This window comes from Amblyomma mixtum, chromosome 1 (genome assembly GCF_055824585.1).
Source record: "Amblyomma mixtum isolate Tamu chromosome 1, ASM5582458v1, whole genome shotgun sequence".
Classification (NCBI taxonomy): domain Eukaryota; kingdom Metazoa; phylum Arthropoda; class Arachnida; order Ixodida; family Ixodidae; genus Amblyomma; species Amblyomma mixtum.
Genome location: NC_143012.1, coordinates 219,768,773 through 220,057,130, shown reverse-complemented (window position 1 = coordinate 220,057,130; position 288,358 = coordinate 219,768,773). Strand labels below are relative to the sequence as shown.

The 288,358-nt window shown below is 46.3% G+C and overlaps 2 protein-coding genes across 2 annotated transcripts; one reads left to right on the top strand and one right to left on the bottom strand.

Annotated features, from left to right (window-relative positions):
• Positions 1-80,622: 80,622 nt before the first annotated feature.
• On the bottom strand, positions 80,623-209,765 carry LOC149370943 (guanylate cyclase soluble subunit beta-1-like). Its single transcript, XM_089563870.1, has 12 exons — positions 209,677-209,765; positions 130,958-131,031; positions 129,436-129,539; positions 126,865-127,104; positions 125,049-125,214; positions 120,667-120,922; positions 112,024-112,419; positions 97,145-97,333; positions 95,584-95,730; positions 93,535-93,689; positions 83,381-83,600; positions 80,623-81,552 (listed from the first exon to the last, which is right to left on the bottom strand). The coding sequence occupies exons 1-12, from the start codon at positions 209,677-209,679 to the stop codon at positions 80,893-80,895; spliced, it is 2,610 nt and encodes an 869-aa protein (XP_089419996.1). The 5' UTR covers positions 209,680-209,765; the 3' UTR covers positions 80,623-80,892.
• A 42,419-nt stretch (positions 209,766-252,184) lies between these two features.
• On the top strand, positions 252,185-259,224 carry LOC149370942 (uncharacterized). Its single transcript, XM_089578878.1, has 2 exons — positions 252,185-252,189; positions 258,531-259,224. Exons 1-2 carry the CDS (start codon positions 252,185-252,187, stop codon positions 259,222-259,224), a joined length of 699 nt encoding a protein of 232 aa, XP_089435004.1.
• Positions 259,225-288,358: the final 29,134 nt, after the last annotated feature.

The following is a 288,358-nucleotide window of genomic DNA, read 5'->3' as shown; positions in this document are numbered from 1 at the left end:
TAATCATCGGCCATCACAGCCTCGACGCGGCCACCTGCGCCGCCTAGTGGCGCAGAGGCAGCTTGAAAACGCCGCTCCGGCGTCCCGCAAAATTTTGTCCCCGATGGTACCTGCAGCCCCTCGGTGGCTTCAAGTACTTACCTTGTGTATGTGAGCTCCTCTGCACATGCGATGAAGTTGTCTGCGTCCGGTGCTGTCAACGTCGGGAGCCAACGTGTGGCGGTTGATTCGGTGGGCCCACCGGTTGTCTTCGTCACAGTTCACCGACTGCACCCCTACGTGCCCGACGACGTCCTGCTTGCTGCATTGGCACCGTATGAGAAACCACATGGCGTCCAGCGTGTCCAGTTCAAGTACAACCCGAACAATTTCATGGACACGCGTGTTGTCTGGCTGGAAATGCTCACGCTTGTAGCGAACGAGAAAGTGCGAAGTGCAACCTGGCAGGAAACTTAGAGGCGGAGGGCATGTCGTCGAGCGTTCCACCATCTTCGGGAATGCAACTGAGGACTGCGTAGCGGCATGCCAGCGCTGCTGAGATCGGCACGCTACTGATGATTGCACACAGCGCAAGTCGTACGCGGCAGCAGCACAAGTACTGCGCACGGTTCGCGAAGAAATGACGGCCGCCAACGAGCCTAACGGCGAGAGTCATGTGGCAAGTCACCAGCATTCATTATCAGCAGAACCCAAAGAGCAAAAGCAAGCAAAGCGAGCAACGATGTTGCCCGCGATGGCGGTTGAGTACAGGAGCGATAACATCACCACCGGCCTCGGTAGTGAACAAGAGCCACGTTCCTTTCGGCACTCGCTGGGCTGCACACCCGACGACATCCGGTCTCTAGTCCATGCCAGCTCAGCCACCCTGAAGCCCATCGACATACTTACGTCCAACTGCAGGCATTAACCACTCATCGCTCAGCGACACCGACGCGTCACACGCCACTCGCACCTCAAAATGCCTCCCTGAGCGGGGCACCGCTAGTGGTGAGTTCTCCGATCAAGAAAGGTATTTTTCAACCCCTGGTGGGCAAAATGTCTACCTTTCTATCTATTCTCTTTTATGTTCCTTACCATCGTCAAGCTGAATGTTCAAGGTTTCGGCAACTCGCAAAACCAGCGTGAGGTTGTTCACTTTGCCCGATGCCAGAAAAATGATCTACTTTTTCTGCAGGTGTGTAATTTTGGCAACTTTCCTGATGTACGCGAGTTTAATGGCCGATTTTCTGTTAAGTTTTTTTTTCGTTTAGTTCGCGAGGTCGTGCCGTGAGAGTGGTAGTGTTTAAGCGAAGCTTCTTGCTTCGTATCCACTGTGTCTTTGACACAGAAGGTAGGGTCATTGCGCTGAAATTCTTCTACGACCAGCAGAAGATACGTTCCATCAATGTATACGCGCCTGTCGACCACTCGTAGACTAAAGACTTCTATGCATTGCTTTCGCTGTTCCTTTTGGAAAGTCATCCATGCTTGCTGATCGGAGATTTTAATTGCGTCCTTGATTTCAACACGTATGCGCGATCGTCGAAGTGCGACGGTCAACAACGCACACTGTCGAGTTGCAGCGCGTTATTTCGCAGTTTAGACGGCATGACACATGGTGTCATTTGTATACGGACGTTTGGCTACGCTAGGCGCGGCAGGCTTAGTTGTAGCAGGCTCGACCGAGTCTATGTTCTTGCCGAGCTCTTGAGAGCAGTCGTGCAACGGTGTGTGCTTGACATTACACCAGACGCTTGCGACGTGTCGAACCATCGTCCATTTCGGTTGTGTTTCACTTACCTGGCCGGCCTGGAGACCGTAGCGATATTTGGCGTTTTGATATCTCGGTCCTGCTGGACCCACAGGCTTTACTTGAAGTGCAAGAAGCAGTCGCGATGTCGCTTGCGCAAACCAGGTTGTGGCCGCGCGATTGGGATGTGCTCACGGAAGAATGGCGGGGCGCGTGCATTCGGGCAGGCCGTCGGAAGCGCGAACGCGGAGCTGTCATACTCGGGGACTGCTTGCGGCGCATCCGCGTCGTTCGGCTGGGTGGTTCGAAGACGCAGGAAGCGGGACTGATACTCGCGCCTACTGTGCCTGCACTCGCGGACCACGGAACGCATGGCAGCACGCAACCGGCCAGTCTCTGACCGTGAAGTATCTATGCGAAAGCATTTCTTTGCTCATCAGTGTCGTTCGTCCGACGGGACCGATCCATAGCCAGTCCAACACTAGCCGCATAGCAATCCGTACAGTGGCTAAACAGTGCTTCTTTGGCAAAAATAAGAACAAAATAAAAATAAGTACATAAACAAACAAAGAAAAAGTAACCACTAATAAAAAATAAAAACAAAAATATTGACCATAAAAGGAAAAAAAAATGAAGGGAGAAAGAGAGGACAGGGAACGGCTTTCGCATTTCCGCTCGTAAGCACACTGAAGTGCAGTCATGTAATTTTGGGTGTAGCACGGGATGGGAGCGTAGTAGACATTGCCGACACACGCTGCTAGGGTGCTCGTGGAGGGCAGCGCGGAGAGCTCCGAACGTCGCGTCATCGAGGGCGTGTTTTAAGGCGAAAGCCATTAACGGCTCATCATTCCGTCCGTCCGTGCTATAGCTGTCAATCATCCCGATGATGCCATCAGTGATGTAATACGCCGTAACCAGAAACCACGGAATTCATTGTGGCACAGTATGTCGTAACCGTTAATTAGTAATGAGTCATTAAGTAGGACTTGTAATTAGTAATGGTTTGTATTCAGCATTAACCAGTAATTATCATTAGTAATTAGCATTAATCGGTGATAATTCATGTTTAGTATTCAGTCATTAATTGGCAATTTAACTGGAGGTAAGTACTCAGTAATTGATCAGTAATTACTGAGTAATTAGTCATTAATTAGTAATTGGATCACCACATGGCTGGCGGCGCTCGCGTCGCTCCTTACTGTACTTGGCGCTTTGGTGGCGTCACCGCCGTGTGGCGCCGACGTTTCAGCGAGAGTGGCGCAGAAAGGCGTTCGCCTCACGCACTTCAGATCGTCAAGGTGCCCTCTGAATTTTTGGAACTCCTTTTTCGATCTGTTCACCTGCGAGGTGCAACGACACAGGGCAGGAATACACAACACGTGTTAAGCAGTTTGGTTCCCTCTTTTCGCGACTTAGCGACGAATAAGCGGCCTCCCTGGTGCGTCCAGCCACTGCCGCCGATATGCTATCCGCCCTAAAGGCATGAATGCAGGCGCTTTTCGGGGCACTGATGACATACCTGTAGAGTTTTACCGCACATACTGGCAGCAAATGCATCGTATACTAGTCAAGACTCTCAACACATGTTGAACTTTGAATACAGCATTTATAGTCAGTGCTAAACGCATAACTACAAGGTTTCTGTCCTTTAAAACACGCTGTCATCATCACCATCATCATCATCATCATTTATTAACCCTTAAGGGTCCCGTTAGGGACATTACATAAGGGGGGGGAGGTGGTACAGGGGTGTTCAAAAGTCATACATGAATATATAAATATAGAAGGAATATGGAAATACAGAAAAATATAGAAAATATAAAATATAGAATAGGAAAAAAAAGTAGAACAAGATGAAAAAAAGACAGAAGTAACAAATTCAAATAATCACGTCATGACGGAGTGTAGCAGAAATATAAACAGAAACAAATTACAACTTTGGAAGTCGAACAGGCTGGTCAGTTTGCAGGGCTTGGAAGCTGGCATAGGGTGCAGGAAAAAATTATTTGTCGTTGAGATGGTCGATTAGGAGCTGTCTGAATCTGGAAGGGTTAGTCTCAATGACAATGTGTTCGGGGAGGTTATTCCAGATTTCTATCGCACTGGGAAGGAAAGATTTATTGAAATAATTGGTGGAGCCGTGCAAACGCTGTATGCTTAAGGAGTTAAATAAACGACGAGATGATCGTAGCGAAGCTCTTAGAAGGTTTTCTCGAAGTGCTGGAAAGTTAAAGTACAGTTTGTGAAAAAGACAAAGAATTGAAGTTTTCCTGCGAAAGGCTAATGACTTGATGCCGAGAGATGATTTCAACGCTGTGATGCTGAGCTGAGATTTATACTGTGAGGTGATGAAGCGTGCTGCCCGATTCTGGGTGGCTTCAAGTGAATCTATTAAGTAGGCTTGGTGAGGATTCCATATTGTTGAGGCGTATTCTAGTTTAGTTCGGATGTACGTTTCATATGCTAGTTGTCTGGTGGCTGCGGTGGACATGGAAAGTGATCGCCTGATGAATCCGAGTGATCTGGAGGCACTAGCACATAGTTTCGTGATGTGATTAGCCCAGGTTAGGTTGGTTGTTATCTCGATGCCGAGGTACCGGTATGAATTAGTTTGAGACAGCGCTATGGAGTTCAGGGAGTACGAAAAATGAAGAGTCGAACGTTTACGTGAGATGTGCATGAACTTACATTTAGAAACGTTGAGCTGCATTAGCCAGTCGGAACACCACTTCTGAATTCGGCTTAGGTCATCCTGTAATAATTCCTGATCACTGCTATTGTTGATGCGGCGATAAATGACGCAGTCGTCCGCAAAGAGACGGACAGATGATAAAATACCAGATGGTAAATCGTTGATGAAGATTAAAAAGAGTAATGGAGCAAGAACCGATCCTTGGGGAACCCCGGAAATTACTCTAGTAGTTTGAGATGCATGACTGGCGATGACGGTGAATTGCAAGCGGTCGGTTAAGAAACAGTGGATCCAGGATAAGACAAGCGGGTCAAGTGACAGAGCTGAGAGTTTGGAAAAGAGACGCTGGTGAGGGACGCGATCGAATGCCTTGGCGAAATCTAAATAAATTATATCGGTTTGGAAGGCAGAGTCTAGATTTAAGTGGAGATCAGTTGTCAGTTCGAACAGCTGAGTTTCGCACGAAAAACCTGCCCTGAAACCATGCTGATTGGGAAAGAAGAAACGGTTGTGGTCAAGGTGAGATGCGATGTGCGAGTATATTATATGTTCGAAAAGTTTACAAGAGATACATGTCAGTGAAATTGGTCGATAATTTGAGGGGTCGGAGCGATCTGCAGCTTTGAAGACTGGGACAACTTTGCTTAATTTCCAGTCGTCTGGAATCTGACTAGTGTTAAGAGACTGGGCAAAAATGAGTTGCAAGATTTGGCTCGTGAAATATTTAGTTGCTTTAAAAATCTTAGCAGGGAGGTTGTCTGGTCCAGGGGAAGTGGATATCTTTAGATTATCTATGAGTTTTAAAATTCCCTCTGCTGTGATGGTAACGGGTGGCATAGGTGCATAATTTAGACTTGACACGGTAACAATGCTTGCTGTTGGCTCCTGGGTAAATACGGACGTGAAATAGGAATTCATGATGTCGGAGCGCTCGGAAATTGGAACATCGGAGCCGTCTCGTGCCTTCAGGGAAATATTGTGCGAACTGTTTTTATTGGGCGTGAGCAAGTTCCAAAACTTCTTGGGGTTTACCCGCATTATCTCTAAGAGATCGTGACAGTAAAATTTTCGTTTTGAAGTTCGTAATAACTGTGTGTATTCGTGCAGACTTACAAATTATTTGTCCCACTTTCTAGCGCATCCTGATGTCTTTGCGTTACGGAATAGGCGTTTTTTCTTTCGCGACAACTTCCTCAGCGCATTTGAGTACCATGGTTTATTGGCATCCCCTCGAATGCAGATGAGCGGGACGTAAGCTTCTATAAGCGACAACATTTTCTCTTTAAAAAGACACCAGTTGTTATTCACGAATCTGCTATGTATGGAAATTTGAAACGTATCAAGAAATTCTTCAAGGTGGGAGTTAATGCTAGGGAAATCGGCCTTAGAATAATCACGGATGTATTTAACAGACGGTTGGCGTATAGGAATTTCAATTGACAGGTTGAAAGTTATGATACAGTGATCACTTAGACCACTAGTACACGAAAGCGATTGAACTAATTCTGGATTGGATACAAGGACGAGGTCTAGTATGTTTGAGCCTCGAGTTGGTGCACACACTGTTTGGGTAAGGTTAAACGTAAGGACCAGATCTAAGAAATATTTTGATGTACGAGATGACGCAGTCAAGTTATCCCAATCGATGTCTGGGAAATTGAAGTCGCCGCAGAGTATGAAGTTGGCACGAGAGAATCGAGACTGCAAGTCTTCAAGAACAGAGTGAAGGTCGCTAATGAAAGAAGGATCCGTGTCGGGGGCTCGATAGCATGCAATTAGAATGTTGGTGCAAGAGAGAAAATTAAATTTGATGCACAGTATTTCGCTATGGCAATTGATATCAACTGGGGTAGAAGAAAGGCTTGTTTTCACCAGAGCAAGAATGCCGCCTCCCCGACGACCAACTCTGTCTCGCCGGTAGGAGTGAAATGATTGATAACGCCGGTAGTCCGGGACTAAGCTGTGGCGATGTTTGTCCGAAGCTCCTAACACACGAAACTTGAGCATTCGATTGTGTAAGCTGGTTAGCACCGCTTAAGATTGTTGAATCTCAAAATGGCTTCGAGTTACTACCGCGTCAAGAATAACGTGCGATTATCCCGTTCGGCTTCCGAACTGTTCCACAAAATTGGCAGGGGCTTTGCGCTTTTTTTAGTGCACATGCTTTGTCAGGCTGCAAATTTCATCATTGAACATTCTTAGATAGCTGAGCGCGTTCTGGATCTGCCATGCAGCACTTTTCACAGATTATGCCCGCATAGGCCGAACTATTACAAGGAAGTACTGTTGCAAGCTTCTCACCAAGTTGCGAGGCGCTATCATGGCGAAGCGCAGAGGAAAGCTCAGAAAGCTTTTCTTCGTAGCCGTACGGCTGCACTCGGGTGTTTGTCAATGAGTTTTTATTCCTTTATTACAAATATACTCCATCTTGGGGGATTCCCCTAAATATTTGACCAACACAGTTCCTACTTCGAGTTATTGATCTATTCGCTCTCGCCCTACCACGAGCGTGCCGTCGCGGTTAGCTCAATTTGTAGAGCGACTGCTCCGCTGAAGCGGTGGTCCCGGGTTCGAACCCAGGACCAGGACGAATTTTTCTTTAACTACCAAGTTTCTGAGAACTTTCTCTCGTAGCCGTATGGCTGCGCTCGGGTGGATGTCAATGAGTAATTACTTCCTTATTATGTAAATATGTAGTGGTGTATGCGAAAACTATTTCGAACGCTATCATCGACCGCAGCCCATATAATGAGGTTCATGTGTGCGGTAGTCTCGTGAAAGGGAAGTAAATTTCTACTTCATCAAATAAACTAACAGCGCCTGCATTTGATGCATAAGAAGTGCGAAAGACCCTGTCGTGTTTGGATACTATCGGCTGCATATGGTTGTTTTCCTTCTACTACGTAATCATTTATCTTCCAGTGTATAATAAATTAAACTGTTAATATCCCATTTCTGAAATCTACGAATTTAAAAAAAATCTTCTATGCTTCTTGATTTCTTTGCCTGTTAGCTTCCTTCGCATGCGTGCATTTTACGGCCACTATAGACCGCACCCGGTGTATAGTCCGCAGGAAGGACTTTCTGCTGAAAATAAGCTTTTTCAGTAGTCCATTGATGTACACAGAAGCAACCAATATTTTCTTCACATCTTACAGGGAAGCAGCCCATGTCCGTGTGCACTTTTTCCATCGCCATCATAATTCTTTCTCCCCTGCTCGGTTCGACTTCATTGCTTACGCATGCTCCTTTACACTCATCTCGAATGCTGCCGGGAAGGCTCTTTGTAGCCATCGCAATTGTGCTTCAAGATGGACTACTACGCCACTGCTGTTATTGAACGAAGTTTTTCGCATGCGCTCACAAAACCAAACACTGAAAAGCAGCCACCCTAGGTACCGCCAGCAACATCTGCTTGCATATTGAAGATTGTATACAGGAGCTGATTTCGCTATGTGAATTAGCACGTGAAAATGTCGCAGTCTCTGTCGAATTCCCCTTTCCCCCTACCCTCCCCCAATTTTTTTTTACTTCAACAGCCATACCAGCCTTCTTAGGATATTACAAACGATCTTAAGAAACAAATTATGTGTAGTCTGCACCCATAGGTAGCTCGCACTACGCCAAATATCCGCTTATAAGTATGGACTGTCCTCTTACTATGGTGCTTAAAGTACGGTACAGATATTCCTTATCGCAGCATCCGCAGCCTGGCGGACACTGGAATCTGAAAGGAGATGCCATTTCCCTGAGTTGTATATAAATAAAATACCCGCACATACCCTCTTTGTTGGACAATCCAATGTTTGCTTTGAAAAGAGTTCTTAAATTTTTATCAGAAGTAGACTTTTAACGAAATATCTCCTACCGACGTGGGCCTCAGTCCTTACTTCTTTCTTGAGAGGACGACTGAGCTTTCTTTTTATTTTAACACATTTGGTGCTTTGCCCTGGAATGAACTGTTATCCGAATTATTTGAGCCCTCTAAAGCATGTACATGTCTCTCTTTAATTTATGCACATGTCATTATGCACCACGAATACTTTTTAGGCCTTATACACCCCTGTTTTATTGCTTCATAAAACTTCACACCCATCACATCTTATTAACCTGAGTTTATCGTTCACCTTGTGTTTGGCGCTCTTTGGCCTGAGATGCCGTTGCGCCTTTAAAACCCGCCATCATCATCAGCATCCGCATCCTATATTCATGAATGTGTATATTGCCTTGTAAACCACGGCTTAGCGCTGTGTACGACTTGGTTCTCGACAACAGATTGGATGAAAAAAGTAAGATTCTTTTCCGTTCGTGTTGCAAAATGTCTTGTGTGGCTTAGAACACCTTTACACATGGTGGGTCCTTTCACTAAAGTTCGGCTGGTAGCGCTTTCAAAGAAATTGTAACTACCCCACCTCCGGCGTCTGAAATTGCGACGTGTTTGGTAAAAAGAATGCACGAGAGAGATAGCACCCCCCCCCCCCCCCCCCCGATCCCTCCTCCTAATTGAAATCTCATGAATTTATATAATGGAAAAACTGGTTGTGAGCTAGATGAATCGAATTTAAGCCAGCTCCACACGCTCGTTCTTTCGTTGGTGTTGTTTCATTAACATTCCGGCTGCAGGTGGAAGAGCGTGTGCGCACTCTAGTTTTCTATTTTAGGGAGTGCAGGCACGGCGAGAAGGCAGAGCGGGTCTCACATTCTCCTGTTTAAAGCAGTGCATTTGTATGTATTGTACGATACACGAGCATACACGCGCATATCACTAAGCGCAATCACCTCTCGTGCTCCTTAAAGTTTGTTAAAAGAATGATTTCGATGGGTAATATTTCAAATGCGGCTATGGTCTATTTCACTAAGCAGCTGTTCTGAAAGTGCTTACGTCCAGCGATCAGTAGGAAAAATGGGCCATAAATGTAGAAGATAAATCATGGGTCAATAAAGGAGCCATACGCCAGCAGCCCGCATATTGGCTCCATCGAACTTAAGCGTATCGCCATAAATTGTGCGAGCAGACTAGGCACGTCACCTCTACCAGAATGGCCCGAAAGGCGCATTGGTCAGAATACACGTCAGTGCAGTGAAAGAGGAGAGGTCGGGTTGCCGTGAAGGAGTTGGGCTGTGATAACAGAAGACTGATGACATTGTGGCGGGACACTGACACCGTGGTCATTACTTACAGCCGGCCTCATAATAACGACGACGCAACATCTTGGCGCTGACGTTGTGGTAGGCTGTGAAGAAACGAAGGAAAAAGGAAGGATCGAAGAGAGGGAATGAGCAGAATAGGGGAGAAATTGAAAGGGGCGGACTTAACGACGCACGTTAGGCAGAGATCCGCCCTCTTGCAACAGCGCTCGGGAAGCTCTGCTGATGTCCGTATTTATGGTCCACACACCAGCGCCCCGATAGGTGGCGGAAGCGTCGCTTCAGACATGTCGCGCACACACTCCTCTAGGCCCTCGTTAAAAAGTGTCCACAAACACGCCTGCTTCCCTCAGCGCCCTCGCGACGTTGGCTCGAGCTGAACGCATCGTAAAGATGATCGGTGCCTCCTCCTCCTCCTCATGACGTGAAAAGTTGAGCCCACTTAGGGTTACGCCCAGAGGGAGGGGGGGGGGGTGGCAGGGGGGCGTTATTATTTCCCGCTAACTCGAACGCCTGTCACTGAACTCCTCAAGGATGCAAACGGAATCACCATTTTATAATCCAGATTCTGCAGCGCGTATGGGAAGTACGCAATCAGTATCACCATCTTCTGGCCCACTTTCGTAACTGTACGAAACTGACAGAAGACATCCGTGCCTCTCAAACATTTAGACTTCAGGCCAAACAAGCTTCACAAGTTTTCCTATGTCGAGTAGGCACAGTGGCGCACAGACGCGCATCGGATGCCCAATCCTTCCCAGAAAAGCAATAAAAGAAGAGTATCAGCGTGTTCCTATACCTGGAACACGCTTAGAGCCGTTCACACAGGCTGACGACGAGCGCAAGTACCCTACCTATGCCGACGCTGCGTCAGTCCAACGAACGTGTTTTACGTGGATGCAGAAGCATACCCACACCATGACAGGTACGCAGTGGTGGCAGTGAACCATCTCAACTGCCTATTTACCAACCGAAGCTACAGCGGCCATGGAGACCACCGTCGTGCATGGCCATCGCCATTAGGCATTACGAATCCCAAGGCCGACGCGCACATGTGATCATTGACTCACAATACGCTTGTCGAAACTTCCTGCGACGCCGAGTTCCCCATTCATGTCTCCCGATTCATGGGCACTACACAGCTCGCCAAGCTCCATCATATCACCTGGACCCCAGGCCAAGAGGGATTCTAGGGAAAACGAGAGGGCACATGCTCTAGCTCGAGGCATCATCAACCGAGCGGGGCCACCCGAAGTGCCCACTTTTACTCCTCTACCCTTCATGTATGACGAGCGTCTCGAGTTTCAGCGTCTTCAGCGTGGACTCTTCTTCCAGGTCATGGGAAATTATACACCACAGGCCCGTTTCTTGGTGGCAGATACAGACGAACAGTCTTTCGAACCTCCATAGACTACATCTCATACACCCAACATTATACACAGACACATGTTCCAGATGCCAGGCCCACTCTACACTCTTCCACATTTCATGGGGATGTGGGGCCAAACTAAATAATCTACTGACGCAAAACACGGCTTCTGAGCGGTAGGAAGCGCTGTTGCCCGGCGATAACCTGGAGGACCAACGGGTCCTCTTGGGACAGGCCCGCAGGGCAGCTCAGGCCAGGGCAGCCCTAGAATAAGGACCGCAACTGTAAGTTATAGCAACTACTTTTTATTAAATCGTTTTTCCTGCTCCTCCTCTCAATTACAAATTAAAAATATTCAGCCATATAAAAAATTCCCCCCCCCCCCCCCCCCCCCAGTTACGTGGTGTTCCCTCTTTGTGCGGACAGATGGAGTCATGAAGTTGGTAACGTCCAGGAAAGCTGGACATGGATGTCGCCAAAGGCAGTTTGAATACATCTTAGTTGGCGCACATTGGCAGGGTTTCTGAAATTGGAACGTTTGAAAGTTCAAAGACAGACCGCACAAAATAAGCCTGTGGAGTATGCAAACGACACCAACTATGATAGAAAAAGGCCACACGTTGACGAATAAAGAGCAAAGTTGACGCAATGACGAATCGTACACTTTTAAAGCATATGAACCGTTAAGAACAGAAATCTGTTTGACAAGGGCGTAGTCCGTGCCTGTAGGTACCAAACAGAATTAACAAAAAATTTTGGAAGGCTGAGGCGAGAGGCACAATGCCTCTTACTAACTACTTTCTTCCTCGCCGGTAAAAATGTGTACACTGGCGGTGCAATTGCCATCGCTGGGTGTGCACTGTTTGAGACCTATAACCGCTAATAGACTTCGTGCTGAAGCTTGTAAAACCTATATTTAATAATGAAATTTTGGAGATCAGCACAAAGAACATGGCCCGCCGCGGTGGCTCAGTGGATATGGTGCTCGGCTGCTGACCCGAAAGACTCTAGCTCGATCCCGGCCGCGGCGGTTGAATTTCTTTGGAGGAGAAATTCTAGAGGCTCGTGTACTGTGCGATGTCAGTGCACGTTAAATAACCCCAGGTGGTCGAAATTTCCGGAGCCCTCCACTACGGCGTCTCTCATAGCCTTAGTTGCTTTGGGACGTTAAACCCCATAAAACCAAACCAAAACCAAACAAAAAACTGCAGATAAGCCGTCAAATTTCAGTGTCAACAAAGAAGATCATAACGTTAGGTTATTTGAATTCGGATAAGTAGAGAACAGGACGGAAAATAAAAGTTTCGTATTTTTCGAGGTGTGAGAAATAGCAGTGATGTATTAGCTTGGAAATCTGGAGATCGAGGGTGAAAAAAAATGGTCCTTAGTAGTTTTTTGGGTGCTCACCGAAAAAAAAAGAACAAAGGTTGAAAATGAAGTCACTTGCCACTTCCGAACGGCAATCCTAACTTGAAAATCTCGATGTTTTCTAGTCCTTTCGCTCGCGCTCTGTCTGGATTAAAGAGATTTCTTCCGGCCAAAAAGAAGACGTAGTTCCATTAGAAGACTTTAGCAGTGGGGGAAAAAAGTTGCATCTGATTCCCCAAGAGAGCTAGCAGAAAGGCTGGGAGCAGACGGAGGGGAAGGCGCGACTAAAAAGATATAGACTGGTGCTAATACAGAGAGAACAAAAAACAAACAAACAGCGAGGCTGAAAAAAGAAGCGATCATATTAAAACGAAAAAGAGCAAAAGCAGGGCCGGCCGGCACAGGTCGAACAGCTGAAAGAAACTCTGCGCAGTTCGGAGAAAGAATGGAAGAAACAGTAAAGAATGAGGCTCGCAGAGAGCGTGTAATCTCTTATAATGCGTGAGAGGATGGCAGAGGACTTGCGATCTGCAGCGCCCTAATCCGGGAAAGAGCTTACCTACGGGATATTATGTGAGGCATCGAATTGTTCTCGACCGGACGGCCACAGGAAGCCGCATCTATACCATCTGGAGGTTTAAAATTTTTTCTATTCGCACATCTTACACCATCTTTTTGCCCTCTTTTGCCCTTCTTCACTCACACAAGCTTCCCAGAGGACGTTCTCAGGCAAGATTCGTTTTCCATGATGCTCTTTCCGCAGTACGCATAGTTGCCTGCTCTGGACTGACATTTTCAACAGCAGAAATGAGTGGGTCTGAGCTCTAAGAGCTTTCAATTACGATTTTCTTGCAATTTTTTTTGTAAAATATCGTCTTAATTTGTTGTCCTCTTTTTAAACATTTCTCTCTTTTTTTATGGCATTATGATTGACTACGCGAACTTACGGTATGGCCTCGGTGGAATTCGTGCCTTTAATTACTGTCGTTAAAAGCGCTCCACTCGATGTGGCGATCAGTCGGAAGAGGCATAATAGCGTAAAAATGTGTAAATTGTACTGAAGTTGAGGATTCTCTCTATTTATTTAGTACTCAGTTGAAGAACCAAAACACAAGAATTTTACCGGTGGCTTTCGCTACTGATTTTACATATCAGATCTGCTAATAGAAACTGTGCTCAGACCAGATAAATCATCGATGGCCCCAAAACAACTTTTCTGCAAACATAACTACTGGTAACAAAAACGTTCTCTTATTTATAGAAATAAACCTTTAACCGATCGCTTCTCTCAATAGGCAGTACTGTGTCCGCATGGGATCCGTCTGTCATTAACATCTGCATTCAAGAATAAATGCTTATAAACTTATCGAAAAGGGTGCAGTACTTAGAGACAAGCACCGTTCTCAGAAGGTAGATGTGATGGCAAACGTTGAGAGCAGAAGAAAACAAAACCATCTCATCACGTGTGGAGCCGGTAATCGAAAGAAACATAAATTAAAGGAGACTTAACGGAGGGCTTTGAGAGCTATTGGGAACTAGAGTGCATATAAAAGCTTAACTGTTTCCGGCCGATAGACTAACTTGACTATGGAACTATCGAACAAGTGACGGAAATCCGCGCTCTCCGAAGAAAGTCATCTCGTCCTCAGACGTTCCATTGTCGCACATGGGAACAATAGCTGCGCACTGAAAGCAGTTTTTGAGAACCTGAATGATGAGCCACCCCTCCGCCTTTATTCCAGTATATCTAAGCAGCGCATCTAGTAAACGGTAACGCTTTTTCACACAGTTTATTCGCGAGGAAAGCTTTAAAAGACACCCATTAAATTTACGCTCTACTTTAGAAACTTGGTCCCGACTAAATTGCACGCTGAGACAATGATCCCTGTTTATTCCAACTGACTTCACTTGCAAAACTTTTCAAAATTTGGGATCGAAGCTCGAATGACTAGCGCCAGTGGACGGAAAGAGGTGTCAGCGACAATGCGCACCGCACTACCAATTAAATTACTTTGACATCGTTACGCTAACCGTAGCGTACCTGAATTATTGCTATTTCAAATGTAATAACCTGACTGATTATAGGCAGACACCTCTGGTAGTCTTCGCAGTGCACATTGTGTTCACCCTATATATTTTTGGAATGTCAGCTAAGTAAAATATCGGGATTCATGCTTCGAAAGTAACGGGAAAAACGTAACCACATGACTTCGTGACACGAGCTGTAGCACCATAGCTGCTTTATTGTTACGCCATTGACTGCATCATAGCGGCATCATTGAATAGTTGTGTGTGTACGGGTTTTCTGGTACGAAAATTACGTGGGTATCGAGGACACCGTGATAGATGAAATCGGATTGGCGTCCACTGAGGTCACAGAGCAGACGCTTTTTTTTTTGTGATGTCGCTTCCAGCAGATGGCCTTGCCGCTGTCGGGATTCGACCTCCCTACATTCAACCCAGCAGGTGAACAGAGTAGCCACTGATCGAAGCTACTCAAGCAGTTTCTAACGCTTCGCCCTTCCGAGTGACACACACTGCTGCGGTACCCTGCTGTACTCCAGAGAGGAGAGCAGTGTCGATGATTACGAAACCCCTCCCCCGGAATGGAAAAAAGAAAGTTCTTTACTGAGAGCTGCATCAACCGCAAGAGCGTCTACAGCAAGAAAGACTGTAAAACTAGCAAGTAAAGCGATACGCATGATTCCTGCGGTCGCCACCGGCATGAGGGGACTTAACTGACTGGAAATCTGTATAAGCTCGACGCTGTAGTTCCCAACAAGAACAAGGAGACCAGAGTGAACGGTCCAGAAAGCGTAATCGAAATAGACATCGATACTGCGCCTTCACTGGGCGCTCTGTGCAACATCCCCGATACCACTGGCACGAATATAGTATGCAGTTTTATTCGTGCCAGCAAAGAGCGGTATGAACTGAGTAATTAACAACATCAATCTAACAAAAAAAATGACGAGTTGCCTATAAGGATGAAGCACGCAAATGAAGGCTACGCTATTCTTAACGTATCCAGTCTTGACAGCTCAACTTGAGCGATAGACATCTTCAGAGGACGACTTCCTGCGGTCACAAGTCAAGGTACCCCAGTTTCGTCACGTTGTGCAGCCGTATATGCCGAAACTATTGCTGAGTTGCAGATGCAGGAGAATGGGCTACGTCACCGGATTTTGCGGCTGTTCGATGGTGTTTGTCACGGTGGGCCGAACCCTGCAGCTCCGAACTCTGCAAGGCGAAGGTGGTGGTGGTAAGCGCCGAGCTGTTTCAACTTCCACGTGCCTCATGACACCTAGTCTAAAGAGCAACCATGTTTCAAGAAAAGAATTTGCCTTTGTGAAGGAAATCGTGCGGAACAACACTTTATATCTTCAGGTCGCTGCGAACGCCTCGAGACAGTGACCTTATCGGAGGCGGCTTTCAAATGGTTCTGCTGCAAAATACTTTTCAGTGGCATCTTCATATAATTCATATCTCTAATCACCCAGCCTAAACATGCTACGCTTTTCTACTCCGGAGCAGAATGTGCTAAAATAATGTGCTGGAGTGGAGTCAGGGCTGCCCAATATAATCACTACAGCGGGGCCTCTCTGTGGATGATTAAAATAAAAACGATTTCGACGACTTTAGTGATTCTGTGAGTCCCAAGATTCATTATCGTTCTTTCGCCTAAAATGGAAGAAAAAACGTTTCCGGTCGGTGTGCGTCCCTGTATCTTCAGGGCATTTGCGACGATTCTCCAAAATACAAGAAAGTGTAATGTAAAACGTAATTCGCTCCGTAAAAGAGGCTCCGTCGGTTTTCATCGGACAGCAGACTTTAATAAAATGGCTCATATTAAATCCGTCCTGTCGACCGCACTTCTTTATCATCCAGGTGACATGGCGCATGAAGTGCCAGTGCCTTACCGATTGAAGCAGCGAGTGAACGGAGCAGATTCCTGGAGGTTGGTAGAAAAATTACAGGACTAAGGATCTCTTGGGCAACTTCGTTCGAGACTTGATTTGCACGGGCTACAGTGAAGGTTTCAGGATAAAAAAATTGCTCAAGACTTCGGCATGGACCTTGTTTAATGTCTACCGTTTCATTTTTACTGAGGACTTCTTTTTTATCATTTCGATGTGGCTTAGGAGACCTTCCAAATGGGCTCGTCGGGAGGCTTTGCCGCAAACGGCGGAGAGCAAAATTAAGCACCGTTGCAGCCCCTTGTGTTCTGCGATGGCGGTCTCCCACGTTTTACAGTTGCGTTGTAATCTTTTTTCTTATGTCGCGAGCTTAATGCTCTCTTGCTGCGCGTTACGTCCTGGTGCAAAATGCAGGACGTTGCCAAAGAACGCAGAGGAGAAAAAATAGGTGGAGGCTTAGCTTTGGTTAAGCTTGGTAGGTTGCGAAAGCAAAAGCGCAGCGCCTCGAACTGAAGGAACGCAGTGCGCCGCGTCTACAGGTCACGCGTGGCTACCGGCCGCCGCTGCGCGATGACTGAAAGCGTCTTGGAACGCAGTGCGCCGCGTCTACAGGTCACGCGTGGCTACCAGCCGCCGCCGCGCGATGACTGAAAGCGTCTTGGAACGCAGTGCGCCGCGTCTACAGGTCACGCGTGACTACCGGCCGCCGCTGCGCGACGACTGAAAGCGTCTTGGAACGCAGTGCGCCGCGTCTACATGTCACGCGTGGCTACCGGCCGCCGCTGCGCGACGACTCAAAGCGTCTTCGGTAATTTTTTATATTTTGTTTTTGAAGTTGTTGCGACTGAGAAAGAAAACATAATCTACAGCTGGTATGACGTCACAGCGGCAGTAGCGCCACAGGTGTGCGGCAAGCCACAGGTGCGCGGCACGCCACAGGTGCGCGGCGCGGCGTAACTGCAGCCGGGCTATCTGAAAGAGCGAATTGGTCGCCCATATTCACTCCGCTAAAGGTCAAACGTAACTGCGGCCGGGTCACGCGAAGGCTTGAAAGTGCCAGTAGTATTGCTTTCGCAATAAAAGACTCCATAACCTGGGGTTCCGCACAAATTCTTACCACGTTGGATCCTTTAAGTTCATCCGCGAAAAAAAATGCGTCAAGACATGAGCGCTGTCAAAATTTTAAATTAGAGGTTGTGAATCACATATGTGGTGGCGCCCAAGTACTATAGGAACGTGGCTGGTAAGAGGATATATTGTAGGCTCTGGTCGCCGGCATCAGGCCACATCCAAGGCTTCTTTGAACAAAAACGAAATACAACAAGCAAATGCCCTGCTACGCAAAGCGTATAAGACAGCGCTCCGACTACCCCGCAACACGTCTACAGAAAAACTCATGGCCCTGGGATTACATAACACCTTTGAGGAGCTGCGAGAGGCGCAGCTTGAGTCGCAAAAACTCAGGCTGTTGCAAACAACGACTGGAAGAGCGCTCCTGCAGAGACTCGGATACCGCGAGCAGATGCGAGAAATGACGAGGACGGCAGCGATCTCCGACGAGCTTCGTAAGACCCTCAAGGTAGCGCCAATACCAAGAAACATGGATCCCAACCTCCATCGAGGCAGAAGAGAAGCGAGGGCCGAATTCATCGAAGAAACATGCGCTCCTCTAGCCACCACCGTGTAAGCAGACGCGTCTTGGAGAGGAGGAGACACCAAAACCGCTGTGGCGGCGGTGGTCGATTCGTCTTTACGCGAAATGAAAAGCGCGTCTCTCCGAGGCTGCACAGCTGCAGTCCGAGGAAGTAGCCGTTGCTCTAGCAGTGGTGGAGGGCTATAGAACCGGCCGGTCGCTAACAATACTCACGGACTCTCAAACAGCATGCCGAAATTACATGAATGGCAGGATAGGTCGTCACGCGTTCCGTATACTCCTCGCACCGAGCGACAAAATTAAAAACCAGGAAGACCAAAACGACAAGATCCCACACAAAATTGTGTGGGTACCGGGGCAAACGGGGGTGGCAGGGAACCAAGAGGCCGACAGGATAGCTCGAGGACACATTACTTTTCGAGCATCCGACGAGACCGCGGAACTCGCGCCAGCACCCAGTGAATACTCGGCCATACTACAAAGCTATAGAGGCAGAAGAATGCGATATCCCCCACCGCACAAATCTCTCAGCAGAGAGGAAGCTGTCACTTGGAGACAATTACAAACAGGCTCTTTCCCAAACCTACATATACTAAACAAAATGCACCCTACGATATACGCGGACAAATGTCCCTGGTGCGATGAAAAATCTACTCTATACCACATCACATGGGCCTGCCAAAACATAGACGTGGTCCCCGAAATACAAAACCCGAGTGCGGAGCAGTGGGAGACTGCTGTCGAGCGACCGCCCTGAAGACCAACAAGGTCTGGTACAGCGAGCTCAACGGGCGGCAGTGGCCAACGGAGCCCTGGACTGGGGGCAACCGACCACTGATTAGAGGCGGACGACTTCGACAGAGAAGGCTCCTGGGGGTAGAACCAAGACGTCTGTGAAGATGCCCCCAAACCGCAGGAAAAAGCATTAATGAAAATAAAGTTTTCCCTTCCTTGGTCAATTCCGATGATACTTGGACTTTTTTTTTTAATAGCCGGAGAATTGCGGTAGAACAGAGATTCAAAGCGCTTTCCTCTTTGCGGATTCCCTACATGCGCTGTCACTGCATCCCTGCGTGAAGACTAACATATTTTAGTCAGCAGTTGTTTCACCTTCGACAAACAAAAATGGCCCTAAACTAAAAACAAGTTCTTCAACTGAGACTGAGTTGTAGAACGAAAGGAAGGTATCGCTTTGCTATTTATATCCTTTTAACTTCTAGGTGAGAGCCACCTTGAGTTTGTTTAGCATGCACATCATGCACCAAGATGTTAACGGTCGTACACTGGAAATCTACAAGGGATTGATGCTAAAGTTGATAAATAATTTGATTCCTATTACTAGCGCAGACATTGCACGCAGCTTTAAGTTTGTCTGCAGATAGCAAGAAAAATAAATTCGCACTGCACATACCATGACGATATTAGCACTCTGTATATTGGAAATATGAATGTTTCAAAAATGAACATGGAAAAAAAAATTGCTAGTACTTTGCAAACGAGGGTAAAAATTGTTTCATGGTTAGTTCAGAAAAAATATATGAATTTCCAATAAATATTTACGTCTTTGAAACATTGCATCGTAGTGGGGCATTTATACGGTTAAGGAATGGAGGCAATACATAATGCGGTTCGCGACTTTCCATGGCCCCCTTTCCTTAGTGAAGTATTTAATGAAAATAAAACGTTAATTGCCCACAGCTAGAAAAGGTTAAAGTCGCTGGTGTTTTAGTGTTGCTCAGAGCGAAATCCTGTGCGAAAGCTCAGTTATTCGCGGGTGGACACCACCGCCACGTACCTGAAAGCGCGATTGAGGTGTCCACTGATCCAGGCGCCCGGTTGCCTTTTAGAGGACAGCTCTTTGGTTCCCGCTTCTGCGTTTCGCGGCGTCGCCGTCGCCGTCGCCGTTTTCTGTTGAAAGCATTGGACACCTTAGTCGCGCTTTAAGCTGCGAAACCAATGGAGCGGGAGCTTGGAAAGCAAAGGAAAGGCGCATAACTGCTCTCTTGGAACAGTGGACGCCTGAAATGCGCTTATAGGTACGTGGGGTGATGAGAGATGTGGGCTGCAGGCATTCACAACGTTGTGCCAGAAACGCGGAGCTGAAGCCATAGGCCGTCGGCATTCATGTTGTTCATTGGCGTTGGCGTTGACAACGTTTTACACTCCGATCATTTAAAGAAAAGGTAGTGCGCATAACTGACTCCCTGGGTCAGAGAGAGAGAGAGAAAAACTTTATTGTACAAGGAATTCGGGGCACGCCCCAGGGTCCCCGCACGACGCCACTACACTCAAGTGTTTATGTTCCTAAGGTCCATAACACTGGCAGCCCGGCCGGTTGCTATGGTCTGCACGGCCGGGTCCTCCGAGTGCAGCAGGGTCTCCCAGTCCTCCCAGGTCTTGAGGTTCTCCAGGTCCCGCGGGGGAGGGTCCGCCGGGCAGAGGGAAAGGATGTGGAGGGAAGAGGCGAAGGGGTCTGGGCATAGGGCGCATGCTGGAGTGGGGAAGGAGGGATGATAGTGGGCTAGGTTAAGGGGTGGGGGAGATTGTGTGTCTGTAGTCTGCGCCAGAGTGTTGTGTGTTTGTTATCTAGGGAGGGGTGGGGCGGGGGGTAGAGCTGGCGTCAGCGGACGCCTGAAACGCGCTTATAGGTACGTGTGGTGATGAGAGTAAAATGTGGGTGGCATGCGTTGGCGCTGACAACGGTGAGCGAACTCTCGCGATCAACCATTAACTGCCACCTCCGAGGGTGGCAGGGTGTGTGGGGACTTTAATGTACATATAAGACAGACAGGAATTTCTTACCACTTATGCGGGAGAACATCCCGTTTCTCTCGCTCGTAACGCCTACCAAGGCTCCCTCGCCAAATACTTGCATTGACCTCGTCTTTGAGAACCAGGCATTGGTGCAGCAAGTCGAGCATATATCCATCTACTTCTCCGACAACAAAGATTCGTTCATGCCAGTCAAGAACTGTCAGTGGAGTTATTCTTGACGAGGGAAAATGTTTGATAAATAACAAGTTTTGTGTAATTGGACATACATGTCTTGCTCAAATTACTTGCCTCGATTTATCGAAGGCTGGAACAGCTGATGAGGTGCACTCAAATTTCGCATTAGAGAGTAACTTAATAGCCGGCAATATTTTTTCATCAATGCCAACTCATCTAGTGCATGCCGGCGGACTATGCTCCAGTGCTGCACTTCTGCAGCAGGGTGCCAATGCCAACGTGTATTGCTATGTGCCTTGTTTCTGCTACATCGTTGTCCATGCCAACGCATGCAGCGTACATATCTCTGTCACTAATGCCACATAGCGCAATGCGCGAACATTAGTTTGACAGTAGCATTGGTTGATGATGAAGATGATGGGCAGTACACAGCGCGAAAGTGTGTTGTAGTTTAACACGAGGCGCGTTCGGCTATGGAGATTGCCTAACGTTCTCGCGCAGTGGCCAGCAAAGCTGATCTGTTCGCGCTGCCGTGGGCTTTAATCTCAGTATCTGATATTTATTGAACTTTTTTATATATTGCTTTCTTTAACTTGGCACAGAAGGCACAAACCCACAAACGCCGCAAGCATACCAACATAGGAAGGGCTTGTTCAAGGTTTACCCTTTGGAATAGTGCTTTCGCACCAATATAAATCCAGTGCGCGGTTACAATCTCGTTCGCATGGACAGATTCGTCACGCTTTGAAAGATTGTATGAAGAGGTGAAAGATGGAAGAATACACAAGCACAGAATATGTATGGTATAGCATGTGTGTGAATATATATAACCGACCTGTTCTCGTTATCAAAACGGTTGGAATCGCCAACAAATAATCGTCGACTATTGGAGCTTCGTTACAACTTTTCTAGAGGGAAATCGTTCTACGGTACAGCACTAATAAAGCTGCGCATATTTGTCACTGAGCCTGCCTTTAGTATCACGATTTTTTTGCCCAGTTTCTGTGTTCTGCTGTTGTTTGAGGCCACTTAGCGCAGCCTCGAACTTCTGCAGGCGCATTCTCCCCTCAGTGGAGCCACTAATAAGCCGTTGCTTCGCCGGCGTCGCCGGCGTGCTTTGTTTCCGGATCGCGGGCGTCGCCGACGAGAATCCCTCAGTTTCTTCCAGGTGCAGCTTTTCTAAGCATGAAATGCTTTTAGCTCCCGTTGTCAGAAGTGTGGTGACCTCACGCCGAGACCGAGAGCCAACATCCGGGCACTGAATTCCACTCATACGGGCACTGAAACGAGAACATCCTGGCACCGTACGAAATTTAACGAGACTTATACGTGATCTGTTAGAGGCTTTGAGAGAGGGCCGCTAAGAGGAAGAGGGGAGCTCCAGGGCGAGATGGGTCTTGGGGCTGAAAAACTGCTTCCGCGCCGTCCCCAAGAATGGCGCTGCGGTCCCACATTCACGCATCTTGCGGAAAGCGATCGGTTTGCGAGTGATACGCCACAGCAGAGGACTGCTCGCCCCTGCCGACAACGCCATGATTATGCGGCCGCTCTGGAAAGCTACAAGGCCGTTCGCGGCTGCCTACCTAAGCCCGCACTATTGCAGGCGATCGCTTCGACGCAACAAGAAGAGTGTGGTGTGGTGTGGTGCTTTGAACACTAGACCCATTTCAAGATTTTGACTAGTACCATCTACAACCAATGTGTTATGCCTGTAAACATTTCATGGTTACTCTACTCTCGGTTCCGGGAGAGGCAGAGTTTTTTCCCTGGGCGTGAGCGTTTGCTGAGGCTACTGTGGCGTCACACCATTATATCTGAATGTCATGTGAGCCCTTTTTCTATACCAAACTGCTTATTGCAGCCATCACTTTTCTTCGGAGGCCCTGCGTATAACCATGCTTAAAGAAATTCCATTGCAATGAGGTATCGTTTTGGCTTTCTTGTTTATCAACGACTTCGTCATGACTGCATTTCACCCGGGTATTTCACCCTAGACATTACATAATTTTTAAAAATAGGCTTTTTGAGTTAGAATCAAGCTTTTTTCGACATAGCATTATCAGAAGTGAAGTACATTAGAATGCAGCTAAGGAGCTGATTAAAAGGCTGAATAAGTAATATTGAGTAGCTTTTTAATTATTGCTGCTACGCTTCATAGTTATTGAGAAGCGTGTAGCCCATCGTAAGTTATATCCTTACCAGTTTTCAGAATTTCGAAAAAGTGGTTATCCTAGGCGCTGTGGCCCAAAATATTTTGCCTCCATCACGTCAAAATACTTGCCTTTTGGAGAAGCCTGCAGGCAAAGAACCTCTCCAGTGTGGGTAACTTTTTGAAATAGTCAAAATTTGTAGGGCCACAGAGCCTAGCGTAACCGCATTTTCAAAATTCTAAAAACTGGTATGGACATTACTTACTGATATGAATATGGATATGGTTCTTATGGATACTGATATGGATATTAGTTAGCCTGCCTGCTAGTTAGCATGTCTTAACTGCATTCTGTTGTACTACACCTGTGAAAATGCTATGGCGCAAAAAGCGCTCTTGTAACTCAACAAACGTCATTTTCAAAAATTGTGTAAACTCTTAAGTGAAACACCCTGTATAATTATGCACCTGTTTTCTGATGTCATCTTTTTTCCCTTTTAACACGTGCATTGCCGCTTGTCTGTTTATTATGCTGTAGTTCTGGTCAAGCGGAGCACACGATTTAAAAAGCTCTCCTTATTACAGCACAACATATTGTGGTCTTTTATATTAACCACAGCACTGTTCGGGACTTAAACCATGTGCAGCTGCATGTATTAAAACAAAAGTGTATTCTGATTCGACAGTGTGTGTTTTTGACTTGGATGTGTAAATTAAATATAGTTTAAAACAAGAAAACAAAGAGAATGCGAGATATGAAAGACAGCAAAATACAGCTTCATTAAATGATTTAAGACCTCCTACGCCGCCGCCTGCAGACGTTAGCCGTGGTCTCATAATATTGACGTGTGCACTCTATGCCATGAAACACCGCAAGCGTTCTTCACCTCGAGTCCAAAGATTATCTTGTATAGGTAACACAGCCCTAATTTTTATTTAGTTATATGTCAAGTGTTCCTGAGTTCGGAATCCGGCGTCAGTACACTGCCATTCGCGGTTTATTTACAAACACTGAGCAAGCGCATTCTTCCTTCTCACCAACAACTTATAAACGTTTTTGACCTTTTAACGTTTGCAGCAGCAACTTCATCATTATGCTTCGAGGAGCCTACAGGAAGTCCGGATAATGCCGAAGTGAGCAAAATACACTTGACCGAACAAGCGGCAGTGTTGGTGTATCACGTGATTCGTCTCACCCTGATAACGATCGCAAAGTTATGTTAATTTTTGTCTGCAAATGACGGTGCTACTACTGGCTGACTAAAGCTAATAATGATGCGCAATAATATAGAACTAGAAAAACCTTGAAGCATAGCAACTTCGTCAGCTTGCTTTCTTTAGCTAAGAGAAACGAAAAGTCAAAGCATAAGAGTGGTAAGGGTCGCTGCGCCGGGGGTCGTAACTCCAGTGAAGTGCTGCTAAACATAAGAACTTATTGCAGCGTTTTCCCAAAGACACTGCAAAGGAAGATTCATCAGCTTGTGATATAAGAGAGCAGCCACTCCACCTCATTAGCGAGCAAGGGTCAGAAAGGGGCAAGGAAATATTTGTTTAGCAAACAAGGTGGCCTTTCACGCAGAGCTAGCTGTTCACTGAGGCGGATTATTACAAGCGGTCGTGCCAATCATAGCGGCGCTTTGAGAAGGACGCCCTTGCTTTGTGAGCTCGCCGCCTCATTAGAAGCTCGTCGTCAGCACAGAGGCCGGGCACCTGCCGAGAACACAGCGGTCTAGAAACTTTCAGCGGGGCACCAACTTGCATCAGTGCAAACACGCGGCGGAGTTTCATGCGGTAGCTTGCAGGCACGCTCCAAAGTTTATTGGGAAATGTCTGCCAGCGTGGATGGAACTGAACGTGAATGAAACACTGAAAGCTAGTGGTCAGGTACCTGAAACGGTACCGGAGTTGAGCGCAGCAGCTTATTCCTGAGTGCTGCTTAAGACCACAGCTACTAACCATGACAGTAGGGATTCCTGGAGATACAGCTCCGAGACTACATATCATAACCTCGCGCAGCTCAGAATTAATTGATTGAAATTGCTTTGTCGATAGCAGAACCCAGCTTAAGTGATTGAACAGGAATACTAGAATATGATTACTTTTCCCAGTTATTTTCTCTCGTGTATTCCCTGAAAAAAAAATAAACAGGAAAAATGGCCCTGTAAGCAGGCTTTAATCTTGCATTTGTTACTATAACTGACAGAGATTGTTAATGAAGCGTCAAAAAAGCGAGAGGGCATGTCAAGAATAAAGATAAGACAAACAAGTTGGCTTAAAATAGACGAGTGGTAGCCTTCAATTTTCCGTGCGGTGCTAAAGAGAGGGGGAAAGATAGATTATGGTGCAAAAATAAATATTCAAAGAGAATGTGCCCAAATCGGCCAGTAGCCAGGTGCTCGAAGACATCTCCACTACCGGCAATTAAGTAAGTTGGTGCACAAAGAGATAGTCACGGATGACTTGAAAAAGTACGGGGGCTGGTCTCACAAAATTTCTTCTCAGTGGCCGATGGTGATGAAATACCCGCAATGGGGATAATGTATCCTGTTTACATGCATACAGTGCACACACAAAGTATTTGGTAAACTGAACAATGCAGGCAGCAAAAGTCACAGCTAGGGAGTGCCGTGCTTTGGACGATGCGAACACGTAGCTGCCTAAAGGAGTTGAATAACGATCTGTTAAAAAATCACTGTACTGCATTTCTGTGACATAAGCAGCAGTGTGAAAGATATGTTATAAAACGCCTGAAAGCAGCGCATGAGGGAACTTCACGCTTTCACACTAGTAACAGACCGCTGCGCCACTCAAAATATTGTCACGTTGTAGTGACGGCAGTCCAGCGGTCAGGAAGACACCAGAAATACTTGCAAACGAAGCTCTTTATTTGGGCTGACTTGCGCCCGCAAAAGAACCAAATCACTCGGTGGCGGCGTAAGCAACAAGCGTGCTCGTCAATCGTCGATCTATGAATGTCCGCCGCTCGCGGCATCGCTCAATTTAAAGCCGGCAATTTCCTCGCTGGCGTCCCAGAACCCTCCTCGCAGTGCCGCCCCTCCTTATCTCTTTCTCCCTTCTCCTCTTTTTTTCTTTCACGGCTGTTGCGCTCTTCGGCCTATTCCTCCGGCGAGTCTGCCTCCGCGCACCGCCGCCGCGAATGTGCGCGTCTTCTGGACCACGCGGTCTGTGTTCTTTAATATTTTTCGTGTTTTATGATCTAATTTCTTATATTTTGGTTTCTTTTCATACTCGCAATTTTTTCATTTGTTTTATTTCACTCACGAAACCCGCGCGTTCACTAGATCTGCCTTTATTCTTGCTCAAACCGTGTTCGTGGCGGAATCTTGAAGTGCCAAACGTCCTGGTTCGATTCCCAGTCTCAATAAAGTTTTTTTTTCTTCGCCGGAACTCGAACACACTTGCTAGCATTCCCTGCTCACGACAGTATGAGGCATTAAAGGCTTTCGCCTTAATAAAGCTATTCTGCTCGTATTTTCTTTCACAGCTGTTCTGCTCCTGGCGAGCTTCTAGGGCGGCCGGCTCGCGATTTTCGCGTTGCCCTTCGAGCCATCTGTGTGGCCGGCACGTTCCTCGCGCAAAGAAGGCGACTGCGCACGTGTACTTAAAAAGGGCGTTAAAGTGCGATTTACACGACGGTCCGTTCGCCCGCGGCCCGCGCACTACATGGTCTCCTTCCGTGATATTCTCTCGTATTACCGAGACAAACGAAGGGATACGCACCCCCGCTCCGTCCCTCACCATAGCGCAGGCTGCACATTGGCGACAACTACAAACCTGGACTGCTCAATACCCAATACTGCTGCATGCCCGACACTCAGACCAATTCTCGTCATCATGCAAACTTTTGCGGCAAACCAGGCGCCCCTACGATTTACATCATTGGCAATAAACGTTTCCACCACCACCTACGTGTTCATGCGTCAGCACATTGAGAGGCGCGCTGACCATGCCGCGGTCCAGAAGACGCGCAGATTCGCGGCGACGGTGCGCGGAGGCAGACCCGCCGGAGGAATAGACCGAAGAGCGCAACAGCCGTGAAAGAAAAAAAGAGGAGAAGGGAGAAAGAGAGGACGATGGGTGGCGCTGCGAAGACGGTTCTGGGACGCCAGCGAGGAAATTGCCTTGAAGCCGGTAAGGAAACTTTCAGATAGCAGGACAAGATCATCTACAGTAATCTGGAAAAACCTAGATGCAGCCTTTCATGGCTGCGATCAATCGAGATTAGACTGGTCGCTTCTCGCGTCACGAACAAAAATGATAACAGCCCTTTCCTGCAGCCTTGAGCGTGAACGAACAAACACTACAATGATACGTGGCATTATCACCAAGCCGAGGGTTCGGTATCTGGTCCTGAAAATAGCTCCAATTTTTGTAGAGGGTGATTTTGTACTGCTGTAGCACCACATAAGGCATTTTTCCACCACATCTTTTCCTTAAAGTCGGCGCAATTCATGTAAATAGAACATGAAACTCATGGACTCATAGGACAGAGGTTCGATTCCAGCACTTACAGCCGCGATTACAGCTGCTGACTAACCAATTCTTCTAAACGAAATTGCTTGGTTCTGACTCCACGACCCTCTCGACCAATCAAGATGGTCCTGTTAAAGGCCAAAAAACACCGGGTTTTAAGCCAAACTACTGCAGCATCATTACTCCGCAGCCAGTTCGCATTTTCCCCTGTCGTGGCAAGCCGGTTGCTTATGACGAAGACAGCACCATCAAATGAGGGTTGCTTCATTAAATGGAGACTGCAGTTCATGACACACCTACTACACCGTCTCCCCATTCGCAGTCTTCCATCTCACAATATCTTCCCATCATTAGACATATAACACGTTACCGTCTACTGCCACTGCTCTTTGAATAAATTAGTAGCCTCGAACGCACGTATGTCGCCGAGCATTATAGAGATGATCGGCTACCCGTGGGACTTCCGAGACATACTGCTACGTCAAATTTTTCCTTTGCAGCGGCTGCATGTCTTCCCTCATTAATGGGAGTGCTGTAAAAAAAATCGTGAAGAGGCATGTGATAAATGAAACTATTTTCATTATTTACGCATAAAATGCCACCGAGTTTGATATAGTCGTGTGAATTTATGCATATTTAGGAAAAGTGTTTAATATTAAACTGGCCGTTATGGGTGCTGCATAAAAACAGTTATCAACCTCGTGAAAACATCCCCGCCCGGATTATAAAAGGTGTATGGAGCAAGCCCTCACGTTTTTGACGTAAGCATGCTTATGGAGACCGGTTCAGTGCGCTAAAGTCATTATTTCTTTCTGCAGGCGCCTGGTACTAAGCGAAATATAATTTGAAGATTTTCATACATATATACACAAAAAAAGTTTAGCAAAAAAACTTCCAAGAAATCTAAGTCGCGTATTTTGAAAATACGATAGCTGTAATGCACTCTTCTGTGTCTCAGGCCGTGTACGCAACGAATCAAATTATTTATTTTTCCTTCCAAATGCTGGTGCAGATCACAACTGAGAATAAATGAGAAACACTGCAGAAAACGGAATCAAAGAAAATCACCCTTAAGGTTTATTTTGACACCAGGGTGAAAACACACTCAACGAGTCAAGAACACTCTTAACTGCTAAAAAGCGTCGTGGACCGCACGCCTCAATAAAGATGAGAGTGATAGCGCCATGATGATAGCCATATCACTGTGCGTATTGTGCTCAACTGACAAGCATGACGGAAGCGTCGCATCAAGATGAACTGTATGAGATGCAGTGTTATCACCTGGGTCAATCGCGCACACTCAGCACGCCGAACGCGCCGCCTAAGCAGACGCACAGGTACAAAGTAAGCAGAGCAGGCTATTGCTTTCTAATGTTTTTAACGCGCTGCCTAATTGAAATTACCAACTATATTGTGTGCAAGCTTGTATGGGAAACGCCAGTGCAGACAAACATGGACAATTAGCTTTGCTTCGTTTCCAACAGGGAAGACGAGATTGCCTCTAGAACAGAGTCGCATGCTCCATTTGCTTAGTCCGCACCTGTATATTTCTGGTGACCACAGCAAATGACACACTCACATCCCACCGCAAATCGTGCACGTGTCAAGCATGCTGCCGATGTCCCGAACCTGTCGGTAGGGGGGCTCTTTGGCTGCCATGAGACTCATGCCTCCCATCACAGCGCTACTTCTTATGTATTGTGCCTGCCTTATTTCCTTTACCTTTTTCTCAGAGAGTACGCATATTTAGTAATCGAAAGATGTGACCTGCTCTCTTCAGGGTGATATTAAGATGGCGGTGCTCCTTTGTTCGAGATCCCAGGAAACCACGATGCGCCAGGAACATTACAGACGCCATTCAATCATAATTATAGGCTGCCATGCTTTAAAAAAAATGTGTTCTTAATTTATATTGCATATTTCGCCAAAATGTTTTCTTACGAAGTAGATTAACCCAGAATCACGAGAAAATAAACAAACTGAAAGGGGAAATTGTTCCCAACTTGGTTACTTTATTTGCCTCGTCTCCCTTCATTCTGATTTGAGCGTTTCGACCTCATCGCAGAAAGTCTGACACTGACAACGTTTACTTTGTTCTTTTTATACTCAAACTGAAACTTCAAGCTCATTCACACCATATAGTTTCGGTTTGGGTTGCTGTGTTGCCTCAAGGAGAGGTACAGGTAGCCGCGCTACGATAGGGAAGGCGGGAATGCATGGCCTTCGCACTTCTATATCTCTTGAACCTAATTGTCCTGTTGACGCTTCAAGTTTTCGGTTTATAATACCACGATGTTGTTTTTTCTTCCATAAGAATGGTGTCAGGCCGGTCCAGCCTACAGTATTTCCGTGTTCACGGCTTGATCTGTTTAGTTTTCTACTTATATTCGACTAGAGAAGGCGGCGGATTACGGCTTACACTTGACAAGAAAGATTTTGGTGCAATTTGAGAACGCGCGGAAGCGCGAAACAACCGAATTCCGTTCCATTAAACCTGCCATTAAAAGCTTAAAATCCGCGGGAGAAACACACTCCTTCAACTGATGAAACTAAATTCAAAAACAAGGGCAAGCAACTGTCGAGCTAACGCATTTACCAAACACTTGTATGTGGATGAAAGTGGTCAAAAATGTTTCAAATCTGGTTCACTCGTCCCTACAAGCTTTTCGCGTCTCTGTACCTGCATGAAACGAGTTCTCAGCATCTCAGACGAACACGCTGTCAATTCCCAGACATAAAGAAAATCGGCCTAGCCACTGTATCCAGAAAACGCAAAGGAGTTATAGCGTTTCAAACCAAGATACGGCCAGTACAGGAGTGACATGCTGCCTCATGTAGCGTCAAGCCTTCAACACATGCAAAGGGACAAATAGCGTGTGCTAACCTGGGTGTGCTGTGGTTGCACTAAAATCCAATGACAGCAACAGCGCAGAACGAACCAGCAAATAAGTGTAGCCTTTCAGACAGTGACCACATATGAGGTAAAAATTGCTAGTCGCCGTGGTACGCCTGCTTCCTGTTGTTTGTGCAACTGCTCTTTACCTCGAGCCTTTTCGTTTTGTTTGCCGAGACGTCGGAGCTCAGAAAGTATCACAAAATCAAAAACAACAATGGTTCAGAAACAGTCGTTTTCAGGGCGTTGATGTTTATTTCCTAGTTTTACTCGAGGACTTTTACTGACAGCGATTGAAATGAGAAACGTGGTCGGAAGGTATAAGCACGCGCCCGTAGATCAGCAGCTCACTTCAGCTCTCGCCAACAGAATGGCGCAATGACGTGACAGTATTGCGTAACGGTCAGGGCCTCTCAGTTCTAAGAAGGCGGCGCAAATTTTTTACCTTTGCACAGCACTGCTTAACTACGCCTTTTTCCCCACAATATCAACACCTACCCTTTTTTTTTTCCTTGTCTTCCCCATCTGCGATCCGTCCAGTGCGCTCACGAGATGCGTTGAAAACTAGCGGTGGTTTTTCTATTGCTTCGTAAAAAAGGCGCAATATGAGAGCATGAGCAATACACGGTCGCTTCGAAGCGGTGTGCATAATTGTATTATACGTATAATTATACAGTGTGTAACAAATATTTCATTAAAAAATTACCATTATCCAGGTGTATAGCCTAGTAATGCTTTTAAATTTCATATTCATCAAGAAGTTTTCATCTGTCGTGGGGATGCTTCTAAGGAATTATGGCCAAGGACGTTCGAGGATGTAACAGGACCGGAAAGCAAGAATATAGCAATGTTCTGAGTTTTAGCGAGTTTAGGTAAGTGCACTCCGCTCTGAAGCTGTAATTATTGGCGATCATTCGATTTGGCTGCGCCATAAAGGAGGTGGAACGCTGGCTTCCAATGAATGATTTAGTTGTTCTTTAAAAATAATCTCGATCTAAGAGAGTTCGTTGATACTGTACTCAAAACAGCAGCCAGCGAAGGAGAGCACACAGGAAAGAGACACGACACGAGGCTGATTCGTGTCGTGGCTCTTTCCTGTGTGCTCTCGCTCGTTGGCTGCTGTTTTAAGTGGAGTTTTTTTTTTGCTCCCTCTTGAGCAATGCACGCGTGCTCTAGCCACTGTACAAGTACAGGGTGCGCGGTAGCAGGCTTTTTGTTTGGTTCTTTTCAATCTGCTGCTTTGTTGCGCATGTTGCCTTCACTTGCTATACAGCGAAACATAAATCAGTCACCTAATTGCTTTAGACTTCAAGCAGCTACTCTGAAGTGCAGTTGACGTGCATCATGGCCAAGCAAAAGGGGACTTGGCTTTTCGGACTAAAGAAACGTGACGGGCACAGTTATCCGCTAGCAGACGAGAAAGTAAGTCCAGCGATGTCTCATAATCAAGTACAGCAAAATAGAATAGAAACACCATGGAATACACGCAAATGCGTTCGAATTTTTTTTTGCACAAATTTCGCTGCCATACAGCGTTGCAAATAATAAAGGTCAAACTGTAAGACGTCTATATTAATAATTGGAAAGTCAAGAGAAGGCTGATTTACTTTTATAGGGGATTATTGAATTTCTGCGCTTCTGCATTTGGCGCTTACTTGCATATTATTTCGGTCCTGTTCCAAAGATGCAGGCAATCGTTTACATAGAATTTTATTTCTATTCCCTATCTCTTCGTGGCATTGGAGCTGACACTGCTAACCGATGAGTAGTTTCGTGATGTAGTAGTATTTAGTAAATCCTATTTTAGTTTCATCAGGCATAAAGAACGCGATACACCTTCGTATGTGCGCCGCCGTGGTGGCTCAGTGGCTATGGTGCTCGGCTGCTGACCCGAAAGACGCAGGTTCGATCCCGGCTGCGACGGTTGAATTTCTTTGGAGGAGAAATTCGAGGCCCGTGTACTGTGCGATGTCAGTGCACGTTAAAGAACCCCAGGTGGTCGAAATTTCCGGAGCCCTTCACTACGGCATCTCTCATAGCCTCAGTCGCTTTGGGACGTTAAACCCCATAAACCAAACCAAACCTTCGTATGTTTCAGGCTTACGCGTAATGACTAGTTCCTACAGTAATTCTTTCGAAACCATCACCTGTTTAGGTCTGGGGAAACTACAATGCTTATCACGAAACAGAACAAGGCATTCTTTGCCGTTAATGTTCGTGAAATGACTCTATGACACTGATTTAGAACGGAGGTGCAGTGTACCTAAGTAAGTATTCTTTTGGTGCAAGAAAGAAAGCTCTTTCAGCATTGCAGATACCACTTCAGGCCGCAATCCCTTGCGGGGCCTGGGATAGCTTTCACGTTATTTTGACCGGCAATATTAAATGAGAATAGTTTCAGGGAAACGGTGTGCAGAACACAATTCAAACTTATCAATAAGCTAAGCAGAAAGCTATCCTTACTAGACTCAGCAAACAATGCTGAAGCCTTCGTTGCGAGAACCGTATAGAATCGTCGGTGTGTGCCATGCAGAGACTATCTTTCGTAAGTGCTCACAAAATATTTTCGTTATTACTCCGAAAGTCGGCAAATGTTCTCCTATGTGTTAAGCCACAACGTTAATAAACCTGCTGCATCGCGATTTTTGCTTTTTCTGCCCCCCCCCCCCCCCCCCCCAAAAAAAATAAAATAAAAATCTTTCGTTATGAAGGTGCCTTCATCATACAGCAGTCACAGAGAATTTGCGCTCCCAACTGCTTAGCACCGTTCACGTGTGCAAGAAATGGCCACACAGATAATTTCTCGATGTTAGATTACCCCCGATTTCACTTTAGGCCTATTTAGCAATGCCGTTACCATTCCGGTCTTTCCTCAGCCCCTCATTCTCCATCCCTTAAGCTTCATTTCTCCACTACACTAGCATCAAGTTTGATATGCCGCTGGCAAACGTTTCAACTTCCGCAATTTACAGCCTACCTCTCTCTGGCCGTCTAGGTGACACGCAGTTGTTACAGCTCGTTTCTGGGGCAGTTAACGTTGCCAGAACCATTACGTCGCGAGAATACGAATGCGGCGGCGAGCAACATCATCCTGTCCAGTGAAAACCCGGGCTGTTCGGAAGCTGTCGCAATGGCGCATTTACACATTTCAGAGCCCGCCTCGTTTCGGCGCCTACTGAGTTAATCCTCATAACCATTAGGCCGCCCAGCCCCTGCCATCTCAAATCAAAAAAAAAAAAAAACAGAGGAAAAAAAAGGGAGCAGAGTAAGTGCAGGGCTTCTTCTTCATCACAGTTTCCTCGTTTCGCTGCCGGCTGTTAGCGACTAGGGGTAGCACTGCTTGAGCGTATCTGAGTTACAGGAAGTTACTGTGCTGCCTACGGTTCACAGATGCTGGCAGTCGCGCATCATGTACACCGCCAGAGTTGCGAAGCTAGTGCGATCACTTAGGCACTCCCAGTTGCAGCTAGCATCTACATACGACTCATTTGGTTACTAAAGCGGTCCAAGTCGAGCGTGTCCGCACTGGTCTCAGTTGATTCGGAGCGGAGCGCTTGCGATGTCGTGAGCTGAGAGGCTGGAGTTCGTGTGGAGTCACTTGATGAATTTTAAGAATGAGGAAACTTTTTGCTCTGGCAGGATCGCGAATTCATCTCCACATCTCCCTTGTGGAGATTTGACTGCATCTTGGGATTGCACAGGTGCTCAACAAAGACAAATAATAATCTGGATCGTTATTTCATCTAAATCGGAGAGACAGTTTGCATTTATCTATGTTTTGTTTTCTTGTGAATGTTCAGTTTGCCTTTAGTAAACCCCATGAAGCTCTAACATGCGTTCAGGCAGGCACGTGTATGCCTACCAATGGTGACACGAAATCTCTTGCTAATGGGTACGAGCTAAAATTTTAACTGCATTTGAGCAGCTCAAATATATCTTTATTTCAAACAATGTACTCATCAGAACCTCCGAAAATACTTTACCTTTTTTGGCTTGGCGCCGCTATCTTTTGTAGCGCATTGTTAGGGTTAGGGCATCAGACCGCTGCCACCACTATTGCGAGGTTGTGGTCGTCACGGTACAGCGGCCGAGTTCCCTCAAGGGAAGGAAGAACAGGCCAACCGATGAAAGTCGGCGCTGAAACAAACGAAGAGTGCTTTATGTACACTATTTACATGGCACATGGCAGTACAAAGGTGCGGCTATAGGGCTGACAGCATGACGGCTTCAGGAGATGGCTTTTCTCGACCGACGAAGCCCGAACCCCGCGTATCGCTCTTTGCTACCTCTGCGGCCTTCCGGGTCACTATTGTACTCTCGGCGGTTGATCACGGTTGCATCAGCCGCTACACCAGGAGGATTACTCATCAGCGGCAGCGCGCTGGCCCGGGCAAGCATACACACGTTTGGACAAGCCGCTGCTGCCGGGCGCTGGGTAGCGAGGCGAGCTTGTGCTGCGCCGATGAACTCGGCGCTTGGTTTCAAAGTGATGCTACCTAAACGAGCTCTTGTTGAATAAGGCTGCCACAACAACCCACCCGCCACCAGGCAATGCGGCAGGATGATGAGCTGCTTCCATGTGGCTCGGATGTCAGTCGCGCTCGTTCGCTAGGCACCACCAGGTATTTGGCGAACAGGTAGCCCCGCATTCTATGTTGTGCACATGATCCACTCGTCAAAAATTGGGGAGGGGGGGGGGGGGCACTTAAGCACTGCCTTAATTGCATGCATACTGAAAAAATTGCGCAGAAAAAACGAGGACGAAGCAAAGACAAGACCAGGACGAGCGCTAAGGAGAGCGCTCTGCTCTCCTTAATTGCGTGACGCGATAACGTGATGGGTTAATTCCCATGTACGGAGAAAGCCATTCTCTGCTTCACATTCAAAGATCCCTGGGCGTCCTGGCGCAGTGGTGCAGCGGTTACGCTCCGTTTCGGCAAAGCATATCGTGCTTATTCCTATTCTTGACTAAGAGAAAGAATGCAATATCCTTTGCTCTTGCCTCCCTTTCTAGACATGGATCCGCTGGCTGCTCGAAAACGGCTCAAAATGTTTACATGAATTCTTGAAATAAGAACACAGGAGGAAAACACCCGGCGATCCTAGCCAAAGATATGTCCCCGGCGCGAGCTTAGCAGGCTCACTTAGACTTAAGGCTTGACACTCGTAGGGGAAGAGGCCTATTTTTGCTCCAAAATATGGTGTTGTTCTTCAACGGCGGTCTGGAAAAGTTCTATATATTAATACAGTAGGTAAGCTGGGCATTAGCCTTGCTTCTAAGGTGTGGCTGTGAGTCTTGAAATTTAATTTGTTAGTTATTAAGAGATACGCCTAGCCTTGGTTTCGATGATAGCCATTTCTGTATTACACTGGCTGTAGAATTGGTCGGAGCTCCTTCTAAAGTGGTCGTCCTCCTTAAACAGCTGCTTGTGCGGGCCTACATGTGTAAATGAAATGCAGTTAGATTCCTTGCGACTTCTGCTTAGTCTTTCACTTTGATGTTGCGCTCATCTGTTTCAGTTAGAATGAATCTAAAAGCCACATAGTCCGTTGCGATAAGGGTCGAAAACTACAATGCCTTCAAGCATCTGTACTAGCAGCGCCATCGCTTTCCAGAGAATGACATTGCTGGAGCACTCGTCGTGTCATGTTGTGCTCTTTCGTGATTTTGCGGCCAATGAGAAAAGAGCTCCGGAAAAGCTGTTGTTTTTGGTTTGGTAATGCAGCAGCCGATGTGAGATTTCTAGTCAGTTTGGCCGGCACTGTAATTTACTGTCGCATTGAAATAAACACGAACGCAGCGCATACGCGCTCCGCTATTCGAATTTCTTTTCATCATGCTTTTACCTGGGTGATAAAAAAAAGACGTTATAATCGTCCTGGAATGTATCATGGACGACCCTAGCGTCTTTTTGCTAACACCGAAGCATAGCGTGATGAAAAGAAATGCGAACGGGGGAGCGCCTAGGCTCTACTCTGTTCGTATTTCTTTCCATCGCCCCTGTGCTCTACCGGAAAACCTATAGCCTACAAAAGCTCCTTCCGAATTTAATTGTCATTTATCTGCAGAATTTCACTGCGAACAAGCTTAGGGGTCGTTATCCTTGCTTTTTCACCTTGTCTAAGAAGGAAAACTCCTGACTCATTTTGTTTCGGCGTGCAAAGGAATTATCATACAAATATGTATAGTGTGAAGCTCACTCTTAAGACTTCACGGTACAAAACAGTGCATATTTTACGAAACAATCTGCAATGAAACCGCCTGACAGTAGTACTTACAGCTCAGTGACACTTGAACTTAGGAAATGTGCTCCATATTATTCGGCCATCACGTCTAGGTATTTTCGGGACGCAAGCATATGAAAGAAAAAATACCCTTCCAGGTATGGCACGCAGCAGAACTAGCATGGAGACACCTATTGAGCGTGCACTCAGCATTAAATTACATTGCCTCTTCCGTGTGCTATTGCATGCAGATTATGAACTTAATTAGAAGTCCAGGATGATATACCGAGACGTAGTCCTGGTTCCATAAAAATAAACCGATGACGCGATTTGTGTAAAAAAAATTCACCGCTTCACCCGAGTCACCGATAAGGTTTTACGAAGGCTGGCGCAGAAGGAGCCGACACGCAAGAGGACGGAGCACACATAAACGCGACATGGTGGACATGGCTGATAAGGCGAACATAAGAGTAAGCCACCCTTCGAGCAGGATCGGCCAATTGTGTTATGATTGCGAGTATGGGGATCCGTTACTAGAACTCTCCGCTTTGCAATTTTCAACCGGTTGTACGCTTCATTTTCTTTAAGACACCTGTTCATCTCCACTTGTATGCTTCCCACTGGAAGCGCCACCTTTTCGTTGGGCTTCTCACTGGCAAGACTGTTTCTGAATATCACCCCACAGCACGTAGCTAATGCAAATGCATGTCATAACCAAAGGAGAGCTTGTATTCGACCCATGCCTTGCCCGAATCATCTCATACTCCTCGATTTTCCACCAACCGATCCCTATTTGCCTTTCCGGGTTGGTTTTCAAGTATTTTATCTATTTTTCCATTTATTCTCTTCTCTTCTGCACAGCACTCCTCCCCCCTTCCCCTCCCCCCCGCCCCCTTTTCATTGCAGTTTGCCGCTACGTTTTCACTTTCTTGCCGCTTCCTCAGAACACGCATTCCTTCTAATCTCTTCCTGCCGGTGTCTGCTCTTGCTATTTTGTATCCAGTGAAAAATTGCAGCCATCGTTCTCAAAAAGTAAGTGAAATAAAAAAACTAAACGACGCGTTTTGGAGATCTAACGATCCTTACATCCCCGATCGTTCCCCTGGATTTTCCACTAGAGTAGCTCTGCCTGCTCGCTTTCTACCTTGTGTCAGTTTGTTTTTCTGCTTTTGCTCTACTGCGTGACTGGGCTCCTTCAAGAACCGTTCTGGCTATGTGCTCCTCTCGTTTCGGCAATTTCTGCCGGGCTTGAGAACGAGCTCGGCAACGACAGCACGTCCATACGAAAGCAGTTTCTGTCTTCGTGCTTCGAGGACGTGAAGCCAGGCATTTCAATTTATTTCGGCCTGTCTTTCTAGCCCAGGTCACGCTGTTCCCTGTTGGCTCTCGATTTTCAGTGGTCGCAAAGAAATGAAAGCAGCGGCTGTGAACAATGCATTAAGTGCTGGAGACTATGCTCAGCGACGGAAGGGCCATTTGTTCGTAGCAACACCGGCTAGCACGCTTGCCTGAAAGAAATTATTGTTCATTTTTGTTTTGTTCTAATTACGCGCTTCATTCTTCGATTTGCCCTTTGCTGCTACTTACTATACTGGAGTCACTGGATGGGAGGCAGTATGCAAAGGTTTCTCTTTAAGATTGTTACTGGGAACATTAGAAGAGCGCAATGGCCTGATGCGAATTTTGATCGCCTATTGGAAAATAAATGCATATTAGGAGCTTTGGAATTGCATCATGATCATCAGCCTGACTACTCCCGCTGCAGGGTAAATGCCTCTCTCATGTCTCTCCAATTGACCCTCTCCTTTGCCAGTTGCGGCCACCGTATTCCCGCAAACTTCTTAATCTCATCCGCCCACCTAACTTTCTGCCGCCTCCTGCTACGCTTGCCTTCTCTTGGAGTCCACTCCCTTAGCCTTAAGGACCACCGGTTATTTTGCCTTCGCATTACACGCCCTGTCCAAGCCCATTTCTTCCCCTTGATTTCGACTAGGATGTCATTAACCCGCGTTTGTTCCCTATTTACTGACTTCTTATTCCTCCAGCACTTGAGTTTAAGTTCGAAGGAAGGAAGCAAGCGTGTGTATTTCCGATAACGAAAAACTCGAGGGGACACTTAAGCTCCGCCTGAAGGGTATGACGGGATAGTGTAATAGGTTATTGCCCGTATATGCGGAATTGATCACCATCTACGTCACATCTATAGATCACTGGGAGTCCTCACACCATTCCTGAGACAGTGGTGCAGCGGTTAAGCGATGCGCCACCACCGTGCGATGTCAGGTGCTGCCAACCGTGTGGCTCGTGATAACCGCACTGCTTTTCCCAAGCACTAGAGGTCAATAAATAATCCAACTGCCACCAGCTGTGATGGAAATTCACCGATCGTGGCGCATTTTATATACTTTAAATTGATTAATTCTTTAGTTTCCGATACTAAATCTCTTAAACTACTCCAAAGGTCTTACCTAAAAAGTACCAAAAAGTAACAAAAGACCCTAAAATTTTGATTTCTTCTCAGAAATCTCTATTCTGAATGGCTTGATATTCTCTGCAGGAAGCCTTTGAAGCAGAAATTAAGAGGAGACTCAGGCTGTTATAAGCACTGCAGTCGTGCGCACTTGGGCGCCTCAGGTCGATGGTCCCTAAAGAAACACTGCTAGGCATAGAACTGTCGGAACAAGCAATCTTGCTGGCAGCATCGCGATTAACTCACCCTCTTTCCCACAACAATGCACCAATAAAGGCTTTCAGAATCGGGCCACCTCAAAGAAGGCTACGCCATTTTCTATTTTCCTTAACGCTCTGGGTATGTACTGACAACTTTCCGAGCAATTCAGTATTGATTATAAGCACCATATAAAATACCTTGATAGCGCAGAGGAACGCAAACTAAAAACGGTTCAGCTAGAAGCAGAGCAGCTACAAATGTCTTGAAAAGCTGAGCGCTAGTACAACCCGAAGTTTGTGAATTTTGCATAGGAGGATGTGAGCAAACGAAAAGAGGAAAATAGTGCGCAGGGCTTCCTGCTGAGGGGGTGGCTTGTCATGAAGCATGTCGTTGCCTGTGCGCCTTTTCTATTTACGTCACTGCCTTTTTTAAAGGACGCGGCTTACGCTGCGGGTCTCGTTTGAAGCGTGCGCGTAAAAAAGGGCCTTCCTTGAGACTACCTTGTTTCGGATCGCTTTACGTTGCATACACCACCGTGCATACTTGATTCGTGCCCCGCTTCACCTAATATATGCGGACGAGATGGGAGCCTGGAAACGTAGCTGCCAATGAACCGCTGCCTATTTCTAATGCAAAATGAACAGCTTTTGTGGCATTCTGAAATGCCCGGCGAGCCTATCTAGAGCTCTGAAAGAGAAAACGGCTCTGGTTGTCTGTGACTACATTTTGAGATGAGAAATACCAGTTGAGTTTCTCAATTTCCATCGCTGCCTGAGACACTGCATACCTTCGTAAAAACAAAAGTGTAAGCTCTGTTTTTATCCTGTTGTTTGTCTTCAGACTGCAGATGCTCGTGCGATTGCCAGTACATTCTACGAATGCATTCTTGTGTGCCGTCTAAGGCTGGAACAAAGATCCAGATCTTGTAAAAATGCGAAAGACCTTTCCTCGTTCTACAATGAAGTCATCTGGCGCATTGCTCATATATTCATGAGAACAAAAACTCAGCCCCCTGGTACACCGTTTTTGGCAAATTTCAAAGTATTGGTCAAATGTTTAGGGGAATCCCCCAAGGTGGAGTAGATTTCTAATAAGGGAGTAATTACTCATTGGCATCCACCCAAGCGCAGCCATACGGCTACAAAGGAAAGCTATACAGCTTTCTCAGAAACTTCGTAGTTAAAGAAAAATTCGTCCTGGTCCGGACCCCGGACCAGGACGAATTTTTCTTTAACTACGAAGTTTCTGAGAAAGCTGTATAGCTTTCCTTTGTAGCCGTATGGCTGCGCTTGGGTGGATGCCAATGAGTAATTACTCCCTTATTAGAAATCTACTCCACCTTGGGGGATTCCCCTAAACATTTGACCAACACTCTTCCCACTTCGAGTTACTGATCAATTCGCTCTCGCCCTACCATAAGCTTGCCGTCCCGGTTAGCTCAATTGGTAGAGCGACTGCTCCGGTGTGGCGGTGGTTCCGACCCCGGACCAGGACGAATTTTTCTTTAACTACGAAGTTTCTGAGAAAGCTGTATAGCTTTCCTTTGTAGCCGTATGGCTGCGCTTGGGTGGATGCCAATGAGTAATTACTCCCTTATTAGAAATTTCAAAGTATGTTTCATCATTTCTTTTTTCTTCTGTGAAATCAAAAACAGTGCCTCAGCATTCAATAAGCACTGATTTCCGTGAGTGTCATGCTGTCATAAAGTCATGCACAATCAGGATCGTGCATCAACCCTCCGTTGTGAATTTTAAAGTTGTTGAAAGCTGTAGAATGCGAACAAACGCAGTGACAAGCCGATGTCGTGGCATACATTTTTATAGTCACTGAACTGCCGCAAGCTAAGGAGAAAAAAAAAACGGGTTCCGGCGGTGACGATCTAACATACCAATAGTGAATACTAATCTCTCAGTGCATAAACGAACGCATCTTCCTTTCTATGTGTGCGCAGTGACCGCCCGTGCCTTTCGCAAATGACACCCATTGTGCGAACCTATTTTTTACACGCAGTTCAAGAAGTGCCTTCCCTGAGTCTCGCTTGTAAGAACTGCAAACAGAGGAACAAAATATGAGCAAAACATAAAAAACGAGCAAACGCTGACAGACGGACGGACAAAGCAAAATGGAGAAAAAGAGATCGGTTGATTGATTCACTGACAGGCAGACAGACAAGGTGAGAGGTAGATTGATTCACTGATTGATTAACTGATTCACTGCTTAAACACATACATACAGAAACTGACCGACAGACAGTCGTACGGACTGATGTACAATCCAGAGTAAAAGAACCAAAGAAATATAAAAATAAAAGTATCATGACCGCAACATCTGACAGCCAAACAGAAGGGCATACATGCACAAAGTGGCTGCTAGATACACACAAGACAGAGAAAAGCAGACAATATACTGTAGTGCTTTATAAAAAAAAAATGAGCTACAAGAAAACTGCACTTCCCAAGGGCGCATGTCGTAAACGAAATGGAGATGACTGCAACAGCAGTTTCTTAATTCTGCACGAAGCGAAGTGAATTGAACCTATGTTCGCCTAATAATATATAAAAACATGACAGTTTTGGTCGCGACGCGTATTGTCTGTATGCTGCTTTCCATCGCTGCATTCAGCGGTTATGTCGATATAACAAATTCGGCGTTATTGCATTCAGAGTACCTTTTAATGAGGTTGAAAAGATTGGAGCACACTATTTCTTTTCATGGAATTTACGTGTGCAAAGCTAGGGGTACAAGCCTAACAGATCATAAGCCTATGTAAAGTGTTAAAGGAGTATAGACACCTAATTTTGCTGGCATGTTTTCTTCTCTGCAATGATGCGGAAGACACTATTATGCATGTATCACGATGTGGTATTCGTCTAGATCGCTGAACAATTTATAATTGAATTTTCCTGTCATGCTGTTTCGGTTTCTCTTTACACAGCCCAACGATGGCTGTGAAGCCAGAGAGGTTATAGGTCACGTGAGGCGTAGAAAAATTGAAATATATTCGCTGCATCGTCGTTTTAGTTCACTACAGTGCTGAAGCCCGTCTTTCTCAAGAGCCGGAATGAGAACTTATCTAGAAGCCCCGATTATACCGATTATATTGAATTTTCCATGCCTGACGTGACCTATAAATTCGCTTTGACTACACCCTTGATGTGTGCTGTGTGCGTCTTACTGCTTTGCTGATGAGGTCACCCTATTTTTCTTCTCACGAGATTTTCTGTGTCGTCTGCGAGCACACAAACACACGCTGCCGGTTTTTTTCGCAATGGGAGTAGTGCTTTCGCATTAATAAGTTGTTTTCACGGTCACCTAAGACTCAAATTTTCTATTATATTTTAACCTCTCAAAGTTTGCAGCCGAACGTGCACGGCGACGGTGCTCGGATATAGATGCATGTCACCCCAGCGACAATCATGAGCAGAAATATTATAATAAAGAAATTAAGGTCCCTGTGTCAGCTGAGGGACCTTAAACGTGCCTTCTTTACTTCAAAAACACTACATACCACACCATAGCTAAATATGCAAAGAAACCATCCCCGCGTTTTTGTTGCTTTTTACGTAATGCACCTTGGCATGAGGAAAAGTTTCACTTTAAGCACTTTGCAAAAGCTGTTACTCGGATAGGAGGCCAGAGACAAAACTGTTTTTCCGAAGTAAATAACGTAGATACTCTCAAGTTAGACTGCATAAGCCTGCTGCAGTTAACAGCGTTCAACGGCAAAGAAATTGCGGAAAGGTTGTCTGCTCCCATGCTCGAGACAAAGGCATGTAGAAGGCGCGGACGTCAAAACATCCTCACGGAGTTTCAGTAAATCGATTAGCACCAATGCAGGCAAGCGTACTGAATGCCAGACTGTTAGCGTCAGACACGCAGAAAAAAAGCCTCTTTCTGGCTTCCTCTCAAAACCTAGGGGCAAGTACAGCGCGGCTGTCAGAGTGTTTCGTTATCAAGGATCCCGACATGTGCCAGCGCACGCCTGTGTTTTCTCTTCTGCTCTGCCTGTCGCTTCCGACGCTCACATGCTCTCTTTTAATTAAGAAAACTGGTGCGACGCAATCAGTGGGCTCTGTCTTTTTCTCGGTGTAGCGAAGATACTCGCCGCCGTCGTGAAGGTATTCGAAGAGAGGATGGGAGAAAATAAAGGCGAGGAAAAAGTTATTACATCGAGCTTGGCTCCCACATCAATGCTTAGCGTTAGATAAGGACACCATGATCGTGGCGGGCTGAATGTAAATAACTATTTCAAATGAATTCTCTATGAGTTGATAAGGACAGATTTGGTTTAGTCAGCGATGGCGGTGAAGACTTAATCAGTCTCTGTTCGCGCTTTGCTTCCGGTTTGTGACGCTTCCAGTTACGATATCTTCTCACTATTAAATAAACGCGTGGATTGGTTCTTACTGGACTAATACCGTTACCTCAAACGAAGTACACTCGCAACAAGCCCCTTTCAAGCATTGCAACCACACTTTCATTTAACGAAGCGCGTGCAATAAGGTAATACATGTTATAATTGAGCTAGGTTTGATATGTTTTTGAGAAATGGTGTACAAATTTTGAACTCTGACTCATGATTGCACATTGAAGTGCTTATGAGATGTATTTGTTTTTGTTCCCTCCCTGTAACGACCCTCATTTGAGGGTTAACAGTATGACCAAATAAAATAAAAAAAAAATATTGCTTTGCGGCTACTTTAAAATGCAGCCGTTATGGCAACGCTAAGCCTCGCACAGTGATGCTTTGTCTTTCCGCTGCCACACTTTTACCGATGCATATACTAGATGCAGGGAATGGTCAGAAAACTCTGATCCCAAGTACAAAACAAGCACAAACAAATGCACAGGAAGTACTCTTCCGTTTTCATCTGTGCGAAGGTACTTTATGAGTCGGAAAGGCTTGTCGTCCCTTTTCAATGCAGCCCGATGACAATGCGCGTTCGTCTTTCGCGTTTCGTTCCTTTGTTTTCCATGCTGCATTTGGAGCCGCTCTATATGTGCCCGATAACTATCCTCTGGACGCGATATCTGACCTTGGTGCCGCCTGCGTACATACCCCTAAAAAAAAAAAAACGACACGTCGTGATGTGCGTAGCATTTCTTCTAGTCAGTCTCGTTGTAGCCGAGCTACGTGGCGATAAGCATGCTCATACCTGCCATTATGGTCTAGTGACTGTGGCGTTCGGCTGCTTATCTCAAGGTCCGGGGTTCGATCCCGACCGCAGCTGTCGTATTTCGATGAAGGCGGAATACAAAAATTTCCTTGTGGTGAGCGATACCAAAGCTCGTTAATGAACCCCAGGTGGTCTAAATTAACTCGGAGCCCTCCATACGCTATCCCTCATAGTTTACGTGTTGCTTCGAGGCTTTAAACTGCGCAGACCACACAGGTGAGCACACTTAAATATGGTATTGCGTTTCATGTTGTCGCCAAAACTAGCTGGTAATGCTTCGGACATTGACGCTCTGTGTTTTGACCGCACGCAGTTGTGCAGCAAACCGTAATCTACTCACCGAAAGTTCCTATTGCCACAAATCTTCCATAGCGCTTTAGTATAATAGAATACTGTGGGGTGGGCCATGCGCCGGCGGAGAGCGGTTCGCTTTAGATATGGCCGTTCGAAGCAACGTTCTAGTAACGTTGGTTCGAAGCGGGCCGAGATGGCGCTTCGATAAAAAGGAGTGTTTGAAGCGTGCAGCAGACAGCTTTTCGTGCTGACTCCGTCGCTGCTTTTTCAGAGAGGCCGATCGTGGTAGTGCAGTTTTTGCACTGTCATTGACGGTGCTAATATGCAAAGTTTACATTAGCTATTGTAAGTTGCGCTCAATGAACCGAATTACAGTTATTCGGGCTTAATGGCCATTGTTTTGCAACAGTGGCCGAAGTGACGAAGCACAGTCGTGAGCAAGCAAAGGTCACTGGCCAGCGCAGCCACTATAATGAATGCTAGTGAGCTAATGCCTGATATTAACTATTCTTAGAAACTCATTGTGCGCACCGTATTTGGCGAACGTTAACAGGCAGCAAACGAGAAATGTAAGAAAAAATTATTCCTTTCATCACGCCAATATAATTTCAAGTGTGACCGTTTGACGTGCGCTTCGCCGTCATGAGACCCTGTTGAGGGAAGTTGATAAGACAGATGAAAGCTGAAGGTGATTTATTACATTTTCAGGATTTGAAATATACATGTTGGCACTCATGTTGCCAAGGTTTGAAAGCACTACAGCTTTGCGAATCCCTCTCCAAATAGGGCATCAGTGTGTACCAAAGTAAAAGCTATCCAGCAAATCCTTCAAGCCCTCCCTCTCTTTCTGGTAGAACCTCATTCTCTCGACAAAAATAAGCTATTTGGTGCAAACGGTGGGTGCAGCTGGCAAACGACAGAGTTAATTGGAGAAACATGGGAGAGGCCTTTCCCCTGCAGTGGACGTGGTCAGGCGGATGATGATGATGACATCCCGAAAGCATCATATATGCGTCCTTATGTTTCACAGTTCAAAAAAGGTGAAAAAAATATTCACATTACAAAAAAAGAAACGGCAGAGAGACTGAAGACTGCTTGCGCGTGGGAATTCAAGAGCGCGTCGCGGACGCAAAACATAGACGTTCGGTTGCGATTTGCAAAAAGTTTATATGAGGCGATCACTCGATTTTTTTTTTAAGTATGAGTCCACTCGCACACACGCACGCTTGTATAACACCACTCGCAGTTTCGCGCAACGAACGGTTGCATCACAATTTTGATAAGAAAGCCTGGGAAGGCATTTACTAAAGGTGCATAGGTCATCGGTTCGCATCCCTGTCGCAAGCTCCAAATTCACTTGCACATGAAAGCTACATGCCACGAGAAATCGTTTGGCACCACTCGAGCCGCAGTTCGGCAAACGGTTGCGTGTTAATTTTGGCGCGAATGTCGGGAAAACTGGCGCCACGTGGAGGTTGGCCAGTGACGAGCATATATAAACAAACCACGTGTATATGATCATCTGAAATGGCGGTGCTCGGCTCGCAGTGCGCGTCCTATGGAAGTTTGATGACGTCACACTTGTTTTCTTGCAATCACTCGTATGTTCCATACCATCTGCGAGTACGCACACACGCCGCCTCCTTTTCTCGTAAGTGTACTAGTAATTCTTCCGCATTATAACGCTTTCAACCAGGACAACAAGAGTGACGGCAACGTGTAATGGGCCTATAATGGGCAACGTGTAATGTTTCTTCACTTAATCTTTGAGGGAAGGGTGATGTGTTATTCATAAAATATTGAAATTGCTAGGCACGGAGTGCGAATTTTGAGCGCGAGAAAGCTATGCCCAACAATAAAGCTATTATTGCATAGCGGTACACTCGTAAGTATGAAGCGCTAGGTTTAATGATCTGGTGGCGTTCAAAGAGGAGGTGGAAACAGCTAGTCCATATAGTTGTTGAACTAGTTCATGGGAATATACCTGCGCTTAAAAGACACGGACTGAAAGAAAGAGACACACACACAAAGCGCTGGTCTTTTAAGCGCAGGTATATTTCAATATGGTAAACCAACTCGCCCAAGAAACCACTCTGCTAGTTCATGGGTTCCGTTACTGAAAGTACAATTAACGCTTAGGAGACAACGTTTTTAAAAGCCTGCCGAGTGCCTCGGTGGTTCATTCGTAACTCGCAGGTACAGAAGCGCCTATGGTGGCCGCCGCTAGCGCTGGACATAGCTAATTAGAGATAATAGAGAAGGGATTTGTATCGGAATGCATGTAAATGTGTTGTCTGTGTTGATGTTAGCAGCTGCACTGATGAATACTTATCACGATGCCTGCAAAAGACAACCATTCATTCTTTTTCTTCAATGGTGTTCCTATCTAGTCGGTCAGTCGGCATTAGTAACCTATCCGAAATGTATTGCTGGCGTGGTGACATTCGGGGGAAACCTAAATACTATGTTTATTATGAGCTTAGTGGAGTGCTTGAATTTCCGTGTTTCTGGTAAGCAGCATTGTAAAAATTGAAGTTTTGGAGTTAATTTAAACCGTAATTCGTAGCAGGATTTCACTCCACTCTCAGATTGCTGTCAGTAATGCTTCGTGTTGACAGTCAATATCGCAACTATATAAGAAGATTTTCTCGGGTGGTGACGACGCGCGTACGCAAGCCAAAAGGGCACATGAAAACTCTTAACGCGTTGGAATATGCCCAGCTCACGTAGTTTAAGTTTAGACTAGCACATCCGGTACGCCAATGGAGTGCTGCTTTAAAAGAAACGACGCGTCTCTAAGTATTTCTTGAACACGGTTACGAACTTGAAGCGGTAAAGCGAATATAACAGCAACGAATAGAATTTTGCCGCATCCAAGTTGTATTGTTGTTTGAGAAAAGCGCTCGCGCCATCACTCTTTTTCTGATAGCGGTGAACGCATCGCTTATTCACTGCTCCAACTTAGTCTTCATTTTTTTAGGCACTCTTATTTCGTCTATAGTTTGCATTTTTATTCCCAGGAACATTGGTACTTCTTGTTCCATATGTTCTCTCCCGTCCTTGTCCACTTGTTGGGCGCTGTGCGGCTGAACGAAAGCTGTAGTAAAATGTGCACGTCAGGCGCTATAAATGCGCAGATGGGATTTCATTTTCAAACGCGCGTGCTTCCTTCCAGAACCTGCACTTCCTCGCACTTTTTTTCGTCTGAGGAATCGGAGCCAGTTTCCTCTCCCCAAGGATGCACTGACAGCTCATCCATCACGCAAATCGGGGGCATACAAGTCTCCCGGACTCCCGGAGTGTTTAGCATTTTTTTTTCTTGTCTTCGAGAACTTCCTTATTTGCATACATACCGAAGTCTTGGCTTATATTTCCTTACATGAACTGTGTTTTATGCTCGTACGAAAATCATCGGTACATCAGGCACAGAAGCGCCGGAGTGGCTGTGCGTTCACCGTGCGTGGCATAAACAATGAACGCCTTCTTCCAATGTTTATGCCATAGAGCGTCTTCTTGCTTTCCTTGTGTGGTCTTGTTTAAGCCTTGTTTTGTTATGCAAAGCGCGCTGCCAGTGATTTCGAACTCGAATTCATGCGCTACAGGCGGCACAAATTCGACATCTCGCGGCGTTCCGTTTTGAATTGGCCTTGCTTGTTCATTTAGCTTTGCTTCGACTTCTCAATGCATGTAACGTACTTTGATTTTTCGAGCCATTTTCATTCACCGAATTCAGCCGCAAGTTCGGTGGTTATTTCGCGTGAATGCGGGAGGGCTTCGTCTTAAACGTCCCTTCAGTAGTTGGTGGCACTGCGGAGCACATTATTGTTGCGCACGCGAGAGAGCGGGCAAAAACTTTTCGTGTTTGGGCGTAGACAATTGCAAGAACGTAGGCTGCTCTCGGCGCGTAAAATATATTCTCTCTTGGACATCGCACACCCGTACTGATTGCATCGAAGCCTGCCTTTTATGTTTGATATCAGGCTTTAGACCTTTAGAACTTATTTTGGGGAAATAGCAATACCAATATTGGGTAGCATTAGAACACAGTTTAATCGTGTCAACTAGTAATCTGTTTTTTTTTCTTAAATTCTAGCAGTGAACATTTAAAAGACGAGATTTAGTTGCCAGGGGTAAAATAATACGCCGCGCTGAGCCAGGCGTATCAGATTTGGGAACATGAGTAGAGTATTGGAACTGCGACGGTTGAGCTTGTGGCTTCACACAAATATGGCTTAACGCAATGTGGCTTAACGCTCTCAGGAGCGACACGCTACGTGACGTTCATTCTGCGAGAAAGCTAAAAAAATTGGCAGGGGCTTAGCTTGGTTAAGCCCGGTAGGTTGCGAAAGCAAATGGCAAACTATCTTTTTACACACTGAGAAAGATCCACCATGATTACCCGCCGCGCTCCGCCGACGGATCGAGCTGGGGGCCCTTTTTTTATGCAGTTGGTATGACGTCACCTCGACTGTAGCGCCACTGGTGAGAGGAGCGCGAGGCTCACCGCCGTGACTACCGCCACCCTCCGCCGACAGATCAAGCTGGGGGCCCTTTTTTTCGCAGCTGGTATGACGTCACTCCACGAAAGGTCAACCGTAACTACCGCCGCGCCACGCTGAAGGCTCAAAACCTAGCTTAGTATTGCTTTCGCAATAATAACAGCTACTGCCTCTAAAAGCAGATCGGGCGATTATGAGCTGCCTGAAGGTGTTTGTCCTGGTGGCCAAAAGTCCTGCATAGGTGCGCAGTCAGGTGTGCCTCTCTGCAAAGTAAAGTGCAAGTAGGTGGAAGCGTTCTCTGTTGTCAAGTCCTGTCTCTGAAGCGCAAGCTTTACATCAAAGTTATAAGCTACCCTACAACTATAGGCATACGCAGTGATGTGCAAGTGCAAGTTTGCACAGGATAATTACAAGTGCAGTTCAGAGTTGGATTTACCTTTCAGCTTCCTCCCCAGTTCACGCGAATTCCTAACCTAGCCCCATGAGAGCAGTCACGGTAATACCGATAGTTCTGTGGTGCCTCGCAAAGAGATCGCCCGGCAGTCACGGTGCCGTGGTAGAGTCTCTAGTATTGTGCTATAAAAGAGGAGTGGCCTACAAAAAGATTTGCAGCGTCTTTACTGGTCGGCTGGCAATCTGGTAATGTTTGACTAGGGAGTTCTACTTTCTGGTATATCTCACGGTGGCTTACTTGTTTCTTCGCCTCGAAATGAATGGAACATAAATGATTCCCTTATAGGCCACCTGACTCTCATTCTCGTGTTTATGCAAACCGGAGCGTCAGATGTCAAATAAGCTGTAAGTGGACAAGTTATGTGGTTCTTGCACCGCTATAGCTGCGTCATTCTCTCCTCTGTTGCCTTACTGTTCATGGTGAGACTTGCAGTTGTCGTGAAATGAGCGTAAAAACAGAGAACAATTGAGGCCAGGTTCAGCTTTAACTTCAAGGAGAAAATCAAACGGACCAGCTACTCAATAAAACATTGTCCTCGTCGCAAAAACACTGCGTATTCAGTGGAACTTCAGGCCATTAGGAGAGAAGCGTTAATGGAAGTTGAAAACAAACCGTACATATTAGCGAAGCACGGATAGCCCATCCTATGCGACTGCATTGCGTTAGCGCACTGTGCAGCTTCCCATAGGAACAGAATTAATTTATTCTGTGCCCTCGTCGCCGTTGAAACGTGCCTCCTTTTCTTAACATTGTTCGAAGCAAGCCAATGCGCGATAAGTGGCTCGTTCACCATAGGTGTAATCGACATACTTGCAGCTCAGTGCAAGATTTACACAAAGAGGATAATTGAAGTAAAACACAAAGCAAGAGAAGCATTAAATTAGAACAGCTGTTGGCACGAATCAAGTTTTTTTGTGCGAATGCCACACGCGATTGAGTGGAGAGAAATTGTGACGAGAATACAGAAAGCCAGACTACGACATTGGGCCCCGCTAGACGCCAGGTGGCGCGCAGATGCGGGTCAGGAGGTTTCACGAAGGTGCGAGCTGGGGCCTCACGCCTTCAGACGGAAAGCTTTTCCATGTCTTCCGTGCGTTTCGATCAGCGCAGAAGCTGCGCAATGCTACTGACGTGCCTGCGATCAAAGCGCCACCTGGGATTCGACGAAAGGAATCACGTACGTTCCCGCCTCGCTCCCCTGCACTTTGTGTTATTGTAGCTTCTTTTGCAAACACCAAGGTTTAGGTTCTTTTTTTCTAACCTTCTCTCCTTTCACTTTGCCTGCTTGTTCCTTGTGAACGTGAACCTAGACTAGCTGCTTCTCCTGACGATAGCAGGACAAGCAGAACTGAGTTGCTAGACTCGATTTACTTTTATTTCTGTCATTCACCTCGAACAAGTGAATTAAATTCTTACCTAGCACATCGTTAACCATGTTTACCGTTACTTTACTGATTACAGATGTTAACCTTAATTTTAGTGTTTTTCTATGTTTCCAGCTTAGTCGCGTCTTTCCTTATTAACGTAAAGAGCCGGGGTTAGTACAGGGTATTGAACACATTTAAGTTTATTATATTGGTGAAAGAAGAAATATATTGGGCTTCGATAGCACTTGGTGCGTTATGATGCGCGTCGGTTTTGACGCTCATGCCAAGAGATTTTAAAGTACCTATGCTCTGCTGGAAAAGATGTTAGTTTCTCGTCAGGTTTAGAAATCGCTATCACCGTAGAAAGAAAAAAACAGCGCGGTTAGTGATGTTCTGTGTAGCAGGACTATTGTTCTAAAATTAAAGATGTTTTTGACTATGATAATTACTTCCACTTATTTCTACGGGGCCCACATCGAGCATGAAACCGCGAAAGGAACAGAGGGTTAATGATGGTCCATTCCTTCCGCTTGTATGAAACGCCTAAGGAAGATAGTGTAGTTTTGAAAAAAGAAGGAATCAATGGCTGGTAGTCCTCACAAACTATCCATTACTTCAATAACTGCACTACAAGCCAATGCGAAATATTTTGTATAGCGGCTATTGCCTCAAGAATCTGAAGGAATGGGTCCAAAGGAAATGGAACAAGCAAGATTTGGTTACGTTTGAAGTAATATCCTGTCTGGTCGAAACAAATTAAAGAGTTGAACAGCAGCGGCATTATTGAAAGCCCACATGTCTAGCCGTGACAAAATTCTGCTCGCGTCCTTAGGGACGGCCGAGTGAGGTTATAACGATGGCAGCTGTTCAGAGAAAAATTGTCTCCTGCGCTACCATTTATTTATCATTTCCTTTGGGAGGCATGAAGATTTTGAAAAGACACCATACCTGGGCGTCAAAACTGGTAACTTCTAAAAAACCAATATGCGAACCATAAACTCGAGCAAACAATTTTCTTCCGCCATCTGGCCGGAACATAAAAGAAGTGAACAGCAGACGTGAAAGTGGCCTATTGTCTAGGGTATGAAATCATAAAGGTTCTTTTCGGCAAAACTAATTCAATTTAATTGTTTTTGAAGTGCTCTCGATACATCCCTGTAACAAAATTTACTGTTTACTTCATAGTAAGTTTCAGGTAACAACACACTGCATATGAAAAAAAAAAAGGAATTGTTTGAGATTTAAGCAAAAAAAAAAGGACCGAATAACCGGGGTATATGGCACGGAGTACTGTACTGCCACTAGAACATATTTCCTGTTCAGTAAAGCTTCCATTTGACGCACCCCTTTTCGCACATCATAGGATAGAAAGCACATTTGAAGTCGTCTTACTTAATATTTATTTTCCCTCTCTTTAGGCTTTCACTTGATTTGCAAGATTTTATTTTTCCGGCTTTATATCTGACCTAGAAAAGGAGACATTGAGACATTTGACGGGCTTACGCGTCTCTTCTAGAGCTTCATTTGGGGCAACCATCCCGAGGTTGTCGTTTACCGCTCAGGCGTGGCCTGTACTTATTCCTGTTCTCGCTGTAATGGATATCTCTCCATTTATCTCTTCATGGTGTCCTTTGCAATCCCTCTGAATTTTCACCTGAAAATTCTGGAGCTCCTCGCTTACGCTCATGCTATTTAAAGTTTTTCGGGACGCCTGTTTATCACGGTTCTACAACAAACGTAAAAATGTATAAAATTCTGGCGTAAGGCTCAGGAATTGTTAACATGCTAAACATGAAAGTGAACATTTTTATTGTTCTTTAAAGTAAACTAGGTTGCGCTAATGAAATTTGTTCAAAATGGAGTAACTGAAATTATGACAAACATTTCCGAAGATACTGAGTACATCAGAAAGACTCAGGTTCGATACTGGCCGCGGCGATCGAATTTCGATCGAGGCGAAATTCTAAAGGCCCTTCTATAGTGCGATGTCAGTGCACGTTAAAGAACCGCAAGTGGTCGAAATTTCCGGAGCCCTTGAATACAGCGTCCGTCATAGCCTGAGTCGCTTTGGGATGTTAAACCCCCATAAACCAAACCACACGCATCCCTCTCCACTCTTGGTATTCCATCCGTGATTTTGCTTTTCTTAACGCTTTTTACATTAATGAACATAAACAGAACTCTAAGTATCTTACTTCAGTTAGGCCGAATTTCCGATACCTCTCCTTACTTTTTGTGCTTGGGCTCTCATTTAAACTTTTTACTCGCAATTACGTATTGATTGCACTACCTCACTGCTCATGCTTTAGGTCCAGAAAAAAGTGATCTTTTTTGCCATCTGACTTATTCATCAGAGGTATTAAGCAAACAAGTGAAGGGGATTGAGGGGCTCGTTATAAATATGAAAGAAGCCAACAGCCATAGAAACCAAGGGGCACAGGGGATTTTTAATTAATTTATTTATTTTGTGGTGTTGATCAATTTAGAATATTACTGAATATGTTATCGCTCAAAGCTAATTGATTAGAAAAGCAGAAGAAAAAACAACCACTGCCGCCGGTGGGATCCGAACCCACGACCTCCGAATTACGCGTCCGGTGCTCTACCTCTGAGCTACGGCGACGGCTGTCAAATCTTCTGCTTTCGGGGGTATTTATGTTTACAAGTAACCTAACCTTGAGAGTGTTCATCAGCGCCACCCACGTTCATCAGCGGCGGACGTAGAACGTCCTGGGTTACCGCAGGTGTGACGTCGAACGTCATCGAACGGAGAGGGTGGAAGCTGCGTGAGAACCCTCTTATGCTTCCCTATGGCGTCAAGGCTGCCAGAACCGAGGCCCTCGCTAAGCAATTAAGCAAACAAGTGAAGGGGATTGAGGGGCTCGTTATAAATATGAAAGAAGCCAACAGCCATAGAAACCAAGGGGCACAGGGGATTTTTAATTTATTTATTTATTTTGTGGTGTTGATCAATTTAGAATATTACTGAATATGCTATCGCTCAAAGCTAATTGATTAGAAAAGCAGAAGAAAAAACAACCACTGCCGCCGGTGGGATCCGAACCCACGACCTCCGAATTACGCGTCCGGTGCTCTACCTCTGAGCTACGGCGACGGCTGTCAAATCTGCTTTCGGGGGTATTTATGTTTACAAGTAACCTAACCTTGAGAGTGTTCATCAGCGGCACCCACGTTCATCAGCGGCGGACGTAGAACGTCCTGAGTTACCGCAGGTGTGACGTAGAACGTTATCGAACGGAGAGGGTGGAAGCTGCGTGAGAACCCTCTTATGCTTCCCTATGGCGTCAAGGCTGCCAGAACCGAGGCCCTCGCTAAGCAATTAAGCAAACAAGTGAAGGGGATTGAGGGGCTCGTTATAAATATGAAAGAAGCCAACAGCCATAGAAACCAAGGGGCACAGGGGATTTTTAATTAATTTATATATTTTGTGGTGTTGATCAATTTAGAATTTTACTGAATATGTTATCGCTCAAAGCTAATTGATTAGAAAAGCAGACGCCATAGGGAAGCATAAGAGGGTTCTAACGCAGCTTCCACCCTCTCCGTTCGATGACGTTCTACGTCACACCTGCGGTACCTCAGGACGTTCTACGTCCGCCGCTGATGAACGTGGGTGGCGCTGATGAACACTCTCAAGGTTAGGTTACTTGTAAACATAAATACCCCCGAAAGCAGAAGATTTGACAGCCGTCGCCGTAGCTCAGAGGTAGAGCACCGGACGCGTAATTCGGAGGTCGTGGGTTCGGATCCCACCGGCGGCAGTGGTTGTTTTTTCTTCTGCTTTTCTGATCAATTAGCTTTGAGCGATAACATATTCAGTAATATTCTAAATTGATCAACACCACAAAATAAATAAATAAATTAAAAATCCCCTGTGCCCCTTGGTTTCTATGGCTGTTGGCTTCTTTCATCAGAGGTATATGTGTTTACGTCGTTCCCCTTCTGCAGCTCACACCATCCGTATGCGCGTTCCATTCGCACTGCCCACGACTGAACTCGTTTAGCAAGGAGGGCGAATGAGAGAGCCATGACGAGTTAGCGCCAGCCGTTGCTCGTGTTGAGTGTAACTTCACCGAGAACCACGCTCTGTGTTTGCAGAACACCGCATCCTTCTCAGGCGCCGCAAGATTGAAAATCAATGAATGCTGTAGCGGTTTCCGCCAGCTCTCCAGGCAGCGCCGCTTGCGCGTGTCGCAACAGGGCTGTTTGCAATTCCGAGAAAGCAGCGGTGTCTGTCGCACTTGTGTGGTTAGTGCTCGAGCAACGCCAGTTCAGTCAACGTCAGTCTCACGCGCACAGCCCTATTTGGTCTCAAGACTCGTGTGAGTGACTTGTACATTACTGCTTGATACATGCTATTTACACTGTACGCTACTTTTTCTTCATTTTTTAGCGAGGTATATTGCCGACCAGTCAGCAACGTTTTTTTTTTCGTTGGCTTCAACCAATGTGATGTAATCAAGGCTCTTGTGGGCTCCGATTGTATATGCTCAGTATTCACGCGATAGAGTTAAAGTTTTCGTTCGGCAGGGAATCCAGGGTCGACGATGTTGGGACTGGAGAGTCCTGATTGGTCGAGACGGTAGTGACGTATGAAAGGAGTTTCGCTAAAAAGAAAAAAAAGAGATGGCGACGCTTAATAGAACCGCTGTCCTTTGGGTCGGAACCTGGGCTCGCTGCCACTAAAACAGCGCGGAACATTCGTTCAGTGGGATAAATAGAGGCCTTATACGAACATTATGTAGCAATAGCGCAAAAGGAATACGAGGGACGAAAAAGAAACGACGCAGACAAGCTCTTGTCTGCGTCGTTTCATTTCCGTCCCTCGTGTCCCTTTTGCGCTATTGTTACATCATGAACGTTAACCAACTTGACCAACTTTCGGCGTTGCCTTCTACGAACACCTCACACCACACAGTAAGCGAATTATGTTAGAGGAAACTCTTAGTTAGGTAGGGTCACAAACTAGCATTACCAATTAATGCTGACGAATGTGCAATAGAGCAGCATGGGATGACAACAAGCGTGTCGAGGTCTGCGAAAGGGTGCGCCAGTGGATCGTCCAGCCGACTGTAGGGACCCTTTAACGCTATCGTTGCATACTATTAAGGTGAACTTCAGTGTCCCTCAAGTTTTTTTGATGCACAAACGTTTGTAAATATATTCGCCTGCGGAATATTGTTGCTTACCTCCAAGAGCAATTGAATCGCATAATTTTGTGGACGAACTACTGTGCTATAAAATTCACTTGCAGCTTTTTGAATGGCTTTGTTTACTTGCAAGGAAAACCGGTTTTTAAATAACACGCATTGTTATAGTCCACGAAGTTTGTTTTCTTTGAACGGGGAATGATATTTTAATTAAACGTATAATTATTTCGAATCGCGAAAAAAAATAGCACCTTTCTCCACCCCTTGCTTGTTGTCTTGTCTGCCAGAGCTACTATAACTTGCGATCTTGTATTACCAAATGTATCATTAGAAAATCAGGTAATGAACATAAAAGAACTTTGGAAAGTGCATCAAGTTTGAATTTAGCCGCCCGCTGCTTCCCGTGCAGGAGCCAGTATCGATCCTTGAATTGAATTCTTACCAGGGGGAAACTTAGAGTAGCGCACGTGCTGTCAAAGGCGTGTTTTTATTACGGTAAGATAAAGACCGTGAATGAATGACACGTCGATCTCCTCCGTATAGCCAATGAAAGAATGTTGCGGAGGAGTACAGCCGGTCAGATCTTTAGCTGGCGTACGTGGCGGCCTCGTTTTCCGTGCTCCTGCAGCTTCTGACGGAGCAAACTTGCGAAAATATTAAATCTAAGCACAGGCTCACTAAGCCCTTGCTTAATATTGAGCTTTTCAGCATGGTTGCTTAGTTGCAAACCACAGGAGCGCAGGAAAAGCTGTATGCATCAAATATTCAGTTTTTGCTGCGCGACCTACCCAGTGTTTGTTTTGTTTGCTCCGCTGTTGAGTACGCATGCACATTCGGCCTTCTTTGTAATAAAAATGGGCATGTACTTCAATAAACATATGCTACGTTTAGATAAAATCGGTCCAATATCGAGTCGACTTCACCTTTTGAAGGAAAGAGACAAAAACATGTAGGTAAAGAGTAGGAAACTGTTCACGCTTTTTATTCTCATAACTCGCTCCATATTTGGAATCTTCAACTACGCCCACACTTAGTCCAGTGTATTTATACGGCGTTACAGTTGGAGCATGCGTCTGTCCTGTCATGTGTGTTGTGTCTGTTCTTTGAAGATAATAGCTCTGAATTTTTTTGTTGCGGAAGCAACACTACGCTAGGTGTGAGCGATTTCGTGGAGCCCCAGAGAGCCCCAACTACGCATGCGCGAGAAGCGAGTGTAAGACAGTTACTGCGTAATTTACTCTCCTTAAATACAATTCTGTGCACGTTAAAGAACCCCAGGTGGTCGAAATTTCCGGAGCCCTCCACTACGGCGTCTCTCATAGCCTTAGTCGCTTTGGGACGTTAAAACCCCATAAACCAAACCAATTTTCATTTTCTTCATTACGACCCCTCTTCCTCTTTCTTCTTTCACTTCCACTTCCTCCCTTCTTGTACGGTGCGGTTCAGGTGTCCACCGAGATGACAGAGAATTACAGCCCCATTTCCTTTCCTCAAAAAGTGTTGCGTTCAAAGGGCAAGAGAGAGAGAGAGAGAGAGAAAACTTTATTTACAGAGGAATTCGGGGCACGCCCCAGGGTCCCCGTACGACCCCACTGCACTCAAGTGTTTGTGTTCCGAAGGTCCATAACACTGGCAGCACGGCCGGTGGCGATGGTCTGCACGGCCGGGTCCTCCGAGCGCAGCAGGGTCTCCCAGTCCCAGTCGCACTGGCTTCTCCTCCATCCCACGTGCTGATCACCTATCATCATACTTCCACGAAGTGGCCCATTTTTTTTTATTTTTAGAGCGCAGCTCTTTGGCGTCCGTTCCTGGGTTTCGCGTCGTCGTCGGCGTCGGCGTTGTCGTCGGCCTCGTAACCAGCTCCGCCCCCCTTTCATCCCCCCAGCGCTATCGGCGTCAGCGGCATCAGTCAGTCGCTGCTATCTCTTCCCTCCTCCCTTTATCGTGTTGTCCGCTTGCTGCGCGCGCTTCTGCCCCCATCGTTTGCCGCTGGGTGTACACGCCGCCCCCCTCCCCCCTCTTCCTGCGAGTCTCCGGTTGTCAAAACGCCGGCTCGATCTTAATTCCTTTCTTCGCTCCTCCTCCAATGCAACCCCTGTGCGGTGGCAATCAGAGAGCCAGATCGGTGGCGGCGGATCTGTATATGTGCACCGCCCGAGCCGAAATTGCGAATACGTGTGAAAAAAAAAAAAAAAAAAATTCTGTGATAGCGCATACTTGTGTTGCTCGATTTCTTTGCCTCAATCTATCGAAAAGGTGAAACAGCTTATTTGCTGCGCTCAAATTTCGCATTAGGAAGTAACGTAATCGTCGGTAATTTTTTCAAAGGGCAACGCATCGCGCCAAACGCATAGTGGCGTTCCGTGGATTCCCTGGCAGCGCTACAAGAGGCTGTTGCGTTCCACTCTTAAAGGCGAAGCTAAGCGCGATTAATTAGCACTCAACTAGTGCTGAGTGATTAATCAGTAATCAGTCATTAATTAGTAATTTGTTATTAGTTCATCAATTATTTGTGACGTCATCCAGTGGTGACGTCACCAGTGTCACATAGGCAAAGTGGTGCGGAAAACGCTTTCGCCTCTACGCGCTTTAGACAGTCGAAGTGCTTCCTGAATTTTTACCAGCACAGTCGTAGGTCACACTAAAATGCGCATCGGCGCGCACAACTGCTGAAGGTTTTGCAGATGTAATACGAGTCTGGGTAGACCCCACAAAAAAAGCGACTCTTGCTCCAAACAGGAAGACGTTTAAGTAGACAAAGAGAAGTTTATTGTGTACCGACAGAGCGCCCCTCCCTAGAAGGAGTTGATACAACAGCACTGATAAAACTGCAAGACACAGAAAGGTACTGCAGATACATAAATCTGGCCTATACACTATACACAATACACAATACACTATATCTGGCCTATACACAATATGGAGGGTAGCACGCAAAGGCTAACAACAACGCAAAGCTGCTAAAAACAAAACAAAAAAGGCATGCAGCACTCAAAGGCGCAGTTCACGCGGCCTTACACAAAAAAATGAACAAAGTATACATCAAAAGTCACTGAAAGGAGGCTAATATTGCAAGGCTAACAACACTCCCAGCCTGCCTCCCCGCACAACAAGGAAGCGCGTGTGCCAGCGTTGCAGAAAGAGCGCTTCTCCATTCTGGTCCAAACGGCCAGACAGAAATGCGTACATTTGCTAACTGCTCATTCAACCAGTTAATTTCGCACACTCGCGCCCCAGCGCCCTGATGTAAAACACGCGTGAGTGGCCCAGCCATGTTTTAATTTCTACTTGCACTGCTCATCTGCATCCTTGCGACCGAAGGCCAGCACTCCACGCTTGAGTGTGATTCCTCACAACCCGAATATCCCTTACTCTGGGGTTAAGGTTTAAAAAAACAACAACAAATGGCATGACGGTCACCACGTGTCAACGCGATATTCGGCGATAGTAGTTAATGCGATATATTGGGGTTGAGAATATGAGCGCGACCGCTTATCTATATAAATGGCACTTTTTTAGTATACCCCACGTAGTCGTTCACGCACCAGCGTATACAGCTCGTTCGGTCGAAAAGCCGTTGGCGTCGTAGTTGCCGTTGTCGGCACCGCGCTTCGAAAAAAGTCTGTCATGCTAATCGTTTGCCGCGGAATGTTTCAGATGGTATAATACCATTGAGCGTTTCGAGCAGCATCATTTCACTAGTTAAGCTGAGAGAGAGAGAAAACTTTATTTACACAGGATTTCGGGGCACGCCCCCGGGTCCCCGCACGACCCCACTGCACTCAAGTGTTTATGTTCCTGAGGTCCATAACACTGGCAGCACGGCCGGTGGCGATGGTCTGCACGGCCGGGTCCTCCGAGCGCAGCAGGGTCTCCCAGTCCTCCCAGGTCTTGAGGTTCTCTAGGTCCCGCGGGGGAGGGTCCGCCGGGCAGAGGGAAAGGATGTGGAGGGAAGAAGCGAAGGGTTCTGGGCATAGGGCACATGCGGAAGTGGGAAAGGATGGATGATAGTGGGCTAGGTTAAGGGGTGAGGGGATTAAGCTGAGAGCTTGCTACAGGAATTCAAACCGGCGACCTGTAATCGGGGCTGCGGGTGTACACTGAGATGTATGAGACAGTTACTGCAACTTCCTTTTTTTTTGGTTTTGGTTTTTGAGGAAAGGAAATGGCGCATTATCTGTCTCACATATATCGGCGCACACCTGAACCGCGCCGTAAGGGAAGGAAGGTAGGAGTGAAAGAAGAAAGAGAGAAAGAGGTGCCGTAGTGGAGGTCTCCGGAATAATTTCGACCACCTGTTGATCTTTAACGTGCACTGACAACGCACAGCACACGGGCGCCTCTTGCGTTTCGCCTCCATCGAAACGCGGCCGCCGCGGTCGGGTTCGAACCCGGGTAGCGCGGCTCGGTAGACGAGCGCCTTACCACTGAGCCACCGCGGCGGGTTACTTCCTTTCCTCAAATCCAATTTGCGTTTCCTTTATTACGGCACCTCTCTCTCTCTTCTCAGCCCCCCCCCCCCCCCCCCCCCCCAATCTTCCTTTCCTTACGGCGGGCTTCGGGTGTCCACCGAGATGTGAGAAAATTAGTTTCTTCTTAATAATGAGGCATTCAAAGCTGTTTCCACGGGAAAGGCGCCGCGCTGAGCGGGTGATTGCGTTCCGTAGACTCCCCAGCAGCGCTGCAACACGCTCTCGCGTTCTACTCCTAAAGGGGAAGCTTAAACGCCTACCAATTTTTTTTAGCCCGTCGCTGCGCTCAGTGGTTATTGTGTTCTGCAGCTGATCCGGGTTCGATCCTGGCCGTGGAGGTCGAATTTCAATGGAGGTGAAATTCTAAAGCCCGTGCAATGTGCGTTACGTCAGTGCACGTTAAAGACCCCAGGTGGTTGAAATTTCCGGAGCCCTTCACAACGGCTTCTCTCATAGCCGGAGTCGCTTTGGGACGTTGAACCTTATCCAGCGCCACATGGCGACAATTACAGTCAGGCTGCTTTATTTCACCCCACTGTCTGGCATGCTTCCACCCCACCTTTCCTCCTGATTGTAACACCTGTGGCGCGCCCAGATCCACACTTTTCCACTACCTTTGGGAATGTCCTTCCCCAAAGGCAGTACCCCCTCCCCCCCCCCCCCCCCAATCTCCAATCCCACTCATTCTTCCTGGGAGGCTGCTTTACGGACCGCTCAGCCCAACGGCCAGAAATGGCTGGTGGATCAGGCTTTACGTGAAGCACAAGCCCGTGGACTCCTGGACCAGTAGGGGACCACACTGGAAGATTTTTTTTTGTTCGTAATAAAGTTGTTTCCATCAATCCCCAATAAACCAATCTATTTTTTTCCTTCTTTCCCTCCCGCCCTCCTCTCTTTCCTTACGTTGTGGTTCGGGTGTCCACCGAGAAGTGAGATAGTAACTGCGCCATTAACTTTCCCCTAAAATGCCATCCCTTAAAGGCGTTTCCAACGAGCAAGGCGTCGCGCCGAACGGGCGGTGGCGTTCCGTGGCGTTCCAGTGGTGGTGCAACACGCTGTCGCGTTCCTGGCCTAAAAAAGAAGCTTATGCGTCCTTCAAACTTTTAACATGCTATGTGTGAGCACCGCTTAACTAGGACTCGAGAATTAAATTATTTTTATTTTTGCAAGAAAATGAAATTTGTGACAGTTATGTCGCTAATGTAGGTTTTTATTCTGATTTAGGAACTTTTTATTTAAGATATATGATAGTTTTTGAGTAAATCATTTAAAATTCTTGAAAATTATTTGGTGGGGTGGTAAAAATTCGTGAAAAAAGTGCACAAGTTTTGAATTAAGCAGGTTTGGAAATGATCGTTGAGTTTTTTATTTGAGACGCCTTGTGAATTTCAAAGTAAAAGTTATAATTCAGCATGGATATTGGCTAGAGAAGTGTTTTTATGGAAATTACTTTTAATTTTAGAAACTATAACGTGCATATAAGAGAAACCAACAGATTCATAAGATTCTCCAATGCCTTACTAGTGTGGCGGAAAAATGGCATGATACTACTGACAATGGCTACTACACTGAAAGAGAGAGAGAGAGAGAGAAAACTTTATTTACAGAGGAATTCGGGGCACGCCCCAGGGTCCCCGCACGACCCCACTGCACTCAAGTGTTTATGTTCCGAAGGTCCATAACACTGGCAGCACGGCCGGTGGCGATGTTCTGCACGGCCGGGTCCTCCGAGCGCAGCAGGGTCTCCCAGTCCTCCCAGGTCTTGAGGTTCTCTAGGTCCCGCGGGGGAGGGTCCGCCGGGCAGAGGGAAAGGATGTGGAGGGAAGAAGCGAAGGGTTCTGGGCATAGGGCGCAAGCAGGAGTGGGGAAGGAGGGATGATAGTGGGTTAGGGTAAGGGGCGAGGGGAGAGTATGTGTTTGTAATCTGCGCCAGAGTGTTGCGTGTCTGTTATCTAGGGAGGGGTGGGGCGGGGGGTAGAGCTGGCGAGAGGCTCTGTATGCCTGGGTCAGCTCACTGAATGAGTGCATGCGATCCTTCGTGAATCCCCGATCCGAGGCCACCTGAGCCCGGTTTAAAGAACCTCGGGCTAAAAGGTTGGCGGCCTCGTTTCCGGGATTCCCGGAGTGCGCGGGCACCCATATCAGCTCCACTTGGCGGGGCGGGGGGGCATCGGGCGAGTCCAGTATGCCAACAGCAGGGACATGGACTCGGCCTCGAGCAAAATTTAGAATCGCAGTTTTAGAATCGCTTAAAATGTACCGGGCTTCCGTGCGGGTTATAGCAAGGGCAATGGCGGCTTCCTCTGCAGCCTCTGGGGACGTGTCTGGAGGAAGAGGTAGTGTGAGGAGGGCTGAGAAAATCAACCGTAGCATTTATTAAGGCGGAAGCCTTTAATGTCTCATCGTTGTAAGCAGCAGTTGTCGACAGAAAATGTCACGCTTTTCAATTGGTGGAAACGGTCGTGACGTCACAGTGCGCGAATTTCAAACGGGGCCAATTGTACTTTGGCTAGTCACCATGCAACGAATTGAAGGGATCGTATAGTGATGCTCCAAGTAAGTGGGACTGAGCTCAGTTAATTGCTTAATTACCCAATTAGCCTAATTAGCTTTAATAGTCAGGCCATATAAATAAATAAAACCGATTAAGAAATTGGTCGAGCTCAGGATTCGAACCCCGGTCTCCGGAGTGCGAGTCGAGCACGCTACCACTCCGCCATGCCAGCTCGATGGTTTGGAATGAACAAAGGTGCGTCTAGTGAATACGGTGTCTTCACTCACTCTCATCCTCCTCCATCCTCTTGCGGCGAGGTTTAGGTGTACACCGACAAATGAGAGACAGATACATTTCCTTTCCTCAAAAATCAATTTACCGGCGAGCGAGGCGTAGAACCGAATGGGCGATGGCGTTCTATGGACTCCTTGGCAGCGTTGCAAGACGCTGTCGCGTTCCACTCTTAGCGGCGAAGCTTAACATCTTAACCGCACATCAGTGACCACACTTTAGGTCAAAAAAGTGCCCCCTGAATTTTGTGAGACAGTTACTGCGTAATTTCCTTTCCTCAAATACAATTTTCATTTTCTTCATTACGGCTCCTCTTTATCTATCTTCTTTCACTCCCACTTCCTTCCTCTACGGTGCGGTTCAGGTGTCCACCGAGATGACAGAGAATTACTGCGCCATTTCCTTTCCTCAAAAAGCGTTGCGTTCAAAGGGCGAAGGCATCGCGCCGAACGGGTGGTGGCGTTCCGTGGACTCCCTGGCAGCGCTACAACGCGCTGTCGCGTTCCACTCCTAAAGGCGAAGCTTAAGCGGCATTAATTAGCAGTTAATTAGTATTCAGGTATTAGTCAGTAATTAACCATTAATTAGTGATTTGTCATCACTTAGTAATTAGTACTCAATTATATGTGACGCCACCAGTGCCACAGAAACAGCGAAGGTGGTGCGGAAAACGCTTCCGCCTCTACCCACTTTACACAGTCAAAGTGCCCCCTGAATTTTTCCTGCGCTTGCATCGCTTATCACTTTGTATGCTCTTTTTTGTCAGAAAAATGCAGCATTGCAACCAATGCAAACTATGACATCCTTATGTCTCCTCTTCATGGCGATACAGGGATCGTGTTCTGTCGTTGGAAACCTGCGAAATTCCTGATGCGCTGGAACCATCAGAAGCACGATTTGCTCAAGATTTTCGTGCAGCACAAATAACCAAAATGTAGTGTTCTATATTGATAAAGCATATCTCGGTATAAATTTGCGTCACATTGTAGAAGAAGACCCGATAGTTACGAAACAAAACAAACTAAGCTAATCGAAAATTTCGAAAGAATTGGGCGTTTTATTAGCCACGTCCCCACTGAAGTTCCACTGTTGTACAGATAATGAAACGCACAGGTGTATAATGCACTGCTCTTTAAGAACTGGCAGCGCATGCAGACATCCAAAAGTTAGTTCGTTCCTTCGATCTTCCTTCGCTACGGTGCGGAGTACAAAAGAGCCATTAGTGTTCCGAAGTCTCTTTGTTCTTTGGCGCCTGAAAGAAGATGAGGGGCGAAGAGGATCAGGACTGGGCACTCATTCGATTGCTTAGAAGTGCTTTAATAAAATTCTTCCGTACTGACAACGGGGCTTTCCGGCGAATGCAAGCGCACTAAGCGTGGCAATAAAATAAGAAGCAGAAGCTGCAGCCGAGACTTCCATTATGAATTTGGAGCAAATCATGGAGCCTTAATGAACATGCCGTCCGTGTCTCTAAAGTGAAAAATGAAAACACAAATTACAATGTCTGGCTTCTCTTTTCGAAACGAGAATACAATATCCGGTGTATTCAATGTCTATGCTTAAGATCTTTAGACCTAGTAATACTTTTCTCGCTTTCACATTACTGATTATTTCTTTTTTTTTTATGGGGATGGTACAAAATATGTTTTGAAATACACGCGTTAAGAAGCACAGAAAACAGGGCGAATTAGTATTCAGTGGTTGAGAGGTTTAAGAAACTTCTGAATTATGTTTGTTCCTTACTGCTTACGATCTTGACAGTCTAACACCATGATGAGTGTCGCCTTGCTTGCTATCATAATTAGTGAGTGCTAGCACGTCGCACAATGAGGAACTGTTTTTATGGAGGCGACCTTCTGGGAATGCTGCCGTTGAAAAGCCAATTTCAAAACGCATGCTTTACAGGGAACACTTTTAAGGAGCAGTCACGCCAGTTGGGCTGGAGTCGATATGGAAACACTACCAGAGGGCAGATTCTCAAGTTGTTTTAGGAACGTCCTCCGCGGTGCGTTCATTCTCTCCTGATCTGAAGCAATGTTAGGGAAAAAAAAATGACAGATGGTCAGTGGTAACACGGCCCCTACTACCATTGGCAGGTGGCAGTTGCACCTTCCAGTTGTCCATTCCTCCATTTTCGCCGTGAGAGGTAGCGTTTGTTCTGCTACTACCGGTAATCTGCCAGCTGTCAGGTGACAGGGTGATCTGTGACCTATCAGGTAACGTGTTATGCTGACTACGTCGACGATGACGGGGAAACCGGGAACGGGCTTTTAAGGGCTGCGATCTAAAAATCGAAAAAGATTTCGATAACGGATTAACATTGGTTACTCCAACGAAAAACCCGACACATCACTGCAGTCAACCACCACTTCAACAGCTTCTTCGCCCGCGTCGTCTGCGTCCATGTATCTTTCCAGCGGCTGTTGTCTACGGTGGCGTAGCAGTACCGGTTCAATGTGCAGTCACAGAGGATATCTCAGCAAGGCTCCAAGTCACACTTACGGATCGTGCTGGTGGTGCAGGTGGTTTCTGCGTTCAAGCGACACTCGATTCGAACGTTAACCGCGCTGTCAAGCTGGGCATCTTGTGGCAAAAAGGTCGCCATAATGTCCATGTCAATGTCCGTGTTTATCACGGCTCCGCAGATGCCATACCGAGAGTGCGAAACTGCATAAACGGCTGTCTGAGGGTGGTGGTGGTGGTGGTGGTGAAAAACTTTAATACGCAAAGTGAGTTTGGGGCTCAGAAAACCCCGCTGCATGGTCGGTATCCTTAGTCCGGGACACCACATGACAAGGCCTGCAGACAGGAACTCTTCTCTGTTCTGCTATAGCAAAACACTTTGAACCGAACACAGATGGGCGCTGCCCGCACTGTGGAGAGATCTGCGACGTCTTTCACATGGTGTGGGCATGTAATAAGAATCCTCACCTTCCCCATTCCCTCACCCCCACCCGGGGGGCATGGGAGACTGCCCTCGTCAACTGCTCTACACTGGAGTCCCAAAGGGCTCAGTAAAGCGGGCGCGAGACGGGGCCTCGTCATGCGGTGTCCCGGAATAAGGATACCGACCATGCAGCGGGGTTTTCTGACCCCCAAACTCTCTTTGAGTATTAAAGTTTTTTACCACCACCACCCTTAGTGCTCCAAAAACAAACCCATATTCGAAGCGGTCGAACGCCTTCTCCTGATCTAAAGAAACCAAGGGACCACTTGCCAAGCGCCTTTGAGCGTACGAGGTAATATCGCGAGTCACAAATGAAAGGCTGTTAATCTCTGCCGGGAACTGAGCAAGTTTGATGGTTAGCAATAAGGATGGCCATCACACTCCTCATGCGCCGGCCTGCAATAGCTGTAAAACCTTTTTAGTCCACGATGAGAAGTCTTATTTCACTTCCGACTTCCCTCCGAGGTGACCCTGGACCGCGTTTGGCTAGAAGAATAAATCTACCACTTCGGAAGCTGCCTGGGAAATCGCAGTTGTAAAAAAAAAACGGTGCAGAACAGATGTTAAAGATGGGCCGAGGGATTCCTAGAACGCCTTATCAAATTTTACCGGCAGACCATCCGGGCCGCTCATCACCGTTGTATATCATTTAGGGCAGCCTTAATCTCCTCCAAAGTGGGCGGGGCGCAAAGCGCGTAATGACCTCAGGCGTAACTTGCGGCAACGCTGTCAACATGGTTCATGCTACAGCAGCCGCTTAATCTACAGCTGTGACTGTTTGCGCCACAGCCTTGAAGTGCGCTGGCAAGCAAGAAGGGTCTCGAACCTGCGACAACACATCGGGTGATTGACCACCTGGTCTTGAGCTGTGTACATAGCTGGAATTCGCAATGCGCAACAATTTAGGGGGTGCACAAGGTTTGCGTCTGCATCTCCAAGCGGCAGCGGAGAGTAACAAAATAGCAACAAGGCGCCGGTACTGCTCTTACAGCTCGTAATCCCACGTGCGCATGAGAGGCGTGGCGGTCAGCCCTCCGAACGATTCTAAGCTTCGCAGCCGTGTCTAACAGCTCATTTGAGAGGCGAAGGCGCAGCGCGCGACCCTCCACAGAACAACAGAAGCGCCATAGATTCCTGGGTGCGTTCTACGTGTTGAGGCTCCGACAACGTTCGTCCGCGGCATGTATGTATACGCACAAAGGGCTTGAGGCACACAAGCGCGCTCCAGCCTGCTGGCCGATGCACCGCGGCGCCAAGCTGAACAAAACTGTAGACTGTTAGGAGCTCGCGAGCATCGACAAGCGAAAAGTCCTGTACAAGGCGCCGAAGCACACCAGCGTTTCAGCTCGACTAACGCCAGCCAGGGCCTTGCACATCAGCACATGTGTCCAGAACGCAGGTAAAGTTTAATTACGATTACGTGGCGCCAGATGAGGAAGAACACACCAAAATTTTCGTAAAAGTCATTACTGCGGTTTACCGCCTCGTTGTCTGTGGTTAAGGCGCCCGAAGTACCCGGGTTTGAACCCAACCGCGACGGCCGCTTTTCTATGGATTCGAAACGCAAAAGGCGCCGGTGTGCTGTGCGATACCAGTGCACGTTAAAGAACGCCAGGTGGTCAAAATATTATAGCGAAAAGCTACACTACGCGGGTTACAGCAGAGTATCGCGTGTGCAGGAACCTCCAATTCTGCGCATGTGCGAAAACCAAGTGACGTCACGAGAGGCGCAGGTGCGTCGCCTGGCCGCAGCCATCGCCGACTGTGCCGCCTGACCCACAGATGCGCCGCGCGCTACTGCGTATGTGCGTCGCCTCCTCGCCACGGCCGCCGCCGCCGGCTGACCTTAGCCGGTCGGTGTGTTTACATCTGCGCCGCGCGCTACTGCGCATGCGCGAGGAGGGTGCGCTGCGTGTATATAATGCGCTTGACGGAGGGGGTGGTGACGATTCGCATGGTATCTGTCCTCGCTTCGGCGAGCGCGGCTTCGGCCGTTTATCTGTTTTTTCAGCCAGCCATGAACTCGAGGCCGAGTTCATGGCCCTGCTTTTGGCATACTGGACTCGCGCAATGCACCCCCGCCCCGCCATGCGGACCTGATATGGGTGCCTGCGCACTCCGGGAATCCCGGAAACGAGGCTGGCAACCTTTTAGCCCGAGGTTCGTTAAACCGGGCTCACGTGGCCTCGGATCGGGGATTTACGAAGGAGCGATGCACACACTCAGTGAGCTGACCCAGGCATACAGAGCCTCACGCCAGCTCTACCCCCCGCCCCACCCCTCCCTAGATAACAAACACGCAGCACTCTGGCGCAGACTACAGACACACACCTCACCCCTTAACCTAGCCCACTATCATCCATCCTTTCCCACTCCCGCATGCGCCCTATGCCCAGAACCCTTCGCTTCTTCCCTCCACATCCTTTCCCTCTGCCCGGCGGACCCTCCCCCGCGGGACCTAGAGAACCTCAAGACCTGGGAGGACTGGGAGACCCTGCTGCGATCGGAGGACCCGGCCGTGCAGACCATCGCCACCGGCCGTGCTGCTAGTGTTATGAACCGTAGGAACATAAACACTTGAGTGCAGTGGGGTCGTGCGGGGACCCTGGGGCGTGCCCCGAATTCCTGTGTAAGTAAAGTTTTAAGCATGAAATGCTTTTAGCTCCCGTTGTCGGCAGTGTGGTGACGTCACGCCGAGACCGAGAGCCATCATCCGGGCACTGAAATCCACTCATCCGGGCACTGAATTCCAGTTATCCGGGCACTGAATTCCAGTTATCCGGGAACTGAAATCCACTCATCCGGGCACTGAAATCCACTCATCCGGGCTCTGAAACGAGAACATCCGGGCACCGTACGAGACTTAACGAGAATTAACGAGACTCTGTAAGCCCTCCTACGCGACCGGCATGCAAGCGCCGGTTGGTCTCCAAAGGAGTCACAAAAAATAACTACTGCCAGTGCCTTCTCAATGTTTATCAAGATATCAGTCGCTGTGCGTTTGATAATGCACGGAATTATAATTTCCGATTTCTAATAACGCGTGCAAGAAGCACATAAATGCCACGTTACACTTCGTTGCCATACGTGATCCGGGGGAGAAGCGCTGCGTTCAAAGGGCAAGGCATCGCGCCGAACGGGTGGTGGCGTTCCTCCCTTCCTTTACGGTGCGGTTCGGGTGTCCACCGAGATGGCAGAGAATTACTGCGCCATTTCCTTTCCTCAAAAAACCTTGCGTTCAAATGGCAAGGCATTGCGCTGAACGGGTGGTGGCGTTCCTCCCTTCCTGTACGGTGCGGTTCGGGTGTCCACCGACATGACATTAGGCCCGTAAACATTTCATGCTTACTCTAGTTTCGTTTACGGGAGAGGCAGAGATTTTTCTCTCTCTCTCTACTGCGCCATTTCCTTTCCTCAAGAACCAATTTACCAATTTTTATTTTAGAAATTCTAGAGGCCCGTGTGCTGTGCGATGTCAGTGCACGTTAAAGAACCCCAGGTGGTCGAAATTTCCGGAGCCCTTCACTACGGCGTCCCTCAGCCTCCGTCGCTTTAAAACGTTAAACCCCATAAACCAAAGCAAACTTAGTTGCTGCAGCCTTGGGTGGCAGCAAGGCCATGTCAGCATAAGAGCGCGTATCTTCCCCGGCCGGGGAAGGGGTCAAGCCCAGCTCCTCAGCCGACGATTCTCCTCAGAGTTTCCTCCTCCCTAAGAGGATACGAAGTGGGGGCCGCCGTTGTGGCAGCTGATGGTGCCAGTGGAGGGAAGGCGCTTGTAGTCGCGTCCTTGTATGAGCGGCGCTCAGGGTCGCAGGGATGCGCACAGCCGTTCACTCAGGTGGCCATGAACGCCACAGAAACACACTTCATGAAGACCCACAATTTTTCAAGACGATTCTTGGTTAGGAACGCATCGGGGTTTTGCTGTAGGACCCCCATACATGTGCAAATTGTTGCTTCAGTAAGTAACAAAATTTCTTGCTTCCCCTTTTCCCTAATTGTTCGTCCAAGTTATCTCCGAAGTCAGCTGTGCGAACAGCGCAGAAGTTTCATATGCCCTAATAACGTGGCAAGCCGCCGCGGTGGCTCAGTGGCTATGGTGCTCGGCTGCTGACCCAAAAGACGCGGGTTCGATCCCGGCCGCGGCGGCTAGAATTTCTTTGGAGGAGAAATTCTAGAGGCCCGTGTACTGTGCGATGTCAGTGCACGTTAAAGAACCCCAGGTGGTCGAAATTTCCGGAGCCCTTCACTACGGCGTCTCTCATAGCCTTAGTCGCTTTGGGACGTTAAACCCCACAAAACTTAACTAACTAAACTAACTAATAACGTGGCGAAGGCGGATACACAGCGAACTTGGATGCGGTTGCAGTGCTGACAACGCCACTCAGGGACAGCCTTGTCGCTTCGATACCTGGTTGCTGGCAGAGGGTAATCGCGGCGCACTGAAAGCATATCCAGTCACTCTAGTCAGAGCTGCCTCCCACCCCTCTTGAGTTGGCTGATTATTTATAGTGATAGCCTTATTTTGTTGACAGGCCCATACCATATGGTACAGGTCCGCCTTCTCCCCGCAAAATTTGCACTGTGAGTCAGATGATTCCGGATCTATTGCGTGCACGCTTCGTGGGTTGTTGAGAGTTTGCCTGGAGTTTGCGGAGGTGTAGTTCCTACCCTTTTGTCTAATGTCTTAGCCGGCGGATGGTGGACAGGCGGGATAGCGTGCCTCTTTCTTCCTTTCTTTCACTTCCTCTTTTATCCCTTCCCTTACGGTGCTGTTCGCATATCCACCCAGATGTGAGACAGATACTGTGCCATTTCCTTTCCTCAAAAACCAATGTTCATTTTCCCTCCACTACAGCACCTCTCTCCTTCTTTCTTTAACTCCCTTCCCTTACAGTGCGGTTCGGGTGGCCACCGAGATGTGGGACGATTACATTGCCATTTCCTTTCCTCAAAATCTAATTTTTATTGTAGTTTCTCTCTCCTCCACACTCCCTGATGTAGTCCCGCCGACATACACACGTGCGCTCGGTTTCCTCACCAGTAGCAGCTCTAGGTAGCAATACTTAGGTACCTATAAGACGATATATATCTGTGGCATGCGGTTTGCAGCCTTCGGGCTGCGGCCGTGTATCTATTTTTCAGCCAGCGTCCATTCCGGCGGACGCGGTTGTTGCGACGCGCGTCTTTACTCTGTCTTTTATTCTGTCCTCTCATCTTTCAACTGTCTTCTATCTGCACGTGGCAGCGGTGGTGGCTCGGCATGAGACAGTTGGCAGGCCCGTGCACTTTCCTTTTCATCCTTCTCTCAGTCGCAACCAACCAACCAACCAAATCATCGCTCAGGCCTCCTCTCACTCCACGTACGTTTAGGTTTTAGGTTTTAGGTTTTATGGGGTTTAACGTCCCAAAGCGACTGAGGCTATGAGAGACGCCGTAGTGGAGGGCTCCGGAAATTTCGACCACCTGGGGTTCTTTAACGTGCACTGACATCGCACAGTACACGGGCCTCGAATTTCTCCTCCAAAGAAATTCAGCCGCCGCGGCCAGGATCGAACCCGCGTCTTTCGGGCCAGCAGCCGCGCACCATAGCCACTGAGCCACCGCGGCGAATAATAATAATAATCACCAAGACCTTCCGCGGAAGAAAGCTTTGTTTCCTAACATCCTTGCCTGTTTTAATAAAACGCATAACATTTTTAATCCTCTACCTCGAATTGAATAGGCTAGATTCTACCGCCTCCACCCTCCTGCCTTGTTTTTCTGCCTACGATGCTCCAGGTCGATGGGCACATCCGACATTTGCTTGCGGTGTTAGAGAAAACTAGTACATTAGTAAAACTGCTATAGATCATCCAGATTTTAAAGTAAAATTATACTTAGTAGAAGACCTTTATTCGGCCATAATTTATAGGCCGAGCATGTCGACCACCTTGGCGACCAGAAGTCAGTCGCTGTTCTTCCTCCCCTTCAGCGCCAAGCCAGTCGAGCCAGGTGGTGATGGATTGGGATAGGAAGGGTCCGATCGATAGCGATAGAGAAAGAGGCGAGACGGGGTGATGACTGTATTCAATTGGATGTGCCGGAGAAGGCGAGCCTCCGGCACCGTGAGTGATGGATGAGAGGGAGGGTAAAGACGTTTGTCGAGGTGGAGCTCGAGGTAGACCTCTTTTATGGTGCGGCGAAGGGTGAGTCTCCCACCGTCCTCCGAGGGCTTGGACCAGGGGATCAACGTTGCCCAGAAAAGTGAGTCGCGGGCGGGATGACGGGCCAGCTCATTGCCGTCAATCCCTGAATGCCCAGGGACCCAGCGGAGGAAAGCGATGGAAGGCTACAATGCGGACACCGCTCGTGCGACGTCCTATTGGAGAGAAGGGGTTGGGGTGTGTTTCTGTATGTGGTAGGTTTAGTTGCTTCCGATCAGCGTGGGGTGCTTGTTAAGCTCAATTGCCTTGCACTCGAGTGATGACCGACATTATCGCAAGGTGCGCCGCAAGTACACATGCATATCTCTTTACTTTCGAAGGCAGCGCTCACAACTGATAACGGCATCACTTCACATCACATACGATACCAAACGTTGTCAACACCTAAATGTCGTTTTCTTCGCGTACAGTGTATGGTCTCCGCCTTAAAAGCGCTGATACGTCACTTTTATCGATAGATAACTTTTCGCCATGAATAGTTTCAGCAAAAGAAGATTTTCTGAATGGGCCTTGAAATTGAGTTTCATCAGAAGAAGGCCGCTGGGGCTGGAAGCTACATCGTGATAGGGTGCTGAACAGCAAATACTGAGGCGGCCACTGAGCCACCATGGCGAATGCGCTCTTAAATGCTAGCGTTTCAAATGCCAGTCATAATTGCAGTGGTCCATCACTGACCTTTATTTCAGTGCTTTATGTTTAAGAACTTGCTGTTTGCTTCTACATTTCTGGGAGCATAAATAACTAAATACGCAATCAGTTGGCATCTAAGCCCTTTGGAAGGACTGTGCGGTTTGGGCGTGTGTGTTGGAAGGTTTTGAAGCACAGGGGTGGCGCACTTTACCACAAAAATCTTCTCATTGCTGGTGTGCAGCGTTAAAGAACTTCTTTGCACTTCAAAGCGTAGAATAAATGAATGCTGCAGCACTCACCTCCAGAAGCAAACCTTGAAACTGCCTTTCCTAGTCTCAGCATTAGCTGAGAGCTTCTAACCTGCTGGCTTAGGGAGTCGCGAAGCCCGTTGGCACTTACTGCCGTTAGAAAGGTGTCACACAGCACACTGCTGCACCGCCGATTGTGCATACACATTTGCAGGTTGGCGCCCTACATCTTGCATCGGGCCATATTACATGAAAGTACCGGACATTGCATGATGCAGGAACTCTTTTAAAGTCATCGAGATAAAGCTAAAACGAGTACACAAACGCACACACTCGAGACCACTCCAGATTTGACGATTTTCTTTTTATTCCGATTTAGGCATTCTTTGTCCCAGGTGCCAAGCGTATTAATTGACGGAGTCCCACATCCATACAAAGGAGCGGGGTGAGCATGATGTCCAAGGAAAAACAACGTCAGATGCAGCCTATCTAGGGCTGGCACCTCGAAGGAGTGGTTTCGATGATCCCCATCTTCGAGGATGTGATGCTTGATGTCCATTCCCGTTACCAGTAGGCTTGGATACAGGATCTACATAGCTGTGGAACAAGAGGCAGTTTGGACAGTAAGCACGTTCCAGCTATTATTATTCATCCACAATACCTTTCTCGAGATTGTTCTAGCGTGGTTTTAGAACGGTAGGTGTATTCAGAACGTTCTCTTGTCTAAATGGCGTCCGTTTGTCGTCGCATGTCATAACCAAAATTTCAGCGTCCTTTGCTGCCCCTTGTCATTATTTCCAGGTTCGCCTCAGCTATTAGATACGGGTAAGCCGCTTAGTATACATGCAGAACAGATGATTCATCTATTTGGGCCGCAAGTTGGGGTGGCGTGTTGTGAAGCTCTCCTTGCAACTCATTCGCTCTGGTGGCAAGGCGAAAATAATGAGAGGCTTTTACGAGGATGCTAGTTTTCACTGCTGCTTGTGATGCCTGGCTATTCGAGCGGATTCATATTTCCATCCCATCTGAGGGAGCAAGTGTTGTCCAATACATGAAGAAGAATCGTGTCGCCAGAGCCTTTTAGCAGAGCACTGGAAAAGCTTCTGAAGAGGACTAAAGAATAAGCCGTGGCCGACAAGCATGCCAAAAGTTTTTCAAGCCGCTCACGGCGCCACTTTTTCGACGTAAGCGTGGTCAGAGCGACGGTTTTAGTGGTGGTTGGGTTCCATACAAATATTTAGCAGAATTATAACCAGACAAACAAAGTAGTTATCATTACGGGAGGCATTTTGGTAGCCTATTAAGTAAAGAGATTGTAGCGATACAGAGTATTGAAGCGTCTTAGCAAGAATCGCATTAACCGCGACCTGCATATGAAGACAGTTCGACTCTACGCGAATACTCAATAAACATTGCGTACTGTACATTTTGAAGATTTTCTCTCAGCGGTGACATGTGGGGAGCTGCGAAGTGGGTTTCAGGTCATGGGCGATTTCATTCGGCGTGAGATCTCTGGGGACAAACGGCCAGGGTTGCCAGATTGGGCTATTAATAGCCAAATTGGGCTACTTTTTGTCCGAGTTGGCGTCAGAAATTTCGTTTTGGCTATGTGGCTACTTTTTGGCTACATCTTTTTTATGCGTGAAAAAAAAAGTTAAAGTAGTTATAATGTGCTCTGTTACAATAACGCAGGGACAGAAATAAAAGGCATGTTGGAATCAAAATCCAGGCTATTGCAGGCTAAAGAAATTAAGCGCGTCTGCTACAAAATGACAATTTGTAAACGCTGTGTTCGAGAAAACTTGTGTGTGTCAGGCGGCCAAGGATTATGGCCTTTCGATTTCTTTTATAAACAGTGGACACTACGTGAAAGTTGCCCCCAGGAAACACTTCACGGCCTATAGATTACACTTAATTCGCGAACTAACGCCACCCACGCCCGCGCGCCACCGAACATAGATAGTTTAGTTTAGTTTATTGGGGTTTAACGTCCCAAAGCGACTAAGGCTATGAGAGACGCCGTAGTGGAGGGCTCCGGAAATTTCGACCACCTGGGGTTCTTTAACGTGCACTGACATCGCACAGCACACGGGCCTCTAGAATTTCTCCTCCAAAAAAATTCTAGCCGCCGCGGCCGGGATCGAACCCGCGTCTTTCGGGTCAGCAGCCGAGCACCATAACCGCTGAGCCACCGCGGCGGCCCACCGAACATAGACTGTTGCCGTCTGCACACGTGAGCGTTCTCCCATTGACGGTGTACCACGGGTGCCCATGGTACCAGAATAGAGGTAAAACACAAAGAGAGCTTAAGAGGGCTCACCAGCTACAAGGCAACTCAGATTTGAACTTTTTCTGTCGATAGATGGCAGCACCTGAGTACCCCAAAAAGAAGGGAAGTTCTATTGCCCCTCCAGGTGTGTAAACTACACCGCGACCCTTGACCGCGACACGAAAGTATTCGTTCTTCCGCGTACAAAAAGTAGACCCAGAACTTTCTGTAGTTATGCGGCCAAGGTTGTGGGGACGGAAGCACAAAAAAGTTAGCCCATCTCAAGCCATTGAGCACAGAAGGATGTGGGGGTCATACAATGGACCATTTCCCAGTATCCCACCAATTTAGCGTTTCCGGTTTGGGTTGCCTAAGCTTCCTTGATTCTTTTCTGCGAAAATTCTTTTACAATGGTAGGGTGGGGTTACTGGTTTCGCCTGAGCAGACAGGTGCGGTCAGTTAAAATGGCGGAAGAGAGGCCTGGTGCATCCGCAGGACACTACCCGGAAAAGGTTCCATTGTGTTGAACACCTATGTAATCAGTCTCTAAATAAAAGGAAAGAAAGGAGCTCCTAGCACAAGGCCTTATGACTGGTTTTCTTCCCATTCCCGCGTAGCCTTCCTTACATAGCTACAGAAGCATGTCCTGGGTTGTAGTGACAGCCTGTAGCTTACTTTGCCTAGTCTCGTAGGAGGTTTCCCAGCGCCGAACACCCATCTTCCGCTTATTCTAAGCACCAACAATTAAGGCACCAAGCAAATCAAAGTTGGATGAAACTTAAAAGGACGAGAAGTGTGGTTTGCAAAAGCACCGAGAGCGTCCTGTAGCTATGCATGGTGACTGAACGCAAACTTTGGCATTGCATAAGCGAGTGCTTGCTTAGCTCTGTTTACATGAACCAGTAACGCCAGGTTGAGTCGGGGGTCGGGCTGAGAGAAGTCAACCCAACTCGACCGACGCGTATTTACATGAACTCGATTTTGGCTAGTCGAGACTGGTTCATAAGCAGTGACACCAAGCGTCGAGCACCGCATTGCGAGCGAGCAGTGGTAGCATCCAAGATTCAGTGTTGTCGGTAACGCGTTACTTTTTTCGGTAACTTAGTAGCGTACTAGTTACCATTTCGGAACTGTAAGGGGTCACGTACTTACGTTAACATTTTTCGGTAACGTGAGGTGCCGCGTTACTAGTTACTTTTTTATTTCAATTGTCCCCCTCCGCCCCTTTTTCAAAAAAAAAAACGCCGAAAGTGATGTTGCAAATAAACAAATTGTACCGGTGTTCTCGACGACCATTGTTGCGGCTCGCATGCACGTCAAAAAACACCTGCCCTTGACGACGCACTCAACTAAAAAAAAAAAGCACGAACACGCAGTCACACACTTGTCTTCACCTCCAAACCACTCACATCCACAACTCTCTAAAGAGTGGACGCATGCCGAGCCACCAATGGACCATTTGTTCAAAAATCTGTAAGTCAGTTTCTGCGTAAGCTTGTTTTCCAGCCAAAAGGTCTCGTTCCACGCGACACATTCGCATTCCCTCATCTGAGCAAACTCATGAATGTCGCCAGTTTACTTCAAGATGGCCCCAAGAGAGCCGTCGAAAGAGTACAATGGTACAGCACAGAAAAGGGGATTGCAGTCAACCTGCTGTTTCTGCAACTGCGGCTACGTTTCAGGTTATTGAGTTCCTAAGCGAGCGAAGCTGACCTTGAACACCTTGCCGTAAACACTCGCATTTTTGCGATAATTATGCAGGTTCAAGTAAAAAAGAAATTGTTTATGTGCGCTAATATATTTTTTCCGGAACTATGACATGTAAGCATTTCTTTATTGCTACACAATTTCCGCGTAAATTCGTAAGCAGAAGCACACCAAAATTACTGTAAATTTGTTGAGTTCAGCTGTTTTCTTTGTGAAGTTGGAATTAAATGAAGTGTGAGCTTTATAAAATTGTTCTTACAGCGATGACACTCAATAAAATTTATTGCCATGGAGTAACGGCAAAGTAACGTGCGATACTTCTTTTCGGTAACGGTAACGCGTTACCTTTTTGTGTGGGTAACGTAGGGCGGTAACGCGTTCTTTTTTTTTAGTGTAACGAGTAACGTATTTAGTTACTTTTTTTTCGGTAACGCCTACAACACTGCCAAGATTGAGGCACACCACCGCTGCTTCGAAGGTGCGACAGCGCAAGTGAAAAACAAGTTTGCATTTATCCTCTCCCCTCCTTTCCGCCCGGCAGCGTTTACAAGCACATCGGGGCAGGGTGGAGTTGAGTCAACCCCCGATCCCTCGGCGCGACTCGGCGCGTTTACGTGGACAAAGTAACCGGTTTTTGACCGGATAACTCGACTCACGTGTGCTTTGGTGCGAACAATGCCTTACTGTGTGTGCTGCGGGAGGGGTGGGTGGAGGTCAGGTGCTTTTGGGTGTGGCCTTGCATTCCGCTTCCTTTTCGCACCACAAGCTCAAGAAAAAAAAAGCAGAATCCTTCCGAAATACAGCTAAAGCAAGAAAAAAAGGAAAGAAAGAAATCAAGTTCGTCCAGGCTCTAAAAAAAAAGTGTGCGCCCGAACACAGACAAGCAAGAAGTTGGTGGTAGAATGTAGTAGCGGCAAAATAATTTGTCGCCAGGTGGAGCCACGTCGCACTAGTAAAATTTTAGCGCGAAATTCAAATCACCACAGAAAATACATACACAACTTTCAGAGCCTGTAAAATACAAACACTAGGTTAGATATGGATAAAAATTGCGGCTTAACAATCAAGAAAGAAAAAGGGAGGAAATGTTGCGGACGAAATTTTGATATTTGGCTTAGTTTTTTCCCAAGATGACATGAAAGTTCGACATATCTAAAAGCACCATTTTTCTGGAACTTTGCGTCTAATTGGTAAAAAAATGAAACTTAAACAATAAAATCTGTCCGCAACATTTCCTCTATTCACTAAAGACGAAAACGCTGCCACAAACCTCATGAAAATCGAGCCATGTTTAGACACGGTATAGCTTCTGAAAGTTCCCATGTATTTCCTATGGACACTGCCACTGGTGAACCCTCTTAAGTCCCTACGTGGTACGAATGCGTAAGCATTAAATGCTACTGTTTCGCTTCTGTTGCGTGGTTCCGTGATCCTCACGTATTAATCGTTAACCGTAGACGTGGCCTAGTGGTTTGGGGGTCCGCTTCGGCTGCGGTAGGTGGCTGGTTGGAAACCCACTGCCAGGCATGTTCTTTTCTTGTATTGTTTATTCTGGTTCTGCGAACACATTCTGCTCAAGATACGCATGAGGAAAGTTATTCTTACGCATTAATAAGGTATTCTTCTGTTTCTTCCTAATCTCGTAGTGGACACACCAAGCGCGCAACTCGCAAGAGCCTACGCTCTTTCTGCAGCCTCAAGCGGCACACGTGCAGCCCTCGATATTCATCGCGAACTACGCGAGAGCGCCGTGTCCGTTGCGTAATCCACGTGCACTCATGCGGTGCCATGGCGTCATCCTTTGGCGCGGCGCGGAACCCACTGTAAGAACGAGGACGGCGGAAGTTAGTGGCATGACATGGCATTAGATCCGTCGCTACGAGAACTTTAATCAGAATGGGCAAGTTGGCTATGTACATCCGGAACTACAAAAAGAAATGGAAAAAGTAGCCGGAATTCAAGGTTAAAATGTTTTTCTCATTATTGTGAACGTACTGTTAGACTGAAGATGAAATCGGCATAGATTATCATCTAATGGCACATATCCTTAATTTATTCTGAGCTCATGCATATCGTGGAATGTAGCTTCAAGAAGGCGCATGCTAGGTGCTGTGAGGTGACGCTCTCAGCGAGAACCTTTCTCTTAATGCATAAAATTGAAATGTGAGGCTGCGTAAGTATAGAGCAAGGTATTTTCACTGTCGATGTGTGTAATGTGCGCGCGATCATTTTAAAGGTGAAATATTTATAAACCAGAGCTGCGATTGCGTTATATAGCGCCGCCGTTCTTTTCCGCGTGCAGACTGGCTGTCGTAAACCGCCTCAGGTGATATGGCCTACTGCCGCACATGAAAAGTGGAACTGCGGCGGCCCCATCTTGAGGACCTGGTTAGCGCACCTGGTTAGTCGTAGTGGTTAGCGCGCATGAGGGATGCGAAATGTAACAACGGAAAGAACACACCGTGGGCACCACCTCAGACGGAAAAGAAATCTAATATGTAAATATTCTTGCCGAAAATTAATTTAATATGGTTAAGAAATGTCGTCCCAAAAACAAATATTTTTGGCTACTTTTGGGCTACGCAAAATTTTCGCTTTTGGCTACGTTTGGGCTACTACGCAGGCCAATTTGGCTACCAGAGGCCGGAACCATCTGGCAACCCTGCAAACGGCGAGTACTGGCGATATATGGAGAGGGTGTGCATTATGTTTCATTATCAATGTTTTTTTCTGTGCCACTAAGAAAACACCCATCATGCGGACTCTGTCGCTTGTAGGCAAGAGTAAAAGTCATGAAAATGTGCAATAGAAGGTATTTAGTCGATGTCATCAACGTGAAACGAAGAAGAGGACGCAGATGCATCGTTCCTAATTCTATCAACTTGCTATCATGGCTCGAATATTTCGGCCGCTGTAAGATTGCACATTCTGCGTTAGGGCAACATTTTAATAAAGGAGAGTAACTATAACCTAGTAGTCTATTGAAGTTTACAAAAGGTAAATTGCTTAGGAACGTATACTCTTATCAATCGCCTTAAATATACGATCAAAACCTCTCAATGGGTCGTTATAATTGTTTTTAGGGTCAGAGAACAAAAGGCAAAAAAAAAAAAATATGTTGAGAAAGCGCACCTGATTGTGGTTCAAAGTCTCGACCAGCTTCTCGGCTAGTTGTTGATCTCAGCTGTGCGGTAGAGGAATACTCTTAAGGCCACCACGCAATGATGGAGGAACCCTGCTTGCTCATTGCCGTCGGAGTCCTTGGCACGGGGAGGAGGTAGGGTGACCGGGTGGCCGCTGATGGGAGTGAGATGTCTCACAAGGGTACGGAAGACACAGTATCGTCTCGCACTTTTCTTTCTGAAGGGAAGAAGAAGTACGCTACCCACAGTGGGGCCACACTCGCTCTCAGGATGGGAAGATGACTCGCGACCAAAAACTGTCCCTCTTGCGGACGTCGGGTTCCCGTGAGGACGCGGGACCCTGTTGGCTATCACTGAATGCTGTTGGCACTCTGTTGCCGCTACTTTTTTGCGGGGATGCTTCTTTACTTGCACTGTCCTTCGTTCGGAACCGAAAAAATGGGCACTGCTGCTTGCCCTCGTTCCCGTCCGCACTGCCCGAGGGCCGATCTGTACCGCTGCTTTCACCATGCTCCCTAGAGCCGGCCCTTCGTGACGGACTGCGAGTAGCATCGTCTTCGCTTTTCCTTGGCCTGTTTACATATGGCAAGCTCCACGTGAAGCCAAAGAACGAAGACTTTCCGCTGGGGGCCGAATTCTTCTCGTCCTTTTCGCCTTGTAGGGAAGGCAGTTCCTCGCGGTCGCGACCGGTAGCTAGACTAGGCGCATTTTCCGTGACCGCTGCGGCGATGTCCGTGAGAAATGACGATAATGCACCAAGGGGTGTAGACAACGTATGCCTGTTGTCCACTTCCTTTGCATGAGGTAGATCAGGCTTGTTACTAGGCGCCTCAGGCGGGAATTCCTCTTGCTTTCCTTTCTTAGTGCTCGAGGACTCGAACCCGACATAACTGCAGTTCAATCGACTCTTGATGAACAAGCCAATCTGTAAGAGGAAACAAAAGTTCTGAAATTCACAAATTCTGCATTGAAAGATTAGGTCTTATGGGGGGTTAAAATCGCGCTGCACTATAATCAGCAAACTGTTTTACCGAAGCACGTTCTTCGGCTGCTTAACCAAGAATAGGGATTGGAAACCCTACGCATACACTGTTCTAACGTGCCTTTAATAGTTTACTCGCTAGGAATCCTCATTAATTTGCTGCTCATATTTATATACCGCTTCAAGGGAAGAATGACTGTTCTGCGTGTGTGGTTTTCGCTAAAAGTCGCGCAAACCTTCAGTCTTTCGTAAATCAGTGCTGTCACGTGCAGTAACCAAAAATTCTCTCCTATAAACATAATTCCTCATGTTGCTTCTAGCAGTTTATAAATATCCTACATTTTCTCTTGCGCTCCTTTGCAAACCTATTCAGTAGTCATCACACCAAGATGAGGTCTTCAAGGCAAAAATTTCGAAAAATGTAGTCGAATTGCCCGTCTTTTTTTCCGCGATCCACCATGTATTACAAGCTAGGGTGCCTCATGAAACAAGTCGGCCAGCACCACCACCTTAGGCTAGTACGTGCGAAAGAAAAAGGTTGGTCCGTGTTCTCGTTCGAGTTTTTTTCAAACAGAATGCGCACCTTAACACAATAAAATGAGAGAATGTACATTACTATAGCATTAGTTCGTATCTCGTCCGTAACTTCTACAACATATGCTATTGTGAGCTCTGCCTGACCACCGTATTTACTTTCAAATAGGTCAGTCCGTTTTATGGCCAATGCGATAACTTCAGGAACCGGGAAAACAATAGAGTCTGGTTTATAATGCTGTATAGGCCATCCAGCAAAAGGTATGGGAGGCTAACGTGCGATTAAGATGGTCGGCACAGCATATAGGGTATTGCTGATGCAGCGGCACGGTCAGAAACGCGTCCCTCGAGATAGTGCTGCATTTGCGCCCAGAGAAAAGGCGAAATTAGCGACGCGATATATGGAGTAAACGAAGGGGTACATAGCCATTAGAAACCGCAGAAGCATAGCCGTAAGCCTACGCAGGAAAGCTACTTCGCTTTCACATAAACTTCGTACCTTAAGCAAAATCACATATCACAAAACCACAGCCTGTCTGCGGCAATCGCTCCATATGCTTAGCTTATAAGGACGGACAGCAGACGACAGGGTGAGGGCGAATTGACAACGCCTCGAAGTGGAGCATTCTTATTGCGCTGTGTACTGAGGAATTGGACTTATTAGGTATATAAATAAGCGCGAACAAATAGGAACCCATCTTCTTTTCGTTTAATTGATAATGTTTTCCAGAGACCCTACATGTTATTGCTCTAAATGATATCATACATTAACGGCTGTAATCAATGGAACGACGAAGCTACGACATGCGAACCCGCTATTGACGAGGTAACGTACGGCACGCTGTTGCCCAATGCTGTCACCGTATCGGCTTTCTTTTGAAAGGGAGGGCATATGAAGGCTTTGTGCTGTACCAGCGCTAGTAAGTATTTTGAGAGCAAGAACTTTGAGGCATCCGTTAGGAAATGGTTTCCACAGTGACTGTGTTGTTCTATATTTTTTTTTGAATTTGTAGCCGGGTTTCCGCCTTACCGATGCGGTGATTCTTAAGTCAGGCAAAATTTTCTTTGGTTGCCAAAAATCGTATAATTTGCCTTCTAATTCTAAAGGTCTCATGCAAACTTGACAAGATTCCATTTTTCTTTTCCGCCTAATTTGGAACCGAAAATTCCGCGCAAGGGAAAAAAATTAACAAAACGAAACATTAATACGTAAGCCCCACCGTAAGACTACCCGTACCTCGTCTACGTCCAAAGTCGGCGAGGTGACAGCGGATAACCGCCTAATGGGCGACGATGACGGGGACAGGAGCATGCTGTCGTCAGCAGACTGCTCGCCCGCTGCCGCTGGCTCGGCTTCCGTGGCTCCACGTGAAGCCATGTCAACCAGGTAGCACTTGAGTGGGAATTCACCTACGTCCAGGTTGTCCTCGAAGACGTAGTCCGGCTTCAGCAGGTGCCTTCGGGTGGAAAGACAGAAGAAAAAAATGAAGTGCAGGGAAAAGACATGCCTGTTTATGCGTAACCACAGCCGGATGTTGTGGAAAAAAAAACGGTTGCGCGCAGGAAACAAGACCCCCACTCTGGGTATGTGCCACTCCAACATAGGGCAAGAACAAAAAGACTAAAGCTACGTTCACGTGATTTGTTTCGAGTTTTATTATTGGCTGTATGAGGATGTCGAGTGGTGCACGGTGGTCATCGTGTGTATGCCATGCGTAGAAAAACTGACTGGTCATGTCAGGTGTTTATCAGAAAATCAACAAGTGTCTCAACAAATTGGCGCCAGATCAATTCAGTAGCACCATGTGATCGAGGACTACGGGTAACGTGACTTTTGCTATGAGATAACGTGATATTATATGGACAACCATCTCGAGATAGTGACCAGATGCAGGGAAAGCAAGAGAACTTAGGGGAATAAAAGGCAGCGTAATTAATGAGACAATCATTCTGTTTGTGTACCTGGCTCGAGGAAAGCGTAAAATAAATGGGCATTTATACTTAATTATTTATTCACTTTCACAAGCTGGAAACTTCGTTTGGGATTGTTGCTGGAGGGGATAGTGCTGTTAAGAAGGTAACGCTCTATAATTAACCAGAATATTGAAATGGACCGCATGTTAACAAGCAACACTTAACTGGAAATACAACTAAACAGCCGCGTGAAGACGTAAGATATGAAATCGACGAGGCCATCGAGGTGCACAGCGGTGGAGCTGCCGATTCAGGAGCAGCATCTACGTTTTCGACCGAACTTCAAGGTAAGCCAAATAAGAAACCTCGGCTTCCCAGCGTTCCCGCTGTCAATGAAGTGCTCTTTAAGAACTTGCATAGACGGTGGCGCGACCTTTTTGTCGAAATAATATTGACATATTCTATGCATCGGATCCGAAGCTGCGAGTGACGCTCAAGTACAGTTACGATCCACTATACCACCACGTTACACACAGGAATTGTTTCAAGCATGCAATTTAGTACAGGAACAGTAAAAATTGAAGTCCTCCTAAAGGATTCCGCATCAACCATTAAACTCAGAGAAACCCGTATACAACGTAATGCTATAAATTCAACATATTTACCGAACGACAAAGCGCACCGCATAGCATACAGCTTTGGCTCAGTTTAAAAATTTTTCATGCTTATTTAGTGATTTGATGATTTTTAATATAGTGCTATAAATCGAACATCTCGACCAGACGACAGAGCGAAACTTCTGCGCTTCGCACACAACTTTCACTCAGTTTTAAGGATTTACGAAAGATAGCGTAAATAGAACGAAATTTTATACGTACATTTTTGTGCTCAGCTTTCTTCGCAGCAGACTGATTATAAAACAAGAGCTGAAACAGTCTGTTCTACCTATGGGCATTTCTATCTTCTGCATTTTAGTCTCTTAATGAGGAACCAAAGATAATTACATCAAAGTTAAAGCGTGTTCGATAATTGGTATCCTGTTTTACCAAATACGTAGAATTTGGGCCTTGCGGCATTGTTTGTAGGCCGTCAAAAACTTTTGTTGCTCCTCTCGACACCCTAGCGTGCAGAACAGATCGAGTTCCTGTCGCAGAATGCCGGAAATCGAGGTTAAAAAAAGTTTTCCCACCTGACGGAGCATCGTTCATTCGCGAGTGGACGCCGATTTCATTGGCTCCAAAGTCACCATCAAACTTCACGTATGCAACGAGGGCTGAATAAGACAGTGCAGCGGCTATACACCCTGGGAGATGATGTCTGAAATGGTCTATACTGACACCAATGTCGCTAAGGTGCCTAAAACAGTCACTGCAGAACAAAAAAAAAACTGAGACACGAATGATACTTGCCGCTACCCCCTTCTCGTTGGTGCTATACTCATGAAGTTGTTCATGAAACATGTTTATTTTGGCATAAATGCTCGGAGCTCACTTTCTCATTATTAGGTAGCCTTACACGAGAGAACGCCCTCTAGGTGTGCCTGTAGAAAGGAAAAGAAAGCGTTTTGTGAAAAGGCGACAGAAGAAATTTCTGATACTTATTTTCGAAATACTGATATTCTAAGAAAGCATTTGCTAGCTCTCATCATGAGTTTCCACTTTGCCAAAGAGAACAGTTACTTGAACTGATTACCTTCAGCACTTTGAGAAACAACCTCGACTTCATAGCTGCTGTCCTATCACTCGTACACATTGCTTTATCCATGCTTTGGTGCAGCCCAAAACCCGAAGACCCCATACGCGCTGATCGCTGACCGCCCCGAGACAGGCCGAGGCTGCTCTATGAAACGACATAGATTCGCTTAGGCGCCTTTCTCATGCTACAATGATAAATTCAAGAGCTTCTAATTGCCTTCGTCGGCTCGAATATAAAGAGATTGCTGAAGCCACGCTCGGTTTCGTAATTACTTGCGGAGAATTAGGTTTTGTGCCTCGGGCGTTCACGAAGTACGGCTCAAAAAACTGATGTATTTCTGTTTGAAGGAGTTAATCATGTTTTCATTAAAAATGATTTTTCTTTTTCTTCAGGAGGACTCTTCGATTCTATATCGCAATAATCATCTATTATTCCTTCAAACTGCTGAGGCTATGTAATATGAAAATGCGGTGGAACAAGAATAACCGAACTCTTCTGATATGTATTTGCTTCTCAGTTGGGGAGAATCTTTGATGAAGGGTGAAATCAGAATGAAAACTGTGTTCGCAGCTCGCAAGCGCTCTTTCTTTTACCAGGATATTATTGCACACTGAGAATCTTTCTTGTAAGCGTACATTGACTATGATTAAACTAGAAAAATCCACAACCGAGGGCTGGAGGGCCCTTCCTCTCAGCGGTCGCTCTGAAGTAATTTTGGAAAGAGGAGACAACTCATCTGACGCTCTATTGCGGGCCTTTCTAAAGAGACCAGAAATCCAAAACACACTTATGAAGCCAGAAATCCAGCTCTTCCCTTCATCGAACACGTAAATGTGTATGTGCTTTTGAAGACATTGAGTGGCTGCACTCATTGAGCGGTCTGGTAGACAACACCACCTGGTAAAAACAAAAACAAACAAAAACTAAGCACTGGTGAATTAGGTGCAGGGCAGTTAGTTTTTGTTGTGTCCCCCCCTTATTGCTTTTGTGTGTGTGCGCCCCCTCCTAACGACCACTCGCATTCCCCTCCTAACGACAGTTCGCATCCTCCTCCTAACGACCACTCAATCCTCCTCCTAACGACCGCTTGCCCTTCGTCGCACGCTGTCACCAGATGCCCCCCACGGTGCGCCCCCGCACCCTCCTCCTGTTCTGGGAAGCCACTCCCTCCCGTGGACGCTTCTCAGCTCCCTCCTTTCTTCGGGCGGCCAGTTCGGCTCCTGCCTCGGTCGACGCTGGTCGCACCCTCATCGGCTTTAAATAAACGAAGTCTTAAAGTACCGTGTGCGTCTTTCGCTGCATTCAACACAGCGACCGGACACGACAGTGGCGACGAGAAAGTCGATTCGACCCGCGCTACGCAACGCTATTGACAAGCCATGGCTACGCGAGGGTTTCCCAATCAGATACCAGAATTCAACGGCTCATCGTGGTCATCGTGGGTTGGACGCCTTCAGTTCTACTTTGAAGCTAACAACATCACAGACCCAGCCTTGAAGAGGGCCAACCTGCTGACGCTGTGCGGGGAGCAGACCTACGATACTGTCTGCGCCCTTATTCAGCCAAGCACACCAGCGGCAGTGTCTTACGACGACATCGTAAAAGCGCTGCAAAAGCACTACGACCCAAGGCCATCCGAGGTCTACAGCCGGGCTCGCTTCCAACGACGAGATCAACTGGGAGGAGAAACTGTGAGCGCCTACGTAGCCGCGCTCAAGAAGCTCGCTGCCGACTGCAATTTTGGAACGCTGTCGACAACAGCTACCGGGCAGGAGGGAGACGCAGCTTCTTCTGCTAACACCACCATGCTTCCCTTGGACGTGATGTTACGCGACAGATTTGTGTGCGGACTGAGTGACGAGTCACTGCAGCAGCGCCTGTTCGCTGAGAAGGACCTCACATTCAGCAAAGCTTACGACATCGCCGTTCGAGCGGAGAGCGCCGGTCACCAGCAGAGAGGGATTCGCCGGAACACCGAGCCGGTACACCAGACAAGCAACCAGGTGCGCAAGCCTTCTGTTGTTGTAAAATCGGTCAAAAAGGCACAACGCTGCTGGCGGTGTGACGACCAACACAACCCACAGGGATGTCGATTCCAGTCAGCCACGTGTAATTTTTGCCACAAGCGAGGGCATATCGAAAGAGCATGCATTACGAAACGGAGACTTGCCAAGATAAAGTCACCTTCCCAGCCTAATCACAGCGTCAACGCCTCAGAGAATACGCCGCTATCTGATCTCCATGGAGCAACATCAGCAACACCATCTGTGTTGTACGACCTGAACACCATGAATCTCGGCACGCGACCGAAGATTTTTACAGAAGTAAGCGTACATCACCAGCTGATTAAGTTCGAGGTGGACTCCGGCGCAGCCTGTACTCTGATCAGTGAGGACACGTTCCGAACTTCATGGCCATCTGACGCACCCGCCCTGCAACAAGACGACACGCACCTGCGAACGTGGTCAGGACAGAATCTGCCACTATTGGGCTCTGCCAACGTGCAGGTTAACTACAACGGCCAGACCCATACGCTACCTCTGCTTGTTGTGAAGGGCACAGGATCAAGCCTTCTAGGGAGAAACTGGTTTTCTCCACTAGGCATGATGATATGCGGCAAACATCAAAACGCCGATGCGCTAAGCCGTCTGCCACTAGACGCAACTGTTGACGAACCATTTCCACCAGGAGACGTTCTGATGTTCGAAGCACTGCCAGAACCTCCGCTTACAGCAGGCACAGTTGCAGCATCTACGCAGAAGTGCGCAGCTCTCCGGCTAGTTTACACAGCTGTTCAACAAGGCAACGTGCATAAACTAAAAGGGGACAACTTCGACGCTTACCGCAGGCGAGCTACAGAGTTGAGCACCCATCGTGGCTGCATCATATTTGGGTCCCGAGTTGTGATGCCGAGAGAACTACGCGCACAAGCTATGTCTCTCATCCACGCCGGACATCGGGGCATCGTTGCAATGAAAAAGTGTGCCAGAAGCTACATGTGGTGGCCTGGCATTGACAACGACATCGAAACAGTGGTGCGAGAATGCAAGCCTTGCCAGAGCAGCCGGAGCGCCCCGCCGAAAGCTCCTGTCCCAGAATGGGAAAAGCCAGACACACCATGGCACACACTGCACATTGATTTTGCAGGACCAATTGAGGGCTGCACTTTCCTTGTGGTCGTAGATGCCTACACAAAGTGGCTTGAGATAAGGCAAATGGGACAGACGACTTCGGCAGCAGTCATTGACAACCTCCGATCACTATTTGCAACGTTCGGCCTGCCGCGCAAGGTAGTGTCGGACAACGGAACACCGTTTGTGTCTGCGGAGATCCTCAAGTTTTATCGCGACAACGGGATCTCATCAGTTACATCGGCCCCCTACCACCCAGCGACAAACGGACAAGCCGAGCGCTACGTAGCCGAGCTAAAACGCGCCCTTGAAAGAGATCAGACAGGCTCACTGCAGCGCCGCCTTGCGCGCTTTCTCTTCAAGCAGCACACGACGGTTCAGAGCACAACAGGCCAGACCCCCTCGAAAATGATGTTCGAGCGTGAAATGCGAACCCAGCTCACAGCCATCATCCCCGAGCCAAAGGCAGAGACGTTCCGGGAAGAAAAAGCAATTCCGCGCTGCGGCACGCTTAATGAGGGGCAGCGCGTCCTCGCCCGACAGTTTCTGAAAAAGCCACGCTGGGAGGAAGCTACAATTGTCAGACGCATAGGCCTGCGCTCTTGGCTCGTCAACATACATGGCACAGTAGCACGCCGACATCTCAACCAGCTGCGTAGATTTACGACGCCGTCTGAGAGCTGTCCGCCAGCGGATAGAACACGTGCACCATTTTCCCACATAGCCTGGCACCCCTTCCCGGAAGAAGAGACTTCGCCCAGGACAGACCCAGGAGACACAGCGAACAACAGCCAGCCTACAAGTGTTTCTCCCCCGAGCGCACAAAGCCAGCGCGCCTCCACGCGTGAGCGCCGACCCCCTGCACGATACCAGGCAACTTTCTAAGGGGGAAGGAAGTGTTGTGTCCCCCCCTTATTGCTTTTGTGTGTGTGCGCCCCCTCCTAACGACCACTCGCATTCCCCTCCTAACGACAGTTCGCATCCTCCTCCTAACGACCACTCAATCCTCCTCCTAACGACCGCTTGCCCTTCGTCGCACGCTGTCACCAGATGCCCCCCACGGTGCGCCCCCGCACCCTCCTCCTGTTCTGGGAAGCCACTCCCTCCCGTGGACGCTTCTCAGCTCCCTCCTTTCTTCGGGCGGCCAGTTCGGCTCCTGCCTCGGTCGACGCTGGTCGCACCCTCATCGGCTTTAAATAAACGAAGTCTTAAAGTACCGTGTGCGTCTTTCGCTGCATTCAACACAGCGACCGGACACGACAGTTTTATCTGAAAAAGTGTGCGTAAAAACAGCATAAAGGGTAGGGATATTACATAAGGCCGGCTTAAAGGGTGGATACAGCGACGAGTGAATACTTTACGATTTTGAAGATCTCGTACACAGCTGCAGCGAATTACAGCTCGATTTTATCCCTTTTTGATGAAGGCACCGGTCAAAGACTCATTAACCGGTTTGGAATTTTTCGGCGTTTGATGGTTTTAAGAGATCCAAATTTAAGCGCAGTTACTCCTTTCCGCCTAGCTTGTAGCCATGTAAGACTGCTGCTTTAGAGCTGGGCGAGCTAACACGAATGCAGAACGCTAATGTTGCAAACTGCAGTGAATATGTCCCTGCTACCGTTTCTCGTTCACCAAAAGAGAGAGAGAGAGAGAGACTCTTTAATGAAGAGCAGAGAATTTAGCCGGCGCTTAAAAATCGCTGGCATGCTACTCTGCGTAGGGAGGGGAATTTGGGAGATAAAGACAGAAGGAGAGCAGAGTGGAAGAGGTAAAAAAAAACGAAGATAAAATGCGGCCATGAAATGGGTACTAAGGATGCAATGGCGAGAATTGATGTAACCTATGGAGTGATGGAGTGCATAGTCCGTCAAATGGGCTGACGAAGTTCACTGCATGAAGAATGCATGAAGGTGACGTGCAAGTGAGTTTAAAGCTTATCAAGATGTCCAATGTCTTTTAAATATGTGAATAGAAAAGTCATTGCAAGTCTCTGTTGCCTAAGGCCTAAGGGACCTAAAACTTTGTCCATTGTAAGGGGCACTGAGCAGAGCTTCTGCATGCAATGTTCATAGTACGCACGCTCGTTGGCATATGCAGGGCACTCAAGCAAGATATGCTCCACAGTTTCTATCGCGGCACAGTTGTCACAGTGCGGACTGTCCATTTGTCTAAAACGGTATCGTAAGCCGTTTGTATATGCAGCATTAAGACGAAGTCGATGATAAAGTGTTTCCAGATGTCGAGGAATTCTGGGTGAGAGTCTTGATCTAAGATGTGGGTCGATTGAGTGAAGAAATTGGTACTGATATGTCGGCAAACTCCAAAGCCGATACATTTCTTCGGAAGAAAAACTTTTGGCCACCTGGGACGCATCAGATTTCGTAAAAAAAGTTCTAATGTATCTCCGATGTTGGTGGCCCTTACGGGCCGCTTCATCTGCTTTTTCATTAGCCTGAATGCCACAGTGAGCAGGTACCCACTGAAATGTTATGCAGTGGCCTGCGGCAATAGCTAAATGATGTAGATATCCGATGTCCAGGGAAACTGGCTGGTGATTCGTTTTCTTCAGCAGGTTGGCCAGGATCTGCAGAAATGCTTTCGAATCAGTGAAGATAACCCAACGGCCGGCGGTTCGGCGCAGGATGTAAGAAACAGCTTCCTTAATGCCGTGAAGCTCAGCTGTCGTAGAGGATGTCCTCCGGTGCAGCCGGTAAGAAAGGGCATGGCCTGTTGAAGGCACATAAAGGCCACATGAAGAGGTTTCTTTAGTAGTTGAACCATCGGTGGAGATATGGGTGTGCTGCCTATATTCCTCCGTTAAGTAGGCGAGAGTAGTTTGCAGAAGAGCTGCCTGTGGCATGCGGCTCTTTGCATTCACACCTGGAACAAACTTCTTCACCTTTAGAGGAGAGAGTGTCCATAGAGGAAAGGTCAGAGGTAGTAGTTTCTGTGGCTGATTAATAGTAGGGATGGGCAGGAGCTGCACTGCCTGGCCAAAGCTAGAGTTGCTGTGAGTTAGGTGGACACGGTGCAGGAAGTGCTTCTTCCCTTGAAGAACATGGCGGAGATGGGTACGCATAGTTTCCTGGGCGGCAATCACCTCTAGTGGGAGACATCCTGCCTCCGCTACTGTTCCTGATGCAGAGGAACCCTTTGGGAGGCCAAGGCATATTCGCAGGCAGTTGTTCCGTGCGGCAACGAGAGACTTATTGCTTGACGTAGATAATCTTTGAAACACTGGTAGACAGTAGCGCAAGGTTTCTTCAACGTAGGCTTTTTCAAGCAGAAGCATTGATCGGCAGTTGCTACCCCACCTTGTTCCCGCCATGAACCTAAACACTTGCGATGCTGCAGTGATCCTCTCGCGGAGTTTTTTGATCTGAGGTGTCCATGACAGATTATAGTCGATTACAACACCCAGGAATCGCTGAGATTGTACATATGGTAGCGATCGTCCGCCTAGGAGCAGCGGATATCGGGTCATCGTTTTTCTTGTAAACGCCATTGCAACACTCTTTTCTGGCGAGAGACGAAGACCTCTGGAAGCCAGGTACATCGAAATGTGCAATAGCGCTCTCTGTAGACGTTGCTGGGTGATATAGCGCGAACGTGATGCGGTCCAGATGCGGATATCATCAGCATAAATTGTTATACGGACCCCTCGCGGAAGGTTTCTTCTTATGTGTATAAGGGCAATATTGAACAGGAGAGGGCTGAGCACCGCTCCCTGTGGTACGCCCCTCTCTACTGCGTGAAAGCGTGTTGGACCGTTTGGAGTGGTCGCAAGAAGCATATTGTATCCTGCAGAAAAATAAAATAGAGTAAAGAAAGGCCTATTAGGGAAACAATATTGAACCATGCCCATGTTTTCTGGAGAATCAAAGAAACTCAAAGGGCAGGGCGTTACTGTGCGTCCTGTTATTCAGCCAGTGAAAAAAAAAGAGAAAGCGAGAACGATGAAGAGAAAGCTTAATTTTCCTGCCCAGGTTGGTGTGAGCCTGGGGTGACACAACGTGAAAGCTGAACACGAATTTCCCTTTGCGAGCTTCGCTTTAAAAGCCCGTTTTTAAGTGAGACGTATAATAGTCATGCGGGGTGACCACAGCACGCAGCTCACCAGCGATAATGATTGTGTGTGGAATACGGTGTGGCATAAGTTACACGTGGTTTACTTATGTCCCTTCAGATTAGTACACTGGTAAAAAAAGATGCCGGGTTGATTATTGCACGCTAGGAAAAAAGTATACAGGACGATAAAAGTTATTATAACGATACCAAAGGAAGCTCTTATATGTTACAAATCCTTACAGCCTCTTGAATTCTCTTATACGTTGTGCCAGAAAACTCATTAAAGGTAGAAAAATAAACCAAGCGACGGGCAATATTTCAACGAGTAATTCAGCATCTAAATACGACGATGGTGTCTTCCAGTTCGGTTACAAAACACTATGCACCGCTTTGTCTTCAGGTAGACTCCGCAGTATTCCCTATCTCATCCACACCGAGCACGACAGAGACTGTGCTTACTTATCGCCTTATGATGATAGATTTCACTGTTATTTCATTCCATCACGCTCAGGATAGCTCAGGCTTGGTGTACATGCTCTACCACAGTGAAGGGAATTAAGTAAACAATGCACTATCACCTCACCTCCTGGCCACCTCGGTGATGTTGACCCTAGAAGGCTTCGATAGACTCTCGGTCTTGTTGGCAAGAGTGACTGTATTGCCGAAGAGGCAGTATCGTGGCATTGTCTTCCCAACCACTCCGGCCGTCGCGTAGCCAGTGTGCACACCAATACGCATCTGCATAAAGATTTGTGTCCTGTATGGAGTACAAACTTGATCCCACAGAGCGATAACACTAAATGGAGGAGTCTGCGCTACTTACGAAACTTCAACGACGTCGCAATTCATGGCACTAATTGGCAGCAGAAAAAAGTCGGTGCGTTTTTTGCGATCAGGATGACTAGGTAAAGTGCATACATGCTTAATAACTCAGCGCCGGATAACAAAGCAAGCACCACAATCATTTCTCTCAAAATTAAAAAAAAAATCCACTATACGCGCACTAGCAACAGCGCGAAGCTTAGCTCCGAGTTCAATAATCATTATGGGGGTTGCTTAAAAGACATTGGTAAATAACTGTGACACCGACAATCCCGTCTTTCTTATTTTAATACTGGCTGCTACTTCATATCAAGTGATTTTTCCCCGTAGCTTTTCTCAAGCGCTCAGGCTTCGAAAAGCGTCGATAGCCCCGAAGTACGGCAGTTTGACGCTGTTGGGTGTGTAGTTTCATGTCTAGCTAGGCTCATTAAGTTGGCATCTGAGAAATCTGAGAAAACTCCACTCCTAGAAGTTCCAGCTCCTTTTTGTAGCGCTTTCAGTTTCTAATGACGCCTATGAACTTTCGTTAAGGAAATAACGCTTAATGAATGAAACGAAACTTTACGACCTGTTCATCACTGCTGCTTTTAACTACAGCAGTGGTGCCTTCTTGCACAGTTTGAAGGAACTGCAACGAGGAAAGGCATCCTCAGCAATTCACAGAATGAAAGGCTGTAGAAAGATCGTCTAAACTCTACAGCACAGAGGTAAGCTGCTAAACCCATTACGGCGTACGCCGAACCGAAGAAGCGCGGTAAGAAAAATGTAGGAATTACCGCTTAAAGTTTCTGAAACCTTGCAGTAAAAGGGCCAATCTTAATAGGAGAAATTAAAGCGCTTTGAAGAATAAGAAGCCCATTTTCTTGTTAACTGACTCCACGGGGCTTTCGTTGTGCTTCCTCCTCAGATGGCACTAAAGAAAGAAAAGAAATGGCTCCTCGTCTTCAGTAGTGACACAAGTACTGAAAAGCTGGCGACTGCATAGTGTGCGTACGAGATTAGTGCTCTTTTTGCTGCGGGCCATTCCCTCCAGGCACTTGTGTAGATTAGGAGCATTCAACTTGTGACTGTTTCAAAATGACAGTGAATAGGACTTCGCAACACCAGTCCAGGGGTGAAACCTTCGAGCGTAAAAAGAAACATCAGAGAAACACTCTAGGTGTCTAAGCCGAACGGAATATAAAGAATCAGGCGTGGAAAAATATTTCACACATTACTAGTTATCAAATCTAGGAGATCCATTTATACTGCAGCGACAGTAACTTTCTTAATCCATATCTCTCAGTCAATTTTGCAACGCTCTCGACGATTTTACAGACATGCTGTTGCTTCTTCGACCTTCTACTTTGTTTCGGCGCTGCCGGGCCACACAAAGAAAATTTGCTGCAGCCTAACCATAACGATGCAAAAGTCTTGGCAAGAAAGGGCATATATCTTAATATTTTGCTCGAGTCTTTGTCCTTCCTAAACGGCTTTTGTACGAAGTAATTTTCTTCACAAAGTTACAGCCCGCTTCAGGAAATGAGAGAAAGCTGGTCAGCCTCCATTACAATGTGCCTCCATTTCAATTTTAAAATTCAACTTTCTCATAAAAAATGTATCTTTTGCTGCCGGTAAATACTCAACATACCCAGAAAAAGCGAAAGTTTTTTTTTTAAAGAGAACAGAAATTGAGAAGAGTTATCCTCAGTTTTCTTTGACATGTGTCGATCAGAAAAAGCAACAAAAACAGTGGACTGTCGAGTATCAGAGTAAGAGGTAACCGGTGAATTATCCTCGGCCTCAATGCGATGTTTGAATTATGTGTTACCTGAATCGGCTCTCCGATAACTGGGTTGATTACGCTCTTCGTGGCGGTGATCATGTCGAGTCCCATGACAACCAGGCGGTCAGCGTGGTCTTCCACGAAATCCGGCACACCGGCAACCACCACATATGCGTCACCGATGGTCTCCACCTATACGAGGGGTAGAAAGTTTAGTGCAGATTTCTTCCTAGCTCTCACCAGAGCAAAAAGTTACAGGTTTGCACTTAAGTCTAATGGCGGGAATGCGAAAGGCTGTCTTTCTCCTCTTTCTCCCTCCATTTTTCATTCTTTTAATTTTTGTTACTTTTTATATTTTAATTTTCATTTCTTGTTATTGTGTATTTTTGTCTTTCTGCTATATTTAATTGCTGTTTTCTCATTTTTGTCTTCTATTTATGTATTTTTATTTATTTTTATTTTTGGCTTATTACTTATATGCTGCTTATCAACTGTTTCTTCATCAACTTTTACATTTTGTTGTATTTACTGTACAGCTCATGTGGACAGCCTCCATCCACGAACTTCCGTCTACAACTTCCGTTCATGCCACTCATGAGCCAAGAAAGGCTTGCGCCTTAATATCCGTGCCTTCAGCCGTACTCACTGCAACGGTAAGACGAGCGTATACCCTAGGAATTGACGCTTCGGATATCACGGATAAGTCCGACGATGAATGCGAGTGACGAATGGCTACAGCGATTTAAGTGCTCGAAATCTCTAGGGCTTCAATAAATCTTGGCGAGCGTTTCTGCGCAGGTGAATCTCTCTCTCTTACTCAAAAGCGCTTTCAGTTTATACTGAAAGACATGAACAAAGCAGAAGATAGGACTTGTTTTGGTTTCTTTGGTCTTATTACATGCGTGTACAGGTTCCAGGACACGTTCCGTGCATTTTTCTTTTCTTTGATTTTCCTTGCCATATTCTCTCTGTCTCTTGCTGGTGCTCGAATTGTACGAGAAAAAGTGTATACGAGAAAAAAAATTGGCAGAGGCTTAGCTTGGTTAAGGCCGGAAGGTTGCGAAAGCAAATTACGAGCAACTTTAGCGACTAAAGTAGTGAAAGGTGAAAGCCTGAGTGCTGCACGGAACGCCGGAATTAGATTAAAGTGCTATTGAGGTGTCCACTAAACCACAGAGTTGGTAAGGCGCCTTTCCTTTCCTCCAAATCAACGCAGTCTACAACGCTGTCTATGTCAGAAGGCATCAATGAACGCCGAAATTAGCTTAAGTTTTATTGAGGTGTCCACTATACCACAGAGTTGGTAAGACGCCTTTCCTTTCCTCGAAATGAATGCAGTCCCCTCTCTTACTGCCTATGATCTGCGGTGCTCCGTGGCTACCGCTGGGACCGCGCCGACGAACCGACTTGGTAGCTCAGATTTCCCCTCGGTATGACGTCACAGACGCGAGCGCCTCCACGCGTCATCAAACTGGAGGCCGTCTCAAGGTCAAACGTGACTACCGCCGGGACCACGCTGAAGGCTCAAAACTTAGCGTAGTATTGCTTTCGCAATAAAAGCTGAGAGAATGTTGAGAGCGAGGGAGCAAGGATTATGGCGCTTCACCTTGTAGACGCCGTGCACGTTGGACAGGTTGTCGAACTGCAGGTAAAGCTTGTTGAGCAAGCGAACAATGTCCATGGGCGCACAGCTGCCGCACATGTTGGTGAAGCCCACGATGTCCGAGAAGAGGCAGGACACAGTCTCGAACTTCTCCGCCTCCACGGGAAGGTTCTGGCAGAGGCGCTTGGCGACCTGCGGTCGATGGAGGCAAGATTAAACTGCGCGTTGGCTTAAGTATCTTGAGTCTAAAGGCGGATATTGTTGGTGTATTGAGTTGACAGTAACAAATTACCATCTAAGAGAGCAGATGAGATTTTCATGTTTATTAACTGCGCTGACAGTTAAAGTGAAATGTTTACTTTTCTTGTAGTAAGACACGTCATTTTATAGTGCATAAGGTTTGAAAGCAACGATAGTAAATTCTTGAAGTCGTCTTTTAATTATTAAAATGATCATGCGCTCGCAGATATAAATCATCTTACGGATAAATTAATAATTTGTATGCATCAAATATAAGTGCGAAAAAAAAAACAGTCAATAAGATATGAACATGAATCATAGATTGAACACTTAGTAGCTTTTGTGACTACTCGAAAAGTAGCCATGTTGGTCTCAGAAAAATCAGCTCTTAAAGCATTAATTTAAAATTAGCCTTCGTGTGGCCGACTGTTCTAGTAATGGTTGCAAAATGGCTGTGCCAATTATTGTGAGCCTAAGATTAAGTGCGCATAATAATGTTTTGAAATTGTCGTGCAAGCTGCTCAAAGTTCTTGGATATTCTTAACGGTTCTATATATGCCCAAGAGCATGCTACGGAAACTTATAATGGTATGCTCATTACCGGGTAACGGATTTATCTTGCACGTTATGAACGCTGGTTTCTACAGTGAGCACGCGAGTAATAAACTTGATTAATCCGGATGAACCGCATTTGCACAGTACGTGGCCCTCTCTCTAAAGAACGCTTAACTTAAATACAAACTAGAGCAGTATGTTTTATCTTAGCGCCCTACCACGTTACATATAAATGCATATTCCATTTGCAAGAGGGGCTATTTATTTTTAGGACAAAAAAAAATGGCACGTTCATTTTCATCGGGTTTAGTCATGCCTGCAGGGCACAGAATTCCTGCCAGGAAAGCTGGTCTGAATTTTAAATTGCGCTACTACTGCGTGAACAGCGCGAAAAGAAGACAAAGGAATGAGCCAGATCGACGGTGGTAGTGGTGAACGGGGAAAAGTGATTTACAACATGAATACAAAAGGGAGATTCAACCAGTCATTTTTATTTTGTCGCCTTTTCATTTTGTAACACTACTTCGGGCTGTCCGTTTTTCGCTGCGCAACGGGAAAGAGTGCAAAGAGGCGGTCAGACCAACGACAAGGCACACTCTAATCGCCGTTTTTTCCAAGCATGAATATGTTTTAGTAGACTGTGCTTTCCATGACGTGACCACATCGATGCCGACATGCAACGGCCTTGCACGCAGTTGGTTGCTGAAAAACTATTAAAGGACGCACAGTGGCCCGAGAATGTGGTGATCATTCGTTTACAAAGTAATTTTCTCCTCTTGAGCAATTAGCGCGAGCAATTCCGCCGCTTTCAGCAATCCAAAGACTACCTTTTGGGAGAAAAATATTGATGATGAATTTTTATTGCTCGAGGCCATCTGTGGCCAAAGAGCGCAATGGCACAAGGTTGTTTCTTCTACTCAAGATGGGGTCAATGACACTTTTCCCAAGCATTTCACCCTGAATAAGCAGAGCACCAGGTAGGGGAAAGCTTGTACCCGTTGTATCAGCGGTAGGTGCCCGGCGGCACTGGGGGATCGAACCCCACGCTGGGGATCGAACCCAGCACCTCCTGCATGGAGGCAGATGCTCAAACGACTAGGCCCCCGGTGCGGTATGTAGAAAAATAGCAAAAATAGCAATTGTATTTGTCAATATGACGGACGTTCCTGCTGGAAAATTGCATTAGGCACCAGTTTTTAATGACCGATTGGGGGGGGGGGGGAAATTACCGTGTTGCCTCTTTATCGTTTGCGGCTCCAACCTGTGACGCCAAAGCATAACCAGTAGGTTCTCTCATTCGCCAGCTCTGCTATTAAAACGAGGTTGATCAATAGCAAAGAGGCAAAAGGAGGGAGCAGGTCAAGAATAATTAGAAAATATAGCCGCTGCATAACTGTATGGTTAGTGATTTGCTTCTTCCCGATGCAACTGACATTTGCGGGTAGGTCCTTCGAAGCCCGGTAGTAATTGTAATGGGCTCATAGATACACAATGATGGCTTTTGCAGCGCATTAATAGAAGCGGTAGCTGACCTCAGTAAACCGGTGGATATCGTTAACTGGGCAGCTTGTTATCCATATTTTAAAAGCCATCTTTTTTTAACATCTCCATTTGGTACTTGGTTGGAGTGAAAAATTTGTACATTACCGCTAGATGCAGCCATTATCAGTTTTCTAATTTCGGAATTCTGCTGACGCTGTGTGCTAAAGCGCAAAAAAAAAAAATTGGCAAGCCAGAGCATCATTTGGTAACTGCCCGTATCTGGAGAGCCTATAGTCGAACCTACCAGTTTAAGTCAATAAGCGGTACACATGTCACGTAACCTTTATTGTTCCGCTCGGGATGCTGTCGTCCTTCGGTCGAGAGTATAGCACTTGTTAACTAACATCTGCTTTTCCTTAATTCGGAGCGACAATCGCATTGTCGTGGAATCCGCGCAACCAAAGGATGTCAGTGCAAAACGCTTCGCCGGCAGTGAGCAAAATGTAGAATTTTTGTGGGCCACGACATTTTTAAACACTTTTCACTTTCGTTTTTCTGCCACTGCAAAGGTAACACTAGAGAGCCGCCGCGGTTTCCCAGTGGTTATGATGCTCGGCTGCTGGCCCGAAAGACGCGGGTTCGATCCTGGCCGCGGCGGCTGAATTCCTATGGAGGCAAGATTCTAGAGGCCCATGTACTGTGCGATGTCAGTGCACGTTAAAGAACCCCAGGTGGTCGAAATCTCCGGAGCCCTTCACTACGGCGTCTCTCATAGCCTGAGTCGCATTGGGACGCTAAACCCCCATAAACGAAACGAAACCAAGATAACACTAAAAGCAAGACAACACGGGCTCACTTGCTATTAAGGAAGGCTGCTGCTGGTTTATTAAAGAAAAAAAACCTCAGTAACGTGAGCCACGGGAAGGGTCCTGTTGTCTGAGCGAAAGTATCTTGAAGGAGTTGCAGGAAGGCCTGTCATCTTAACCCCCCATCACTGACTTCTTGCACCATCACAAGTGCTACCTATAGAACATCATAAGAAAATGCAGCTAATCAAATTTTTTTCTTTTCAACTTTTGCCGCTGGTTACCGTTTCTTCTGTGTTTTATAATTTCCTTCATTTTAGTATCTTTCGCCTATTTTCCCTGAGATTGGGAGGCCGCGGGCAAACGCCTTCATTATTGCGTTTATTTGCGGCCAGGCTCAAGCGGCTTACGTAGGTTTCACTGACCGCCAAAGGCTTCTGCCTTCACGTCGTGCTTTTCTAGAGAGCGAAACGCCAGTCGACATCGCCGCTTTTCTGCCCCACAGGACATAATGGGCAGCTAGGCTCTCATACCGAACGCAGACTTTCTGCCAATCTCGCCACAGCAAATTGTGTCCGCAGAAAAGTATAATCTTTTCATAAAAGCACAGTGAACCTGTGCACCTGAAAAACTTAGCGTTTGTTGATCTTTCTTGCAACCAAACAGCAGATTTTCTTGCTTCAACAAGATGTGGATGACAGGGCAGGCCCAGCGCACATTACTCACCACGACAGCACCGGGTTTCTAAGTTCAGGGGTAAAAATGCGTAAGAAAATAAGATTTAAAAACATTTCCGTTTAAAAACATGTGTGTATTCCTTTTTTTTCGTTCCTTTTCTCACGTATTTATAATTCGCATTTATGTTAACATAAGTCACGAAAAATAACTTGACACTGTTGCGTGCTGTCTGCCAACATGCTGTCTGTTTCCTCTTTGGGGAATGAATCGTAATGCAGCATGTGTTGTCTGCGTTTTTTAAACTTGTAATTTAAACCGCGACACATGCGTAAGCACCCCATCCGTCCTCGTTCATGACTGTGAAATATCGTATCTTGACCATCATGACTGTTTTTGACATCTTATGAGTGTTGTTGGGGTAGATCATGCGTGCTCCTGGTTGTTAGGAGAGTATATTTTTTTTGTGTTTCTTGCAATAAACCTTCAGTTAGTGCCGGTAGTTTGGGAGGTGCGAAGCCTCTTTCTGTTTTAATTCTTTCCCCCCCTAGGGCACCTGTGCAATGCATCGATTGAGTCGAGGATGGCAATTACGTGTTCGGCCAAGCCGGACATTCCGCCAGGAGCCGTAGCTGCAAGTCTTTCCAGAGCGCACGATTTGGGGAGAGTGGGAAGGGTGGGGGCTTGGCACAAGACCCATTCCCACATCTTCCCTCGGGACCTACTTTTTTTGGTTAACTTGGTCGAACTAGACAAACTGAAGGGTACGTGCACTTTGCCAGCCGAAGTTTGTGTCTTGCTTCTGTTAGTCGGATTACCGCAGTCTGATCTCTCAGGCCTGTGTGTAGGCGTTCCTCCCACCCCTGCTTCCCTGGTCGAGAGCAAATCGTTCCCCATTAAGACTCCTCCGTGACGAAGCTTTCCCTCGCGTTCGGCTCAGGGGTACAGACAGAGCCATTTATAAACATTTACCCATTCTTCCAGCCGACACGATTGATAGTACTTCGGTTCTTTGTGTAGGACTACAGAAAATGACCCATATCCATCAGTAGGGTGCTTAACTGCGCTGGTTTCGCCAGAGCAGTTAAGAAGCTCATCATCATCATCATCATCAGCCTGACTACACCCACTGCAGGGAAAAGGCCTCTCCCATGTCTCTCCAATTAACCCTGTCCTTTGTCAGTTGCCGCCACTGTATCCCCGCAAACTTCTTAATCTCATCCGCACACCTAACTTTCTGCCGTCCCCTGCTATGCTCGCCTTCTCTTGGAATCCACTCCGTTAAACCTTAAGGACCAGCGGTTATCTTGCCTTCGCATTACATGCCCTGCCCAAGCCCATTTATTCCTCTTGATTTCAACTAAGATGTCATTAACCCGCGTTTTTTCTCTCACCCACTCCGCCCTCTTCCGATCTCTTCACGTTTCTGTTTTTCCTGTGTCTGGGATAACAATAATTTTGCTCTGTGAAGAAACAGCAGAATATGGCGGTTAACAACTGCATGTTTTCGAACAATGCATGAGTTATTCAATAGTTGTGTAATAACTCACAGCTTAGTTTATTATACAGTCATACAGGTGTGGTAAGCGCTACTACACTAGAGGAGAGAAGGTAGAGGAAACAAACTCCGCTACTTAGTAGTTAAAGCTCATTGGAGAGGAATAATTGCTGTACATTTTTAAACCAAAAAGGTATAGTTTAAAGCTAGTCTATTGCAAAATGAAATGTGAAGGAAGGAAGGAAGGGAAAACTTTATTTACACTCATGGTTTTTCCTGCGGTTTGGGGGCATCTTCAGAGACGTCTTGGTTCTACCCCCAGGAGCCTTCTCTGTCGAAGTCGTCCGCCTCTAATCAGTGGTCGGTTGCCCTCAGTCCAGGGCTCCGCTGGCCACTGCCGCCCGTTGAGCTCGCTGTACCAGACCTTGTTGGTCTTCGCAGCGGTCGCTGGGCAGCAGAGTCTCCCACTGCTCCGCACTCGGGTTTTGTATTTTGGGGACCACGTCTATGTTTTGGCAGGCCCATGTGATGTGGTATAGTGTAGGTTTTTCGTCGCACCAGGGACATTTGTTCGTGTATATTGTAGGGTGCATTTTGTTTAGTATATGTAGGTTTGGGAAAGAGCCTGTTTGTAATTGTCTCCAAGTGACAGCTTCCTCTCTGCTGAGGGATTTGTGCGGTGGGGGATATCGCATTCTTCTGCCTCTATAGTTTTGTAGTATGGCCGAGTATTCCCTGGGTGCTGGCGCGAGTTCCGCGGTCTCGTCGGAAGCTCGGAAAGTAATGTATCCTCGAGCTATCCTGTCGGCCTCTCGGTTCCCTGCCACCCCCGTGTGCCCCGGTACCCACACAATTTTGTGTCGGATCTTGTCGTTTTGTTCTTCCCGGTTTTTAATTCTGTCACTCGCTGCGAGGAGTATACGGTGCGCGTAACGACCTATCCTGCCATTCATGTAATTTCGGCAGGCTGTTTGAGAGTCCGTAAGTATTGTTAGTGACCGCCCGGTTCGATAGCCCTCCGCCACCGCTAGAGCAACGGCTACTTCCTCAGACTCTGCAGCTGTGCAGCCTCGGAGAGACGCGCTGGTCATTTCGCGTAAAGACGAATCGACCACCGCCGCTACAGCGATTTTGGTATCTCCTCCTCTCCAAGACGCGTCTGTATACACGGTCGTGGCTTGAGGAGCCTATGTTTTCTTGATGAATTCGCCCCTCGCTTCTCTTCTGCCTCGATGGAGGTTGGGATCCATGTTTTTTGGTATTGGCGCTACCTTGAGGGTCTTGCGAAGCTCGTCGGGGATTGTTGCCGTCCTCGACATTTCTCGCATCTGCTCGCGGTATCCGAGCCTCTGCAGGAGCGCTCTTCCTGCTGTTGTTTGCAACAGCCTGAGTTTTTGCGACTCAAGCTGCGCCTCTCGTAGCTCCTCAGAGGTGTTTTGTAATCCCAGGGCCATGAGTTTTTCTGTAGACGTGTTGCGTGGTAGTCGGAGCGCTGTCTTATACGCTTTGCGTAGCAGGGCATCCGCTTGTTGTATTTCATTTTTGTTGAGGCACTGGTAGGGTAGACTGTACGTAATTCGACTAACTACTAGGCTTCTGACTAGTTTTAGTGTGTCTTCTTCACGCATGCCATGTCGCCTGTTGGTGATGCGGGTGATCATGCGTGCGACTTGTAGCGTTGTTGCTTTCAGTAGGGTAAAAGTGTGAGTACTGCGCCGGTTGGATTGAACCCACATGCCCAAAATTCTTATTGTTGTCTTTTCGGGTATGGGCGTCCCTTCTATGTAGACGTTGAGTTTCAGGTCCTCGTTTGTTGGGACGGTCCGGTTTTGCTTGCCTCTCCAGACTCACAGCAGTTCCGATTTCTCGGTCGAGCATGAGAGTCCTCTTTCTGCGAGGTATTGCTCTACACAAGAGGCCGCTTGCTGTAGCCTTTCTTCCTTCTCTCCGAGACAGCCCGTGTTTGTCCAGACTGTTATATCGTCAGCATACATTGCGTGCCTGATGCCTTCGATGTTCTCTAGTTTTCGAGCTAGGCCTATCATAGCTATGTTGAAGAGTAGGGGTGAGATAACTGGCCCTTGGGGTGTTCCTTTGTTTGGAGTGCGAATTTTTTCCGATCGAAGGTCTCCTATGCCGATGGTGGCAGTTCTATCGGACAGGAAGGCTTTGACGAAGCCGTGGATTCTGCGTCCGCAATCCAGGTTGTCTAGGCCCGTAAGGATCGCTTCGTGGCTGACTTTATCGAATGCCCCCTTGATGTCCAGGGCCATTATGACATTTTCTCCCGTCCGAGGTACGTTTCGCAGGACATCTTCTTGTATTTGGAGGAGAACGTCTTGCGTCGAGAGCTTCGCTCTGAAGCCGAACATGGTATGTGGTACACAGTCGTTGTCTTCCATATAATTTTGCAGTCTGAAAGTCACAACCCGTTCGTAAAGCTTGCCAAGGCACGACGGGAGTGATATAGGCCTGAGGTTTTCAATTTGTAGCTTTTTGCCAGGTTTAGGTATCATTATTACTTCGGCGTGTTTCCAATCTTCGGGAACCGTCTCCGCCTCCCAATGTTTGTTAAGAAAGGTGACGAGCTCTTGTATGAGGTCGTCGCTCAGGTTGCGGATTAGGGCGTTGTCGATTCTGTCCGCTCCGGCTGCCGTGTTTCTGGTGGTGTTTCTTATGGCCGCGTAAACCTCTTCCACAGTTATGGGGCGGTCGAGTTTCTCGTTTTCGGCTCCTCGATACGTTCCTTGGTATCGCGGGGGGTTGTGGTCGCCGAAACATTTTTCTCGTGCCTTCTCCAGTAGGGTGATGTCTGATCCCTCGAAGGAGTGGATGAACCGGTGGATGGCTTTATTGTTTTCTGATTTTATTTTGGTCGGATCGATTAGTGCTCTTAAGAGATTCCAGGTTCTGGCCGTGCCTAGAGTTCCCCTAAGTGAGTCGCTGAGTTGTTCCCAATTTTGTTTCGCGAGTTGCATCGCGTATTATTCCGCCTTTGCCGTAATTTCTGCTATCTTTAGTTTTAGTTTCCTGTTGTGTTTTTGCTTCCGCCATCTTTTGGTGAGACTGCGTCTCGCTTCCCATAGTCTGAGGAGGTGGGCGTCTACTTCAGGCGTTGCTGTCGTTCTCCTTAGACTTTTTGTGCATCGTTGTCGCGTTTCTCTCAGCATGCCGCTCCATTCCTCCAGTGATTGGATACCGCCTTCAGATTTGTTGCAAGCCCCGCGAAACGCGTTCCAGTCAGTGATTTTCGCCTGTCCAATCTGGCGTCTTATGGTGTCGGATGCTATTCGTGTCCGGAGGATAAAGTGATCGCTGCCTAGATTTTCCATCATGTTTTCCCACTGTGACTCCCTGCTGTTCCTTACGAAGGTGAGGTCCGGGCATGTGTCCGTGCTCACGCTATTCCCGATTCTCGTGGGGGTCGCAGGATCTGTGATTAGACTGCAGCCAAAGTATTCCGCTACTTCCACTAATGTTCTTCCCTTGATGTCTTGTTTCTGGTATCCCCAACTCCTGTCTATGGCGTTGAAATCTCCTACGATGATGAGTGCATTTTCTTTGGCCAGCTTGTGCGCTCCTTAAAACAGTTCGAAGAGTTTGGCTTTTCTTTGTCTCGGCGGGCTGTACACGTTCAGTAAGAACGTGCTGCGTCCCTTTCGCTTTTTCGGAATAAGTTCAACAAGCGCGTGTTCAACGTCGGTGTCGGCGATGGTATCGTGCCTGATGGCGGTAATGGTTTTGCTGACTAGGACGGCCGCTTTACCTTCGTTTTGACTCTCGTAAACCTCGTACCCTTGTAAGGTCGGCTTGATTCCGGTCTCTTGGAGCGCAATTACATCAGGAGGAGTGAGTTGTGTGTTTATATATTGTTTTAAGAGGGCCTGCTTTTTGCGGTAGCCTCTGCAGTTCCATTGCCAAATATCTAAGTATTCTTGTTCTTGCCGATACGTATTGATCATGTTTACGCGTTACTGCTGTTGCCTTGTTCGCTTGCGAAAGCTGTTAGCGCTGGACGGTTGTACGCCCTTTCCCTAATGTTTTCGGTATGTTTTTGTTTTCTAAAAGCGCTTCTGATCTCTGAGATTTGCCCTTGGAATTGTACTTGCATCTGTTGAATTTGCGATTGGATTTGCTGCATCATATCCTGCATCATCTGCTGCATCATCTGTTGCATTCGTGTTTCAAGGTCTCCTTCGTTCGATGCCTGTGGTTGTCGTTTTGGAAGGGCTCTAGTCGTGTCGAGTTCCCGCTGTTGTTCCTTTAGTGTTTTTGTGAGTTCCTCAACTTTGCGTTCGAGCTCGTTTTGTTTGATTCGAGCCAGTTCTAGCTCGCGTCTGAGCACATCGCTGTTCGCGTCCTTCGGTTCTGTGACACGACTGTCTTTGTTGTTTGTGTTGTTTATGTCACTACCCTTTCCTACCGAGTGCGAAGCAGTGGTAGAAGCCCAGCTCACCTTGCCGCCGCTTGTCTGGGAAAGCTTCTTCTTTTTCTTTTTCTCTTGCTTCTCCCCCTCCTGTGGGCCGGCTGGTGGTAGAGGCGGGAAGGAGTTGGACCTCGATCGGCTCCTCGATGTCTCTCCCTCAGAGCTGAGCCATCGCTTGGGCGGTCGCCCGCGTTGGTCGCTCCGTCCTCTGTCTCCTGTGGGTTTTGGTCTTGCTTTTTTCAATCTCTCTCGGCACTCCTTGGATCCGGTCCGGTGTGCCTCGCCACAGATTATGCACTTGGGCGCGCACTCGTGGTCGTCGGGTGGGTTTGAAACTCCGCACAGTCCGCACACAATAATGTTCGGTGTGGGGCAGACGTCGGAGCGGTGTCCTTGCTGGAAGCAGACGTAACACACTTGCCTAGTGGGGCGGTACTGGTAGCATGGTACTTCTCCTCCGTAATATATGACGAATTTCGGCAAGACCGGGCCGTCGAACGTGAGCACTGCCGTCTTGGATTTTCCGAGCATCCTTGCCTGAAGTATGGCCACTCCTTGAGTTCTGACTCGTAAGTGTGCTTTGAGTTCTTCAGGAGGGGTACCTGGGTCTACACCGTGGATCACGCCGCGCAGGACGTCTTCCGGTGCTGCCACGTAAGCGTTTACATCATAAGTCTTTCCGTCAAATTTGAGACGGGTAATGTGCCGCACTAGCTGTGAACGAATTATGCAAACGCCGCAGATGCGCGTCTTTTTGAGTCCGTCTTTTTTTTTTTTTCACTGTTCTTTAAATTTGCGCGGAATAACTTGTGGATATTCAAATGCTATAATCACGAGTTGTCATTTTTGCTATTCAAATTATTTTGGAAAACAGGGCTGCTGTCAACCGAAAAGGAAAGGGAAAGGAGAAACTGGCGATGAGCATACCGACTGATTCCCCGTTGGCAGTGCGAAGGGACCGGCAAGCCAAGCCTCAGAATGCGCAACACTGCTCAAGAAGATAAACAGATCAGGTAAACTGTAGATGACTAATGAGTACACTGAAGATCGAGACCAGGCAGAGGTAAGTGATTACACGATGTGATTGAACGTTGAGAATGATACCATAATCCTTCGCAAATTTTGCTAATCACACTTAAGTAAACTTCAGCGCAAGTATATGATATTTACGACTGATAACACTGAAGTGCCCGTGTAATTACTGCTGCTACGGAGTTTCCTTCACTTGTGTATACAAGTTCAATAAAGAGAGAGCTTGCTTCATATCACAGACTTTTAAGGCGGAAGCCTTTAATGTCTCATCGTTGTAAGCAGCAGTTGTCGACCGAAAATGTCACGCTTTTCAGTTGGTGGAAACGGTCGTGACGTCACAGTGCGCGAATTTCAAACGGGGCGAATTGTACTTTGCCTAGTAACCATGCAACCAATTGAAGGGATCGTATAGTGATGCTCCAGTTAAGTGGGACTGAGCTTAGTTAATTGCTTAATTACCCAATTAGCCTAATTAGCTGTACTAGTCAGGCCATATAAATAAATAAAACCGATTAAGAAATTGGTCGAGCTCAGGAATCGAACCCCGGTCTTCGGCGTGAGAGACGAGCATGCTATCCACTCGGCCATGCCAGCTCGATGGTTTGGAATGAACAAAGGCGCGTCTAGTGAATACGGTGTCTTCACTCACTCTCATCCTCCTCCATTCTCTTCCCGCGAGGTTTAGGTGTCCACCGACAAATGAGACACAGATACATTTCCTTTCCTCAAAAACCAATTTACTGACGAGCGAGGCGTAGAACCGAATGGGCGATGGCGTTCTATGGACTCCTTGGCAGCGTTGCAAAACGCTGCCAAGGAGTCCATAGAGTCCATCAAGTCAAGGAGTCCATAGTTCTACTCTTAGGGGTATCAGTGACCACACTTTAGATCAAAAAAGTGCCCCTCTGAATTTTGTGAGACAGTTACTGCGTAATTTCCTTTCCTCAAATACAATTTTCATTTTCTTCATTACGGCTCCTCTTTATCTATCTTCTTTCACTCCCACTTCCTCCCTTCCTCTACGGTGCGGTTCAGGTGTCCACCGAGATGACAGAGAATTACTGCGCCATTTCCTTTCCTCAAAAAGCGTTGCGTTCAAAGGGCAAGGCATCGCGCTGAACGGGTGGTGTTCCGTGGACTCCCTGGCAGCGCTACAACGCGCTGTCACGTTCCACTCCTAAAGGCGAAGCTTAAGCGTAATTAATTTAGCAGTTAATTAGTATTCAGGCATTAATCAGTAATTAATCATTAATTAGTGATTTGTCATCACTTAGTAATTAGTACTCAATTATATGTGACGCCACCGGTGTCACAGAAACAGCGGTGGTGCGGAAAACGCTTCCGCCTCTACCCACTTTAGACAGTCAAAGTGCCCCCCTGAATTTTTACTTTGTGCCGGTTGTTACTGCATTTAGAATGAACTATCGCTATAAGGTGAACAAATTACTTTAATTTGAACATTACCTCACCAAAGCGAGACACAGCATGCGCTGCTTTTTTAGCATGAATTAATAATTTACGTGTCAATATAATGTACAGCTTCGACCGTTAAACGCCCGCAAGTTTATTTTCCAGGTTACCTTCAAACGTTATAGATACTTCTATAGCATGTGCTGTTTAGTAGTTCCGAACTTTGGTGTGCACGTTGTTGAGCAAGTGGGTAGAATTCTGGCGGCTAGAATTTACAGCAATACATGTTAGTGTCCGATTGAAAATAGCCTCACTTTTGATGCATGGTCTCATCTGTATCAGGCCCCCAAGTGCTTGCGCTGCGCCCTCAGAAAAGAAATCTGAGCGCAGCCGTTCTAACAGTACGCACCGCGAAGCAGATAACAGTACTTGGTCGCCCTAGGGATGCATCAAACAAAGAAGAAAAATGTGTCAAAAATCGAGGTAGCCGAGTCGGCTTTTTTGAATAAATCAGGAGCACATGCATGAGGCAGAAATGACGGCGGGAGCAAATGGCGAGGGGTTTGATGGGATCTCTGCATGCGACTTTCAGAATACTACTAGCACACCACACCGAGGGTAACGTGAAATGGAAATATCGACCTCATTGAATTGTCCGCTCAGTCTAGTGTCATCGAGGGTGACATTGAATTTGTTGTCGCGGTATTGTTTGCACAGCGCTGCTATTAAAAATGAGAAATCGTGGCACATTTCCTTTCGCTGTTTGCGTTGCAGAGCTACCTTTTCGTTACCATGTGACAGCCCGCAACACGACGCCTTAAGCACAGCTCTCCTGCAAACTCCGATGCAAACTCTGCAGTTTACAAATCCGGGGCGGGTGGGAACGATACTTTGCAAGACCATGCGAGAAGTTTTTACTCAAAGGAAGAGGTTCAAGCTTTAGCGAAAAAAAAAAAAAAAATCATCTTTCCTAAGCCTTCTAAAAAGAGCCGCCCTCCAGACCTCTCTGCTGCTGTCACCGAAGACAGGGTCGAAAAAGGTGGGAGCGCGGTGTACTTTCATGTTCACTCTCGTGCTCGAAACCGGGTACGATTTAGAAAAGAAGCATTCGAGCGCCGCATACGAAATTTCGCGCCCCGTTTCCGAGTCGTCATTAATTATGAAAGGGCTTTTTTTTTTGGTTCGCGCGCTCGAAAAGAAAGTGAAGAGATCTCAGGCAAGGACATAGACTTGAGAAGAGAAAAAGGACAGATTCCTTGAAGCACGCGAGTGCTCGATCGATTTCAACTGTAGCGCTTTAATTCTTGTACCCACGGCAGTGGCCTTCCTTTTTTGTGACTCTCTTGCGCTGCTTCCTGCTATTTTCCGTCGGTGGTTTCATCATCCGCCGCTGCTCTGGTCGTTAGTGCCATGGAGCAGAACCTAACGTGGGAATCCGTCACTAAGTTATTTAAGAGCGCCAGTGGTTTGAGAAATTGAAATCGGAGAATGAGGGTTAGTCGAGAGAATAAATTGCGGAGGGCACTTAAGACTGCGTACGTGCTCTGAACTCGAAAGGATTGTCCCATCTTGAGCTCTGTTACGAGGTTCATTAGAGCGCCCCTTCCTTTTTAATGACACGCCTACTGATTAGGATAATGTCGTAAGGAAACGCATACACGATGCTCACCTTCATTCGCCAAGAAGCAACGCGGTTGTGTGACCCATGTGTTGCCTGCTCGCCTCGCAATCTGAAGCTCCTTAGTTCAATTCCCCGCACCTTCTGAAGAACTTTTATTTACTTTTATTTGCTACATACATCCCTAGCTTACAGTGTACTGCTGACGTTATGCGAGAGCATGGTGACGTCACTGAGGAATTTTGTGCCATAAACGGAGACGGATGCGGCCTTTTGTGCCAATGGGACATATAATTATTTCGCATTATAAATGAATTTTATGACGCAGGTGCACCCCCCGTCAAAAGTATACAACCCAATGTGTTTGCTTGTGAAGCCTGCAGCAGCCTCGTTATGCATGCTCAGCGACCGTAATCTCTCGAAAGTGGAAGGGCTTTGCGTCCTCAATCCTCCCGAGGTATGGACTGCTTGATATGCAAGGGAGCAACGCTAAACAGCTTAAAAGCAAACCTCTTGGGCTGTATAGTTTTGACGGGGTTGCACCTCACAGCTGTAGAAGAGAAAGAAGGGAGGTGCGCAAGAGTCGAGAGAAATAGGCGCAGATCAGCAACGGTTCTTCTGGCACGACAGTTTCCTTGACCTAACTTTAGAATCGAACGTATGACGAGAATTGGTAGGAACCTCCCGCCTTACCGTGGTCACAATGTTGTTAGTGATTAAGGCCGTAATCAATACCTTTTCCTACCCGAGATTTTGTAGCTTAGGTGCTGTGCGCCTTGCTGGCGTGCATACACGTACACTACTAATGCTGCCATGCAAATCTTGGTTAACAGAACAGTTAACCAACCGGCACCACTCACTCTATTCTGCAATCATTACCTTTCATTTTCATACTTTTCCTATTCCTGTTTTTTCACCTTTACCTATTCTCTGGTGTGGAGTAGCACGTGGGGCGCGTGTCACGCCATCCGACCTCGCAGTCTTTCCATTCACTGATGTTTCTCCTGCCCTGTCCTGCTTAATCTCGTGAGTCAGTCCGTGGAGCTGCCAAGACGTGTCCACGATGGGCGTGAAATCGTGTCAGAAAAACGTAAAACTAGAGACCACGTGAACGGGAGCCAAACGGAAAACGAAGCTCACCTTAGCGGGCAGGATGGCGTGTAGCAGCTCCTCGGTGCGCTTCTTGTCTTCGTCCAGTTTGGACTGGAGCATGCGCAGTCGGTTGGTGGCCTCATCCAGCTTCCCGATGAGCTCTCGCTCACCGCGGTGGTGGTGCGAGCGCAGGATGAGCTCCCTCGCCGGGTCGTGGATGGCCAGGTCGCTGAAGAAGAGCCCCATGCGGCGCATGTCGTCGATGTCCTTGACGCGCGGCGAGCACAGGAACAGGATGCTATGCGTCTCCTCCACCGACACCATCTGGCCCTTGAGCCGCAACACCGGCGGAGGCATGGGGATGTTGAGCGCGTCAACCTCCGCCCCTACGGGGGTAACGGCTCGGGGCTTGAGCACGCCTTCCTTTGTCTGCACGACGAACACCTAGGGTGAAAAATAGTCAAGTTTTTTCGTTTAGTATTTTCGTATAGGCGACACTTACAGAATTGTAGCAGACGTGTACCGCAAAAAAATATGGCTGTATTAAGGCGAAAGCCTTTAAATGGCTCATACTGTCGTCCGTTAGCAGAGGGTGTCGCACCTTTGGCAGCAATTAACACGTTCACTCGGAAACTCGGGATAGCAGAAAACGAATGGTCGCTTCAGATGGAGGAGGAAAAATGAACCTAAAAGCTGCGTTTGATGACTGTACAGTAATCAGTTAATTAATTATAGTAAAAAATGCCAAAATTGCTTCGAAATAACGCAGACGTCGATATAGCCACAGGAATGGTGTGACGTCACATCCACCGAAAGTCGTCACGGCATAGTGAAAATTGTCACAGAATGGTCGGAAAAACGCCGGGTTTGTGCCAAATTAGATGGGAAAATGTGTAATTAAGCGTAATTAACTCTCAAGATCGCCGAAAGATGTATAATTTGGGTATGAATATAGGCACAAGAAAGGTGTGACGTTACATCCACCGGAAGTCGTCATGGAAGTTTCGCCTCCCCACACTTTAGTTGTAAAAGTGACCTCGCAATTTTTGCTTGCTATCGATGGCTGTATATATTGGAATATGAGAGAAATAATGTCAACAGGAATTATGTACTCTCCCTTCTATTTTGTCCTCTAGATTTTTTATACTTAGAAAGAAGTGCTCGCTTCTCCATTCCACTCCTTTTGCACGCTGCTATGAAAGCGGTTGCAGTATAACACTCCCAGCAAGAAGGACATTCAGTGGTGTTTGATTCGAAAAAAGCGCTTTACTGAGGCGCCGCGGCGTACTAATGCGCCGAATGACCGTCATGTTCGAATGAATTTAAAAACGTCCTGTAATGGGGGTTGAGCCAGTAGCTAAGGGGATTTGTTCCTTAAATAAAATGGCGCCCTCTATTGTTCGCACTCCGAATATCTCTTCTGCTTCTTATTTTAGTGAGAACAATATTGATGCCTCTTCTCGTACAGTCGACAGAGGGCTTTTTGGCGACGTAAGGTTGCAACTCCAAGCGTTCTAGAGCGGGACTACACTTCTTATCGTTTTATATTGATTCTTCTCTTAGCTTTTTTCCATCATCTTTTCGTGTGTTCCTTAAGGAGTCGTGCTAATTTGATTATTTATGTTTTATTTGAAAAGCCACATTGTGGTTGTTTGCTATGATATTCTTTAGTAGTTTGTTTGCAGTCCTGTGGTACTGGAACATGTTAAAAAAATCCACATAACGTAGATTTTAGCAATGAATGCATTTACATCTAATTAAAGGAGGTACCTTATTCGCAGCTTAACGCACTACGAAATATACAAAAACGAGGGGTTGCGGAGCCAGAAACTGAACTAAACAGCAGAGTATGAGCTGCAGAAAGCGAAGCGTTCAGTTAAAATCAGCTCTGCACGTTTGCCTCCTATAATCACGAACGAATCGCACAAAACTGCAATATGAAATTAAAATCTGTGCATACTGCACTACGCGATTGAAGCACGCTTCAGCAATGTAGCCTCTGTTACTGCCATTATAAGTTTTGGTTTGGTTTTGTGGGGTTTAACGTCCCAAAGCGACTAAGGCTATGAGAGACGCCGTAGTGGAGGGCTCCGGAAATTTCGACCACCTGGGGTTCTTTAACGTGCGCTGACATCGCACAGTACACGGGCCTCTAGAATTTCTCCTCCAAAGAAATTCTAGCCGCCGCGGCCGGGATCGAACCCGCGTCTTTTGGGTCAGCAGCCGAGCACCATAGCAACTGAGCCACCGCGGCGGCATTATAAGTTTTGGGAACTTAGAATGAAGAAAGAAGTTTTTTTTTTTCAACTTCTAGGAAAAATACGTTCATCATAAAGCTCGCTGCCAAGTTGCGGATAAGTCCGAGAACGAGTGCCGAAATTTTATAGGCATCAGGCGCAATAAACATCCCTGAGAACAGGAAAAAAATTGACAGACTATCTCTTCGTCGAGAGTAGATGCAAGTAGGGAATGCACTGCAGGAAAGACGCTCTGTAATTTATGATGGCTGATAGGTAAATACTTGGTTGTCAGGTAATAAAGGCGCGGTAAAAGTCACCACTCGGTGGACACCTCAACCGCGCCGCAAGCGAAGGGAGTAAGGTGGACTGAAAGAGGAAAGAGAGAGAGGTGCCATAGTGGAGGTCTCCGGAATAATTTTGACCACTTCGGGATCTTTTTTTTTTTGTGCGGGGTGGGGGGATCTTTGGGGGGCTCGCCGCGTTCCAAAGAAGATGGGATGGTGCCATCACGTGCTACACAGAACGCTGCGATCACTGCGTCTTGACGCCGCCGTTCCCGCCTCCGCCGAACGCGTGAATTAAGTAGTGACGGCACCACACGGGGCGCTACTGCCTAGTTTATCAAGTGGAATCAGGACTGCGCTTGTGCCTCTCGGGCTGTAGAGCAGAGCATAGGCTCCTTCTCGCCATGCTACAGCTTTGCCCACCACAGCACCTCGAACACGCTACGCTGACGCATTCGCTGCTCTGGTGGCAGCGCCACACTTAGCAGCACGCGAACTGAAAGCATCAGCAAAGTTCGTATACCTTCGCCTCCGTGTTGTCTTCAGTTCTGGTGCCAACGCCACCCGCAGCGCGCCGACAACAGGAGCTAAAAGCAATTAATTCTTACAAAACCTTCAGGACCGATCGCGCCCCCTGGAGCCGCAAATTGAATTATTCTCCTGAAAGTTACTGCACATTAGTTTGTAACTAGTGATGCAAAACTATCAGAAATTTAACTATCGATAGTATCGATAGGTTTTTTGAAACTGTCGATAGTGTAAAAAAAAACTACCGATAGTGTTACTATCGATAGACTATCGATAGTATTATCAATACTAATAATATCGATTATACCATCGATTGTATTACTATCAATAGTAGAATCATTACTGCTAGCTATAATACCGCTATCAATAGCAAGACTATCGATGGTGAAGCTGTCGATGGTAAGACTATCGACAGGAACAGTGCTGATATTATGCATTTGTTGGCCAGCGATGTAACCAAACAATTGCGGTTCCTGATTGGTTTTACTGCCTCATGCGGCTTAACGTCCCAAAGAGACTCAAGCTATGAGGGATGCCGTAGTGGTGGTCTCCGGGTAAATTTAGGCCAGCTGTGGTTCTTTAACGTGCACTACGACAGTCCGGAATAATGCCTGGAACTGCATCCGATGAAAGAACAAACAGCACAAGTTGTGCTGGCTTACACGACGCTATAGTGCACTGCAGGCGCAGAAATGCTTTTCGCACACATGCTTCGCAACTAGGACATACGGACACTAACATTTTATCCAGAAAGTTTACGTAGGGAACGTCTGCAGAGCTCGGTGACATGTAGGCCACGAAAATCGGCGAGTACTGTCAGTTACTCATACCATTACCTCAATACCGCACACTCGGGAAACTAAGTTTAGTATGCAGTGGGTTCGCGTGATTGTTTTATAGGATCGATAGTACTACATATATAACAAGTAGTATCGATACGGCTATCGATAGTACTATCAATAGAACTATCGAAAGTGCTATGGATAGTACTATCGGTACTAATATCGAACGCACTAACTATCGATAGTACTATCGATAGCGCTACCGATAGTACCATCGATAATCTTTTTTACCATCGATATTCCGACACTGACTCAACTATCGATAGTATCGATAGTACTATCAATAGTATTGCATTTCTAACTCAGCCGCCTGCAGCGGCCTCTGCGAGCGGCGGCGCCGCCCCTTCAGTGGCTCGTAGGGAACCCGAGGGTTAAAATCGATATCGCTGTAGAAGCAGAGAAAAGAAATGGGAGAGGGGTAGCGAGGTAGAACGAGCATCGAGTCCTCGTCTGGCAAAAACAAACACTGAGCAAATGAGAAGTACCTTCGTACAGACCTTAATCTGTGCTCACCATGTAGCTACAAGTCTTACACTCGGGCCCATCGACATTTCTAAGAGCGCGTTCCAAAGATAAGAAATGAGAAGAAGGAAAAGGGCTGCGAGAAAATACAAACGAACAAAGAACAAGGAAGCAAAGCAAAGGAAGCGAAGGACTGCTGAGAACAAAAAACCCCCCCAAAAATAGACGCAGCTATCTTTGACCAGGATTCTGCAGGTGCCGTCTATTTCTTTAGTGTTATTTTACTTCGTGCCGAGTGAACTGGTCTTCTCTTCGGGAAATAGTCGCTTACAGGGAAAGAAAGACAAAGAAATTCGCTCTGCCCATTTGGCGGAAGAAGTGTGGTGTCGCAGAAAGGGAGCGAACAGATAGGCTTCCTCTGGTGCCGACCAGAGATGATTCGGTGTGGACGCCGTTGCGGAAACGACACGAGGCTGACTGCAAGCAAGGAAGAAACGTCGCGAAAACAGCTTCGTGGCCAAGGGGAAAAATGCGGGAAGGTGGGAAAAGCGGAACGTTGGAGGAACGATACACGTGGATATTCGAAATGAGAGCACGGAGGAAAGAAACCTCGGACAGTAAAACTCGGTGACAGTAGCAAACAACGCGAGTGCGCAAGACAAGGGCTCACGTTGGAGGGCGCAGCGAACGCTGATGTAATTAGAATCATTTCGACGTAATATGAATGTACGCGATGGTGTACAGTGGTAAACTTTGCTAGCACGAAGCTGCATGTTTATGTTTTGTTTTTGCTATGCACAGGTCTGCCGGTTCCCTTCGGGAGGCCATGACCCTTTGTACTGGTATTATACATGACTCCAGAATATCTAGCTTCATGGCCACCTTGCCTTAGCGTTATTTCTTCATCATACGCTAGCAAAGCGATTTCAAAACGAACTATTTATTTGCACGGAGTCAATGCTTGCTACCAGGAAATAAGTCAGAGGTATATTTGCTGCTTTTCTTTTTGGCCCTGTTATAGGCACAGAGGGGGAAGTAAAAATATTTCCGAAGTAACGAAGTCTCAAGATTCTTAATGGTTGTGCCTCTGAATGCGCATTTGACGTGTTCTGGAGTCTGCTGAAATCTATTACGAGCTTGTGGTGTTCCCAATTTAGTCAGTAGCTGAGGACAGCACGCTTTGCAGGGCGCTGTTTTTGCTCCGGGCAAATTTTCATCGTGTCAAGCGAAAACAGACGGTGCACTCCTTTATCGCTGCTGCAGCCACCGCGGTGGCTATGTGGTTATGCTGCTCGGCTGCTGAACCTTGAGATTCATGTTCGATCCCGGCGCCGCGGCGGTCTCATTTCGATGGAGGCGAAATGCTACCGACAAGTGTACTATGCGATGTCAGTGCACGTTAACGAATCCCATACGGTCAAAACTATGCGGAGGCTTCGACCACGGCGTGCTTCATAGAGAGTCGTTTCGGGACGCGACACTCCTTAAAAAAACAAAACAACTTTATCGCTGCAGACACCTTTCACATGTGAGATTATTCCTCGTTCTCAGTGATACTCAGCTGCTTTCTTGCATTGCGAAATACTGGCAGTAGTGCCTAGGTTTTCCTTGAATGGTGTGTGCATACCCAAGGCCGTATCCACCAAGAAAATTAACTAAAATGACGGTGACCATCGTTTAATGCGAGATTGAGTGGCAGATGTATTAGGTGGTCACCGTAACTTTATTCGTTGTTACTTTCCTTCTTCTTTGCTACCGTGCGCGTGACGTAACCATGCTGCCGCTCATAACTTAACTCCATTCGCTCCCGCAACGACGACATGTGTGACGTCATTGTATGCAAACCAATCAGCGAGTTCCGCCGTGCTTTGCACTGGCACATTTAAGTGACATTAAGCATAATGTGACTAGGCGGTGATCAATAAGGGCGCCGTGGTTTTCCACCGACGCCGCTATCTGGGAAACGAGCCCTTAACAGCTGTCGCAGTAAAAAATTGTATAACCAAGAAACATGAATGTCAAGCATATGTTACATATAGAGTATTTCAAAAATGGAGTTTCCAATGACCGAGGGCTGAAGTAGGATAAAGAGTTCAAAAAAGTACATTAAATAATGTCTGACTTCTAAGATAACGGAGCAAAAGGCAGATGGGAAATTTAAAGTGCAATTCTGTACGAAAACGAACGCCACGATATGGACCACCAAAAAAAGTAAGGGTTAAAAATAAATATGAATGGAACCTTAAAGGTAACTCATGGGTGCTTATATAAAAAAGATGGTAGTGATAAAGTTAGCCTATAAACGAAAGTAAGAAAGCAATACAAAGGCTGGGTGCATGACTGAATCACCGAGAGCTCAGTTTCACAAAGTATGCATAGGAAGCAAAAAAGAATACGACTTCGTTGCAGTCGAAGCATTGGTTTTTCTTTGGCTAGAAAGATAAAACGACAAGGACAACTAATATGGACCAATGTCTAATATGTTAAGAGAAAAAAAAATAAATTAAATCGAAGGACGGGAATTTTCGCTTTGTGCTGCACTCTATAGCAAGATGCCACTCGGGAGGCCTTACAATTACCAAAGTATTTCTAATTCAAGAAATAGAAAATAAATTGTCGAGCCTCCAAAAACGTATTACAGCACCGTTTACGCCTACGACTTAAACCAAAAGCATTTCAGCCTGCGAGTTCTAGGTGACGGAGTACAGATCTTCGCAACCTGGGAATCACCGTTCTGTTCGCTCAAATATGTTTTGCATCTCTCAGTACCATGTTCTCCCTGAACGCCACGTTTTAGCTTTTTGGAATTCTGTGTGTACCTGGCGTAGGGAAGGTGGAAGTGGCAGTAGTCAACCCAACAATATGGCAGAGCCCAGATTTAAAGGTCATTAATGTGGTAAAGACGTTGTACTTTCTTCCCTGCCACAACTTCACTGCCACGCCCTTCTTGTTACTCAGCGCCACAAAAACCGACATTTTGTTCTTGTCAGTCTGAATAAAATGAGTCATTCTCCATTTGCTTTGGCTATGAGAGTTCTTGGTTTAAGAAACTAGTTTGTTTTTACAGGCTGCTTGTTCCTTTTCATTCCGATGTTTACTCTTTGGGAGGGCAAAAAAAATAAATATATTAAGCCATTTTAACACTTCAGTGGCTGAGAGCCACCATCATGATCTCGCTTAAGCCCATATTCTACCGATTCTAACTGAAAAGATGTCGTAGTGTACTCGGACACATCTGCGCAACAGAGGCACGCTTACTTCGTTAAGAACTTCTTATACCTTGTGAAAAAGAGGCCTTAGTTGGGCCGCCGTAAGTTTCCGACGGGACTTCTCGTGGTTTCTTTAGTGTACTTCGCGCGTTTGCAGTAAAAACGCTGTTTACCGCTTCAAAAACTGCTGCTGGAGAAATGATTCCCGACCTATCTTACTGTTCTAACGCCAAGGGGTGCTTCACTATGTGCAACATAAAGCAAGAGTATGCCTGTACCTATTTATTCCTTCATCAAGGACTGAACTCGAGAAGGCTGCTTTAAGCGATTCGGAAGTGTGGGATATCGTATACGAACGAATGGTTCCCAAAATCTTTTTTTTTTGTGGGCGTCATACAGCGTTCAAACACAAACATTTTTGCCTCTTGAAAGTGCGGTGACATGAAGGTGGAACAGAACATGCATAAGAGCAGTATTCGTGGAAAGCAGTCGTTGGCGATACGATGTGTCTTTTAACGTAAACCGATCGCTGCATGGAAATTGATAGCTACAAGTGGGCTGAAAACTTTGAAATTTAAAACAGCCACATAACCATCAGAATAATTTGGACCACTGGAGACACAACTGTTTAACAAAATATTCATAAGTTTAAAAGAAGTTTGTTTTTAGTGCAAAAACATGGGATGATATTCGAAAACTTGGCGCCTGAACGTAATAGATTATTATCATCGAAATGCTGCTATCATTGCAGCTCATCGCATGACACTCTACTGACTACTCGCATGACTACTGCTCATCGCATGACAATCTAAAAATAAAGACAGCTGGTGAAGGCAAGGTAACCGATTGTCCTTAAGGGTGACGGAGTGGATTCCAAGAGAAGCCAAACGTAGCAGGAGGCGGCAGGAAGTTAGGTGGGCGGATGAAGTTAAGAAGTTTGCGGGGATAGGGTGGACGCAGCTGGCAAAGGACAGGGTTAATGGGAGAGACATGGGAGAGGCCTTTGCCCTGCAGTGGGCGTAGTAGGGCTGATGATGATGATGATGGCGTTGTTTAGAAAAAAGACAAAGTCTAGTTTCACAACGGTAATGAAACCAAAGAAGGCAAGCCCGGCACTGAATCTGACCTGGTTGCAATAGCTGCGTATGGACTCGAAGGTGCAGTCGATGACGGGTCGAGTGATCTCGAAGATTTCGTCGAACTTGAGGCGGCGACCCCGGCTTTCCTTCCAGCGGTGTCCTGCCAGACGCAGCAGACCGTTGCCCGCCTGCTGTATGCCGAAGTCGCGGCCGAACAGGACGTGGAACGGGAACGCCGCGCACATAGTGCGCACGCCAATGGGCAGGTCTTCGGGCCGGTTACTCAGCGTATCGGACGCGTTGCTGCCGAGGAAAGATACGAAATACGGACATGTACCATAGCAGAGCTGACCATCTTTGCACATAAAGTACCTGCATTCAAACTTCGCGAAGTTTAAAAGCACAATTATCAACGGGCATTTTAATACGAATTAAGGGAGTTCCTGGTTCCTAGATTTGTTGGCCGGTTTTCACACGTTCATGAGTCGCAGGCTCGAAGGAGAACATTACACAGCAAATGCGGTTTAACTTCCTGATTTTGGTTTTATTAGAGTTTAACGTCCCGAAGCGACTCAGGCTATGAGGGACGCCGTAGTGAAGAGTTCCGGAAATTTCGACCACCTGGGGTTCTTTAACGTGCACTGACATCGCACAGTACACGGACCTCTCGCATTCCACCTCCATCGAAATTCGGTCCCCGCGGCCGGGATCGAACCCGTGTCTTTCGAGTCAGCAGCCGAGCGCCGTAACCACTGAGTCACCACGGCGGGGCGTTTAACTTCCTGAAGCTGCAGGTGTGCTATGGGTGTCGACCTAAATGGAGTGTTCGGGATTTATATCCGTCAGCTGGGGGCCTGTTCCACGAGCTGACATCACACAGCACACCGGTGTTTCCGCATATGACTGCCATCATAATGTAGCCTCCGCCGCCAGGATTCGACCCCATGACCTTGGGTGGGTTTCTTAGCTTGAGCTGAAAGCGATATCCATTCAGCTGCATCAGAAAAGTTGGCACAAATGCCTACGAGTGATATGTGATTAAAAATTGTCATCACAATCATCAGGCATGTCATGCCTAGTGCAGGTCAAACGCCATGCAAGGCGTGAAGATATGATTGTTGAAGAGCATTAAAAATTATTTTTGTTTCAGTTCTTGCCTCCACACCAAAAGCCACTCAACACAGCATTGTAAAAATGGTTCTTTGCAGGTACTGACATGGACAAGTACAGGTTTCTTGGACAACAGTTTTAACTTTCACGCAGCTGCAAAGTACTGTTTTCGAAATATCGAACATAGTGGTTCCTTCTTCCGGTGCGTATCAATGCCTTTCGTTTAATGTTTTGGCATCGTCCACATCGAGTGGTTAAAACTGCCGTAGAAAACCAACGGGAAACGATTCCGACAATACGAAAACGTTAAATCCCCCTCAAAACAGGTCAAGCCAGCCGTAAGGAGATTTGCAAATATATTGAATGTTATAGTGAAATTTTACGATATATAAAAACTGCATACGTAAACAACTTCCTCTCACAGAATGCACTTGCAAGGAATTTACGGCATGGTGCTACTATTAAGCAAAAAATGTACATATTATGCAAACAGAATGTCCAAGCCAGAAACTTCTTTCTAAACCAATTCCTTTTTCCGACATTTAGTTCGATGGAAGTGGGCCCAGTGTTTTGTATGTGTCGTAATGCTTTCGTATCAAGCAATGCTTTCGTATCAAAAGCAAGTAATATCTTTTTGGTTGTCATAGGCAAATCAAAGAAAGTTCAGCAGTGTGAAAATACCCCTTAATAAAGAAGTGGCAAAAGCTGCAAACGAGTACATTAAGAGGCATTTCCCCTCATTCCGGGATTTGACGCGACGTTTTAAAGAAACAACTTTTGCTGATATTTTGACTTAAATTTGAAAATAATTGCGTTCAGCAACATCTTAACATATTTCTTCCGTGTGCATTTATCTGAGTTTTATCACAGTTTTATCTACAAGAAATAGGAACGCATGTTTTCGCTAAAACCCTGAAGATGTGCTTCAGTTAGGAGTGGAAGGTAGAAAATTGAATGTGTTGAGCAAAATATTGAGCTATAACGCGTTGAGGTCCAAATATTACGACATCCACTTTATCTCTATTTACTCAAAAATGGACTTCTTGTGGGATGTAATTTCTCTGAACTATGACTAAAAGAATAGATAAAAATAGACTACTATTATTTTTCCCCGAAAAGGAAGAAAAACCTACCCGCAATAGCTAAACTTTAGGCAGTTGTGAAGGAAATATGTCTCTTCTACGTTTTATGTCGTCTACACGTAAATTGAAACGTGAATTTCTATTTATTTACCAGCTATGACTCATTTCTACTTTCTTGTGCTTCAACTTCGGCACGCGTGCATTATTAAGTGACATTTCGCCCCTGGAAATCACACGCAGGCGTGCAGTCACGAAGAGTCACCGTCGCGGCATCGACAGCGCCAGAGCTGACTCCATAGCAACCCTCCTTCGATTGGAAACGCACAACACGCTACGGCTGCCAATGCCAGGCACGGTGCTTGCGGTGCCGGCGCGCATTGTCTCGCACAACAGTGCGAGTCGAAAGCACAGCAATCGAAATAAAAAAAATTAAACAGTCCGAATAAGCATGCGAGCCGACAGCAGCGAGTGTTCATGAGAATGCGAAATGCGCCACAGCCTGTGAGGGGCTGCGATGGGTTTTTGAGCATAAAATGATATAGCTACTAACCCCAGCAAAGTTAGATGAACGTCGCCCCAGGCGTGAAGTTAAGCTTCCTTGAAATTTTCTCGCCGAATGGTACTCCACGAAAAAGTTTTTCTAACCATATCCCTGGGCGAGGGTTGATTCCGCACCCGAGGGTATGGTTCAGAAAATGTTTTTCGTGGGGCGCCATTTGGACTTCAATTCCGCCACTATCTACAACATAGTTTGGGTCTGTCAACATGACGAAGAAATATGCCAATTCCCCACCCTGGAGGTCTGGCGACGAGAAATGGTACAAGCGCTCAGCGGGCGACAACAAATGGGCCCTGAATGAAGCATTTCATGCGCGCCTCTCAACTTCAATATTTTTATTGAATAAAGCTTTCCTTCCCTACCACCCTCCTCCTGCAAAACAGCTGGGCAGGATTCAAACCCGCGCCAGTGCGAATAGCGTAGCCTCCTATTCCTCTCCTCCGAAACAAGCATTCATCACCTGGACAGCGCGTAAAATTGAGCATCAGCGTATGCAGCTATGTTGCTATTTGCCTTACAAAAGATGTCACATAACGGGTATCGGCTAAGAAACAGGAGGTTGTTTTAACGGCCCTTAGAGCACTTGGCAATAGCTACACTCTCGTATTCATCTTTCATTTGTTTGTTCGGCGCTTACGAATGGTGGATGGTAAGAAAACTGCTGTTTCTGACAAAAAAGGCTGTACGAAACGCTGGCTAGGCTCTCTGTTGCGTTTATTCAAAAAGAGGTTAAAGGTTCACCCGATGTGTGTTTTCGGGCAAGCAAACTAGGCAGAGGGAGTCGTCTCGGCACGCTTTCCTAAGTGTCCACTCGGGAAGAACCTGTTTAGCCTAAAAGTAAACACGAAAAGTTGGGCGTAGAACTTTGGTAATGCAGGGTTGGTTCTACGGTTCTATGTTATAATTTTAGTCGAACTTTTGCGAACTTATGAAGCATGTGCGGATCCTTGTTTATCCCATTGTCTGAAAAAAAAAAATTTTCCCTATCCCTAAACTTTTTATTTCTTTTGTCTTTTTACCTGTAAAAAGAAATTATACATGCCCATTATTATTTTACTGGTCCTTATCGATCCCTCCCTTGCTTACTTGTACGTTGCTCATAACGCAAACAATTTTTAATTTAACTGGTGGAATTTACTCTCTTAATTTATTTGCGCTATTTACACCCCCATCAACCATTAAGCTTGAGAACAAAGTCCAACATGCACAACAGGCGTCAAGAGTAAAAGGGGAAGGGCAAGTCGGTATCGGTGATCCACGGTATTGGGGTAGCGCGAAACAAAGACTACGGACAAAGAACAGGAACACACACACACCACGAAGGAACCATCGAATTTCGAAAGACGAGGCTTAGAGTGGGCTGTAGAGTACGCTCTGGAAATACGAGCACAATGACGGGCCAACTTTTGAAAAGCGTGAAGAATGTTGTGCTCAGATTTAGCGTCTCAGCGCTCTAATGTACCAATGTACCAATTTTTTTTTGTACCGCAGAAGCTAGTGCGACTTCATTACGCGACTATGTTTTTGTTTTGCGCGCAACTTCAACGTAGGTATTTTACTCCCTAGGCTCACACTAAACATTCTACCTAAATAATACCGACTAACGAACGTTACTTAGTCTAAGTGTTACATGCTAAATCCTATTTATAAAAGCAACTTTCACAACTTCGGAGCGTACCTCGGCAGCAGGCAACTCTTGCCTTCCCGGTTCTTCTCAGTAACTTCCATGGTCACGTGAGCTTTGTCTCCAAACTCCGACACGACGGAGATGTTTGCACGGACCTCGGTGTTGAAGAATTCTCTGCCGACCACCTTGACGATGCCGAGCACAATTGGGTGGAGACCTGCATGCACAATAGTCGATGAAGACAGTAAAATTTCGCCCAGCAAGTTAACTCGGAGAATCCCAAGATACTCGCTGGCTAGGTTGCTTGCTAACTAACGCATCAAATCTCTTAATAATTGCACAGTTATCGCTCGGCTGTCACTCACACAGTAATTCATTAGGTGGATTTGTATTTCAGTTATTCCTTCTCTTAAGTTTTAGTCCATTCACTGGCTATAACATGGTAGCAAAGCAGAAGTTCTTGCTAATTGGTGAAAATTCATGGTGCAAAATAGCGCAGCAGTCTAGCTTGCGCTGTTTTTCAGCACTAGTGCCATATGATGCCATATGACACCAGAAAGCCCAGCCATTTGAAGACGCTAGAGACATCAAAAGCTGCCCTTCCGTACTATTCTACGTCTTGGTACCTCGATTAGGTTGCTGATATGCTCTCTTTCCGTATCATATCGTTCTAAGAGACCACTGGAAGTTCGGGCTTCTTTGTGTGAATGCTTTTCTCGTCCAGGTCTTTTTGTAACAGCCCGCAGTTAGCAAGGGTGTACTACCAATTCGCCCCATTTTAGAAATGTTGAGAAGGTATGGCCCTAAAGATATCGTAGTTGAGGGTAGCGTGATGCCCTGGTTGGCGATCCCTTCACCGAGTGGTTGCTTACTTAATCACCATTATTTACGTTACTTTTTATCAGGTGTTTATTCTTGAAGATCTCGGCGTCTAGTTAGCATGTTATATAGCATAAAGAGAAATAATTGCCCATTACATTTTAAACACAATCACATTTCACTCATCTGGGAGCAGCGGATTCAAGTAAATTTGTCTCCCAAGTTTTTTTCCCAGTGTCGGCTGCTGCGCCTCATGATAAATAGAAATGATATTGCCGATTGCGGCAATGGAGTTGGTGAGGCAGTGCGACCCCTATTCACAAAAAAAAACCTTCTTCCTACTTATTCTACTATGCGGCTCAAAGTGTGCATCTTGCACTTCCTTCTCATGATGAAAAATCATAATTATTTTGGCCTTTTGTTTTAGGCTTCAAGCCTCTCATTCACAATCTCCAGCTACAAAAAGTCTGCGCTCATTTTATTTCGCGTCATCCGCGATCAGCCCTTCAAACGTCATTTGATGAAGAGGAAGCTGCATGTTTTTGCATAAGTATGATGAGAGAAGAATGTTTTATAAGATTTCTTGGCAAATCCTTATTAGGAATGAGGAGTGGAATGAATATTTGGCGCACGCCTTAAAAAATTGATATAAGTTATGTTTGAGTACCGAGCTTAACCGTCCTGATCTGAAACGCTTGACAAATATTAATTCCTACTGAGCACGATGGAATCTAGGACAAACTGTTCGTGGTCAAGGGGCTTCCCAAAGACGAAAATGAAAATGAGACTGAGAAGACACCAGCGCTTAGTCGCAACTGCTGAGTATGTTTTTGGATATTCATCATGGCCAGGTAGTCACAAAAGGACAAAGACAAATAAAGAAACAATCCGAGTTGCCAGTAGGGCCTTTGTCTTTGCCGTCCTTTCTTTATTCTGGTGATTATTTTTTACGAAAAGTGTCAGAAGCTCTCAAAAACAGTTTAAACTGTCTACTTTGATCGATAGGGAGGAGGGCGGGGGGGGGGGGGGGGTAATAGACAGGCACTACCTTTCCGGTCGCTGTAGTAGTGCAGCAGAATTTGACCACTGGGTCCCGGCGTGACGCGGAAGGATGGGGCCCGCATTCCGGGGTACGTGGAAGCCAGGTGGTCGTGCAGGTTGTCCAGATTGGTCAGGAAGTCGGCCATGTTGGAACCCAGCACACGCAGTATGTGGTCGTAGCCATGCTGCTGGCAGAAGTACAGGAAGTGCTCGCCGAATGCTTCCAGGCAAGTGTCCAGGTCTAGACCTGTGTAGGCAAGTGTGACTTTCAAATATCCGCGTGGAAGACGGGTGTAGTTTATTATTACACTAATGGGGTAAAGCGCCCACTGGCGAGACAAGCCCGAAAATGAGTGAAGTGCGAAAAACTGATCACGGACCGATCAATGACAACGTCGAGCGCTGAACTACCAAGAGCTTTGTTGGGAGTGGCACGCAGGTATGTGTTTACACGTATCCTGTCCGAAGCAAAGGAATCATTCACATATGCACACACACAAAGGCCAGCCATTTATCAACCAGGGCAATAGAAACCGTGTGGACGCTGTGCTTTCCGCGTCTAGCGGTCCGTTCCGATTGGATAGTTCCCGCGTGCATGGAGAAGGCTCAAAATAGAGTCATTGGATATCGATAAATTGTCCTGGTCCCTATTCCGTCCGCCGTCATCTTTTGTTTCCCACTGCTGTCACTTTCTAGGCCTCATACTTTCAAGCGTATACTGTCTTGTATGTAAAAAACACATCACGCGGGCTTGTTCAGGAGACAGTGCGAAGGCGCTGCTGTTCGCAGTCACTGTGGACGAGTCTGGAAGTATCCGTTATAAGAAAACATTTAAATAAATGCACAGGATCATCGAACACTCTCCACATGGCTAGATGAGTATGAATTTCTCTACTGCGCCTTCCATGAGCGGACTGTAGGAAACAACAGATTAGTTGGGTATTGAGCGCGAGGTGGAGTCAAAGACGTCAGTTTTTTCAGCTTGGTGTAAAGGGGACTTTATTATCTTTGGAGAAGAATTAACTAGCAGTCGCATGATAATGGCGACATAAACTGATTGAAAGGCCTCACAATAGCTATCTTTACTTCTGCTTCTTTAGAGATGTAAACTGAGAAAAATCAACTTTTTGTATGAAAATGAATGCTTTAACAGATGCATTACATTTTCTACACAATTTTGTTGATGTCGCACTGTGTTTTTATTAAAACTGTTGACTGTAAATGTGTTAGCAATGATTTCACTAATACCGTATTTTTTCTACCGTCTTCGCACCCCAGAATATTTTGACTACTCAAGTAAACATAGATGTTTACAGAAATTTAGAGCATTACCTTTTATGGAAAGCAAAACGCTACAGTGTTTCCGCATAAGAGTGTTTTGATAAGTAGCAGTGCACTACTGGGGGGAAGACTTGTAGCCGATAGCAATTTTCCGCTGTTTTACATTAAGCGGCTCGAACAGAAAAGACGAATTACAGAAATTCACCGAGGTATTTGCCCACGAATCTACTCAACTCTGTGTGTGCGGACGGCGACGTCGAACGTTGAAAAGAACATTAAAACGCCAAATTTTACTTCTTGCTTTTGTCTATAAGAATGCAGCGGTGGAGAAATAATAAATAGCCAGTGCAATGTAAATAACAACCAGTGACCGTTCTGGGTGCATATAGCGTACATAGTTTGCAGTTGGCGCTCCTTGTGGCAAATTAACGGCGAAAACTGAAAAAATATCAGACGCTTTTAAGGCTTACACCAAGGACATAAATCTAAATGCTTCAATCGAGGACATAGCTCTCCAAAATTGCTTGTGCTTCTGCGCCCTCAGCCAACCAGACGGTTAATTTATTACTCTGGGCAGGATAAGAATGCGTGTAGACCTACAGGGGTTGACGCTACAGGGCTTGAAAAAAACAGGAAAATGTGAGCAAAAACGACTTTCATGCATAATTCCCCCATTCTGTTATGCCTACTATAGCAAGAGTATACCTGTATTCAGTAGAAATACAAGGAACATGTTGCAAAGTATCTGTTTAGCTCACAGGAGTTCAATTCATTAATGCCAGGTTTATATGTAATACCGCATCAGTTTTGTGTACCTATGAGCTTCAGCAGTGGTGCCACATTACGTAAAGAACGCGTTATTATATTTCCGAATTACTAAAGAAAATTTTCGCGATTCTACACATACTCATATAACACGCTGAAAAAGGCAGAAACCGACTTCTCACCAAATTGTAGAGCAATGGCGTAGACTTATTGCGAATTCAGTCGATAGGTCAATGGACTCAATATTTGCGCAGCGCGTTCATAACCTCTTGTTTTCTTCTGCAGGCGGAATATTTTGTTCACAAGCTTATCGTGGAGTTGTACAACGCAGTTAAAGTGAAACGCTGGAAACCACTCAGGCTCGGAGGAAATTTTGATTGTCGTTACGATTACAGTCTTTTTTTAACCCTGTTCCGCACAACCTTACACAAGTGCGCAGAAGGTGCGCCATTACAGTGCACAGTAAACGAAAGCCGTGAGATCTTCTTGAAGTGCTGTTCTCAAAAAAAGAAAAAGATGGCAGCCAACTCACCGAGTACCTCGCAGGCGGCGCCCACCAGTTTGAGCGTCATTTCGTCCGTGTACACCTTGTGCATCAAGAAGGAGGCCCCGTGCATCGTGATCCCGGACTTCTCCCTGCATAGGAGACACCACCACCACAGGAATAACAAAATGAGAACAAAGCACTAATCCATCCAATTTTCGTTCTTGTCAAAAATCGATTCCCTGGATCTCTCTGGCTATGTTATTGTCTGTAGATCTGCAAAAGACGCAGTTTATGATGAAAAAATTGGCATCCAAAATTTTCCCACCGCTGAATCAAACCTCTTGACGTCCACATCGAAAAATACTCCATGATCGCTGTTTTTGAAGCAACGGGTAGTGTAGCCAAGCCTCTGGGATACACGCAGAAAACACTGTGTCGACGCAGAGCATGTTACTTTCGAATGCAGTCGGTGAAGCCGACACCTTTATTTGATGCTTTGGATTCTTCTAGCTTGTATATGCTATGATCTCATGAATGCAGCCTTTTTTTTAGAATACCTTATGCAAGTACAAAGGCGAACTTCAATTGTTCATCAGCGTTTGCTTCAAATGTGGCTGCTGTTTGTTCTTGATACCCATGACAAAATTTATAAATCTTATCAACAAACTAACATAGCAGTTCGTGGTCATCATAATCGTAGAAAAAACTACGGCTAACACCGCTGCATGATGAAAGCTTCTCCATTATTCTGCAGTAGCACCTAATCTAGAAATTAATGGCAGTGACTAGCGGGAAAGGGGCGGAGGCAGGGCGGCCACACGTACTCCAACAGAGCCAAATCCCTTCCTACACATTCACACCTAATCGCGTACCGTCACTTTATTCTCTGCCATCCCTTCTTACATTTATTTTCTTGTGACCCACTCCAGAATGTTCCTGGGCAATAGGTTATCTTTTCTCTTTCTTGCATGACGCGGCTAAGTAGCTTTTGTCGCCCTGATTTCAGCAAGGCTATCATTCACGAGCGCTTGTTCTAAACCACTCTGCTCTCTCGTACCTTCTAACGCTACTCCGATCAGTTTACTTTCTTAAGGTCGCTGCGCACCCCTCAATTCAAGTATTTTCGTTAGATACAACTTTTGCGTAGTGGTAAGAGCTGGAGAGATACTATTAATAAAATTATCTTGAGTAAAATTAATAAGCTGGCATTCAAGACGCTGCAGTTGTACTGTGCGCTAGATAAGTGTTTTTACTAGATGCAGAACACGACAAAGACGCATAGAGACTGATGGAAGAAAAGCACTCCTTTTCGTCTTTAGTTTCTTTGCATGGCAGTTACCTCGGGCCTTTAGCTTCCAGCCCTCGCGCATTGTACAGGCTTTGCTCGCGAAAACTGTCATTATATTGAAGTAAAGACGGCACCGACTTCCTTCACATATTTTTTTGTTAAATGGCTTAACGAGAGCAGGAAGTGATGGTAACAATGACTTGTTGGTTTTAGCGGCGCATGGTAAGCTTTGCCGAAAGATCAATTTTTTGATGAACAAGGGTTAAGGTAGCGACTTACAGCAATTCTTTCCATGTTTCTGCTCCAAACTTCTTTGTCACAAGGTCTTCGAGAGCGCAGTGGATGAAGCCGTACTGCACAGAAACAAAAGGGATGATTCCAGTTATTTTCTATCACTCCCGAATTCACATAGAAAAAATTAAGGCACAGGAACAAATTGACTCTGCTGTTCATCTTCAACTTACAGGAAAAACGGAACGTGCGCTATTTGTGCCATACTTTGGTTAGGGATAGCTAGAAACCACCTATACTTCATCCTTTCAGTGACAAACTTCGTGGTACGCTACGAATCACGGCGGCCAGGAAGAACCGCTCCATGATACCACCGCGTTCCGCCGCGTGACATCAGGCACCAAAACAACCTGTGATGGTTGTCTCCATCCTGTGACGTAGGCCACAAATTCACCTCCAAATTGAACTTTACTGCCTTGATGCATCCATTTTTAAGATGAAATCGTTGAGGAGTCATTGAGGTTCATCGGCCAAAGGACCTGGGTGACATTTTCGTTAGATAATGTAAAAAGGTTTGCGTAGTTTATACGTGTTTTATACTTTGTAAATGAATCTATACCCTTTTCATTAGGCGGCCGCGGTGGCTCAGTGGTTACGGTGCTCGGCTGCTGACTCGAAAGGCACGGTTTCGATCCCGGCCGCCGCGGTCGCATTTTGATGTAGGCGAAATGCTAGTGGCCCGTTTACTGTGCGATGTCAGTGCGCGTTAAAGAACCACAGGTAGTGAAAATTTCTCGAGCCCTTCACAACGTCGTCCCCCATAGCCTGAGTAGCTTTGGGACGTAAAACTGTCTTAAAACTGTAAACCTTTTCATTTCTTTGGGCATATAGAACCGGACCTGTTGTCAAACATCTGATTTCTGTCCCTGCCATGGACCGTGGACATGTCTGAAAAGCAGCTCATTATCGAGCTAGCACACGTGAAAAAGTGAGGCAACAGGAAATATTATACTGGCATGTTCATATAATTACGAAACGATCGCACGACGAAGAGGAAGCAAATGCAGTGTGGGGAAGTGCCCACAATTCCTGACATTCGAGTTTATTTCAAGTTTAGGTGACCTTGTCATTCGCTAGCTAACCTTCGTTCTACAGTGCCTCGTGTAAAATAATGTATCGCTGTTTTGGTCCTCACCTTTTCGTTTATCACAAGTTTTTTATTTTTCTCCACATGAGTTTCGTTTGCAGGGGAGTCAGACAAATTCTAAGCGTGCACTGCCAAGTTTCGAGCCAAAATTGCAGCAACACGCTCAGAGGCCCGCACTGCTCTTTTTCATTTGCGTGTATATCCGTACTGGTAGTTGAACACAGGTTTTTTTACTCCACCTGACGTGAAGTCCATTGGATTATTCCAGCTGACAGAAACATTTGTAGAAAAACGCTGTCATGTTAAGTTCTAGTGTCTTCGCTTGAATTAAGTAGTACAGATTATCTAAGCGATAGTGATTGCGTATGCATCGTACATATAGTAAAACAAAAAACTGTGAGTAGGAAAATGCTGCAAGATAAGTTACACGTTCGACTTTCCTTCCTACAGAAACAAAAAGACTGCAAAATTTAAATTCTCTCCGTAATCCGGAGTTCCGTATACAACAATCAGCTCTAAGAAACGGGAGAACGGATGTGCTTCAAAGTTTCGATTTGCTTACAAAGCGCAGTTATACAGAAATTGGCACTGGCTCAGCTTGGCTATGTAAGGATATACGTAGCGAAAGCTAAGGCGAGCGCAACGACGAGGCAAGCGGTGTGACGTCATACCAAACCGCGGCGAGGCGCGCGGTGTGACGTAATGCGAGATGGCGCGGCGAGCGCGCGTCGTCTGCCAGCTGCGGCAGTTGCTAGGCAACGGCTCAAGGTCGGTCTCTGTGCCTCCTCGGAGCACCGCCACCGCGAAATCGCAAGTTCGTGGCCAATGTAGCTTTCGCTACCAAAATGACTGGTGACCCTGTCATACCTCGCGCGTGATACTCGTTCGTGTGAGGCAGTAGCTGACCCATGACACTAAATGAAGCCTGCAATTTTGGACTGCTTTGATGATTATGTTGATTTAACCAATAGTCTGCGCTGTTCACTAAGCAAATATCGCCATGCCGAACCTATATAGAATACTGGTTTAAATGAATACAATTCGAAGCAGGGTGTTGCGATTTTCACAGTGACGTTGCGAAGGTTACCATCAAGCATGTGCACAGTGCAAGAAACGGATACTGTCGCTCATAAGTGGAGTTTTACAGCGCACCTTCGATTGGCTCGTTTGCCGGTTGGAAGGCGTTGGTGCTGTAGCATATCACGTGAATACTCACAGATCGTGTGACCCCGGACCAAGCTCATGACTGATATAACGCTTCAAATAATGTATCAAATTCCTGACATCATCCCCCTCGAGACTTCTTCGGTGCCTCTGGCGTGTTCTAGGTAAATTTTGAATGAGAAAAAAAAAATCTACAAGAAAATATTTCGCATGTCTTTTCGGCTAGCTTAACAGATACACAATAATTATATCACAGAAATAATCCACAACAGTTGCCCTCTAATGACGTATTTTACAATCTTCATAATCGTCCTGAGGGTTTTTCTTCCTAGTGAAGGAAATTTTCTGAAGACAATCAAGTTTTCTTGGGTTGATTGGTCCACTTGAGTTGCGCCTACCGAATAAGTTTCATGAAGTCAAAAGAAAAACAAAACAGTGATAAGAACACTACTCACTTTTTGTTACCCGATGACATCACAATAGGCCTTTCGCTTTTTTCACGTTTAGTCATCTATGTCGAGGGTTATTCGCTTCGATTCATGGCTTCATGAGTTAAGTTAGATGCCTAAATATCATAGACAAATGTTTTCTTCCTTTCTATTTTTCTTCGTTGATTTTAGCCTGAAAATAACGACTATAATGACAAGGTCATAAGAAGAAAGAACAGAACACATTTTCGCACTTGTGCAGAACCTTAAGTGACGGCCTGAGCGCCGCTGGCCGAGGAGAGATAGCGGCCAGAGGGAGCCTAAGGATATATGGCTCCTGCGTCAGTGGACGCATATCCGAAGCCAATATCCTGAGCAGTTTCGAGCCTGGCATCGCCTTTCTATGCAACGCAACGACACGTTGATAGCGTCGGCTCCACCTCAGCGTCTATTTCATCGAGGCCCAATTTCTTCGCCAGAATGATGGAGCCAGGGACCATTACATCCGGGGCTCAGGCTGCGTAAAAGCTCCCTCACGGTGTTCATGACCGTCTTTCCTGTCGTTTCGTTCTAAAAAAGACGCCCTCACCACAAAACGGCAGAGTGTCATCAGCGCAAACTACTTTAAGGTGCTGCAGTTTTTCATAGGGTTCTTGCAGATTGGGTAGGTCGGCTTTTTCTTTTTTTTTTATTTTTCTCTTGCAGAGCTGGCTGTTTGCTTTCGTCCCCGCGACAACAGCGCGGCCTTTGCGCGCCTGCGTCGCTTCTTGTCTCCGTCTGCGCCACTTTGTCGTAGGGGCGTTGATAGATGAAGATCGATGCTTGCCCAAGTGGTATTTCGAAGCGCACCTTACATACGAAGGTCGCCCATCAGTCACCAGCATGGGGTTTATCGCTTTGGATTGAGCGGTCTCTTGACTCCTTAAGAGCGCTTGTTTGCTCGAAAGCGTCTTTTTCTTTTAAATATAACGCATCCCCGAGGTCTACGAAGATCATGCTGGCCGCGTTCAAAGTCTCATTCCTTGCCATGGTCATTAAGCAAGGTGACTTTCGAAAGGTTCAATTAGGCCTTCTGTGAAAATAGCCAGTAATCTTACGGGAAACACCGACCCTCGCTGGAAAAAAACTGAAATCGTGCAAAATTTCTTGATATCGTGCAAAATGTCCTTATAAACAGACATGCTCGTAAATAAAAATACAATTCCTAAATTTTTCTTTGCCCTCTTCGTGTTTATTTCTTTTTGGCGTGTTTTGTACGGCCATCTCGGTTTAGGCTTTTGTGATATTAACAACTTTATTTGACAAGCTAACATAAAAGCAATCATGTCTGTCTTAGGTGACCGCTCGGGTAGTTTCGTTCCAGCCACCTGCACCCGTTATTTTAAGTTACTAACCTAAGTGAGCTTTGATACCCAGTACTTATTTGACACTTACGAGTGCTCTACAGGTAGACAGATTTGTAAACTTTCTTTCGCTACGAGGTCCTGGTGCAAGGCGCTTTATAGTTTTGGGTGGCAGTAAATCTCCTCCAACTTTATTTTCACCTCGTGGCAGTGAGACTGCCCGAGAATATTCTGCCACTCAAGCTTTGTGCGCATCATGAAACAACGAATAGCATGCTTCTGTTGCGTTAGGATGCGAAAGACGAGGACAGAAGACGCGCTAAGGCGCCAGCAACGTAGATGTAAGAAAACAGAATCCGGCACTTGACCTTGAGCAAACTCGTACTCTTTGTTCGCCTTTCTTATGCAGCCAGATAGATGGCATTGCACTTTCATTTCTTTTTCAGTGCTGTCCAGCAGTATGTCAACAATTATAAGATGACTGTTCGCTTGCTGTCCACTTGCTGCATGGGACGTCCCCATGAGTCGATCATTGGATGGTGAAGCTTATTCACTTCTGATTGTGTGATGGTCTGATGTTTCAGTGACGCCCATCAAATCTTTGTACAGGAAAGCACACAGCTTATTCTGCATTAAAAATAAGTGTCGATACACCTCAAGTTTAAGATGCCGGCTGATGCAATCGTTTTCTGGTACTATGGTTTTTGTAAACTGTAAAATGTCAACAAAAAGGCAACGTACTGCAGTACATTACCTGTACCATATTTAGAAGAGCCCGCACATTATTGGCGATTTTAGCATAATCGATACTGTGCTTCGGTGGCGCCGCGAACTGTTCCCAGAAAGTTTGGCGCGTGCAAGACCATGTCGTTTGCTCCGTTGCATGTCGGACACCTGCGCATCCAGGCGCTGTTTGTCAGTTGTTGTTCTGACTGACGGAAGAATGGAAAGGATATTGCGTGGGCCTTCCCACTGGCTCGAGCTGAGCCACTGTCGCTGCCACGTGAAGACAGAGGAGAGTTGAAAGAGACGACAGAGGAAAGATTGAAAGAGGAGATGGGCTTCGCAAAACCACGTCCGCCGAAGCGACGACACCGCTTTTAAGAACAATCATACCTCACTACCCCCACAGTTGTGCACAAGAATATATTTTAGGAGTGCTGTTGCACGGACGTTTGCACGTGAATGGCGCAGAGAGCATAGTAACAGTAGGTTCCCGAACGGTAGCCGTACATTTCCTGGACGACTGCGCACAGCTTACCAAACAATCAGCCTTCAAAATATAATTTGCCGGCACTAGAGTGGCCGGAGTAACACGAAGCCGTGATTGTCACGAAACACCGCGGAGTGTGCACGAGCAATGATCACATTTGGAACCACAAAAACATTGTGAATGACTGTCTCCGTAACTGGAAGCCTCATGCTTTGTTATTCATAGAAAAGCGATAAGGGGTGATATAATGGTTTCATTAGAACTTCATTTCGCTATGAATATTTTTGCACTACCGTTGGCCCAGGAACCCGCTGTCGCCGCAGTTTAGCAGACGGACAGACAGTAAGGACCGAATGGAACAAAACGTAAGCATTTATATTATAGGAGTCTTGCATTCAATACATGTCTTTCATGGACTGATTACAGAGAAACTACAAGCACAAGGTGCAGTTAAGTATTCAGATAAAACAGCGACGCAGAAAAGTCCAATCTCAATGATTTTGTCTTCCACCTGTGCACACAAGCAAACAAACGTTCGTATTTGGTTTATGCAATTTGACCGCATGACAATCGCATTAGGGCACAGCTTTACCACTTCGAACTCAAGCGACAGTAACCGGTAAACTACCCCTAACACGAGACTGCCATCGCCAAAAAGCGAGCGCCAGTTTATCTTTTAAATTTAATTCAAGTGGGATGTATGCCAAGGCTCATTCCGTAAGCAGTTCTTAGTAACGCCCCCATGTTGGTTAAATTGTAGCGCAGCATCTAGTTCCTGAAAAATGCCAATGCGTCAAAAGAGAAAATATTAAAAAGGACCTCTGTTTTGTTTTATTTACATTTTGTCCATATAACTCATGTCCTGTCAGATATTGTGGATTTCAAGCCCCTTCACTGCATATAGAATTGTGTAGCAATATTTGAGAGTTGTGAAAATTCTGATGGCAAGAGAACAGATGCTTGCTATCTAGTAAACTTTTTATGACAGTCGGTGCTGCAAAACCTCGTTAATTCAGACCCCCTTAAATTGTAAACGGAGATGATTCAGACTTCCCGCGAAGTTCAGGCCAACAACCATACCTGTCTTAGGAGCGGGTACTCATTAATTCAGTCGTTACTTACTCCACACTTTTTAATTAGGACGGGCTTCCGGTAGGGAGCTGTGTCCCGCTGTACTGGGCACAACGACCGATATCCAGATCACCTTTCTCGAACCTTAATTACGTGAAATCAGACATCTTCATCATCAGCCTTACCACACCCACTGCAGGGCAAAGGCCTCTCCCATGACTCTCCAAATATCCCTGTGCTTTGTCAGGTGCGGCTACCGCATGCCCACAAAACTTAACGTAACGGTGGACGTTACGTTGTTAGGAAGGTCCCGTGATCAAAAACTAATGTGGCCGATTATTGTCGGTTTCACCTTTCAGTTGGTTTGCTCTCAGACGCGGCGAAAGTGACCCAACCGGGCATCGGCCAGCCGAGTGTAGTTTTCGTCACTTAAAGGCGCTTGTTGGCATGCCGTTAGTTCTTTCTTTGTCTCAACGGCAGACGCCTCGCCATTATAGCGCTTCCGCATGTTTCCCTTGCTTCTACACCAGTTCGTCTTTGTAGAGTATTAGCTCTACTGGTCGTGTTTCGATCCTCCGAGTTATGCTGATTCCACGTCTTTACGAATCTTCATATGAACATTGCGGCTGAACCTCTTGTCGCGGAATGCTCGGGGTGGTGGCATACGATGTCGCGAAACTTGCAAGTTAAGTTAGAGTCTAGGTGACGGCAGGGATTCGAACAGGCCACCTATGTTAGGTGTGTTAACGCTCGATATTCGATCACTGCCTCAGCGTCGGCTCATTTTTTTCCTGTGCTACGAAAGCTACGCGCTCGTCACTCGCTGTTCACAGTTTGTGCGATGGAACCTGTTCAGATGCAGTGACATCACTTCTAAGCAGGCTCCAGTGCTAGCGCGGCGCACCGCAAACTATGTCGTGCAGTCCTTTTACATTTTGGACTAGTTCTCTGTTGGCATCCGCGGCAGTGTGCATGCAGTAAATACTTGACGTAGCTGCCAAAAAGTGAGCGTTCCCGCTCAGATTTTATCCGAAGAGCAGATGACCACCACCCACATTTTAGCCAAATATATCTGCTATGAAGCGAACTGTTTGTCAAAGTTTTAGAGAGGCCATTTGTGTATTCGTACATCCGGATACTTAGACTTTTTTTACGTACCCTTGAGGTCCAAATTTACGAAGTTATACTGTTTCTATAGACACTCCAGTCTTGTCTGCATAAATTTTCCTTGCTGACATTGCCTTCAGCATAAAGTGCCAGCCTTTCTATTGTAGTGATAAGTGAAAACTTTGCTCGTTGTCAATAAATTGACAGCAATCTCAAACAAAAATTAGAATGCAATTCTTTGACTGTACAGGCATGAATTAAGTTCCTATCTTAAGATCAAAAGCTTCAAATTTGAGTGCGACTGCGAATAATATGGGATCACCTGCGGTTACTGCGGATAAGGTAAATCCAAACAATGGCCACCAGTTTAGCATGTCAGTAAAGCAGCAAAAGAACACGAAATATTCTCCAGTGTTCACTGTTGCTCATAAGCCCAATTTGCAATGTTACGTTGTTGGTACTTTACTCGGCAACAGTATATTTGCGAACGAATAGAGAGGGAAAAAGTCGTAGGGTCTGTAACTCTGCCTTTACGCCAATAGTTAAGCCGCAGTATGGCCGCCCTTCACGTTGCTCGCTGCGCGGTGGCTTCGCCCTTATGATAGTGCAGCTGGCGCCGCCTATGAAAGCGGCGTGTTACCGGACGTACTCAGAAAATTGTTAACAAAAGGAGTGTTTTTGCCGTGACTATGTTGAAAATGTTCAGTTATCGAGAGATATGCCATAAATAGTGAGTTATCATTGTTGTATATTTTTTTGAGCGGAAAGTATTAACTGGAACTGTGGACTACATTTGGCTGCGTTGAATGAAAAGGCGTGTTTGGTCTCTGCAGCCTTCGGTCCACTGCCAGGGTAAACTGTCGCGGAGTACAGTTTATTTTACTATCAAAAAGCTCACAAACAGCGATGATAGTTATCACTGTCATTCTGGCGTCCCCACCATCCACATCTTTGGCTATAAGATCAGCAGAAGGAACAATCGTCTACCTGATAATGTCTGCAGGCACTACCGTACTGGCTTATATGTTTCCTGTTCATCTAGGAACAAAACTTGCATTCAGAAAATGACTCTGCTTTTCAACACAGTTTCGTATATATCTTTATGCTGTTCTGAACCTGAAGGCCCAAAAATATAGCATTCCAGAGAGCGTGCGGAGCCACATAAACAGTAAAACTCAATAATGTGAATGAGAGTTTCGACCTGATGACGAGCAGGAGTGCCACTAACGAGCAAGTCGGCGATAAGATCCATAAAAGAGTTGGAGCCCGTGTAAGCTGCAGTCAATGATTTATGATAAGAAGTCGGTCGGTCGTAGGAAACGATACCATTGCTGTGTCTTATGAGGACTGGAGTAACAAGGTGCGGTTGCCAGGGACCAGTCAAACAGACTTAGAGACACGATTGCCAAGTTGAGGAAGCAAACCTCGTTATCGAGCAGCGCCCCTCTGGAAACGATATATCATCGTCGCCTTTTTCCTTTACTTTGCCAGCATCCGACTCCACCGAGTCGATGCTCGCACGCGGCGCTGTGGTTTGGTGGTGAGAGCCCACAGAAGATATAAGGGAAAGAAATGCCAGCGCACATATGATTTATTGCTTTTTCATGCAGGCCCTCTGACTTGAGTTGGCAGCCTTGTTAGTTGTGGACGGAACTTGTAGCTTTCTTCTCCTTTGACTTTTTGCTATAGGCGGCCGTGCACATGTCTCACTCCTACAAGCCCTATAAACAGATTCTTCTGTGTACATTATGAAATCGCGATGAGGGCTTTTTCGCTGTCTCGATGCGAATTTTTCTGGCAGATATTCGCATTATCACAAATTGTTACGCGCACGTGCCTCGTCACATTCTAGAGCGTAAGCGCAATCCGTACCCGCTAATTATGAAAGAGCGCATTCTTTCAAAGGGAAGTTATTTATGAGCACATATTTTTCGCATATCATGATTCCACTATTAAAATCACAATATCAGCAGATTGCTTCTCGTAGCACTTCTAGTTTTCTCCGCATCTGTTAATCAGGTGGCAAACGCTCGGTAACATTAGTCTAGTGTACGGTTCAGAAAGCAGCAGCTTATAGTTTTTTTTAAGGAGGGGAGGTGGCGTCGCAAGGAACTGCACAAAGAATCTAACAAGATTTAATCACTTGGCAAAGCGTGAAGATGCGTTCCGAAAATCGTTTTCCTCCTGGGTACGATACGAGAGCCTTTCGACAAATACAAGCTCTTCTGTATAGCGTGCTCTGCCGCAGTAAGAGTATTACTGCAAACAAGCCAGCTTTACGGTCTATTAGTGAAAACACCGTTGAAACGCTCGTTGGGGCCAACTTGGCAGGATGGAGATTCATTCCAAGTCTGAGAAGGGCCTCCATCAAATACGAGTCCAATATTTTGATGTCTGTAACGCTGTAGCGGAAATAGCTGCAGGCTGAGACAATTAGATGCCACGGCTTTATAGCCGTTTTTGCAGGATTTGTGGTTTTTAATGCCGCGATAGCCCGTCATATGCTGCGCTCGATTAGGCAACATAAAATAATTTTAATTGCGGTTCCAGACACTTGTGATTTCTGTGTTTGCAAAATCTCTTTCACTCATCTGGGCTTTGAATTATGATAAAAGTTTTTTGTTAGGCGTACGACATACAACTTTAACTTCAGTTACTTTTTCAGAATCTGCTAGAAATATAGACCGGACTAGGCATTATTCTATGCAGATTCTGGCTGTTATGCTATGCAGATTCAGTCTATCAATGTTCCGAAGCTGTGGCGAAGTGTACACCGAAACTGACGGTGTTCAATAGGCTAGATATCTACCCAAATTTTAATCCCGAGAAACAAAGAAGGAAGCTTCCTAGTGCTTAGAGCTAGGTTCGAAAAACGCTGGCGAAAAATTCACAGCTCCTTCGTGACACCCTAAACCACTAAGTGAGCGCCGTAACGGCCCGTGCAGTGTATTGCAGATAGGACGGCGGCACTTCCTCAGCTTCAGGAGGGTCTGTTTCTCCCTATGAAATTTAATGTTTTAATAAAAGATCTTCGGTGACGCAAACGATGACGTCGCACCTTAGTTTCGGCTTCTCTGCGTAGAATGTTTTCACACCATCTTCTGCACTGCCTTTCCCTTCTTTAGGTGGGGCCTGTTATTCGAGGAAGATTGGTGACAGCCACAGCAGTTGTCGCACTTTAGGGCAGTTGCTTGGCAAGTGTCATCGCTGTCAGAAATTAGGCTGTCAATTAAAAGTTTGTTGAAAGGTTGTTTTATGCACCTGACTGCCTAATTAAGTGCTCATGAAGTACAATGGATGGGGCATGCGCTAGTGTAGACAGAAACCATGAATATGCCGGAGTGGTGATACATGGGATGCAGTAGCAATCGACGCCCGAAGCAGTACCCACGGTAGCAGACTGGATTTGGCAAGACCAAGTGATGACTTCTGGGCTCGAACATGGGATGACCAAAAATATGACCTAATGTTCATACTTCGCATAAATAACGGAGTGGAGCGTGGAAGCGCTGCACAACAGAAGCAAATGAAATTCTTGCAGTCAGCACGCACATCACGTCGCATAACTTTCACCACACTACGATCACGGGTGTCGTCTCTTCTTTAGATGCACAAAATTTGTTCTTGAACTCCTCCTTGATTTTATTTGTTTAGGTCCCTGAACATCCCGCTGTTACTGCATTGCCACAGTACTTGACTGCGTTCACAAGGCCTTCGCTAAATGTATTTGTATGTTCTCCAGTATATGGTTTCTTCAGTATAACCTCATGCCGTATTCGGTTATGCTCCTGTGCCAGAGTAATTCAGATTTATTGTGGCCTTCAAAATAGTTATATCATCTGAAATGCTGCATTTGGGAATGCCACGAAAAAAATTTTTGATAGCCATCAACAGTGAGGGCCGCTTTCATTGCCTGCATTGCTTACGAATTGAAGCTAATATATATCACAGTTATTCCCCTAAAAGAAAGCAGCCTCGTGATGGCCGCAAGAATCAACAAGTTGCTATTGCTCGGAATCTGAATTCCGCATGTTTCGCCAAGCCTTTGTAAATCTGAAGAAAAATTTAAAGATTAAAAACATGCACTGTCGTGACCTGGACAGAACCTTATAGGATCCCTGGTGTCCGAACGTATTCTCTACAGCAACACCTAATCATGGTTAATGCACTTAAAGAAAAAAAAATTGTGGCACTCCAGCAGCGATGAAGAAAGGTCGTTCAATCAAAATATGAGCGACCAACTTGATGGCTGGAAAGTGGTGCATATATTTCAGGTTCTTAAATAAATACAAAGCATATGCTTCAGGAGACAACATTAGTTTAAATTTGGAAAACATATTTATTGCCAGTTGGCGAAAACATGACAGGACGGCTTATATTATCTAATCCACGCGATGGACTATTTGATAATCTGGAACTATGAAATGACGTAGTTTGTGTGAGGTTCACATAGTACAGCAACTGAGCACTCAGTTTTATGATTTTCTTAGCGCAGCTGACACTTCATGAATCACAAAACAGCTTTCGTGGAAAAACTGTTGCACGACATGCAGTTTAGCGTGTTAATCGCTTACATCACTGAGAAAATTGAGAACGGCATTTGGGAATTTTTAATTGCGCAAGCGTTGGGAGACGGACAATTTTACCACTGAATACTGATAGGTAGAAGTTAGCTTTAACTGAAATAATATTATTTCATGAAGCCTGCCTTTTTCAGAAACAGTTGGGAACGCTATATTCGAGCGGTGGCTGTTCGTAAATTTCTATATATCATTTTGTTCGCGCGCATTGAAAGAAGTAAATGACGGTCTACAAAAGATTCAGGATTCTTGAGCACTGCAATTTTCGGCTACTTGGTTATGTTCCCAGTTTTCAGATTAATGTGCAATGTTGCAACCGTTTTGGGCTAAAAGAACCACCACAAAGAACCACAGTTTTGGGCTAAAAGATATAGAACGCAGCTTAAAACTCACATCTACTCTGATCTTGCGCATGAGCTTCGTTCATGAAGAGCTCAGTACTGAAGCAGGACTTTTTAGCTGGAAGGAAGCATAACAATTGGCTGTGAACAAGATAATTCACCATCTTGTTGTTGTCTTGAAGCAGTTACCTGACAACCTAAACGAACAAATGAACAAAGTATCAATACCATCACCTTGCCTAGTATGCGTTCGGTTACCTTAGAGTATTCTAGAAGCCGCTTGCGTTTGTAATTTCTTTATTGAATCACCATTCTTCTTCATTCGTGTGTTCCTTGTAACAAACTATTTTAGCGCCGAGTGGCTGCATTTGTTTCTCCAGCTCACGTGCAATGCAGACTCACTGTTAATGATTACGTAAGCAACCCTAATACTGTAGCCATTTTTGCCCAGTACCGACTGCAGGCAGTCTTCGCGTCCTTGTGGTGCTTTCGCGCTCATTTGTTTGACGGCAAATTGATCCACTATTCTGTAATTTGTCATGATTTCATTGCGGCAGCACCACTCACCACTGGTACACCGCAGCTCTAGCAGCCTTACAGCGTGGTAAGTAACAGGCTTGCTCTCGGTGGCAGCTTTTTATGCATTAATGGCGTTCGACACTGGCACTGCTGGCGCAGTCGTTTTTTTATTTATTTTATTTCCAAATACTGTTAGCCCTTGCGGGCTGTTACAGGGTGGGAATGGTATAGTCATTCAGTACAACACAGTTCCAGCTCTTTTACAAAAGTTTCAAGTGAACAAGTTTTGTTGAATACGTGTTGGTCAGGGTTATTCCATTCTATAATTGTTTTAGGCAGAAACGAAAACTTATACCGATCAACTCTCGGCATGTATGACTTAACTGCGAAGGGATGGTTAGTACGCGATGAAAGTCTTCCGGGTGGGCGCAAGTACAAGGTGGAATCCAGATTGAACATATTGTGATAAAGCTGATAAAAAAACTTTAGCCTAGCAATTTTTCTGCGAATAGCCAATGTTGGTAACTGTGCTCGTAATAGAAGTTCTGATACGGACTGCGTTCTTCGGTAAGACGAAAATATAAACCTTGCTGCCAATCTTTGAACACGTTCAACCTTATCTACAAGATATTTCTGATTCGGATCCCAAACTATGCTTGCGTATTCCAGAGTTGGTCTTACTATAGATTTATATGCTTGTAGTTTGACATCCGATGGTGCATCTTTTAGCTTCCGCCTTAGGAATCCAAGTTTTCGTTGAGCTGCTCCACAAATGTTTTGCACATGATCACTCCAGTTTAAGTCATGGCTAATCGTGATACCTAAATATTTTAATTTACTAGAACGCTTTAGTTCTCTGTTATTAATTATGTATGGGAACACTAATGAAGTCTTTTTGTTCGACACAATCATAGACGTTGACTTATCATAATTAATGCTCATGTCCCATTTCACACGCCAATCATACACAACCTTCAAGGAGTCATTCAATAGAACCTGGTCTTGCAGGCATTTTACGCGACAAAATAACACAATATCATCAGCAAACAAGCGCGCTTCGACGAGAGGGTGTATGTCATTCGCAATATAATTAATATATAATAAAAACAATATAGGACCCAGAACGGACCCTTGCGGAACACCAGAGGATATCGATGAAGTCGATGAGCGTTCTTCATCTATTAGTACAAATTGTTCTCTGTTATTTAAGTAAGCCTGAATCCAAATAATTATTTGTACATCGATACCCACCTCATGCAATTTGTGTAAAAGTTTGCCATGACACACTCTGTCGAATGCTTTGGAGAGATCTATTGCAATGACATCTATTTGCTCTTTTGAGTTTTTTTTTCCGCCTTCGTTGTGCTCCATTTAGAAGTCCGAGAAAGTAAAATCGTTTTACCTGCCTTTGACCTTTGATTCCCTTCTACGATCTGAACTTTATGGGAGTTGCTTCTTAAATTTATCTGTCCGCAGAGCTGCGCGAACTTTCCAGGGCTTGCATCATGTATTCTATGCGATCTGGGTGTTTGGCGGGCTCTCGACGACACGGAAATACTTGATGGGTTAAATATAAAAGGCTAGTTTTGCTTGATAATACCGTCAGTAGCTGCAGCTTGCTCCGCGCATTTAAAGGTCATGCTTCCCTTGCTGCATTAGATGTAGGGCCGTCTATCAATCTGCTACAAGCTTGAATAGAACATGACAGATATTCCAAATTGTCATCGAATACCGAGAATTAACTGGGGCAAGGGCCAACCCCTAGCTCTTAATAGAAGGTTGTTCGTTGCATAGAGTATCCTGTATAAAGATGCCTTGAAAAGGAACTGCGTCTGGGGCGGGAATAAGCAGGCTTTCTGATTGCGTGACATTTCATGGGCAGTCCCATTTTTTTATCACGAGGGCCAGATAGGTCATCCCTTGGTCGTGATGGGGCAGTAAAATGTGCCAATTTCAAACCTGGTGGAGCTCAAGAGAGTTATGCAGAGCAATGCATTGTTTTCAGCCCAAGGGAGCTAAAACACTGCACATAAAACTAGATCAGCGATCATACTTTTGAGAGCTGCGGCGAGAATGACTATGTATTGCGTAACATGCCTACTACACAATTTTTCTGAATTAAAAAACTTCCAAGATAAAATATATTCCTCATCGCAGAACACAGCTACTGTCCTCGTGAAAATTTATTTTTATTTATAGTTGAAGCCTTGGTTTTGTTTGTGAATTTAATCTTGATTACACTGTCAATGCAGACAAGATTTAATTCCCCCCCCCGCCTCCCCCCCCCCCCCCCCCCCGTTGCGCTCAATATTACACAACTTAACTGTAGCTTACACTAATTCTAGCTTCGGCGATTTTAACTCAACTAACTGTGTTAAACAAACCATACCTATCTCGCTTTTACCCTTGAAGATCGGGATATGGTGGTAATAGAAACATAGCACGAAAGAAAGCGCGCTTTGTACGCGCAAAACAACATTTGCAGCTTGATCAAGCAAGTCTATTTTACCTCAAGAGACAATCTCTTCTCGCCTGGTGGCTGACCCCTTGTGCCTTTAAATCACCTTTTCACTTTTATGCGGGCACACTTCAAGCCTCCTCTTTTCCGTCCTTCCCTTTCAGAGATTCACGAAATATTTGAAAGCGTCCATATTTAATCTCGTTCGCACGCGAAAATTGCGTTCCCACCTTTTGGAACGAGAGGTGAAGATGGCGAAGAGGTGTACTTTCAACGAAAAGACCAAGCTTTGGGGACTGTTTTACGCTGCTTCCTTTATTTTCTATAAAAAAAAGGAAAGTCTCGTTGCCCACGTCACTAGACTTCGCCGCTCGGGCGACGGAATTGAAATCGACCCGATGAACGCTTTCAAGGTGAGCGAGAAATTGATTTTCTCTTGGGTTTCACTCTGGCCGTGAAGCTGAAATGCTATTATTTAGTGTTTCCAAAGTTTCTGCGGAATAGATAGAATAAAATATCAACAAAAGTGTACTAATATATTATGAGGCAGCTGCTGTTTCATGTTTTCTTTAAAAAGGCTTCTTGTTTTAATTTTTGTACTTGTATTTCTACCCTTACGAATTTTTCTATGGCTGCAAGGCGGGAATTTAGACTCTCACATCATCTGCAGTCAGCCAGATGAAACAGAACTGCAGGAGTTGCAAAAGGACCACCGCTATCTTAAATTCTAAAGGCAGAGTTTGGATGGTTGAAAGACACTCATCATTTATTTATATACTCCTGCTGGCCCCAAACACCCTCTGCACGAGGGGAATAGATGAGGGTGCATGAGCATAATTACATGTAGTATAAAACTGAACAAAGAATGCAAGCAAAATAAAAAAGGACTTATGTATAGGAAGCCACATCAAATAGAATAGAAGGACTAAGATACAAACGTTTTAAAGGACGAGGTCGGAAAGGCGTAGTAAAAAGCGAATGCGAAGATATTAAGCATAAACATTATTATCAAATCTGAATATACTAGTAAAGTACAAAAACAAGGGAAGGTACACATAAAAAAGGAAATGTGAACATGCAGTCCGGCACCAAAGGGAATCAGCATGCGTAAGCAAGATATAGCGCGAGCCAAAAAAAAAAAGAAGCGCGCTGCAAAGCGAAACGTGACCTGTTCATACCAATAACAACATCAAAAATATAATGGAATTGACAGTGTCTGAGCCGTTAATGTTTTAGATTTATCTGGCTTCGTGTTCTTTTGCGATACGTGATAAGTCGTTCCTCTGTGACAGTGCTCGGTATGAATGATCTTGAAAATTGATATGTGCGACAGATGACGCATTAAACTGAGGACGGGTGGTCGGGAAGCGGGGAGATCACTGGCGGGGGTTGAATGTAGTCGTGAATAAAGAAATGGTGAGGCAGTTTGTGAAAAATAGCTAAACGCGGCAGTTTCCAACGGGTGCGCAAAGTCGTCAACTAACCACGATGCTTTAGTACTGTAACGTTTGAGTCAATAATGGCTGATCAAAATTTTAGTTTGGAATGAATTAGATTAATGCGTCCAGCTTATGTTCCGCTGAGGAGAGGTTGTTTTATAGGGCGGTTAAAACAATCCAGGAAGCGGTTAGTAAAAGCTAAAATTAGATTACTGTGATCATTCCATGCTAGGTTTCATTGAAGGTGAACGTCAAGGTTTTATGCGTGGTCGTAAGTTCTGCGGTACTGTTTTTAGAAATAAGTGCTTAGTTTGCGAACATGGCAGATAAAGGACGCAAACAATGATTTAGTATATATTGGATATAAAAATCATTAAAAAATCATTAAAAAATCAAGAAGTTACTCGATCGAGGCACGACTACAAAGGTTGGCTGTCCATGTGTGAAGTTATGATGAAAAAATGTTTTTGCTTGCCTGTACTTATGTCTGGTATAGGCAAGCAAAAACTGCTTGCTTTCTTGCATTTTTTTATGGGGAATAAGCAGTTTGTCACAAATAGCCTAGCACTGGCGGCAGGCACTGGTTTAACCTCCTTGCTCGAGGAGTCCACTATAAAAAAGATGGCAGACATAGCATATCCACCGTTGCCATAACTCTGCAGGCACATTTGCTGGCATCATTTTTTTTTCCGCCAGGAAAACACGTGAGAATCTATTTCAGCTAGAACATTTTTCGCTATGAACACTACTGTGAAACGCCTCAAATGAAGAAACTGGGCTGGCATTCGCCGTTTTATCAGCTTAAAACAGCTTACTTAAGAAAAACCAGCCAAAAAGACGGGGACAAAGGAGAGACGAGGCACACACAACGACTGGACTCGAAGCCAGTCATGTAGGAGTCTCACCTGTCTCAGCTCTAGTTTAGAGTGACTATGACCCAAGCCTTCAACATGATCGCCATCATTACATCAGCAGAAATCGTTTCATGCAGCATTGTTAATCACATCTGCACATATTGACCGCACAGAAGGAGGCTAGAATAGTATTGCTCCACTGTTTTCCGGCGGTAGCCAATCTGTTTGAAACCACGCCGTCTGAAATCGACCCAATGATGTCTCATATCGACCACGTTGTCCGGTTACGTTCAAGCGGGACAAAAACTTCCAGTGGCTCGAAACAGCTGTCCACCTTCTGAATAGTTCTGATCCTTGTTTTTCCAGGCGTGGATTATAAATAAATGTACATAGAGTGCAGGAAGAAGCTTGGCCTGCGTGGATGGAGTACCGCGTTCTAATCACAAACACAATAGACTCACAGAAAATTGAGCTTACACGATTTCAGGTGTCGCCACTACCGACCGATTTCACAAGCAAAATGTATGTGTCGCCAGCGGTTTTTGGACGCGGATTTCTGAGGCAGCGCTTCGCCGCCATTGACTACAAAACTGTGGCTACCCGTCCTTTACATTAAGGACACCATGAGCTTCAACCCACTCTTAGAATGATGATTAAATGAAATTTTTGCTCGGTGGATGCGTCTTTTGCTGTTGTACAAATGTGAACGTCGACCAAAATAGCCAGATAACCGATTTTTACTGAGAACCATAATTGGACGGCTTTGTTCTGAGTGTCCCATTAATTCCGAGTGTTGGTTTCTAAGTTTGCGCAGAAACAAAGCAGATTGTGGGAGGGAGAGACATATGTAAAGTAGGCATGGTGCATTGTGTGCGCCACGTAGATGCAGTACTTAAAAAAAAAGGCGGTGCAATCCAATTTTCGGAAAAGCGACGCGTTGTGCTCTACATGGTGTGAAGAAGTGGAACATGGGAAACTTGTTAATTAGCGGAATCATTCCGGAGAATTTAACAACGTCATTTTGTAAAATAATACGGTAGATCCAATACACTGTAGCGCAGCAAAAGACGAGGACACAAGAGACGAGAGACGAACACCACGTCTCGTCTTTTGTGTCCTCGTCTTTTGCTGCGCTACAGTGTATTGGAACTATGTACCAACAAGCCCAAAAAGCCACGCTACTGAATACGGTAGAGGCGCTTAGGACTGCTTGCGTGTATGAATGCGAAATCAATATTGTCCCGTGGTTGAAATGTTTTAGCGGTGTACTGCTGTCGACTGCGTACAAGCCTCCTGTTCGCGCCTTTGTCGCATTGCGTCCGCTTTACTATGTCGCAACTCTAGATTGTTTTCACGATGCCCCGGAGTTGCCTTCCCGTCTCGATGTCGCAACTCGGGATCGTTTTCACGACGCCACCGAATTCCCCCAGCTTCACGTTTTCGCAACTCGACGTCGGCCGCACACTTCTGCCGTTTCATGTCCGCTTCTCGCTTTCGGAGTTCAACGTCTCTTTGATGCCTCAACCGTTTGAGACTAGCTTGCCGTGCTTGTAACGTAGCGGTGGTCGTTGATGGTGCTGCCGCGCGTCTGCAGCCGTCGAGCAGTATTCCTCTGCTGCCTTCCCTCTGTGGTTAGTGTACTTTCGTGGGCGTTCTTTTCGTCCTGTTGATGTAGACGCGGACGGCGCTCAGGCCGCTGCTGTTGATGTCGACACTGTTTCATCGCGCTCTATCGCACAAACACCGTCGACGTCGAAGTTTGAAACAACGACACGCGGGCGGTCGCGACCGTTCCCAGAGACACTTAAGACAGCTATATCGTGAGCGCTGGTGCGACTGAGAGAAGCGGCAAGTGGTCTCATGTAGGCACCTGCTCCCTCCGACATCCCGCCCCCTTCCGGCACTTTTCTGCCCGGCGCATGCTGTCCCCTAACTGTCTTTCTGTTCCGACGCGAACTGCAGTCCTATTTCTCTGTAGTCCTTTAACGCCCTCTTCACTCTGAAGTCCTCTCTGGCTATGCTTCCTCACTCGGAAGCTGCTGCGATAACTTCCCTCACCATTTCTTGTCATCTCCATTGCTCTCCTATTTTTTGTAGCACAACACCGACAGCTACGAGTTTTGTCGTAATGGGACATATAAGGCTTTCTCCGTAACAGCCTTTCTGGATTTGTCCTTTCGCAGAGTTTGAAAACTGCACCTTGGGGGAGCTTCTTCAACATAGGGCAAAAATATGAAATTGCGGCCACCGCCTACCAATGTGGGGGCCTTGTGATAAAGCATACGCCTCACATCTGGGAGGTGGTGTGCTCAGTCATAGGTGTCGACGGGTACCCATTACTTTTCTATTGATTGGCGAATTTTTCCGGGCCTGGTGTTCATTTTCTGAGAGGCGAAATACTGGAGGTAATGATCTTTGACTTACCTACACTCGATATATCTTTGACGCGTCAAGGCTTGAATTGCGGCTTGTGCGGTAAAGCCCATCGATGGTATTCAAGCCAAATTGAGTGTTCACGGGTGTTCTATTTTCACTTCAGGCGCAGCCATTAAGAACTCGCAATTTTCATGTACGTATCCATACCCTGCGGTGGCCTTACTGTATCAAAAGCCCGCCGAAGACTATATGTTCACGGACATGTATACATATGCGATAACAAACCGCAAGGGATGCATTAAACATGTTGTCGTTTTGTTATAGAATAAGCACTACTTAGTTTCGGTTTATGAACATATCTCTAGATTCATTGGCATAACAATCGTAATGAAGTTCACAGCACATATCTCCCGGCATGCACATCTGTAAAATTTGTGCAAGGCTTATCAAAGCCTTGCATAATTACCCTTAGCTTATCAGAGCGTTGTACAGCGGGCGCGGTGGAAATGTACCAGTTCTGGGCTCCTTCGATTGTGACGCGCCCCCGACTCTATGAAATTGATACTGTATGATACTATGTGAAATTGATATAATCATTAGATATTGCAGGATCCTAGGCATGGTATGCTATTGACATGTGCACCATAAGGTCCCGATGCCTCGATTGGAATACGCGCATGCCCTGATAGAGGCGTGGGGTTAAATTTTAAACTATCTGGATTCTTTCTGGCCTCGTAAATCAAACTTCATGGTCACAGATTTCGAATGAAATATTTGCTTCTAAAATAATGTAAGTGATAAATTTGACATCGGCTTTTCTGAGCATAGATCGTAGTTACATGTATTTTCACAAAAAGCATTGCACTGAGGTAGCCGAACAGTAGTCATGGTAATTCTACAGCTATAGTGCTGTTACACCAGAAACTGGTAATGTTAATTTTTTTTTGCAGTCGGGCTTTCGGCTTTCTGGTAGCCATATTTTTAATCCTAGTGTTCTGCTGGTGCCAGGTGACGAGAACAACCAGGTCATAGGTGCGTCTACAGCGTACACTTTTCAACACAGCAGCGGAAATAATGAAAGCACCCGAAGGTTTCTCACTCTTAATTTCGCTTATCACGATTGTCAGGTGGTAAATGGGTTTCAGGGTTACATGACAGTTTGTACACTTTCGAGCTTTCGTAAGAATTGAAGCTCACTGAAACGAGAAAAAATATGCCATTGTTTGCAAATGCTTCCGCTGGCTTCTCACACATTTTATACCTTATCTACTCTATAGTATCTGTGAATATTCTGCATGTTTTGAGCGAACACCAGACCAGTTCTTTAACACTGCCACATTAGTGCCGAACAAACGGCAGGTCGAAAAAAACTTTTCAACAAACGTCTTGTAACGAAGCCAGGCTACGAAACAAGCGGGAATAGTCAAGCGAGCCATATGAGTGTGCCGTTTACAGTCTGTTTTGCCGCTCTGCTACACAGCGATGCACACTCTACAGCATGCAGTTATGCATGAGTGTCACAAAGTGATGATGATAATGATGATGATGATGTCCTCGGGCTGAATGGCACATACCCATGGCGGGGGATTGGCCAAAGTGCGCGCATGCTTTATTTTTCTTCTTTCTTCCCCGGCCAAAGTGGCCACGGCTGGCCATGGCGCCGGTTGTATGCGGGCATGTCGCGACGCAGCGGCGATGATTTTGCCTCCCCCACCGTGGGCGGTTGACCCCTCGCGACGCTGGGTGGGGTCAAGGCTACGCAGCCCCTCCTCAGGGTTATCGCCGGGAAGCGAGTGCTTTCACGAGGTACAGACGGGAAGCGGCCGGTTGAAGGCCCCAGCACCGTTGCCGACCTTGGCACGTTAGCACCGCTCCTCATTAGGACCGTACCTTTTCCCTCGCGTCCCCTTCAGTTTCTTCTTGTCTCTTCTCCCCCCTTCTCAACATCTGTAAATCGTTGGTGCACGGGGCCGAGAGGATTCGTTTGCGTTTGTTTGTTTTTTTGTTGTTTTTTTACGGGAACGCGGTGGCGGGAAAACGGCGAGCCGGGGAGTTGGCTTGGAGATTTCGGTGCGTGCGGACGTGTGTGAGGTCAGCCAGGGAAGTGGTCGGCAAGCGAGCCTAGGCGGGTGTCTGACGCGTAGAGCGCGGCGACGGCGGCCCCGAAAGACGCGTGGAAGACGCGTGACCCGTGGCCCAAGTACGCCCGTATCCGCAACCCCCCATCAGCACCGCGCGCCCCCGCAGCCCGACGCTCCCTGCGACCGGACCTTGCCACTACGCAGCTAAGCCACCGTTTCTCACCACTCGCTCTGCTCTTTTCTTTGCTCTGTCGCTGTTCTCGTCCTATTCTTTGTACATTGCTTTAATCGTGTAGCGTTGCTGTATAGCTCTCACTCTGATGTTTTCCTCTTCTTGTTAATAGTTGTTTGTGTTGCTTTCTCATTCTGTGTTTGTAATTTGCGTCGCGCTTGTGTATTTTCGCAATATTGCTTTGTTTGTTTTGTAGCCGTTTGTTCTTGTTCTTACCCAAGTAAAAGGGTTGCTAAAGAAACTTGCCTATACGCCTCATGCCTCCCGTCAACAGCTAATCAGGCGTGGCCCCTATCGCCGGTCAGCAGTCGATCCTCGTCTTCCGCACGCGGGGTGGAGAGGTTTGTCGCTCCTCCCCCTCCGAACTTACGGAAAGTGCGGTAGTGGGCAGGTTGGCCCGAATAATCATAATTTCGGCGCCAACCAAACATCAAGCCGCCCACGATATCTTGACAATGAGACGCGCTGGTTTGCGCCGGTTTGTAAGTTAGGCATAGGCCTCTGTAAGCACTCCGTAGAAACCACACTTTTGCTTGTAAGAAAAACTTCTCGAACGTTTTACTTTCTTACAGCTTCTTCCAGCTTTTTACTGGCTCTGAAATTCTTTTGGCCCAGAACAAGAATATGCTATATAAATTAGAAGGAGGCATTTTTGGCCTTTTAAACATAGGAACATGTAAACAATATTACGCTACACAGTGCCTAAAGACAAGGAGTAAATACGGTTGCATCCTCGCATATGTACACGTTTTCTGCTCAAAACAAGTTGATGTAGAAGGGTTTATAGCGCAAACAAAGACAAGGATAAGAGAGGCGACACACACACACACACTTTCCTGTCCTTGTCTTCGTGCTATATACTCCTCTATATTAAGATGAAATACCAACTCGCCCAGCTAATCGTTACCAACAGCTAATCGTTACTAGAACATGTCTTCCAGCTGTCTGCAGAGCGTATGGTCGGCTGATCGAGCGAACAATTTCTTTTCTCGATTTCACAGCCGGCGCCGGCGATTCGGCTTCACATAAGCTGGAGCTATTTCTTTTCCTCAAAAATGCTACTACCGATCGGTTGCCTCTTCTATGTCTCTTGCTGTCGTTTTCCCACTCTGTTGAGCAGAAGAGGCTCTCTTGCCCAAAGGCGCGCTGAACTAATGGCTTCTTTTCCTGCGCTTAGCACCTTACTTCCGCTCTGTACACATCACTTCCAAGCAAACATGGCTCTCATCTTTCCCGATGCCGTCGTTTATCACACTCTTTGCTTTCGGTTGTGGGAACGAAAATGTACACGATATTCCGCAAAAATAGCCACTTACTTTTTGTTTCCGGCATCATAGGCATGATCCGCTGTGCTAGAAACCCCACTGATTACAGCTGAATTTGAACGAAATGGTAAGTTTCCATCTAAGTCCCGTCTTTGCGCTAGCTGTTGGCGCATACTGACCACAGCACTGCGCACTGGTGTGCCTATGAATGCTTATGAGTGGTACGCCCATGAAAGAACTTTGTTGAACATCATTCTCTGCTTTTTGATTCATCTTCGCTGTTCAAAAGAAAATTTTCAGTGTTTCCGGCGGATTCACTTTGTTGCCTTCTTAATTTGCAACCAAATTTTTTTTTTACAGGCCAATGCGTAAGTGAGCTGTGGTCCGTTCATTCCGAATGAATTGCTGCAGCTCTTTCTCAAACTGGCATGACGTACCTTCCTCGTATTTTTGCGCAAGCAACGCCCCAGTGCCGGCAGCTTGACTTACGAGTGATCGGGTGCTTTTCGGCTTAATTGGAAGGTATAAATCTAGCTGAACACAAATGAACAAAAACGGAAAAATTAGAGGTCACCTTTCACAGCACTGTTGGCTGGTATTAGTCAGCGTGCTGCTTTACAGCAACCCATTGTGAAGCAATTTAGTCGGGATACATTAACCTACTGAACCTTTATTGACAACTCGTGGGCAACAAACTTTGAGGCAGAGATTAAGCAAGCAAACTCGGCTTTAGTTTCACATTCTAGTATCTGCTATTGTACGAATTGATTGCGTATGCCTCACATGCGCTCCCATAACGCTCGAAGAGCTCTGGCAGCTTCATCGGCAGATTTTATCTCTAATGCTTAGAAATTATGATATGGAGCGCGAGCGCTCCTACCGACTTTTAGTGGGCCACCTCGTGAGCATCCTCTACGCATATTGGGAGGAACCGAAAATGCTCCGACCCATTAGATCTGGCCGCCCAGCAAAGAAGCTCCCGAAAGGCGACAGGCTCAAACAGGCTCCAGCCCGCACCTACGCATCCTGTATTTCTTCTCCATCTGGTTTTCCGGCGCACTGTCCTTCACGCGGGGCAATTCTCTTTGATTTAGCTAAAATTGTCTTCAAGACCATCATAGCACTTCTGGTCCGGGCGCCCTTTTTTTTCACTTCGCTGTTTATAGTAACTTGAAATGATCATTTGAAATGACGGTCTACCATGTCTTTTGGGAACTGCTTTGCCCCCTTTTGGCCTCTATTATATCGCATCGCAGTGCCGCCTCAAGGTAGCCACGGTCGGCTAACTCTTTGTTTCGGCAGCAGCTCTGGCTGCTCCAGAGTCGACGGATATGGTCTCCGCTAGTGCGTTTCTAGATCACGACCCCACGCAGATATCGGGCAGACTTATCCTGCATTGTGCCTGTTTAAATTGTTTAAAATCAGTCCATAAATGAATCCCGTTTCTGACACTGTGCCTGAAGGTCAAGCGAAGCGTTAGCTTCGCTTCTTTTGTGTTGATGTCTGAAAAAAAAAGTACACTTTAAGTACTCCTCACTACACGAAAGTCGTAGTACGTTAGTACGGTCTTTCTATCCCTGGATTTTGAGAGTGCAATCCAGATGTTTCGATTATCGTATCGATTTTGCTCCAGGCTGTAATTAATTTGAGCGTCCCTACAGTGGCTCTAATGAGAACTAATGACATGCGGGAAATTAGTTTTTATGCTCATGTCAGCGGGCGAGCGAGGCGGATTATAAATATGCGTCACTGAGTGCCAAAGGAATTAGTCCGTGCAGCAGTGTCTAATACTCTCTTGTCTTGAATCGCTCCAATGCGTCCGCTCGACGACTGTGCACATTTTTAACGAACGTGCTCAGCTCATTTGCCCAGGTCCAAGTCAGGTCATGTCTTCCGTAAAAAAGAAACAAAGCTCGAAGTACAGCCGGCGTAAATATTTTTAGATGAATGAATGCCGTAAGCTTGGGAAAAAGCGAAGAACCTGTTTCCCGTACAGCATTTACAACGCATGTACCCCGCCGTGGCCGCTTTGTGAGTACAGTGTCTGGGTCCTAGGCACGATGTCGCTTGTTTAGAATCTGCCGCGTCGGCGGCATTTTAATCGACACAAAATGCAATAATGCCCGCTGACAAAAATTTCAGTGCTTGCCAATTAACTTCATAGGTGTAAATTAACCCTGAGCCTCCAACTACGATGTCGATTCAAGCTTACAGGGTTGTATTTGAACGTTACCATCCATAAAATATTAGGCGTTAAGTTCAAGAGAAGTACAGGGCACCTAAAAAAAATTTGGGGGATTACTCAAATGCTGTCAGGTTTGACATTTACCCAAGCCACGAGACTCTGTTTGCAATCATTGTTGCCAAGACTTTTCACAAAGCAAATAAGAGCGTCCTTAAGATCTAGGCAATCAAGATTACTAGAATTAAAACAGTAGCCTAGTGCCGTAGCCTAACGCGAGGTAATGATTTCTAGGCTACGTATGTCATGCGGCCTGAGAGCAGTTGTAAAGCACTGGTCATTCTTGTGTTAGCATCGCTTTTATCGCAATAAATGCCAAAGCAGAGCATGTCATGGGGTGGGGCGCGGGGTGTGGAGCTATTCAACACGTAAGATGAATTGCGCACCTATGCGTCTGTTCGCGTAATGAAAGCACTTGCATAATGGACGCTTCTTCTACTTTACCTCTCAAAACCTAGTTGTTTTTTTTTTTTCGTAATCGATGCATCCCTTCCGTTTGCCGCGAAATCTGCCGCGAAAAGTAATGAATGCTCGCAGGCACTCTTTTTCGAACGCTGAATACAGCTATACGAAATAATATAAAGCGCGCCATCTGTCGAATACAAAGACTGTCTACTTCACTCCACGGGACGAAGAACCATTAGGAATGTTCTGCGAGAAATCTGAGAAGCAACAAAAACCACGCCTGGACAAAAACAAATCCTCTGATTGATCTGTTATTTTAAGGACCGTAGCAGCTTGTTGCGTTTCGGCTTCGCGCTTAAAGGTATTGGTAGTGTGACCGGGCACTCTAGTTGTAGTCTCTGTGAACAGAATGAAGGGCGCTACGTGAGTCCGACGAATGGTTTTAACATAGTTGAAAGATGACTTTTTTTTCGCACGAAAATTATGCTGAAGTGTGCGATTAGTTTTTCTTAAAAAATGAGCTACACTGGCTGATTTTTTCGTTCCACAAGCCTGCTTTTTGCCCCGACTGTACAGCTTGAAAACGTTTTCTAAGCAACTTATACCCCCCCCCCCCCCCCCCGGTCTCCAAGCTGTAAATGTTTTTGAAAAAACAAGTTCGTTCATAATGTGCGGTAAAACGATATAACCATCTAGCTTAAGAGCATATGCACTCGGGGACTGAACGCGGAAGTCGACTTTATTTGAATCGTATATATGAGCCCCTTCAGTGACGGATTGTGTCATAGATCAGGACATTCTCGGAGAAAAACCTTCGAAATTTGATATTCTGATAGGAACAAAGGCCAGGTAGCAGAGAAGAAAATTCAGCCGTTGATTATGAACAAATATGAAATTTGTGCTCGTTCGCGATATCTCCACGCTATGATTCTTCAGCGTTACCATGATGTAGACTATGCTTCTTTCAACGCACTTTTGTGAGAAGTAGTTATCATGTAAGCCATTCAGCATACTTTACGGCTTTTGAACGTGCTGATGTGTGCAAAATACGCGGAAGAATATACGTGTGTCCCGGAGCCACACTAGCGCTGCCGTGAAAGGCGGAGGAATACGTATTAAAAATAGTTTTCTGCGTTTATTTCACTTGCATCGCTTAAAATGGTTCAACCTGACGGATATAAAAGTGTTCAAAACAAAAGGTACGGCCGTTGTCAACACATTACACCGATAAACTACAGAAAAATGCGCGCAATTCTGTTCAGCGAAACATTGGGGTGGGCACCGACGAAAATTCCAAGTACCAGTATACCAGCAAATGCGCCTGCGATAAGGCACAATACCTTATGTATGCCTCACAACCTTTACTGTCAGCAAAGAATCAGCAAAGGACAGCGCTTGTCCTGTGTTTTCTTCTACTTTGTCTGCGTCGCTGCGCTGTTGGCCTTCAATATATACCACCAACTCACCCGTTTGGCTATAGTGTTGAATCCTAGAGCCATGAGAAGCAACTTGGTATCACAGGTACCTCTACAAGTAAGGCTCTGAACACTGCAGAGTGCCGTTTCAGACGATACTTAGCCCGCTCTGCGTTGGTTAGGCCTCCGTTGGACATGGCAGGAATCGCAGATACAGGCGAACCTACTTATAACGGCCGAAGTTAATACGAGCGTTCGGTTATCAAGAACAAAGGCAGAGCTAGCGTCGAAATATGTATTAGTCAATGACACTGCGTTTCAGATAAACTCGCCCCTGCAGTTGAACAAGTCACATTTCCGGCAAAAGAACGGAGATAGGAAAGCAAAACTACTGTAAACCGTCCCTCATCAACCAATGGCAGCGGCTTGAGAAGTCTCGATGCCAGTTACGTGTTATGCCTTCCTAATCCAGCCGGTCATGTGGCCGTTGCTTGCCCAATCGGCTCACATTCGGCGCTGCTGCTCGCAGACGATCAGCTGATACGTTATCCACACACGTGCGCTGTGGTATCTCCGCCACAGCTACTTGTCAAAGTTTGAAGCCTGCAGGGCTGCTTCATCGACCGAGTGCAAGGGCTACAATCCCGCGTAGTATGACTGCAGTCTAAATGCCGAGTTCTGCTTCGAATGCGAAAACACTGTCTACGCCGCAACGAAGACACCCATTTTTCATAAACTTCCTTAAGATAAAAAAACAAAACATTCTGGTAAACGAATGCGACGTTCAAGATCCAGCCACTGGACATGGGCATTATTCGGGCACCCGTGGTGTCCTATCGGAAGTACCTAATTGTGGGAATGTTGATAACAATCTACCGACGAGATGCTGATGTCCCTAGTACAATGTCTTTGTTCGCCACAGCAGAAATTATAAAGGCTGCGTACAGAGAACTGAGTGCGGAGGGCCCAGAAATTTCTGGCTAACGTGATGTTTATGGAGCCTAGAACGACAGAAGGCGCCGTCGAACACTTACGTTATAATGCGAATGTGAATTTATGGTAACGCGTCCGATGTGTCAATCTGGCAGGACCTGATTTCACCTCAGATGACTTCGTTGGCGCGATCGATGAAGCCGACGTTGCAGAGCCTTGCCTTGGTTTTACGTGAAATACGAGCACTCCGCGACTATCACGATTGTGTTTAAGACATTGTCGGAAAAGGCCGGCCTATTCCCAGTTGCGGGCAATGAGTTAAATGCGTTTATGCGTCGCTACGTTAAAGCAGCTCGTCGGCAGCAGGGTTTCGGTGAGGCGCACAGATCACGCTGGATACCTAGGAAAGCGCCTTCATAGGGATTGATTCAAAGAAGCAGACGCGCAACCGTCAGTTATTGAGGAAATAAACGCGACGTTTGTCTTTCTATTTTTGGCCGTAATATGAGAAGTCTATTTGCTATGATCTTTGGATACAGCGAAGAGAACCTGCAGAGCCGTCAGGTTCATGATAAACGGGCTCGACTGTATAATTTTCATGTGGAAGCAGCAAGAATTACCCATACGCGTTGCTATATTACACCCCTAATTGAGCCAAATTCATCATGACCGCGTTGACATTAGTGCTAGAGTCACTCTCAGCGCTTTGGACATTTGCACGTGAAGTCGTTCTAACGTCACTAACACCTGTAGCAAGAAACCGCAGATTTCAAATGAACACTTCAAATGTAGCGCTTTTACAACCGGTGCCAACTTTTATCACCTCAAAAAAAAAAAGAAGAAAAGAAACAGCCGATATCCTTCGAAACACAAAGTATTAATTAAAACTCCAAGGGGACAGCATACATCAGAAAATTTTTCTAAGAAAGGTTTTGTGCTTATGGCAAAAGTACCTAAAATTGCACTTCTCTCACATTTCAAGTATCATTAAAACCTCACTGAATGTTCGGAAAGCAACAATGGAGTGTACGTAGACTGCACTAGAAGCACAACGAAATTTTCGGGTCGTACAAAACCATCCAGCAGAAGCTTCGAGCTCAACTTCTTGATTTTCTTTAGTTTTCATAAAGCCCAGTTGTTGTCTCAAAGAGACATGAGGTGTCGCACTCTTCTTTTGACCAACACTATCGTGCTGTCTATTTTTCACGATAAGTAAATGAAAATCTTTACTGTGGTGGAAAATCTTTAAGTTGCACTTAAGCCTCCAGAAGTTCTCTACTTTTTGTCCATCCGCTACAAAGAGCCCACGTCGTTCCTGCTGATTGTAATTTTCAATAGCGTGCGTATTTAATTATAAAACGGATATAGAATAACCCGGGGAGCAGACCCTCCGCTGCTGCCACGTTGCCATGTACTTCATTTCCACAGCTAGAAAGAACTGATCTTTCTGGCCCCGGAAAACTCTCCAATGTGTATATTTATGGGCGAAAGCATCAAAGTTTAGGTTGCGGTCTTATTTGTCAGTTTGTTCCAGCTCGCCACTCTTTAAGCAGTTCTCTACTGCTGCGGATTTCGTGGTTTCAGCTGCGCTGGATGCGGCAGTAAATATTCTGGCGACAGATCAATACAAGGTTTGCTACCTTTTTTTTCTTGCTGTATTTCACACCCGTACCACCTGAAAGAACCTCGCGCATGCATTTTATTAGATTGCTCGAATTCCGGAGAGTGGTCTTTGTTTTTGCGATGGCTTCTGTGCTGCTCTGCACACTGGTAACTTCTATTATTTTCAACAGTTTGTGTGAATGTTGTTAATTGTAATTTACATTCTATGTTGAATTATCTTTTTTGCCACAATGAGAACACTCACCTTCCGCTCCTACATTATCTTGCCGGTTCGCTCTCTTGGTAGACGAAAACACGTACAAGCGAGAGCAGTAAAAGTATGATAGGAGGACTTAGAATTCTAGGAAGACGGAGTTTTTTAATCAACTCTAGTTGCCAAATAAGTCTTTGCTTTCTGACATTTTTCTTCACTGTTCATGTAACATATACGATTTTTCTTTTGGTAATAACGATTATCGAAGCAAATAAAGTTTTTCTGATTTCTAAGTAAAAAAAAAAATTCCAGTACGCGATAAAAAATTTTCTTTCCTCTGTAGCCAATACTTTACTTTTCATAACAAAAGCTTATACCATCGCACAGTTAGGTCAGTATGATTGTTGGAATTCTCGTCTCTGTGTTTCCTTTAATGCTTTTCATTCATCCTTTCCTCTTCACAAACGTCACGAGCATATTGAGCCCTAAAAAAACCAGTTCACTGCTAGGAAAGTCGCAGAGTGAAAAACCGTGCATGAGCTTTGCCAGTGTTCTACTGAAGCAATTACTGATGGGCATACGTGTGCCTTAATAAAGGCCAAAGAGGGTGATTGTGTCGCTGCCTACTAACAAGACTATCCGGGTTAGCAATGCCGGCAACTTTTTTATCGCAGTTGCGGGTCGCATAAAAGAAAAGATAAAAAAATCACCATTCCTACCATAGTTCTTAGTCCATGTGCCATACAAGAACGTGGAATTAAGACCGTTTCTAGGTGTGGTCGTCCCGGTTAGCTGCGCATATTCGTATCAGATAGATATCAGAGAAAAAGCCGGAGGCCTTCGGCATACTACCTTCTGATGGAAAGCCGTTTGTCCTGCTCTAGCCTGTGCGATCAGCAATAGCTGATTGTGCGGACCGGCAGGGCTTCTGGAGCTATCAGAGTCCCGAAATGTCGGCCCCACCCAGGAGGACCGATCTCCCCGTCGCCCTTCACTTAGATGAAACTTATGTTTTTCATCGTCACAACATCAAAGAAAGCGATGTTTTAGAAGCTCACAAAGGTACAAAATGCAAAATATTTTCCCACTGTGCAAAGTAAGTAATATTTTTGACTCGCTTATGTTTCACGTCGACTGCAGTAATAAGAGCTGGCATGTAGGAAGCCGACTTATCACAGTTGTTTGCAGTTAAGAAGGGTTTGAAATATGCTCCCAGCTGTGTCTTCGCTGTTCTGACACCGAGTTGCTAAATGATTGTAGTTTTCAAAATTCTGATTACACTAGCTTTGAGCCAGTTCTCGCTTTTTTGCATGAATGAATTCCGTCTTCCGACTAATTATTTTTGGAAGCATTATTATTGTAACGAAAGCTACACTAGGGTAGCAGAAGCGCATTTCGCGGTGCCTGCCAGAGGCCACTACTGCGCATGCGCCGTTACCATGGCAACCACTTTCGCTGGAGCCAAAGGTGTGCGCCGCACTCCGTCGCTCCGCCGCACCCGCTGCGCCGAGTTCCGATAGATTCGATATGCGCCTCACAGCGCATACGCAGCGTCGCGGCATGCAGCTGGGATATAAGACGCAAGCGATTCGCTGGCTCCCCAGACGCGCACCATGGAAGAAGGAGAGCGGCCCTGCTCGTCACGGCAGCAGTACAGGCTGCGTGAAATTCAGTCTTCCGATCCAGAAGTCGTCGCATGGTACAAGGCAGGCCGAAAGCGTGTAAACGAGGCGAGAAAGGCTAAGCGGGCGGCCGAGACGCCCGAAGAACGAGAGGAACGTCTAGCGAAGAGACGCCGCCAAGCTGCTGAACGACAACGACGGCGTGTCACTACCGAAATGCCAGTAGACGAAACTGTTTTCGCTGCGTATATCTTGGCCTAGCGGAGCTAAGCCAATGCCAGTTTTTATAGAAGATGTTGGTCTCCCACCTCAAGAACTACGTGAGGCATTACAACGTTTGCTGTGCGCCGTCAACGCCAAGCTGCATGAAGTTAGTGGCGGAAATTTTGTGACCTATAAGCCACAGTTGTCCGGGCAGCAGCATTCATGCACTCGTGGCTAATTTCTTTGAGTGTGCATAAAAAATCGTGCCATACAAAGCGCGATGTCCTTGTGTTATAAACTATTTTACATAAATTTGGTACTTTAATGAAAGCGAGACCTTAAAAATGGAAGCATAGGCAAAGAGGCTGCAGGCTGATGTTAAAATATCGTGGAAAAACAGTTAACTCCATAATTTTTTAGCCCACTCCAAGTTTTTGCCTGAGTAGCGGCGTACTGTGGCCGCACCGTCATACAGCAACCATGCAAGTGTAGCTTGAGTACCTGCGACGGCTTTCAGTAGAAAAGTACTCATACCCTAACCAACGTCGGACAAGAATCTTGTCACCGTACGTACGGTCACCATACGTAGGTAGGTGTGATTTCCTGCCAATGCCTAGCATGCCGAGTTGCTACCCGAGCTTACACGAGTTACTCGGTCGAGTAGTACTCGGGCAAGTTCGGAGGACCTTCGTGCCAGCTTGGAGAGATGTTGCTCGCGAAGAGCTACAAAGGTCTCACAATTCCGCCCGGTGGCTGTGATACAAACTCCCGCCTTCCACTGCAGTGGCGCTGGTAGTGGTGTGACGAGTCTCCGTCATCAATGAATAATTCCGGGGGCACTTTGGCTCTCTAAAGTGCTGCAAGGCGAAAGCGTTTCCTGGCCACTGTTTGTTTTTATTTACTTTTTATCTTTCGTATTTTGTTTTTATTTTTTATTTTTGGCTCCTTTTCTTAATTTTATTGTTTTTTTTATTTTCTCATCTTATTTTCATTTTGTTTTATTGTTGTTTATTTTCTTATTTTTATTTCTATTTTTCTTTTCTTGACCTTACTCCTTTCATTTTATTTATGAAGCCATGCATTCACTAGATGCGCCGTTATTCATGCTGCAACCTTGAGCCTTTTAAGCAGCGACGCCGAAAGGCGGACGAATCTGCCGACGCGTCTGTCGACACGGCTGCCGACGCGTCTGTCGACACTCCTGCCGACGCGTCTGCTAACGACAATATGAGGCATTAAAGGCTTTCGCCTTAATATTAAGCAGAGAATCACCAATTCTGCATATTTGGGAATTAACTCACTTAAGATATCGCATCATGCCCTTCAGGCGGAGCATAAAAGCCACCTCCATTCACAAAAAAAAAAAGACACCTTGCATTCGCACGTCTACTCGGTTTAACTAGGACAAACGCCTACAAATCTTTTGGAAAATCTTCCTTTGCAAGTAATTTTTTTTAACTTCCAACGGCAATTGTTTTGCAGTACAGTGGATGACGATCGCATTCTTTACAGCTAGATTGAGAAGGAAGATTCTCGAGGCACCACTCATTTATAAGATAGCAACGGACAAATGCGTCAGTGACACATCGATTGCTTTACTGAGAAGAGAAATTGAGTTGCTGAACTCCAGATTTCTCTTCTTTGATGCTGAAAGAAAGGAATTTCAGGGCTCTCATGTTCACGGCAGCAACAATGATTTCACGTTGAGTGCTACAGTTTTTTTTTCTGTAATATGCCTCCTCAATTATGTAATTGCAAATCATTCCGTGTACGTGGGAAGATGTGCCATTGGGCATGCGCATTGTTTTTCTCGATGTCCTTCTCGATTTAAACCTTCCCTTGTCAAGTTGGTGCTCGTCCTAAATCGTCCACGCTGAATCATCATCATCATCACCATCAGCCTGACTACGCCCACTGCAGGGCAAAGGCCTCACCCATGTCTAACCCTGTCCTTTGCCACCACGCTAAATGTGCCTGTCAAAATATTTTGAAGGGCTTTAAAGTCGCTACTATGACAGTGATTACGTCCAGCGATCAGCAGTTTATCTGGTCCAGGAATGTACCACATATATAACGGGTCAATAAACGCGCCAAACGTTAGGCGCGCCGCGTATATAGTTATTACGTCTAAGTTCAGCGTATTGCCATACTCTGCGAGTAGGCTATACACCTCACCTCGAACAGAATGACCTGGAAAGCTGATTGCTCGCATTGTACGCCATGCAATGGAAGGGAGGACCTGGGTTGCGGTGAAATGGGCGGAGTGTGATAACACAAGATGGATGGCAGCATGGCGGGACTGACAGCGCGGTCATTCGTAACAGGCGACCCCGCAATAAGGATGGCGCGACGTTCTGAGGCTGACGTCATGTCAGACGGTGAGGAAAACAAACGAATAAAGAAGCAAGGAGGGGGCATCAAAACAAGGGAGTGAGCAGAATAGAGCGGAGAGAGAGAGAGAGAGAAACGGGATCACCGACGCAGTTAGGCAGTAGCCCATCCTCTTGCAACAGCGCTCGGGACGCTCGGCTGGTGTCTGTGATTATACAGCGGCCCGCGTTACGGCGGGTGGCGAAAGCGCCTCTTTAGACGTCTCGTGCATACAGAGCTGTTGGCGTCGAAAAAAGTGTGTCCACATACGCGCCTCCTCCCACCAACGCCCTCTCGATGCTGATTGCAGGCCGCACGCGTCGTAAAAATGGGCGGTATCTAATCTCGTGAATGGTTCAGTCAGGATGGGTCTTGCTTGCTGCAAACTCGAACGACACTAGCCAGTTTCTCTAGCTTCGCTGTGTTCAGTGAGGCACTACTGCTCATGATGTTTTCTCAGGAGAGACTAGGACAACTAAAACGACCTCCTCCAACCCGACTCCTGTTCTCACTAGCGCCAGGCAAAATACGATTCAGGGTGCGGAAAAAATGGTAGGCAAGAAAGAGGACACATATATATTACTCATAGACACATTTATCATTAAATCTGGATTTGGAAATTTTTAGTTCGCTTTTCCTTAAATGTGGCGTTCAAAAGCTGTATAACAAGCCCAAGACCTATTACAAATACGTTGAAGTACACTAAACTATGAGCTCAAAGCCAACAGTGTGCATTAGCACTTGTTAATATATAAAAGCGATGGCCTAGCGGTTTAAGCACCCACCTCGCATGCGGGAGGTGGGGGGTTCGATCCCCAGTGCCTCCAGGTACCCACCTATGATACAACGGGTAAGAGCGTTCGCCTGCCTGGTGCACAGCTCCTTTAGTGTGAAATACTTAGGAAACGGGTGCTTAACCCCACCTTGAGCAGCAGAAAAAAAATCTGTCATAGCGCTCTTTAGCCACAGGTGCCCTTGCATCATAAAACATCATCATCATATACAAAAAGCTATCTTTAAATAAATTATTCGCAAGAATTAAAATTGAAAGATAGATCAACATGAAAACTAACACTACAAGTTTTGGACGGCTACTGCCAAACACTGCCCAGCTCTCTCACCCTGTTCTGCCTCCTCTTCCGTAGCGCTGAGCCATCCCATTGAAAGAAATTGTAATTTATATATCAGGCCATCCCGCTGAATGCAACAGTCATTTATATATAGCTCTCAGCTACGTGATTGAAAGTTTTAATCTGCTATGCTTGTGACATTGTGTACTGGCGTTGAGTTCAGAGAAAGACTTTTGGAAATTCCTGTAGCTGGTGGCGAGTAAAACGAAGCGCAGACAATCTTCATTTTTATTCAATACTTATAAAGCCAGCCGTTCGATCGTCGTAGAGACGTGCCTAGACATCACGGTTCGCGAAATCGAACACTCGTGGCATGCCGGCCACTATGAAGAAGTTCAAACGATGCACTTCATCGCCCGTCGGTGCACCCTTTCGCCAGGGATTGTGCCAGGGGGTCATAGCGTGGTTTAACAAGTCACGCCAAGAGTGGATATCTAAGGCTGCAGTCGCCGTGTAGCATCAAAGTGCCAAGCCATGAACTGACGGCCGGCACAAATAACAATCGATAACCTGGAGTCCACCTTTACAGAAAAAGGGAAGAGCGGCCAAATAAGCGGCTCCGCTGCGTTGGGGCACTGCTTAAAGGCAGCGACCCGGGAGGAGGAGGAGGAAGTTTAATCAAGACCAGTACTGAGCCGCAGTGAAAAAAGAAAAGAAAAAAAAAACGATTTGCTAAGGCCTGTTGGTCATCAGCCGAGACCGCCCGAAGCCAAGCAGTCCAAGAAGGAGGGACACGGTAAGCGAAAAAGTTTGTTACAATTATGCCAGTAAGATATCGGTTCAGTACATGTGATTTGGCCTCTCGCTTTTAAAATGCACTTTTTGAACTAACCGTTTAAGCCGCGTTTCAATACCCGGCGTTAGCGGAGGTTTAAGTAACCCAGTGGACTGAAAATACCTGCCCGCAATAGACGCAACATATCCGCGAATCTCTGAGTGGTGTCGTCTACACTATGCGCTAGGAGACAAATGTTCTGTTGAAGACATAATTTCGGGAACCAATATATCTTGATGCGAATTTTTACTCGAACGTACCCAAAAACTTAGAATTCATTTCTATTTTCATATAGTAGTTCCGTGTAGTCTTGCCATATTTTAATGGCCAATGTGATCACGTGCCATAGAGCTGAACAGAACACAACTCAAATGCGACCAATGTGGAGGACCTCAGCGCATGCTCTATGCATTTTCTGTGTGCGATTACGAACGCAGTGCACAAAAACAACGCTGGAATTTAACGCACTCAAGAATCAGTCACGTAATCTTAAATGGGTTCGTTAGAGACGAACACTGATTTAGAGGTCGTTTTTACTGTGTGTCGTTTCCAGTAAACGAAAGCGAGAACAAATTTTAACGCGACAGCACTCCGCAGAAAAATTCCATTAGAAGCAACCTAGGTAGGCCGCCTAGGGCATGTGACCTTGTCACGTCATATCACCTCTCAACCTGAATGTCAGAAAACTGGTCAGTGTGGCAGGTGGCAGTTACTACTAATGACTGGACGCGAGAAGTTGCTCGGGAAGAGCCACATGGGTCTCACAAGCCCAATCGGTTGCAGCACCTGCCGCCGACAGTAGTGGCGCATCGCTTAACCGCTGCACCACTGCGCCAGGCGTGGTATGACTGCGAGTGATCTATCAACGTAAAGTAGAAAATGACCAACTCCTCGTATATGGGCAGTAATTTATTGAGGCTATCGCGTCATACTCTTTAGATAAAACTTCAAGTGTTCCCTCCAATTTTTTCACACAGCTTTATCCTGACAAATTAAACCGCAAGCACCAATCCAATACCACGTGTATCACTGCCTGGTGACATTAAACAACAATTCACAATTCGTGCAAAGGAACTTCCCCTTTCGCGTTGGTTTGAACCGAACTCGTAGCCACACTACAACAAAGGCGAGGCCTGCTTCCTAAATGGGTGTTATCATCGCCGCACGTGCGTCCACATTGCGGTGGAGGTCATTAGGCACGGTCACGTGAGACCAACAACGGACCTCGCTTGCAGCAGAACGGTGTCGGGGAAAATACCGACCCGCCTGTTCTGGCGCCGGGCTCTGGAGGCAGCGAAGCGCGACCGAGCGTGAAGACTGCTTCACGAAGAGCCCCGCACCCGAGGGACGGCGAGGGACTGGAAATGGCCCGTGGGCGACAGCCAGCCCAGAAATTATGGTGGGATGGAACGCTTCACGCACTGGTCTTGCTGTTCGCTGAAGGCCGCGCCCGAAGCGAAACCGGCCCATTTACTTTGTCTTGTTTTTGCCGTTGCACTTCTGAATCTGTTGTCAAGGTTGTCAGCACGTTCCCAATGAAGTGCCCTCTGGTAGGGATACTTTTTGGCTCTATATTTCTTGGACACTTTGTAGAACGTAATAACGAAGCCTGTGCTGACTGGGGCAGGTAGAGGGGGGAAATCGCGGGCTAACGCCATTTAACTGCGCTAGCGGTTTTCGAGACGATTCTCACGACAGACTAACCACGTGATCCCAAGTACCCGTCGCCACTGAACATCTAATCGAGAGCGGCACAAAGCATGCCGCAGTGAGGGACCTCAACGAACTCAGCACCCCTGCCGGCAGCCATACACCGCCCTCTTACGCAGCCTGGTTGTTTTCCCTAAACTATACGCAAACCAGACATACACATCTTACGGAAGTACTCAGGGGAGTCTAGCAGGGTGATTGACGGCCAGGATGATAGAAGGGTAATGAAAGATGCTTTCTTCAGAATGTCGAGTTTTAGCCGGGTTCTAGATGTGGCATAGCCAACTTTTTCTCCCTCTACATGATGCCCAGGTTATGAAGCAAGGAAGAGCAACTTTTTCATCTTTCAGTTCTATTTTCAGGACTGCCTAATGTATATGCACCATCAAGAACTTGCGCTGCTCACTCGTTTTGCGATCTTCAAGGCGAAAATTCATCATCGTACCACGAGACACTTCAGAAGGCCGAGTGGGTCTTCGTGAGACTATGACAGCTCATATACTCAACCGCGTCATGATGGACAACGGCTGGTTGCGAAGTGGCATGGTGGCGACGGAGCAGTGTGTTTTAATACGTGTCACGGCGACTTCGGCGCCAGACGACGGCGGCGTGGGAGCACTCTCAAAACGGAGTTTAGGTTTGCTTTCGGTCAGGGCTCTCTGTTATGATGTTTGCTAAGAAAACCTTTCTGAGGGAAGTGATGTTTTGTCAAAGAGCTTAGCTAACACTAGAATACGGACGCATCTCCACATCGCGGAAGAAGGGTAGTTAGTTTATTCCGCTGAGTAAAAAAAAATTCGATTTGGTCAAGTCTGTACAGGGCACATTAAGTAGAATATGAAGCCCGACTTTTTAATGAAAGCATCGTGGTACGAAGAATGAAATAAACGTCAGGTTGCTCTTTCACCAGCCATGAAACAATAGGCTAAGTAGGTACGATCGGGGACACAAGTCTCCAGGGCGCATATCTGCCGATCTTGGCGCATAGGTACAAAGTGTGCCAACGTACCACCGATGCCGCTAGCGCACATTAGAGAGCCCAAGGGTAACTTTCATCACTGCAAGTGTGGTCTGAAACCACCAGCAGATAACAAAGCTTTACACGTTGGTTGCTGGTCGCATGTCCCGGGACTTCTTCCCCCAGTGTACACTGCTGCTTAAAAGAGCTCTGTAAGGGTTGCTGTTACGCATTCCGCTACTTACTCCGCGTGAGAAAATGTATATTGAGTTAGGTAAAGTAATGCCAATTACAGTAAGGGTTACTTTATCATTCGCACGTGAGAAATCTCGGGTGGTAAGTAATTTCGCTTTTCACACCGCAGAGAATTTCAGGACAGCTGTCGAGACATCACTGCACGAGCAGATATAATTATAGAATTATCTTTACGGAAAGCCTGCTATATTACGCACTTACTCTTAGCATTTGTAGATAAGTGAGATTCCGCGATGCTTGTTTGGTAGATGTCTCTCTTCAAAATGATGAAAACAGCACTGAAGTCTGGCTATGCTCTTTTTTCCTTGGTATTGTTTCCATTAGGCGCGGTCTGAAAGAGACATGTCGTTGGCGCTGGCACGGATGGAGTAGGAGGTCTCTTTTACCCTCTACATAATTCGCCGCTTAATGAAAAGTCGGATGGGGGCCCGTGGACAAGAAAAGATAAGTAGCTTTAGCCACTTTTGGTGGCACGGGGGAACTGGCGCATGCCCTTGCTATTTTTATAAAGAATGGACTGTTTCATGCCATTCTCTTTACTCAATGCTGTTGTCATGCAAAAGAAAAAGCAGGATGGTTGCTAGTGTGTAACACCAATTTTGGAGAGCTTAAACTTGGCGTACGCCTGAGGGATTTTTATGGTGCGCTGGTCCAAGCTACTTGACTCCTCTCTGATGCTAGAGCTTGGTTTGGTTTATTGGGGTTTAACGTGCGAAAGCGACTCAGGCTATGAGGGACGCCGTAGTGAAGGGCTCCGGAAATTTCGACCACCTGGGGTTCTTTAACGCGCACTGACATCGCACAGCACAACGGCCTCTAGAATTTCTCCTCCAAATAAATTGCACGTACTGCAGCATCCATCGCCTTTTTCACCATGCCCCCTCTGCACAGTCTGGCGGAATTTGTCATCATCCGCAGACGGGCACAGCTAGCCGCAGCAACGTCTTGGCGCGAAGCTAAGCTTACTGACTGAGCCATCGCCACCAGCGCTGTCGTCAGCACACATACATGCTGTGCGGTTACTACCGCATAGCGCCTTAGGCCTTTACTGCGGACGGAACTGTCACCAACGGCACGAAACTGAAAATTAAACGTTATTCCATTGGAGGTGGAAATTAACTAATTGCGAGGAGATGACAAACACATTCAACAGCTAAGGTAGATCCAGCAGGAAGATACAACGGTTGCGAGCACCTGGGGCACGCGACTCGTGACCAGGCGATCAGCGAAAACAAAAAGAAATTAGCTGGGGTTCAACACAGCTGAGCCTAGTAAGACGAGCGAAAGTTCTGTTAAGCATGGTTATCCAATCTGGCGCCTTTTCATGCCGTAAAGATAATCAGGTTCCGCTCGACGGCGACGATACATCGTCGAAGCACTAGTGCCGGCACGTTGCTCATCCAAGGCTTTGTGTGAAGGTAAGCTCGCGCCACACGCTTTTATAGTATAGCGAATGGCACGCCAGGCGATTTCCGTCCGGTGCGAGAGTGCCGTCGGCTCCGCATACGTGCGAGGCGCAGCGAGTCACGTGATTCGATAGTTGCAAGACGAGCGAGCGCCATCGGATCAATGCGCGCAGCTGTGGCGAGGCGTGGCGAGTCACGTGGCATGACGTCAGAACCAAGCCTCCGCTCCTCCAGGTTTTAAGGTCAAATTTCATAGCCACATGACCTTGAGCATTGTACTGGAGGAGTACAGCTTTCGCTCTAAAAGTACGCTTAGAGTTTTGTCTTTAACGTCTTCCTTGCAATTCATGGTGTGGACGGCGCCTATGCCGCGGACGATGCGAAACTAAGAATCAAGCTAAAGAGAGCTAACGCTTTAAAAGAAAACCAAGTACGCAATTTCAGCCCGGAAAATATTATAATTTTCATCACCTTTATGACACTGTCATTCACGCATTCTAAAAAAGATTGACTTGAGGATGAAGACAACACTCGTGGTGAAAACGTTGGTCAGTTCATTGAGACTGCCTACCTTTCTTTGGTCAAGTTCTGCTCTAGACAGCAGTTCTCCCTCCCTTTTTGTCGACATTAGGAGGAATAATTGATTCAATTGATTTTTATATGTATTTCCTTGATTAGAGTACCATTCTCAACAATTTTACTAATATACTACGGTAAAAATCTCTAAGGATTTGAAAACGGCATTTTTAAACATTTTAAGCCAAGTTTTTAGTTTTCATTATGGATCACGAGTCAGTTAGCGGGCCAAATGGAAGCAGTGTGAGAATTCGGCTCGGCGGACTAGTGCAGATACTGGTTTGTATTGCGAGCGGACTGGGCACGTGGTTTCCAGTAGAAGCACACAGGAGGAGTATACCTCAGAGAAAGCGTCTGGGCAGTGCACGGGAAACACGGGGGGATGAGGGGTGGTGAAGGAAATGCGGTGTGATAACAGATGATTGACTGCAATATTGCGGGTTGACAGCGCGGTCATTCGTTACAGGCGGCACAGTAATGACGATGACGTGACGTCCTATGGGTGACAATGTTGGACAGTGAGGACAAAGGGGAAATCACGAGGGAAGGAGGGAGGAAGAATCGAAGTAAAGGAGTAAATAGAATGAAAAAAATTAGCAAAGCAACTGGTTTAACGACGCAGCTGAACCCGGGAGACGCCGCTCGCGTCTGTGTTTATACAAAGTCCCACGGCGCGGGTTGGAAAAGCGTCACTTTAGGTGTCTGGTGGGCGCCCAGCCGTGTGGTCTAATTAAAGGGCGTCTGACCACTCACCCTCTCCCTCCAGCCCTGGCGGCGCTGATTGCAGCCGCGCGCATCGTAAAGATGGGCGTTGTCTCCTCCTCTTCGTCTCCTCAACGGGGCATTGAAGCGGTACTGGATTGCGGCAAACTCGAACGCTGCTGATGAAGTTTGTTGGCTTCACTGGGCTCAGTAAACTTTTAACAATGCTTGCTATGGTGGGTAAGGAACGAAAGCTGTGACAAACAGGCTAGGCGGCCTAGCCCGTACGGAGACAATAGGCGGTGAGACTAGCTGTGGTATCCTCAAATATATTTCACATTAGAATTTAGTTGAAACAGTGCAGGTGGCATACACCCATTTGCGGAAGGCAAAATAAGTCTGATAAAACAAAACTATGTTGTGTACGTGGAAGGGTATACATATGTTAAAGATCCCCATACATCTATGATTCGGAATTTTGGAAGTTGATAGGTAATTCTAACATTTTTTTTTTCGACGGGGATTCAGAAACATAGTTTAACGATTATTTCTTGAGTTATCCTCTCTCCCACTCCGGCGCGAGATATTTCCTACTGCAGTGGCGCCTGCCAAACATAAATATTATATGTAAAACAATAAATGTTGCCAAGAATATGATCATAAGCGCCAACGTGAGGCGTATCAAAAATATGTATGGGTAAGAAACGGCAATCAATTGCGCGGTGATATTATTAAAACATCAGTAATCACGTTGGTTTAACTGCTGATGTAGCTAAAACTATTTGTCCTGAGATCTTTACTTTGAATTTTAGAATGAAAAATGTCATGCTGACAAATCTGTATTTTATGTACGAACTGTGGCTGCTGCAAACTACGAATTGTTTTCCCAATGCAAAAAGCGGGGTAGTAACCGTTTATCATAATACACAGCAAAACATTAAAGGAGACACTTAAGCTCCGCCTTCATGGTATGACGCGAGAGCGCTAATGGGTTAATGCCCATATATGTGTAATTGGTAATTCTCTGCATTCATTGATCGCTGAGAGCCCACATATGACTGCAGTGGTGCAGCGGTTAAGCGATGCGCCACTGCCCTGCGATGGCGGGTGCTCCCTGCGGTGGGGCCTCTGCAAACCAGGTTTCTCCTGCCGAGCAACTCCTAGCGACTAACCATTAATTTAACTGCCACCTGCCACGGTGCGCAGTTTGCTCACAATCTGGTGGGCATGTTGAGATGACGCCGCGTCACGTGACCTTGGTGGCCCACTTACATTACATCTACGGGAATTTTTTTGTTCAGAACCCTGATGACGAAGCCGACAACGATGACGACAACGCCGGATTTTCTGCACAACAGAAGTGTTAACGCGGTCGCGTTAAAAATGTTCAGCGTGCCTGCCTGTTTCATTAGTATTAATTGACCTGGTCGCCATTTTGATACTTTATGTACGCGGTCACCGTAGTTATACTTATTACCCCTCTATTCAGTTGTGCTTTGTCCTCAAGCCACCTTACTTTACGTTATGAGCCGAAGCAATCCGTGTGCTTTTTTTCAATAGGTGTAACGTGATTGGCGCTTTCGTTTAATTTCCTGTTCAGCACAGCTGAGGTTGCGAAGTGATTGCACACTTTGTCTAACTTGCCACAACTCCCGTGTTCACAAAAAGAATGCAGTCGTGTTGGGCTTCCATGGATCACCCGAGCATTCTTCTGAGATCCGTCTGCAGAAAATGTGTCGGTTATATTGGACAATGGTCTTGGATCTTCACCAGACACGAGAGAAGATTGTGTGCACTAAATACCTCTTTCTTTTTCCAACCTGTGCTGCTTAAAAAATTGGTGTGGTCTAAGTCTTACCGCCCTCCTCTTCTTCAGCTCTCAAACAGGTGTGAGTTAGTGCGACCAGCTTTTAGATGGTTGTCCTAAAATGCAAATGGATTTACCTGCACGTAGGCAGGTGGCCGGGCAATTCTGGGTAGTCGTTTTCACTCGTAACATAGCAAGCAAGGCTAAGAAGCACACATTTAAGCAAATAAGCGGCTCTGAGATTACTGTATGCTACACAAATCTCGTTCTTCAGGAAGAGATTATACAATCAAGTTATCGAACCAAAATTATAGTTGCGAGGGGAGGCAGGCACATTAATCTACTCACTTCAACATGAAGTGTTTAAGAAGTAAGCATGTCGACGTAATAGCATTTATTTCAGATTTTTCCTTTAGGTTCTACGTAGTCATAATAGCAATAGAAACATGTTATACATATGAATACAACGTGCTGTGGCCCTACAGATTTTCTGATTTTTTTTTAAACAGGCAGGAAAGATGTATTGGTAGTTTGGCGATGCTGCTTCAGCAATCCGATTAACTTAAAATATTACCAGATTTCTGTATTTCCTGCCTCAGCTTTGAGGTTTTCTCACTGCGTTGTGGTCATTGTTTGTCCGTGGTCGTGTATGTTCCGCCAAAAGGAAACGTGGGAATGTTCTTTCGATTCGTGCGGAATCATCTATGTCGGGCTAACGATAATGAACTTACACTTGTAAAACACGTTTTTGGGCAAGCTGGTGCATTCTATTAAGGAAAATAAAATCAGCCAAAAGAAGACGCACATAACAAACTGGGAAGGAGATAGGACAGCGGCTGGAGAGAAAGGTATTCTGTAAAACACGTTGTTGGGATAGTTGGCGCATTGCAGTAGGAAAAGTAAAAAAAGCTAAAAGAAGACGCTCCCAGGCAACTGGGAAGAAGCCAGGACAGCATTTTTCTGTCTTCCTCCCAATTTCATGCGTGCGTCTTTCTTCGCTGGTTTTATTTTCCTTAAACACTGACAAGTGTTATTGAAAGCGATGGCGTAATTGATATCCATTAGCAAGATGGCCTCGGTTGGTAATTTAGGTTGATCCACGATAGAATCATTTTTGACATGTTTTTTCCGCATATACATGTTTCCTCCACAATCTGATCGGCCTATTTATACGTTTATTTGTTTGCACAATGTGGCAACAGACAGTGGTGTACTTCAGGCAGCTGTTAACTCAAATTTAGCAATGTACTCTAGTTAGCAAAAGTTTAGAAGACGAATGTTCCCGGAAAACAAATATTGTAGCTCTCCCTCATGACCCAGACGCTTGGTATTGCTATCATAGAATAGATCATATACGATACTCATACGCTGGAAGATTCCAGGTGACTGGTTTTCGTGATGGCGCCAAAAAAAAAATATTTTCCTGCTCCCTCGCCTCCGCTAAACTTTTGCTCCCAGCTGCACATGTTCTGCAATACGAACTGCGGCATAAAAAAATTTGGTTGCTTCAGAGACTTTCCTGTGCTAGGTGTTTGATAACAAGTGAGCTGATGAGAATTATGGAACGTTTATGTCACTCTTTAAAGAAGACCCGCCGTGGTAGCTCAGTGGTTACGGCGCTCGGCTGCTGACCCGACAGACGCGGGTTCGAACCCGGCCGCGGTGGCCGAATTTCGATGGAGGTGAAATTCCAGAGGCCCATGTACTGTGCGATGTCAGTGCACGTTAAAGAACACCAAGTAGTTGAAATTTCCGGAGCCCTTCACTACGGCGTTCCTCATAGCCTGAGTCGCTTTGGGATCTTAAGCCCCATAAACCAACCAATCTTTAAATAGGTATCGATCTTTCTCTTCCATTGAAAGGACTGAAAAGCGAAAAAAGAATCCGTGCGCCGTGTAATACAAGCAACGGCCTTCAAATGGTAGTCAAGAAACCCCATATGCACGGCCATTATTTTAAAATCTGCAAAAGCGGAGGGCCAGAATGAAATAAAAAAAAAAACAGAAAGGCTGTCGCAATGGCTTAGCCACGCACAGAAAGTCTTAGCATTGTCATTGATGCTAGGCGTACTTTAAATATCTTTTCACTGGTTCCACACTGATGGAGCTGACGGGTTGTGAACTAGAATAAACATTTTAAATCATACTGAAACTGAGAAATAATATACGGAAATAAAATGTGATGACTGAATTCTTCCGGAAACGCCCAGGTACGATACTTTGAAATCTTACTTCGTAACCATTGCAAGCAGCGAACATAAGTCATGTATTCAGCGCTTGTGTAGGAAATGCAAAACTAAATATTTGATTAGACTTCGGATTGGAAGATTTGCCTAAGCTTGTTGAAGGTATTGTTAAGCCTTCATATATAAGCAGATATTGTTGAAGTCTTTGTATATAATGTATGAAAACCTAATTTTGCGGACAATACAGGGTAACGTGTCGCTTGCCCACTTAAGTTTTACATCAATCCCGAAAGTACACTTGGCTTAAACCGATAAAACATAGAACGTAAAGTTTTAAAGATGCAACTGGCTCTCACCCGCATCTTCCGCAGTCCCCATAGCTGGGTGGGTGATCTGATCCAATAATTCTAATGCGTGCACATTTAGTATTATCGGCCCTCAGCTCATTTCAGGTTCGTATAACCCACTAAAACAGTGCGGACCATCCCCTCAGGGGGATGGTCTGCTTTATGCGTTCATTTGAGCGCTCAAAGCAATAAAAGATAACTAACGTTTATATATTTCATGTTCAAAGAATGCATAATGTTTTCTCAGCCGTTCGCAGACAATTTTTCTGGTTTAGGTAAATGAAAACGAGGATATAGGGAATGTTGTCAGCTTAAAATATTCACTTTCACGCTGCTGGCTGCTCAAGAATACTGAAGAGGGTTGCCGCAGCCCATAATGACGATTTATACGCAGGCACTTAAGGATGTCTTCCTGGGAGTGCCCAAGAACTTCATTCTGGCGTACATAATTCCCATCCATAGTGTATGACAGACACACTCAGTTCGTTATTCTAGACTACCTTGGTTTCGGTGACTAGTCGGTTAGGTCTGAGCCTGGAGTGAAATGCGCTATTGATCGCCTGAATAAAATACACTGCGTGAAAGAAGGCCGTGAAAACTTAGAAGCCTAGACAAGTATTAGTTTAACAACTATTTATTTTTGTGAAATTTACTTGCCTGAGAATATGCCGCCCTAGGTTCGGCTGTGCGCCGCCTGTTGCATACATTCAGTGAGAACTGACTATCCTGACGTTAGTCTACGAAGGGTTTCTGGGAAATCAGGCATTCCAGGAAAGAGGCTTCTCGTATTTTATGCTCAAGTAACTTTCTTCATCGGCTCTTCAGTGGCCCAAGTTCCCCTCCAGGAAGTATGGCTGTCTGAACCCAACTTAGAAATCGGACAACTACGGCAGCTGAGTAAAGGCGGAGAAAGAGGAAGGTATTTAATCATAGAGCAGCGATCTTCGCAAGTGTGTAGAACGAGCCTGCATGTTAGTCTATGTGGTGGGCGTGTTTTGGGGAAAAAAAAACACCCGTTGCCTTTACTGAACTGAGTCTGTGGATGACGGCTCCACCTAAAAATTCACACATTTTTCAGAAATGAAATTAAGAGTTTTGCATTTTATAAGGCAGAGACCAACATCCTGCTAATCAGAAGCAACGTACGTGCCCCGACCTTCGCCGTATACTAACCCTCTTCGCTGGCCTTACCGCGTTGTTCGTGACTAATCCGTTCACATATGCTTCCGCTGCGCGTCGCGGTGAGTGCATCGGTACCGTTTAGCTAATTGATATCATTTTATACCTCGATGAGAATGATGATTCGCCGTCCCTCGACACAAATGCCCTCAGCCCATCGATTCCAGCGCTCGGCATTTTGCGTACAGACGTCTTCCTTCTCTCCATCGGCGCTCTCTTCCTGCACCTGAACGCACTCAGCTTCTCCCTCTGCTTCATCACTTTCGTTCCTCCTCCGGTTCACACCAACCCTGCTCTCACCCACGCGTCAACTGTCGCTCACCATCTACACCGGTGGCCATGACCTAATTCTACCCTAAGTTACGCACGCCTACAACACTGCTACCTAACCCACGACAGGTTTTTCCCATTTTTTTCTTCGTTACAACCGGCATCCAACCGGTCCTATCGACAAAATTCTCACCTACCGACTTGCCTCATCTGATTGTTCAACGGTTTCTGAAGCTGCACAGCATACATAAAGGCTGCCGCCAGATTGCACGGTCGCTCACACCAGGGCGTCAGGGGCACCAAACACGTCGCCATGATGAAGATAAGCATGAAGCGGCTTTCCCACCCGGTTCCCTCATCTGGCTGTGGAACACCTCCAGTGCTCCCAGCCTCTCCAAGAAACTTCTTTTCAAATACCATGGCCCATACCGTGTCCTGGAGAGTACATCTCAGTCAAGTACTGAGGGCAAAACACATCTCTAGAACAACCGAACTGTGATTTCAGCAGCTCCCAACGCCGCTGCTACCAGGAAGGCAAAAAATTATGATGAAATCCTATAAGTTTAACTCCAGACGCTTACATCCAGACCATTTTTAACCAAATGTTATCGCTAGGTATCGCGTATTCAGCCCGAAACACGACCATAACATGTTCTAGACAAGCGTTTTGCCCTCTGTACATGACTGAGCCTCTCACGCCGTCTGCCAACCATGCCGACGTGGCCTCGAGACTGTGAGTGTCCAACGCCTCAAGCCGTACTACGAGCCTGTTGTGTTGTGCGAACCATGAGTCACCAGGATGGCTCTTTGTCTCCTCGGTGCCATTGTGAAGAAGAGGAAGGGCATTAGTCTTAGCCGCACTGTCATCACTCTGAGCGAGAGCCTGCTAACCCTAACAGAGGAGTGACTGTGTTTCGCAGCCGTGGAAACGGCCCTTGACCTAAGCGCGTACCTAAGCCCCCGTAATAGTATAAACAATTGCTGCGGCATCAATGACGAGTGCATTCAAGCCAAGGCCAGCACTAAGTCCTAAAACTTCCTCACAACACTGTATATGTATATTGAATTCGTTTGCAACCTCATCTTCCTCCCCGCTTGATCAAGGATTTGATGTTTGCAACATTTCCTTTTTCCAGGAAGTGGTTTCTCAAAACTAACGCTGCACATGTGGATGAAAACATTTGCAGTGAAATAGCAGGAATCTTTCCTCAGCTTTCTCTAAATATGACCGCCGCGCCCGGGATTGAATCCGCGTCTCGACCATGGAATTGCAGAGGTCTGTGTACTGTGCGATATTAGTACACGCTGAAGAACCCCAGGTGGTCACAATTTCTGGTTTGGTTTGGTTTATGGGGTTTAACGTCCCAAAGCGACTGAGGCTATGAGAGACGCCGTAGTGAAGGGCTCCGGAAATTTCGACCACCTGGGGTTCTTTAACGTGCACTGACATCGCACAGTACACGGGCCTCTAGAATTTCTCCTCCAAAGAAATTCCAGCCGCCGCGGCCGGGATCGAACCCGCGTCTTTTGAGTCAGCAGCCGAACACCTTAACCACTGAGCCACCGCGGCGGCGGTCACAATTTCTGGAGCGCTTCACTACGGCGTCCCTCATAGCCTGAGTAACTTTTGAGAAGTTAAACCCCCAACGGCCAACCTTTCCGCAACTTTGCTTTAAAACTTATTTCTCACATTTCGTTTCAATTTTAATTCCGCATTTCTCTTCACCTTCAGCGCTGGCATCAATATGGAGCCAGCATGGTAGCATATACCGGGTGTCCCAGCTAAATGTAACCAAACTTTTAAAAAAGGCGAAGTGTCCTAGTACAGTGAAACTAACTGAGGGTTGTTCATAGTCGCGTGGCCTAGTCATGAGTATTTTTTTCGCTCTTCAAAGTTCATTAATTAGTTAAGTTTAATTAGCTAACTTTTTAATTAATGACTTCAGGAAGGAAGTGTCAATGAAAAAGTTTTAGATCGCCTCGAAAACCCACTAGTAGTGCTGTTTCCGTCAAGTTACCATTTACGTAGCTTCATTTATTGGCCTTAAAAGAAAGTTATCACGTGACCAGCTGCTCGCTCACTTCTCTACCCCAATGTGCACCCAAAGTCTCATCGAGGAGAGGACTTCAGAAAAAAACGGATTTTATTCTTTAAGGCGCGTCTTGGGACGTTGAAGTGAGACAGTTGTCATGTGGAAGCTTTTTCTTATTGTGCGGGTTATGGTAAAAGGCCGGTAAAAAAACTATTTTACGTAAATATTACTTCCCTGCAAATGTCTCAGTAAGCTGTTTCTCAAAGCGATCTACAACTTTTCCATTGACACTTTATTTTTCAAGTCAATAATTAAAAAGTTAATTAATCTTCACTAGTTAGTCAACCTTGAAGAACGAAAAATAGACTGCAGACTAGGTCACGCGACTCTAAACAACCCTAATTTGGTTTGAGACGGCTAGGACATCCCGTGTTTCTTAAAAGCTTGGTTACATTTAGCTGGGACACCTGGTATGCCCGCTTTTTCCAAGCGCTTACTGGCAGACTGTCAGTCCAGAGGGATAAGAATCCTGCAATTCTATACTTGCAGTGACCATATTCCTGCAACTTATCAGGATAGCGTAAGTGTTTTCCCCCCGGAGTTGTCAGTTATGTATTCCATTTTTAATTTTCTTCTCACTCTGCTGCGATTCGCTGCTCTGACATAACTGACTCAATTCAGTGAGCACAAAAAGCTACACAGGTTTTTGGCCGTCTTGCATTTCGATAGCCCAGCCGCGGCGGCTAGAATTTCTTTGGGGTAGAAATTCTAGAGGCCCGTGTACTGTGCGATGTCAGAGCACGTTATAGAACCCCAGGTGGTCGAAATTTCCGGAGCCCTTCACTACGGCGTCTCTCAGAGCCTTAGTCGCTTTGGGACGTTAAACCGCATAAAACCAAACCAAAACCAGTCATGATAAGACGGCTGCTCAAATTCCGTACACCACGTGTTCCCACCCACCTTTCGTTGTTACGACCGTCTTCACATTATGTCACAATCGTAACGGAACTGTCCTCATTGGCGGCCTTTTTTTTATACTAAGAAAAACTTTTTTCTCATATTTAACGTGACAGCCACGAGCGTTTTAACACTTTTAAAGTACTAAATAGCATGAAACTGTCAAATGAGGATGGCCATGAAAAAATAACAATATACCTCGTCGTCAAGAGCAGATGTTAGCATAAAATGTATTGCAGAGAGGAGTAGATTATTCTGTAACAGCTCATAGATGACGTTAGGTGCAGTCGAGTGTTAAAGCCTACGTCTTCTGTAACATTTTTAGCGAACGACAACGCGTTCCGCTTCCTTCGCCGCTCTTGGTGTGTGGCGACCCACGTGACCAACGCCGGCCTCAGACGAAGACGTACGCAAGCGCTACAAATAGCGGTCGCGGTCGATTGCACTTGTCCTATCCTCGGAGTCAATTTTTCACTCAGCCGCATTCGCAAACATTCGCCGGTTTGAACAAACAAATCATGCCGTATGGACAAAGGACAGAGCTGGAGGCTGCCACTTTTGCGCGGTGAGGGGCTTCGGAGAAGGCTGCGGCGGTGGCCGAACAACCTGAGGCAGCTGGAAGCGAACCTGATTTGTTTGCGCTACCACCGGTTCAAGTCTAAATCGAGGCTGAAGATTTGTTCTGCTCGATGCAGTTCAGACTGGAATCACCGCAATATATCGGATGTGTTTGCCCACGTCTTTGGCCTCAGGTTGTTCATCATGCAGGTTCAGGTTCGGTTAACGTTTGAGTTCAATTTGTTGGAAACGGGAACTAAGGGCGGTCACCGATTGATATTCAGAGTATAAGAATATGGCATAAAAGTTTGCATTAATAACACTCAAGTTATTCTGCTTCCAGCCACTCATATAGGCGCTGCGTTCAGAGCGACATATATTTTCCACATCATGTCGAAAATATTGTGCAAACTGCTTTTAGGGCTGTGTAATGAATTATTGTAAGAAAAGTCGATATCTTTGTTTTCTAAATTAAGACAAACCGGTGTGAAGATAGCGGGATTATGTATTTTCCTGGAAGCACTAGTAGAACTACTTGGTCTAAAGTTTTTGTTTTCAAGTGAAGTTCCCTTTCAATTGTCTTTACAAATACGTATCCCCCAAACCACATTCTAGTATACCTCCTTTAAGGCTTGCTCTGGACCAGTCTGTATACAAGTATTGAAGTCTGTGCTACGTGACACTAGCAGTGATTGCTTAAAATGAGCTCCAACAGGGTTAGACCTATCGCTTGAAATTATAAGTAGAGATAAAAGAGCGAACAGCGAACATGATTTTACCGGCTCCACAATCGCTAATTCTGACCCCCTTTTTTTACTGCGATGCACCAGTGTTATGTCGTAAGTTGAGTGTGCTTGACATCGCTAGGTAATGGATCGCAATTCCTTTGCAAAAATCAAGCCCTTTCACATCCATGTGCACGTTCACAGCAGCTACAAGCACTGAAGGCCAGGCCTGCAGCTTAGATCACTTGTGTCATTGCCGCATTGCGTCTGAAACAAGCTGGAAGTCATTAAGCACGGCTTCTCGAAACCAAAAAGCTAGTGTCCCTTGCGGGGAGACTGCGTCCGAAACACACCCCCAAGCTGGGGCTCTGGGTTCAGGATGCAGTGAAGTGCGCCCGAGCGTGAGGACTTCCTCGAAAAGAGGGTTGCGGCTCAGAGACAAGAGGATTCGATGTGGCTGACGTGTGGCAGTCAGTCCCAAAATTAAGATGGAATGGACGGCCTCGTGTAGTATTCTCCCCGCTGGCTAAACGCTGTACACCGGGAACGCGATATGAGGCAGCATCTAAAGCATTTGCTTGTACTTTAAACGTTGTTGCTTTTGCATTTGTAAGCTGCAAACCCGTACACTCACTCCTACAGGCAAAACAGAATCGCCAGATCATTCTTTCCGCGTTTTGGCTCATCTTCTTGTTGTCAACACGTGCCACAATCATGTTTGCGTTGCGTACTGACACGCAGGTCCTGTAATTTTCGTACCTTATAAAAAGTTGAAGCGAAGCTTTAGGTGAATGGGACAGGCTAAGAACCATTCTCCGGTTTGTAGCGCCGTTCGCCTGCGCTAACATTTTACGCGATGAGTCTGACTGCAATCTACACACAACAAGTCGGATAACAACCACTGGTTATCATCCCATCTTAATACGCCGGAACCACGCAGCTACTAGGGACTGGAAACACACTCACTGCTATTCACGGGAACATTGCACCAGTCAACTACGAAGATTGGCTTATCCTCTAAATTAAAACAACACGTGTCGTAGACAGTCTACGGAAGTAATTACTTCAGTTCGGCAGATCGGTTGTCGACGTGGAAAAGATACCCTCCCCAAAGGGCCGACAACGAGACATGGAGAACGGTAAAACACCCGAACTCTCCTTTCTTCCCCTAACGCCCGGATTATGCAGCTTGCAAGAACCATGTAATTATTTCTTTGATATTTTGCTGCACCATGAAAAATATAAACAACAACAACTGCAGATCGCTGAGTTCGAGATCTTTGTGGAAGAAAACTTCCCAATGCACGAAAAGAAACCTGAGGTGGCTGAGCATATTGCTATCCGAGTATGAAAACTCACATGCGCGACACCATCGGGATGCGATGCGCCTGGCTACTATATTGCGTGGAGCTGAAGAGGCGGTGTATTTTAACACGAGTCACAGCTACTCCGGGTGTGAGACACGGGTGGTGACAGAGATGTCTACAAGCGCAGCAAAGACTATGGGTTTTGTGCCGACTTTCATGCAGCAATGTGTTTTGTGAGAACACAACTACCTCGGAAGTACAATCCAGCGAAAGAAGATATGTGCAATCGAACTGCAAGCTCAAAACGATAGCTCAATTCTTGGTGAAGAAAAGAAAAAGCAAAATGACTAGATGTGCCCAGCCCTGCACATGACATGTGCTGCGATCAGAACGCGCTGAGGGATATATGATATGCGATGTTTCACTGAAGGCGTGTTGGTGCGAGTAATCAATTCCGCCTCAGGTTGTCATTGCACGCGAAGCATCGTGCGTCCACCGGAATATATGTGCAGGAGTCTACTTCTCGGTGCCTAGCAACATCTTCCTTTTAAACTTTGCCCTGCACTCGTGCCGAGTAGTTAAGACATGCGTAGAAAATCAATGGGTTACGTTTTTGACAATAATTGTGAGGCGCGTGCGGAATATTGTAAGACGCCATTATGTATGTAATGAAGGAAATGACCTCATCTTCCTTTTCGTAAGAAAACTTGGCTTTTAAAGTTGGTCCTGCGTTTTCACCGAGTTAGTTCAGACTGCCATAGAAAGTGAATGGTGTGCGTTGTTGACAAAAAAGAGTAGAAAACTACAAACGCCCCGAAGCAGGATCGGCGATTGTATTGATTGTTATACAATAATTTACAGTATGTGAAAAAAATGCGCTCGCACACAAATTTCCGTTGAAAAATGCACGTGCACAGAATACCTTGGTATGAAGTTTCTTTAGAGGTTTGTACAGATTTCATAACGGGGTGGACGGCTTCGAGAGGCTGGGGCAGAATGTGAGGAAACAAGGGGAGATTACCACCAAAGACATTGGCAAACGTTATTCTCGGCCTGGTAATAAGTTGGACTGAGAGGAGGTGACGGGGAACCTGAGCGAAGTGCCGAATGCGGCTCTCATTGTGTTTAACGCAGCGTGTAAGAAAACGTTTTGAATATAAAGGGGTGCTTGTAGCATCGAATGTAGCAATCTCGCCCAGTAAGGAACTCCGCTCTTCGCATAAAATACAGGTTAATTATAGATGTGTGCCGAGACACTGCAGTGTGAGGTGTAAACTTAAACTGCATCTGCCTTGGTTATGGTCTTGCATTTGGTATTTACATAGACAAGTGATTGCACTGCAGAGTAGTGGATTTGGCTGATGTTAGTTTTGTCACGACCTGCTGTCGCAGTCAATAATACGGGTTACTTCAGACTACTTTTTTGATGTAATAGACATAGCTGTGGCTAAGTCTAGAAGAGTCGTCTTGTTTCACCTCTGGGTGATTCACCACTTCATGCCCTGCAGTGTTTTTCCGTTTGCGCATGCGTATGAACAAGCCAGAGTCATAACACGATTAATGGTGCTGTATTCTGGTGGTGCATATATATTTATTTTATTCCACTGAGTCCTCGACTGCATTTACGATGGCCTGTTCTGCTGAAAAAAGCTACTGTTGAGCTCCTTCGCGAGCTATGGACTCGCGGTTTGGCAGGCATTCACTGGCACAGACGAGTCAAGTGCTCGGATATGTAGTGAGAAGGGCAAGATATAGATCAACCATAAAACGTTATTAAACCACACAAACACCACACTAAAAAGCGGCGGAATCGAGCTGTATGCCTGCTTTTGCATGAATAATTGCAGGCGCAGGCTATACTAAAGTGAATACTTGTAAAAATACTGCAGATATATTGATAATGCTAACCCCATTTCTATACATATGGGAGCAAGCGATACCAACTGAAAATATGCAGGGAATTTATAAACAAACCTGCGTGGATTTGAACTACAGTGCGTATAAGTATGCTCAACACATGAAGACAACTCCCCATTTCGAAGTTTTGCCAGTTTAGAGAGGTGTCCCACCTAGCCTAAGCCAAGTTCGTGCGTTGAAAGGCAATCGCCTCTCCTATATTTTCGAAATTCAGTTCAAGTGGGAGGATTTAAGGAGTTTCTAAACATAGCACCCTGAGTCAATTTGGAGCGGTGGATCATGTAAGTAACCTCGGTAAGAAGTTTTGAAGAGTGTGAATCATTCACGTGCTACGGCCGTGATATGGGTCATGAAAGAAGGATATCAGACATGGGTCAATAAATGGTTCAAACGGCAGACGACTGAAAATTCGGCACGTTGAAGTGGAGGCAAGGTATCGCAATATACTTAGAGCAGAGTAGACACGTGGCCTTGATCAGAAGGGCGCGGAAAGAACACGCCTTCGGTTATACATCTCTGTAGTGGAAAGGAAAATGAGGGAAGAGGCGTAGGGCGATAACAAAAGATTGATTGAAATATTTCGCAACTGACAGCGAGGTCATTCGTTGCAGGAAGCCGTGCAATCATGACAGCTGCATATCCTGGGACTGACGTCGCGGGAGACGACAAAGAAAAAAAAAACTAGAAGGGGTAAGGAGGAAGAACTGCAGAGGGAAAATAAATAGATTATGAGAAAGGGGGAAAGGAATGGGGCTAACGACGCATGTTAGGCTGGGGCCCTTGCAACAGCGCTCGGGAAGCTCTGCTGATGTCCGTGTGCATACAGGGACCCGCGGCGCGGCGGGTGGCGAAAGCGTCGCTTTAGACGCCTGGTGCGCCCCCTGCATTTGGCCCTGATTAAACGATGTCCGCTACACGCCCCTTGCCTTCAATGTCCTCGTAACGCTGATTGCAGCTGCGCATCGTAAAGACGGCTGGTGTCTCATCCTGCGCCCCTGGTGAACTTTGCAATCAAAGTGAGAACTGCTTACGGGGAAACTCGAATGCCACGACGAAGTTTGGTCGGCTTCACAGCGCTTCGTGACTTTTAACAATGATGGCATTGATCGCGCTGGACAGACAAGGAAAGGGGGACAAAGGGGCAGGCCTCCTCAGGCTATGGCGATGAGACTTAGCACAACAAGATCCCTTATTCTAAATAGTAGTTCATAAAAGAATATTTCTTTACACTGCTAGTGACATAGCTGGTGTTCTTTAGGCTATATAGGTCGAAAGGTACCTAAAGAATCAACAAGTCGAACCTAACGCAAAGCACACATTATAGAGCGAAATGTTTATTATGCGAAATGAACCAGTGTGGCTATGTACGGTGGCACAACCTCATAACTGATACACCAAAGAAGTCAAAGTGTATAATGATAACAATAAGAAGGGGAAAGGTATATACAGTCGAAAATTAACACCAGGTGTTTCCTTGAAAAATCGCGATAACACAGTCCAGGCCACTTCTTCGACTAGTATATGATGCGTTGTACTCTTATCTACAGGTGACGTGCTTAGCAGTTTAAACCAGTACGTTGCATGACAAGTGATGTTTCATCTGTTATGCGTATGACATGGCGTACCGATAGGACATACCGGAAACAGCCACTGGAAATTCACTGTCGAGGGCAGGGAAGATGCAAGGCGCACGTATTCTGCAAGCATTTATTTTATTCATAAAGGCCGGTGTTCAGCAGTCCAGAGGAGATGTTTTCGCGCCCCGGTTCACGGTATCGAACGCGCGTTGGAAGCTTGCCGCAATGAACGCGTACTTGACAGTCGGAAATGGTACTTGGCGGATCGAAAGAGCCACGCCGCACGCCGGCATCACAGCTCCCAGTCGCCTTGTTCTATTGGTCCAGTAAGCCACGCCAATGTGAAGTTCGGCGCCGCAACGATGCACACCTAGCAGTACTGTACGTGGTCATTCTCCCAAAGCACGCCGTCGCCCGATGAACTGGTGTCCACCAAGATGGGGTAATGTAGGAGTACCTTGAATGGTGGTTCCCACTCGATTGTGTGTCGGCTAAAGGCGTAGTAGACGCAGAAGCGCGCGATGCCAACGGCGTCCTGGCGGCCGCCTCCTTTCTCTTGTCCGAATTCAAGCAGCGTGCATCATGATGGCCAACCCACCGATCAGCCTCAAGAGCTTGCGGCCTCATCTGGCGCAGAAGCATTGCACGAACGGCCCTATTCTTTGCAATGACTTCGGCTCCGACCGCAGGAATACCAAGGTTGATTGGTAAATGCTTTGAGCAATCCTGCTGGTTACTGAGTACGCTAATTTTGTTGTCCGGACTGGGCCAGATGAAATTATGAGTCGACCATGTCCGCAGCCCTCCCTATCCGGCCACGAGCCACACCTCTGGTGGAGTTCCAAATTCCTCTGCCGTCGCGAACGAAGCTCTGACGCCCACACTCTACAGGTGCAGCCTTGCTTCCTCTCCTGAGAAGTCCTTCGTAAAAGATGATGATGATTATGCTATATTTTTATTTTTTTTGGTGCAAGGGCATCTAAGAGATAGTTCGACCGATAAATTCTGCACGAAGAGCAGAACCAACGGCCAATGCAAGGCGAACAAAGCAGCAGTTGGCAGCGTGTTCTACTCTTCGATGAAAGCTGCGACATCATGCGGAGTGACCCTTCTTCTGCGTTAAGAGCGCAAAGCTCGGCGCGGGCATGCACGACTGGCGGAGCACGTCGATGACGACAAGCCGATGCTCAAAGTGAAGAGAGATGCTTTGGATCTTCTGGCGGCAACAGTAGGCACGAGAGACTGAATAAAAAACTTGTTGCTGCGCCCATGAGGCGCTGGCATGACGTGAAGCCCTGACCAAAAGTCTTCTATGTACAGCCGATGGTTCCTTAGGACTCAAGCAAGCGCTTGCTTCGTGCGGTTGCAAGGCGAAGAATTAAACGCAATGTCATCGTGGTAACATCTAACGAGACAAGCGTAGCAGTGGATGCGCTATACAATTTTTGAAACTTGAAGCTGGGAAATTCTGGTGCAGGGGACCAGCTCACCCTACAGCGGACAGAAAAGGACATCGAGGACCCGGATGATGTGTCTTGCGAGAAGGTGTGTTCCAGATGTGGCGCGCAGAGAACAAAGAATTAAAAAAAGATATGGTTTTTCTCACGACAGGATTTGGAGCGTGGGTGGGGTCGAAAGGGGCGGCAGTGTCCAGCACAAGTTGCTGGCATAGCTCTACAGGGAAAACAAAAAGCGTATTAGGCTAGATAAATGGTGGGAAAAATAAATGTGCGAAAAAGAGTTCCAGAAGTGAGCTCTTGCGACAAAGTTTGCGCGCCAAATTTGTTTTATTCGAGAAACCGTCAGCCCGCACCAACATTGTTTATGACGGAGAACCGACAGCCAGCGTCTGCGCAGAGCTTTGGCGCCGTCTCGACAACGATTTAGTAACACCAGGCCTTGCCGCCATCTTTCGCTTTTAGTGCTTAATCCCGCTCACAGCCACCCCTTTTGAGTCATTTCTATGAAAAGAGTCTGCCGCTGTCATCAGAAGCGCAGCTCAAACCAGCCTAAACATCGTTGAGACAGTATAAAGGCGGAGAAGAAGCCGCTTCTCTGCCTTTGAGAGATTTTTAGCCAAAGGGGATAAAGGCTGTTGCCAGATCGGTAGAGTCAAACAAGCCGAAATGAATTCGAGTTCTTGACCTTCCGGGTCGGAGGGGAACGCCCGGTGAGAGAGCGCGCCGGCGTCGGCGTCAGCTGCCTCATTTCCCTCAAGGCCCATGTAAACAGGAGCCCAAGCGATGTACGGGGGCATGGGATATAGCCACAGTTGTTCCCTGACGCCACGGCCTAACAATATACCGCCTAACTCGTCTCTTCTTCCGTAGCAACATCACCGCATTCGATTCTTAAGTCGTGAAAGCATCTGGAAGTTTTATTCACGCTTTCAACACATGTGGCGCCAAGAAAGTCCGCCACCCACTCGTCTTTGCACAACTAGAAACAGCTTTTTAAACCGGGTCAGTTGGTTATTAGCATCGTGCTGCATTGCAGCGCTCGCGAAAACTTCGACACTACAGCGAAAAAGCGGAACAGAACACGCTTCATCAGTGTGCATCAATGTTTTGTGCCGTTTTACCGTTATTCTTTCGAAGTAAGGCCATATAGTGGATAACCAGAACAGAAAACTGGGCAAGTTGGAACGGATTAATCTTAAAGCAGCGCTCGTCCTTTCACTCGTCCTGTGTTAAGATGAATCCGTTCCAACTTGCCCAGTTTTCTGTTCCCGTTAACCATATTTCTTGTACAATGAGCTCTATTAAAAAAAAAAAAAATGCGCTCGTGTCGTCTCTTGTTTCTTTCACTCGTCCTGTGTATCGCGCTGCTTTAAGATGAACATATAGTGGAACACAGGTTTTACATTCGTTCAGTTTTGTAAGTCCTATTATTATCTGCTGATAACGCTTGTCAACAGTGCACCTGGGAAATGTTCACCGGTATTATATTGGTATCCCTTCCTCGTCTAAGAGATGACCTACGTCAGACTGGGCGGGTTGATGGTTGTTCATAATTATATAAATAGTGCGCTATCAGACGGGGTAAAAAAAATGAAAGTCACTATCTGCGCAATGTGCGTTATTTGTTCTTTGTCCCGTGTATGATAGCGCTGTTTTGAAATAATTATGACCTACGGTTCTTGTTGCGATCGCTTTCCTGTAAACCTATTCACCGATATTGATAGATTTTCAATGCCGCACAATTTCATTGAGGCGGTGTATTGTCTAACGCAATGGTTGGGTAGAATAATGCTCCGAATAAAGTGGCCTGTGCCTTTGGTTTGGTTTGGTTTATGGGGTTTAACGTCCCAAAGCAACTAAGGCTATGAGAGACGCCGTAGTGGAGGGCTCCGGAAATTTCGACCACCTGGGGTTCTTTAACGTGCACTGACATCGCACAGTACACGGGCCTCGAATTTCTCCTCCAAAGAAATTCAGCCGCCGCGACCGGGATCGAACCCGCGTCTTTCGGGCCAGCAGCCGAGCACCATAGCCACTGAGCCACCGCGGCGGCGCCTGTGCCTTTGATTTCGAAGCAGAGTTTGAAGCCACACTTCAAAGTACAGTTTTTACACCGGTCATTGCACGTAAACTACACAGTGCCCCAGTGCTCCCACGTGTGTCTAAGCACAAGAACGATGCGAGAACCATAAGCCACTGCTCCGTCAGGGCTGTGCTGAAGCCGTGCCCGGTTCGTGCGCACAGCCAGACGCCGGACTGTGACGCCGAGGAGAGCGATTTCACAGCTACGCGCTTCCACGCTATGGTCACAAAGCTTCAGCTCCGTTTGCGCGAATATGCGCGTTGCTGACTAGCGGCATCTAACACATTCTGTAAAACGAGATCACCCACCCTGCGCTGTTGGCTGCTACTGGAGAAATAACAGGAGCACCGTGCAGCAACCGCTCGTAGCCACTCAGCTAGCAACCATTTGCAGCAGCACCAAGTACACGCGGAGCATTCGTGCTGCGACGGCACCCTAGGCGCATCATATTGAAAAGCAAAAGCAGCGGTACTAAACGAAGCAGAGAGAGCACAGGCATGCCTAAGGTTTTGCACAAGCTTGGCCACCAGCATGATTATGCATCGCGGAGACTAGAAAAGTTATGGTGATATGTTTAGCAGAATCCCCAAAGGTAGAGTAAATTTGAATAAAACAGTAATTACTCGTTGGCATGCACCGAAGCGCAGCCTTCCGGCTACAAAGGAAAGCTATGCAGTTTAAAGAAAAACTCGTCCCAGTCTGAGGTTCGAACCCAGAACCACCTCTTCACTGGAACAGCCGCTCTATCATCTGAGCTGACTGAGATGGCTAGCTTATCGTTGGGCGAGGGTGAATAGATGAATGACTCGAAGTTAGAACAATGTTGGTAAAATGCATGCGAACGTTTAGAAGAATCACCCAAGTTGGAGTAGATTTGTGAAGTCATGGTCTCGGGTTCGAATCCCGGAACAGGACAAATTTTCTTTTATTAAGAAGTTCCCGTGGAAACTCTATAGCTTTCCTTTGCAGCCGTACGGCTAGGTTTGGGCGGATGCAATCAATAATTACTCCCATATACAAAAATCAATTCCCCTTATACAAATCTACTCTACCTTGGGGGATTCCTCTAAAATATTTGACCAACACTGTCCCCACTTCGGGTTATTGACCAAGTCGCTATCGCCCTACCATATGCTAGTCGTCCCGATTAATTTAGTTGTCAGAGCGACTGCTTCGCTCAATCGGTGGCCCCGGGTTCTAAAACTCCGGACCAGGACAAATTTTTCCTTAAATACGAAGTTTGTGGAAGATGCATAGCTTTCCTTTGTAGCCTTAATACTGCGCTTTGGTCGATGCCATTGAGTAATTACTGTCTTACTACAAAAGTTATAACACGCAAGCCCCTAGGGGAGCAAACGGCTAGCAGCTACTTCGGACGAAGGTCGTGCGGAACCGTCAGCGCTGCCATTCAACACGCGCGAGCTTGATAACAGGCAAGAGCAAAGCATGCAGAGTGTGTGAAGGTCCCAGTCTGCAGTAGGCGTGCTCATGCGCCATGCGATGTGCGCACCGACGTTCGGTTTCCTTCTTGGATAACCAGGCGCCACTGAAATCTGTTTGCACTTAAGCTGCGTTCTCCTTTTACTTTTGTGCGCACGTGCACTTGAAATAAAGATGTAGTACAAAAAGAGCAGTGTTTAAAAAATAAATAAAGAGAAACACAAGCTTTTCAGGGCCTCATCGGATAAGTGTTATCTCCAGCTTTGATAGTAGTGACGTGCAATAATGGAACGCAGTCAAGACAACCTAAAATAATATCAAAGTTACTGCTAGCTGTTCATTTCTTTCTTTTACAATCCTTTCACCCCCTTTATTTCTTTCATTCTCTCTTTCTTTCTTCCTTTATTCCTCTTTTTCTCTCTTTCTTACTTTTTTCTTTCGTTTCTTTTTTCTTTTCTTCGTCCTTTGTTACATTCATCCCTTGTTTTTTACTCGCCCGCTTTCATCTTTCACCTATTCTTACTTTCCCTCAGTAGAGGCTGGTTGTTACACGAAAAAATAAAGGTCCTTTTTCCTTCGTCTAGTGATCTCCTCCCCTTTTCACGGGTGAGGATAGCAACGCCCCCACGCGTGCAGCAGGAAGGGACTAGGCCCGATGTCCTCCCGCTATAACGCTGCCGCAAAGGCATTGACAATGGATATGCAGGGTAAGCGTTGGAGTACATCTCGTTGAGACTTGCACAGGAAACAGCTCTTCGAGAATGTATACGTCTGGTTCCAAAAATAGGACCACAGGTCCCTATACAAAGTGTACAAACACTCTTTCGTGCGCCTGAGCTCCGTGCGCGACGTTCCGACACCCACTGTACATCGCTCGACGCTGGAACAAGGCGCGCCGATGGCACGAAGCAATTCCGAACAAGACTCGCACCTTCTACCGCTGTTCCGCCTCCAACTCTATCGATTTTCGACCGTTTTTCCTCTAGGAGGTATCTCGTTTCCCGCTGCCTGTCTGTCCTTTCTTTTTTCCCGCCGAAAGTTGCTGTAGAAGATCAGGCGCGCTTTGCTTTGTATGTATATACGTTCATCTGAGCCGTGAAAAATGTCGAAGTACCGGCAGCTGGAATGTATCATAAGCTCCACCGTGCTTTCTCTGGCTGTCTTCTATGCGTTTCCTTTCGTCCGAGAAACCAGTTCCGGAGGCCGCCGCTTTGTCGAGATGGAGAAAACCCGATTTCAGGTCGAATTTTTATAAACGAAAAGCAAAACCGCAGAACATCATGTTGAGAATTTCATTTCGCGGCCTTTCTTTACCCTATTCTTTTTCTTATATCTTTCTTGTTTGTTTTTTCCTTGTTGCAGGAAACAAAAGGCTTTTGAGAACGTAAGAAACGGTACATGTTTCAAGCAATCGTGCAGGCGTGATTTCACACGGGTACCCTGTCGATGTTGGTGACCTCGTACGAATCCCATTGCATTATGTAAAATTATATTCATGGCAATAAAGACAGAACAAAGGATGTCACTCCACATAGGCAATTCGTTGTTAGGAACTCCTTTGAGCGCCTTTCAAATATATCAGACAGACTAGGCATGTATGGAATTTTTCGATGTACCCCCTTTGCCAGAAGTAACCGAGCTTCAGGTTTTTGTTTCTCTTCCGTATAGTGGAGCTTTTACGGCCCCCCTAAAAACCGAAAAGTGTCGAAACGTGAGAACAAGTGCTTACTTTACTTTACGCAGATTCATAGCTTCACGGTTGCCATAAGTACTTCGATACCCGGCTAAGAATCAAATCACCTGTGCCCGGTCACTTAGGACAAAGATTGTACATCTTTGCCATCAAGGCGCTCTCTACTTATGTCCGTTTCGTCTGTCTGTTTTAACGTGCATAAATTAAGCATATTGCTACGGACGCTGGGAGGACGACAAAATGTTTTTGAAACGAAGACGACGCTGAAGTGCGCGCTTGTGTGCTGTGCGACTGTCCCAAGCCGTGGATTCTTTGCCTAGCACATTACCTCTGCTGTTTTTAGCCGCCATGTAACTATATGCATGCTGCTTTAAAAACTAAGAGAGGGACAGGCTAGGGAAAACGGCACTGCATTTTCAAAGTCTATTGAGAATATTATTGAGAATATTACGACATCTGCGAAACAACTGTATTTTTTTCCTAAAAAATGCCGGGTATTCTGTAGTTCCGGGATTCTTCTAAGAAAATCTAATTTCTGTCGTATTAATTTTAACTAATATTAAATTAGTGGTAACTTGGAAGTCAGCATGCAGGGCTGAGCTTCAGTCTTATTACGTGGTATAAGTATATGTGATAGTTCTGACAGCCAGCCATAGGTTTCTGCTTCGCATACTTGTATATAGTAGTATGTTTATTTGGCCATATTATGTACAATATGCCCTCGAGGTAGGCTAAAGGAGGTAGACCAAGCATGCCTCCTGACGAGGCCTGCACCCCGATTAACACATCATCAGGAACCGGTATCCGTACATCTGCCTCTAAACTATGCGATACTAACTATTCTGATGCGACGCTGAAAGCCTGCTGCAGGTGCCATCTATCACAGTGTGTTTTCCCCGTTTGATTCTGCCTGTTCCTTTAATTCACGGGCACTGATCGGAAAAGGTACTATCTGTGAAGCCTCTTTATCTTTAGCAGTTTATTCATAAGTGTACACACGCTACATATTTCCTATTTCTACGCATTAGAACGTCCTCTTGCATTTCTCAGGAAGGAATTCCTCCGTGGAAAGTGAAAAGTGGTTTCTATTTGAAGCATTAGAAGCTACTGAAACATGTAGCCGTGGCAAAGAAATGATCCCACATCCAGAAAAAGGGGTAGAGGCGTTTCTTCCACCTCGAACCGATTCATCGGCTTCGCATTTCAGGCCAGAGGAATTAAATTATACGCTTAGAGCTTTATAGTGGGGTCCCCAGATCTCCGAAAACAGGAGCCCGATGGACGCCAGGTCTCTCCACTGAACCCAGATGACTGAGTACGCTGGTCGTTGGAGTAGCAAAGAGCAAACAGCGGCTCATACTATCGAGCCACAAGTATTTCCTGGTCCGCAGGCGGAGGAGCACGAACGTGAAAGTGGCCGTGATCAATCGTCTTTCACGTAACCATAGGCCTCGTGCATTCATGGTCTCTTAGAGGTGTCAGTCTGTAAAGGGCGGGGCTGTGTCTGCAAGTGAGTGATATGTTTTACTTTTCCGACTAAGGAATGAACGCCTTCTCTTGACGGCATGACGTTTATCAAAGCATGACTTCATCCCTGTATACAGAGCTCTTTTTTTATTTCTACCATGTAAGTAAATAGTTATTATACTTTCTAAACCTCGGCCGACTCTGAGTGACCACCACCCGACGTCCGAGTTCCCAATAGCCCCACTTCTCGCCCGGTCAGCGCCACCCTTGGGGTGAAATGCCGCAGGCCCACCGTAACAGTCCAATCAGTAAAGTGGTAAGCTTAGCCGGCTAGCGCGCAGCACAGCCGTGGAAAAATCGACAATGGCCTGGAAGTGCCCTGCAAGCAGCGCTTGTGCGCCTCCTCCCCACTCTGCACTTTCTTAACGAAAAACGTCACTCCGCACGCCACATGCTGCCGAATAGTGTAAGCTCACCGGACATTGCCGGCGATGCAACGTTCCTTCCCTGGGTGCAGTACGACCTCGGAATGTAATTTGCAACGACACTATTTTTGAGCTAATAAAATTTGCGTAAACTTCCTTCTGACGTCTTTCATTTCGCGTTCTTTGTTCCCACTTCGTGCAGCCAGTTTGGGCGTTCAACAGCTGTCATTTTTTTTTTCAGAGTCCGCTTAACTGTATGCTTTCTTGCAAAACCTTGCAGTAACAACGGTAAATAATGGCGAGGCGCTTAGAGTGAGTTTTACGGAAAGAAAAAAAAAAGTGTTGAAAACGCAGCATCCCACGCCTAAAGTGTATGCGAAGCTGCACAGAGGAACACTCTGTTCATTTTAATTTAATTAATGTCTTCCACATGCAGATATATACGTTTCGGAAATCGTTACCTAGTTAAAACTCTGTATATATAAAGCCCCACCATGACCATGCACTTATTTCAATGTAGAAGATTAAGCCTATAGTTTCATCGAAATCCGGCGAGTAGAAGACAAATATTCATGTAGATCATGTGAGCGGAATTGTCTTAGAGAAATTGGAGCTGGCCACATAATAGATCTGTACCTGTACTTCATTTTAGGTATGCATTACTACATAGCATGCTTTACCAAAAATAGCCAGCCGGGAAAACAAAAAAAAAAACATAAGGGCGTCCTTAACCAAACTCCTCAAGACGAAAATGCAATAGCATTTATAGCATTCAGGTTGCCTGCTGTGGTGTGTACAGTGAGTGTGTAATGTTCTTTTTCAATTTTCCCGCCAAGATTACCGTTGAAACCAGTTGCGTTGCCCTTATATTATAGGCATGAGTGATCGCCTTCTAGAATGTTCGATTAGCTTCTATTGTATCATAAGATTAGGCTAACGAATTATGCTAATCCGAACACTAATCAACTATTACTCATTTTCTGAGGTGGCTTCACTTCCTCAACTTTGGAGGTACTTTGGAACTTTAAGAAGTGGGCCACCTTTCGTAGCCTAAGAACTTGAAATTTGGCGGTGACCTACCATTGGTCATCTGAAAGTCTCGTGGTGTTCGTGACGTCACGATACAGTCATTTGCATTCCTAGATGGCATCGAGTTCTCATACCCCTACTGGCACAGTACTAAACGGTTGAGAGCTACACCACTACATCGCCAGCTAGTGGCTTCAAACACAGCCACCAGCTGCTCTTCCCGAGATACCGTAACTTCATTTGCAGCGCCACTATGAGCAGGTGGCAACTGCATTCAATTTATACGAATTAATTTTATTCGCATGTTCCTCAGGAGGCAGGTAGCTCACAACTCATTGGGCAGATTGCCCAACGGGTTGTGAGCACACATGCAGGGCATCATGGGAAAGCACTAAAAGTGTAAATCCTGTAACTTCCTCGTAATATGGGTATATTGCATACAAGCCACTTAACTCAGCAAATTAAGTTATGATGACGTCGCAACGTAATGACACCTCTCTGGAGCAACCGTTCGGAGTTTCATATATGATGGTTGTCGTTGAATGTGTCCTCTAGGGTCGTGTGACCGTGATGACGTCTTCTCCCAACTGGCAAATCAGGAAATTTCACATTTGGCGGCGCTCTTTGATTGGTAAATCGGGGCCACGTGACCCTGATGACGTCATGAGGGCATCATGGGAAAGCAATACAATTGTATATCTTGTACTTTGCTCGTAGTCTGTTTATATTGCATAAAGCCGCTTATCCCAGAGAGTGAAGTGCGAATTTTAGGCCAGTTATGAACCTCCCGAAAATTTTATTAATCTGAAAAGTGAGGCAGAGCGTTCGAAAACCAGCAAGGCATACGAAATCCTTGCTAGAGCGAGCCTCGATTTTTATTGAATGGTGAGAGAGAGAAGGAGAGTTTCATTGGGAAGGATATTCTGGTTGGTTACTACTTTTCGGAAGCATTTAAGTCTCGGTAGAGCAGAGCACTGGACCACTGGGTGCGTGCATCCGTCAGGATATTTTACTTCTTGCTCGAGTAGCATGCTAGGCGCATAACCAGGCAGACCTCTCCTTCATTTATTGAAGTTTCTCTCTCTCTCTCTTACTCTTAGCTGATCCAGTGAGCGAAATCAGTACGTACCTTAATTTGAGCTGATGACCTAATATAACAAAACTGGTGAAGCTCAAGTGCTAATTAAGTTCAAGGTCAAGTTCAACTGGTAATTGTTCAAGTTCTACTCTATTAATTGGCGTTACAAGAAATGAAGGTAGATGAAAAGTTTACAGTACAAAGTTATGGAATGTCAGAGACATCTCTGAAAGGTATACCTGTTGCATCAGTGGTCGAAAAGGACAATTCACGTTCGCAAGAAAGCGCGCGGCTGAATGCGTTGCCTTCATGCTCGGCTTAAGAGCGCCACCCTTTTGGCTACTGCATGCAGCGCTGAGGTTGCCCAAAGCATTTGGTATCAGCGATTACATTGGCTATAAGTATACGAAGGTGTCTGTAATATACTTATCTCGTCGGCCTTCACGCTGTGGCCTTGAAAATGCGTCATTTCCCGTTTTTTTTTTCGGTCCTGTTTCGCAAACAGAGTTTCTTTAAGATTTAATCATTGCTTATCTAACCTTGTAAAATTCTGTGCCATGCAGAAAGCATATCGCGTGTCATTCTAAGGGACCGCCCCCAGTACCGTCTCACTTCAATTTCGGAAAGCTGCACCAAGTTTTGGAATATCAACTACCATCGGCTTGACCTTTTTGCGTCCATTGTGGCAAAATCGGGACATATTTTTTCCGCGTCACGTGCTGGTTTCTTATACTAGATTGGGTGTCAAGATGTTCTCACTACTGAGTGCTTTTTGGTCAAAATGGTTCCTGTCTTTGTTAGAAACCTAGGGGAAGAAAATTTACGGAGGACACTTAGGACTGCTTTAGCGCTTTTGATGCGAAAGAATTGTCTCATCAAGATCTATTTTTCGAAGTTCATTAACGATTCCTTCGTTTCTAATCACAGACTAATTAGCACACAGTCGTAAGGCAAGCATACACTAGGGTCATCTTTATTCGCGAAGAAGTAACGCGGTTTTCTGAAGTTCTGCCGCAAAAGTTTACAAAAAGTTTCATTGCATTAATAACGAACAACACTAATAAAGCAAAATTTCTGTATGCAGGCGACTATAGTCCCATTACGCGATGGAATGCAGTTTAAAAGATTTTTCAAAAGTTCTGGTGAATCGGCTCCAGTTTAGACTGTAGATTGTTTATGGACCGCATCACACATGCGGTTCGAGGAGCCGTTGTATTCAAGCTAACCTACACATAGCCCGAGCAGTGCTACAGCTTTGCAGCCACTCTCAGGAACAATTGGAAATGTTTCAAATTGACCTTTCCAAGGGCTTTAAGTGTGCGGCACAATTTTTGTTCTCACTTTTACAACACGTTAATGTTGATTCAGTTGTCTAGGAATGAATGCATCTTTGGTACAATAACGGCTCTAGACGCTTGATTGTAAATTGTTCTCTTTCACAACCCGTGTTCATCTTTTCGTCGGTCAAACTAGGGTGTCTGTTTCGCAATTTCTGTTCGCACTCAAATTGGAGCCGCTGTGTATCAACATTCCGCAGGGTAGTGGCATTCGAGGTTTCCGTATCCTATAGATAGTGAGCTCAAAGTATCATCTTAAACAAATGATCTGGCCTTTTCTGCGCAGACACGCCTAGCGTGGATGAAACCGTTGACTTAAATGAGCAGTTCGGCATAGTTTTGGATGCATAGCTGAGCGTTTCCCAGAGCTGCGTTATGTGGTTCGGATTGTGGGGATCTGCTGCAGCTTAATATGCTGGCGTGACATGGTCGCCTGCGCTGCCGAAGTCCCTTGGCGTACCATTAAACGCCTACTGGCATAGTGAAAGCTGTTGGAAAGATCGCGTATCGGATGTACAGCGCTATGCTCAGACATTTGTCCCACATGGTCTGTCAACATTTGGCAAGGCTGCCGCCTGTTTTTTCTAGACATGGAAATTTATTACATTTTGCAAATTTTATTTCGGGTTCTTCCATGGAACCCATGCGACGTGACCACCTTTTCCAGCCTGTCAGCGCGGGCAGGCTTTAGTTCATTTTTTGTGAGGCAGATTGTTACCAGTATTATGTTTTTTCTCGACACACCCTACGCTGCACTTTGAACACTTTTTCAGACAAATTTAATTGAAGCTGTGCCCACACTGATTGTGTCCTCAAACTTCTCTTACCATCCTTGTCTATGGTGATTAATTCATGAGGTATATTTTGCTGGTCGCTTTGCTGACATGATGTCGTTACACTGGTGCGAAATATGTTGCTTTCACGTCACGGTAAAACTTTTTCTACAAGCTGCGTACGGAAATATTGCCCGTGAAGACTCGGCTTCGTAAAAAGGGCATTTCTGCGTCATCTGTGAGCTGCCGCTTCTGTGATGTTTCTGAAGGAATTGAACATTGCTTTATCAATTGTAAGGACACCATTCTGTTCTGGTAAGTCTTACAATAGACTTTGAAAAAGTGGATTTATTTGACTTCTTGAAAATTGCGATACTTCACCGCAGTGATTATTTTGATGAACCTCTGATACGTCTTACTGATTAGACCACACAGCTTACGGAAAACTATAACAGTGGACAGGCACCTTGAATCAGTTGTTTTGACAAAACCTCATTTCTGCCAAATGATTGTTCTTCGGTGGGAAGTGTATGAACACACCTACTTAAACTGGAATGGCAACCCCTCTTGCCGATGTGCTCAGCCTTACCTCCCGTGTAGTGCTCTGTTGCCTAGTCTTTTTGAGATGTCGTTCGTGGCGTTTCCTGAAAGTTTTGTGAGCAGTTCATGCAAGATAAAAAAATGTCAGTGGAATAAATACTATGATTTAAAAAAAGAAAAAGCGGTTTTGTGGCCCATGGGTTGTGTGCTGGCCTCGCAATCTGAAGGTGCTTGGTTATATTACAGAGTTTCCAAGTAGCAGGTCGCAATCGGATGGAGATGATGAGAGGAAGTTGCGTGGACCGTAATTTCGATCCACATTTATGACTCTAAACGGTTCAAATTACACCGCAGCACGTCAGTCTCGCACGCGCTCCTGTTTATAATGGTGCTCTGTGTTGTAAAACGAATTAATCAGTGAACTGTGTCTCTCTACAACTTTAACCTCTTACTGCGTGCCGTAACTCATGAACCAATTGTCGCACTGAACATGGTGATCAATGGCTCCATATTTGCAATAACAGGGACTGCTCTTCTTCCCTAAGTTTTTTTCAAACCAATAAAACAAAAATGCTTAGGTAGAACAGTATTCTCTCCTGCTGTGTCGCAATGTATATCACCCAGCATAAGCATTAGAAGGAGGGGAAGAGTTCCTCCAAAAAAGAAATAAAAACAGCGAGAGTATGCACGCCCTGGCCTTCAAGTCCTATAATACGCTGGTAAATATATAACGCGAAAGTGCTTTCATAGCATTTTAATCATTTGGACACAATGATTTTTTGCGCTGCGAATGAAGCCATACTTAAAAACAAACCGCTCACTGAGTAAAAAAAAAAAATTAGTTCCGTTCACTAGTGTGTAAGTTTGAAGTCTCTAGTTCCTTCAATTTACTAGGACCTGTCAGGGGTGTCGAGACGAGTGGTGCACTTTTTGTTATCATCTTATCAAAAACTGCACATCTGCGCAACGTCACATCACCCTGGAATCGGTTACGCTGCACAAAAATTGCACACTGATGCCCTTCCGATTACCGGGTGCCCTGCTCGTCAGCCTATGGGCTGGAATGCACGCTACTGCGGTGTCAAGGGAGACGAGATGAGGTCCCCTGGGAGGGCCTCTTCTGAACCGGAAAAAACATTCGCTTCCTTCCAATATCCGCACGCGGGCCTTTGGAAAATCCGTCTCTGTACCTCTCGGAAATGCCTACACCGTCAGCTTGTCCGCGACTACAAGCATGCAGGGAATGTGATGGCCCGGGAGGTACGTGTGCGATGAAGGCATGCATGAAATCAGACGCGTGGGTATGTTGCAAGGCATCTGTTTTACGCGCGGGCTCAAATGCTGGTGATTCATGCAATCGTTACCAGAAAGTTAAGACTGCTCCAAGCTAGCAGCGCTAAGCATGGCAGCCTCTGGTTCTTCAATTGGAGGAGTGGCGTTTCGGTATATGTAATTTACAAGAAAGAACCAAATTCTTCCACAGCAATTAGTTATTTGGGAGCTGCCGCACATATTAAAAGACAGGTGCGTCACGAAGCCTCGAAAAACGTTTATTTAAAAATTATTCAAAGTTGAAATAATGGACATATCTGGAATTCTTGAAAATTCACAATCCATCTGACTAACAACTCTGGTTGTTTTTCCGAGCGCGTAAGCACAACAGCCAACTAGTCTTTCTATTTTTAATGCCATGCTGGCAAAAGTCTAAAAAGTGTCAAGAACTGATATTTCTGTTACACACATACCACATCTAAATCGCTAGGACAATAAACCTATGCGTCCACTCAACATATTTCAGGCAGAAAGATATTGCAGAAAAAAATTCCCACTAACCAACAAATAAATTAAAATTCCTGTACCCTCTTTTTCTTGGCATCGGTGGCTGTTGGCTTCCTTCATATGAATGTTATAGGGAGACCTTCATTTCCCTACCTCCTCACATTACCTTTAGGCGTAGGATGTTCTCTGACGTTTTCACTTTTACTGTTCAGTTTCAACTAATGAATAACAGCGATTCTGGCTACATGCTAACCTCGGACTTAGTTTTTTCGGAATATTTTTTTCGATATCTCCTAGTTTAATGAACGTTTATTCCACTCAGAGAATCGAATCATATCTTGAATTTCCGGCATTCCGAAGCCTTATCTCTACCTTCTGAACAAACGCGAAAGGCTAGATATTGGTAGGCCAATGTTTAATTAGTCGACTACTTTTACGCAAAGCGATTTTTGTTCAATGTATCTAACAGAATACGTCGAAGTTGTTCTATATTCCAAATATATTATATGCGTGGTATTAGTATAGGCCAAGAGCATTCTTTTTAGCCACACGGCTAAAATTATCGGTTTGACAGTTTCTAAAGAATAGGCGGAAGGATTGTTTACCACTTCGCGCTATCCTAGCCCATTCCTAGCCGTCTCAGTTACCTTAGCGCATTAAGTCACGGTGCCGTATTATCTGCACATAACTTGTTAGTGGTCGTTTCTGTCGTCTGGTTAGGCATGATGCCCTGAAAGTGGCTAGAGCCTATATTTAGTACCGGTTACAACAAGCCACAAAAGAACCCACATCAAGCCAGGCAGACGTACGGAATGAATATAGAAAATAATTTCTGAAACGAACCGCAGCGGTGGCCTAGTGGTTGAGCATCCACCTCATACGCGGGAAGTACAGGGCTCAATCCTAACTGCCGCCGGGTTCTCACCGGTGGTACAAAGGGTACAAGTTTACTCTTGCCTGGTGCCCGGCTTATTCAGGGTGAAATGCTTGGGAAATGTGTCTTCGACCTCACCTTGAGCAATTTGAAAATACCTTCTGCCATGGCGCTCTTTAGACGCAGATGCTCTTGTGAAATAAAAATTGACTGGAATCACCAGGTTCTAAAACGAATGCTCCCGCGTTTTGCGGTAGCTGTGGAGCTACTCCGGCTGGAGCGTGTTTTTGTTGTGTTGTTTCGCATACATAAATGCTTCAGGAGCATCTCAAATGTGCGCACTTCTTTATACATTATCTTGTTATCACAGGAGTGACTATCAAAGAACTTGAAAGTAATGGTGGGGCACGATGTGCGCAGACGATGACCCGAAGAATATTGCCGAATGATTTTTTGGAAGGATGAACGTTTAAGAACTTCTTACCAGCAGGAAAACAAATAGTAACTGAAGGCTGAAACCGAAGGGTTGCCAGGTGTGTTCACGGTATGTGGTTGACAGTCGGACAAATTTTTTGACTGCGTAATATGTCCTGATTAAAAATCTTTCAACTATCACAGAACCCGCCAGAATTTCGGTAATATTTTGTTTCATGCAAAGCAAGGGGATTGTTTTCTTGCACCATCCGAGGTGCCGTAGTGGCAGTAGCGATCCGCTACTGACGCAATATGATAAGATATGATTAAATCCCAGCTCCGGTGCGCAGCTTTGCGACAGTAAACCCCACATAACGTAACAATGCCTTCAGTTCATTATTATCACCCTTCAGGAATGTATCCGGTCTTACCGGGCCGATATTACACCAGTCAAAAGAAAAAGCAGAGACGAGGCAAGCACAGTGACTAGTATGGAATAAAAAAATTAGAGATCATTGCGGCTACCCGCACTGGGAGAGTGCGAAAGCATTGACGCCTCCTCGGCACTCGTCGCCTCTCTCGGCCTCTCTTTATCATTTCCTTTTTGGTTGTCAATTAATTTAGCTACTTAATTAGCGTAATTATCTTAAGCTTTAAGTAGAGCTCGATTTATTTACTCTGATTATACCTTCTTTTATCTCAGTCAACCATCTTGATTTTTCAAATTTGGCGCCGTGGTTGGTTTCCCGTCCACTTACTATATCTCCGTCCAGCCTATTCAACCCTGCAATAATTTCTCTGATAACTAACTAATTATTCTATGCTAATGAAAGTTCTTATTCGGATAATTATAACTCATCAAATGCAGTTGAATTCATTTCAAACTTTATTTTCATTCTTTTGCCGATTTTTCCACTCTTTTGTCGTTCACGGCTATTTTCCCGACCACTAACTATATTAATGTCCGCGCTGTTTCGACGTTTTTTTCAACCTTTTGGGCTCTAAGTAATTAACCAATCGTCCTGTCAACGTAATTTTTTTTTTTTGCGCAGCATCCTCACATCATCCTCTTTCGATTACAACCTCTTATTTGATGCTACCTGTTCTGAAAACTTCACAACTGCGGCAGACATGTTTTGCGGGCACGTTTTGGTGACCAATGTTTTCGCATTAAAAACCAGTCGAAAGGCGAAGGACAGACAAGAGACAAGGCACACACAAGGACTTCAATGCACTGTGTGTTCCTCGTCTCTTATCTGTCCTTTGTCTTTTTACTGGTTTATTTATTGCATATTATCTGGGACAGTCGACATATATTGAGGAATAAATCAACCAGTCTAGAGATGAAGGACAGAAAAGAGAATAGGCACACGCCATAACTGGAGAAAGTGTCCGATATCTCACGCTCGAGGATATATGAGCGTCAAAAGCACGAGCATTCCATTGAGGCCTGATAGGTACAATGACGCTACACTCACGCCTTCTTAAGAGCTCAACTGTTAATCGATAAAATATAACCCGGAAAGTCTGCAGGCAGGACGAACACTTTCATATTCCACTCCCGTGGCTGAGCCTGGGAAGCTGTTTGAACGATTGAACCGCTCTGTCACGGCCTGCAGCGAGTCGGCGGGCAGTAGAGACGGAATTGTGATATTTATTTGCGAACGCGGCAACTGGCCCAGAAATTAGATTTGGCAAAGGTTTTCTTGTCGCGCGGAATCGGGAGTCGTGTGAATTAGAAACGCAAGTGTCCGCACTGTTAACACCCTGTTATAGCGCTCATTTCTTTTCTATAGTTTCACCTCTAGGTTAGGTTTCTCCTCAGAGAATGGGGCGCAGTGTTCAGACCTCTTAGTGGACTTCCATAATAACTCCTCCCTAGGACAGAAAAAAATTGCATATGTGGTCAGAAATACAACTGCGTGATAAATGCCCAGCATCTAGGAAAGTGTTTATAAAGACAAAATGCGAACTTTTATATGCAATAACATGGAATAATAAAGCGTACATTGGCTTAGCCGTTTTGAGAAGGATTCTATAAATCTGCGATTGAGATTCTACTTTTCCTTAAAAAATGCCTACTGCACTTTTTAAACCCTTACTGTGGGCAGGAAACTGCTTTGTATAGATTTTCATTATTTGTATTGGAAAATGAGCCGCCGCGGTGGCTCTGTGGTTACGGCGATCGGCTGCTGGCCCGAAAGACGTGGGTCCCATCCCGGCCGCGGCGGTTGAATTTCTTTGGAGGAGAAATTCTAGAGGCCCGTGTACTGTGCGATGTCAGTGCACGTTAAAGAACCCCAGGTGGTCGAAATTTCCGGAGCCCTCCACTACGCCGTCCCTCATAGCCTGAGTGGCTTTGGAACATTCAACTTTCATAAACTTAAGTATAAGTGAAAAGAATTGAATAGAGCTTGTTCTGACGGAGAATTCACAGAGTGAAGAAGAAGGAAAACTGTCTGACTAGCAAGTACTTAGAGGACCGTCTTTAATAGTATATGAAAGCTTCGAGCGCAAAACATTGCATGAGATTGCGTCCTACTGCGCGCAGAGTTCTCACATTTCTTGTCCAGTATATGCGGTAGGACTTGAAAGAGCTTCCAAGTGCTTTCACTTTTTTTTTTTTGAAGCACTGTGCACCAAAAAACATTGGGACTTATATGCGTTCTTGGTCGTTTATGCGCATGCTTTAAATACGTATAACAATATTACAAATAGTTCTACACACAGCTCGTTTTAGAAGCATTGTTATCTAATGTGTTTTTGTAATTTTTCGCATTCAAGCACGTCAGGCTTGCTTGATAGCTTTTCAGGACGCTGAAGGCACCGTGGTAACTCCGTGCTTATGGTGTTGAATTGGTGAGCCAAAAGACGCGGGCTCGATCACGGCCGTGCCGGTCCCATTTCGATAGAAACAAAATGCTGGACGCACGTGTACTGTGCGATATCAGCGCACATGAAAGAACGCCTGGTGGTCGAAATCATCCGCACCTCTAAACTACTGCATCTCTCATAACGTGAGCCGCTTTGGGACGTTAAAGCCTCTAAAACGAAATCAAAATTCTCAAGGCAGTAGGTTTTAAGCTATTATTCTCTTGCACAAATATTTCTGCCTCTCTCAAAAGGGCCTTATTTCCTGATCATCAGAACACCTTGGAAGCGATCACTTTTGACGCGAGAAGCGCGGCAAACATTAAAGGCTGTTTTGTTTTTCTAGACACTCCGTGTTCTAATAAGAGGGAAGACACTTGATGACCTGGTCTAAAAATAAAAATGAAATGGCGCGCCGTTACGGGTAACACAAAATGAACATTTGATTTGCAGTTTTTGGAAGAGTAAGGTTGCAGCCTATGTTTAAAGCGGCGACTTTCATATTACGCAAGCCTAACGGTAGGCTGTTGGCACGTTATACTGTGATCTACCGAAACGGTATCAACATGACTTTATTGATGTTATAGGATATTATATGACACTGAAACGAAATTGCACAGTCATTTTTGTTCACTTAACACAAAGAACATAACGTATACAATTTATGCAAAAAATCTTAGATTTGTAAACCCGTCAGAGTTCTTCCTACACATTTGAGTATTAAACCGTGCATTGCTAAGAGGGGATAACGAAAAGTTTCACTGTCGATCTAATTACGATTCTTGAGGATTTTTGAAGCCACGTAACTACCATCGCCCGTGCCTGAAAGTGTTTCTTCTCCACACCTACGGTTCTCTGGAGGCAAAGCACACTGCCCGGAGGCAAAGCACAACTGCCCGGAAAGGCGGCGGTCGCGAGTACGATCCCAGGAGACGCAGTAATTTTTTCTTGATCACGTAGTTCCTGTGAAAAAGTACGGTTTACTTTGTCGTTCAATGGCTGCGCCTAGGCGGATGTGAATAATTAGTAACTCTTATTTCGGAGTCTAAGAGAATGCCATATTAAAATAATGTGAGAAGCAAAGTCTGGTCGTGATGCAAAATACTTCATGAGTTGACTCTCTCCAGAAACAGGGCATATATTTGCTGTGAATTCACCGCTAAATCAACAGCTGTGAGCCAGGGCTGCGTTTTGTGCTTTCTGCACTTTCCTCCACGCTTTTTTTTTGGACGCGCACCGTTGCGCTGCTATGCCTAAAACTTCGGCTCAATATTTTAAAGCCATCAAAGTGCAGCCTGTGGTAATTGGTTCTTTCCGGTCGTCATAAAAACAGGCATCATATTCTGCCATTTAGTTTGCGCAAGAATAAATGGCAAGTATGTTGGTATGCACTCTAGTAATTGGTCTCCGTCTTTGCTGCAAGTGCTCTAGTGTACGCAGAGCTAAGCAGTGGATAAAACTCCTAATCGTGATTGTACTTGATTCGCTGTTAAGAAAGCGGTCGTTTTCGCCAAAAATCTTTCCCATCAGCCTCGAATTAAATATTATATGTGATTTGCAGCCAACTTGTCATAAAACAGAAGCCGTCACGCAAAATGTAGTGTCTGCAAAATCACTCGAAATTTTGAGCAAAGTATCATAACCCCAAAAATGCAGCTCACGCAATTAACAAATGGTCACACTATTCGTATTACTATATCAGTGCTTCCAAACAGTGTTATACATATTCATATAGATTAAAGCATATGAATGTGTAAACACCATAAAGGAAAACACTAACTTTCCTGCATGAATGTAGTCGGTGTTCCTTGCTTGCAACTTCTAAATTTTTCTGTTGTGAATAGGTTTCTTTTAATAAGTTTTTCAAGCTCAGACCTGAACGTCAGCTTGTCGCTCATTGCCGAGGTACACCAAGCTAATGTTTAATTTTGTACACAGTAGCAAGATGAAAAACGAGCCAGCGAATTTTGCCAGGAATCATTCATAATCTTAATGGACTCAAAAGCATTTACTTCTGTTTTGCTGCAGATCAAAATAAACAACTCTGATATGGAGAGTCGTACAAGACAAAACTCAGTGAATCAATTTTGTGCGCCGGCCCACTGTAAAAGTTTGGCTTTGAGAAGGACAATTTAACCAACGTTTGAGTGCTTTGCCAGGCGCCTTAATAAATTTAGCTTCTCGAAGAACTGAAAAAGATTTCAGGCTGGTATTGGAATCAGACCTCATTAAATTTTTCAGCATTCCAAGTGCGTCAGGTATATATAGAGAGAAAACTTTATTCGCAAGCAATATTAACTGTCGGGGATGTCCTGGGCCAGAGTCACCAAAGTCAGCCGGACTGCTAGGTAAGGTGGCGCATTCAATACGAGTGTCACTGGTTTTGCTTCCTTCAGTTAGCACCAGCCCGCAGGCGATAACGCAATAGCCGTAAGAGGAACGCTGAGCAGAAGGCGTAAAATAATTTCACAACATTACTCAGGACGGAAAAAACGGATTTCTTACCATTGTTTCTTCAGTTGTTGCTCTGCAAGAAAATCACCGGATCCGGTCTTCACATCGAAGAGCACTCATCACACTTCACATACGTTCTTGCGGCTTCGAAGATTTATCCAGAGAACGACGAGAGTAAATAATAGTTGAGGGAGTAAGTAGTAGCATTAAATGCTCGCCGCCTAATTACACGTCACTTTGGAACTCCTCATATATATGGCCAGCTCTCATTCATGCAACAAGGATTCGGTAGCAGTTACTCTTCCTTTGCTAGTTGTTCTTCGTTCAAGAAAAACGAAAGTTTCAGTTCAAAAGCACATTTAACTCCAGGTGGGGCAAATTTGAATGGAGCCTTCTTTCGGTTGTTGCTCAAGTTCCCCGGCAGCACGGAACTTATTTATGGTTTTCGGGCGTTATGTTTCTAAACAGGTGTTCAATAATAAGGCCAATGAATTCTTCGTGCTTTCAGACTCTGCACCATTGATAGCTTCCAGTCAACCTCCTTTCCTCAGTAACCAACACTTAGAAAGCGCGTTAATAGTGAAGCATGTCGAATGCTTTCGAGCCTTATGACATCGTCAGGAGCAAATAACTTTAAACAAAACGGCCCAAAATATACGCCTCACAAAGGGTCTTCGTTCCCGTCGAACCACACTGCGAAAGCGGGTCACCACGTTGCAACGGCGTCTTTTCAGCGAAGCCACCTAACTGAGGGCGGAGTAGCAACCCACATGCCGCGATCGAAATACGCGGCACAGGCAAAGAAGTCCCAGACACGGACGCTCGGTTCGAGCGCCGCTCGAAGTCTGAGCTTCGTCGCGCCCTACGGAGCCGGCGGGACTCACGATGCCGCCGAGGAGGGCGCGGGAGTCGGAGCCTCACCCCCTCTCCCTCATCAGCCGTCCGGAATGCCGCCGGTCCTCCTCTCACACGCTGCCGCCGCTAAAGCGGCTGTATCGAATGACATAGGGTTTTTACTGCTGCGCGCAAATACGGGCTCCACGTTGCCGTTTCGCCTGTGGCTTTCGAATGTCAGCAATCAATACCGATTCAAAACAGGAGTGGAAGATTGCGACTTTGCGTCCCAGACTTCGTGTGTTTATGACTGCTGGCATAGTTTAGAGAGCGGTAGAAAGCCACAAGTCCTCTGTCAGCGGCCCTTTATTTATAAGGGTGCGAGCTCTCACTAACTGGAGGAGGAAGTTCTTTTCATTTCGTGGACATGAGGTACTGTTATTGGCATTCCAAATATATATAGAGAAGTAATGCAAGGTAATTTGCAAAATGAGACATATCCAGAAATATGCTCCGCATTTTTATAGTTTCATCACAAGCGCAAAATGACCTACACCGGTAAGTGAACTTTGTTTCTTCTTTCTATAGGTACCCCTTCACTACTGGCTCCATACATTTCTTGGGTAGAAAATGCCGAGAAAAATAAAAAATATTATTGCTCTGGCCGCTTCTGCTTTCAAACAGACGCCATACAGCAATGCGCAAGCAAAGATGGAAAGAACAACAAAGCTATAAAGCATAGCGAAATAGCACCAAAAAACAACATATTCATAGGTGTCCTGGTGTAGAGTTTCTTACACAGCAAAAAAGAAGGAAGAGTGTACTATATCGTATCGAGCGCAGTAGCGAAAAGACTAAAAAAGTAATTGAAGAGCTTATTCATGTTTGTTTACAATTATTTAGAATATTTTAGAATAATAAGTTATGTTTATTCGCCATCCTCCCCAATTTGCTTGCTTCTTTGTGGGAATTATCATTCCCCTGTTGCCGGTTTACTTATTATTGATAACATTAAACGCAATACAGCAGTCAGTATCCGAGAGGAATGCATCATAGAGGCAGTTGGCTAATATTTAGTTTCCATATGAGAAGTGCATGCGGAAAGTATTTAGTTTCTTCGTGAATTGAAAAGCGCAAACTCAGACACAAACAGTATGACAAAGAATGAGACGAACATAGCGATGTGTTCCTCTACTTCTACGTCATACTGTGTTTGTCTTAGGTTGTTCTGATCGCTTAGTGATGCTTCATAGCCAACTAGCCCGCCAAAACGTCTTGAAGCTTCTTCGGTTCTGGATAAAAGAACATTAGTTCTATTGCTTCCCCCTGCTATTGGGACAGCAGAATGCGTTTCCATAACAACAGACATATTTTACCTTTGTTTCGTGAGTAAAACAAAATTATTATGAGACTCAACGACTACAAGTCAATAACATAAACGTAGAAGTGTTCACAGGATACTTGGGATCTCTGAAGGCAAGAACCAAGTTTTATTATTATTTCCTTTTTTATCGAAGGCAAGGAATAATACAAAAGAGAAACTGAAGGTATTGCCAGCTTGCAGTAGAAGTGGCAAAACACTTGCCTGTTCAACAAACGGAAGGGCAGGTAAAGATTATAGGAAGAGAGAAGCCACTATGTGACGGTACAACACGAATAAAAGGAGAGCGAAGGACATCGTAAAAGAGCTACAAAGTAAAAAAAAAAAATAGAGCAAATCGCTCAATGTCCAGTGCATCCAATTAGGCTATAGCAGAACTACATTCCTGAGCCTACCTAACTTCACGGTCAAAGCAGGAGTAGGTGATTAACCTGCATGCAGCTACATAGCCTACCTAACCTAAATTGTCGGCACATATTGCGATAACAGCAGGACGGAGGCAAATCAGGAAAGCACACAATGATGCCGTGGTAGGTGTTCTCATTTCTGTCTTCCTCTACAGGTCTTGGGTTTTCTTATGAGGAATATGTCCGGCTTTCTATCCGCTGCGGTAGCAACGGATAAAAAGGACGAAAAACATCTTCTTTTTCCAGAAAGATTTATTCTGTCTCCGCAAGCAAGCTTGTTTGTACCGAGCGACACTAGTCGCTGCCTTGTTGTTTTTGTCTTTGTGAGGGACTATGGTCCCTTTGTATGAATAATCAGTCCAATAAACTTCTCTTCGAGGCAAACTATTTTGTTTTGCCTGTAGAAGTCATCTCCGTATGTAATGCTTTCGGGGCCTTAAAAGGTATAATGATTGATCGGATGCCACTGTTCTATGAAGAAATCGTGTCGGTTATTAAAAACGCGGACGAGATCAACCACTTGAGTACAAAAAATACTGACAAATTACCTAGTCCTGGTTACCACGTTTTCCCGGAAAACAGCATGCATGGGGTTACCTAATGAACGTTTCTTTTTTAGCAACGAATTCAGTTTAACGTGCATAATTACGTATCATTTTACGCCGCTCGCAGCTTAGAAAAACACAACAGTGCCGTTGCCCCGCAAGAGCTTTTCAGTGCGAAACTGAAAGTCGTGCTAATTTGATAAATGAAATTCAGCGTACCTTGCAAACAATTTTTTTTTTGGAATTGCACATCTTTGAGAGCTCATGGTTTGTTCGAATGGTTGAATGTTCTCTCACAATTGTGTCTCGCTTGATCCCTACTTAGTATTCATGCACTATAATCCGACTAGCACGGGGACCTGTGTTCTATCAACGCAGAGGCGCTTTGCAAAGAACGCTCCGTCTGCTGTGGCGGCATTGATTTTCCAAAAATGAACCAGTAACTAGCTAGTCAGGAGTGCACTGATTACATTACGCTGATGGCTCTTAGATTACAACTTTCCGAGGCCGTCTATAGGTTTCACAATGCGCGCTTCCAGTCAGTGACGGCATTACTGCTCCGCCAGCAAGAACCATTCTGTATTTAGTTCTTTGAGTTACCTTTCCCTTTATCACTTTCCAGAAAACAAAAAAAGCGATATGTTTTCCTCTGCCGGGTCCGCTGCCCTTTATCCTCCATTTCCTCCCCCTTTCCCTCTCTCTGTTCATTTTTCCCCGTAGACTTCCGACTCGCCGCCCCTGCTCATCCAAGTGATGCGTGAATAATCACACTTGCCTCCCTTGACACGTCTCCCGTTTCCCCAGCCCATTCTTATTTTCCATCGCCACCGAGCTCGCAGGGCTCTGGGTCGAGCCGCAGTGCGTTCCGCAGCCTCGCGGCACCTTCGGCGGCTTGATCCGCCCCTACAGGGCGTTGGAGCGGAATCTTCTGGCTCGCTGCATCGCAGGCTCGAAGCCCCTCTCTCCCAGCTCAGCCCACCCTCTGAATGTCTCCCTCTCCCTTGTTCTCTTACTGTCGCCTCCTGTTGCCAGTTCCTGCGGCCTCGTCTCTGGTGTGGCGGAAGAAGCGAAATGACATCCCCTCGTTGCTTTCGAGGATACAGGCAAGCTGCGGCTTTAGGAACCGTCGTGCGCCGTCTTTTACATTGTCGTCGACATATAACTGGGTTGTTAATATCCGCTGCATTTCCTTCTCGCCTCTCTACCATTTGCGTACTAAGATGGTTGTTTTGGATTACTTTCTGTGGAGTTGCACCCGTATTTTTTTTTTTGCTCTTTGGTGAATATATACGCTCAATTAGGGATGGCACTTTTATCAGCGGTTTGCGTGGACATTCACCAGGATTCAGGCGTTTTTTTTTGTTTTAAATGCTTGGTCTCTTCGTTACTGTGGCAGATTTCTCGCTACAACACAAAATAAACTTCCCAGACTTTAAATATATCGAGAGTAATCGAAGAAAGGTCAAGGACGACCACCAAAGAAGGCCTGCCAGTATGGAATCGATAGATTGGATATATATCCCCACATGCTCGGTCGTGCTCGGTTTCCCGGTGGGTGGCATCAGATATCTTCTACGTCGCCGAATAATTTGTTAAGCCCGGAACTCAAGTCTCCTATTTTAGGTTTGCAACAATTCTGCGTTGCTATTCCAACAGAGGACAGTATTTAGGGTTCACATTACCTAGACTCACACAATGGCGGCTGGCGACTGGAAATATGAACGTGTATTTCAAACGAGATTGCATAAAATTTCAACTTCTGTGTTTATTTGAAATGTATGAGTTGTGCTGAAGTATACTGACTTCAGTGCAGTAGAGGATCCCAATGTGCAAGTATTATACTGACACTTCTCCAGTGGTCAGGTCAGTGCAGTATTTCGAAATCAGCGAAATTTTGCGTCCTATGTGACTTAACACTTCAATGACTACGGTTATATCTTTCTTTCTTTATTCCAGAAAATCTTCAAAATTATCGCTGCTTTTCTATTATCCGAAAAACCACGGCAACATTATCCGCTGCGCTTTGCGCAGCATGCAAGTTTTTTCAACTGCAATCAGAGATTATGGTTGCAGAAACTTGTGCGAAGACTATTTGAAAACTTGATAGCTTTTAGCAGCTTGCCTGCAAGGAGTCTCCCTCAAGCCTTCTTCCGGCCAGTGCCGTTTTTGGAGTTTCTGCACGAAGTTTATGTTGCTCACTTCATTCAGGTTATGTAGCAAACCAGCAAAGCTTCATAATTCTCTTGCCTTCCCTGCGCGTTTCCAGAGCACAATCTAGTATTTTCTGCAAACCTCTGCAGAAGGAAGTATTACTGAATAATGCGGCCACCGCAAGAAGGAGCACTGACAAGAGAACCGGCCCAGGGTTCTCAAAGACATCCGCATGAGCCTGAAATGAGTATAGACACCTAACTTTTGGTTGCGTGTTTTCTTCTTTGTAATGACGCGTAAGGAATTATTATAGATAAATTACCACGTGGTATTCTCCAACGACCGATAAATAAGTTATTATCGAATTTCTTTCTGCTGCTGTTTCGGTTTCGGTTTCAACAGCCAAACGATGACTGAGACGTCATAATGTGGTTATAGGTCACGTGAGCATGAAATAACTGTAATGTAATCGCTGCTTCAATATTCGTTGTCATTCCGGCTCTTGAAGAATGCTGGCTTCAGCACTGTAGTGAATTGAAGCGACAAAACAGCGATTATATCGCAGCTTTTCCGTGCCGTACGGGACATATAGCCATACTTTGACGCCACAGCCATCATTCGGCTGTTGAAATCAAAACACCATGAGAGAAAAATTGGACTGTAAATTACTTAGGGGCCAAACGAAAATACTACAAGGTGGTTCATGCACAGTAGCGGCTCCCGCATTATTGTAGATAAAGAAAGAAACGTTCCGCCAAAATTAGGTGTCTATACTACTTTCAGAAAGAAACGCAGCGTCACTCAAGCAAAATAGAATAATGGACTTGTGATTTCAACTCATGATTCCCAAGGAGAAGACTGCAGTGAAACCAAAAACAACGCTGTGTATTCGCGATAAACAGTTTTCCTAACCATAGTACTAGGCTTGTTAGGACATACTCCTCAAATGCCGTTAAAAAAAAAATATACAAATAAAATCAAGAAAAAGTGCCACTATCGTGTCACGTGTTTCCTTCATTCTGTTGCATTGTTTTGGCGCTGCTTTTTGAGAAGTGTAAGCTCACTCTGTTCAACACTTTCTTCATAATGCCCTCTTCGTTTTAATTCAGCAATGTTTTGCAACGGTGATTTTACAGTGGTTCCTCCTTACGCGACACCATTATCTTTAACTGTAAAAAACAATGTGTGATTCATTTCACTATTGTGCCGCCGCGGTGGCTCAGTGGTTATTGTGCTCGGCTGCTGACCCGAAACGCGCGGGTTCGATCCCGGCCGTGGTGGTTGAATTTCTTTGGAGGAGAAATTCTAGAGGTTCGTGTACCGTGCGATGTCAGTGCACGTTAAAGAACCCCAGGTGGTCGAAATTTCTGGAGCCCTCCACTACGGCGTCTCTCATAGCCTTAGTCACTTTGGGACGTTAAATCCCATAAACCAAACCATTTCACTATTGTGTTACTCTAGCTGATTCGTGCAAACCAACTAGGTCTAGCAGTCACATCGGTGAAGTATCGGGGGTAGACTGAGAGTATCGCCAATTTTAGGTTGCGCAAGAGTGATCCGTCAATGGCCAGAGTTCTTGCAAGCCAAAGAGCACTACTACACGGCATGTCGATGGCCGGTAAATACCCTAGTTCGATTAAAGCAATTTGCTTACCCCAAACTGTAAAGCAGTGGTTTTTCGCATTGGTGACAATCCGTCGTTACATCGCTATTTTTACGGTAATCTACACGTAGTGGTTTCAAAGGATTTTGTTATTAGCTTCCTGACATTTAGGAGACAGAGAACGTTGACAAGCTGCGCGGTTAAGGCGTTTTGAAAACATCATGACAATAGAATGGCATTGGTTTTCTGTTGAGACTGATCACTGTAATCGGCAATGCTTACAAACTTTCTGCTCAAGAAATTTATGAAACTGTTTTCTCAAAGTTTTTAATAATAACAATTGGTTTAAGCAAAATATTTATTGTGATTTTTTTCTTTTTGAGCATAATCACGCAGATTTTGCTCAAAGGGAAAAAGTCTGCCAGAAAGAAAGGCAATCACATCACTAAAGTGTGCATAGTAATGTCCATGACAATCACATCACTTAAGTGTTCATAGCACAGTCTAATGGAAGCACAGTTTTTCTCGGCCGGCATTCAACATTATAGCATAATTATACGCATCTTTCTTTCCTCTTCCGGCACCACCAATCGAACTCATTGTTCAGGGCACACCCGCTGTACTCAGCTCTGCATCCTGCTGAATAAGATGAAAACTGCTCGCCTGATTTGCATCAGAGGCGTTGCTCGCGAAATACGTTTCCCAAGAATTTCAGAAAAGCTGCCGAAAACACTTGTCTGCCTCCTGTGGTGCCTTGCAGTTTTCTCGGACGCTCTCCGACTTAGATGCCGCGCTGGAAAACCCATTTGCATATCAACAAATCCATGTTCAAATTTTTTAAAGCAGAGTGCGTAATCCGTAGACGTCTGCCGGAGAAATATTTGGCGCCCTTAACAGGCGAGCTTCCTACACGACAACATGTTCACAATGTGAGTCCGTGAAAAAAAGGCCGTGGTGAAATATTTGACGCCACGGTAAACAAGTATGTTTATTTAGATATAGAGGCTGCCTGACTGCATTTACACCTAAAAGAAAAAGCTGCCAGCTTTTTGCCAACTTCCCTAACGCGAACTAGCTCCCGTTAGGATTCCGAAAGGGTCTTCTTTGCTTCGAACGTTTTAGCACTTCGCACTTTGTTCTGTTAAAATATGTCAATGTATTCTTTTGAGATCATAATCTAAACGACCCTGTAACTAATTTCTCAGAGATGACTTAAGCTAACGCGGATACACGAATGCGATTGCATGTCATTCGATGCGGTTCCAAGGCTCAAGAAAGGCTTCGTCTAATTCAGGTTTTTACTGTTGACACTAGCCGAGTCATATTCAGCAGCAAAACCACTTTTGTGCTAATGAATGCATCGCTGCTTCTATCGTTCCTTTTTGTTCATCTCGTAATCGGCATGCTATAACAGGTAGGAACATACCAAGACGTTCCTAGGCTGTTATCTATCCTCAATATGAGCCACTGTTTAGCTGATATGAACTTTGGCTGAACGAGATTAAAATGTGTTGGGCAAAGAATGCGACCTCTATGGAACGATAAGTTTGGGTGTAGTGGTGGCTAATCATAATAAGTTCAATGTCTGCTGCCTGCAGTATTGGTGGACAGTGAGTTTGTAAGCTCTGACTGGGTGCACCGTCGGTGGGCTTATCACGACGCAACTAGCGTACGTCGTGGTAAAGAGTGAGAGGAGTGCTGGCGAAGGGGATCAGGGTAATGCGCCGACAAAAGGGGAAAGACCGAAAACGGCACCGCGTGCGAGTGTCATGCTCCTCGGCCTCAGCGAGTGGGGAATGCTTTCTTCTCTGAAGTCTGCTCGAAACACGAGACGACGACAGGACGGCTCGGGTGGACTGGCGCCGTGCTTGCTTTCGCTCTTGCTAGCTGTCCAGAGCGGCTAACAGTGGCGCGTGTGTTTTAAATTCTCTTTGTTTCTTCTCGTTGTAGTATCCTCTAGTAATCCATGGCGGCTTGCAGCGAGGCCTGTGTTTTATAGTGTGTACTTGTCTTTTTTTTTTGTTGTTGTGACATCTTGCATCTAAACGATGGCGGAAAAGTCATCTATTGGTTGCCGCCGTGGTGGCTCAGTGGCTATGGTGCTCGGCTGCTGGCCCGAAAGACGCGGGTTCGATCCCGCCGCGGCGGTTGAATTTCTTTGGAGGAGAAATTCGAGGCCCGTGTACTGTGCGATGTCAGTGCACGTTAAAGAACCCCAGGTGGTCGAAATTTCCGGAGCCCTCCACTACGGCGTCTCTCATAGCCTCAGTCGCTTTGGGACGTTAAACCCCACAAACCAACCAACCATCTATTGGCTAAAGAGAAAGTTTTGGCGGGAGGATAGTCTATTGGCTGAGGGTGGAGTTTTTGGCCCGAATGCAACGAGATGGGTGCGCGCGAAGGAGAGCGCCGTCGTTAGGTATGTGGCAGCCGGACAGATAGGTCGTGTGCGGCCGGTGGTGGTCCCGGGGCCGAGAGCGTGGAGTTGGAGACGCGAGTTATTTGAGCGGCGGCTGGACGGGTTGGCTGTGGGGTGGCCAGCGGTGGTACGGAGTCGTATGAGTGACGTTTTTATTTTTAGTTAAACTTAGAGGCCGAAATCTTTGGGCATATGTAAATAAGTTGTGTATATATATTTGTAATAAATAATTTCTTCATGAAAGCCTTCCAAGTGCCTCACCATCCGAAGACCTGCACACCTGCCTGAACTCACCTGTCGCGAAGTACGTCCCCAGGTTCACTCATGAGACCCGCCCTCAACCAATCCACGTCAACATCAGGAGAACAACAACAACAACAACAACAAGAGAGGGAAAAAGCCGTGACTGGGCTCATTCATAGGATCACTTTCACTCGGTCTACGGTATCGCAGGCAAGCTGGTGAGCCAGCTCATTGCCATGAATGTCCATGTGACCAGATGTGACCAGGTATCCACTGAAGGGTGGGATGGGTAGGGATGGGGAGAGATTTCAAGGCGGAAGCCTTTAATGCCTCATTGTTGTAAGCCGGAGTTGTCGACAAAAAGGTCACCCTTTTCAATTGGTCGAAATGGTCGTGACGTCACATCAGAGCGCCGGAGCGGTGGCGGCGCATCTGGCTTGCGCGCGCTCCTGGTGCCATCTCCTGCCACCTCCCGATAACTTTATTGCTCTCTTCGCTCATCCTTAGTGCCACCCCATGTGTAGCGCCGGATCGGTGGCCTGCGGATCTCGGTATGTGCACCGCCCGAGCCGTAACGCATAGGCGCCGCCGATCGCCACTGCCAACCACCTGCCTATATAAGTAGTTTATTCTCTGCCAGTGCTTTCTGAGCCATGAGAGAAAGAACCGGTGGAAGTTGTTTGCCTAACGCTGCTGCTAAACCAGCTGCCAGAGCAGAGGCCGAGCGCCGTCGCCGCCAGAATCCAGAGGTGTGTTCCGCCGAAACAGAAGCTTACCATCTCCGCCGTTGAATTATTTGCCTTAATATCGGAAAGCTTTAAATAGCTGATGAACTGCGCTCAAATTTCGCATAGGAAGTAACGTAATCGTCGGCAATTTTTTCACTCCTACCTTCTTCTAATCCCTAACTGCGCAGTTCGGGTGCCCACCGAGTTGCGAGAGAATAATTACTGCTCCTTTTGTTTTCCTCAAAAACAATTTTATTTCATTTCCTCGAAAACCAAAAAAAAAAATTCAGGGGAACTTTGACTGTCTAAAGTGCGTAGAGGCGAAAGCGTTTTCCGCACCACTTTGCTTATGTGACACTGGTGACGTCACCACTGGATGACGTCACACATAATTGGTTGGTTTATTTTTGATGTCCCAAAGCAACTCAGGCTATGAGGGACGCCGTAGTGAAGAGCTCCAGAAATTTCGACCACCCGGGGTTCTTTAACGTGCACTGACATCGCACAGCAACTCAGGCTATGAGGGACGCCGTAGTGAAGGGCTCCAGAAATTTCGACCACCCGGGGTTCTTTAACGTGCACTGACATCGCACAGCATACGGGCTCCTAGAATTTCGCCTTCATCGATATTCAGCCGCCGCGGCCGGGATCGAACCCGCGTCTTTGGGGTCAGCAGCCGAGCGCCGTAACCACTGAGCCACCGCCGCGGGGCTGATGACGCTGCAATGACAAATTACTAATTAGTGACTAATTACTGGTTAATGACTAAATACTAATTAACTGCTAATTAATGACGATTAACCTTCGCCTTTAGGAGTGAAACTAGACAGCCTGTTGTAGCGCTGCCAGGCAGTCCACGGAACGCCACCACCCCTTCGGCGCGATGCCTTCCCCTTGGAACGCAACGCTTTTTGAGGAAAGGAAATGGCGCAGTAAATCTCTGTCATCTCGGTGGACACCCGAACCGCACTGTTCAGGAAGGGAGGAAGTGGGAGTGAAAGAAGAAAGAGGGGCCGTATTGAAGAAACTGAAAATTGTATTTGAGGAAAGGGAATTATGCAGTAACAGTCTCGCATATCTCGGTAGACACCCGCCAAGACGCGGACACATCTGTCGACACGGACGCAGACCCGGCTGCCGACACGGACAGAGACACGGCTGCCGACACGGATTGCTAACGACAGCATGAGGCATTAAAGGCTTTTGCTTTAAAAAATTTTGTCTGTGGTTTAGCTCTGATTAAACGTGGTGGATTGTGAAAGCAACATCTGCGCGTAGCAATATATTGTTGCGTGAGCTACATTGCCCACAGTCTCGCCGTTTCGCGTGATCTTGCACGAGCATATTGCGCATGCGCGAGGAACAAGTGACGTCACTACGCAGAGCTCTCGTGCCTCGCCGCGCGTGCTAGCCTTCCTTTCCTTAAAATGATCGGAGTGTAAAACGTTGAGAACGCCAACGCCAATGAATGCAATGAATGCCGATGGCCTACGGCTTCAGAGCCGCGTTTCTGGCACAACCTTGTAATGCCTGCAGTTCACATCTTTCTGTCATCACTCCACGCACCTACAAGCACGATTCAGGCGTCCACTGACCCAGTGAGCATTATGCGCACTTCCTTTCCTTAAAATGATCGGAGTGTAAAACGTGGCCAACGCCAATGGTGGTGGTGAAAATATTTTAATGAAATGGTTTAGGAGGTTGTAGCCGTGGTTGGAGCTCTCAGTCCGGAACACCATTGGCGTAGGCTGCTGTCCGGGCTCTTTCGATGAGTTGCTTTTGACTCTTTCCGTCCGAGCTGGACAGAGCTGCCTCCCACCCCTCCTGCGTTGGCTGGTTATTAACAGTGATCGCCTGATTTCGTTGGCAGGCCCATACCATATGGTACAGGTCCGCCTTCTCCCCGCAGAATTTGCATTGTGAGTCAAATGACTCCGGGTCTATGGCATGTAGTCTTCGTGGGTTGTTGTAAGTGTTGGTCTGTAGCTTTCGGAGGTGTTGTTCCTCCCCTTTATCTAGTGTCTTAGCCGGCGGGGGGTAAACCCGACGGGATAATCTTAAGTGCTGAAGTATGTCATTGTAAGTTAGTAGTGGGGTAGGAGGTTCCACGGCATCCGCACTGGGTGCCCGGGGGAGAAATCCTCGGGCTGAGGCATGTGCGCTCTCGTTCCCTGGGATGCCCTGGTGACCTGGTACCCATATTAAGTGTTTGTGTGTGGGTTGGTAGCCACGGATGTAGCTATCTTGCAGGATTTTAGCTGCTAGCGGTGCGACCCTGCCCCTGAGGTAATTGCGATACGCTGTCTGTGAATCTGTGAGAATGTATATTGAGCTAGTGTGTGTTGCAGCTAGAGCAATCGCCACTTCTTCCGCAGCCAGTATGTCCTGGCTAGCCAGTACTAGTCCGTCGACTGTTGTATTTTGGTGCACTACCGCGACGGCCGTCATTCCCTGCTCGGGACCCGCAGCATCGACATAGAACACCCCCTTGAACACAACGAACTGACCTTCCCAAACATATACGCCACCTTTTGGTCATTTTCCACTAACTCGGAACATGCACCCAGATCTCCAAGCTGAACGTCGTGCAAAGAGAGCCAAATCATTAGGAAAACGCTTTCTTAATGATACCTCTGTGGTATATGTAGATGCAGCAAATTCCTCGGCTGTCAAGATGGTAGCTGTGGTCACCACAGACCGTGGTACACTCATAACTGGGGGCAGTATACGCACTAAGCACACACATGTTGGAGAAGAAACAGCCATTGCTCTAGCCATTGCGGGATTCTCGGCAGAAACCATTGTCAGCGACTAAAAATTGGCGATACGTAACTACATGTTTGGAAGAATCTCCCCACAAGCAGCACGGATTCCGCTAAATTATCAGCCCACGCGGCGCATTCGCCTAATCTGGACGCCTGCTCATGCCTCCCTTGCTGGTAATGAGGCGACTCATAACCTAGCTCGAGAACTGTCCAGCCGAGCTGGGTCGTGCAGCCCACCCGCCTTATACTCCGGCAAGGACAGGTTGTTTTCTTACAGAGAAATCCTGCAGCACTACAGGCATGGAAGACTCAGATTCACCCGAACAGATAAAATGCTCTCCAAGGAACACGCCAAAGCCTGGCGTAAACTTCGAACTAAGGCCTATCCAAATCCCCAATTGTGTAGCTTCTATTCGAAAGGACACCACTCAGACAAACGCAAAAATTGTGATAGCAAAGCCGATCTAAATCATATGATCTGGAACTGCCCTCAGTCCCTACCCGCGAGTCAGTTCATTACCGACTCTGCTCATTGGGAGGGTCTACTGCTCAGCCCCGACCCGGGGACACAGATCAAGCTCCTCCAGCTGGCTGAAGACGCCGCCGCTGCCCAAGGGATAGCGGCCGCCGTTTAAGCGGATGGCGACTTCGGGATGCTCCTCTGCATCCTCTGGAAATATTCACCACCACCACCACAACGAACGCCGACAGCCTATGGCTTAAGCGCCGCGTTTCTGTCACAACGTTGTCAATGCGAACGCATGGAGCGCACGCCTGTCACTACCGCCACTTAGCTTAAAGCATGGTTGAGGTGTCCACCTTTCCAAGATGGCAGTTATGCGTCTTCCCTCTGGTTCACGTGTCCACCGAGATGTGGACACCTCGCCCTCACCTCGGGCTACGTATATCCTGGCATAGCAGAGCTAAGCCACTGCCAATTTTATATACACCACAAACCACGCAGATGGCGATGCGCAATCGCTACTCCGCATCAGAGAGGGAGACTGTCGGAGAGGCGATGGAGAGCGCACGGCGGCGGCTCCTTAAAATGATCGGCGTTTAAAACGTCAGCGCAACGCCAGTGAACACAATGAACGCCGGCGGCCTATGGCTTGAGCGCCGCGTTTCTGGCAACATGTTGTCAATGCCAAGGCATGCAGCCCAAATTTGTTGCTCACTCCGCGTTCCAAGCTCCCGCTCCCTTGGTTCCGCAACTTAAAGCGCGTCTAAGGTGACCACATCCGGCTAGTACGGACAACGGACCGGCGTCGGCACGGAACGCGGAAAAGGACTCCAGAGAGCTGCTGCTGGTGGTGTTGCTGTTGCCACCAGCGGTGTCACGTGGAGATAGACGACAGTTTAAACATGAAGGGACGCGCGTCGCAACAACCGCAGCCGCCGAAGTGAAGAAGCTGGCTGAAACAACAGATTCCCCAATATCCTCCGCTCTAAAACTTTACTACACGAAAGGAACGCAGAAACGGGCGCCAAAGAGCTGCGCTCTAAAACGTTACTATATGAAATTCGGGGCACGCACCTGATCCCCGCACGAACGCAGTGCACTCAAGTACTTATGTTCCTTATGTTCATAAAAATGGCAACCCGGCGGGGTCCTTCGAGCGCAGCAGGGTTTCCTAGTCCTCCCGGGTCTTGAGGTACTCTAGGTCCCTCAGAGGAGTGTCCACTGGGCAGAGGGAGTGGAAGTGGAAGGAAGAGTCGAAGGGTTCTGGGCATAGGGCGCAAGCATCAGTAGAGAAGGAGAGATGATAGTGGGCTAGGGTAAAGGGTGAAGGGAGAGAGTGTGTCTGTAGTCAGCGCCAGAGTGTTGCGTGTTTGTTATTTAGGGCAGGGTGAAGCGGGGGTTTAAGTTGGCGCGAGACTGTTGGCCTGCGTCAGATCGCTGAATCAGCCCATGCACTCCTCCGTGAATCCGCTATAGAGAAACATAGTATGTTTTCCTATGAATCCGCGATCCGACCCACCTATTATAGCTGAGCGTGGTTTAAGGAATCTCGCGCTAAAAGGTTGGCGGCGTCGTTCACTAGATGCCCTGAGTGCGCCGGCACCCATATAAGCTCAACTTGGCGGAGGGAGGGGGGCATTGGGCGAGCCTCGTATGCCAAATGCAGGGACATGAACTCAGCCTGGAGCAAAATTTAGGGTGTGTGTGGGGTGGGGGGGGTGGGGGGGGGGCATTGGGCGGGCCTAGTGTGCTAAATGAAGGGACATGAACTCAGCCTGGAGCAAAATTTAGAATCGCAATTTTGGATTCAGAAATTCCTTGGAGGCACTTAGATATGTCTTAAGTGCGGGAAGGCGAAAACCGTTTGCGGCTCATTGCACTCATTTGAATTTGCCGCGCTTGAATTCATTGTAAGACACAGGAGAAGAGCGTGATGAGAGGAAGCAGTGACATCATGCTGCGCATGCGCGGCGCGTCGGTTGTTTTTGCTTGGCAGCGGATCACACTGCTTCGACGTCGTTTCGTATCATGTGACGTCATCATTCAGTTTTCCTCGATTTCGAGCAATTCTTACCCAAATTATGGGCCTTTCGGTGATTTTGAGCACTAATTACGCTTGTTTATACATTTTTCAATATAATTTGACACAAATCCGGTGTATTGCCGCCTATTCTGTGAGAATTTTCACTATCCTGTGACGACTTTCTGTGGATGTGACGTCACACCGTTCCCTTCGCTATATCCGCGCTATATCGACGCATTGGTTGTTTTTTTCCCGCTGTAATTTACTATAATATAACTAATCACTCTACAGTCATGAAGCTTGGCGTCGGGGTAATATTTTGTCACCTCTTTCTGATGCTGCCATTCGTTTTCTTCTGTCCTGATTAGTTGCCGCGTTATTGTTGGAAGACAGCGTCACACCGGACGTGACTTTGGCCGCGAGTGTGAGCCATCAAAGGCTTTCGCTTTAAAATGTACCGGGGCTTCCGGGCTGGTGATGGCAGTTGCTATGGCGGCTTCCTCTGCAGCCTCTGGGGGGAGAGGTAGTGTGAGGAAGGTGTATAAAGCACCACAGCTGCTGTCGCTTCATCACCCGTGCAGGCAGCGTTCACCCATACGGCGTCCGGCTCAGAGCCGTACGCTCGATGGAGTGCCTACGCACGGGCTCCACACGCTGCTCACGGTGAGACGGGTGCATATTGCTCGGGAGCCCGCCACGGTGGCTAAGTGGTTAAAGCACTCGTTTACGGAGCCGGAGTACCCGAGTTACGGTACCGGCCAACGACCCAACCCTTCTCGCCATCCCACGACCCCTTCACCGGGAGCTTCTCATCAGGCCGCCCTTGAGGAATATGCACCCGTCCCACCATGAGCAGCACCGCAGAGCCCGTGCGAAGGCGCTCCATCGAGCGTGCGGCCCCGAGCCGGACGCCGTATGGGTGGACGCTGCCTGCACGGGTGATGAAGCGACAGCAGCTGTGGTGGACTCCCTTTATCCGCCCTCCTCACACTACCTCTCCCTCCAGACACCTCCCCAGAGGCTGCAGAGGAAGCCGCCATTGCACCCGCACGGAAGCCCGGTACATTTTAAGTGACTCGAAAACTGCGATTCTAAATTTTGCTCGAGGCCGAGTCCATGTCCCTGCTTTTGGCATACTGGACTCGCCCGATGCACTCCCACCCTGCCAAGTGGAGCTGATATGGGTGCCTGCGCACTCCGGGAATCCCGGAAACGAGGCCGCCAACCTTTTAGCCCGAAGTTCTTTAAACCGGGCTCAGGTGGCCTCGGATCAGGGATTCGCGAAGGAGCGCATGCACTCATTCAGCGAGCTGACGCAGGCCTACAGAGCCTCACGCCAGCTCTACCCTCCGCCCCACTCCTGCCTAGATAACAAACAAGCAACACTCTGGCGCAGACTACAGACACACTCTCTCCCCCTCACCCCTTACCCTAGGCCACTATCATCCATCCTTCCCCACTCCGGCATGTGCCCTATGCTCAGAACCCTTCCCTTCTTTTCTCCACATCCTTTCCCTCTGCCCGGCGGACCCTTCCCCGCGGGACCTAGAGAACCTCAAGACTGGGAGACCCTGCTGCGCTCGTAGGACCCGGCCGTGCAGACCATCGCCACCGGCCGGGCTGCCAGTGTTATGGACCTTAAGAACATGAACACTTGAGTGCAGTGGGGTCGTGCGGGGAACCTGGGGCGAGCCCCAGATTCCTCTTGAAAAAGTTTTTCTCTCTCTCTCGTCGCACCAGGGACGTTTGTCCGCGTATATCGTAGAGTGCATTTTGTTTATTATATGTAGGTTTGGGAAAAAAGCCTGTTTGTAATTGTTGAAGACAATTACAAACAAAAACGATCCAACGATTTCTGAAGCATTGAAGTGCAGCACAGACAACAAAACCCAACCTGACGCCGTAGTATTCGCGCCGCAGTTTCAATTATCAGTTTCAGAAATTTATAATTAACGCTTATCTTTGTTGTATGTTTTTTAAATGAAATCTGGCGCAACCAGTTGAGTGCGAGATTTTCTTTTGCCTAGCAATCGGTGCTTTTATGTATCTGTGCAACATTGCTCAAGGGCCTTTGAAGTAAACCAGTATAACAACGAAAGCCCTGTATCGAGACAGCGATAGGATCCAGAGGTCTTGTATCTGATCTCTCTTCGGCGAGCGCGGCTTCGGCCGCTTATCTGATTTTTCCAGCAGCGTCCGCTCCGCCGGACGCAGTTGTTGCTGCGACGCGCGTCTTTTCTTGCCTTTTTCTCTTTCCTCTGATCTCTTACCTCTCCTCTATCTGCACGTTGGCAGCGGTGGTGGCTTGGCTAGAGCCAGTAGCAGGCCCGTGCAATTTCCTTTTCATCCTTCTCTCAGTCACAACAACAACAACAATAGAGGACGTCGGTTGGATTAGTGGCATAAACTCGATGAAAATTGCACTGAACGTGACAGCGCAGTTTCAATATGTGTGTTTCTAATACGCTAAGAAGTATGCCTTTCAATGGCTTGAGCGCCAGCCTACCAAAATTCTTAGTATTTGCAGTGCGTGTGTGCTCTATATAGCCCTTATCTGTGAATCAGTCATTCTGTGCATATTTCGCACGCGGTATGTAATGGTTGATGACGGTTCAACGTCCCTAGGCCAAACAGGCTATGAGGACGCCATAGTGAGGCACTCCGGAAATTTCGTCCACCTGGAGTTAACATGCACTGGCATCGTACAGTATATGGGCCTCCAGAATTTCGCCTACATCGAAATTCGACCGCCGCGTCCGGGATGGTATATAAAGTCTTGAAACTCTGTGCGCAGTCTACTGCACCATCAACCTGCCATCATAGTTTCACAACGTGGCCCATTTCTTCATTATTGTCAATATATTCTCGTTTTGTGATTCCTGTGAACTCTGGACACTTGTCTTTGAGCAGCAGAGAAAAGATATGAATCAAAATACGGGTAGTTTGCTTACTCTGACCAGGTGCCTAATGCTGCGGAATGGATCAAGACTGTGAACGTGACTACTATAGGCTATTTTGCTGAGGACTGCGATTTGATTCATCTCCATTGCCGCCGCGGTGGCTCAGCGGTTATGGTGCTCGGCTGCTGACCCGAAAGCCACGTGTTCGATCCCGCCGCGGCGGCTGGAATTTCTTTGGAGGAGAAATTCTAGAGGCCCGTGTACTGTGCGATGTCAGTGCACGTTAAAGAACCGCAGGTGGTCGAAATTTCCGGAGCCCTCCACTACGGCGTCTCTCATAGCCTTAGTTGCTTTGGGACGTTAAACGTACCCCATAAACCAACCAACCAACCATTCATCTCCATTCGAAATTTCCTCGTTTAAACCGGCTTCGTTCGATCTGAATACAATACACTGGCTTACCATACCAAGCGAAGGAACATTCCTCGGCTTTGAAGAAAACTCTCTGCAAAAATTTGCAGTGGCTTATCTCGGCTATGCAAAGATATACGTAGCGAAAGGCCTCAACTGTGGTTGCGGCGCACGCGAGCTCTCATTTTCAATCCTCCGACATGTTGTCAGGCAATGCGACACAGCTGGCGGAGCGAGCGGAGGCGAACGCAACGACGAGGCAAGCGGTGTGACGTCATACCAAGCGGCAGCGGTGGCTCCGCGGTGAGCGCGCGGTGTGACGTCATGCCAGACGGCTCGGCTAGCGCGAGGCGTCCTCCAGCTGCGGTGGTTACTAGGCCACGGCTCAAGGTCGGTCTCCGTGCCTCCTCGGGGCACCGTCACAGCGAAATCGCAAGTTCGTGGCCAATGTAGCCTTTTGCTACAAAAATGACTGGTGACTCTGTCATGCCTCGAGTGAGATACTTGTTCATATGAGGCATTATGCAAAAAACAGCGCGAACAAACGGGCACGAAAGGAAGAATAGACAGGAACAAGCGCTGACTGTCAACTAAAGTTTAATCACAGGAAACACGCTTATAACAGGAAACAGAAAACAAAAAACACCAAAACCAGAACGCACATGCTACTAAGTGATATCCAGATATGCAACCTCACAATCACGCAGGAGCAGGGATGGTTTGCTGACACACAATCTTGCTCTCTTTGCCATATTATACGCCTCGATGATTCCCCTGGTCAACTGGTCGGGGTGTTTGTACAAAATGTCACTACAATGCAACGACGGAAAACAGGATTGACACTCTGGGCAAATCAACTGGAGTAGTGGATGCTGTAAAGATGCTGTAAAGAAAGCACCTCTGTCTATGGTGTCAGCGGCTCCTGCTGTCCGACGTGACCATACCGGTCTGAATCAGGACACATGTCCTCTCGAGACTTTCAAAGCTATCTCCGCACATTAACGAGTCTCGCACCATCCGTAGCCAGCCGATCTCAAGGGGCTAGGGAAAGTGGGCTAAATAATACCTCTTAGACTCTTTACTAACTTTCTACTGAACTCTGCAGTACTCACCGAAACATTTCGACTCTTCCTTCTATGGCCTCCAACCTTTCTGTGGGGAGGTGGCTGACATCTTCTACATTGTCTGGACATTCTAGAAAAATCTTTCTTTTGCACCCCTAACCCCTTCCCCTATCCGAGAGGACTGAGAGATGGCCCTGCTCGGCTGTCTGGACCTACAGGCCCAGCAAGCCCTGGTTTAGTTAGCTCGAGTGGTGGTGATGGTGAAAAAGTTTTTTAATACTCAAAGACAATTGGGGGTCAGAAGACCCCGCTACATGGTCGGTATCCTTAATCCGGGACACCGCACGACGACGCCCCGTCTCGCGCCCGCTTTACTAGAGCTCTTTGGGACTCCAGTGTACAGCAGTTGAGGAGGGGAGGGAAGACTCCCATGCGTCTCGGGGGGGGGACGTTGATGATTGTGAATACATGCCCACACCATGCGAAATATATCGCAGATCTCTCCACAGTGCGGGCAGCGGCCATCTATGTTCGGATCAAAGTGTTTGGCGATGGCAGGACAGAGAAGAGTTCCTGCCTGCAGGAGGCGCAGAGTTCGCTCCTCCGCCTTACTCAACACCTTGGCAGGTGCCGGGTAGAGGCGGTGGCTGTCGCAGTAATGAATGAAGATTTCGCTGAGCCACAGAAGCGATTTATAAGCTTCTGAGCCAGGAGAGCTAGGATGAGGAGCCCAGTGTTTGAGCGCTCGGGAGGCCGCAGCAGCGACATCATTGCCTCGTAGACCCAGGTGGCCGGGAGCCCAGGTTACGTTTGTGCGAGTTGGATCGGCGGGAGCACGTCTTAGAATTTGGCAGGCAAGATTTGATATTTCCTCTGCATCATAGTGTTCACAGGCCCGGCGAGAGTCTGTGATTACCGTTCTAGATTTTGGATCGGTGGCAGCGAGAGCTATTGCAGCTTCCTGTGCTCGTGTTGAATTTGGGGCCCAAAAATGCCCATCGACACTCATTCCCCTGTGGACTACGGCAGCCGTGAAGAATCCCGTGGGCAACGGCCCTGTGATGTCCACGTAGTAGACGCCCTGTTTAGATCGATATTGTCTCTCAAGTGTGCGAATCCGCGCTTGTCGTCTGCCTTCATGCGAAGTCATGTCCATGTTACGCGGGAGCGGAGCGACCCACAGCATATGGCGCCACAGCACCGGCATGTTCTCCATCTCTTCTGGTATGCATGTATGTTGGATGTGTAAGCGGTTTAGTAGGCGGCGTCCAGGAGCCGTCTGCGATAGCCGCGTATATTGGTTCACGAGGTGGGCCTCCGGCAACTCCTGATAGGAGTTTAACACCTCCAACACCCTCAGTTTGCCATTGGAGGTAGCCACAGGGAGGTCCATTGCTCGCTTTGTTGCCTTCCTTATGATGGCGTCAATGCGCTCGTCTTCTTCTATGGTGGTGTGTAGGTACGGCAGGGCGTTGAGGATCCGGCTAGTCACGAGGCATGGACGAGCCGTAGCGCGTCCTTGCCCCGCAGACCAGCCCGCTTCTTGTAAACGCGGTGGATCATGCGCCTCACTGTTTCGCCTTGTTGTTATGCGCTTGAGTTTCGGTATAGTAGAGTACGGCCTAAACCTGTTATTGATAAACAGGCCCAGGATACGGAGCTCCGCCGCATCTCTCATGGGACCGCCAGACAGAGATCTGTGTAGACACATATTGTCTTTGTTATTGGAGGCTCTGATTTGACGCGAGCACATTGGAGACCACAGTCGGTAGCATAGGCATGGACTATGGAGGAGGCCTGCTGCAGGCGGTCCTCCATGTCCCTAAGGCTCCCCTCGGTGGTGAAGATTGTAATATGGTCTGCGTAGAGCGCGTGTTTTATGCCCTCCACCTGAGCCAGTTTTCCGAGGAGGTGCATCATTGCAATGTTGAATTGGAGCGGCGATAACACCGCCCCCTGGGGCGTACCCCGTGTACCCACCGCGTACGGGCCGTATTACTTGTCCTCGATCCGGAGTAGTGCCTGACGCGCAGAGAGAAAGTCTCTGACATAGGCGAAGCCTTCACCCTGCAATTAGTGGTGTTCAAGTTGGAGAGGATGCTACCATGTTTACCATTGTCAAATGTTCCCTTAAGATCCAGGGCGAGACTGGACTTGCCGTTTTGCTGCATGGCTGCGGGTTGTGTTGGCAGCCCAGACCAGTGGGGTCCTTGAATTGGGGACTGCACCTCGTATTGTAAGGGGAGCGGCTCACTACGGGCTGCTTCCAAAACAGCCTCTCGGTAAATATTGTTAACAAATGCTTCGGACCACCACAAACACCTCCGTCAGCTCGTTCGTCCATCTGGAGCTTCTCGCCGATTTTAAAGCTGGATAGCGTAGCCCCCCACTGCTGCGTGTTGGGATTCAGAATCAGAATCGGAATGTTTATTTACGCAAAAATTGATACAGAAATTGCTGTGTAGTCATCTGGATCCTTAGCCGCTATGGCTAGTGATAGATCCTTTACAAACATTGTCATTTTCCTTCCCATAGCTCGCTGCGTTGTCCTTAACTTAAGTTTATATAATGTTTTGTAATGACGAAGACGTTCCTGTTCAGGCGAAGATGACGACGAACTTCTGACCGTTGTATTGAGCGGCATTGCCGTCGCTTTGTGTGTGTGCTTTCTGTGCTCGACCTCTGCGTCTACGGACCGTCGGCGCATAGTACCTCTAACCATCCCAGTACCCATCTTACATTTGGTGGAGGTGCTGGACAAAATATCCATCGTGGAGCTGTGTAGCCGCACTCTTCCATGGCTTGCAATGCCAAAAATCAATCTATGCAAGCGGGCCCAGCTGTCATCTGCGCCGGCTGCCTTCTCCAGCGAGATCCGGCTATCTTAAGCGGAGCCGATGAGAATGACGTGGAAGACTGGCTCGCGTCATACGAACGGGTGAGCCTGTACAATAGATGGGACGACGATACGAAACTGAACAATGCAATATTTTATCTAACGGGATTCGCTAACCTCTGGTATTAGAACCATGAGGGCGACATCCGAACTTGGGCAGCCTTAAAAGGGACAGCAATCGATGCCAAGTTTCGAATAACCCCACGAAAGTAGGAACACAGACCAAGGAAGCTGCGCAGTTCTTTGACAGATGTAGGCTTGGGAAGAGCAGCGACAGCACGAAGTTTGGCTGGGTCTGAATAAAGGCCTTCCTTGGAGACAACGCGCCGCCCTAAGATGGTGAGTTTACGAGCGGCAAAACGGCATTTCTTTAAGTTTAGCTGGAAACCGGCGTCACAATGGCAGATCAAGACGTGCCTCAGGCAGTGGAGGTGGGTGTAAAAATCCGCAGGAAAGACGACGATGTCGTCGAGGTAGCACAGGCCTACCATTCATTTTAATCCCCCCAAAATGGTGTCTATCATCCTCTCAAATGTTGCCGGCGCATTACAAAGGCCGAATGGCATAACTGTAAATTCGTATAAGCCGTCGGGGGTTACAAAAGCGGTTTTGGGGCGATCGGCCGCTTCCATGGGGACTTGCCAATATCCGGAACGAAGATCGAGGGAAGAAAATAGTTCGGCCCCTTGCAAACAGTCGGCAGCGTCATCGATGCACGGAAGAGTTCTAATTTCTCAAGTTCCGCGACACCCAAAACCACGAAATCACATCTGCTTCTATGTGCGAGGGTGCCAGAAAGCAGTGCCCACTCTATTTTAGCATCTCTTGCTCTACCCGAGCAAGATATGCCGAGAAACGCTTGTTATGCTTACTGTCGGTCATGAATCGAAATATCCATTTGTTCCTTATCTTATTCTAGTTCCTTAAGCTTCTTTCTTCACCCTGTCTGACATTGCAACCCCTGTCCTCCTGCCGCTGCGCTTGTCGCGCCGGAATCCGCGTTCCTCGGCGTGGGCCTGTCTTCTTTTGTCCTCCTTGCATCGTCTGCTCTCTTCCTTCTTTCTCCGCTTACGTTGCCAGATAAGGGAAGGCGAATGTCAGCCATCTCCCTCGGACTTGTTTTTGTCGTGGTACATCCAAGGAACCGTCTTAAGTGCGTCGTATATGGTCTTTTTTTTCTTCCGCCGTTTCTTTCCCATAGCATCAATTTTGTTTATTTGACTCACTTACTTTTTATTTTTACTCAGCCTTTTTGGGCGTCCTTGCACTCACCTTTTTTGGTTCTCTTGACTGTTCCGCTGTCTGCCTTTTGGCAGCTTTTTTTTTTCTCTTTTGTGATTGTGACGTTGAGTGCGCGTGCTTCGCATCGAACACAGATGTGTGTTGTAAATGCGGCCGCCTATCGCCGGCTCTCCGTGGTAAACCAAACTTGTACTGCATTCACACTCTTCTCTTATAGTGTCCTTGTTCAGTTCAAGTTGTTTTTTTTTGTTCACCCTTATTTTTCTTCCTTAATAGAATTTTTGGTCAGAAAAGCGGCCTGAGAGAACGGTGCTTTGGCGGTTATTGCGTTCATGCTATTTTCCGGCTTCTTGTTGATAAAGCACTCCGTATCGCATTTACGACAAACTGCAGTATATATTTTCGCTAATGAGTTGTGACTAACGGTGTCATAGCAAGCACGTGTGCGTCAGCCCGTCCAGCAACCGATATTTGCATTGCACATCCTTGTGCGTCGCTACTTTTATTCTCTTTTTTTTTATTGACTGTTCTATTGCTATGGGCTAATTCTGGTGCCAATTTTTTTCCCAGTAGTGATGGATGTTCTTGTTGATGCGAGTAGGAATGCAGCACAGTTGAAAAGTTGAAGTTGCAGCACTGTGATTCTACGGAGAAGTCTGGGAAAAAACAAACGCAGCATTTTTCTTTTCTAACCAAAGGCGCGATGGCCTCTCTTATTTGCTACACGAATAAGAGGCACACAAAACAACCTTTGCACCGCGGTAAATTTCCGTTTGCTTCAAAGAGGGCAGATAAAGACTTCGGAAGCGCTGTGCAAACAGTGATTCCTCAAGTAACTTAAGCTGCATTTGTCAGCTTAAGTGAGCTTTTGGCACGCACTAGGCGACCGGAAAACCAACAAAACTCAGATTTATCTGTGCTTCATCAAACACCATAAAACAGGGATAAGATGAAATTCGAATTACATTATTGAGATAGTGAGTATTTTGTGCTGCTCTGTTTGGAAGAGTGTAGTCATCATGTGAAATAGCATAGCGCGTTTAAAATTTTGTGTTGTGCGTATTTTTTGCCTTTTATCATACAATAAAACAGATCAGCTTCTAGACAATGGGCCACTCTCAGTGTGGTCAGGATAACAATAGCAATTCTTCGCATTGCCTTTTTCAAGCCCTCAAATTTGCGCGATATCAGTCGCCTGCTTTCGCGGCTGCACAAATTATTTTCATTCTCTTCAGCCCATGAATCCTGCTTCAACGTCTTCGAGGTGGTTACAATCTTTGAAACTCTCATTTAACAAACACAGCTTTCATGACTCACAGTTACACTCTTGTACAGGTGCGCACAATCTCAAAACGTTGTGAACCGTTATTTTTTAGTGTTGCAGCATACCACATTTTTGTACTTATTATGCTGAATCTTCCAAATTACCGTCGGCTATGAACTATTTGCAAGTTATGTTATGATCGTACGTAATATTCGCCTCCTGCCACGGCTCCCGTGCCGTTCGATACGCATACCCGACACGCTCCCAGATGTGCTAGGAAAAAAGAATCCGTTTCTTTTTTATGTCGATGGTGCCCTAGGGGAGCATTAGACGCTGGTGGCCTTGAAGGAAGAAAATTTGTCTTCTTTTTTCCATGCCGCAGGGGAGGGGGCGGGGGGGGGGGGGGGGGGTCGTCGAGCAGTTTGCCAGTTGCTATAGGCACAGCGTCTTACTTTGTAAGTTACACATTATCCAGAAATGGTTTTGTGTCGGAATTTCACGCAGCTTCTTCCGAAATAACGTACTAATTGCCTGCCTTCAGGTGTTGTAGCCGTAATACCGACCAAGAGAAAAATAATGGAAGCACTAAAGCAACTCTCGCTATAGGTCCATATCAGAGGCCATTCGAGTTTGTAACTCTCATAGAAATGAGTACCAGGATTCGAGTGTAAAGCCGTGTTCTTCATCAGCTTGAAACACACAGCAAGAATGAACATGTATGCCTTGACGAGAGTTCATCGAAAATGCATGCAGCGTCGATAAACAACACACCAACACCGGAGCAGTGGGAGGCTGCGCTGCCCAGCTCGAAGCCTGAAGAGCAGCTCAAGCTGATCGACAGGGCTCGCAAGACTGCAAATGCCGCTGGGGCCCTGAACTGAGGGCTCCACGTACGCTGCAAGAAAGAACCCTTATACAATAAAGTTTTTCGTTCATTCATTCATTCATTCATTCATTCATTCATTCATTCATTCATTCATTCATTCATTCATTCATTCATTCGCTGACGAAGCGTCCGTGTCCAGCTAGCGGAAAGGCTCATTACGGCGAGACACTTCTGTAGCTAGCGCTGCCTTTTTTTAGCGTTAACCAAGGTGAAACATGCACTGAGACACGCATGATGTGTTCCAGTACTAAGCACTTCACTCACCGCACCGAAGTGTGCGTGCGCAGACCTTGTACTGAGAAGTACATATTTTAAAAAGTACTTACCTGCGGTATATGTAATTTACATCAGCCATGTTTACCCCAAGCTTGCAGCTACGCAGTATGGTTGTCTCTTGTTACGATGACTCAGACATTTCGCACAGGTTTACTCATAGCTAACCGCAATAATAATTCGCTCAGAAACCATCCGTTTTCAATGGATGAATAATTACAAGAACAGAGGCGCCCTTCTCTTCGAATACCTTTATGCGCGTTTGGGATTAAAAAATGTCATTACGTGAGAGGATACTCGCCGTCAAAAACAATACATGTGCTTCGGCCTCTAACCTAAGTAGTCAAGTTTTGCGTCGAGTTTAAGGACTGCTTTTAAGGCGATGTGTGATATATAAAGTCATGCTAGCGCTGTCGTTTGTTTCAGCATAACTGGAACCAGCACTGGAACAACTGGAACAACCAAGTGTGATGTACCTTAACTATTTTGCATGCTTTTAGCTACGCGCTTCGCGCAAGTCCGGCTGCGCGCTTTATTGAAAAGGCGAGTTAAATCTGCAATAATTAGTTGGTTACTAAGACGCGGATTCAGTATTCAACATGTTGGATTAAAAAAAAAAAAAACTGCTGCATATCTTTGCTACGGTACAAGTACCATAAAAATGCATTGCGAGCGCGAAGAGACGAGCAGTGCTGTCTCACCGGAAGTATACTATAGTTTGTTATCACTCTAGTTCTTCGTATTGCGATATGCATTTGTGCACACGATAAACTGTTCCTATTCTTTTTCGGAGCTTCATAACATCACAGCAAATTATTCCGATTTCTATAATATCAGCATCGTTCGTTGTACTTCAAGCGAGTGCAGATTTATACCTTACTAGAATCTGGGTCACATCTATTGAAAGTAAACACTACAATGCTAGAAAGAACGATTCTTTCCCTACTTCATTTTGTTGTTTTTCGTGTCTCTGCTTCGTAATTCGCTTCTGTTTCCGCCTATGAACTTGTAAATCTTCCACAGTCAGAACACAGTGTTGTTTTTTCACCTGTTTACTAAGATGAATATAAAATGCTGTGCGCAAGAACCGAGCACTGCAGCTCAGCTTCCCAACCTGCCTTGCATTCCAACTTGCCAACCTGCCGTGACTTCAAAGGCTACTTAGGTCTGGCGTTATTCTCTCGCGGTAATGTTGTGGCCGCATCTCGACCCGCGCCTGCATGCAGGTGCCAATTTTCGGCAGCGCCGCAGGCTCCACGGCTGCCACGGAAAAAAAGGCCCCCCCGTGATGGTTCTTCCTTTCTCCTTGACCTCAGCTTCCGCTCCCGAAGCTAGTGGACGCCCACGGCTGAGTGCAGGAGAATGGCGTCTTTCTTTAGCGAATTTCTCTGCAAGAGTTGGTTCCTGGCAGCAACCGGTCTTTTTGTCTTTGTTTCTCGAGGTTGAAGGAAAGCATTCTGCCGTATTTCTTATTTCGTTTTATTCTGACTAAGACTTTTTTGGTAGGGCAATCTAGTGCATGGGCTTACCAAAAGCGCGCGAGTCGATTTTCCGCGTTCCATTAAAGTCTGAATGGCAGCCTGAAGTAGCGGGCCTGTTTGGTTTTGGTGCGCGTCTTTAATCTTGCAATTCAGCAGTCCGCCCTGCCGCGGCATGAAAAACCCAAAAACAGTGGCGCAGTAAGACCAGAGAAGAATGATTACCGTCTAATCAATTTATTTATTGCGGACTGTTCAATTTGCCCTCAAACCAAGTGAAGACTTTTGTGTGTTTACGTGTTGCAGATTAAGCTGTCTTCTTTGTCCATATCTCTGTTAGCACTTGGCTAGTATTCCTCCTGAGTTTCGCGAATATTTTGTTTTTATTTTTGTTAAATCCTTTCAGTCCTTTTTTTTTTTTTTCAGTGAAGACCAGCAGGTGGAGATGATTTAAGTCTTTTTTGAAAAGAAAACAAAACAAACGTACCTAAATGGCAGTATGTAATTTGAGCATTGAATATTTATGTAGTACGTGTATTTGACTGTAAAACATTTGGAGACGGTGTGGGAAAAATATTGCAAATTAATGCTCAAGCGTGCAGCGAATGCTCGTATTAAGAAAACATGTATTCATCTTGGCAGGAACAAATATAGTTGTTGTGGAAGAGCCTTAACGGCATACATTTTTGTTTTTGATTATGATATTCTTTTTTTTTTCCGCGCACCATTCGTTTAACTATCGGTCATTGCTTCGCCCTTGATGCCGCATTAAGTACACTGGCGGTGGTTAACTTAGCAGACGTCATCTTCGTGTGTTTGGGGGAAGGGGGGGGGGGGGTGAGGAGGGTGTAGTACAACAACGTAGTACAGTTTGGAGTTGTACTGGGACTGTTTCTGTGGTGTTGAACTGCGGTTCTCTGGACTCAAAATGTTTTATCAGGGTGAACGTGACGTAGCACACCACGTGACTCAGCACACGTAGCACGCGTTCGATCTCCCGCGGTGGTCGAATTTTGATAGGGGCGAAATGCTGATATAACCGCGTACCCTACGATGGCAGTGGACGCGTTAAAGAGCCCCGCATAGTCGAAATCATACGGAGTCCTCCTCTACGGCATTGCTCGAAGAGTCACTTTGGGATGGTAAACCCCGTAAAAAAAAAAGGACAAAAGAAGGTAGGAAATAATAAAGAGTACCATATTCAGCAGTGCAGCTAAACTGCCGAAAACATTTCTTGAGGCGTGTATGCATGTTGGTTGGGTAACCTCGTAACTCTAGCCAAAGAGGACAAGTAGGGAGAGTAGTTTGATCCTTCCGTTCTCTGGTGCCTACATCCATGCTGCAGACCACGCGAGTCTAAATGAAAATTATGCACCTTTAAGTTAAACTAATCAAATCTTCACATAGGAAACAGACTGTTTATTTTTAGTTTCTTTTACGCTACTCTACGAGCGGGTACCTGTCATTTCATGCGATTACTCTGTTATTGTGGCTCAGAATAAGGTCGTGCGTATGCAGCAAGCCGGGCAGAAAACAGCTGAAACTTATTATAAAATATATACTCCCTGTGTACGACAAAAGTCCGACGGGCTTGGCGGCGACAAATCCCTGCGCTTCCTGCTACTCTGGTGCACCCGGCGCCACCGATCAGTGCCTTTGGAGCTCCGCTGCTAGGTCCAGTGTCGCGAGATCGAATCCCAACGCACCAAAGGCATCCTCATGGACGCAGTTTGCGGTAAAAGAATATATTAAACTAAGCTCTGCTACCTCAATGTTAACCAGTGAGGTAGTGAGGTTGCCAAGAAGGCAGCTCTCAGCTCGTTATGGCGCGAGTGTAAAAATCATGCGGCTCTGTAGGGACAGCTTGTGCCACAAAGCCACATCGTTCTGTTTAAACGGCAAATTTCGCATTGTATGACCTAAATATTTCACCAGAGACATATTCGAAAAACTGTAGAGCTGTACACAATCTCCACTGCGATTACCGATTAACACGTGCTCGTGTTAAGGAAGATACCGATGATTGAGTTTTCTTAAATTTACAAAAAAATTCTCAGTAATTTATTCCAAGTCAAGCGTCCGCTGTTAATCGTAAGTGTTTCCGTCCAGTGGCGCGTGTCAATGCAGCCTATTGAGAAATTAAGCTTGGTAAGTAGGTTAGAATAAAACCTGGACCCTCGTCTAAGCATCCAATTCCTCCTGGCCTTAGTTTCCTAAAGTAGCGCTTAAATTAAGCGGTCACCTCTTAGAGTTGGCCTCTGGATAAAGCGTGTGAAATAGTGTTGGCGTCGAGTATGTACTGATCACAGATGTGAAGGCTAAAGAAGATGGGCGGCACCATTTAGGTGCCAATAAATCGATGCATGCACGTCCTACGCTGTCATTGTTCCCTTTTAGCACAACAATAGAACGTCTCTACGGCGAGGAAACTATTTTCGGACAGCGCATTTCCAACGCTTCTCCTCTGATTGTATATACCGACTAGAGACGTTAAGTTCACGCCTTAGACACCCCAGCGCCTAATGTTTCACAAACGCTTCCGTGAAGCGTTCTTTTAGTAACTTTTCGTTGATTGTTCAACCAGCAACGGTGAAATGGGCTTTGTTTACTTCGTCGATCAGATCATTTGACTTCAAATCTACCGTCTAAGAATGTATGCCCGTCCCAAATTATTGAACGCGCATCGGCAAGCTTGTAAGCTTTCATTATTGTGAAGTATCATTGATGGATTGGCGCTGTCGGAGACACTGCGGGCTATTCTGGTAAGGTATAAGTCGTGTTGTCCGTTTTTCTGAGAATGAAAAAGGGGGCTTGTTTCTTATATGCATGGCGAGGGAATAGCTTCGGAGAGTTGATACCGGAATCATTTCCCCTTACGCCAGTATTACCAGCACTACGGATGCTTATATCACCACTTAAGAAAACCGTTAAGAAAGTTAACTCCTGGACGTCAATATAAGGTAAAATACTACACTGAATGCATTGACTTTGCTTGTTGTACCTGTTCTTCCTCTGTTCCGCCACCACCGGCATTGGGTAATACCATCTAGAGACGTTCAATTAGGGTGATTGTGGAAGAAAATCAATTGAAGCCAATAGCGCGAGATCACAAGGTGTAGGACAATGATGAAATGGAATTTCAAAAGGTTGGTTAGCAAGGACTCCAGATTAGACCGATAGCCTAGAGATATGCTGTCAAAAATGGAAGTCAAATGTTTTACAAGGAAGCTGGAAAGGATCAGTTAATTCTGTGTTTCAAATGACTAAGCCGCCAGCCATCATGCATGCGGGCTTAAGAAAGAGCGTCACCGAAAACCCACAATGCAGAGAAGAACGCTCTGTGGAGCTAACTTTAGTAAAGAAGAGAAAACGCGCGTAAAAAGTTGCATGAGAAAACGAAAGAATAGAAAAAAAGTTTCAATCTCCTGACGGCAAGACGCCAATGTGGCCTCGCATGGCCATCCGGTCTAGAACGATTCGATGACCGCATATAATATCCGCTAGGGTGCGCTCTTTTCCTGGATTACGGCGCCGCGGAATCCCAAGCTCTCTCCCATCATTTCCGCGCATCATAGCAGCTTTTCTCTCTCTCTCTCTCTCTGTCTGTGGGTCTTACACTTTGCCGTTGTTTCCGTTTTTCTACGAGAGCGCGCAAAAAAGCTTGGCTTATCTACGAGCCATTTTCCGGAGTTCCTCCTAAACCAGCCATCTCGTTTTTCTACGTTTTCGTTGCAATGGAAGCCGTCGCCCTCTTTAAGCCTCTTTGTATTGTTGTTTTTGCTCTCCCTTTATCACCGTTCGTTGATATCTCTCTAGCCCACCCTTCCCTCGCCGCCTTCTCCCAGTCTTTCTCCGGGCTATCCGATGAAGCCCGGACAATTTTGTCTCCAGCAGGTTGCGTCTTCGCAGGGATATACGGCTTCTTATAACGAAAAAGAAGTCCCCGTTAATACAAGGTAGAGAGTAAGCGAAAGGAGCACCGTGCCTGGACCTGATTTATAAGTCAGGGTGGCTATCGCAGTTCACAAGGATGGGAGTGCGGCTGGGTACTTAATTCGCAATCTCTTTCATTTTTTTTTGCAGCCTTGGAATGCACATTGGGATATTATTTTCCTCTTTACTCCTCAAAGCTACCTTCCTACTAATCCATCTTGGCTATTCATGATGGCTATTCGTGACACCGACATTATTTGTGTCGTGCCCTTACTTCTTTTTCAAGTTCTCTGCTGATTCACGTTGAAATTAGAAATAGGAAGCCTAAGTTTTCATTCTATGTAAATGCTCTTTTTCACCATTTCTGATTCTTTCAGTTCGATTCCTAAAGCGCTTTACTAAAGTTAAAGATGCATGTGTTTCACTACAAAGCATTTTAGAGGCTAACATGATGCCATCCTCGGAAGAAGAGGAAAGCTGGTTCCGCGCGGGGAAGGATGCTCATATGCCATTTTCCTTTTTTTTTCCTGGCTTTAGTAGTTCAGCAGACAAACAGCGGGTTTTGTGTGCTCTTATCTGAGCAGGAAAGCCAGCGATTGTAGTGTACTTTTTTTGACGCTATACAGAGTATAATTTCCTGAAAGCAAACCTAGGTCTAAGGTGAGTCTTTCACCTCGTAGTTGCACCAGCTTGGACAGGTCGCTGTAGCCACCACGTTTGCCTGCTCACTTTCGAACTCAGAAAAAAATGGCGGGACGAAAAAGTTACGGGGGCGCTTAATTATCACTAACTCGATGACATTGCATTAGGATTAGGTTTTTTGCTTGCTTTTATTTGCTACTCTTTTACTGCTTATCTGGGCTTCATATTTTTTTATATACTTCCCCATGTATTTCTTCTTTACGAATTTTTGCTGAGCAACTTTGCTGTGCTCTTTGCTTACTCATTTTCAGGCATTTCCTTTTTTTGCTGAGTCATGCTTCACCCAAATTTTTGCTCAGTCATTCTCAGTCATTTCGTCCTGCATGCCTTCCTCCTCCTGTCCCGTACAGAGAACAGGGTGATTTCTTTCTCTCCACATTTTGCCCCTGCAAATTGTGGCTGGTGGCTCTTGGCCCCTGCAAGTTGGCAGGTGGTGGCAAGTGTGGTATGCCACCGGACGACGCCGGACACTTTTTGGTCAGGGGGATGAGGGTGGGAGGTTCAAGTACTGACACATTAACAAGCAGATTAACAACAACGCGTGCAGGGTAGAATAACCTGTCCTTAGTGGTCGATGTTTCTTTTAGAAAACTGCACCGAATATGCTCTTTAAGCCAATTTGATTTTTTAAATCGCAGGGGGGGGGGGGGGGGGGCATATCCATCTCTAAACTACTCCGAGAGATAGCTCATGTAGCAACGTAAGGACGCCCACCTTGCGGGACGCGACATTTATGGCCACTGCGGGAGGCATATAAACAGCGCAACATAAGCTGCAGCTTCGAACGAGTCCCGCATGAGAGAGCATTGGCATCCCTGGGGGATTGGATTCGCCGCGCACCCACCCTTTCTCTCCTTTCGCCGTACATAGCCGAGCCATCGAGCCATCCAAGCGTCAATTGCCCGCGGCGGTTAACGATCCTTTCGATGATAGAGGTAGTTGGCGCTGCCCTATTCCGCTGGAAACACCGATATTGCCTTTGCAGAGCAGCTGGTCGGATTGCTTGGTTGCGAGTGAAACATTCGTTCCGCCTGGTTTCCCGTTTTACTGCGCAGATCTAGATCGTTCACCTGCTCTCCAATATTGCAGCATGTGGAAGAAGGTGTCAATAAAAAAATGTACATTTAAGCCCTGAGAAATTCCCGGGCTTAGTGCAGTTCCAAAAGCGTGCATAAAGAACACATGTGCTCTGTTTTCGTCGGCTTTCTAAACAGGATGTTATAGTTCAAGCGGTACATTTGTCTGCCTGTAAAGAGAAAGTCGAAGGATGAAAAATACACTGAGTGTCAAAGCATCAACGTAAGTTCCGTACCATCACCACAGGAAGCAAAGGTAGCAATTAAAAGGATTTATTATCTGAAAAAATCACCAAGCGAGTATTGTCTCGTTCGTAAGGTGTTCGCACCGCAAAAGTTAAGTCTGCCGATCTGTTTTAAACGAACACTAAACGGGATTGTCACTGGAAACAAGAAGGTACGCTCCTTAAAAAAATTGTGCTTCGGAAGCAATGCAAACAATCGGAAGCAATGCCTTTTCGAGAGCTGAATGCGTTCTGTGAAAATGGCAAACTGGGTTCTTGTTTTGCTCTCATTATCACATCCCCTTCGAATCACCAGTGCTCTTAATTCGTTTTTACTACATGTATAGCCTCCGAGCACTACTTGGAGCGGAGATGAAATGAACGAAACGAGACCGCAGCTTCGTTCATCCCTCACTTCGACGCTTGTTGCAATACTTCTCAGCAGAGAGGCTCACCATTATATGTAGTAAGGAGCCTGTTTATCAACCTTGATGCTGTGCAGCGCTGTTCAGAAGGCATATCCTATGATCCTGTGCATGGCCTGCGCTCCTGCTGTTGCTGCGTGGCTCCGGCTTACGCAATGTGGTCGCGCTGCAAGGCGCAGCGAGCGGCGATTCCCCTTCTCTTATCTAAACAGCACTCGTGGAGCAGCTTTTCTAATCACATGGCCTTTCCCGCCGATACCTTGTATACCCAGGGTAAAAAAGAGCGATTCTCTGTACGCGAATATACATCACCATGAGGCTGCACTGAAATGTTCAATAGGTTTATCAAATGGCTTCAGCTTTTGCTTACATTAATAAGTTATCACAGTCCACCTACACCCAGCTGGACCTATACTTTGTCTCACAATATGTTTGCAGCACTACGGAAGGCAGAGCTCTCTTGTTCAATCAGGGCTGCAGAAACGCAGAAAATAGTCCCTCGAATATTTGAGGAGTGTATGACTATTAATCAAAACAATAAGCATTGCAACTAAAAACATGATTCGGACAGGTATATTTAAATGGTAGGGAGTGTTTCAATCACTGGTGAAATTACCAGACAAAGCTCGTACGGACACAGCTCTGCGGAGGCCTGCTGCGAGGTAGTGATGCGTCGCCACTTTCCAACATGGCGCCGGTCGAGTCTGTTGTGTCTCCTGTGTGCTGTACACCGACAGTGCGCTGTTTCCCCAAGCAGGCGAAGCAGGTGGCTTTAAATGTTCTTGAAGCGCTTCGCGTCGAGTGCGGGGGCAGTTGGAGTACAAATGCGCTCATCAAGAGGACGGCAAAACTCACGCAGGTGAGCGAGCGAACGCTTTACAAGTGGACAACGGAGACGTTGAACGCGGGCCGAGTGTTGTTGAACGCGGGCCGTTTAACGTACGTTGCCTCTCGCGCAGCACATGGGCTTGTTTTGCATTTCGCCACCATCGACACTCGGCTGCCTCGGCACGCTGAAGTAAATAAATTTATACGCACATGACACGATTACTGAAATTTACAGCGACGCGACAACAGAGGAACTGATGAGAACAGGTTGCGACAAAAAAAAAAAAAAAAGTGGGGCTAGTCCCTTTGGAGCGGGCGTCCGCCTATCCAAAAACAAACAAACAAAAAAGAATAAAAAGACATCAAGCGCCACCTGCTATAGGTAGAAAGAAGCCACCTGGACATCAGGTGGATCGAACCACATGCGCGTAGGAACACACTAATGTAGTGCGCGCCATCCTGATGGGACGAGAGAGCTGTACCTTTCGTAGTGCTGCAAACAGCTTGTGAGACGGAGTATAGTTCTGAAGTGTGCAGTATTGGACGATTTGATTTCACTGATGAAACTGTTCCAGTGAGACAAAGGCAAGGGTCAGACAGAAAGAGGACAAATGCGCCGTGTCGTCAATATTTGTCTCTTCTCTTCGTTGTGCTGAAACTCTGGGTATATTTAGTACTCCCCTCTCTGTCCCTTAAATCTGTCATCTTTCAGTATTTCAAGAGCAACGGACGTTTGTGTTTTAGCAATGCACACTTGGTTAAAAAGAAAATTTTCAAGCGAACGCCGACAACGCCAGTTTTACCAACATGGAACAGTCAACACTAAATGCAGACAAAACGGTCCACTACTCAGACTAACGCCTCAGCTTTAGCTTTCCCCACCTCAAGTTCTGTCCAGTTTGACTCTACAGGATAGAACGCCGAGGAAGAATAGCAACAAGCGAAACACCCTTCAGTGCACACGAATCCTGCCTGTCGCCTTTGGTTGTTAGTATAAGCGTGAATATATTGATAATCGTCACCACCACCACCACCATAATCATTCTGATTATGCTCACTGCAGGGCAAATGCCTTTCCCATGTCTGCAATTAATCCTGTCTTTTTCCAGCGGCGACCAGCGTATCACCACAAGTCTCTTGATCTCATCCGCCAACCTAACTTTTTGCCGCCCTCTGCTACGCGTGCTTTCTCTTGGTACCCTCTAAGTTACCCTCACGGACCAGCGATTGTCTTGCGTTCTCATTATATATCCTGCCCAAGCCCATTTCTTCTTCTTGATTTCGACTAGGATGTCATTAAAGGTGCACTGAAGAGAAATGCGAACTCTTCTTTTTTCCGCGGGAACTCGATCTACACGTTCCCAGCATTCTTAGAAAGTATATTTATTGCCCTGTGCGGATGATTTCCCTAATTAAATCGGATTAACGTCCGGCTGTCGCTTTTTTTTTAATTCTCCGTATATGGTGGGAGGAGTCGACCAACGCATGCCTTTCAGGCATTCGCGTGGTGACTTTGCTTTCGTTTTATTTTGTTTCTTTTAGGTTTCCGTGAATAAATAGATCTAGTCAGAGACTACATAGCTGCAAATTAGGCCCATGGAAATAAAAATACGCGTGGACTCTTTGCTTTCGCCGATCACTACGTATCACTCCGCCGATTGCAGAGCACCAAGCCGCCACGGGACGGGGTGCGAGGTTGGTCGACTGCTCCCACCATTTGCGGGGAATTCAAAAAAATAAAAGGCGGCAGCCCGACGTTAATCAGATTTAAATTAGGGAAATCGGCCGCACACGGCCATAATTCGAGGTTTCCAACAATGCTCGGAACGTGTAGATCCAGTTCCAGCGGTAAAAATACGTGTTCAGATTCCTCTTCAGTGCACCTTTAACCTGCGTTTGTTCGCTCACCCACACAGCTCGCTTCCGATTTCTTAACGTTACACCTATCGGTTTTTTTTCTACAGCTCACTGCGTTGTCCTTAACTTGAGCTGAACCCTCTTTGTTAGACGCCCTGTTCCTACCCCATAGGTGAGCACTGGTAATCTACAGCGTTTGTATACTTTCCATTTGAGGGATAGTGGTAAACTACTGTTCATGACCTAAAAAAACGCACCATAAGGGTTCCACCCCATTTATTTAGCTGAATTATATATCGGAATTTATTTATGAGTTGCAACAAATCTGTTACCCTCACTTACAGTGAAAAGGACAGCCTGACGCCCCGTTTAAACTGCAATGGGCTGCAAGAGGGGAATCTGCGTGAGCCGCAGCTCGCTTCCGATTCTTCGATTCCGATTCTTATATCTTGCGAAAACAGCATACAGCGAATGCAAGTTCTGATGCGAGTCTACAGCTACCTTAAAGTTTGGTGAACATTCTTCTATGAGTTCCAAAGATTCGAAAAGGCGCTGTAATTAAAGTCAGAAGCGTCTCGTGAGGCCAGTGACGTAATTGGTCACTAATCAAATCACACCATTCTCACACCGCTGAGAATGGTGTGAGAATGGTGTGATTTGAATACACCAGTTAGCTCATGACTAACTGGTGTATTTCTTTTACATTTACCATGCCGAAACGTTTGGAAAACTAAGGTAAAGTCTTTTTAGCTCTTAATGCTCACCGATATTGCTGTAACTCTTTGCTCATTAGCTGACTGCATGTACTACGTGTTCGGAGGTCAACTCACTGCTAGTGTTCAATCTGCTTTATTAAGCCACTCTACCAAACGTATTGTTACGCTACTACATGTTGTGTGCCGAGTTTGATACTTTGGCTGTGCCTTCGCGTTGTGCATTTTACAATTTTTTGGCGTTTCTCGAGGCGAAGGGTGCAAAGGAAGACGGAAGTACAAAACATCAATAGCGCACATGGTGAACAACAACAACAACAACATGGTGTCCAACGTTCCTTTCTTCACGTCCTTCCCGTAAAGAACATCCATAAACTGGTCAAGCAGTCTGCCATTCTCAGTTATTGTGCCTTTTGTCTGTTTATGTAAAAAAAAAGGAAACAGCTGTGAGAAAGAGCGGTCGTGATTCACCCTAATCAAACAGAAAAACACATGAAACAACCCTTAGTGCAGCGCCATCACTAGCAGTGAATGCTCGTAAGTCACGTTGATGTCGCTTGTCTTGGACCTGCGACTACCTGAGATGCAGTGCAGAATGTTTTGAGAGGAACAAATGGATAAAAATAAAAAAATAGTTTTCCGGTAGCTTTTCCTAATGGAAGATAAAAATAAAATATGTTTCAAAGAAATCGGCAGTGCCTTCAAATAAATAAAAAAATTGTTCGATGAAAATCACGATGAGGTTTTAATTCCTACGCCTTATCTTATAACACTTTTTTCCCCGACTTCCACTGCTCACTAAGAGCTACTCTTTGTGTAATTCGGTCACTTCATAAGCCCGAGAAAAAAAATGCACATCAATATGGGAGATCGAAGGCTTTTAACATACTTAACGGGAGTCAGAGATGGAACACACAAGGCAAAAGAAATTCAGAAATATCGAAAGTTCAAAACTAGGTAAAACAACTTGGCTCTGATAATCCTACCAGGACCCTGTGTGACCAGCGTGTTTATCTTCGGCAACAGTTTTCAGTTCATCTAAAGCTTCAGATGCTCTTTTATCAGGCTGCCTGGGGGAAAGAAAGTGAGCCGGCACCTATCGGAACCATTGTGCCCAGGAAGGAAGGCGTGTGCGCAGGCAGTCGCTACCCCCCATCCACTCTCTGGCCTCCGGATGTTCGCGACAGCGTTGGCAGGACGCACAACGTAGGAGACAACTGTTTCTTTTTTTTCTACTGACCTCTGACACTTCCAGGAATACGATTACTCGACAGCACTCTTGACAGTCGGAAGTGTTCTCCACTTCCTCAGCCAATATGGTTATCGCCTCCAAACGCTGGCGACGCCACATACTATCGTTTATTCCTTTTGCGGTCCTGATTCTCGCAGCAGCACTTAAAAATTATAGCAACAGGACAGATTTCCGTAGCACACACCTTCCCGGTCTGTTTACTCACTCATATCACATGCAGCGGTAGCTGTAGCAGTAGTAGTATCTTAGAAAACAGCGATCACTTCCGTTTATGAGTTGCCGTTTTAGAAGGCTAAAACCGATTCCCTTACTTCCGAAACACGATGTCGTCGTCGTATCGAGCGTCCGCTCTTCCGCCTCTGCTCGGATGCGCTTGTCAAGGGATCATGCAAAACCGGAAATTGATGCGCTTCTGGGCTGTGGAAAAAAAACATTTTAGATGCGACAAAGAAAAAAGAAGGTATGTGGCTGGTTGTCCTTATGGGGGACTCTGCTTGTGTGGAGATTCTTCGATTTAACAACTATATCGTAACGTGATCCCTGCGGACACTGAAGAGAGAAGGGTTGAAATCTGAGAACTCCGTGCTAACACCACTGATCATAATTTGATAACCATATGCGAATAAATCACGTGACGGTGTCATTAAGGTGAGTGCATGGTTAAAGAAAATAAAGAAGTTGCTCGCAGATAGAAATATTATGGAACTTTTTGATGGACATGAAACGACCGCACTACATGGCCCCTTTGCCGAACAGCGTTGTGGCCTGCATGCAACTTGTTTCATTGTAGTTAACAATATCGCATCGGAAAAAATTGTGCTGTGACATAGTTGTCCCTCCTTTTAATTCCATGTTTATTTTTGGTTTGTAGTATCATCACCAACATCCGCCTTTCACAGCTCGCGCTGCATTTGCATGCTGGTCACCTTTAGCGTAATGTCGCATGTTTTATTTTGACAAATACGTGTCTCACATATGATACACACCAACTTTCAAACCACGATGGCTGTGAAACGCACAAAATTGGCAGGGGCCTAGCTCAGCTATGTCAGGATATACGTAGCGATAGGTACGGTATATAGCTGGTCACATGTAGTTTTTTCCTTATCGTCATGGTTACGTGTAAGACATTAAAGACGAGACATGAGGTGAAAGCGGCACGTGTTATTCAACTTTACTGACTGCCTTAAAGACGGCCCGGTGATCCGTAAAGTAACACGCGGCCGTTGGGTCGGAGGCGAACGGCGTCGGCGCGGGGCGCCGGAAGCTGTGACGTCACTCGGCGGCTCCTTTCGGTCGGAGGCGAGCGGCGCGGCGCGCGGCACACCAGCTGCGCGGCTGTGACGTCACTCAGCTCCTCGCGCATGCGCACAAGTGGCGCCGAAGGCCCACAGCGAAACGGCGAGACTGCGGGTTATGTAGCTTTCGCTACAAAAGCTCAAAGATGTTGCCTTCTGCTCTGTGAAATGACTGCAGACTGCGCAGTGGCGCTTCACCCGTTGTGTGAACTAAATTGCTTGTGAACTCCAGCACATGTATGATATTTTGCGCCGAAAGTTCAATGCAAATACTCCCGACACCGAATTTCGTTATACTGCACAAGTGAGAAATGAAAGTGCGAAGCATATTCACGAGCTGAAGTGCAAGTAAAGAAGCTTGCGCTTCTTCGGCTTCACCTTTTTTATCCCGCAAAACTCGTCCGGTTGACAACGTCAAAAGAGATATGAGCAACTAACGACAGTGCTTAAATAATTTGTTCATGCGTTTTTTGCTGTGTGGAAAACGTAGGAGAACACGGAGGCGAACCTAAACGAAATTCGACGAAGCTTTCAGTGCTCCTGGTGCTACGTGCTGTGTTGTCGCCGGAACAGTGCATGCGTCAACAGCGTCTTTGTGGTCCCGTGGTGGTCGATGCCTGAGAGGCACTACCGCAGTCCCGGTGGCACTTGATAAGCTCGGCGACAGCGCCCTCTGATCTGCCGTCATTACGGCATGCACGCGAATCATAGAACACAAGTCCTCCGGCGCCATTTATTAGCACGGCAAGTAAATATAGCTCTTTGTTATTCTTCGACGTGGTGGTTGGCGGAAGAGGTGAGGGCGGCGTCCAGCCGCCGCGAATGTCCCTGCATTCTGTGTAGCACGTGTTCACGGCATCCCCTCGTCTTCAGCATGGCAGCACCAGTCACGCCGGTCGCCAGACCTAAAAAGGGGCAAATAGAGCCGGATGCGCTTTCAGTCGTGAAGAAGCTAAAAAAAAAGAAAAGCGGCAGATAAGGCACGCTCTCCAACAGTCGTGTGCGGCTATCAGTATCTATGAGCCGTGCTAGATTATGGTGTGCCTTTCCTGCAGCGCATTTCGTGCTTACATCTACCCTCGACGGCGAGATACTCTGAATTTTTATTCGTACATAATGCGAGTGGATATGTGTGAAAAAGATTAAGATCCAGGCGAGTTGGCAAAGCCGGCGAGAACCAAGAGAGGGGCAAGACGAACATGAGATAGGCAATAGCACAAAATTTATTAGAGTTAATGCATGTACCACTAATAACAAACTACTGATTTTACTACTGATAATAATTAAATTACTAACACTGCTATTACAAGTGCTAATATTCATAACATCATCCTGATGGGTCGGTGGTTATGGCGATCGGCTGTTGACCTGAAAGACACTGGTTCTATCCCGGCCGCTGAGGATTTATTTCGATGGAGGTGGAATGCCACACCTTGTATTGTGTGATGTCAGTGCTCGTAAGGGAACCTGGTCGAAATTTTCGCAGCCCTCCACTACAGCGGCCTTTATAGCGTGAGTAGCTTTGGGATAGTGAATCCCCATGAAAGAAACCAAGCCTGTACTAATAGCAACATTGATAACAATTATTACTAATAACTATTAAACTTCCAAGAACGTGCCGCCCTGGTGGATCAGCAGTTATAATGCCCGGATTCTAACCCGAGAGAGGCGGGTTCGTCCAGGCAGCGGCGGTCGCATTTCGATTGAGGCGAAATACTATGTTCAATGTCAGTGCGCGTTAAAGAACCCCAGGTGGTCGAAATTTCCGGAGACCGTCACTACTGTGTCCCTCATAGCATGGGTCGCTTTGGGACGTTAAACCCCATAAAACCAAAACCACAGAACGTATAGTACTTATCAGAGATGTATAACCTTATCCACTACATTTCTTCCTTTACACACAAACAAATGAACAAAACAAATCTTTCAAGAGGCATCCAGAGCTACAATTTGCTCTTCGCGCATTCACAGAAGGCACGCTTACACTCATGCTTTGGCACTTTTCATGAGGAGGGCTTCAATTGTGGTACCTTTAGTGGTGTGATCAGCATACTGGCTTTTTAAAGGTACCCTGAGAGCAAAGTAATCTCTCGTGTTCTTTCCTGCGCGACGCCTCTTTTGTTCTTTCGTGCCACAGTGTGTATCAGCGCCTGTGTGGTTGTAGTACATGCCATCCTTCATCATTCTCATCTTTGAGTTGCCTATCACGACTAAATACATATCAATGAAGCGAACAGTCACTATTTTTTAGTGACTGCTTGCTTCCGTCACAATCATGCCGTAAGCAGCCCCTCATTTTCCTACCCTTGTCAATACCGCTAGAAGTGTAAGCCGAGGCTGTCACATGGAGACAACTTCAAACGGGGTCATCCGTGGACCCGTCAAGCTGTCCAAGGACAGCTTTTATTCTACAATCCCCCCCATCTGTATTTGATGGCAAATAAAGATTTCATTTCATTTCATTTCCAAATCTAAGCATACTATGTCGCCCAGGCGGTCGACATGCTCGGCCTGTAAATTATGGCCGAATAAAGATCTTTTACTACTACTACTAAACAGACTAAGAAAATTTCACCCCACACTTTACGCACACAATTTTCCGTGGTGCGATGAAAAACCTACACTGTATCACATAACATGGGCATGTCAAAAAGTCGACGTCCTCCCAGTTATGCCATACCCAAGTGCGGAGCAATGGGAGGGTCTGCTCTCGTTCATCCTTTTTCATGTTTCTGGTTGGTCATCGGTTATCATTCATATGACTGCTGGTTGTTCGTTTCCAGTTTTTAAGGCTTTGTACTAATCATCAATTTCACCTTTTTTTCGCTTTTTTTCTTTCTTTTACCTTTGACACAACTTTGGTGTAGAAGAACTGCAGATTGGGCTAGTTGGTGTAGATTCATAGTGATGGTTCAACAGCGCAAACACACACAGACCAAGAAGGAGTCAAGACACACACAGCGCTACTTTGGCCTTAACGCTTCATTCTTCACCTTTTTTCCACGTTTCTTGTTGGTCATCTCGTATCACTCATGCGTTTGTATCGTTTTCGGGGTTCAAGAGTTGCTTGGTCATGACCGTTTAGCGTTGTAGAGCTGTTTGCTATACTTTCGTTGGTTTTTTTCGGATAGCCATGATAGTATGTTACGTGGTTGCTATCGTACTTCATGTGTTAGATATCTTTCAGAGATCTATTCTACTGCGTGTGCGTGATTACAAGGATGTTAAGGCGTGTTGGCTTACATAAAGGCGGGTTTGGCGCGAAATAAAATTCAGTTGCAAGTTGGCGCTGGTCCTGTCGTGTTTGTCTCTCTTTTGTCCACGTTTTTTGCGCGGTTTTCCTCCTGAGTCTGCTCTCCAGCGACTGCCGCGATAACCAGATCGGTTTGATACGGCGAGCTCAGCTGACGGCAGCATCCAGCGGAGCCCTGAAATCGGGTAACCGACCGTTGCGGATGGACTCATCTGACCGCATAAAAGCACCTGCGCTAGAGCTAAATAAAGTTATCCTATACTATCCTATCCTATTTCCAGCACCATAGAGAGGTACATGAAATTTGGAAGGGCATGTATGTTAACGACGTAGAATGCCACCAGGCTAACCTACTCTTGGGAACAGGAATTAAACAGTTGAACAGTTATAAAAAGATTCTTCCTTTGTACAATGTTCTTTCTAAACAGCGTTGCCGACGTTAGGACCAACACTGAAGCACCGTTTTGCGGCAGAGGTGCGTGCCTGCCGCCATTAAGGCGGGAATTCCCCCCAAAACAACTTGAGCGACCGTTAAATCCAGGGTGTGAGAAGCGAAAGGCACTGACAGGGCTCGCTATAATTCAAGACTAGTTACCACCGCTCGGCTTCAGGCGAACGACCATGCGATTAACGTCAGCCTCGTAGCTCATTCGTGCCGCGTCGTAAATAGCACGGGGCCGTCCTGTAATGACCACTTCCCGGATACACGCGTGCATATAAGCGCCGCAGCACCAATCACGCCATTGAAAGGTGGTGTAGGTCCTACCATTCTTAGCTACGGTCGCGGCGCTAATGCGTACATCTTTTTCAGAAATTTGTGCGTGTGAAATGCAACTCCTGCCACCTCGAGCTGCAAGAGCACTCGTCGAGGCAATTGCCCGATTACTGCTCCTTCGATTTACGGACCACTTCACAAGTAGAGACACATTTCCGTGTGGCTCATCTAGGCGGGATGTTAACAACCGCGGTTTTTTAATGGTGGTGGCGGCGGAAGCGCATTATTTCAGTTCCACTCCTTTTTGCAGAGACTTTAAACTCGGCTAATACCTGGATCGACCTCAGGGAATTTCAGCTTTGCATTAGGCGCCTCCTAATATTTCGTAATAATAATAATAATAATAATAATAAAGACCAGTAATGGGGACTTGTGCGCGGTCCCGTTTTGCCCTCACTTGTGTATGTACTTTTCTGCGCAACCTATTTTTCAATCGTGGGAATAAAGTTGCAACAAGTGTTTGCAATTTTTACCTTGTTATAAATTGCAAAAATGCAGCAAGGGGAGCATGACAGTTATCTAGGCAGTGTTGAAAGATTTCGAAATGAAAAACATCTGAAAAGAAAGAAAATGCATTAGGGCATGAACCAATTCTAGGACATTCTTTAAGGAAAACTCAGAATATGCCTTAATAGCCGAGTTAATAAGGAACCAAACAGCGGCGCGCAAGAATAGTGCCAAAGGAGACGTGAGTCCGTGCACAAGACAGAACCGCGATTGCTGGCTCGATGCCTCTGTTTTTCCTTATATGACTATACGTTTAAGGATTAGAGCTTAAGTTGACAAGGACACAACGCAGATCGAACGCAAAGCAGGCCGGACGACCACAACTACTCGAACTAGATCGATGTACGCAGTAGTTTGAAGCGAATGGGTGCGTGATCGTCCGTCCATAAGGAAAGGCAAAAAAAAAAAAAAATCCGGGACATGGCATACACCAGCCATCAAGAAGAATGGGGGCGTTTTCTGTTCATCGCATAATCAGTTATAGCTAAAAACGGAACAGTACAAGGGAAAGAAAAGTAGCGTTGGCTGCAAATTTCCTTTATGCGAAAGAGGAACCAGACATCTTAGGGTCATTTTGCAGTTTCTTTATCCATGACAACGATCAGCAAAAAGTTCCCGCTCCTTGTAGAGGCTTTATAAAGGTGCCCGCTAAAGCTGGCAGCTTTATCCTAGCTGCTGCGCTGGTATTGCGCAGGCGCGCAGGACACTATGTAATAATTTCAGGAAGATATCTTGAGCGGAGTTTCAAGCTGTTTGGTGCCGTCTTGTTGCGACCACAAACCCAACCTGATAACGACGGGGTTAACTCGCTGACGGAAGCACCATAGATGGGAACTTAGTCTTCACGTGATCGCAGACGCCGTATGGCCACGACCACTACTACTACTACTACTACTACCATGCTGAGGCATAGAACCTTGGCTCTATAGCTGACGCTACTGACGTAAGCAAGAGGAGTAATGATGCGGCGTTTGTTCTCACTATAAAGGAAATACAGGGTGCACTTAAAAGCTTACCAATTTTGGGCTAAAACAACGAAATTTTTACGACACCTCTACTGTATTCGTCTATGGCATAGTGTTCTATATCCTTCATGCGAAAACTCCTAGCATCCATATTCCAATACGCCATGCATATACCAACGCTGCCACAATTGAACTCACTGAAAGCAGAGAGTAGAGTGCTTATAATATACGAGAATAGTGGGACTCCATCCGATAATACAAGATTTTTGCTCTGTTCTCGGCGTAATCTTGCTTTTGGGTTCAGCAAATCGGTGCGCGCACCCATTGCAGCCCATTAGACAGTGTTCCTTAAAGTGATTCGCTGAAGCTGCTCTGGTATCGACGAGTCCCCTTATAGTTTCCGTTATCCCGCCGTCTCGGAGCCAGCGTTGTGTGATAAGTGGGCCCAGAAGGCGCCAGTCTTCGTTCAATAGAGCGCCGTCGCCTCTCTAGGTCGATATCGACAAGGTATACATTGACATGGGGAGCTTTTCCTCGACGATGTTGTCAGCCGTGTTCTTCGAATCCTGAGGCAGCATGATTAATGGCTTCCTTCTCGGTCTTTGTACAAAGTAAAATACGGACTCTTTTATCGGATTTCGGCTTCTGTGAGACAGCACAGTGGGGCGTCAGAAAGCCTTCAGCATTGACTTGGAACTTTATTGCTTGAAAGGAAAAATCTAAGAGTTATTGATTTGGAAAAAAGCCAGATATGCGAAATAAGTTGAATTCCGGACCGGTCTGTTTGTTGCTATGTAAAACAGGTTTCAACTCGCAAAAAGGATCATTCGAAACAGATGACATAATACATTTTTCAGGGTTCGGTGCAGCTTTATAACTCGATTAGCGGCTCTCAGATATTCAGGAACGTCTAACAGCGCAAGCCTAAAAAAGGGCAGTGGTGCCTCTCGCTTGCAAGCGAGAGCGGCTGATCGCAGTCTGCGGCGCAGTGTCATTTTACCGGCCCAATCTGTCACCCAATGCAAGTGTACCTGGTGTGCCAGGGTACTTCGCGGTAAACGAACCACAACGATTCACTGATAGAGACGTCCCTTTGGAGGCGTGTCATTATATTTCACGTTTCTAGTTTCTGTCGCTTTCAGGCGTAGAATTTTTATTAGCAGTCCCAAGCAAGTTTTGGACAGGCCCTCGCAGATTTGTGCACTGTCTCCTAGTTAACTGTCCTAACAATCTTTTTCAGCCAATCAACCATCAAGTACTACGCATAGATAGCACAGCCTGAAACCAAACCTACAGCCTTCGCATTTATGAACAGTGTTCAGGGAATTGTGCCATTGGCCAATAGCGTTAGAAAAAGCAATATTGCTACTGGGAAACCTGCCATGCCTACTGGGCGATATGATAAATACTCGGTTTTTAAGGAGCGCGATGCGATGATGATGGTAATGAACATGTTTGGCTTGCGACGAAGGCTGTGAGGAACGCCGTAGCGAAGGGCTCCGGAAATTTCGACCACCTGGGGTTCTTTGATGTGCACTGACATCGTACAGTACACGGACCTCTAAAATTTCGCCTCCATCGAAATTTGGCCGCCGCGGCCGGAATCGCACCCGCGTCCCTCGGGCCAGCAGCCGAGCGCCGTAACCACTGAGCCACCGCGGCGGGTGGTAATGAACATGAGATAAAATAGAACTAGATGCTTTCAACCCCTGTCTAGTTTGTAGCAGCTTCACGTCTACCCTTGCTGTCTGCTTGCTAAACGGGATTTATGGCTTGTTATGTTGCACATCAGATAGTAGGAATGCCGCACATTATGAATCAGGAAGTAATATTTGTTCATTAATATTTCCTGAAAAAAAGATTGAATACAACGTTCACACAGAAAACCTGGCCCGAATCTAACTAATCCGGTGCTTTCTGTGCCAGGATGAAACAATAACGTTTTTTTTCTTCCCTCTCGGCAATTTCTTTATTCATTTTCCATTCGACATCAAAGCATGCCTCATGACTCCACAGGTATAATCGAATCACGGGCCATGGATATGCTGTATAACTGTGAACCCTATGGAACTGCGAGGGCTGTAAATGCTTGAAAAGAAAATATAATTTTGGAGGCAAATGCAAGCTGAAGAAAAATCGCGAACCTGAAAAAAAAAACACTGAAAGAAAGGCGAAGAGACCATCCTGTTGATATTGACGATGCAATTATCGGCCGACGACACAGTAATAGATGATGCGCAGTGGTATCGGCCATTCCCGTTTATCCCGTTTATCCCCAAACGCGTCTCATGAATCCCCATCCGTCTTCCCCGAAGCCAGCAAACATGGGCCCGCGGTGACCGGAAAGAGCGCGACGGTCAACAAAAAAGAAAGGGCAGCCTTTCGGAGCTGGACGCGTATATGGAGAAAAGATGCTCCCGGGCCGCGACCCATCGAGCCAGAAGATTCCGGTCCACGATCACGCAGCGCCGAATCAATCCGCCGAAGTCACACAGTAAAGGTCGCCCGGCGCCACATGATCTTCCCTAAAGGGCTGAAAGAAAAGAACAAAACAAAAAAAGATGAGGAGCAGGAAGCGAGAGTTTTCACGCTACACGTACGTCCGTGCACTTCATCATAGAGGCTCTACGATGCGAAAACTTGACCTGGGCAGCTAAGGAAGATGAAAAGTCGGTAATGTAAGCATGGTTGGGAGGACGGAAAGACAGTGCTTGATCATATGAAAAGCCAGCTACTGCTTCTTAGGGGTTGACGTTATTATTTGACTAGTTCAATGATAAATAGACAAAGATCATGCGCTGCAGCCAGAACTAAGATTTGAAGCCGTGCCGAACGCATTGACTCCTCAATAATGCACAGTGCTTAAGGGGTGGGCCACTTGTGGTGATGCCTATGCTTTAAGATGATAGTCGAAGCAGCGGCACATGTTAGACCTTGTTAATATGCACAAAGCTTGGGCTCAGAATTCAGCCCATGTTGAATATGGACAGCTTGATGTTCTAGGGTAGGGGTATGAATCGTGAGCTTTTAGCAATGTGCCTCTCGCCAGAAGTATGTAGATCGTATGTTTCCCTGTAGAGTTGGTGCTTTTCTTCGTTTCTGCCGCAAACCATTGACGAAGTCTTGTAAAAACAAACCTTGTAACATTTACGACAGCTAGAGTCACTGAGCCCATCTTTTATTCTATTGGTAACGTGGCCATCGAAAAAGTTCCTGCAGTCAAATACCTAGGTGTTCACATTTCTTCGGACTTGACATGGTACAAACATATTGATTACATAACCACTAAAGCATCCAAAACACTCGGTTTCATTAGGCGTCATTTCTACTTTGCAAATCAGGACACCAAACTCTTGGCATACACAACTTTAGTAAGATCGCAGCTAGAATATGCCGGTATCATCTGGAACCCGTATCAAGCATATCTTGCCGAGAAACTGGAATCACTTCAAAATAAGGCAGCTAGGTTTATCACAAGGAAATACGCTCACTACTCCAGCATCGCCGATATTAAATCATCTCTAAATTTAAGCGCACTTGAAAAGCAAAAACTTGTCACCCTGATAAGTCACATTCACAGGCTTTATCACAGTCCTTCGCCCTTCACAGAATCTCATATCAAACCAGCACATCGCATTTTCCCCCGATTAGACCACTGCTTTAAAGTGCAACCCATGATCGCTCACACCAAACTTATGCACAATTCGCCATTGTTCCTTGCCATTTACCATTGGAATAAGCTACCTGCAGAAATCGTTTCCGAAAAAAATTACGACGCATTTGTTAGGAAGCTGAAGTGCTTACTCACCGCTTAGTTATTCTTATTACACTGTTGCTAGGATTGAATTTTGTCTTCTGCATTGTGGTCTATGTGTGTGTGTGTGTTATCAAGTCTTTCATTGACCCAGTTATGTTCACGCTTTTCTGGAGCGCGTTTGTTTATGCTTTTCACATTTTCAGGTTTCAAATTTCACTTTGTTATGTACTTACTACATTGACTATGGGTTTTTCAACCCCCCTATGTAATGCCTGTAAAGGGCCTTTAGGATATGTGAATAAGAAGTGATGCCAGTGTTTTTTTTTTTGTTAATAATTTACACTGCAAAAGTGATAAATAAAAATGAATGTTTGTGCTTTCTGTTGACACAAGAACTCGAAGGGGGAAGCAATTTGCTGAAATGGGCTATCTTAAAATAAAACCGTAATTAAATAAAAACGCGGAAAAAAAAAACTGGATTTTCTTCAGCGCTAAACAACGCTTCATTCAACTGTGTCGGTAGCACAAACGGCACTAAAAAGAACTGGCAAACTAAGCTAACAACAGAACTTTCTGCTGGTTCTGAGGATGATGTCTATTATAAGATCTGTGTAAATTCTTGCGATCAACAAAAGATATGTCGTCTGTGCAGAGACAGATGGTATATACGTAAGTGAGAATTTTCTGTCGGTTGGTCCTTCATGAAAAAGTTCATAGTCCTGATGATGACAATCAGCAGAGGACAAGACAACCATGAATGAGCCCGGGTGTACCTACCTCTGCCACAGATTTTAGTAGCTTAGCTTGCCGCGCATCATTTCGTAATTTGTGGTTGCTTTACTAAATCAATTAATGAGACATAGCCCAAATTATTCACGTATCCTAAGTTCCTGCATCCAGCTTATTCGTTTTTCGCTGTGACTTGTAGTGCGGCGCACCGTCTGTTTTAGCTACGCTCCAAATTTTCTTCTTTCCTTTGCTGTGAATTTAATACACTCACTAACACACGCAAAGAAAGAACAGAACAATTTGATGCATTGAAACATTCTCTTTTTCTCCTGAAAATTCCATTCACTATTGAAGGCGCATTTCTGTTTCTTCCCTCTGCAAGCTGTCGTTTTGAGGAACAGAGAGAAAATGTTTTGGTCAATCCATAGCCACAGTTTGGAAGCACAAAAAAAAATTTGAGAATGCAGAGCTCCACGACTACACTGCACTCACCTATTGCGACACGCATGGGCAGTATAATAGCCAACTGCAAGACAAGAATAATTTTCCTGCGTTTGCTCGATAACGCTTTGGCCTGATAACGACGGAAATCAAAAAGTCATCATCATCATTGCCCTCATCTTCCTGACTGCCCCTACTACGGGACAAAGTCTTCCCAGATATCTCCAATTGAAGACAATTTTGCAGCGCGGACAAACCACACAAATTCATGACGAGTAGACGACACACACAAGAGCTAACTTCAGGTGATTTATTGGTTGGTTGGTTTATGGGGTTTAACGTCCCAAAGCAACTAAGGCTATGAGAGACGCCGTAGTGAAGGGCTCCGAAAATTTCGACCACCTGGGGTTCGTTAACGTGCACTGACATCGCACAGTACACGGGCAGCTAGAATTTCGCCTCCATCGAAATTCAGCCGCCGCGGCCGGGATCGAACCCGTGTCTTTTGGGTCAACAGCCGAGCACTATAACAAGTGATTTATTGTTTTTGCGGGCGGCATATAGCCTAATCGCTTACAATAAAAACAACTGATATTAAAAGAGCAAGTTATTTCAAACCATCCCAAATTAATTTCATTTTCATATCATGCAAAGCGAACGATGGAACGATCATGCACTCTAAGTCAGAACTATGCATGTCATCTGCTTCTGTGATGTCTCGCGAAAGCTGCTTCTAGGGGGGATTACAGAACGCTGCTGCACTGAAATACTCGCACATGCCTGCATGCATCGCAATTCGCAATGCCTTGTCATGTGTTTCATCATTGTTCTTCCTCGCAATATCCTTATAATTTTCATAGTAACCTCTACTTTGATGTCATCATTAAGAACAATACAAAAGTATATTTAACTGATTCATATTTCTTCTTTTTTGTTCACTTGAGCTTCACGAAAACACCAAGAAAGTTGCACAAGGTTTATATCAGACTCAATGACGTGAATTTAGTTATCTTTGGTTCTGATTTTGCTGGCATGTAAAGCATAGATAAAAGATGAAGAGGACACTTAGGCTTCGCCTTAACGGTATGACACGATAGCGTAATTGGTTAATAATCCCCATGTATGCAGTAGTGCATTCTGTACTTTACATTCATAGATCCCTGGGAGTCCTCATAGCCTTCCTGGCGCAGTGGTGCAGCGGTTAAGCGATGCTCCACTGCACTGTGATGGCAGGTGCTCCCAAGATGCGCAGTTTGCTCACTATCAAATGGGCAGGTTGTGATGACGTCGCAAGGTCACGTGACATAGGTGGCCCACCTGCCTCCTAGGTGGCTCTCTGGGCACCAGAGCTGCCCGAGCTATTCCCGTGATTTTTCGCTCAGAGCGCCGACACCGACAACGCCGACACCAGATTGTCTGGAGAACGGGGCCTCATATCCAACATTCTTGGACAAAAACTGAGTATTGGGACACCGTAAGTTGCTGGTATTGGAATATTGAAGGTAATGGTTCATTCCTCAGATGTGTGGCAAAATGTTTCTTTTATAGTGTTTCCATCCCTCGCATCGGGCAGTTAAGAGTGGCATAGAAAACCAATGAGAAACCCTTTGGCGAGAGCAGAACCGTTAATAGCTTCAAGCCTGCCGACAGGAGATCTGTAGATATATTGATTGTTACGGTAACATCTTACAATTTATGAAAAAATTGAGCCCCTAAACTCTTTCCCGTTCAAAAATGCCTTTGTCCAGTACTGTTCTGCATGTAACTATACCGAGTTAAAATAACGCATAATTACTCACAATTTTGAATCAAAGCCTTGCCTGCTCGTAGCATCAAACCAGGTAAAAACGAAATATTCGGGCAGCCGCAGCTTCCTACATAAAAAACCTAACCCTTTCTCCACACGCTCAACCGACAACGCTGTTATGAAAAAGGCATGTTTTCAGAGTCAAAGTTAGCCATAATAGAGCACAAAAGTGGAAGCTGTCAAACAGACGTTGTTAGCTTTAAAACAGGCGAAAAAATGGATGCGCTGCCCCACTTGAGTCTGCCCGCAAAGTAAACGCTTTATGCAGTATTGATAGCCTGAAAAAATAGCATGATAAATGAAATCACAAACACAACGAGCAACAACCGCTGAAGGCGTTCAAAGTAAGGTTCATAGAGTAAGGAAGGAAGTGCAACCAACCTGTCAATTTTCACCCTTCGCGTCTTACCACTGGTCGTAAAATACCTATACTTGTCAGCCAATATACTGGATTTATTCGAAGGTGCGTCATATTTTTGTATTTGTAGATACTATGCTGTATACAGTGGAGGCTAAGACCAGGCATATCTTTAGACTAGTCATGCGGTCATCAAAGAAAAATTAAGGAGGGCATTACAGGCTGTTACGACAACTTTGTTCGCCAAGAAGGAACGCGGTTTCGTGATCTGTAGGAGAAAGAAAAAAATAGTGTTGTCTGTGGGGTGCGTACTCATGTCGCAACTTTAACGTCTTGGGTTCAATTCGGCACACTTCGTAAGAACTTGTGTTTTTCTTTGGTACCACGGTGGCGTCATCCGGGATTTTGGGACCCCTGCTGGTGGTGGACGCGATGCCGGCTTTCATTGCCGAAGAGCCATCTAATGGTTTTGCATTAAAAGAACTCCAACTCAAGGAACTGCCGCACAAGGCAGTTTACCGACGAGTTCATGTTGATGACTGCAGTGCTCGAAAAATTGTTTTTTTTTTGAGGCAAGGAAATGGCGCAGAAATTGTCTCACATCTCAGTGAACGCCAGTACCGCGCAGTAAAAGAAGGGAGGAAAGTAGGAGTGAAAGAAGACAGAAAGAGGTGCCTTAGTGGAGAGCTCCGGAATAATTTCGCACAGCACACGGGCACCGTTTGCCATTCGCCTCCATCGAAGCGCAGCGGACGCGGGGTGGGCGGGGGGGGGGGGCTTGAACTCGGAAACTTCAGCTCAGTAGCCGAGCGCTCTGACCACTGATCGGTGCTTGACTTCAGACGGAATTGACTCTTTTCTGGTTTTTTTTTTTTGAAAAACTGGCTGTGGTTTGACCAATAACCATGGCTAGCAGGATTGCGGAAGCAACGGCACGGCAATCGCAGCTGCGGCGGCACCTCTGAGTCACCCGCGCAGCGGAGTAGTCGGCGGCGGCTCTGCGCTGATCTGACGTCACTCGCTCCTCGCGCATGCGCAGTTGGGGCTCTCCGGGGCTCCTCGAAATCGCTCACACCTAGCGTAGTGTTGCTTCCGCAACAAAAACCCGTTAGGCCTGAAGTCACATTGCTTCCGAGGGCTTGTCAATTCTTGAGCACGCAATCGCGACACGCGTTGTAAGGAAGCGAAGCATAACCTTTGGAAAATAATTTTCGTTGTTTTTTTTTGTGGGAGCGGTGTGCGAAATATGCGCGGTTTTATATGAATATTGAATTTCTATTTTGAAAGTAAGGAAAAGGTGCCAGGGCAAACGTCACAAATTGCAGGCGTCTGCTTCTTTGGCAGGAATGCTGTATTTCAGTTTTTAAAGATTGAATGTGAGGGGAAGAAAACGGTTTGGTTTGGATTATGGGGCTTAACGTCCCAAAACAACTCAGGCTATGAGAGACGCCGTAGTAGAGGGCTCCGGAAATTTCGACCACCTGGGGTCTTTAACGTGCACTGACATCGTACAGTACACGGGGCTATAAAATTTCGCCTCCATCGAAATTCGACCACCATGGCCGGAACCGAACCCGCGTCTCTCTGGTCAGCAGCCGAACACCATAACCACTGAGCCACCGCGGCGGCAGGAAGGGAAGAAAACATCAACTTGCTCATGCGGAAATACAAATTCAGCACGTTTCGTTATCTTCCGTATTCGGAGCTATTAAATGCTCGAAAATGTGATGTACAAAAAAGCGAGTACATGATGTACATGCGACAAAAGCGAACGCATATGTGTTAAGAATTACCCGTTCTTGAAAGGAATTCTGTTTACACGTTTACTTCAAATTTCCACAAAATTTTAGTCATTTTATTTGACGAGAACATAATTGCTACTTTTACGAAAATTATTGATTCAGTGTTTGAGGCAATAGCTTTAATTACAGCGATAAATTTATGCAATGGTACGTGTGTCGATGAGAAAACCCCGTCATGGAAGACATGAATACTTCTGTATCCTGAAATAATTAGTAAAAGGCGCAGGTACAAATCCACCTTCGAAGAGGTATTTAAAAATTTATAATTATTGTTAGTTGTTATACGCCCGAAAGTCGCACTAGATTCGACACCATAAGGCAAAGACTCGATCAACAACTGAAAGAAGCCCATTTAATGGCTCAAACAGCGCGATTAGCCAATTCCAGAACTGGCAGGAGTATTCTTACCAGGCTCGGAATTAACTTTCAACCTAAGAATAACGATGCTAAAGTAGACTTACCCCGCGACTATAGGACGGCCCTACTAATCAAACCACTCCCCGAAAACATGCACCCCTTACACCATGAGGGTAGAAGACAAGCAAGAGCCAAAGCCTTACATAACAAATACAGACAGTGCGCTGGAACACTTTATGTAGATGCGGCAGAATACAAAAATACCAATGCCTTTGCAATTGTGGTTGTGAACGAGAATGGTGACCACATCGTCTCGGCGACAATCAAAACGAAATCCTCTGAAACGGCAGAAGAGGCGGCTATAGCCCTCGCCCTAGCGCATACCCAAGGGAGCATCATCTTCAGCGATTCCAAAATGGGTGTCAATAATTTCGCTAAAGGGCGAATTACAAACACCTCCCTTAGAATCCTTAACGCAACCAAATTCTCACCAAATTATTCCGAATTGATATGGGTCCCAGTCCATTCGGGGAATCCGGGGAACGAGGCAGCCCACAATAAAGCCCGAGGTTTCGTCGACCGGGCAGTGGATGAGTCTGGCTCCCTGAATTTCACGAAGGACTCCATGATCACATACGAGGGGGTACCCAAAAGAAACCGGACTAAATTTTTTGGTCGGCAAAGCTTCTGTGGTACCGCGTTTTGACACTAGGAGCGCATAGAACGAACATTCCAGAGTCAGTAAGCCGAGTGCCGTCGTTGAAGGAGGTCAGACTAGTTTAGGCAGAGTTTTAGAGTGACGACTGTTTTGTGTGAACGTCGTTTTTGCAATGGCTGATTTTCGTGCACAGCGTGCGCCGGTGAAATTCTAATTTTTGCTCGGAAAAGTTGAATGGAAACTCTTGAAATATTAAGAAAGACGTACAAGGACGATGCTGTGGGGACAACTCAATTGTTCCTGAATCGAATCCTGAATCAAAGCAACAACCATGCCAATGGAAAACTTCAAATTCACCTCGCCTCAAGAAAGCTCGTCAGGTGAAACCAAACCTCAAAACAATGCTGATTTGTTTTTTCGACGTGAGTTGAGTCGTTCATTGAGAATTTGTTCCGCAGGGTCAGACAGTTAGCTAGGCTTTCTACTTGGATGTTTTGAAAAGATTGGGCAGCAGTGTGCGGTGGAAGCGGCCAGATTTGTGGCGGTCGGGTGACTGGTTTTTCCATCATGGCAATGCCCCTGCTCACACAGCCCTGTCTCTACGACAATTTTGGACCAAAAATGGCGTGACCCCTATTCCTCAACCCTCATGCTCTCCCGACCTTGTCCCGTGCTACTTTCTCTGTTTCCTAGAATGAAAAAATAGGTGAATGGAAAGCGTTTCGCTGATGTTCCTGAGGTGAAGAAAAAAACGACGGAGGCACTGTCAAGCATCACAAAAGATGAATTTAAACAATGTTTTGAAAAATAGAATGAAAGATTCGACAAGCGTATCATTGCAAGTGGGGAATACTTCGAAGGAGAGTAAAGGTCTGTGCTTAAAATGTGAACAAATAAGTTCAAACAAAAATAAGTCCGGTTTCTTTTGGGTACCCCCTCGTATCATGATCTCACCAATCATTTTAAACTAGAGAGGAGAATTTTCCCCCTCCAGACAAAAGACTTACTAAAGAACAAGAGGTTACGTGGCGTCGTCTACAGACGAGATCGATACGCACCCCATCACTCCTCGCGCACATTTATCCAGATCTTTACAACCCCAACTGCAAACACTGTGGCCAACGTGCTACCTACGATCACATCCTGTGGGACTGCAAAATAGAGCCACCTCCGGGTGATGTAGTTACAGCTCCTTCTCTCGAGCGGTGGGAGACCGTGCTGGCTAGCTCTGACCCCAGAACGCAAGTTTTGGCGGCGGAGTGGGCTGACAAAGTCGTCGAGGGCTATGTACTCTCGACCACTTAACGCGACCTCTTGCCAAGCTCTTCCCGGCGAATAAAATGTTTTACAATCAATCAACAAAGGGGTGAGTGTCCCTGCACCTGAACACGCACTTCGTCCTCGTAGTTTTCCGTGGCTACGGGTGTGAGAATATGACTGCTCCTCGTGCACTATGAGAACTTAAAATTAGCAACGTTTTCTTCTGTCTATCTCAATGTTTTCCATTGCCGGATAGGTTAACATACGTAATTCGTCGGCCTACATTGTTTCGCTGTTGTTTCAAGCACTATTTGGGTGCACTGAGAATGGTTCAAGCGCCATTGCACTATTTGAGTATTTTATCCTAAAAAATAAAACGTCGAAAACATCGAGTGTCTGGCTGGTTAAATCACGTTGTGACACAAGGTGCTGCCAGTAAGGCTGAGCAGGGACATTACGATCCCTTACCTCCATTTCACCTATTTCTGACACTTCCCTTCAACTGTATGATGCGAAAATGATAAAAGAAGGCATGGCGCGTTGTTTTCAATAGAGCAAATTTTTCACATTGCAAGGCGAGAAGTATGGCTACATGCGTCCATGGCATATCAAGTACGCTTAATGTACAGGACTGCCACGCTTCTCTCACATGGCATAGGAAAATATTGATACATGCATTCGAAGAAGAGACAGAAGTAGTGCATGCGCTAGAAGAGGAAGAAGTTAGTTGGCTCTCCCGCGCGCGCTCGAACCACTGGGTGACCGCCGCAGGTTTTTCGTCTCTGCGCGGGTGTTCTTTTTGGCGTTGCACGCTACAGTTTGGTGGAGCAGTGCTGGGTACGCTTCCCGACCTGCAAACTCCGTACAGCGTCACGACGGACCTCACACCGGTTCACCAGCGACCCAGCCGCCGTCTCCGCGGAGAGTCGCCTGAATTTGGGCCCCTTCCCCCGCCAACAAGGACGACGCAGCCTCGACCGCCGAGTCCAACTGACATGGCCACTGACACCAGGACCCAGCCGCCGATCCAGCCTCTACCGTCGAGTCCAACTGCCATGGCCGCTGACACCAGGCCCCTGGCGCCGATCCTTTGCCACCCACCGCGAACACCGCCATCTTTTCACGGTGACGTGTTCGAAGACGCTGAGGACTGGCTGGAGACGTTCGAGCGGGTCGCACGCTACAACGGCTGGTGCGACGAGCGCAAGCTGAATAACGTCTACTTTGCCCTGGAAGAGTCTGCTCGGACGTGGTTTGAAAACCACGAGGCTACACTTCCCACCTGGGAGACGTTTTGCCGGAGTCTCCTGGCTACGTTCCCCAACGCTGACCGCCGGGAGAAGGCTGAAGCTGCGCTGCACTCCCGAAATCAGCGCACGAACGAAAGCGTGCGCATGTACACCGAAGACATGGCCCGTCTTTTCAAGCGCGCCGACCCCAACATGACAGAGGAGAAGAAGCTGCGCCATCTCATGCGTGGGGTTAAGCAGGAGCTGTTCGCGGGCCTCGTGCGCAGCCCACCCCGCACGGTGGCGGAATTTCTAACCGAGGCGACCACGATGGAGACGACGCTGCAACAACGGGCCCGCCAGTACAACCGGGACATCAACTGCATGGTGCCCGAAGGCTTTTCGTCGTGTCTCGGCGGCAGTGCAGACACCTTGCGTGAACTAATTCGCTCCGTTGTCCGGGAGGAACTGCAACGGATCCATCTGCCTCAGGTTGCACCTGCGCCGCTGGCAGCGCTGTCCGAAGTTGTCAGGGACGAGGTGCGACAGGCTGCGCAGGCACCTCCTGTCTCCGAAGCGCCATCCCGGTTCGATGACCGACCCACGTACGCATCTGTTGTACGTCGCACGACAGGCTACGGTCCCATTGCCCCAACGCCTGGCGTGAGCAACATCGGCACATGTCACGCAAGCGTGCCTGGCTACGGTGTGACCCCGTCGACCTCCGTGAGTAACATCGCCACGTATTCTGCAACCGCATCTGCTACAGCTGGGCCACGCCCTCGCAAGTCGGATTTGTGGCGTACACCGGACCGCAGGCCTCTCTGCTACCACTGTGGGGAGCCTGGTCACCTCTACCGCGCCTGTCCGTACCGCCAAGTGGGCCTTCGCGGTTTCCATCCCGACGCACCCTGCCCTCAGAACGGCGAACGACCGCATGAGATTGCACAGCATCTCTGGGCACGCCAGAACCCTGCCTACTCTGGAACGCGCGAGTCCCGTTCCCCTTCGCCTCTCCGTTATCGCTCTTCCAGCCCTGGCCGCCAGAGTAGCTCTGCTGGCCGTCGCTCGCCGAGTCCGCGTCGGGAAAACTAACACCAGCGACCTCTGGAGGCAAGGCCGCTGACGTCGGGACGTGTCAAGATCCTCCATCGCGGAACCCTCGAGCCGACGATACCCGGACAGAGATAGGCAGCGACAGTATCAGATACGCTGCATCCGATTTGCGTGTGACAATTGATGGCACTGACATTACCGCGCTGCTCGATACCGGTGCTGATTACTCTGTTATGAGCCGTGCCTTCGCTGGAGAACTTAAGAAGGTTCTGACACTGTGGACGGGGACCCCCATTCGCACCGCTGGTGGCCACCTAATTTCCCCTGTGGGCAAGTGCACGGCTAGAGTTGGGATTAGTGGTTTTACGTACGTTGGTGAATTTGTCGTACTCCCCGAGTGTTCCAGAGACTTGATTCTGGGGATCGACTTCCTGCAGTCGAACGGCGCTGTGATTGACTTTCAGGAGGCACGTGTCACGTTCTCGACCAAACAGGCCGTGGCGCGCTTTGACTCCCGCGATCCCTGCAGCAACGCTCTGCGCATTGTCGAGAACGACGTCACGGTGCCGCCGCGGTGCAGTGTTCTGGTGCTAGTGCGGAACGACCTCTTTCATGACTACGAGGGCCTAGCGGACAGCCATAGTCCACTGCTGCTTAAGCGGGGACTTGCCGTTGCAAGAGGTCTCGTCCAACTACGAGGCGGCCGCACCCACGTCCTCCTGACTAACTTTGCCAACGAATATCAGCACCTGGCCAAAGGCATGGCTATTGCCTTCCTCCACGACGTTGCTGAGGTTCCAGGTTTGTGCACCGTGGGAGGACCCTCTCCGGAGTATGCTGGCCCACATCACGTTCTTCAGTCAGTCATTCTGAATAAATCCTGCCTTGCCGTCGGTTCAGAGGGATCTTCTGTCGGCCCTCTTGGCAGAATTTGCGGACTGTTTCGCTACGTGCTCGAAGGTCGGCCGAACTCCACTCGCCAAGCATCGTATCATCACTGACGAGACTACGCGACCCGTCTGCCAGCGCCCATATCGTGTTTCCCCGGTGGAGAGAGAAGCCATTCAGAATCAGGTTGCCGAGATGCTTGCAGACGATGTCATTCAGCCGTCCACCAGTCCGTGGGCATCGCCTGTGGTTCTTGTCAAAAAGAAGGACAATACTCTGCGTTTCTGCGTGGACTACAGGAAACTTAACAGCGTGACCAAAAAGGACGTTTACCCGCTGCCCAGGATAGATGACGCGCTCGACCGATTGCGGAACTCCAGATACTTCTCGTCATTGGATCTTAAAAGCGGGTACTGGCAAATCGAAGTGGACGAGAGAGACCGGGAGAAGACGGCTTTCGTGACGCCTGACGGCCTCTATGAGTTTAAAGTGCTCCCATTTGGTCTGTGCTCAGCACCGGCCACTTTCCAACGCATGATGGACACTGTCCTCTCCGGCTTGAAATGGCAGTCCTGCCTGGTGTACCTGGACGATGTCGTTATATTTTCGCCCACCTTTGACCAACACTTGGAGCGGTTGCGCATTGTGCTACAAGCGCTCAAATCCGCGCAACTCACCATCAAAGCCGAGAAATGCCATTTTGGCTTTGAGGAACTTCGCTTTCTTGGTCACGTTGTCAGCGCACAAGGTGTTCGCCCGGACCCTGACAAGACTGCTGCCGTCTCAGGTTTTCCACGCCCAACTGACAAGAAGGCCGTTCGCCGGTTTTTAGGCCTGTGCTCCTATTATAGGCGCTTTATTCAAGATTTCTCGAAAATCGCGGAACCGCTGAACGCACTGACCCGTGACGACACGCCCTTCCTGTGGGGGACTGACGAAGAGGCTGCATTTGTCGAGCTTCGCAGCCGTCTGCAAAGCACTCCGATACTCGGCCATTTCGACGAGCATGCTGCCACGGACATCCACACTGACGCCAGCAATGTTGGCCTTGGTGCAGTACTGATCCAGTGGCAAGACGGTGCAGAACGGGTCATCAGTTATGCTAGTCGGACACTTACGCGCTCCGAGACCAATTATTCTACGACGGAGAAAGAATGTCTTGCAGTGATATGGGCCATCTGCAAGTTCCGACCGTACCTCTACGGACGACCCTTCCGTGTGGTAAGCGACCACCACTCCTTATGCTGGCTGGCGAGCCTCAAAGACCCCTCAGGACGCTTGGCTAGATGGAGCTTACGCTTGCAAGAATACGACTTAACAGTAGTTTACAAGTCTGGCCGCAAGCATCAGGATGCGGATTGTCTGTCGCGCGCGCCTATCCCAATCAATACCGAACAAACCACCGATGATTTTCCTTTCCTGGGCTCTGTTAGTACCACCCAAATGGCGCAGCTTCAGAGGGCGGACACGGAGTTGGCGCCGCTCATTGATTACCTCGAAGGCAGTGAAGCTCCCATTCCGCGTGTTTTTCTTCGAGGGCTTCACACCTTCACTTTACGGTCTGGTGTTCTCTACAAGCGCAACTTTGCCAACAGCGAAGAAGTGTTCCTACTTGTCGTACCATCACAGCTGCGGTCTGAGATCTTGAGTGCCTGTCATGATGCACCATCCGCCGGCCACCTTGGAGTCAGCCGTACACTCGCGCGGATTAGACAAAAGTATTATTGGCCCAGGTTACTCCCATCGGTGCGGGCCTACGTCAAAGCATGCCGTGAATGCCAACGTCGGAAGACTCCTCCATTGAAACCGGCCGGATTTCTTCACCCTGTCGATCCACCGAAGACCCCTTTCCATCAAGTGGGCATGGACCTCCTTGGCCCATTTCCGAAGTCTTCGTCTGGAAAGCGTTGGATAGTCGTTGCGACTGACTACCTCACACGGTACGCTGAGACCACGTCTCTTGCCAAAGGCACTGCTGCTGAAGTGGCGCAGTTCTTCGTCCACAACATTGTCTTGCGTCATGGAGCACCCGCCGTTGTTGTTACTGACCGGGGAACTGCTTTCACGGCCCGCTTAACCCAGTCCGTGATGACTCTGACGCACACGAGCCACCGACGTGCTACGGCGTATCACCCGCAGACAAACGGGTTGGTAGAGCGACTCAACCGCACACTAGCCGACATGCTATCAATGTACGTTGACGTCGAGCATCGAACTTGGGACGCCATTCTGCCGTACGTAACGTTTGCGTACAACACCGCCCTGCAGGAAACAACCCGACTGACCCCCTTTCAGCTTGTCTTCGGTCGCCAGGTGACCACTCCGTTGGATGCTATGTTGCCCGTCGACCCTTACTGCGACTCTGACGCTGACATCGACGTAGATACCTTCGTTCAGCGTGCTGAGGAAGCGCGTCAACTGGCCCGCCTGCGCATCCACCGTCAACAGGAGGCTGCCGCCACTAAGTACAACTGTGGACGCCGTTTCGTCAGTTATGCTCCCGGCGACCTTGTGTGGATTTGGATACCTGTTCGTCGCCGCGGGCTCTCTGAAAAGCTGCTGCGCCGATACTTCGGCCCTTACGAAGTAGTGCGCCGCATCAGTGATGTGACTTATGCAGTTGCTCCCGCCCCGACAGCTTGTTCATCGCGCCGGTCGCACCGAACTGAAGTCGTACACGTTGTTCGCATGAAGCCTTACCACGACCGGCTACCTGACTGAACTGCGGTCCACTGCAGCTGTGTTCTACCCTTTCGCTGACTTTTCTCTCCTAGCCGCATCGTGTCGATGCTGCAGAAGAGGGGGGCAGTGATACATGCATTCGAAGAAGAGACAGAAGTAGTGCATGCGCTAGAAGAGGAAGAAGTTAGTTGGCTCTCTCGCGCGCTCTCGAACCACTGGGTGACCGCCGCAGGTTTTTCGTCTCTGCGCGGGTGTTCTTTTTGGCGTTGCACGCTACAATATGCAACAATTCTTTGTTTCAGCCAAAATTGATAAAAATGCTATAAAAAGATAAAGGTATGCATTAGCGCTCCTGTGGACGTTTTAAATACAGCGTAGGTTTTGTGTTTCAATATAATACAAAGTCATTTCACTTTCCCCCTGGACATCAACACAATAAAAAATAAGCTCATTGAAAATCATGCAATGTTATGTAAAGCCCCCGTCAAAAGTATACCGCCCAAGGGGTTTGCTTTTAAGCTCTTTAGCGGGGCCCCCTAGCATGTCTAACAGTCCAAAGCTTGGGAAAATTAAGGACGCATAGCCATTCCTCTTTCGAGAGATTACGGTCGCTGATGATGCATAACGAGGCTGACTGCAGGCCTCACAAGCAAACCCCTTGGGCAGTATACTTTTGACGGGGGGTGTACATAGCCTTTGGTGTCCTACAGTGCGGTTCCACTCAATCAGGTCGTATCCAAAGCACAAAATCCTTAAGTTAATGAATGAGCCTGTCTCGCTGGCTTCTGCAGTGAATTCCATATTCGCCTAGAAATCGATGGCATTCTAATTAAAAAGTACCTCATTCCAAAGCCTACCTTTGATGTTTCATTGCCCACTCCTTACTAAACACCGTCGGCTAGATGGAATACATGCCAGTATAAATATAACAGCTGCATCCTAGTCACGAAGTAAACTGGCCGGCTTAAAGTCCCAATTATGTTCTCATCGGCAATCGTTGATTTACGAATTTGTCTGTGTATATTTAAAGACTTCCTGGGGACTTACGCGTCGTCATGGGCAATTAATCAACGCTAATTTCTCATTGTTTCGGTTGCCCAAAGCGGCGCATTTTTTTCCGCTTCATTATCCTCGCCGCGTGCGTCGAATCTGTTCGTGACAGCATACAGTGGATGTAAATTTACCCTCAAAATATCTTTCCCAAGAGAACCGCAGAACGCAGGAAAGCTGACGTTTAATGCTGATTATTCTAGAAGAAGCAATATTGCTTATCATCGTAAACACACCATTTTCAACAGGAAAGATCATCATGATGTAACAAAAACACAAACAAATGCAGTGTCGTTAAATAATGACACAGCGTAAAAATGTATAAGCGAGACACATGTGTTCTAGAAACAAGGCGAAAAAAACTTTCAGCATCGCAAGTGTTCTGGCATAAAAGTAAAGTGCAGATGATTACAAGAGACAAAGTGCAGGTCTATTGGCCTTTATTCTGCTATATTTTGCAGCTGTGCGCACCCTCATCAGAAAAAGAAAGCTGTTTCTTTCCGCAGATACGAAAACGGAAGTGCCGAGATGATTCCCTGGTCAACTTTTTAAAACGCTCTAGCACAGCCTTTGCTCCTTTTTTTTTATTCACGATTATAGTTTCGCAATTAGGGGCGGATCAGCAAAACCAGAAATGCATTTTACTAGTTCTCTAGTTCCGGTTGGCTGGTCATGAAGCACAGTTATAATCACACAATAACATTTTATCACTAAATGCTTTTGGAAGATAGGAACAAACCTAAAAGTGCGAAAGTATTGCTTTGTGATGCTTAGAAAACTACAAAAAGTAAATGTGCCTTCTTTGAAATAAGCCTCTTTTGTTATTAGTAAGAACCCAATAGCATTTTTTCTCATTTTTTTTTAAACTACTGTGTTGATCAAAGATGGATTGATGTGCAATTATTTTATGGCTTAACATAATTGATTAGAAAGCAGAAGAAATAACCTGGCTTCGCAGGCGAGATCAGAACCTACGACCTCCTAATGTTGTCCGGTGCTCTACCTACTTCAACGTGGTATTTACTATACGAGGTTATGCATGTACAGAAGGGGCTATATACTGCTACGGCGACATCAGCCCAGTGTACTTCGTTCAGGGGTGATGTTCATACTATATATGTGTCGGCAAGATTGTTGAAAGCTGACACTATCTTTACCTTTTTTTTAATCAGTTCTAAGATTGCGAATTCGATCGAGTCGTGTTCAATTCTGATCAAACTTATATTTTACTATTAGGATACCTTCCCATCACTACAATATTAGCAAGACATCTTGGCTAGCCTATTATTATTCATATGCTGACCCAAATTACGCGGGTTCTATCCCGGCCGCGGTGGTCGATTTTTGATGGAAATGAAATGCTAGAGGCGCGTGTGCTGTGCGGTGTCAGTGCACGTTAAAGAACCCGAAGTGGTCGAAATTCCTGGAGCTCTTCACTACGGCGTCCCTCCGAGCAATTCGGATTTGGCTATGAGTAAAGAACCGATAGTATGGGTGCCCGGTCACTAGGGGGTTGAGGTGGACGAGGCAGCTCACGCGGCTGCCCGAGCATTCCTTCTGCCGGGTTCCGCTCAATCCCCCGGTCCTGCAGCGGCAATCCTACCGATCCCGCTAATCTCTTACGCGGATATTACAAACAATTTACGTCACTGCAGGAGGGTACTCCCGGGACCCGCCAAGGGTCTCGACAGAACCGAGGAGTGTCACCTTAGACGGCTCTAAAGCGGGTCTTTCTTAAATCCCGCCGTACTGAAACGCGTGGACCCGACATTCACGGGCAGGTGAAAATTCTGCGGGCAGTATGCTGACCTATACCACATGGTGTGGGCCTGCCAGTACAATACAAATATATCAGTTATGAATCAGCCATCCAGGGAGGGCTGAGAGGCGGCCATGTCCATCTCGGACCTGGAACCCCAGCGGGACCTGGACCAGGGAGCACAGGCAGCGGCCACGGCCTATTGCGTCCCGGAATAGGGACTGCCACCCATCGCAGCCACCATCTCCACCTCCCTTTCCCAATTCAGTGCAGTGTTGCAATAAATGTTTTGTCCTCCTCGCCTCATAGCCTGATTGGCTTTGCAACGTTAAACCTCGAAAACCGGAAACCATACTTGTATCTATAGTCCAATGGGATTGCCTTACGTAATGTGAATCAATTTTTCGTTAATTTTCGAATTCGGCTCTCATGAGTATCTTCGAATGGGCCATGCTTTATTGTACGAAATAAATCAAAATTCAATTCTGCAATGTCAAATATCAGATCTTCGAATTGACAACAACGGCGCGAAAGACAAGCCCTCGTTCGGGTCCGTTTAAAAACACAAGTAGCTAAGTTCACCTATGGACAGAGACGATTGTGAGAAAGGAGAGTGGGGCTTCTGCATGGTGACCGTAGAGTTTCTTACTGTTCACTAGAGGAAAAGCTAGTGGCTCTGCACTTCATCAACCATGGACGCCCGTGGCATGCCGGAAGACAGCGGTTGCTGTTGGCATCTGGTGGCTTATTGAGTGTGCTGCCGATTGATTTTTTTTTGTCGTTCAGCTTCGATTTCTCTACTGTAGTTTTGTACTGTTTTGTACGTTTTGTGGTGGTTTAGGTATTCACGCAGCTACGCACGCAGTCTATTTGGGGTGGTCCGAAGCATCCGAAGGCGCTTGACTCGAAGCAACCTGAGCAAAGTGCCTGATGCCTCTCAGGCCTGAAGTCCATTTGCCCTCTCGCTGGGAAAAATCTACGCAGCAAGCTGGGTTTGCTATGCGAGATACTGTGCTACTTGTGCATTGAAAGGCGAAAGAAGTGAACAAAGTTTTTTGAGAATTGAGACCTGTAGAGTCTGCTGCTGTGACCACTCTGAACATTTCTCGTACGAGTCTCGGACAGCCTTATCTTTTAAAAAAGCGCGAAGTACTTCGACAAGCGCAACTTATGTTAACCGTGCTCGCCGATGATTGTGCTTGCTTCATTTCGAAGACTGGCGGTGGCCGCGCATTGCATGAAGGAACCACTTCCACTTCATGAATTAATTTACGCTGATACGTGCATGTCTCATTTGTCAGCATGAATACTGCTGTCACTTACTTGTGGTAGGACAGGTTATGCTTTCCTTGGCAAAATCCGTAAGCGCAGTGCCAGGACATGGCGAGAGCTGGCACTCTGTGCGTGCAACTAGTTTCCCATAGAAAAGCGGAAGCTCGGACAAGTTTCTCATGGCACTAAGCATGCTTGCACAGACATAAGGGACGAACCCGCAATAGCAAACTATACCGAAGAAACGTTTCTGTGTTTCACAATGCGAAGACACAAGCTTATTTAGTGTACTATTTAAGCGTTAAGAATGTTTTAAAAGAACACTTGCTCTTGAAACGATGTTTGTTAAACGCAAAAAATTATTTTTCATGGTTAGTTTCATTTGACGGAATATAGAGGAAGCCCTCTCTTGCCATGGTGCCATGGGCCAATTCGGCGATCGTTTACGCCTGTCTGCTTTTCTGCTCATTTATTGCAAAGTACAATGAGCATATTTTATTCCAGGACTTGTTGATTGTTAAAGACTTCATCGCAACATTTATTTTGCGAAAATATATATTTCTGCAGTCGTACTTATGTTTCAGAACTAAGTCAAGTATGATATGCTGTCTTCCCGACATTCCCACAGTGGTTGAAGTACCCTTTAAGAAACTCCCATATACGGGGGTGCCAGCGTTCCTTCTAGGTGATATTTGGAAACTCTATGACGGAGACCTCCTTTTTTCCTACAGGATTCAGTTGTTGGATGATATCTGGTAACCGCCAGGAATCGTGGTTAAAACAAAATTGCCTCTTTGATTCGTAGAACAGCCACCTGTATACATAGACAATAAGAATCGAATTTCACAGTGCCTATTCATACTGTGTCATCCTTTATAGGGCGCCTCTTTTCAAGCGCGAGGTAAAGCGAGAATTAAAATATATGTAAAGGAAATTGCGATTTTTTCCAGACAATTCTAAATATATTTTCTCACATAATCTAGTGACAATTTGAACTAGTTTTGCGCATCCTTATATTGTCAGCTAAGAGTAATCTATTCCAGATAAATATAGCATAGCGAGCGTCAAACTAAGACAAAACGAAACATTCGACTTCACAAAAACGCCTCTACCTTCAGTTAGCATTAAGAGCAATGACTTATAGGTTGACGTGTGTTAGCCCTTACACTTCCATCGGACTTAAGTTTAGCTATTCATCTCGCCCGCCTGCCATTACTACTTTAATTGACTGGGACGCGTGAACCCATAGAAGAAAATGAAAAACTGTCTCCAGGTATAAATCGTAACAGACGTAGGCGCGGCTTCCTCCTTTATCGTGAATATTTCTTATATTCGTCAGCGCGGCTACCAGAGGCGCCGAAGAACAGTCTCGTGTGCACATAGTGACATTCGCGCAGATCTTAAATCGGAAAAGAAGCCAACTTCAAAATGTGCACACTCGACACAGTAAGGCGAATAGTCTCACCTGCGCAGCCAGCTTCTATTCATTATCGATGGGGAAAACGACGCTCAGGAGGAACCAAAAACTTCTTCGAAGTGCATTTATCTCTTTTTTCTTCCCTTCTTTGTGTAAGTTGGATCTGAAATCAGGATTCCTCTTTTTCTTGAAAAATGGATGTAGCGGTGGCCTTTTCAACCCATGTGTCTGTGGAAGAAAAAGTGCCGATGTGGTCGAAGAAAAGTATGGAGGAAGGGGATGATATGTTCCAGCCAAGTATACTTTGCTATTTGTCACGTCTTGCCTTGTGTTTATGGGGGAGGATTTCTGGTTATCTAAGGTAGCTCAAAGCTGCGAAATAGAGAAAAAGTGAGAATTAACTGCTGACTACGAGGAAACGGGATGTCAGTAATCGATACAACGCTAGCAGTAGAAATACTAGATGGCGCGAGAGCGGTAAATATCTCTTCATACAATTGATGTTGCTTCTTCAAGCTGGAACAGGAGAACAGCGATTTCCCGAAGTGTAGCGCCCATGCAACGCGAAAAATGCGGTAAAACGCAATAAAAACTAATACAATGGGACAGAACAAAACCGGATAGCTAGGAATTAATAAAACAGGAGAAGAAAGGGTAACGTATTGCACTAAGGCATTTGTTTGGGCTAGTAGGGCGGAACGTCCACGCAGACGATCTGAAGATACTGCAAACAGCGCTATGTTTGTCCCTACCTTAGTCCTGTCTTTCGTGCGCTGTGCCTTCAGAGTAAGGTAGCATGGCATGCACGACGACAGTTACAATAGGATATAGTAGGAAACGATACGATAGTCTGGGGCATATTGCACATCACTCGTAACGTGCACTTTGATCATTATTTCAAAATCAATTTTGCAGAGGCAATACGAGGTCTTGCGTTGCAGCTCACAAAATGCAGGATATAGTATAATTCGGGGAAACGTCGATATAACGCATCTCAAGCGTGTGAGATTGTCGCGCTTTGGATCGTAGTTATTTTTATCTACTGTCTGCATCGCAATTTACAGCCCACTCTGGGATTGGCCTTCTTCGGAAACCATTGCATGACAGCAGCAAAACTGAAATTAAGACACAGGGATTTCTCTACTTCTGAAGAGCGAGACAAACTCTGCGTAAAGGTTACGTAAAACGTCGATACAGTGATGTATTTGAACTTCGTGATGGCTTTTGCACGCAAAGAAAGTGTCAATGTTCTTGATGAACACAGGCCATGGACTCATGACAATTACCATAATCATCTTAACTACTTCAGGTGCAGTACAAAGGCCTCACACAGTGAGCGGAAGTCAAAACTGTCTTGCACAGAACAGGCACCTTATCGTCGTACACATTTTAGTATCGTCCGTCCACATGCCTTGCTGCATCCCTACTACGCTTAACTTTCTTTGGAATCTACTCCGTTACTTTACGGGACGAGTCGTTATATTAAGGCGAAAGCCTTTAATGCTTCATACTGTCGTTAGCAGACGCTGTCGGCAGCGGTGTCGACAGACGCTGTCGGCAGCCGTGTCGACAAACGCGTCGGCAGCCGTGTAGACAGACGCGTCGGTAGATTTGTCCGCCTTTCGGCGCCACTGCTTAAAAAGAAACTGCGCCGATGGTGCGAACCAGAGCCTTTGGCATTTGAAGCGGAGACGCTACCACTCCGCCACGAAGGCTCAAGGTTCGAGCATGTATAAAGGCCCGTCTAGTGAATGCATGGTTTCATAAATAAAATAAAAGGAATAAAGTGAAGGAAAGGGGAAATAAAAATGAAAATAGGAAAATAAATAAAAGAAAATAAAAATAAGATAGGAAAATAAAAATAAAAAGCAATAAAAAAGAAAAAGGTAAAAATAAAAAATAAAAACCCACAAAATTTGAAAAATAAAAAGTAAATACAAACAGTGCGCCAGGAAGCGCTTTCGCCTTGCAGCACTTTAGAGAGCCAAAGTGACCCCTGAATTTTTCATTTCCTGTTACCTTCGCTGCCCATGGTTATTTATCTGACCAGATTTTGGCTAGTATATAAAAACTCGAGTTTGTTTCTTAACATATTCTGCACTCTTCCTGCCTTTTATAGTTTTCCATTCCACACCGCAGCCAGCTGCTGAGCAACAAATGTGCATGTTCGCAAATCTGGGCAGCACATCAGAGAGGGGAATGTCTCTACCGTTACAGCAGCGAAAACATTGATTATACACTGCATTTTTCACATCACAAACCTGGGAAACAGTAGGGGTCAAATAGGTATTATCGTGGCTTCTGTCACAATGAGAATCATTCGTTGTCAGTAACAGCACTTTATATGCAGCCCAAGCAGGATATGTAGAATGAAGTTCTATCGAAGGCCGTAGCGTTAGCCAGGATCTGACGTGATGTTTGAGAAAAACAATTGAGGGTTTGAACTCCTTCAATTAATACAATAACCTTGGTGCTACAAAGTGACGACAAATGACCAATTGTTTAGTAATTGTAATGTACTCTGAAACATGAAATATATAATATATAAAGACTTTTTCAGCTTTCTGTAATGCGCCGTCGACTTGTTGAAGTTGTTCATACCTTTCCTTGTGTGCAAAATGTACTGCAGTTACATTTCTTTCCCAGTAATCAACATATAAGCGTTTCATAGCTCTATTTATTTTCATCTTTTCTCTCTCCACGAATTACATATATGTGGCATGCACAAGGTGACCACTGCATCGCTTTTCAATAAATACCTTTTCTATGAAGAACCCGGACCAGGTAAAATTTTCCGTAGTACTACGGCTTGCACGAATACTTTGTCTTATCGAATCAACAATGGTAGCATTTCTTATAATGAGTGGAGTTTTCGTTGTGAACGCAGTCTTTTTTTCCCACCGGCGCTTACATTCGCTTACATTTTTCCCGAAGCCCCCTTCTCCTTCCGCAGTGTCTGACCCCCTCCGCAAACCCTGCAAGAACATTTTGAGCTTTACGGAGCGCCGCCAGAAAAATCATGCATACACAGCGATGCCATAGTACATTGTTTCGCAAAAATTGCCGCCATTAGACATGACTATTCTCTAAATGCGAGGACGCCACGCACCTTCATGAAGCAGTCGCTGCTGTCAGTACTACGGCCGTGTCGAGATGAGCAATGTCGTTGACGCCTTGTAAACCGGGTGAAATGTCGATCGTATGTCAATTGTATGGAACACCTCTTTCACCCCCACCCCCCCTCCCCCGGCGGGCTCTTGAAATGGCAACTGACATGACCGGATCACCGTTGGAGAGTATCAGCCACTGCCTTACGCCCATCTTTGCAGCGGCATTTTTCTTCTCTCCAAACACATTATTTGGTCATTGGCTCGCTTTATCACTTCCTTGTCTGCTTCATTTTTTCCCCATCGGCAACGGTGAAGCCAACACCTATTCTGTTCGCAGCCCTCATTGCAGTCTGCCTGCCACGAATGATAGCACTGTCAGTACTCCCAGCCTGCTATAAACCTTCCACAGACCTTATTTCAATTTACCTACACGGGGAATACCAGAGCACTCGACTTCTCGGGGCAAGTTTCTGTACATAACTTATATGGCTGGTCATGAGGCTATGAAGAAACGCATATCCACTCAGCAGCTTGCTTATCTGACTAACCACAACATCGTTTATAGAATTCAGTGTTGACTATTACTACGGAACAGTGAAACAAATATGAAGGAAGCCAGTAAAAATAAGTGTACACGAATACTTAAGCAAGAAGTGCTTCCAGGCGCGTGTTGAATACATAGAGCCATCCGGGTTATTCAAAACTTGATGTTACCTAAACTTTGCACCCCGAACGTAGTTTTCGAATGTTGGGTTGAACTGAATTCTACCCGGAAATACGCCTTCAAGAGGGCACAGTTTTTAGTAAACATAACTGGACACACCGAACTAAAACTACCAGACATTTTGTACTCGCTACGGATGGGTACTCTCAGGTAACTGGTGTACTTAATTCACTACCAACGTTTCTTATTGCTGATATAGCTTAATTTTGAGGAGAGGACACGTTTCAAAAGTATGTTGGAGGAGCAAGGAGCCAAAAAATGTGTACTCACAAGACATCTTCAGGCTTTACCCACCTTACTGAATACAGTGAACACTTCGTACGGAATTTACCGGGCATCTTTTACTCATTATAGAGGGGCGTTCTAAGGTAACTGATGTACTTAAACGTCTATGAGCGCTTGTTACCCGCGACGCGGCTTCCTTCCTTCCAAGTGGCTTCCAAGCCGCTGACCGTTTGCCTGTGCAACCCGGTTTACAAAATAGCAAAGCATGCAAGAAAAAACAAGCAAACAAAAAGGATTAACAGACACATGTGATTAGCTTTTATGTCGGCAGTGCAATAGCACTGTAAGGTATCGATGCCTTTACGAGAAGAAATAAGATTTACGTTCTGGTGACGTTACTTCCTTCCAGCCAACGGGAAATCTCAAGACTGCTGCCACATTTTTTTCCCAATGAGGCTTTTAATGCTTTCGCTATGAAACTGAATAAACTTCGGCGAACCTTCTGTATGACGAATTTTATCAAGAAAAGCAAAACTGGAAGCCTGCTGCACGGTATACACTAATGCTTTTCACTGCGCCGTATTAGCTAAGGCAAGCATGCTATCTATTCATTCTCCCACTTCTCTCTGAAACTATGCCGGCATCTTTGCCCTTGTTGTCGAACACTATTGTTCTAGCTTTCCTACCCATGCATGAGAATAGAAAGAACAAAATGAATGCGTGGCACTTTGGATGATGTTCTTCAAATATGTTTTTGTCATTAGGAAAACAAGACGCGGTAAGTGACAGCTTTCATCTGCCGCTACTCGATTAAGATTTCTAACTTATAAGGCGACTGGAAAGAACAAAAGGAGGCCAAAGTTTTTCAGTGTATTTGCATATGCACTGTGCTTTCAGGTTATTCGGCCGCGACTCTAACTGCTTGTTGTTGGTTCAATTCATCGGTCAGCGGCACGAGGTTTTGAAAAACAGTTAACATGAATATTAACTTTGCTTTTTCTTGACTCCACCTGTTCATATGTAAGCGATATTTGCAACCATAACACTGCATCCGTACTTTCGACGACAGCCTCTGTTTTATAGAAGCTATTTGTAGGCAATCACAATGAATGTTTTTTTTTCTGTAGAATAATATTTTCATATATTTTTCAAACTTCTACATTTCCACCCTGTTTTGATGAGGATGAATCACAGGAACACTGCAAAGCACTTAAAATCTATTGTAAAGTTCTACTAAAATCTCTTGCCACATAACCCCATACGTCGCACGGGGTCATGTGGCAGTGAGCGGGCAAGCGCGATCACCACCCACGGCGTGTGCACCGACACAGGTGCGGCCTCAAACCCCAACAGGAGCAGCTCTCCTTTTATGTGAGATAAACGGAAGTGGTCAGACAAAGCTACAAAGACTTAATACTCCACTCCAAAAATAGAGTGAATGAGTGGATACGTGTATGGTTGATTGTTTTTTAGGAAGTCCCAAATTTAAAACAGAGTTTTCATGTAAAGAGAACTGTTTTGCTGCATAATAATGCCAGCGTTGGTGGACGTCAAAAAACAGGCGAATCGTGGTCCGTTAACAAAGCGTGTCACAAACGTTTAGCTCGGGAACTAAAAAAGAGAAGAAAACCAATGGTTGCTTCAAATAGAGGAGGAAAAATAAAGTTTGAAGCCAAGGTTCAGGACTGTAGATTAATTAGTTAATTAATTCCAGGCAAAAATGTTGAAACTGCATGGAAATAGCGCGGACATTGATATAGCCACGGGAACGGTGTGACGTCACATCCACCGGAAGTCGTCACGGCATCGTGAATATTGTCACAGAATGTTCGAAAAAACGTCAGATTTGTGTCAAATTAGATGCAGAAATGTTTAATTAAGCGTAATTAACTCTTAAGGTCCCCGAAAGATGTGCAATTTGGGTATCGATATAGCCACGGGAACGGTGTGACGTCACATCCACCGCAAGTCGCCACGGCATAGCGTTCTCGGCTTTCACCTCTCAACACTTTAGTTGCCAAAGTGTGCATGCAATTTTTTAACTATTACCGATTGCCCGTGATCGCAGTTAGAGATTTACAACTGGATCAGGTAATTTTGACTACATCGTGTCAAAAATACATACGTGATTCGAAAAGCATGCAGGCAAAGCAGCCTCTCCAGTGCACGTAACTAGTCCAAATCGCCAAATTTTGTGGAGCCCAGCGTCGAGGGTAATCGCATTCTCTAAATTCTAAAAACTGATATGGCTAGTACTAACGACCGGGGACAAATATCTCGCTGCAACCAGTGCCCATTGTAATCTTTAAGGATTTAACTACAACATTTAGGCAATCGCTTTAGTAATTAACATAATCCGCCTGTTTTTTGACATACGCCAACACAAGTATTGTTATGCAAAGAAAAACTCCCCTTCACCTTAGAAATGCTAATTTTGAAAATTTCGGACCTTCTAGAAAAAACAACCGGTGTAGGGATAAAATCCGAATCGGATGTGATTAATGGCCCAGTACACTAACCTGCACAAACGACGTCCGCGAAAAAATAACCACGCGTGTACGCATATAGCACGTAGTAGTAAAAGACTTTTATTCGACCATAATTTATAGGCCGAGCATGTCGACCGCCTGGGCGACCAGAAGCCGCTGTTCTTCTTCCCCTTCAGCGCCAAGCCAGTCGAGCCAGGTGGTGATGGATAGAGAGGGTGGGGGCAAACATATGTCCTACAGAGCCTTCATTAGTGTCTCTGAGACGGGTATCTAGGCCGCTCTCACACACGGTTTCCAAAGATCAAGAACAATGGCCCAAAAAACGCCCCTAGTACAATTACTGGTCTCTAGAAGTAATTCGCATTACACAAGAAAAGCGCCCTCATCCTCATTGTATTCTCTTCCGACTTCGACGCCAAGTGAATTTCGTATTCTCTTCTAGGTCCATCGGCTCCGCGGCGAACCAGCAGCTCATTATTTTGCTTGCATCTTTCACCAGTGCGCTGTGGTCAAGCATGCGAAGTTTCAAAGGCCGTCGCGTGTGTAATCTCAGTGCGTGCCTGGGCAGAGTAAAAGGCAAGCAACTGTGACTGCAGCGCCGACTTGGTTGAAAGCCGGGTTCTTTTGCAAGGGCTGAAAGACACACTCTACATACGGAAGAAGTCATTAAAGGAGCCCCCCGGCTGCTTTCCGGAAATAGAACGCCGTGATCTTTGTTTCCTTCACCAGTGATGTGCCGCCAAGGCTGTTCGCACTCGGGAGGAATACTTAGCGCCGTGCTTGGGAGCTGTGGGAACGCTGGGAAAGGAACAAATAAGGATACTTGGTTTTTGTTTTTTTCCCCTGAGCTGTGTTCCCAAACGAAGACACGAAAAAATATGACACGGAAAAAGCGATGCCGAGCTACATGGTTTCGTATTTCGAGCAAGCTGCAATCGAACACAACAACGACATGGCAGTTTCCGTGTTTTGAGAAAGAAAGAGTGAAAGCTTGATTTGATTACCGAAGGTCGCCCGGAGCAACATGGCAGGTCTTTGCTTCACAGTTTGCCTTAAAAGAAGAAACGGCTGAATTTGAGACAGGGCAGATATTTAAGAAGGAATTATTTTCTAATAAAAGGTTTACGAAGCAAAGGAGTAATAACAAAAGGGCGGCTGATAATGACCAAAAGAGGGGAGAGGGGTTTGATGACGTATCCCGTGTCGATGGATTTTATTACCTCTCTGTGAATCATACCAGTTTGCCACGATCCCATTCACCGCCTTCGGCAAAAAGAGCAGGGACTTTTAGCGAAGGACAGTAACAGAATTGTAAAAAATGTTAATCAAATGTATTTTGCCTAGGTTCATAAAATGATTCCATCTGATACAGGGTATTTAAACCGTCCAAAATTTTTAAAGGAAGGTAACTGTTTCGACATTTCATTTAGCCCTGTGGTGATATTGGGCGGCAGCGGGCACAGTAAAAAAATAGAATGTTTTAATTAACTTATTCGCGAAAAGTTGTTATTAGGTTTCGTATCTTTAGTTTAGGGGACATGTTATATTTGTAAAATTGCAGTTGGTCCTCTTCATTGTTTAGAATGACACTTGACGCCCTGCGGAGTTTGTTCTAACACTGTAACGAACGGGTTCTTTGAAGGCGCAAGAATAACGAGCCGCAGGTATTCGGTGAACGGGGCACGAGTTCTGCACCGAGAGCTGTTGATCTCATCTTGATCTCACTGGCCCGCTTGGGCGTCTCACAGGCCCGTTTCGGCATTTAGGCCTTCGCTGGTGCCCAATCAAGCTAATTAGTGGTTTTCGACGAAAGCAAACAGCACGGTAACAGTCTCACTACTAGGTGGACACGTGCAACGGCGGCGGTGCTTGAGGAGGCTAACGAAGTAAAAGCATCACAGCTTAGACGCCACTTTAAGATGCGGCTTACTACTAGTGCGCCTAGTAACTTGAAAGTCCGTACTAGATGTCTACTACAAATACAGCATAGATTGCAGGTTTACGACCACTCTTCAGCCAAACCAAAAACGACACAAGCGCATTTCTTTCGCTGGCTCGAAACTTTATTCCCATTACTGGGAATAAAAAAATGCGGCACCCTCTAACAACCTACGAGTGCCCTCTGTGCACGCGCCTTCCGCCTGTATGTTTTATGTCATTCTTTCTTTGTTGCCACAGCCTCTGCTGTGGCAACAAAGAAAGAATGAAACGTGGCGTCCTCGTTTCTGTTCTTGACGTGCATTGTTGTCCCGGCAAGCGTAACAGACTGCGTTGGTGTTAACCAACGCCAAAGTCGTATATGATGTTCTGGAAATCACGTACTCAATGAGGGCAATTATTAACCTCGTGTGAAAACAAAACATCGACTGCGCTCTCCGTCAGGGGAGGCGTAATCTGCCAGTTACACCTCATGCCCCTCAGAGCAGCTATGCACATTCTTGTTGCTGTTGTCCTCAAAATAATGGCAGTGATATGCATTCAATTAGGTCACCAGACGCTTCTTTTTTGTCCATCGATCTGTATCACAAAACGGAGAGGTTGGTGAAACAGTCTGCATTTGTGCCAAATTCAACCAATACTACTTTGTGCGAGAGCCTGACAACTTGTTACACCCATCATGCGGGCTAACTCATGAAGGTAGAGCTGTCCACAAAACACCACAGGCTGCGCCACTTCAAAGAGCGCCTACAACCAATAAGTAAAGAGCTGACTGCGGCTTCGATTGCGACGGAGCGGCACTAACGGCTCTTGTCATCGATGTTCCGGTCTGGTAGGAATAGGAACTGAAGTGTATGGTCTGTTGGCATAAGTAGTGAACGTAACTGTGGCCATGGAAACAACCGCATGTCATCTTCTCTATTGTCTCTGCTCCTTTTTATTGAGCGCCTTTGCTCGTAGCAATGCAACGATTCTGTCTTGCGCCGCTTTAAGGGAAGGTGTATCGACCGCTTTACTGATCTCGTCCTCCGACCTCACTATGCTACACAATGAGAGCAGACCACGCTGCCGTACTGAAGCGTACTTGAAAGAAAAGGGCCTCTCTGTGCATCGATAACTCGAAAATTTCTGAAACCGGGTCGTAACGAAACTTAGTCACGTTTTTGTTTACAAACAAGGTTCGACACCAGTTTCATTCCCCTCCAATCCTTGTCTGTCCCTTATTTTGCCAACGCGCTTCCTCTATAATCGTTGTTGAGTTAGGAATCCTTTTTACAAGATCTTTTGCAGGGCTTTGTGCCTTACTTAAACAGAAATTATACGGTTTATTATGTTCTTGAGTCATTCCTATACAAAGCCTCTTCATCGCAGAATATCCCGCCTTCGACGGTAGTTTCCACATGCGAAACTAAAAAACATGTAAGCACAGAGATTCAAAGTGAACCGAAAAGTTTCTTGATGCGCCAGAAAGGAATTGCATCTGCTTTATAAGAACACTAATTGCATCTCCTCTAATTCCTTACAAGCCTGTGGTGTTCTCTTGCTCTCAGAGAAAAGTTGTACGCCTCGCACATCGCCAGGGTTAACTTCGCTTTCACGCCGCTATCGTCCAGTCCCTGTCTTCGCCGTTCCAAGACCAGTTATAATTTCGCCCTATCAGCACCCCTTATATATCAGTGAAAGCAAGAGTGACAACTTTCTTGCTAAAAATGTGTTCACTCGCTGACGCTGTTCACTCGACCAATCGCGGCAGTAAGAACGATAAGCACAAAAGAAAAATTCCTGTATGTGGTCACGAGTGGCTAACACGTGCTCCGGCGAAGTAACAGCTGGCAGGCACCGACTGCGCCGTGCCTTGCACTCACGTGCGCACTCATGTGGATACGTCACTGCCTATGCAAATGGCACACTCATGAAGTCTAAGTGCAATTACTCGGTGAG

Excerpts from the sequence above, each read along its gene's own strand:
- LOC149370943 (XM_089563870.1), bottom strand. Across the intron at positions 120,923-125,048 it reads AAGAGTTGCCTGCTGCCGAG|CAACGCGTCCGATACGCTGA; the intron begins GTACGCTCCGAA and ends TTTCCTCGGCAG. Across the intron at positions 81,553-83,380 it reads CGACTTTGGACGTAGACGAG|ATTGGCTTGTTCATCAAGAG; the intron begins GTACGGGTAGTC and ends TTCCTCTTACAG.